Source organism: Tympanuchus pallidicinctus, unplaced genomic scaffold (assembly GCF_026119805.1).
Source record: "Tympanuchus pallidicinctus isolate F22 unplaced genomic scaffold, pur_lepc_1.0 scaffold8, whole genome shotgun sequence".
NCBI lineage: Eukaryota > Metazoa > Chordata > Aves > Galliformes > Phasianidae > Tympanuchus > Tympanuchus pallidicinctus.
In genome coordinates this window covers 21,477,005-21,765,362 of record NW_026294802.1, presented here as the reverse complement: position 1 = coordinate 21,765,362, position 288,358 = coordinate 21,477,005, and the positions used below count along the sequence as shown (strand labels likewise).

Here is a 288,358-nt window from a genome sequence, read left to right as displayed (position 1 = left end):
CTGTGTAGAAGGAAAATGAGTGTTTGTAATCTAGTGTATATAGGGTTACATTTACTGAGAAAGAACACATTTAAACAAACAGTTTTAAACAACTGGTGTTCAGTCCATAGGACCTATTACTAAGTCTTGAAATTTTAGTCTAAAATATTTCATTTTCTATGTTGTCAATTTTGTTCTACATTCAGCACCATTGCATGGTACTTTACACTAATGAAAAGGCATAATCTTTTATATTCATAGAAGAAGAAAAATCAATAATATTGTTTCCTCTTCCTATAATAACTAAAAAAAAAAAAAAGTTGAACACTGGCAACTTATATTAATGATTTGAAATAGAGAAAATTACCTAGCTTATATGCACTCCTGCTGAAATAGAAGTCGTTTAATCAATTAATTACTTAAACGAAGATCAAAAATGACAGGTACTGAGTGTAAACTGAGTGACCATGCAAGGACAAATATGAGGGCTACTTTGAAGGCAACAATATTGGCCCATAACATCAGAACACCAACGTCATGATGGTGGTATGGCAGTAGAGGCTGAATTTTCCCACTCTTATTCCTTTACATTTTGTTGCTGTGTGGCAGATGGCAGCAGAGCAGCAGTCTGACACAATGGCATCAGATATGGAAGTGCATATGAAGCAAAGGTACATCACTGAATTTCTTCATGTGGAAAAAAGTGCACCCATCAGCATTCGTTGACACTTGCTGAACATTTATGGAGACCAAACAGCAGACATGAGCACATGAGGTGTTGGGTAGTACATTTCAGCTGTGGTGACAGTGGCTTACCTCACTGGTGCAGATTTTTATATGTGATGTATGCAGGCTCTTTTTCATCACTGGCAAAAATGCATAGCCAAAAGTGATGATGACTATGTTGAAGCATAGTGTTTTGTAGCTGAGAATTTGCTCTATAAATACTGTCAATTTTGCTCTTTGTTGAAATTTCTATGGGAATAAGAGGCATTACTTTCAGACAGAACTATGTAGAACACCGCATTCTATAAGTCTTCTCATGCTTAAAACTCAACATGTCCCTAAATAATAGAGTAAATCAGAGTCTATGTTTTGAATATTATGATACTTGTGACAGCTTCCTTTACTGGGCAATGAGAGATGCACTAGAGTAACACTGAATAAATAAAAATTTCTAGTCTTATAGAACAGGAAAACATTTGCTTAATATTGATTCACTACAAATTACTTTCATAAAAATAATTAAGCAGCATGAATAAAAAGTATGTATAAAATAATAAATCTATTGAGGCTGAGAATGTTTATGACTATGTACATATATAGATGTAAATAAGAAAATGCTAAGTAGAATCACTTGCTGGTGCAAGTAACAGAAATAAAGCTTATACTGCAGTGACAACAGCCAATCCTTTTCCTCAATGACTACTTTTTAAAGTTATACATTTGTATAATCAATGGATATTAAGATGTTATAATCACAAAAAAAAACAAGAGAGTCAGGCAAAGTAGATTAAGATAATAAGAGAGAATAAATGGAAGGCTTACCAGTATGCTAGGCTCACCTACAAAAAACACCAGAAGAGGGGATCTCCAGACAAGATCCTTCCCCACTGGTAGCCAGATCTTAAATAGGTCTAGGAGCCTGGCTCCACCCCTTCCAGCAGCACAGGTAAATTGCCTTCACCTGTGCTCCTCTGGCTGACTCATGGCTCACCTCAGGTGATCAATCAGAGGTTCGGGCCGTGACTCAGCAGTTCCCATACATACATTTATGCTCTCATTTTCACCCAATCTTCATAATCAAGCATAGAAAAACTAATAAATCCTCCAGCAGTTTACATGCAACTTCTGATTTCCCCAGACACTGTTCGTGCCATCCCTTTTTTGAAGCATTCACTTTTGTCTTTGCCTTATAATCTCGAGAGAAAAAAAAATATATCCAGAAAAAAAGACATGTTTTTTTAAAATACTTCACTTATAGAGATTGTATGCTGTAGAAGGGCAATAATAGAACAAACTCTCATCTGCAGAAATTATACACCACTGTAAAATTTAAGGTTACACAGCTGGCATAGGTATATATGCATATATATATATTCATAGCTGGCCCCTTTAACCTACATTTAACACATTTTGCTATCAATAGTTATTGACGTGAACTAATTCAAAAATAGTTTCCTGATTCTTTTAATTTGAATGCTATTTTTATTGGCCTCCACTTACATTGTTAAACTCTCACAAAACAGAATTATAGTGGCAATACAATAAATTAACATGAAACCCTGCAACTTCCTCTGATTTTCTAACATCATAGAACGTACAAAAAAAGCCTTTTTATCTCTGAGCTTCCCTGTAACCCCCTACAACATAACAGCATACTGTGGAAACAGAAGTGTGAACATGAAGTACCACCCAGGAAAATCTTCTATTAAGGTCACCTTTTCTGGTCACTGTCAGGGAAGTGCAGATGCTCATTTGTGTTATAGGACATGCTCTGCATGTTCAGAAGAACAACACAAAATATAACAATATATAAGGAGATATTTGCTTTTGTGCTCATGTGATGTCTTTGTTTTGGGGAAACTATGGCACGGACTAAAAAGTTAGCCTTTTAAGAGCTATGACAAAAACATTATGGAAAAATATTACAGATAAGGAAGCTTCAGATTATCACTAAGAATTCACTCGCTTGAATACATATTCCAAATGAAAGCAACATAAAACTAAATATTGTATTTTTTAAAACACATTACACAATAAAATAAATGTAGCTACAGATATCAGCAGTGCTCAAAAAAAATAAATGGAGATCAAGCTGAAATACATGAAAGACATGCAACTTTTACTGAATGTGATACAATGAGCACTGCATCATTTAAGACTCACTAACAGGTAATGAACTATAAAATCTGTATTGAAATGGAAATGGAAGAGAAAGAATAGCACAAGGCATCAATGAGATAGTCATCAGGCTGAAAGATGGGAAAAATTTGTAGGCAACAGCTCACTGAAATTGAGCAAATTAAAAACTGATGGAAAAATCTATACAGATTGAATTAACCAGTTTGTGGAGAAAAAAAAAAAAAAAAGAATAGCGTGGCAATATTACATGACTTTTAAATGGATGTTCCTGCTTATGTCAAGCTTCCCAAGCAATTGAGAAAAAGACATCAGTAAAACAAAATTCACTTCTTCACATGACACCATTTGGTTGATTGTAAGAGCATATGTTAAAAATACATTGTCCACATAATCAGTTAATTATCCAAGTTTCATTATAGAAGTACATAATGAAGGAAACTTCAGTTTATTCTGATTTTTAGGTTCAAGATTCATTTGTTTGGCATCAATTTTGAATTAATTTTTAAGACTTTTCCCAATCTGTTTGAGAAACAGAACTCAGATCTATTCACTTCCATCATTTTCTGCTACATGGATTAATTTAACAGGATTGTTAGTTTCATTATTTACCTGGCTCATAGAACAATAACTTAAAATGTCTGTAGTTTTCATTTTCTTAAAGGCACAACTCAAATTCCAGCTAATTTAAAGAATATGATCGTTTTCAAAATATTTTCAAATAAACACTATGAAAAAGGTGATATTCAAAATAAACTGAGTCATAATACTTTTGAGTTTTATCTATACCAAGTTAGAAATTTGGATATTTTTTGCTCCCAATCATTCTTTCTATACATTTTCACTGTCTACATCAGAAAAAATTAAAACTTTTTTTCTGATGAATGAATTCCTATTTTTTTTTAGCATGCCAAATATTATGTTGTGAAGGAACCTATCTTAAGCAAAACAAAATAATACATATATATTAAATTAATTCTTATAATATTCCATCCATCTTGCGTGCGAGCTGATTTTTGTATGAAGTACCCTTAATATATTTCCTCCAGAGTTACTCAATAAGCAAATGAGAATTTCCATAAATTTTTATCGTTGGTCCAAACTATATGAAATACAATGACTTACCTACTAAAAAAGGAGACAGGCTTTGATTTCTAAATTTTTGTAACGACATTTACTATTATAAAGTGCTATCAGTTTACATGACCTTCATCTCTGTAGTAGTTGTTTATTCTATGTGGACTTACACTGTGTTTGTTTAATCACGTTTTTTAAAAAATTATTCATTCTTGCTATCAAGTAAACAGACAGCCTCTGTGTTTTCATGGATGTGCTACACTGTTCCCAAGCTTTCTCTCAATTCAAAAACATGCTCAAAGTAGAATCCTTAACTTCAACAGAAATTAAGGCAAAAACGCATGTTTTTAAGCTAATCTCAGGATGGTCTAAAAAACCTCATCCAAATGGTTTCCCTAAAAATTTCAATGTATTTAGCTTCAAGATACATTTTTAAGTGCAATTAATTTTTCTCTCTCTCTTTTTTTTTTTTTTTTTTTTTGTTGAAACCTGTGCTAGATGTACTTTTCTATTCTCTATATTTCTTGATTATTTTGGAAATCCTGAAATCAAGAAAGCACCTGGCTATAGTTCATCTCTGAATCAATGCCACATTCACAGAATCCTGGAATCATTGATTAAAATCGTGTAATCATGATTCTATGATTCTATGTCACACGGTCTTTTTTCCTATATGACATAATACTACGTTTACTTATTGCCATGATTCATTCAACGTCATTATTATTTACTGAATGTTCAGAACAGATTCTCATTACCATTCATGCCACATACGTATGCTTCTTTTAATTTAAATGTTAAGCTTTAGATATTTTTTTCTGCATGTTTAAAATTCAAGTTGATCTACATTGTTTAAATTATTTCATAAAAGTAATCATTTCCAACAGGTAATAAACAGTTCTAGCAAGAAAAAATTATAAATCAATTTTGTTAATAGTTTTTCTGTGTGATGTGCTAGGCATCTTCATTTTTTTCTGTCAGGAAATGCTAATATAATATATTTCAGATTATCAAAAGAGTACATTTTCTAGTAGAATAAAGGAATATGTCAGCAAGAATGCATAGAATGAGTAAAATTCATCTTCCTGTCATTGTGTGATGGATTATTTTTAACTACATACAGTTTTCTCCAGACAGTAATAGGCTGCAAATATATACATCAAGTAAATCACTGAATAAGGAGGAATGAAATGGAACAGATATGTTAGAAAAAGTATAGTGAAGTATGTTGGCTGCTCCACTGCAGTGAAATGAATTAGAACTAGTTTTACTACACTGTGGTTCTTGAATACTAAGTACAAGACTGTAGGCATTTACAAAAATAACTGAATAACATACTGAGGATATTTGTAGATTCATATCTGACAGATTTACATCTTCAAAACACTTCTCAGAATAATAAATAGCACCATCTTGAAGTGGTAAAATACCTTGCTAGAGACATTCCATCAATTAGTGAAGAAATAACATGATTTGTATAAGACGGTGAAATAGAAATCCCTATTATTCCTGGATAACAAAAACTTCATACACTAAGATACAATTCTAAGAACGTTGTCAAGAAATGTCCAGTTTTGAAGTATAAAGAAATCTGGTGATGCAGTATATTAAAAATGTATGTATAGTAGTTTTGGCCAAGATTAGTTAATTTTGTAAAGTACAAAATTCAGAAAATATTTGGTTGTTATATGTAGCACAGAATTTAAGGAAAACTTAAATCCATTTCAGTTTGTTTGTTGGAAAAAAAAAAAAAAAAAAAAAGACATTTAAGAATACAATCAGCAGCACAACTAAAAGACATTTAACATTTAGTACCATGCTTTTTGTAAGCTGAAATTCACAGAATCTCAGTCACAGAATTGCAGGATATGGAAGGGACCTCAAGAGATTAAGAAGTACAACCCTACTGAACCAAATATCCTACAATAGGTCTCACAGGTAGGCATCATACTGAAGAAATAACCATAAAAATAGTATACTACTTAAACATCTACTTACAATAAATAAATGACACATAATTGGTGCCAAAGATTCAAACATACCTAAGCAAAGAATGTTGCACAGACTCCACAGAAACTCAAGTATGAAATGAAAATAAACTAAGACAAGCTACATGGAAATTGGGTGCTTTTTTTTTTTTTTTTTTTTTTAATTCAGCAACCATATAAGAAAGGAGGAGGAAAAAAACATCTTTTCTATTCACTTAAATTTGACAAAGAAAATTTAGATACAATGTTATGATGACACTAAAATAACAATTATTTGGGCTTTTCAATCAGTAACTGACAAGGATTTTGTTAAAGGAAAAAAAAGGTAGAAAGATGAACCTCAAACTTTTTTACAAGGGTAATGGGATGTTAAAAATGAAGCCATGGTTTCCTATTGTTACCATATCAATTATTACTGCTAGAGACAGCATCACATAGCATGAAATGCAGGAGTTGTAGGAAAATGATATTTTATATATCCTGAATTTTGCACAGTTTATAAATAATAGCCTATGGGATTAATATTTCTTTACAGTTAATGATTACCTACCTTTAGGGGCAAAACTCCTCTGGATAGTCATTAACTGTCAAGAAATGCTGACCTCACAAGTCATTTTTACTGAAGTGCTGTATAATGCATATAATAGCTATATAAATGCTGACTATCACTACAGTAAATATTTAAATGAGATGCTTAAGAAGAGCTTACAGGTTGTTCTTAAACTGATCCTCAGGCTAGTTTTGGAAGGCAGGAACAAGGAGGCTCTGTGAATGCTTGTACACAAGGGCAATTGCTTCTAAGTACTTTTACTTTCTGATCAAAAGGGATCAAGTCTTAGTATTAGGAAAGATGAGGGTTATTGAGGGTGCAGAAGTGATCTAGTTTGAAGTCCTATCTACTCTGAAATTTGGCTTCAGTAGAAGAAATTATGCACTACACTGTAAAATAAACAGTCCACTTCAAATGCTCTCGCTGTACTCACAGAGACATTTCCAGAACAGAAGTCCCCATTCTGCTCATCTTTCTTGGACTTGCAAAGGTAGCTCAGGTATGTCCCATGGGAACACATCTGCAACTTATCTCCAGTGAAATATATTTATGACCGGGGAGTGCCCCTGAGTTTTCGGCACCGATTCTCCTTCAGTCTGCTAGTCAGACAAAGAAAGCGGGAAGTTTTTGCTGCTGAATGTAGCCACCTGGTAAGCAGTGTAGCTCAAGCCCATCTGCTCTGAATTTCAAACAAGGTTTTCTACTGCAATAGATATACAACAGGGCTCTCTTTTTTAAAATGCTGCATGATAGCAACAGTGCCCACTTGTGTACTCTAGTTTACTGAATATTATTATGCACATCTAGGAAGAGAGCACACATTTGTTTCCTAATTCTGAGAGTAATTCAGTTTACCTTACTTAATTCCCAAATAGGTATCTTGTTATCTAGATTACAACATAGTAAGAGTCAGAAGCACAGTTGACCCTTCTTGCAGAAGTAGGCCCACTGCACAGAAAACTACAATCAAGTACCCAGAAGTCAAACACATAACAACTATTCAACCTTTTCATTAAGCAAGGAAAGGAAAAGTTTGATTTTTTTGGTGCCTGCACCAAATAACACTCTGCTTTTTCCATTGGATCAATAACGGAAGAAAAGGCAACTACTGAGAAATATCTCTATCAACTGTTGCACTATGTACACGTTACCTCTGTAAACAGAAAACACTGTGCCTGTCTAGGACGTTGAGTCTCATTATGTATCTGAAATGTGATGGAGTCTGAACTGAAGTTGTACAACTAGTTTCTCACAATGATTCAATTCTATGAAACACTATATATACTATTATATAATATTATACATATATTTTATTTGGTTACTGCATAGGATGTATAGTTCCACGTGAACATCAACTAAATGATCCCATCTAAATCAGCTGCGGAAAGTTCACAGTCAGTAGAAGACTTTGATATAGGCACTGTAAATCTTTTTTATGCATGAAAATAAATGAATTGCATCCATCATACAATCTTCCATCTCCCTCTCAATGACTTTTAAAGAGCAGAAATTACTGCAATTACTACAATTATGTTTATAAAAGATTTAGTCTTAACACTGTAGCTCAAACAGGACCCTATGACAACTATAATGTATTAATGTACTTATAAGCATCTAATTAATATTAGCTAGTCAGGTAGTGGAGTATAAGCCTATTAGAATACTGTAACTAACTACATTATATGTGTTCTGTAACATTTTGATTTAACAGATAACATTTTACATAGTTATTTGTGAAAAGGGTAGAGAGATCAGGGCAAAATTGCCTGTAGGATCCAAGAAACAAAGAGTTTTACAAGAGGATGAAGAAAGTGCAAAGGGCTGAAAATACATAGGAAACTTATCCAGCTGCACAAAAGGATGGCTGATAAGATGACTAAAAATAAAAAAAGAAGAGAAACTCTTTTGAGAGCAGAGTAGAACCCCCTAGTTTTTTTTTGTTTTTTTTTTTTTTGTTTTTTTGTTTTTTGTTTTTTTTTTTTAAGAAATAGCAAGACCACCTCCATTATTTCACTACCAATTCTTTTGTTAAAGTCCTGAAATATACCAGGGATAGAAAGACAACTGTGCTAGCTGTACAGCAGCAGCTCTGCAGTATTTTATGCTCACAGATAAGCTTAAAAACAGGCAATGAAGTCTATGTTTTGTCTATACAGCAATGATCATATATTGATGTGATAACTTATAAAGTGAATTACCATTCAGAAGTAGTGAGATTTTAGTGAATGAAGTTAAAACTGGTCAGTCTTATTAGCAGTACCATCATAGTCATTTCTGATTTCCTGATACATGTATTTTTTGCAACTCCACAAACACTTATATAAGAAATGCTTAATATCAAAGTAAAATAAAGAGAAGATTCAGAGAGATTCACTGAGAGTTAGTCACAAATTATGCTACATTTATGAAAAATAGTCATTGCCAGAAAGGAGCTAAGAAATGACAAGTATAATTAAAATCTTTGTTTTGAAGTGCATCTGCGAATGAATCTGGTGTGACAAGTGAATCCTATTAGGCAGCATATCTTCAAAATAAAGGCCAGAGAAAAATGACTGATTGCTAATTGTCAGGAAGATGGATGGTTTTGATTTATCTTCTAAAAAATTTCCTTTCATGTCATTTTTTCAGATGAAAATCCAAACTGTCTGAAGTCCACCCTCTGAGATATGACAGGGAACAGGAACAAACCTTGTCTAGGTCATATTCGGATGTTTTGGGTTGTTGTAAAAAGATCATAGACCAAATGATCTAGAAATAGAGAAAGAGCTAATAAATCCGTATAACTTATATATGTATAGCCCAGGTGTACTTTATTACAGTGAATGTAGCCATACTCAAACACTCAAGAATAGAGTCACTTTTAAACCTCATTTTGTTGTTTGATCAAGATATGTAGGGCAAAATATGCCTGCACCCTCTGTATTATGCTGCTCATGTTTTAAGCATTCTGAGAATGTCAGAAAAAAAAAAAAAAAGGCAGAATTTTTTGTTGGTCTATAGACTTGAAAGTCCCACTGAAACTGAAAATACTTTTCTCTATTCAAGTGATATTACATAGAAATGTAGGCTCAATCTCTTCAATATCTTTTATCAACAGCAGTGGGATAGAGTGCACCCTCAGCAAGTTTGCAGATGACACCAAGCAGACTGTTGCAGTTGATATTACAGAAGCAAGGGATGTTATCAAATGGAATTTGGACAAGATTGAGAGGTGGGCCCACGAGAAATTTACCAGAGAGAATACTATCTGAAGCCCTGACTATAAGCTTCAGAGCTCAGTAGAATTTTATTAATGTGGTAGGATGAGTCTCCAACTAAGAAACCAATCAGATGTCATGTATATCCCCTCCAGCCCACACTCAATCTTCCATTTCTGGATGTCATATTGGATATACATGAATGCTATGTACAGACTAAGATGGCCTTACTTCACAAGATAGATTTTCAGTGCTCCAGTAGTAGATAAGTTCTTACTAAGTTTGTGCATTTCACAGCATTAATTTTCTTGTATAAGTCTAGGTAATATTGTATTCTAGTATGTATTTGTTGAAGTAATGACTGTCACGTATACTGTTCTCTGCATTACTAATAGTCCTTTATTTATACTCTCACGTAAATCGTTTTCAACTTAATTTCTGAGACTGTATGAAGTATAGCGTTAAAGGATTGTCATGCAGACATTTTTAAGGTGACTGAATTCTACTGCTGTTTTTTTGTTTTTTTGTTTTTTTTTTTTTTCTTAGCTTAAGAAAAAAAACTGAAAAGAGTGGTGATTAATAATACATTCTTATCTCTAAATAAAAGCAGGCATATTGGAACAGAAACAAGCAACATAATTTAGAAAAGGAATTTCTTTTCAAGGAATTGATGTATGCTGTGCACATACTCATTTCTGCCCAAAGCCATAGGATGAAAGACTGAGTTAAATTTGACCTATTTAGCTAAGTCTCCCCCATCTTAAAAATAAAAAATAAAAATAAAAATCACTTTTTCAAAGCAAAACTCCTTGAGGAAAAGATTATATAGTTTCCTCCACACAAAACCCTCCATTGCTTTTCAATATGCCTTACTTTCATTAGAAATCATCATCTCTTTTTCCAATATTTTACCTGATTTACTTTCTACTTTCCTTGAGAAACTAAATATGATGTAAAGAACTATCTATATGCCAATAAAAAAAATAAAAATAGTTATCAAGAGTACTTAGGAAAAAAAACACAAAAGAATTACAAAAAAAGCTGTATAGCAGAACTGTATAAACAAGCAAAACCTATTTTATCTCCTATTTCTGGTTACAAGATAACATATCTCAGTGAGGAAAACTTGAAAGGAATAATTTAATTGTTCTTTATACCCCCAAGAACATAAGAAATGCCATATTATGAGGGATGAGTTGGAATTTTGTATTAGATGCTATTGGTCTTCAAGAAAAGATGAAGAAGTATATACTGAGAGCACAAATACGTTATTTTCAGAAGTAGTATCTACACTAGTGAACACAACAAATGAAGTAGAAGACTAGCTGTCCAGCATTCATTTATTCAGACTTCAAAAAAGCAATCTTAGGTTTGATATGGATTGTTCAAAGCCTACAGCTTTTAAAATAAAAACTCTGTTGCAGAACATTTTAAACAGAGTAGTGATAAATGAGAGATAGGTACAATAGTCTCAATAAACAAATTTTAAACATAAAAAATAATGATACTGTGAAGTATTTTTACATTTGACAAGATTTTTTTTATAAGTGAATTATAAATGCACCATCAATATTAAGTAACTGGGATGCTAACTTGAAGTATGAATAGTGCCAAAGATTAGATTCAACAGTTTACTACATATTTTTTCCCAGAGATTAATAACAGTGCTAATCCCTCGTAACAAAATAAGTTTGATATCAATGTTAAAGTCTTCATTCCTTATACTATATTATCACACAGTTTTCCTGGAAATATAGATGTATGCCACAGGCTTTACTTGGCTTCTCATTGCTTTTCTTCATCTATTTATTAAATTGTATAAATTAACACAGCAATGCCTGCAATAATCTCATCTATATATGTAAAGATATAAGCTCAGAAAACAAAAATCATGATACCTAAACTCTGTCAGGCTATTTTCCAAATTACTGAAGAGAAAAAAATTACTTATTCACTTAGAATTTTCAAGTCAGAATGTTACAGCATCATCATAAACCTAGAAGAAAATTGACATTTTCTTAAAACATATTTTGTCCAGGGAAGACTTATGACTTCTTCAGTAACTCAGAAGAAATTATATATACTTCACATGCATCTATGTACATTTATACACACAAAGCCCTTAACTTGTTCTGTCTTTTACAGCAGTTAAAAATATAACTACTTAGTTCTTAAGGAATTGCTAGTAAGGATTGAGAAGGAAGTATTAGTAAATTCAGAAGGCTAGTCAATCTGACTAAGACTACTGTGTGATCTGCGTATCTGTATTTGCTATAACCCAGCTTGCGTTGCATGATTCAGATTTTTCTTGTTCACAGCAGAACATACTATTTTTCTTTCTGTAGGACTATCATATGGCTGAATCTGTTCATCTTTCCAGCAAAGTCAATAAGACTATTTATTTTAATTTCAACCATGCTGAATGGGCCAGAGCATCTCTTTTTGTGCTATAAAACGTTAGTCAGCAGAGCTGTAATCTGTGCTCAGAGTTATTGTCATTACATCTGATAGCAATGTATATGTTCTATTATGTGAACAATTAGAAATGTACCAAAATAAGGCCTGTAAATAAGTCAAATTGCAAGAAATTTTATAGCACTTTTTTAATTCAATGTACACATACCACACAAAATTTAACAAATTTACATTTCATGAAATGATTTACAGAAATGTAAATGAATACACACCTATAAAATTATTTTCTTACTCTTTACACATAAAAGTTTATTCCTATTCATTTCTCACTCAAGTCTTACCAGCCAGTGATACTTAAAAGGAAAGATTATGAAAAAAAAGGGGAGATGGACTTTGCATTACCTTCTAGAAGTCAGCAGTCTTTGGAAAGATCAGAAAAAAATAAGCATCCAGAACTGAAGATCTTCCATTTCAAAAGATTATGTGCTTAGTAAAAGCCGTTCTATTTAACACAGAAGGATGTTTCAAACATACTACAGCTATCATATAGTTACGCCTGTTTTCCCATTACTTTATCACACCATGCTGTTATTAACATAAAACAAAATGATATTTGCACCCATCTTTGCTTTTTGATGTGCAAACATTGTACTTATAATTTTTTTGGTGTTGTTGTACAACTCCAACTCTGCAATACTTAAGAGTCTATCTGAACTTGCATTAGAATCCTTTGGTATATATTACATTATTGTAGTTACGCCTTAATTGAGGAGAAATCATTTAAATGAGAGTAAATTGATTCAGATCAAATCATGGATTTTTGCCATTAGTGCTAGAGCACCTCCCACACACAAAAAGCTTGAGCCATCTTGTGATGGGCAGGGTATCATTTGGAATTTTAAATATAAATTGAACAGTGAAGAAAAGCACATGATTCGAAGTGGATACAGCACATATCACGCATATGTTATGCAATTCTTCTCAATAAAACTGAAAATCTTTAGTGTTGGAAGTGCAGTAATTTAACAAAGTTTAATTAGCAGACCAGTGATTTAGCAGTGATCTAAAAAAGTCACCCACCCCTGCACAATTTACATAGTATCCAGCCTACTCCTTAAAAGACAACTTTCCCAATGAAGAAACTTTAACCATTTGAATTCAAACTTGGTTAGCTACCTATAGGTCTGAATAACTTACCAAACACTTGAATGACGTGAAATTACTAAATGACTTCAAAATTATCATCTGAGAACACAGATCACATTTGCCAAAAATCTTGATGATATATAGATCTCTCTCTGTCAGTGCTAATACATTCAGGGACTTAACAGACCCCTCTGAGTCTACATTGCCTTCTTTTTAGGCTTGAGAAACCTCACAACAAAGAGTAGACAGACTCTGGGGATGGGTCGCTCCACAAGCCTTACAGGGCACAGATAGAAGACAAGTACCCTATCAGTTACTTAACACTGTATTATTTTTTTTCACATAATCCAGTGTATGTGATTTCATGAATTTATCAAGAGTTATTTTCTTGCTTAAAAATTTTATTATAAACCCCCCCCCTTTTTTTTTTTAAATGTTTGAAGTATTCAAATCATCTTTATCACAGACTCAACATCTCAAAGCACGCTGAAAATAATACCCACATAATAATAAATAACACACACAGAAATGACAAGATTTTTCTTCTGTTTCAATGCTCACAGTTTTAGCACGGATACAAACCAAGTTGTACAGTCAATGAACATACAGATGATATAGTATATCCAAGAACTTGGCTTATGTAGTTATTATACTAGAGCAGAAAAGAAGGACACTTACCCCATCCTAGGCCCTCACAGGGAAACTCCAGTAGAGCAGATCTCCAGAAGAGATCCTTCCCCACTGCTAGTGAGCTCCTAAATGGGTCTAAGAGAGGTGGAGCCAGGCTCCACCCCTTCCAGCAGCACAGGTGAATTACCTTCACCTGTGCTCCCATGACTGACCCATTGCTCGCCTCAGGTAATCAATCAGAGGTTCAGGCCATGATTCAGCAGTCCCCATACACAAGTATAAATATAATACCAATATTTCTTCATGTCTCTGAAGTCAAATCTTTTGGAGTACTTAGACTACATTCTAATCTAATCTAATTCTAGTCCTCTTTCACTCACATATACATAAAATTGCTAAATGTACTCTTTATGATGGATAAGTTCCATGTTGCAGAAACAGTAAGATATACAACTTTTTCTGACTTATCTATGCAATGTGTTGAATCTTTTCTCATTCATAATAACATAATTGTGTAGCAGTCTAATTGCGTGCATCAGAATGAAAAATAAAATTTTATCTAAAAAGGGACCTCTACTTCTAGGAAGAGTGATAAGCAGAGTTAAAAATAAAATACGAAATGAAATAAAAATGACCTTGACAAAAGTATTAATATCTAATAATGTAGGAACATGTGAGAATACTTCTTAGGTTTTTTTTGGCTCAAAGCTTGCTTCCTGAGGTTTTTCTTGTGATAAGACTCTGAGTGACTTGTCAAGGAGGCAACTGATGGGTGCTAACTGTGTGACAATCGATATCACTTTGGGAACATCTGCAAGCCCTTTCCCCCAGAGCTGCTTGCTCTGTAGAAGAGCGGAAGAGAGTGCTCAGGAGTGTTCACTGGCGGAAGATCTGGCCTGTGGCCAAACTGCTCCAGCTAAGAATGGAAGGCTGAGGGATGATACCATTGTATCTTGCAAAGGCAAGATGCAAGTTGGTGCCTCCCTGCTTCCTCTTATCTGCTGGCAGGGCCAGAAAGATAAGAACAAAGGAGGTTCCTGCTGAGATCCCAGAGCCAGAAGCTGCCACCGCAAGGAGAACTGACTCAATCACCTTGGGTTTGAGCTGTCACTCAAAGGAAAGCTGATTCAACCACTTTGGATTTGAGCTGTCACTCCAAAAACAGCTGACTCAACCATTTTGAAGCATTGAAAAAGGGCCATCATCACCATGGTCGCGTTCATCGTTGGCAACAGGACAACTCTGCCTGACGACCCACCACTACTGAAGATCAAAGACTGAACTACGAACCTCGCTGGATCCATGGTGGTGACTATCTCCCTCTTGCTTCCTATAAAGACTCCTCGCTTCTTCTTTTCTATCTTTTCTATCGCCCTCCTTCCCTTCCCCCATTACCCTAATTCATAATAGTGTCCGTTCTCCCCTTCCCCATTTCCCTGATTAAGATTTGTAATAAACTGGTTGGACCAACATTTGAACCGTTGCTTCTTAATCTCACGCCGGGTATATAGATAATAAAAGAACCTCCTCTCCCTCCTATAAATTGGAGCGAGACAGAACAAAGAACTAAAAATTATTTAGCATCAATCTAACAAATTTCAAAATACATCCACTATGTATACCTAAGAGAGGAGTTAGTCTTCAAGTGAAGTCTTCCCACTTAGAGTTTTGCAAAATAAAATGGAAAAATAAATGCTCTAATTTCAACACTTTTGAATTACTGTATAATTAGATAATATGCAAAAAACCTAACAATACTACCTTCATTATTTCATCATCATAATTTTTTTTTTTGCATCTAAACAGCATGAATTATGTGAAAACATTCAGTGCAGAATGAACATCTTACTGCCAAAATAACCTACTACATTACTGTTTGAAAGACATAGATGTCTGCAAATGCAACAGCATAGCCCAGTTAATTTATCTCTGAAACTGTAAAGTTGTTTCAGTGGCCAAGAGTCACTCCGTGTAAAAAGAAATTACAGCATTCTTTCTTTTCTTTTTGACAAGTAATACTCTATGGTGTCATGCTTCTCAGTAGATCACTAGAACTGGTGCTTTTTTGTCCTTTAAAATTCACCACTCTCAAGAATATCTTGAGACAACAAGATTGGTTTTATGCATACCTAAATCTACAACTTTATGACGAGAGATTTAATCTACAAGTAAAATATTTAATCCAGAAAAAAATTGAAATTATGTACCAAGCAAACATTGAAGTATCTTGAAAACACTTTTTTTTTTTTTTTTTTTAACATTTTTATTTTATTCATTCAATTTAGAAGGATGAGAATAAGTAGCAAGGAGTGAGGCAAAGAACATGGACAGTACTTGGGTGTCAGACGCAACTAAAAGTCAGTGATGTCAGGTATTAAAGAAACTGGCAGACCTACAGGATTAAAAGTCAAATTTCTGAAGAGGCAATGGGATGAAATGATGTCATCAGAAAAAAAATATAAATCTTTCTTCCCTGCGTACTTACTAATCCTGGAGAGGACTTAAAATTCCATGCTGTTTAGGGCAGTGTTCTGTATTCACAAAACATAACAGCTCCAGACTGTCTAGTGTCAGTATATGACTAAAACTTTGTTTTTCATGCAGAAGCATCAATTTCTGTTCCTCATCATAAAACACCTTTTTTTTTTTTTTTTTTTTTTTTTGCACTAGATTCCTTCCAGTTTTCCATTCTGAAGCAGTGAGTTTATTTAGGGATAAAGAAGCCCTAGTACCAGCAGTGGAAAAGGAGAAAGCACTTATAGCTACAGTTGGACATGCACAAGCGACAAAAAATAGAGAGCTGCTCAAACTGATTCACTCCATGCTGAAGTCATTTTAACTGTGGTAGTCAAAATACTATAAAATTTAAGAAAAAGTTGATGCTTCCTTTGTTAGTGGAAGGTGTGGGTTGGACTTGTTCTCTAGAGGTCCTTTCTAATCCCTGCAGTTCTGTGATTCTGTGAATTCATGTCACATATTACTGAAATTCAAGGAAAGCCATTGATTTCTGGGTCAAAGTCCACTTAAACAGTATGAACTTTGAGTGTTCACATGCAAGTCTAAAAACATCTATTACATCTGTATCACAGAAAGATATGTATTTTCTTTATAGACAGAGATACCGATTCAGAAGAAGAACAAAGAATTGCAGAATTGTGGAGATTATAAGACCTCTCTGGGGACAGTGTAGTGCAGCACCCCTGCTTGAAGCTGGGTTACCTGGAACAAGTTGCTATGTTTAGTGTATGTGACAAGGTTTTGTTAACAGGTATAAGACACCAAGAGCTGTCCAGCATCAGATCAGAGCCTGCTCCAGTTGCTCCAGAAACAACAACATGGAGAGAGGAGTGACAGAAAAAGCCCTGCTGACACAAAGATCAGTGCAGAAGGAAGGCTGGAGGCACTCCAGGCATGGAGCAGATGTTCCCTGCAGCCTACAGAGGAGAAAGCTGCCTCCCTCATGTTGTAGTACATCAAAGCACATGTGTAAGCTGCAGGGAACGGAGAACCCTAGGCCAGGACAAATGAATGCAACATAAAGGAAGCTGAAGACTGAAGCCCATGAAGGAGCAAGCACTGTCAGGAACTGCGGGAAGAACCCACAATGGTCTGGGAAAAGAACTGGAAGACAGATCAGTGGAGTTACATGGATTGATTACAGCCCCCATTACTCCTTTCCTCCATGTCGCTATAGAAGTGGTTGAAGAAGAAAACAGATGGAAGGAAGGTGTTTGCAGTTTGCTTTTAGTTCTCAGTAATCTGCTGCTTTAATTGGCAATGAAATTAATGTTTTTCAAGAAGATTTAGTTTTGGCTGTGACAGTAATTGATGAAAGATTTTCCTGTCTATATATTAGTCAAGTCATTTTATCATATTTCCCCCCCTCTCTCACTCAGTCACATTCAGCAGCAAGCATACATTTCCCCTTCTTTTTGCTATTCATGTACTTCTGTGGTCTCTTCTTGTTGCTCTTCACATACCTTTCCAGATTTAACTCCAGGTGGGCCATGGCTTTCCTATTCCCACACCTTCCATGCTCCATTCCGTCACGATCATTTTAGCCAGAGCTAAAATGAATTCCACATTCCTGAAACAATCCTTCCTATAAGTAGTAAGTCCAGTAGAACCTGTCTCCTTGTTTGATCCTCAGTCAGTGCTAGGAAGCTGTCATCAGTGTACTCCTAGAACTTCCTGAGTACCTCATGCTATGGTGAGTTGTCTTTCTGGTGGAGAGCAGCACTGATAGGAATCTTTGGCTGAAGCTGGAATTTTAACTTTGGCTGTTGCTATGGTTTTAGATCTCAGTCAGTACCTTTCCATGGATTAAAAGATGGGTAACTATTTTGACTAGACATTCTGGTAAAATTTTGATGCTGAAGACAAATATGAACAGTGGAATAGATAGCTGTGTTACAGAATGCATCACACATTCCTGCAATTTTTAACGTGCCAGTGATCCTTAATGTATGGTATGTAGGTCACCCCAAAAGTAACAGCTCCTATTTACTTCATTAAAACTGCAACAACAGCACAGTAACTCTATTTGATAGAGCAAGTCTTCAGCTTCAAAACACATTTTTAACATGGTCACCTCCATTAGCTGTGCATTTCCACCACTAGTGAACAAGAGCCTGCAAGCTGTGCTTGTAAAAATCTGTACCAGGTGAGGTGACCCACTGTCTCTGCACCACTATCATCCATCACAGTGCTCACATTCATTGTTCTGCCTCCATCAATGTTTGGAGGGTTACGAATGAATGTCAAGAGGTGCCATTTTCTCCACAGGGAGAAATTCAAGACACACCTTTGCTTCAAACTCACTTTCACAAATGACACCATTTTTTCCCTCTGCTGCCATCTGTTGCACAGAAACAAAACGTAAAGCAGTACTGGTGTAAAGGTTCAGCTCCAACTGCCATACCACTTACAACTGTCTCTTAACTGCCAGTGTAATAAAGAAGGAGGCATTACTCTCAGAGCATCCCTAGTATTCATGATACTTTCAATTAAAAAAAAAAAAAAGCCCTCAATTTTCTGCCAAAAGTACTGAAAAGATTAATAAATATTTTACTGCCTGACTCACGCTGCCAGGAACAAACTTTAATGAATTATATTTTAATGCTGTAATCCAAGCATTAAGCTGTCAAACATGATTAATAGAGTTGCATTCTAATAAATTAAAAATAGCTCTATGAGGGAAGAGGATTTTGTTCATCATTACTATGACAGTGGTGTGATAAGAGTACTGCATCATCATTTGCTATAGTACAAGTTCTGTAGAATTATAGAGAAAGTGGACCTTATGGAAATGTATTTGAATTACATACTTTTTAGAAGTAGCTATAACAATGACTACTGCATTAGTATTGCCACTTTAATAGTAAGGAGTAGAAATCGATATCAGCATTAAGATCATGAAGAGCTACTTATTGAACAAAATACCAAATTTAGGATCAAACTGAACTGTGTTAAAGTTATTTCAAGAAAATTAAAATATTTAATTCTTGTTTCAGCATGAAAACCAGTTTGATCTGACCATTTCCACAATTATTTCATTCAGTTAATGAATGAAAAAAAAAAAAATCCATTAGCCTTGTTTTGGTGGTTCTTGTCATACTTCATTGGTCTTTGGGAGACTAAATAGGATAATTACCTGGAGAGAATAATCTACCATCAAACTCAAATAAAAGTTCTCAAACTAACACATATATTTATATACACATATTAACACATAGAATGTATATTAACAAAGAACTCTTATGCCTTACAGAAGCATTTAAGGATACGTGACATGATACATATTGTCCAAGTCATTTTCCTTTTCTTCACTAATAGACACTTCAGAAAGATCTAAGAAAAGGCAAGCTACATTCCATCTCTATGTCCATAATTATTTCCAGAGTATTGATCAAATATTGATGCTTTATTTATGGTGCTTAGGAAGAATGGAAGCATAGGAGTGAGATTTTGGAGTATTTCATCATACAAAAGTAAAAGATTTTGCCCAGGTTGGAAATCTGACTTCAGATTTGTCCAAGATACACTTGAGCAAATTCTGCTCATATGAGAGCTGCTAATACTCATTAATTTGGTGCTCTGGTATGAATCATCTTGCCATGAGACTCATTGGCATAGAAAACAGGTATAGACTTATGCACACATACAGACACATGAATTTTAAATTCTATTCACTTAATCTATAAGTAATGTAATCCTAATTTACTTACCAGTAAAAGATAACACTTATTATTCTACTAAAGAGCACAGTGATAAAATGAAATGAAATGACTTTTTCCCCTTGAGAAGTTGAGGAAAGTCCTGTTAAAAATAACTAACATTATTGTTTCTGCAACTGTTAATGAAAAATAATATTAATAGAGATAAATCTTTGATTAAAGTAGTTCATTTAGAAACGTATTTCTATTTTCTCAAAAGCACCAAGGTCTGAACCAAACTCATTGGGTTAGATTTTTCCTGTACATTATTATAATTAGCAAGCCCACAAACTACTTGTAGAATATACTTTATATTTAAAAAACAAACAAACAAACAATGCCACAAAGACTCTTTGTGAAATTTAACAATGAACTGGGCATCCATTTGTCTTTAGAACAAGGAAGGAGTAAATGTTTGGACTTAGGAGAAGATAACAAATAATTATTTGGCCTTAGTTACCATGTAACAAGTGCTTGAATTTAAAATTGGTAAGGACAGACGGAAAACTGCCACAAAAGCTTCAAGTCTAGATATAGTGAGAGCAGAATTCAGGCTGCTCAGGGATCTAGTTATTAAGTTCTCTGGGGAAGCTGCTTTTGAAGGCATAAGGATCCACCAATATTGGCTGCTCTTTAAGTATCACCTCATAGGAGCACAAGAGCAGGCAATTCCAAAGTGTCAAGCAGATGAGGCGGAAGGTTGGCTTAGCTGAACAGGGATCTTAATTAATCTAGAGCTTAGGCAGAAAAAGAAAGCACATAGCCACTGGAAGAAAGATCAGGTGATACAGAAAGACTACAGGAATGCTATTAATCTTTGTAAGGAAAAAAGGTATTCAAACACCAGTTTAAACTGTGACCTACAGCTCCCCTACAGTATTGTTGGAAGGAACAGGAAGGTGATGTTTTTCTTAACTTCCTTTTGTGACCATGTTACCCATTTAGTTGACCAAGGGAAGCCAATGCATGTTATCTCCTTGAATTTTGAAGCTTTCAATACTATTTCTCACAACATCCTTTTTGACAAAACATCCAGCATATGATGATATGAAAATGGGTAATGGGTGAGCAATTGGCTGCTGGGTCAAGCCCAAAGGATTATAGTAATTGGGGTTACATTGAGGTTGGTTGTCAGTCACTAGTGGTGTTCCCCCAGGGCTCCATTTTAGGGTTAATTCTCTTTAATATTTTCATAAATGACTTGGATGTAAGACTAGAAGGTGTTTTGAGCAAGTTTGCTGATGATAACGAATTAGGATGAGCTGCCAACTTCATTGAGGGTAGAGAGACCTTGCAGAGAGATTTAGACAAATTAAAAGATCTAGAGAAGCATCAACTCAATGAAGTTTTACAAAAGAAAGTGTAAGATTCTGCATCTGGGAAAGGGCAGTCCTAGCTATACACACATACTGAGGGATGAGATGCAGGAGAGCAGCCCTGCTGAAACAAATTTGGAGGCTTTGATAGGTGGCAAGTTGAACATGCGGAAACAGTGTGCCCAGGAGCCAGGAAAGCCAATCATATCCTAAAGAACATCACGTACTGCATTGCTAGCCAGTCAAGGGAAGTTACTGTCCTACTCTACACTCCACTAGTGTGGTTTCACCTCAAATACTGTGTGCAGTTTGGTACTCAACAGTACAAAAAGGGCATAAAACTACTAAAGGGCGTTCAAAGGAGGGCTACAAAGACAGTGGAGGGTTGGAGGGAAAGACATATGAGGAGCAGCTGAAGTGCCTTGATTTCTTCTGCTTGGAGGAGAGGAGAGTGAGAAAAGACACATCGTATGTTGGGAGTGACCCACGTACAAGTTTTGTCTCTCCGTTTTTTTGTCATCCTGTACGAGTAAAGACAGTACCCAATATAGTAGAAGTAGGACCTCTATGCCTTCAATGAATATAAAAGGTGTCCAAGAGGGCCAATGGCATCCTGGCCTGCATTAGAAACAGTGTGGCCAGCAGGAGCAGGGAGGTGATTGTCCCCGTCTGCTCAGCACTGCTGAGGCTGCACCTTGAGTACTGTGTTCAGTTTTAGGCCCCTCACTACAGGAAAGATGTTGAGGTCCTGGAGCGTGTCCAGAGAAGGGCAGTGAAACTGGTGAGGGTCTGGAGCACAAGTCTTATGAGGAGCGGCTGAGGGAGCTGGGATTGTTCAGTCTGGAGAAGAGGAGGCTCAGGGGAGACCTCATTGCACTCTACAACTTCCTGAAGGGAGGTTGTGATGAAGAGGGATTTGGCCTCATCTCCCAGGCAACGAGCAGGGCACAGGGCAATGGCCACAAGTTGTATCAGCGGAGGTTTAGATTGGACATAAGAAAGAACTTTTTCTCTCAGAGAGTGGTCAGGCACTGGAATGGCTGCCCAGGGAGGTGATGGAGTTGCCGTCCCTGGCAGTGTTCAAGAGGCGTCTGGATGATGTGCTGCGTGATGTGGTTTAGTGCTTGTGGTGGCAATGGTGATGAGGAGACTAGATGATCTTATAGGTCGTTTCCAACCTTATGATTCTATGATTCTATGAAAAGCATTGTACCATTTTCTTACCCTTCACCTCACTTCTGCTAAGTCTTTGACTAATGGATATGACATCCCAGAAAAAAACAGGATGGGAATCAGATCCAGTCCTGTACTTCTACATCTAGGCTACATGTGTGCTAGATATCTTAACTTCCATGGAGACCACTCACATCAGCAGACACTGGATAGCTCATCAATTGTGTAACAATATTTTTGAAGCCATGCAGTGTTTGATGTATGATAAGAAAACAGAAAATATCTACTTTCCTCTTTGGCAAGGCAAGATCTCTGGGGACACTACAGCATCCAAGATGAGGTGAATTACCTTTTGCCTCCACTTATCAGATCTTCACTGATAAGTGCTGATATTTAGGAACCACATAGAAATAGATACATGTAAATACTTGAGCAAACAAACCTGACATACCATCTAAATTAAACTGTAGATGTTAACAATAGTTAAAGAGTCTGAAAAATTTTGTTTTCAGACAACATAGTATCTGATTAACTCATCATTGAGGGGTAAACATCATACAAAAGGCAGCCAAAGACGCATAGGATACTTTTTAGATTGCTGAATATTACTAAATAAATAAATAAACAAATAATTAAAAGCATTTAGTACACTGAACTAGTTAGTTATATTTTTTCTTACCTCTTATACAGGAAGTTTTAAACAGAGCCAAACTACTCAAATTATAATAGAATCATAGAATGCTAGGTTGCTAGATTAAAACTTTCATATATTCTTTTCTTTTTTTTTTTTTTAACGAAGCCTAGTTACTGAACTCTTTACAAGCAAAAATGTATAATATATGTTAATTTCTAATTATGTTGATCTTGAAATATAGTTAGGCATTACTGTAGAGCATTACAGAGCTTAGGGATTTTAAAGAAAGTGTAAATATTTTGAAACTGTTTCCTTCATAGATAAAAGCTCCTATTAAGGATAAGATGTAGAAGACATAAAATATTTGTATGCAGTAGAGAGAGCTAATATAACAATCACATATCTACCACTATCTAAAGGTGAAATTAATTATCATAAAACAGACACACATACACAAAAAAATCAGTATATAACAAACAAACATTTATTTCAGAGGCCCAAAGTTGGAAGACTTTTTTTCTCCGCTTAGAAATCCAGCAGGCTTTAGGAAATGAACTGAACATGCAGAACTGAAATCTCTTCTTCATCTTAAGAAGTTTTAAGTAAATGTCTTATTTTTCTAGTGAAAAATAAAAATTGCAGGAAATAGAGCAGTATTGACAGTATTGACAGTGCCTACGTAACAACAGTGTTAAATCTAGTAAGTATAACTCCTATGTTCATCTGTATCATCTGACTTTCTGGATTTAGTTACTTTTAGCAATTTTAAGAACCAAGATCTCACTGTTTTAGTCTTCATCTTCACCTTTTCATGTCTGTAAAATGTAATTTCTGTAACAGTATGTGAAAGCTTTCAATTTCCAATTATTCTACCTATCATATTCTGAAAAAATTAAATCTATTATGATCAAGATGGTAGATACATTTCCTGAAATCAAAGAGAATATTTCAATATTTTTTCTTCACCTACCTGAAGGGATTTGACAAGTATTCCATTTTAGAATCAAGCTATCAAAAATAAAAAATCTTGGTTCCAAGAGAAAGTATGAACTCACTGTTGAAATTAAATCTAATTTAAATGTAAAGCAATTACAAACAAACAAACAAATAAATAAATAAAGATATGCTGTTCCACCAATGACTTTCTGTGTAACCTTAGTGAAATTGGACAACAAAATACCCAGTAAAGTAAAACATGTATGACTGGAACTTATACAAGAAGTATGGAAGCTGTAATGGTCAATGATTTATATTTTACTTTATAAGTCAATGAAATATTTGTATACAGCATCTTGCAAAACATATTGTAAGAGGAAATAAATATTTGTAAACTTTTTGAGATACTAGAAATGTGTGAGAATTATGAATAGTACATAAAAAACTGGATTATTATTGAAACTAAAATGGGAAAGCTTCTGAAAAGATCATATTGTTTGAATTCATTTGAAGATCTAACTACAGCTTGTCAGCTTGAGAGAGGAGATGGAGTTTACGATAAAAATAAGGATCTGTAAATTCTTATTTTAGGATTTACAAAAACTGAAAAAACTGAGCAATTATCAAACTATTCAAAACAGTATGTTACTGCAGTGCACTTAAATGCTTGGATGAAAGAGAAGAGAAGATAAGAACCACGCTTCATGACATGTAGCATCATTCATCTCTCTATGGAAAGGAAGATATCCAGCATTAACAAATAACAGGATAAGAAAAAAAGAAAAAGCATTATTTTTTTATTTTTGAAAATATGTACATTGAATATGAAAAGATATTCCAAGTAACAAGTTGCTAGTTTTTGGTAGCATTTCAGAAGTCCAACAGTTGACTTCCACAATGAAAAACTGCATGCCTATTATGTTAGACCATTACTTCAAAGTCAACAGAACTCTGCAGAGTATATGCTATTTCACAAAGAAATCAGAGACAGGTAAAATTCTCCTTTCCTCAATATCTTAAGAAAAAAGAAAAATCAACTAAAACTGATAAATTGTAATTGTTAAGGCAATTATTTTAACAGACTTTCAACTGATATCTGGAACAGATTCTATTGAACAGGAAATACAGCTGAATGGGCCAAGGACTGCACCTTTAAGAAAAAGTTTTACAATATTTAGGAAAAAGACTACAAACTATATTTTGTAAATCAGCTCACCTTAGTGATAAACTTCTTCCATGGTCTATCGTAGAGCAGGGGTTTTGAAGGCTAGTATGCTAAGTAACAAATCCTGGGCTGAAGTGTGTTCAACATTTTTTAGAACTTATTAGAGAAACAGAGCATTACAAAATTCAGTAAAGACTAGCATGGTTGTCCTGAATGCATTTTGGAGCAGCAGTCAGCACTGAGATCAGCCTGATAGGTTGGGCCAACACGCAGGAGCTGGGACAAAGAATTCAGCAGTCCTTTCAGGAAGCACATTATGGAAGGGAGAGGAAAGAATTCTGGCATGCTCCTGCAGTTCTTACAGAATCTTCCTTCAGTGATCAAAATCTCACTAGCTAATACTTCCAGCATAAGAACAATGTTATAAAGAATAACAAGAATAAACATTTATAGCTCATAATAGCACTGCAGAACTCAAATCTACCAAGTAATCAGGCAACACAGTGATGAGCCTTACTGAGAACATCTGTGAAGAGTTAAGTTAACCTTTAGAACCAACTTCCTCATTCCACAGAAGAGCATTTCTGTGTCATGACGCTAGCAATCATGAATGGAGCAAAGATCTGTATTTTGGAATTAGACGTCTGTATATTATAGATTTATTTTCCACTCTTTTTCCTTATGGAAACAGTAAATATAACTCAATGTTATTTAATAAAGCAATGGAATTGCTTTGAATAGAAAAGAATATTGCAGCTTCATAGTAGTTGACTGGAAAAATTCTTGTTTGCAAGTTAGAAAAGCCTACAAAATAAGTACTTATAACACTAGTACATGGATAATAAACAATAAAAACTACAGTTACTGCTAAACACCCATAATAATTGCTAGCATGTTGCATAATATCATGGAATAAAGATGATTTTCCAGGATAAGGAGAACTTCTGTTACCCACAAAGGACATTTGAAGCTATATATAATGAGATTTAGTTAAAAATAAAAGAGCATGATTTATTTTTATTTCTTAAGCTGGACAACATAGCTCTGAATTATGCTGCTGTGTTTTTTGTGTGTGTGTGTGTTTTGTTTTGTTTTATGTTTGTTTGTTTGTTTAACTAAAAAGACATAAAGGCTCTATCTAACAAGTTCCTGCTTGTAGCCAGGACTGTAATTTAGTGCTGTAAAGAGAAAGGCATAAAAAAGAAAAATAATTAGAGCTAACAATATTGAAACCTAGCTGCGTGTGCCTTGTTTACTTCAGAGAAATTGTGAATCATCACAATAAAGAGAGGGAGAAAAGAGATTACAGTCTGCCATTGTTCCGTTGGGTGACAGCATTCTAGTCTGGAAAAATGTTACTATTATTTAAGCAAATTTGACAACAGGAAAATCAGGCTATAACCCTTTCTCTCAGTAACAGATACGTGTGCCATCACAGGATCATAACCATACTCACATTAACAAAAAATGTATTTCTGATTCATAAGTTCAAAGATGACTATAAAATGTTTTTATTTTGGGAAGCACCTTGAACTACATTTCTTCTGAAAGTATTTTGAAACAGAAATGTTGTGCTTCAAATGTTTTTTGAAAAATTGTGATTTTTTTCTACTACTTAATTTTCTAAGTCTTTCAAACTCCTGAAAAAGTCTCTCATATCCAGATAATATATTAGTGAGAAAACATAATAAATCTGTAGTTAACAACAGCATCAGAAGAAAAGAAAGGCCAAGACAATGAAATGGAATGTTTTCTTTCTCAGAGTTTTGATTATCTGCACTGAGAAGCAGCAGATGCTGGGGCTCCTATTTTCACTTCAACTTAAAAATGATTATCCCTTACAGCTCCACCTCCTTTGGAGACAGGAAGAATTTGCAATCCAGAATGTTATCCAATCTATTTTGCATCACGCCATGAAATGAAAGATGCTGAATACGATCAACAAGCGTACGAGGAGGACTACATCTTGTAAAGAGGATTTAAAGCAGACAGAAAACTAAGTGAAAAGAGGTTGAGCATTTTAGAGTTGCATAGGTCAGCTGCAGAAGAGTAGGACATCCAAGAAAAGAGGGATGAACAGAGAATTTAAAAAGAGAGAGAAAATCCACACATCTCAAAATCTTCAAAACTTCCCATTTACCTTTTCTTTCTAGAAACCTGTTTTCCTGAATCTCTGAATATCACTTGTAGCCTTCTTTTATCCCCAGACAAGCTTTTATCTGTTTCTAATAGAAAATCTTATCTAATCTAAACAAATTAATACGAGTCATGAAGATATACATTGTTTCCATTATCATATCCTCTAAAATGTGAAGAAGGACCAGAATAAAGTTCAGAGGAGCAGTGTATCATGTGCACCTGTGCTCGTGATCTGATGTGTGTGATACTAGACAATGGTTGTGGATTTTAGTATCATTTTGCCTGTTTAGAATGAAGATACTTGGGGCAGAGGCTATTGCTAATGTTTGAAAAGCAAGCAAACTGAGAAATGGAATATACTCAGATGACTTTTTTTTGTTGTTTTAATATTATGTGCTACAAGCTTTTATTCATATATCTCTATGCTATCAGCTTCTAATACTACATATTTCTATTCACAACATTAATGGGAAATATAAAAGAAATTAGAGAAATATTAACCTAATTGCAGTAAGTTTAATTATGTACTTCAGCAGTGCCTAAGCCAAAACATTTGTATCTAATAATATATTTCTTAAAATATAAAGAAGCGATGTCTGGAAAAGAAAAAAATAGAAAAAAAATACAAGTGAACCAATATTAAAAACATAGTTTGACTTTCCTGGAAAAAAAGAAAGGCCAATTTCTACAAGTTTTGTTAAATATTTCCATATATTTTTGATTTAATCAGATTTTGAAAATCTTGCATATAGCATTAGAGAAATACGCTAAAACATTTTGATTGACATTTCATTTCCTTAGCTGTTTTCTGCATAGTCTTCTTAGATCAGTAGGTCAATTTAAGTCAGTCCTAACGGGCCCAATACATTACAAATAGTCTTTGAAATTATTACAGAACAGACTTTAAATAGTTTTATGTGATAACTTATGCTTGTATTTCACAGAATCACAGAATTGTAGGGGTTGGAAGGGACCTCCAGAGATCATTGAGCCCAACCCCCCTGCCAAAGCAGGTTCCCTACAGCAGGTCGCACAGGTAGGCATCCAGGCAGCTCTTGAACATCTCCAGAGAAGGAGACTCCACCACCTCCCTGGGCAGCCTGTTCCAGTGCTCCGTCACCTCACTGTAAAGAAGTTCTTGCGCACATTTGTGCGGAACTTCCTATGCTGCAGTTTCCGGCCATTTCCCCTTTGTCCTGTCTCCACACACTGCTGAAAAGAGTCTGGCCCTGCCACTCTGCCCCCCACACCTTAGATATTTATAGACCTGGATCAGGTCCCCTCTCAGTCTTCTTTTCTTAAGGCTGAACAGACCCACTTCACTCAGCCTTTCTTCACAGGGGAGATGCTCCAAGCCCTTCACCATCTTTGTGGCCCTCCACTGGACTCTTTCCAGGAGATCCCTGTCTTTTTTGTACTTGGGAGCCCAGAACTGGATGCAGTACTCCAGATGAGGCCTTACCAGAGCAGAGTAGAGGGGGAGGATCACTTCCCTTGACCTGCTGGCCACACTCTTTTTAATACACCCCAGAATGCCATTGGCCTTTTTGGCCACAAGGGCACACTGCTGGCTCATGGCCAACCTGTCATCCACCAGGACACCCAGGTCCCTCTCTGCAGAGCTCCTCTCCAGCAGCTCATCTCCCAGCCTGTACCGGCGCATGCAATTATTCCTCCCCAGATGCAAGACTCTGCACTTGCTTTTGTTAAAAGCAAGTTTTTTGTCCATAAATACCAAGGATACTTTACAAGAATCGTTTTTTCTTCCTGATTCTGTTATATGTTTCAGTCATCTAATTATATTATATAATTTAATGAACAAACTGCATATTTTAGTAATCAACCAGTACACACCTATGATTACACACCTATGATTTTTTTTTATTTTACTATTTGAGAACTTAGATGTTTTATTGATTGAGTTGTACAGTTAACTGATACAGTGCATACTGATACAATGATCTTTGTTTACTTTAGATATTAATTAGATAAAAAATGCTGTAATTTTTGACAGTTTGTCTGGCAGTCCAAAGCATTCTATGCTGTGTTGCCAAGGTACTTGTTCCCCTGCAAGCTGGCTTAAAAGCAGCTCAGGAAAAGGTTTTCTATTTTTTTTTTTTTTTGCGATCACAATCTTGTAGACCTTTTCCCCAAGTATCTGAATAAGTATAAATTAAACAAAGTGTTATGAGAAACCATGACACTAACTGTTACCTGTAAAGGGAGAACGGAAGCAGTTATCTGCACAATTTCCCTGGAATGGTAATGTAACAAGGGGTCTTTTTAAGAACAGGTTGTCATGGTTTTATGTTTTTGTTTTTTGCTTTTCTTGTTTTTGGATTTCAGTATTCCACATCAAAACATCATGTAGTGTACGGGCCATTAAAGTGTCACTGCCCCAATCCCAGCTACCTATCCCTGTACATTACAGCAGTCACGGGATCTGGCCCTTCCGGGTGGGGGGGGCGCTCTCTTGCTGCCTTGCAGTGGGTGCTGGAGGGTGCTTTCCTAGCCGTTCCAAGCTTTTCAGGTTTGAATCGGTCCCGGGAACTCTCTCTCTCATCTTGTTGATTTATTAATCTCAATTTCAATTAAATTGTATATATTGTGTTATCTTGTATTCCAATATTATAGTAAAATAAGTTTTCCTCCATAGATTGTTGCCGCTGCTCTTTTCCTCCCTTCCTTCCTTCCCATTTTTTTTGTGGGACCGGGGTGGGGGGGGAGGGCAGAGGCCTGCCGCCCCTGTCACGGACATAGATTGATCTGATCAACTCCGTGACACAGGTTTATAAATTGACTTTTCTCTGGGCATTTGCATATATTAAATACTTAGAAGATGCTGAAAGGAGAACTAGGAGAAAGATCAACTCCATATTACTAATTAAACATATTAAGACAGAAGGAACTGAAAAGTTTTTGAAGTACCAACTTCATGAAATTGCTGACTGGCTTCTCCCACAAAGGAAAAGGATACTTAGCATCTTCAAAAATAATTTTAAAAAAGGTATTACTGTCCTACAAATTCGGAAGTAGGTAGGAAAGTATGGGCCAAGAAGAAGGCTAGGGAAAAGCATCTTTCCCATGAAGGATCAGAAGAACTGCAGGGAAGATTAATAAGAGACTCCAGGAAAAATTCTGGAGTAACTTGCAGAGTTACTAAGGTACAGTTTAGAAGATGAAAATATTAGGGCAAAAAAGAGGATTGTGTGTTAGGATTTTAAGAATACTTTTAACTCCAAATGTTTCTGATCATGTGCTGGAAGAAACGTTAATGAAAATGTTGCAGCTGTTTCTTTGCCATACAACACTCATAATGATGGGTTAAATGGAAATTACATTCTGTAATTCTGCATCTTAGTTTATAGTCCTTGAATTATATAATTTGAATCCTACTTTCTTATAATATATTTCAAACTATTGATTTACCATGCTTTGGGTAATATGCTTATGGAAATAGCTGCACTTTATTTCTACTACTGCTGAGCTGCTACAGTTAATTTGTTGTTTCTGTACAAAATGTTTCTGTACAAAACATTTCTACTCACACATACACTTATATGTGTATATCTATCTCAAAAGAATCACGTAGGTACTTTTTTGCATTTAAACTCTCCATCATTCTTGACACAGTATTTCTGTGCTTTTATAACAGCTTTGTCAGAGTCCAAAAATACATTGCCAGTGCCCATTAGGCAAGAAACATTCCTGTTCACTTTGTTATTCAGTAGGTTAAAATTTAATCTATTACTATCTATTACCATAACACTAAAAAGAATGTTGAGCAAGTTACTCTGTGTGAATAAAGTATTGGAATCAGGCCCTAAGGGAAAGCTCGGATTTAATGGTTATATGCATAAGATTGATACACTTCCTTACACATAGAATTCAAGAGAATAGGATCTATGCTGGTAGTTTCTAAAGTCGTACTTCAGTTGAAGTAAAACAGAAAGTGGCATCTCTTTTATGATCCCTACATTTGCTCTCATGGGAGCAAATCTTATTTTTGAGGTAAAAATTCTTTAATTCAGTTGGACAGTTAAAAACTCAGTTATTAATCTCTGCTCATAATAATCTGCAAATGTGTAAGAGAAAAGGAAAACCATTCCTTAATTTCTTTACTTCTTTATAATCAAGTATTATTTTGAAATTTTAAGATATAAATATTTTTAAATTAATTATTTTCAAAGAAACAGTTTGGTGACAAGAGTAACCTGTAGCACTAGGCATAGAAATTGGAAATGGAAATTGAAGAAATTAAATTTGTTTGAAGTTCCACTATTGGGTTTTGCATACAGAGGAAGATTGTTTTCTATAAAAGAACTGAGAACTCTATCATACTTATCAAACTTGTGGAAATGAGGCGATATTGACTATTCAATACAGGGGAGTTGGACTTGATGGCCCCCAGAGGTCTCTTCCAACTCTAAAGATGCTATGAATCTATGATATTATGATTATGTAACTGACCATGAGTCATTATACATCTGTAGGAAACAGTCCTTTATTCAGCATAGGTCTTCCATTAGCACACATGTAAATATGCCTTTACATCATTTCAGTTTTAAATCTTTTTGTATGAAGTCATCACTCTCTTTCCCGTTTTGTTGCCCTATTGTAAGAAGAACTGATAAAAGAGGCCAAATATTTCCTTATAAAGATTTCATTAAGAACTACTTTTGATATACAAGCCTGTTCTGCTCTAGCATTTGGCTAGTCAAAATTAATGGAAAAAAAACACTGTCTGGAGGAAGAAAGAGAATTTTAAGAATACCTCAGAATCCTAATAATACATTCTGGGGAAAAAAATAATAATAAATTAAATGATCTAAAAATAGAGGTCTCTATTTACTAAGTCAAAGAAGGTACCGCCACTTGTTTTAGCATTGACAGAATAATTTATTTTCTAGTTATTACATAGTGGTGATTCAGAAATAATTCTAATATCCTTATGGAAGAGGAAAGAAAGCATCTGTGCTGTATTTTTATACTGAAGTCACATACTGATTAGTGAATACAAAGTTCAGATCAAAATAACAGTGAAGGACAGGAGGTATGCTAGATCATCACTCTTCTTTCATTTTACATTATAGGTATTTTCTGAATAAGTTTCAATTAAATAAAGGGAAGGATAAATTAAATGTGTTTAACAATGCATGATAATCACATAAAACTACTGGTTTTATGCATTTTTAGTTTTATATATTTGTTTTGTATCATAAAAGCAAAAATCTTGACTATAGTAAGGAATCTCCTGTAATTAAAAATGAAAGGGTTTGGGGTTATATTTTTTATTGATGCAACTTTGATAAGTTGAAGTTACAAAAGACAAGGGCTCTTATTCTATGATTATTTACTTTCTTATATCCACTTTTAAAAATTGCAGTTTCATTCAAATATGAATGACTTTGCTAGGACAATAACAAGTATAATTGAAAATTCAAAGAGCAATATGAGAAGCTCAATTAAGAGACAGTTTTAAACTGCCCTGTATAAACAAGATCTATTTCCTATTTACTTTTCATTTATATGCAAAGAAAGAAATGGAAGGATTGTTATCAAAGACTGTTCCAACTTGTGATATTATCTATCTCAGCTGGAATTACAAGAATCAAAGAAGAACGCATACATTTTGACATAAAAAAGCTACTAATTGCAAAGTATCCAACTGTTTTGTCTACTTTGACTGCATGTAATATACTAATTCACATTTGTTTATAGATGGAAATCAGCAATTATATTAACTGCTCTGAGACGAATGATATGCAGTCTCCTCTTAAATAACCTTTCCTTTCCAATGTTTCATTTTTTTTTATCTGAACCAGTGAGTAAGGTTCGTGAAAAATGTTTAATGTAGATAAAGAGGACACAACATTTAGACATTACCTCAAAATGAAAAAGGCTTTTATCCAATATTATAGATGAGTTTTCAGTTACGGCATATTACAGATATTGCACATCACTATAAACTATCTCTTTAAACCTTTCTAAAATTGAATATATAATAGAAAGATATCAAAAACTATTGTCCATTTTAGTATCATTAAAATTATTGCTCATCATTCCAGTAGGTACACACTGAAAAAGCATGCTATACAAAGAAATTCCTGGAGAAACAAAACTATCTGGTCTAATTTCTTCCCAACTGCTAGAGAAAAGAGACCGTCTTCCAGGCTCAGCTTGGAATATTATTATTTTGCTCCATAGTTAAATAAATATTCCAGTGTTAGCAAGAAACCATATGGCAATAAGTTATATGAGTCTTGAATCAGACTTACCTTTGATAAATTATAAACACCCATGAGCTTCCAGTCAGAAGGTTGATGATGACGTGCTCCTGAGAAGCTGTTTCTAGCCCACAGTTCTCTCTCCACTGATGTGCCAGTACTTCACAGTAACTACAATGCCATGACCAAGCATAGCCTCAGTCAGGGTAATCAATGATAATAGAATATAATAGCTAAGCCTGATCTAATTGTACATAGCATTTTTTATTTTTTTTTTATGGCAACTCAGTATGACAGTATGATTGAATGCTTTCCTTGACGGCTTAAGCTACAGAAGACTCAAAGATGAAAAAAAAAAACAACCAGTTTCCAGACCATTGCAGCCACACTAAGATGGGCAGCAACTCATCTCATGCTATATTTGACTTAAGATCTGTAGCACATTAACAAGGGTGTTCAACAAAACACTGCAGTCATGAGGTAAGTCAACTATGAGAATACCTTGTGTTTATGTTAGCATCAATAAATGTTAAAATCACAAGATTCTTGAAAAACTTGCAGGCACATCATGTTTGCCAAAAGATACCCTACAATGACTCATAATCTGTAAAACATAGATGAGCTGAGATAATGAGGGAATTATTGAATGCTAATACCATCACTTCTCACAATGTCTCAATTCTAGAGCAAGTAATAAATATGAATAGTAATATATATGTGTGTATGTTTTTAAACAAATAAAAATCAGAATGATGTAATGTAAAATATATTCATAAGTAAATCTCTTTTATTCTTACCCATTTACCCTTTCCTTATTTGTATATTATATGTTTTTTACTACCTTCCAGACCTTCTTTACGTAATTCCTAAAAAAACCTGAAGATTCAGGCATGCTCATAAATAAAGATAGTTAGGGATTCAAATTGATTTTTACACAGACACACACAAATAAATAAACTTAAAAACTGTTCAGTTGTGTAAATAAATGAAAAACACATCATTCATGAAGACCTGGGAAAATAAAGGAAAAGTCATGAAAAAAAAGATTAATTCTAAACCAAAGAACAAATGGTTGTCTTTCTCATCTCATTGCTATTTTTGGTTATTCACAACTCAGTACAGAGTCTGCATTTCCTAACAGGTTCTTGAATAGGAAAAAAATCTCTTTCATGAAGCACTTTGTCTTAACTTTTCAGATTTAGAGTTTTATTAATTTCCTATGCCCTGATCTTCAAAATTGTAAAATAAATATTAGACATATGGTGGGTAAAGAAAATGTCTAGACAATACAATATGCAACATTATGACCATTCCATGGCTTGAGCATCCTAGTCCTTACATGTTTGACATAATCAAATTCAGAATGTCCTGAGGGATCTGTGGAGTTTATTCTTTGGGAAAACTTCCAAATTCTTTATCACAGCAGAAAAATTGTAAATGGCATGGGAAACAAGAAATACTTTTCCCCTAGAAGTCACATCTCCTCCAGTGGTTGGGGTTGAAGTGTGAGCCTTCTATTATTATTATTGTATGTGATTTAAAAGGAAAGCATTTATCACTCTGAGTAATATTATTTCATCAGTGGAGGTTAAAGGAGCACTTCTGTAGGGTACTGCATGCATTTGGAATGAGGTTGCCTAATAGCACTATAAGAAGCCTCTAAATTGTTTATTTTCCAAAAAATACAGATAGTTATGACATCAGCTTCATGTATGAAAAGAGAACTATAATCTTGTTAGTAAGATTAAACCTATGTGTAACTAAAAGGAAAGAAAGGAAAGATGATAGAAGCTACAATGAAGGGACAATAATTCTAACATAGTTAATATAAGCAACTTATGACTTGTATATTGTACTACAATGATCTGTACCCAAACCTGAAACCCATCATTTTCTTCCCAGTATTCAGATCCCTGGTCCTGTATCATGACTTTTTTCTTTTTTCTGTTGGGCACTTTCTGAGAAACAGAAGAGTGAAAGAGTATTTTGTAAGCTGTCTGTGGTAGGGTCTTTTTATTCTTTATTAGCATATTATCTGACATATTGGACCTCTTGCCTATGAATACAAGTTTGTAGATGTTATGTCTGTAGAATACTGAGTAAAAGAGGAACTGATAACTTTGTAGTTACTTCAATTCTAGTGATTTTTGATCTCCTGCATTTTTTCCTTCCTGCATGAGGGAAGATATCTAAGCCATAGAACAAACAATCCTATAATAACCTTCGTTGAGAGCCATTTTGAGCACAGTCAACATTAAAATATATTAAACACTTTACCGAAACTCATTGTGGTGGCTTTCAAGTTCTTTCTTAGTTTTTTTGAGACGTGAATCTCTTTGGGGTAAAACAGGAACTATGTGCATTATCAAGACACATTTATGAGATGTAAGAGTTGTCCAGATAGAAATAATTCATTCAATAATTTATAAACTCACTCCTCAAAATGTTAATATGTAGCAATTAGCCTTATGAATTAGTATATTTTTACAGTATCCAAAGAATGTCTGGAGAAATAAATGCAACTTGAAGCATTTACTTATCAAGACCTGTCTTTGTAGACTTTATAAAACACTGAAAGTGAATCCACAATACCAACATGTATTTATCCTCACACAAGAAAATGATTGCTTGTCCCTTGAAAGACACACAATCATTTCAGATTCTATTTCAGCAACCTCCTTTAAAATTTTGAGTCCTAATCCAAAATTCAGAACTCTTTTCTAGAGACACATATGTGTGGGAATATTAATGGTTTTGTTTTCTTTTTTTTATTATTATTTTTTTAACAAAAATAAGGTCCTGTATTTTCTTATTCTCTGTTTTTCACACAGATCCCTGTATTAGGTCTATTCTATTAGATGTGCAATAAAAATAATTTGAGTGTTTTCAAATCACAGATATTTAAAAATTCCAAAATGAATGCTTCATTGATATTGTTGTTGATTCAGTATTCTATAACTTGCATATGAGAACAGCTGTAAAGAACACTATGTTCATCTTTCCTCTCTTAGTATTATTATTATGAAGATATTTTAGAGATATTTTATGATGCTGTATATTTTATGATAAAATTTAAAGACTAACACACAGAAGGTTTATCCAGTATATTATATTTTGTTCTGTAAAATGCAGTTAGGAAAGCTGCAGTGGAATATGTTAAATACAGAGTCAAAGATTTAGGTTATCCTGCTACACCTTCTGATTTTGTTAGTAATATGGCACTGACACAAAGTACATTCAGAACAGTTTTACTACTTTAGGCAGTTTAACCATGAAGTTGTTTTCAGGTTAGCTTCTGTCTATAGACTAGAAATGAGTGAAGTACTTGAAGAAACATTAAAAAAAAAAATTCCAAAGCCAGAAAAATACAAATTAATACAAAAAAATACAAATCTGGAGTAATCTCCATATAGATTTAGAATGCTGCAGGTTTGTGTGAAGGCAACAGAGTTAATATACTTGCTTCAGAAACGTGCATCATAAAATATGAATGAAGTAAGTGAAATAGTTTGGGTTCAGTATTGCATAGGGAAACATTGTTATTATTAGTCACAAATTTTTTTAAAAAAAATCAGGACATTTAAACTGAAATGATTGTTTGCAACAATAATTTTAGATAGTGCTCTTCTGGGAAACCATCCAAAGGATATGTATTAGATGAAAGAGTCTGCAAGCACACTAAAAGGAGACAAAAAGTGCAGCACTTAATGCAAAAAAAAAAAAAAATCCCTGAAACTAGAATCAGTATACAGCTGCAGTTACAAAAGGACAAAATATTCTGTTAACAGGACTGAAATGCATGAAGAGACATTAAAACCAAATAAAATTTTGTTGAAAATAACCTCCTCCAACTTGTAAGCACTAAAACAGACAACTGAAAACAACATGAAGATCTTGCTTTCCTTCAAACATATGCCTTCAATAACACAGTACTAGACAAGGCCACTAAAATCAAACAAAGGTCTGAATTAACTTTATCAGACAGATACTGTTGTTACAGTAATTTCTATAATGGAAACCATATGAAAATAAATATTTTCTAATTTCATGGCTGCAGAAAAAATAATTTTACAATAGTATAAATGATATTTATTTCAAAAAAAATAAAAATAAAATTGTGAAAATGTTACTCTAACAGTCATTGATGTTTAAGGAGTTCTGTTTTTGAATATTTAAAATTAATGAAATACTGATTGAGAACAAACAATTTTCTGACAGCAAGATTTCAGAATAATCTATCAACTAAAGGTAAAATCATAATGATCTTTCTTTCCAGTCTAGTTTTAGTAAAAGTTATAAAAATATAACGAGAAAAACAAGCAACTTTGTAGATACACTTTCCAAGCATCCTCTTTTTGATCCCTACTGTATTTAAATGAGGTGTGCATTACTTATGCCTGCTCCTGAGTTAGGACATATATTGCTTTGATATATTTCACCCTATTACAGACTTCTTAATATTCTATTGCACTCTTCTGTAAACACATACATTCTTCACGTTCTTCAAAAAACAGTCATTCCAACCATGTACACACCTTCCATGAGCTTTCCCCAAGGCCATATATTCCATTTTGCAACACATTTGGTATGGATTCTATAGGGAATTTTATTACTATTCTGAGAGTAGAATAAATTTGTTTAAGGAAGGAGGAACTCACATTTCAGATAGATTTTGAGTTACCTACCACTCCTAAGAGGCTTTTCTTGCCCTATCTTGCTGGAGTATTTACAGAGAATGTCTGAAAAAAAAAAGCCTGGAGGACTCCATAGTATCAGAAGGCCACCACAAAACAATGAGTAGTATCAGAGAACATCTTCATCAGACTAATTTTGATAGCTCCTGGAAAGGTATTGTAATATATTGCTACTCCCTGAAGCTTCTCAATTTCCAGGAGAACAGTTATCCTTTAAAAAAGTATACTAGATGGGTTGACATGGTTTATTGTCGATAAATCCATGCAGCATACTTTAATTATCAAATTATGCCATAGAGTCATTCAAAATTCAAAATAATTTTTATTGATTGAAGTCAAGGTCTAAAATGCACAGGAGTTCTAAATCTCCACTCCAACCACTTACATTGCTTGCACATAGACTGACTACAAATTGCTTACAGACAGGCTAGAAGACAAAGTTATAGACAATAGTATTCTTAGGATGTTCTGATAGAATTCACAAATACAGGTTAAATATCTTTAAAAACACACAAAATTACTGACATTGGCAATTAAAATGGAGAGTTATTATACTTGGAATAAGTATAAATATATATATAATATTATATATATTATAATTATATTATATGTATAGTATTATGTATATATATATAAATATTGGAAACAATATAACAGTTATGGCTAGTTGGAGCTCTTGTTGGAAACACAGATCTACTGAAAAGAGTACAGCAAAGAGCCATGAAGATGGTGAAGAAAGTGGAGCATCTCTCCAGTGAGGAAAGACTAAGAGAGCTAGAAATATTTAGCTCAGGGGAGAGACAAGAACAAAATATTCTGAACAGTTATTCTGAGTAATGCAGTCCCTCGACACACAAGCTTCAGATAAAAGCATTTGTTACTCTGCTACAATTTCCATTAATAGTTAAATTATATTATTCATTCAAATGCAGGAGTTAAAATTCTTATTTTGTTATGAAATTTTATTAATAGATAAGGTTATTAGTGCAGGTTGGCCTTTGAACCCTTTTACAGTTTGGGAAATAGAAGTGCTGTTGGGTTTGAAGGATTTAGCTGCCATCACATATAAATAACAGGGCGGGAATATTAGACAAGTCACTTAATATCCATTGATATGATTTGTATTTAGTCAAAAATACTGTTTCTATACTCAGTCTGCTAATTCCTTGGATTTTTACTTAATCTCCTATTCTATTTCATTGATTTGGAAATCAATGATAGATTCGTAGCACTAAGCTAGAGAGTAGGTGCATACTTATGGAATACATGCTTTCAAACAGATGGTTTGTTTATCTCATTCTCAGAATTCCCTATTCCCTATTCTAGGAATGAGTGACCGGTCTTCTTAAAATCTAATCATTAAAAAAATGACCAAATATTTTTAGTACATCACATTTCTTCAAAGAAAGGTCAAGAAACTTCCTGTGGTTTCTTTTTTGTTTGATTATTTCTGTCATACTTATCCAAAACTTATTTTCTGTTAATAGGTAACATAGTCTTTTACTATCTAACCTCCTTCCTAAAAGTTTCTTTTATCCCACACACTGACAATTACAGGACAAGATTTCCATATCTCAAAGGCATTATTTTCAAGTCTCAAACACGGTATAATATTTCTGAAAGACTCAGGCATTGCAATTTCAGATGGAAAATCATCACAAATGATATAAAAAAATGTTCAAAATTGTGCCTAAAATTAATGCACCATAGTGCTGTGACTTAGACAGTAGAATTGGATAAAAAATAATGAAATTGTCAGAAGAGCAGTATTTAAAGCAACAAAGAAAATGAAACTTTTAAAAAGAAGTAACTATATAAGAACACATTGGAGAAATTCACTTGTAAAAAGGAAAAGGAAGCACTTGTCAATTAATCAGTGGTTGGCTACAAAATCAAGTCTTGTATGGAGATTTTAGGAGACAAAATTTTGTTGTCATTGTACTGAGTTCATATATCTAGGCTGTAGAATGGTTTCTCTATGTGACAGAATATTTTTTGGATGTAATACTTCTCGAACAAAAATACAGAGGCCCTGGCTGTCATCAGAAACATTTTCTCAGGCAGCTCAGAGTAATTGTATTTTGTGACTGTCAAAACAACAAAAGCAACTGCTTTTTATTTATAATGAAAAACTAAAGTAACAAGTGGCATGGATTAGCTTTTTCAAATCTGTCCACTAAATCAAATGAATATGATTTAAATTTCAAATCCTGACCAGTAATTACAAAAGACTCCATGTTGGTTCAGTTTGTCCTTTTTGCTTGCCTTGGCAAGCAAAGAGTAGTTAGTTTCAGTCCTTTGGTTGGATTCCAGTTTAGCAATTAATTGGTTTCCGTCCACTTAAGTAATCTTAGAAGCTTCAGGAGGATGTCACTCCTCCCTTGTTCCCTAAATGTAACATATTGCCACTTTCTACTGTTCAAATACCAAAAACATTTTATCCCAAGGCCACGTTTGAGTAAGGAGAAGGAGTTCTTAAAGAAATTGCTTTACAGAGAGTGCTTGGGGATTTCTTTTGAAGACAATGTTCTAGACATTGTATATGAAATTGTTATCTTTTGAAAATAGAAAGGCATTTTGATAAAATTCTTGTTAGGTATGTTCAAGCTGTCTGATAAAATATTTTTTCTTACTTATTAAATGTAAGAAAACGTAAGTATGGCAAAATTTAAATTATTATTATTTCTAACATTGCTTAATTGTCTTTTCTCTTTACAAAATCATAGGCTAATAGAAATACAGATGAACGTTATTTCACCTGAAAACATTTGTTTCTGGAAAGCATTGCCAGATTTTGGTCAGTTATGAGAAAGGAATCTCTGGACATCACTAATCTGAGGATGATTTAAAGTTTGGTGAAGGAAATTGAAGTGAACATCAAAACAGACATTCAATGAAATTTTATTTTCTTTTTCTCCTTTGTATGGCTTCTTTTGGAACTTCAAGAATCCTGTCCTACACTGAGATAAGTTGCCTTCTAGATGCCAAATGCTAAACATCTCAAAGTATTCCCAATATTGAAAAATGACTTATATTCTTTTCATCAATGGGAAGAGAATCTTTTATTACTAGGGCATCTCGAAACATATTTCTCAAGAGCACGAAGTTCAGTAAACAAAAAATATATTTTCACAGGTCAGTGGGACTCAGACTCAGTTACTTGAGCATTGCAATCCACTCCTTTCTCACTTTGAGTCTTTCCTACTACTTTTTCCCAGAAAAGTTCCAAAACAGTTGGCTATAATCTAGTCTGAGTTTATAGGACATAACTCAATTTTCACCTAGCGAAACCTTGTAACCATGTAGAATTCAAAATTAGGCTTTTGAGAAAAAGGATCATTACCTTCTAGCACAACGTTTGTTCACAGTGGCAAGGTTCCAGGATTTTGATTACTTGAGCTATTTGCCACTGTGTAGTATTTGCAAATTTTCTTTGGTTTCTGAACTAATATTTCTGTGCGGTAACCACACAATTCCAAACCTTCACTTCGAATCAGGTAAGCACTGACTTTAATTAGGGCAAGCCGTGGCCAATAAGCCTGTGGTGTTGCAGCATGAAACACCTTGATGTTTCAGTAAGTCTAAGTTTCAATGACTAAAACTCAAGAGTAAGATTAGATTTTCACCAAATGAAAATATAATCAGGATAGCAAACAGGCTGCATTATGAAGAGTGTTGCCCAACATGTTGAGGGAGCTGATCTTTCCCCTGTATTAAGTACTACTGACGCTGCAACTGGATTACTGTATTAATTTCTGAACTTCACAGATCAATACAGAAGTGAGGATACTGCAAAGGGCCATGAAAACGGTGAAAGACCAGAAATATTTTTCCATTGAGGAAAGAAAGAGAGAGTTGTTTAGCATAGACAACAGGGGCTCAGGGGAACACTCTCAATCTCTATAAATACCTGAAGGGAGGGTGCAAGGAGGATGCAGACAGGCTCTTTCTAGTGTCTTCCTATGACAGGGCTAGAGGCAATGAGCACAAACTGAAGTAAAAGATATCCTGTCTGAATATCAGGAGGTGCTTCTTTACCGTGTGGGTAACAGCGCACTGCCACAGACTGCCCAGAAAAGTTGGGGAACCTCCTCCTTGAAGATCATCAAAAGTTGCCTGGACATGAGCCTGAGCAACCTGTTTTGTGGGGATGGCCTCCAGAGCTCCCTATCAACCTTAGGTATTCTGTGATTCTGTGTAAAATTACATGTTGCTTAAAAATATTATATACCTTCCCCTTTTGATATTTCAAGAAACTCATCACTAGATTTCTTCAAACATTGCTTATACAATTTTTGTGGGATTCAGAAAACATTTCTAAAACTTATAAAATTATTAGACGCATTATATATCTCAATGTAATCAACACCAATACCATATTGTAGCCAATCTCAAATACAACATGAGGAAATGCACCTGAAAATATATTTTCAATTGTTCTGAACACTTACCTTTATTAATAGTAATAAAAAATGCTATTCAGATCCCTGTAGTTTTAATGTTAATCCATAGAACTCCTGTTGGGTACTAGCTACATTACTATTTAATGACATTAAAACACAAAGGAATGCTCCTTGTAAATTATACAGAGGTAAATTCTTCTCTCTCCCACATTTCTTTTTACTCATTATGTACAATGCTCTTTCATCCTTATCTCTTTCCCTTTTCTGTTAGTCAGTTTTCATTGCTCACTTTTTCAGTACAAAATTGTTTCAAGTTATTTCTTTTTCCTTTATGTTCTCAAACACTTGACAGAAAGAAAGAGCTGAGCTACATGTTTGTTCATCTGAAATATGACATTTTATTTTTAGAAAGTGGAATCGTTGCTCTTTTTTATAGTCTTAAATGCTTTTAGACACAAACTTTAATTGGTTCTTGGCACATATTCAACTTAATAACCTATATAAAATGAATGAAAGACTAGTGTTACAATTTCCACGCAACTTCATCTCCTTTTCTTTGCCACATATTGAAACATCTCAGAATGCATACATATTTCTGTACTATCCACAAGATTCTTTAAATCATCTTTTTTTTTTTAATGCTGAGATATACTCATTTCATCCAAGAACACCTTTCTATTAGTTTTAATCCCACTATTAAACATTTGAAAAACAACTCAGACAATACTCTCTCATGCAATGTTATCAAACAAAACAGATGTCCACCCAGTCTTCTCTACTCAAAAGGCATTTGTCTTGTTCAGCTGATCCTCCTTTCTACCTATTTTCCACACTGTTTCCCCAGGGTTCTGCTCAGCTGAATATTTTTATCACACAAATTTTACATGGTCTTTTCTGTTTTTGTACCAAGATAGGAATCAAATAGCAGTAGCTGAGCAGTGGGTGTAATGCAAAACAGATACCACAACGGAAGGTTTATGATGGGTGAGACCTTCTGCTGCATGAGCTAATAGGGAAGAAGAATGTGTTCAGACAAGCAGAGAAGATAAAATACATCAGATTTGTTCAAGGATGAAGTAGTAACAAATGACTTTGCATTAACAGAATTGAAGCTGCTGAGAATGAAGTAGAGTGATTGGGCAAAGGAACCAAACCAGAGGAGATTAAAGACATTTTTACCAAGAAAAAATAAAAATCAAGAGGATTTTTTTTTTTTTTAGAGTCTCATCTACAAACCTCACTGAATTTGACATTTAAGAAGAATTACTAAAACCCATGTCTTCATTTTCACTATATGATCATTCTCATATCTTTAGGAAGATTAAGTAGAAACTTGGACTACATGTTTATACCAAATATTACCACTTTTTTTTTTTTTTTTTTTTTTTCCTAAGTATTACCACCTTGATATTCAGTGTATTTTATATAAACTGTATAGTTAAAAAAAGAAACAATTGACCTGGTTTGTTTTGACATGTCATTAAAGCTGACAGGTTCATTAACATGCTTTATCCTTAACAATACCAAAGTTCAACAGCTGAAACTCATTGTGATTCTGTTCTGAATTTGCTTCTGCAAGGTCTGCGAAAGCTCTGTCCCTTCTGTTAGATGGCTTCATACCTGTCATGGTTTTGTGATTTTTGGCTTTTGGTATTCCACATCATAACATCATGGGGGGCACTGGGACTTTAGCTGTCAATGCTCAAGTCCTGGGTACCTGCCCTGAAGAGAAGAAGAACTACACTCCCCAGGGGACCTTGCAGTCAGGGAGAGGAGGTTTAACTCCTGGCAAGGTCACCTGATGTGCTCTTTTCTCGCCTGCCCTTCGTCGTGGGCGCTGCTCCCGTCTCCCTGCTGCTCAACTGGACTGCGCATCTCACCTCAGCGTTGTGGTGAGGCCTATCCACCCTTTCGGACATTCTCTCATTATATTTGATTTATTAGCTTCAATTCTGATTATATTGTATTATAGTGTGTTATCTTGCTTCCGATAATATACTTAGTAAATTAGTTTGTTTCTCCTCAGATTGTTGCTGCTGTTTTAATTATTTTGGGGTCCCCTGTTTCCTTTTTTCCCGGAGGTGCGGATCTGCAGATCCCTCCGCCCCGCTCGTCATGGAACAGGGCCGAACCAGCCTGTAAACCATTGACAATACCAAACAAAAGTCAGTGGGGTTTTTTGTTTGTTTTTTTTTTGTTTGTTTGCTTGTTTGGCTAATTTCAGTATGTGCTACAGAGTTGGAATTACTAACTCAGTGCCACATTAGAATAGTAGCATAATTGTTTCATTTGTAATTGATTCAAAGCTTGCTCGTGTCTATGTATGTAAAGACTTAATGACAGCACATATATAGGCTAATGGCTACGAAAACTGCAAGTATCCCTTTCAAAGTAGCTAAGTCTTCTGCCTTCATCCACAATTTGTAATATTTAATTTTTTTCTTCATCCTGGGAGGTCAACTAAAATTAAACTTTTCATAGTGTTTCATAGAACAGGCCAACATAAGATATGCCAAATAATAATGCTAAGAGAAATATAGTCAAAGGAAGTGACAATATCATAGGAGATTTCTTTGGCTAGAAATACATAAGGTCAGTAAAATCTCAGACAAATTAAAAAAAAAAAGAGAAAGAAAAATCTACCTTGGCTGCAGAATAAAAATTTGATAAAACTGCTGTATTTACATTGCTACTGTCTAACATGCATATTCAGATACTGATTTTTGATGTTTGAAATGTATTCCTCTAATTTGACTACATATCAAAGTTGAAATCTCAACCTGTATGTATAAATTGTACATTTAATGTAGTCTGGAAAAATGAAATAAACTTTGTTCATTTGTACTTCTTAAAACAATTGAAAATTTAGACGTAAAGTTTTCTTTTTCAATTTTCACAGTCGCTGTAATGCATACATTGACATGTGCACCATGTGGTGTTTGTATAGCTTGCTGCATTTCTAAGATTTCCAATACATTTATTTTAAACCTACATTTTTTCTGAAACACTTAAGTTGTTCTGGGACATACTTCATGAACATCTCTTCAGCTTCAGAATGAAAAGAGAAGACAAGTCAACAGTTTTTAAAATATCGATGTATCTTTTCAGATTTAATTTGGGTGAGGGGAATAGTGATCTATTTTTAGCTGCCACTTAGAGCTAAGATCACATATCAGGGTACTATGCAGATGGAAAAGCTTTGCCATCAGTGCTTCTCTTTTGGCTAGTGTAACTACTGTAAGAAAGCTTATTTGGCTGGGGGGAAAAAAAGGAAGAAATTAAAAAAGAAAATGTGATTCTAAAACTTATAGCTTAAAAGATAACTGTGGAAACTTTTTGAATATAACAGATCTGAAAGAGGAGAGATTTTCAATGGCAGATCTTTCTCGAAAGGCTTCTTGGTTAAACACCTTAGAAAACAAATTAAGTAAGAATCTTAAAAAGAGAGTGTTATAACCTGATATTGTTTCTCTGTAAACAATTAAGTAAAAAACAAAGATTTCTAACTAACAATAGATGCGTTACTGTAGCTGGTAAAAAATACAGATAACAGGAACTTTTGTTCCTCAGCCACTGAATCTTTTTCACTTGACAGAGTGATTAACTCTGCAAAGTCCTTTTTAGTGTGGTGGAAAATGTTTATAACTCAGTTGAATCTTAGTTAAAAAAAAAAAATTATCTCAATTTTTAGTTTATTCTGAAGTAAAATGCAGATGCTCTTTAGATGAAGAGAGTCCAGAGATACCTTTCTATCTGTTCTATGTGAGGCTATACATGTGGTACATGTTGACTTTTCCTAAGAGCACTAGAAAGGATTTCACCTCTACATTCAGAAAGATGTCATCTCTTGAGCAGCACCAGTACCTTTACATTGAAAGCAGGAGCATACATTCTGATGTTTTTTTCTCTGCATTTGAGAGTGTAAGAACCAATCTGAGTGCCAGTTTGGGTTGTCATCACCAAGTTTTCCTGAGTTTCCTAAGCCAGAGGCAATGAAAGATAATCCCTATTCTTGTTCTTAATTATAAGAAAGGCTAAGACAGACTCCAATAATCTTTCTTTCCAATGCAGTCCTCTCAATATCTCCCTCTGCAGATTGTCTTTACTGCTACAAGATCCTTAGATTGACCCAAAGTATTAGCTCCATGACCTCAGTATCCTAAAGAAGATGTTTTGTTAAGTTCCCTTACAAATCTGCTCCACAGCCAGCTTAAATGCAGTGCAGATTTCAAGTCTTGTTTATTCTAAGCAACAGAAGCATTAGTTATGGCAGTTACTGATTGTCTACAATACATGCTGTTTTGAAAGTGAGTGGAAAGAATAAAACACCACATGGTTCAATTAACGCAGCAGCAGAAGCAGAGAGCCTCTGTCCTGAGATCAAAGATGTGGAATAGTAAAAGGAATTATCCTCATAAAAAAGCTGGGAGACTCTTCTGAAGAAATAACAGCCAAAAAGTTAATGATAGGACCATTAAGACTGGTGAAGTTGCCAAACATCTTATCCAATCTTGCAAAACAAAACAAAACAAAACTATAAAAGCGAATGAAGTGGGTTTTTACAATATTTCAGCTGAAAACAAATGGGTCATGGTAATAACAAAATTTAACTGAAGAATCTAGCTGTAAGTATCAAAGAAGATTTATGTTTTGGATTTTAAATAATCTTATTTATTCTGTATTACATTTTGTTAAATTTTCTGCTGAGATAAAGGCTTCATCCAAAGATAATTTCAGCATGCTTGGGGTCAAAAGATTCACTATTAAATTACTATTAAATTAAAATGGACATATTTTGAGAAGATTTCCATGGATATCCATAATACTTCACTCACAAATTCTTGGACATTGCCTTTGGCTCATACTGGACTAAGAGAAGCACTTGGTTATACTCAGTCATGGCTTCAGAGATTACTTAGAGATTTGCTTAATTATACGACTTGATTAAGAAATAAAACTTTTATCTGCACTGATTCAAGTGTGCTCTCAATTGTCATCATGACTGTGCATCTGCATCAATGGTGCTTCCTTTCCACCATTTGTTTTCAACAGTGCCAATAAATGAACTGGATTTCTACCTGATATTTGCTCATATACTTAGCAATATTGTATCTTTTTCATAGCATGACTTACTACAGTACTTGCAGTAAAAAATAACTTTGTTCCTCATATGTAATTTGAGCTACTTCTCTCAGTTTTGGGGTTTTTTTGGAAAGAGATCTTTTCCTAATTTTAGTCTTTTGACCTGTAATGAAAGTAACACTGAGTCAATAGTTTTAAATGGTGAAAAATCTAAGGGAGTCAAACCAATATGCATCATTCAGGAAAAAGCATGAATGAAATAGCTTGACAATGCCTGATAAAATATTTGAATGTTACATTTTAATATCTCCACCATAAATGTGTCAGCTCAAACTAAAAATGCATTATATAATGCTACACTGGAAGCACAGCAAAACTGAATCCATCTTCATTTTTATTGTCCAAATGTGCAATTAAGCCCTGCTGATGTGGTAAATGTAAAGCTGTTTTGTTGCTTCAATGTGAGGTCGATTATTACATGGAAAATGCCTAGTTTGAGTTTAAATGTGAAATCAAACTGATTAGCATATAGTTAGAGATAAATAAGCAGGCTCATATAAAAATCTAACCTCATGCTAGCATTGTCTGTTCAGTTAAGTAGGTCTCAAACTGAGCTTTCCATTTATAAATTTAAATTGGACTTAGAAAGCTGAAAATTGCTCTGTCTCCTGGCTTTTCAGTGATATGATTCAACATATTTTATACTCTGTCATTGTATACTGACATTTAGAACAGTGAATACCAATATGAGAAAGTCTGCTGAACTTTACATTTGTAATTCAGGTTAAAGCCTTTTGTCTAGTGGTATAAGAAGAAATGATGACTTAATGGATAAAATAATAACCTTTCTAAGCCCATTTTTTCATCAATAATCCCACAAGAAGGGGATATTGTCCTCAACCCTATAGAAGAAAGACACTTCATTCCATATAATCAACAATTGTTATTCAAAGAAGACAAGGAACATTTATATAACGTGCCTGTAGGACTACACTAAAGGAACATAATACTTTATTGTGTCATATATTTTTCTCAACTATAAACTTAAGTGTGTGGGGAACAAGAAAAAGAAAAAAAAAAAAAAACAGGAAGATTTTAAACTCCAAAAGTAATGTCTCCTGTATTACTGCATTGGCTCACATCATCAGAGGCAGATGTTGGTGACATGGCAGTAGAAGATGAACCTTCCTGTCAATATTCTGTTTCATTTTGTGCCCATGTGACAGATGGCAGCAGAGGGTCAGTCTTACAACATGACATCTGATATGGAAGTGCTTGTGAAGAAATAGTGTGTCAATGAATTCCTCCACACATCAAAAATAGTACCCACTGACATTCACTGATACTTGCTGAATATTTATGGAGCCGAAACAGTGGATATGAGCACAATGAGGTGGTGGGTGGGGTGTTTCAGAAGTGGTGACAGTGACATGAAATACAAGCCACATTCTGGAAGGCCAGGCAGAATTTTACAAGCACAGCATGCAGGCTCTTGTTCATTGCTGGTGAAAATTCACAGTGGTGGAAATTCATAGTGGTGGTGGCAATGTTGAAAAATAGTGTTTTGTAGCTGAGAATTTGCTCTGTCAAACAATGTTGTTGTGCTCTTGTGCTGTTGTTTCCACGGAAGTAAATAGGAGGCATTTCTTTTAGATCAACCTACGTTTTTATGAATTTGGAAGACACAAGTAAAAGTGACCATGAAAGTTGCTTTTTTTTACAATATCTAAACAGCATGAAAAGTACTTTATTTCAAACCAAAATGTAAAATATAATTGCTGTTTCTTAGTTGGGTCCCATGAGAATTGAAGAACCTATACAGTGCCTTTATAAACCTACAAATGGGCAAGTGGATCATTCAATATTTTAACACAACTACTATAACTGCTTACAATAAATGAACAATTTTTATTATACTAATAACTAGGAAATTCACTAAGCTGTTCAAATTTTTCCTTGAAGAATCTACATACTATATACTTAGTCATAATCAAATACCTTTCTTGAAAATGGAGTTGAAATTTCCATGAAAAAAATAAGAATTATAAGGAACTTCTTGAAATTTCTCTGCAAGAATTATACATGAGAAACTGAAAAAAAGAAAAAGGATTTCACAAATGAAAATAAGCCTTAAGACTGATATAAACTGAAGACCCTTTGCCAAAAAGATTTTATATCCAACACAGATTTCGCCCAAATGGTTCTTGTTTTGCAACAGATTATTCTGCATCTGCATAAAACATTTATCCCTTAGTGCCCCAAAAGATCTTCCCAGAGAAGTTATGAAGATTGCATCCTTAGATATTTTAAACATTATGAAGTCATTCCTTTCTGCCTAAGTTATTCTGTCTTCTTATGAGGAGGGCAATTTAAAATAGTAAATAAATGAATATATTTTTGAAAAAGGTACATGTCTTGTGCCTAGAATGTGAAAGTTATCTATCAAAATGCTTGGACTCAACATTTTCAGAATAAGTGAGATTTTTCATTAATATTTCTATTAGACTGTAAATAATTTTTATAGATCATTATTGGCTGGGAAAAACAAAAAAAACCTACTCAATTATCTCCCAACATTTAAAACATACATGTAAAATGAACCGCACACACACACATGTCATAAGGAGTTTAACATTTATTTTTCATTTCATAATTGCTTTCCAGCATAGTGAAGTACCTGACAACTTCTTGCTTTATAATCTAGAAAACATTGTGTTGGTGCTGTCTATCATAATTGGGCAGACTGACCTTTTAAGCCAGCTAAAAAGGCCAAACAAGCCAGATTCACTTCAGTATCCTCTAAAATGACAGTGAGTTGCCTGTGAGATCTCTTATATTAGCCTACATTTAAACAGAGAAATGCTGGCCTTTCAGTACTTTTCATAGTAAGAAAAAGGCAAACATTCCCTCACCTTCCAATTATTCAAAGCTGAAGACTTCACAAGATCCGTATAAATTCAGGTCTATGTAGCAAATAATAGGGCAATAAAAGGACTTTATTCAGGACATAGTGCAGGCAGGGGAAGCTAGTGAATCAATCAGAGTAAGATCCAATTGCCATAGGCACACTCATACTTTTCTCTATGAATTTTTGTAAACATTTTTTTTTTCCCCCCGAAAAAATGTCAGTATTTTATAAAAATACAAGAGAATATACAAAAATATTTTTTCTGTACTCTGAAGATACTGTTGAGGAATTTCTTAGTACAGAAACACTTTTTGAATCTGAATTTAAAATGTCTGAATGACTTATAATGACTTATGCAATGGTATTATAAAAAATGAACTCTGGATATGGAGAGGATAAGAAAATTAAAAAAAAATCTTTTCCACAAAACTAAGGAGAGATTATTTCTATCTTTTCAGAAAATACAGATAATAATGTTTATACCTGTAGCTGCTGTAAATGCAAAAGAGATGACAGATTGCTGGAAAAAGTGGATGAATATGACTTTAAAGTCAGATAGAGTATCCTTCCTGAATTCTGTCTAGGATTCCATTCCATTTCTTTCTAGGTTTTGTAGAGAAATGCAAATGGAGGCCCAAGGAATTGGGAAATAAGAAATAGTTGCAGTTTCAAACCACTGAACTAACAGCTTGGAGAAACAAACAAACAAACAAACAGACAGACAGACAAATAAATAGCCTATTTATAGAATGAAATGAAATAAGAAAAGTATCCCTTTGTGAAAGTGTTGTTTGTTTCTTGCTCACTGCAAAATTTTCAGAAAAGGACAGGTAACACCAAGGGAAAAAGCTGTCATGTCTGAAACTCATGAAAATAATCTCATTGGGAGAAAGTCAGGAAATAACAGCAGACTACTTTGTGACATTTTGCTCACTACCTTCAAAGACAATTTAGTTTCCATAGGACTCTTCTGTAGTAGAAAATGCTGTGCAACACAAAAGGAAAACCCAGCAGAAAGCCTGTATTTGAAGGTGCAGAGGATGTCTGTATCATGGTGAAAAATAATCTAGGATAAGTCTGAAGAGTATTATTATAAAATTAGCGTACAGCCATGCTCAACCTAACAATTCCTGCTGAGCTCAGTGTGGTTGCAGAATCCTGACTATAGGGCTAACAAGCTTGATGCTAGAGCATCCACTCAGTTATCAGATTTTCATATGACTAAAATGTTATTTAGATTTCTTCTAGACAAACCCCTAAAATACAAATATAATTACCTATTTATTTCTTTTGCAAGTAGAGCTAAAAAACAGAGATTCCACTGACACAGCTTCTGAGAATCTTCAAAATGAAATATATTTCCTAGTATCTAATAATTATGTGTGTTTTAAAATATTCTGTTGCAGCTGTGGATGAGGTGTTGTTGCTAAAAGGAAAAATGCTAAATTTTTTTGCTAATTTTTAAGTGCTTACTTTTACTGCTTACTTTTACCTTAGCAATTAATTCGTTAGTGAAGCATTTGATGGAAGGTGGTTCTGTTTTGTTTCGCTTTTTTTTTTTCCCTATAACTTTCATTTTAATCACTATTTATCGTATTAGCTAGTTATTACTACATAGATACTGCATAAAATTTTTTTCCTCATAATGTGTACCTTAAAATTTCAGATTTTTATTTAATAAGAATAACTGACCTCAGAAGGACACAGTATTTGCTGTCAAATGCAATGAAATTGAGTATCTACACACTCAGTAATAGTTTCTCCATTTCAGCTGCATCAGATACAAGAATCATAGAAACGGTATAAGTGATTTCAAAATTGGTTAATTCAAGGTCCTTCTCTCTCAGTTTTGAAATCTATTTCTATTTCCTCATCAGTGAAAAGATAAAGCAATTCAAGCTGAGCTGGTGTTCTAATTATACTTCAGTGCAGTAACAGAAGATTTAGCTAAAGTTGGAAAATAAATTTCAAAAGCTTTAAAATAATTTCTAAGAAGTGCTGTTGTATGTCATCTGTTATACAGCTTGTTTGTTTTACTTGAAAAATATGGAGTGATAATAAAAAAATAAATTACAGTTAAGGACTCATTTCTTATTTCAGTGAAAAGTGATTACTTGTCACAAGTGGTTTTGAGACCTCTCTCTCCCCAACCCACCTACAGTTTTCTGTTTCAAGACAAGACATTCTGACAGGATGCAGAGCTCAAAAGATTGTGTTTTGGTGGGGTTCTGTTGTGTTTCAGTCATTATTGAAGTGAGAAAAAGCAAAACAAACATATTGTTGTCATGTCTATTTTTCATCAGTTATTTCAGAATCCCAGAACTGAAACCAGATGTGCTTTGATTTTCTTCTTCAAGCCCTGTTTGAAAAGGCCGAATAATATAGCTGTAAAATGCTTGTCTCTACTATGTTGTAGTCAAAAGCTTAACAAAAGTCAGCAATCTTATGACACTCATGACATCTGAGTAATTGCTGCAGACTTTAGGAAAGCACTTGCAGTATTTTCATATTCTTAAAAAATAAAAATAAAAATAGTCTATTCCTGAAGCAATTCCATGCCACTCATTATTTCACAGCCTTTGATATCATGTCCTTACATTCATATGCAGAGTACAAAGAAGTGAAGCAGTGATAGTCTTCATAGCAATTAACTACAGTGCATTGTGCTATTAATCTGCTTGAAAATGTGTGACCTCTGTCCATGTATTTACACGCAGTTATGTTTGGAGTTAAATTACTTAAATCTATGGTGCAAGTATAATTTTCAACCACACAAGTATAAAGGCAAACTAGGTGTTATAGTTTTTTATGGATTTCCAAAAGACATTTGACAGAGGAAACTAATGAATACTGGCACATTTGAAGAATAGAGATCCTTGCATACCTAAATAACTTGTATAAAGACAGGAAACAGGTGACAGGAGTATATTTTTACTCTCTTCATAATCGGTCAAGAAATGTCATCAGAAGAGCTCTGTTGAAGTCTTAGCTGTAATCTCCACTAATCCACATAGCCCAGAGTAACAACAAAACATGTAGCTATCTTACATTAAAGTCAAAGGCAGACTTTGAAGACTTGTAGTAGGACATTGCTAGATAGTCTCAGCAAGAAAATGTCATATGAAGCTCTATGTAGACATACATAAAGTGACACATATGAAATAATCATGGCTTCACATATTATCTTCATGGCAGACATTGAAATGACTGTTATTAAGCAAGGACAAGTTTGCAGCAGGGCAAATTGAAGTAGACACTTCCGTGAAACTAGCAGCTCCATAGCAGAAGCCCATTTATAACATTTCATTTTAATATTTATTTGAGTTGGAACAAAGAGTCAAAGAGAATCTTCATCTTCTACTGTAAAGATCCATGAGTTCCTCACACTTTGAAGCAGTTATTCTCCTTCGTTTACGAAAATGATATCGTATAATTAGATGTAACTTTTTTTAAAAAGAGCAATAAAGATGATCAGTGGTACAGAACAGTATCAATACACCGAAATAGGTGGTCAAGGACTTCGCATCTTTGAAAAATGATGATTTACAGTGGATGTGATAGAGAACTAGAAATCACAAAAAGCATGATGAGGGTGAGTTAAAACTGCCTGCTTTTGTGTACTCCAACAACTAAGAGCAGTCAAATAAAGTCAGTTGGAGTAAATCTCAGTGTAAACAGAGGACATGCTTCATAGAATAGGTCGAAAAACAGAAAAACCCTTTAGCAAATAGGACCTTAGTCTCAAAGTCAGTGCTCACTCAAGGACCATCTTTACTAAATAGTTTTCAGTTCTTTTAATTACACATGTTCAAATATTTAAAAAGCCAACCAACCAACCAACCAACCAACCAACCAAAAAACCAGACTAGTATTTATAGGAAACAATGTAATTTTATTCTTTTTTGATCCTTCACCAGGGGATCAGGGAAAGTTTAGGGATTGTTCATTACAGAAAGAGACATAATTAAAGGGTGTAAACACAAGCCAGAGTGTTCTAGAACCAAAAATCAGAAAAGAACATCAAAAGTCATTCTACTATATTTATCATCACTGTAAAAAGTGATTTTTTTTTTTTTCCCTAGTGGACTTTGGAAAAGTAGGCAGAATGTTATGTACTGAACTACCTCCTGTGGGAGGAAATCATATTGGATAGGAAAGAATTTAGTGTCAGAAGTTTTGAGGGAAAAGAAAATCGGACTTTGTGTACTATATATTTCAGAGACAATTGGAATACAATTTTCAAAAAGGATTTGGGGAACAATTTTATTTCAAGTTGTTTTTTGTTTGGTTGGATTTTTTTATTTGGTTGTTTTAATTTACTGTACTACTATTCTGTGCTGGAGCCCTTAATGTAACTACATCTAGAGTTGTATTTTCTTATATTTTCTTTCTTACAATTCTCTTTTTTTTTGAAAGGGTTTTCAAGGAAACTGATGCACATGAAACATGAGGGAATGGGTGAGTAACACAGACATAACTGAAAAATTTATGTCTTTGTTTCCTTCTGCTAAATCATTTTATGTATCTCAGTAGAGTGGTACATTTACCTTTTCATGCATAAAAGTGTATCCCATCATATTCCTTCATTCAAACGTATTTATTAAAACATTACAGGCAGCTGCTACACAATAAAGACTAGAAATTTCTATTTTGTTTTCTGCTTACCATACTTTCAAGATTATGATTTCTACAGAGACAGGTATAATTTATGACTTCCCGTGCAGCTTAGGCAGGAGATCGGTTCCAAACAGATTAGCACTGTCAAAATTTCAACTATCTATTTATGCTTAGCAGCAGAAAATTAGATATCTGTGTGACTTTGCTAGAAGAAATTTACGTGCTCAAGGAATTGAGCTGCTTCCACAGTAGACAAGGATTCCGAAGGTCTGTATTTTAGATGTTATTTAAATCTTCTTATAAATCTAGACATAATGTTACACTGCCACAGTGCCACTAAGATTACAGAATAAAAATATATAAATCCAAAACTTCCCTCATCTTCAAAATACTAAACAAACTGCACATCTAAATATGAAAGTGTATATCGGCAAAGTTTTTAAAAAGCAATAAATTGGTATCGCTGGCAATGTATGCTATAGTACTGTCTTGCTCCAATTTATAGGAGGGAGAGGAGGTTCTTTTATTACCTATATACTGTCTCGCTCCAATTTAGAGGAGGGAGATGAGGTTCTTTAATATCTGTATACCCGATGTGAGATTAAGAAACAACGATTCACATGTTGTTGCATCCAGTTTATTACTAAACTTAATGAGGGAGACGGAGAAGGGAAGGAGTGCAATAGAAAAGATGGAAAAGAAGCAGGAGTTGCGTAAAGTGGGGAGAGTCACCAGCAGGATCCAGCAGCGGTCCCGTTGCACGGTGTTTGAAGGTCCCAGGCAGACGCAGCAGAAGACGGGGAGCAGCAGCGTGGCCGGCACTGGGCAGCAGGCAGGTAGACAAAGAAGTCGAGGAGCCAATTCTTGAAGCAGCAACAGCGGTCAGGCAGCAGGCTCAGGAGAGTTCGACAGTATGCAGGAATCACCTCAATCTTCAGGAATCCCTCTTCTTCTTCATGAGGAATCTGTTGTCAGAAACCTCCGTTCTTCATGAGGAATCTGTTGTCAGAACCCTCCGTTCTTCATCATGAATCTGTTGCCAGAAACCTTCTGTTCTTCTACATGAGGAATCAGTATTGTCAGAAAACCTCTGTTCTTCATGAGGAATCTGTTGTCAGAAACCTATCCTCATGGTTTTCAGTTCCTCTTTTATCCTCCTTGTTCTCCTGACTACATGACAAGGATGGGCCTCGAGCAAGAGTCATTGAGTACCCTCTAAGATGGCCCATCATCCTGAGATAGGTCCACACAAAGGAGCACTTCACAGCTATTTAGCTGCAGTTCATCTCGCTCTTGTCGCCCCTGGCCTTGTCCATTCCCCCAGACAAAGGATTTCACAACCTTTGCCTAGGGCTTGCCTGGACTTTGTTCATCTATCTCCTTAAGACAAAGGTTTTCACGGTCCTTGCTTGGGACTTGAAAAAGTCTATCTGTGTCCCCAGCAAGCTTTGAGACACAGAAGTTAATCTCTTACATATAACTGGCGTGAGATTAAGAAACAATGGTTCAAATGTTGGTCAACCAGTTTATTACAAATCTTAATTAGGGAAATGGGGAAGGGGACAAGGGCAATAGAAAAGATAGGAAAGAAGAAGCAGGGAGTCTTTATAGGAAGCAAGAGAGAGATGGTCACCACCATGGATCCAGCGTGGTTCAAAGTTCAGTCTTTGATCTTCAGTAGTGGTGGGTAGTCGGGCATTGTTCTGTTGATGACGACGGCAAGGACGACCAGGCAATGATGGCCCCTTTTCAATGGTTTCAAAGTGGTCAAGTCAGCTGTTTTTGGAGTGACAGCTCAATCCAAAGTGGTTGAGTCAGCTCTCCTTGGAGTGGCAGCTTCTGGCTCTGGGATCTCAGCAGGAAACTCCTTTGTTCCTACTTTCCTGGCCTTGCCAGCAGATAAGAGGGAGCAGGGAGGTGCCAACTTGTACCTTACCTTCACAGGATACAATCGCATCATCCCCCAGCCTCCCATACCAAGCTGGAGCTGTTCAGTCACAGGCCAGATCTTCTGCCAGTGAACACTCCTGAGCACTCTCCTCCGGAGGCAAGCAGCTCTGGAGGAAGGGGCTTTCAAATGTTCCCAAAGTGATATCGATTGTCACACATCACTTGTCTCCTCAACAAATCACTGAGTCTTATCACAAGAAAAACCTCGGGAAGCAAGCTTTGAGCCAAAAAAACAATGAAGGATTCTCACAAGTATCCTTTAGAAAACTTGGTATGATTATTGTTGTTGTTATTATTGTTATTATTATTATTATCATTTTATTACTTACCCTAATTTTGGAAAAGAATTTGTCTCACTTAAGACTTATAGTAAGAAATATTGTAATACCTACTGTAAAATTGCCAAGGCATGAGAACTTTTTTCTGAGACCATACTGCCCTTCATTTTAAGACAAATTATATATGTTCTTATGTGACTCTGACTTAAAGTTGTCTTTTAAAGGAAAGTAAAATAATAATAGCATTCTGTAAATATCACCAAAGTTGAGAGTAAAGAAACAGCTATAAAAGGAAACACAACTTAGAAGTAAAAATGACGTAGTCTTTGATTTAAGATACAGATTACCTTTGTTTTCTACAATTTAAATCAAAGTCGCTATTCATACTTAAAAATACTTTGCAACTCTTTTCTTATTTGAATGCTGAAGCACATTTGCAGGATAATACTGGTGTCATAGTTGTCAAGACACCCAGACGGTCAATTTTTAGGAATAGTTACTCAGAAATATCAAAATGTATGTATCTTTTACTTTACAGGAATTAGCTGAAATTTCTCTGAGCAATCATTTCTAAAATTTCTGGCCATAATTTTCTTTAAGACGAGTAACCTTCTCATCAGAAAATAAATAAACAGATAGGTAGGGAGGTAGATAGATAAAAATAAATCTACAAATAAATTTATTATAAAATAAGAAACCCTTATAAAAGTTAGATGTGCACTGAGTAAAATAAACTATAAATATAAATGTCCGCAAGTCAATCTTCCCTTGTTCCCTTGACCTACATTATTTGCAGTTGTTTCACTTAATCTTAATTCTCAGTTCAACAACTTTAAAGATTATCTGACTTGCAATAAAATCTACCCAATTTTCTCTTTCTCCCTGTAGCTGGAAAACTTTGCTGCATCATCTCCCTTGATTTCTCAGGAGTGTCTCCTCACTTTCAGTGATTCTTAGAGCCTCTAAGATGACCTCATTTCCTCCTCTAGGACCCTCTCATGTTTCAGAGTAGTGGCTGTCTCATTGAAGTAGCCATCTCCCTGGTCTCTGGAATATATAAGCACACCAACAACCATCATTACTGTTATTAAACAAACAGAACATATTTCAGAGGAACAGCAAGAACAAAGATATGTCATACTAATTGCAAATAGCAAAACACAAAGACTAACTATGAAGAAGTAAAATTTATATCATTCTTAGAAATAGTCTGAAAAAGGGAGGGAATAAAGTTAATGGATTTTCAGCTTAATCTACAGATGTTCAGATATGATGAAATGTTTCAAGTTTCATCAATCAATAAGCCCTAGGAGGAACCACTTAACTTACTTAAATGGATAAGTGATAGAGATCTTAAATTTTTTACAATCCAAATTGCTCCTTATTATATGTCCATTTAGATATATATGTTCTATGCATATGGATATCTTATCTTGCAAAGTGCAGAATTCAGCTCAGAAACCAGTCCTGTAAACCTTATGCAACAGTTCCTCCATCAGCTTGTTAACTTTTCACAATTCCTGACTGCTATCCAGTTGTTGTAAGCAAGTCAATCCACTGGCTTTTAAAATTAAAGCAAGTAACACTGCAAGTGTTTTCTAAATCTGATATGCATGTTTTAATTTTCTTAGCCTGAATTCCTAACAGATGATGATCTGTGGTAAACTGAACATGTGCATTTTATAAATTCTCAATAGAGACAGAAGGTATCAAAAGCAAATGACTGAGTTTTAGACTTTTCAGCAAGTAATTCTAATGCCACTGAGGTCAGTACAACAACTTATTTTTTGATAAATATATGCATTGTTAACTGGCATTATGCAACACCCAGTATGATGCAGACATCCATTTGTTAAAACTCTGAATAATTCTAGTCTCCAGATCTACAATCCTATTAACTTTCTTCTTTATTCTAAAATACACATAAAATGGAAGAAAAGCAGCTTGGGAATGATTGGGCTAGATTTCATGTGTCATGTAATACTTTTATGACTAACTCCTCATGTTTGGATTGGCAAGAAATACATTAGCTTAGCTTTATTTTGATTAACACTGTCATCTAACCAAATGGCAAGAAAGTCAGGATGTAAATGTGGAAATACAGTATGAAATATGAAATCAGATAACAGTTTCCTGGAGGTAGACTCTGCGCAATTAGAAAACAAAACCTCCAAATAATTAACCTCTGCATCATATTAATTCCAATCTCTTCTTCTCCCAGCTTTTCTTCCTTCATTCTTGCCAAAATTTGATTCTTTTGATAGAAGAATGTAGGGTAGTACATTAAATAATCTGATATTTCCTAATACATAATTCTTCTAAACAATTCTTAGTGACATTTCCAGCAATAAATATGGCTTTATACACAGCAGAATTGTAATGATCAAGACAGACTGTGATGCTTTTGAAACCTTCAGAGAAACAGAGGAACAGGAAAGAGCAGTTTAATTACTCTTAACGATAAGCCAGACATTTAGTTAACCAAGAGTATTACTTTCTCAGAATTCAAATAAATATAATATCACAGCTCTTTAACATTTCAATTCAGTTGTCAACAAAAAGCCTTATAAAAATATTAAATTTATTTTGCCATTCTTCCTGGACAGAAATAACAGTCCTTATATATCTGGGAGTTTGGTACAATTGATTGATATGTGTAACAGGTAATAAGTATCTCGTATTACTGCCAAGAAAAGGCAATATATTTCTCTCACCTTTGGTTTTTTCATGCTTATTTTGGATTTTAAAAGTTCAAATTAATGACTACATAAGACCAGAAATGATTACAACAGTTCATTTTGATACAATAAGTACTATTAGTTAAAAGTACTGCTCTATCTTAATGTCTTCTATGCTATGTCTTCTCCAATGACTGGTATTTTTTGCCTCATAATCAGCAGTGTACAGAGAAGGTACACTTTGGTGAAGTAGAATAAATGTCATCACTTCTTATCATATACAATGTTTAAAAAGTAATGTCAGCACTAAATCATAACCTTGTTGAAAGGATTGCAGTTGGAACATATGTTGCATCAAACTTATAATTTTTTTATTTGATATGGCAGTTACAATGACTAGAAAAACGGGCTTGAAAATGAACTGCTTTATGAACACAAACTGTGACTAAAATACATTTCATTTCACACAGGGATATCAATGTTCATGACAGATTTTCAAAAGTTTAAGTGAATAGAGTATTAAATACTGAGATTGAAAATATATCATTTTAATTTTCACAGCATCAATATTTTTTTTCAAATCATTTATTCAGTGTGTTGATATACTTAAAAAATGGAAGCTACATTAAAATCAAATTTAATATATTTGGAAAAGAAATATATGCTATTTATTCATAAATAACTATTTTCCACAGAGATAAAAAACTTGAACATTTTGTTTTCTTGGCTAGTGGCTATTCTTGAATTTCTGATTATCATGTGAGAAATTGTATCTTCCTACTGAAATATTTAAATAATTATAAAACTAACTCTCACAGAAATGTGTACAGATAACAATAGTCACAAAAACCTGCTAAGGGTTAGGGTACAGAAGGAGGAACTTTCACCGTTCTGAATTTACAAAACATTAAGAAATTCAAAGCATCTGGTTTACTTCAGAGGTTCATTATATTATTTTTTTATTACATTTTTTTTAATTAAAAAAAAAAATCATTTGCACCTACACTTTTGTTATTTTAAAAGAAAAGAAACATAGCCAATTAGCACTTGCGGTTTTTCCATAAGGTTTAAGAAAATGGACACATTGGTATTTCTAAGTGTGATAGAAATTCTGTTCTGGATAGTATGGGATTAAGAATACCTACAAGAGGATTGGTGCTGAGAATATTTTGAACTGGTAGAATGCCTAAGTTCTTAGCTTGTGCCCAACAAATCAACTTTAACACAAAGCTTTAAACAAATGGTAAAACTCATTTACTAAATAAATTTTTTAATTGTAGCAAGTTTTATATATTGAAACATATTTTCCCACACAGTCCTTTTTTTTTTTAGTTTTATATGCTTTATAATAGAACACTGTGATTGTAACATAGGGAGGTGGTGAATTCTTCTGTGGTGATTAAATGTATTGAATATTCCACTCATTAAATTCTTGAATTTTTTCATATACAGTTAGTGAACTAAAATTTAAAAACACACTAGGTTACAGGGTAAGAAATGTCTCTATGTTAATGTCATGTAGAGGTTACGGTTTAATTACTACTATAAACGTAGTGGGAATGGAATGGAATGGAATGGAATGGAATGGAATGGAATGGAATGGAATGGAATGGAATATAGGTAACCTGGGAGGAATATGAGATATTTTCCAAGGAGCTAGGGATCAAGTTAGGAAAGCTGAACCTAGACACTCATGGGAAACAAAAAAGGGCTTCTATAAGGACATCAGTGACAAAAGGAAGACAAGATAAAATGTGATTTCTCTCCTTAAAGAAATAGAAAACCTGGTTATCCTACACTAAAAAGTCCCAATGTTTACTTGCATCACAGGCCTTTAGGCCCCAGAGTTTACACTGGGTGGCTGTAACAAAGAAGATAAACTTTCAGTAGAAGATCACGTCAGGCAAAACTTGAGCAAACTGGATATTCGCTAGTCCGTTGGCAACGATAGGATACAGCCACAAGTACTGAGGGAGATGGCAGATGTGATTACAGGACTGCCCTCTCAATTGTGGCAACTGGTTAAAGTGCTTGAAGACTGGAGAAAAGCAAATGTCACTCCTATCTTCAAAAAGAGCAAGAAGGAGGACCCAGGGAACTACAAGCTGGTCAGCCTCACCTCAACTGAAGAGATGGAAGCCAATTTTAGGCACAGAAAAGAGAAGAAAATCATCAAAAGTACTCAGCATGGATTTACTCAAGGAAAGTTGCACCTAATCAACCTGATAAGCTCTTATAATGAAATAATCAGCTTGATGGATGAAGAGGTAGCAGTGGTTTCCCTGGTCTTCAATAAGGCTTTTGATACTGTCTTTCACAAGATCTGAGAGATTAGCTTTTAAAGTATGGGCTGGATGAGCTAACAGTGAAGTGAGTTGAAAATTGTCTGAACAGTCAGAACCAGAGGGAGGTAAATGGTGTATGTTGACTGAGAGTTGACTTAGAGTGACTACTGGATTATCCCAAAGGTCAATACTGGATCCATTTCTGTTTTAACATCTGCATTAATAGTCTGGACAGTGGGGTATAGTGCACTCTCAGTAAATCTGCCAGTGATAGAACACAAGGGAGTAACTGACTCACCAAAGGGCTGTACTGCCTTCCAGAGTAATACTGACAGTCTGGAGAGGTGGGATGACAAAAATCTCAAAGAGTTCATCAAGAAGTGCACAGTGTACTCGGTGAGGAAAAACTCCAAGCACCACTAAATGTCCACCCAGCTGGAAATCATCTTTGCAGAAAAGAACCTGTGATCCTGGTAGACACCAACATGAATCAGCAATGTGCTCTTGCCACTAAGAATTCTTACTGCATTATGAAAAGTATCACTGGCAGGTAAGGAAAGGTGACCCTTGCCCACTACTCAGCATTGGTGAGGCTGTACCTTGAGTGACTGTGTGCAGCTCTGGGCTGCCAGTATGAGACTGAACTGGAAAGAGTCCAACAGAGGGCCACCAAGATGATCAAGGTGCACCACTCTTGAGAGGAGAGGCTGAGAACTGGGGCTGTTCAGATTAGAGAATGGAAGGCTCAGGGGGAATCTTATCAATCTGTATAAATATCTAAAGGGAGGATACAAAGATAATGGAGACATGCTATTTTCATTGGCATCCTGTGCCAGGACAAGAGGCAATGAGCTCAACCTGCAACAGAGAAGGCTCCTTATAAAGCCTGAAAGAAGAGAATTGGCCTCAACACTAAGAGAAATATATATGCATATATATATGTTAGAAACTGAAGAAATAACTAAGAACTGCTAGAAACCAAGCTAAATTAGGCATTTCAGAGCACTCAAAAGAGATTGAGATTAGTATCTTAGTCACAAAATAAACATTTAAAAAAACACAAAAACAACTGTGATTACTATGCAGAGAGGATGTTCATAAGCAAGATATTATGAAAGCAGTTACATTACAACGTTGTTGATCAGATTAGATAGATTTCACCAAATCTAGGCTGATAAAAGATTAATACCCCTTATTCTCTCCAAGGTTCCCCAGATTGTTCTCCTATTTTGAGCACAACACATTTTTAGGTAAATTTCACATGTACTCCAGACCACACTAGCAATCTTTGCATGGTCAGATTCCATCGAAGTGTAATAACTTTAAGTGTAATTCTTTTTTGACTAGAATGGCATTTTCAGAACAAACCAGTTACAGTGAAATGAAAATTAGTGGCTCAATAACAGGGAAAGTTGACAATGTAGCAAACAGCTTCTTGTTCAGCACTTCAAATCAGCAGTCAGATACAAAATTTTCAAGAACAAATACAATACTGCAGAGAGTCAGAAAAATATACTTTTGTGGTATATTTTCATTTTCCATTGCTTTTAGATTGAATGCAGAGCACTGTTGATACCTTTGATATACAAACTAATTCTGGCCATCTAGTGGGTTCCCCTTTCAATTTTGTGCTTAGCAGGAAAAAGAACCAGAGCACCACCAGCACATATCGTCGATCATTCCCAACTGTGAAAACACATCTTTTTTGCTGCTTACTACTGGTTCAGCATTTCTCAATCTGCATGACTCCCAGCAATATCTGTCAGTCAAAACAAAAGCATAATTCAAAAGAACACAGTTAGTAGAAGAGTTGGTTCCTATTCATCAACATTGATTTTGCACCAGCTTCCTTTGGAGACATTAGTATAATCCAGTCAAAAAGAGGAAGCACTGTGAGAACTGCTAGATAAAGCATAAATATTGAAATGTAAGGTATTCACTGGAAACTTCTGACTACAGAAAGAAGGTAAACCAAGGATGTCTTCATAAGGAGCTAAAGGATTATCCTTTAGTTCTTCCAAAATTAGTCACCAGTTCTAAACAAACACATTTAATGACATTTTTATGCTGAAAGTAGAATCAGACCAAAACTTTCAACTTAATGAGGAAACTAAGTTTGAATAGGCTTAAGATTTAAAATGAATTTGTAATTTGCTTCGCAACTCAATAATTCCCTCTATCTCCTGTTCTGACACATCATTAAAATAAACTCCACTCGAACTGGAAGAAACATCTAGGTTTGTAAAAATGTTAATTTCTGTATATGTATGTGATTTCTTACAAAAGCTTTGTATTCTTGGCTTAGATTTGCATTTATTTTCCACTGTACCTGCTCCCCATGAATTTTAAAGCTTTAAATAATGTCATTGATTCCTCAGCCAGCTGATATAATGCTGCCTGTGCTATTGGCAGTCAAAATTACTCTGTTCAAATATTCATTTTTGGCATATCATTTTCTAGAGGTATCATCCAGAGAAAAAAAAGGCCTGTGCTTCACTTGAGGCACAAAGAAAGTCAGTATGAAAGAAAATTTTCATTATTTTGTTCTTTATCCAATTCCAGTAAACAAATTATTACTTAGCACCTGAGCATTTCAGAAGTGGTGTGAACAACATGTTAGCAGGCAGAGAGTGATTATAACAGATGGCATCAACATAGCCAACCTATCGACAATTTATCTTTACCATCGAAGCTTCCCAAAGTCAAAAATTCCAGCTGAGAAGAGGCAAGAAGCTTTATACTCAGCAAATGCACAGTAGCAGTTAAAAATAAAGTAAAAAGTAAACCTGAACTCATTTTTTTAAAGCATCTTTTAGAGTTGTTTAAATGCAGAGGACTCTGTCAAATGAAACAATACTAATGAAAAGCAGCTTTGCTTGCCTTGATAAAATTGACTGTATAAATCCACAAATATTGACATTTTTCTTAATATTTTAGGAACATGCAAAGATTCCAAAATTGTTAGAATGTATATTTTTCAAATCCTAAATCAGTGTATGAATGAAACTTGATTTTATTTTGTCTTGAACTGAAAATAGAAGTTCTCTAAATGGATGGGGAACCTAAATATTCCGTATAACATGTAAGATAGGCATCTTTATACCCACTATAATTAGGGGTAAACTCAGAATAGATACACATTTTATTGTCCACTGAATAGCTAATGCCTATCAAGCAATTAATTCCATATGAAATATTAATATAATTTTTAATCAATATACCTCTTAACAAAAACAGGTGAAGGAGATAAGAGTTATTTTCTCCCTTTAAAACATGACACTTTTTATCACTACACTGAGATACTACTTGAATTCACACTATGAGAAAAGAAATAATTTTACATTTGAAGTTTACAGAACAAAAAAAAAGGCATTATTATATAAAAAAATAAAATATTTGAAAAGTTAAGTGGCAACTGTAACAACATAATTTAACATAATTCATAATAATAATAATAATAATTTAACAACATAATCTCTTTCCTAAAACAAACAAATTCCTCAGATTGGTGCCACATTATCATTCAAAGACTGCATTAGAGATGTACCCCTCATAAAGTTTGCTCTTTAAAATAAATCCCACAAAACTCTCTGTAAGAGTTCACATTTTCAAAACATAAAATATTATGAAAACAAATTAATAAATAATGAAAACTATCGGGAAAAATTTTTTTAGTCCATGATTCGAGGTAGAATTAAAATTGCTAAATAGGTTTTCTGCACCTAATTTTTTTTTCATGTTTTATCAGTTATTTCAACTAAACCTGTTTTAATTTCATAGACAATTAAGCAGAATGACCAACATTAACATCTTTGGTGTCTTCCTCTTGAAAATAATCAAATTATATCTCCAAAAAATATAGATGTAATTACTGTTATTCAGTGAATTAGCAGGAGAGATTTGCAAAACAGTATTCTACTCTGCAGCCAAGAATATAATGATATCTCTCTGTTTCAGATCAATAGACTATTTGAAAATGTTCACAAAGACCTACCTGCCAAAAAAAATCCAAAAGGTAGCTCTTTTTAGTATAAACAAGAAAACTAAAATTAATGAGAATGTCAATAAGGAGTAGATTACATAAAGTAAGCTTACACTGTTTCCGTAAAACAGCTCAATTCACACTTTGATTATAATCTCCTTATTTCACAAGTAAGCCCTCCCAAGAAATTCTATCTTTGACATAAAGACATTATTTCTAAAATAATTCTACCAGTTCTCATATGTTATCACTGGAAGTAAAAATAGTTGTGTGCATTTAAAAAAAGTTTGATTACTTTTTAGCACTTATTACACCAACGTAGATTCACAAATCAGACCATCTGATTAACTTCTTCTAAAATACTGTTTATTTTAAATTACTCCTTTAAGCACTACTTCTTCAACTGGAGGTATACTGCTACCAAACCAAAATTTGTCATATTCACCTCCCAGAAAATGTTCTTCTCATCCTATTTTTAATTGCACTACATTGTCATTAAGGCAAAAGGAAAGTGCTTATTTTTAGCAGAGTATTTTACTTCCAACCTGAAGAAACAGGAGAGCCACTTATTTGTAAACTATCATTAAGTTTAAATCCATCAATAAACTCTAGAAATATAGGTGCCATGTTGTATATTTTGTTATTATAAAATCACAGAATTCTTTTGTAAACTTGCAAATGATTACAATTTATTGCACAACTTTCAGTAGCTCCCAGATACGCTAAATCCTAACATACCTATTTTAAGGCACGTTAAAAAAGAAAAAGAATCAAATGTTAACTTGTCTGGCCTAGCAAACTCATTCATAGGTTTATTCTAGCAAGCTTCTTCCCCTTTAACTATCTCAATAAAAAACTACAATATATTTCAGTGTCAATATGTCAGCTCAAGACCTTGGTTACTGTGACTTTCTATACTACATAACATGTAGATTGTTCTTATTATCATATGCCTCTGAAAAAGAAGCTTAATCTGCCAAATCTATCTCTGAGCTTTGCAATGACATTATGACAATGCACTGCTATTAGAACAACTTGTCATAAAGCAACAGTATCTGCTAACTGAATGGTAATTTGTACAAGAATAACCCTGTGTGTCACAGACCATTTCTGAGGGAGCAGTGAAAGCGCATAATGGAGAAAGACGTTATATTCTGATAACATTTTTCATTCCTCACAGTTTCCCTTTCTTTTACACTTCTTCCGCATGAGCAAATTTAGATTGAATCAACAATTCCCAATTAACACAGAGAGAGATTTATAGAAATGCTTTTTTAAGGGGTTCGTAACAGCATGTAAGTATAACCAACAAAGACTTCACAGATTACTGCTTCCCAAGCAGTGCAGGAGGGGCCCACGGTGTCCCCTGCAGCCTGTGGGTGCCATGTGGAGCATATATCCACGTAGAATTAGTGGACAAGGAGGAAGGGGAAAGTGCTTATACTTCTCATTCTCTAATCTGTTATTAGAAGGCAATAAATTGCATTCATCTCCCTTTATATTAGGTCTGTTTTACTAGAGTCAGTAATTGGTGACTAATCTCCCTGCCCTTTTCTCAACCCAAGAGTCTTTTTTCGTTGTTTTTTCATGCCACTCCTGCTCCTTTGAGGAGGGAGACAGAGAGCAGTGTGGTGGTCCTCAGTTTCCACTAATATTAAAACATCACATATATATGAAATAAGAATGTCAGAGGCCTTTTAACCCTTCTGGTCCTCCAAACATTTCTTTAATGTTGCTCACATTATCCACTGTATCAGAAACAGATAATTAACAGGGCATATTTTCTGAAACTAAGTTTAAACAGATAGTAGATAACTGTTCCTAGCTTGACGTTGCTGAATGCTCAAGTGTGGGATGAGAGAGATTCAGAATATATTATCTGGCTCTTTTTGACTCCTAATACTCTTGACATGAAACAAAATCTGTTTTCTTGACTAGCATTTGTTCCACTTGTAGTTCTCCCAGATAAAGAGCATGTGAGCAGAATTCAGGCTAAAATTTTTTTGTTGTATAAGTGAGGGAAATAGGGAGAATATAACTTTAGTTGACTGCTTAGAAGTGTAGTTATTAAAGTGTTTTGCAATTTGGAAAGAAATTGAGCTTATACCTTCTAAATATGGATTACCATTCAGAGACTACAATTTTAGAAAAACAATGGCTACAAAAGAAAAAAAAAAAACAAAAACAACAACAAAAATATAAGAAAACAAAACACAAACAGAAAAAAAAAAAAAAAAAAAAAAAAAAAACCACCCAAAAAACAACCAACAGCAAACCTTTTTTATCTTCACATACACTAAACTGCCGAATTCCAAAATTTTAACCATATGTTCTCCTTTAATGGAAGCTCGCTATGGCCAGCTCAAAATCTCTTCTAAATCTTTTCACTTACATGATTTTTGATGTACATAAAACTATTTTAGACACTAAAAATTCTGTAGTCACTTCATTCAGAAGGAAGATCTTGAATTAGATAACAGGCTCAGATTATAATAAAATTGATTTAGAAGTATATTTGTATTCTATTACTCTCATCCACTGCAAAAATTGAGATAAAAGCAAATTATTGCTGATTCTTAATGTATTTTATAAAACCTTTCAGTAATAAGATGCACTGAAGCATTTATTTAAATTAGGCAAATATTTTGACAGCCCATTCTTTCATTAGACTGAATTCAGTCTCAAATCACGTAGTCTTCTCATCCTTCCATAAACTCTTCTCTCTCACCTATGATCTCTAATTCTGGTTATCTGTCTTCACTAATGCTTAATTCAAATCAAAATTCAGAAAGGGATAAGAAGGGTTAGTCTACACAGGTGGACACAGATATTCACACTCTTCCAGCTAGGCAGGTTGAAACTAAGTGCAGCTCAGAAGCTATGCAGCTGTGGTAGCACTATTCTTGAGTTAATCATATGCTACTTCTCAGCAGGAGAATGACAGTCTATCTTATAACTGGAGAATAAATGAAAAGACTTCTTTTGCCTAACAAAAGAACCAGTGAGACAGAGTATGGTCTGCTATCTCTAAACATACTGGGGGGTAAATGTTAGAAAGGAATACAGGCTTTATAAACTGAAGGACACTGTTGGCACAAGAGCAAGTGACTAAAAACTCACTATGAATAAGTTCAAGCTGTGAATCAAAATACTTTTATCCAGCAGAAGATGTGCATTTTGATCAGCCTTCCAGCAGTGCTACCCACTAATAGTTTTTCCAGTTTTCTCATGGGAATTCACAAGTTTATGAAAGAACCTATGAATTACGTACCCAGCTTTACAGTGGTTGGACTGAATGATTTCCAGTTCTTTGTTCTCATATGCAACTGGTGTGTGTGAGAATAAATATTTCTGCATTATCCTATGTTTTTTTTTATGTTGTCCTACATCTAGCATACCTTCTTATTTTCATATCGGGGATCTATTTTAGTGCATAGACTACTATCTGAAAAGATATTCCTAGTAATGTAGTTCAAATGTATTCATCCCCTTCCTGTCAAAATGGTTGTCCCAGATTTTTTAGTCTTAACTCATTCTGGTTACCTATGCAATTTGAAAAATCTTGTAGCTATTCTTAACTTTAAAGTGTGCCATTCAATGAAGCTAACAGTACATTGCTGCAGTTTGCATCACTTTTAAATAACCAGAACATTATTTAAGCCATGCACTGATCAGGCAGGTTCAATTGCACTCGTATTTAAAGCAAATATGAGAGAAAAACTTCTAATAATCAAACTCTTGACTACAAAATCAATGCACTGTTTAATAAAATGGATTACTTTCAAATACTGATGTCTGCATACAAATACTCCTGAAAATTTGGGATCCTTCATCTTTATTTGATAGTTAAAGAGATCCTACTAGAAGATGAAACTTGCCATTTATATGATTTTTCTGTCTGAGTAAATGGAAATACTTACAAAGGATAGCTTTAGCCAAGAGAAATGGTTCCCACAGAGACATTTTACAGGTAGAAAAAGAGAAAACTTTTTCAAAGACGAATTTAGATCAGGAGACTAACTTGGGTTTCCTGAAATGTGCTTTGAAGAAGTCTGACCCAGAAACACTGGAAAATCATTAGGACTGGATACAATACATTGAATCATCCCTGAATTAAAAAAAAAATCAAACCCCTCCCACAGTGCTAATCCAACTTGGATCTTTGAATATTATTTTTCCTTCACCTGCTACTAGATCTGGCATTTTCTGACCTACAATGTAATTAAAGTGCCATAGATTTTAATTTTTTTTAAAGTCTTCTTCAGATCTTATCAGTTGGACCAGTGCCAAGTCCAATACCAAGGCCCAGGCTATTTCCCCTTGAGGTATGAAGCTTCCATTGGGCAGAAAATCCTTTGTACAGAGACAAGAAGACAGCAGCTTCTGAAAATTGGAAAGAGTTGTACAGTACAAACTCTGTTTTGAAAGTAACGCCTTCTCTTTTCTTATGTTGCCGACAACATCAGAGGAAGATGTTGGTGCTATGGCAGTAGAGATTGAACCCTGCCACTGATATTCCATTACATTTTGTTCCTATTGACAGATTGCACTAGAGGAGTAGTCTGACAAAATGACATCTGTTATAGAAGTGTTTGTGGACCAAAGGCGTGTCACTGAATTCCTCCATGCAAAAAAAAAAAAAAAAAAAAGAAAAAAAAAAAAAAAAGGCACCCACTGACATTCATTGACATTTGTTGAACATTCATGGAGACCTAAGAGAGGATGTGAGCACAGTGAGGTGGGTGCTGTGTTTCAGTAGTGGTGACAGCAAAATGAAAGACATGTTCCGTATGACCATGCAGATTTTTTACAAGTATGGTATGCAGGCTCTTGTTCATCAGTGGTGAAAATGCATAGATAATGGTGATGGCTATGTTAAGAAGCAGTGTTTTACAGCTGTCAATTTTCTCTATCAAATACTGTATCTGCTGCATTTATTTCCATGGAAATAAATAGGAGGCATTACTTTCAGAGTAACCTATGTAGAAGCACTGTTTATAATGCAGACAAACAAAGGATGACCTATTATTTTCTTCAAATAAAAAAGGATATTAACAAGAAACATTCTCTGCAGATATTATTTTCTTTTTTTCTCCTAATTTCTCTAGTTTTCTGAAAGAAGTCACTTTGAAAACCATCATTTTGCCTCAAGTTGGAATTTACTTTCCATAATTATTTTAATTTTTCTCATTTGCTCTAATGTGTGCTACCATCCTGAGGGGTATTCAGGCTGTATGAATTGATTTTCCACTGGTAATAGCCATGAACACAATGCTTTGTAGCTCAATAAAGAAGTAGAATACCTTTCACTGCATAAAGAAAGTCAAGATTTTTTTGTTGTCAAAATATATAATTCTTACCTGTGAAACTCTTTATAATAATAATAAATAATAATAATAATATAGATTAATAAAATAATTATATAATGAGCCTCCTCTTCTCCAGACTGAACAATCCCAGCTCCCTCAGCCTCTCCTCATAAGATTTGTGCTCCAGACCCCCCATCAGTTTCGTTGCTCTTCTCTGGACACGCTCCAGAGCCTCAAAGTCTTTCTTGTAGTGAGGAGCCCAAAACTGAACACAGTACTTGAGGTACGGCCTCACCAGTGCTGAGTAGAGGGGGGATGATCACCTCCCTGTTCCTGCTGAGATGCAGATATTCTAAGCTATCATGTAAAGCTACGTAGCATGATATAATATGGTTAAATTAAATAGAATATAAATAGATGAATCTTCAATTGCATTTAAAATGTAAAATATTGGCTGTATCTTGGACACAATTTAGACTGTCTTCTTCGGAGCAGAGTACCTGAAATCTGTCTTTCTTGGATTAATTTGGAGTAAGAGTACTCAAAATTGTAATCTAAACTAGAGGCTGATAAAATTTCAGAAAAACAATAGAAAGATAAATACAAAATACAAATGAAAATAAAAATTTCATCAATAAAAAAGACATCAACAATTATTCATTTTAATAATTTATGTCCATTTGGCGTTTTTTCCAAACAGGTTTTAATTAGAATGCTACTTCAGAGATTATACATATTACAACAACAGGAAAGACAATCTACATACTGTTCTTCCTTCTGCTCCCCTACAAAAAAAAAAAAGCAGCCAGAAATGCTATTATTTTCCCTACTGATTTGGAACAACAGAGCTCCATTTCGGTTCTCTTTCTCATGATTCTCGTGGCCAGAACTCACTGTACAGATTCAGTCTACTTCAGGTACTGATTTTTGGGTTAATGATCAGCTTAGCAGACCATAATAAAACCCTTATCAGAAAAGTGGTAGTTGATTTTGGCCTCTGATGAAGCACGGTTTCACAGAAATGGAAGTTCATTAATTATTAATATGAGGAGCTAGATGGAAGTTAATACTATTTAAGGAACACTGATAGAGAATGGTCATTGTACTTTTCTGAAAGACTAAAGGTCAATAATTAAAGAAAGATTAATTCAATTAATAATGTAATTCTAATTCAAAACACAATGATACAGTTAGCATATATTAAGTTTTCAGCACTAAACATCAACATACTCACTAATACATCTGAGGCATTTTGAAAATATGTAAGTAAAATGTAAAAGATACATTTAAAGGAATTGTTCCTCAGATCTTTACCAATAACGTTGTGTCTTTTCATCACAGTACCCTACCTCTGCCGGTACATACTAATAGGAACAAGGTGTGTTCACAAAACCATGATGAAGTGAATTTAGCATGAGATCTACACAGATGACACCAAACTTGCAGAAAGTGTTGATGTATCTGGGAATAGAAAGACCCCACAAAGTGATCTGGACAGGCTGGATAGCTGGGTTGAGGCCAACAGGATGAAGTTCAGCAAGACCAAGTACTAGGTTCTGCACTTTGGCCACAACAACCCCAGGCAATGCTACAGCTTGAGGCAGAGTTGCTGGAAGACTGTAGAGGAAACAGACTTGGCAGTATTGATCGATGCTTGACTGAACACGAGCCAGCAGTGTGCCCAACACTGCCAGAAGCCAGCAGGAGCAGAAAAGTGATCTTCCTCTGTACTCACACCTGGTGATGCCACACCTCGAGTACTGTATTCAGTTTTAAGCTTCTCACTACAAGAAAGACATTGAGGCCCTAGAAGGTGTCCAGAGAAGGGCACAAAAGCTAGCTGGGGATCTGGAGAACAAACCTTATGAGGAGCAGCTGAGGGAGCTGGGATTGTTTTGCTGGGAGAAGAGGAAGTTTGGGAGATACTTTTTTGCTCTCTACAACTACCTGAAGGGAGGTTGTGGTTAGCTTCTTTCTCCATGTAACTAGTGATAGAACTAGAGGGAATGGCTTTAAGTTGCATTAGGGGGGATTCAGGTTGGACTTTGGGTAATACTTCTCTGAGAGAGTGATCAGGTGCTGGAATAGGCTGAGCAAAGTAGTGGTGGAGCCATAAACCCTGGAAGTATTCAATAAAAATTTAGATGTTGCACTGAGGGATGTGGTTCAGTGGGAAATATTGGTGATGGGTGGATGTTGGGCTGGATGATCTTGGAGGACTTTTCAACCTTGGTGATCTATGATTCTATGATTCCATGATTTGTACACAAAAGCTACATTATTTCTGCCTGAGTGATCTTCTCGTTCTGACTAAAGCTAAGTTAATTGGGTCTTATTTTGTCTTTTTAGTGAGACACTTGACACCATAGACAGCACTTCCAACTATTGACTGTGGGCAACACCTCTTCATGATACTGCTGTTGATTGCATCAGAAGAGATACAAATTTATTCTCATCCAGGTATTGTGCACAGCTTAGAATCACTGATTTTTTACAGTAATTACTTTATAGTGTTTAGATGAAGAAGAGAGTGTAATTTTGACATTCTTGCATTCATTCTATGTGCGCAATCATGTTTCTCCTAATTAACATAGAAAATCATTCTGTTCTTTTCTCTGTGCTGAGTTGTTTTCAAAAGAATTATGTTGCTAATCTCTCAGTCACTCAGTCTATCCTAAATTTCAGTGGCATTTACAAAATCTGTTCTACTCTTTCCTGGACAGATGCATGAATCAAGGACTCCAGAAGAGTGGCCAAGCTGCTAACTAGCTCACTAAGAACACCTGAAGTCATGATTGTGCCACTGGATAGTTACCTGCTGAATTGTCGCCATTTTATATGAATTCCCCAATACAAAAATATTGCAAAGTCTGAAGGGACAAAAGTAACCACTGAACTCAGCATCTGCTGAATTCACTTTAAAGGATTTGAGTGAAGGACAAAGCACAGTGTACACTGAACAACATAGTGGGTATAATCTCATCCAAAAATACCTAAATTAATTGTTGGTGAATCATGTATATGACAAAAAAAATGCATTCTCCAGTTTTGTGAGCAGGATCTTGAATTGCATGAATTGAGACCAGACAGCATTTTTTCTCAACAACAACAACAATAAATAAAAGCCAGGTAGAAAAATAACTTAAATGATATGTTAACTACACTAGAAGCATCTGAATATGGATTTCAGTTTATAGATAGATGTTTACTATGAAGATCTGAACGAGCTACTTAGCTGGGTTCTGTTTTTGACTAGCACCATATTTGAAGTAGCTAACAGTATATTTATTAATCTGGTTCTTCAAAATCTGACGGTTTTCTTGAATTAATCAAAAAAGCAATTTTTTAATAAACAAAAACGCAGAAGACAGAGCCCTTAGAGCTGATTTATAACAAAAAATTGGGCCTCAAGGATGTTTTTCCTTGTTTTAAAGCGGCCTGCGCTTTCAGGTAATAAAATTAGATTTGAGTCATGAACATAGAAAGAGTTGATTTGTTGGCTGTTCTGACTGACAACATTAGTCTAATTCCATTACTGAGGCATTTCTTTAGGGACAGAATAGGTATCAACATATTACAGAAGGCTTATTAACGGAATGTGTTGTGTCACCAATGTCAGTTACCACTTTTTAAAATTCCTGAGATGTGTGATTATTTTGACTGTCTTTAAATTAATAACATGCTGTTTGTCAGCTTGATGGACTCTCAATTAGCATAAGACTCTCAAAGAATTTCACTACTCTTCAGTGAAATTATGATACCTTAATTAATAAGGAAACTTGGCATTATTTCCATCAAACAATTTTTAAAAACTGATATATTCTGATTTTCGAAGTAATTTTAGGATTCATGTGTTCTTCATGGCAACACATGCATATGCAAATGTAATTTCTTCCCCTCTAAATCTTGTTGTAGATGCAAATTATGATTGAAAACCACAATAAAAGTGCACAAGTTTACATGAAATGTGGGTACTGACTTCTAGAAAATATTTCCTTTGACGTAAATGTTTAAAGTGATATAGGTACAGATAGTGACAATGTCCTGTTTGCTTTTTAAGTCAAGTTCGAGGAGCTGGTATGTTCATTAAGGGAGTGAAATGGCTGTAAACCATCAGTATGCACCAAAGTTGAATCCTTTATATTTAATTTTCATGACACATACACTAGACTGTATCATATTTATGTTTTAGAAAATATGTTAGTTCTCCCTAATAAACAAAGAGAACATATAATCATGTTGGTAATACTTTTAATGATTGATTTGGATGCTTTTGTGCCCATGTCTGTATATCCAATAACAACAACAGTCACATCATTTTTGTAGAAGAGACGGTGCACAGATTTCTCCAGTTCTTTGGGAAAACTGTTTATGCGTTTGTTTGCTTTTAATGTGGAACACCATAATCAACTTGATCTATGTTTGGATTACACTCTGCTATAAAAATATCTAACAGATGTGGATTCTACTGGCTAAATCAAGGATAGTTCTTCCCTACAAGATGTTTATGCACACAGTCCTCTGCAGAGAAGATGCACAACTCGAAATACCAGCTCCAAATGGAGTGTCCAAATAAGCAGACAACACTAAGGTGAGGCTTTGGTTGGCAGGAAGGAGAATATGTTTCAGTCTTTCCCTAGTGTTATCTAATGAGTAATTTGGAAGTTTGGGATTGTGTTATATAAAAGTCTGAAAATACACAATAGACACGTTATAAACTATAGAAAAAAATGGACATTTGTTGACATGGCAGTGCTTAGAAAAAACAGTGAGCATAATACACAGAGATATGCCACTGTTGGACAAGAGTCATTCAGTTTAAAAACAAAATAGCTAGAGATCACTGTTTTATTTAAGTACATATCTACAAATACTCAATTTACATATATAAATTTATTCTTACAACTGTCTGAGTAAGGGTGTTCTTTTTTGTTGTTGTTTTGGTTTAAAAATAAACACAAGAAAATATAAAAAATGTATATATTTTTTTCTGATTACACAGTACTGATGAAGCATAGAGTACTGGAGTACTGTATCATCTGCTGCAATGCATCCTAGGCTACTAAATACCTTTTCTTCTAAACACGATCTTTTTCCAAACATGCACCTGCTGTGTCTTTAAAACTAACTTAAAGTTACTTTCATTAACTCCTGTAATTAATTCATAGTGAGTTGCATTCACATAATTATGAAAAAATTGGATGAGTTTGCTACGGCGCTGTAAAGTCACTGCTCAGGAGATCATTCGAGAAATTATTAAAGATGACTGATGCATGTAGAAGGTACCAGAAGAGGTGCATGTAGTTGTTTTGTGACAAGGAAAATCAGGCATTGAATACATCTGTCTCCAGTTTAAATTTTAATTTTCCTTGAAAATTGCCCATCATTCTTATAGAAAACAATCTCTTTAAATTTGTGATGTAAAGCAGAAGAGCTATATATATTTTTTTAAGAAACCAAATTAATAAAATGTTGTTTATCAAGCATATTCATTTCATTCCAACATTCTATCAATATAAATTCTTGTGTGTGAAAGCTAGAGCATATAAGATTTTATGTTTGAATACTGGCTAATGTTAAACCAACTTCCACATTATCTGCAAGCGTAGGACTTCAGTGACCACTGAAGTCACAATAAAGCATAAGCTAAAAAGAAAGTTATGGACATCCATTTTCTTGACATTCCTCGGGCAGACCCTTAGGACTAGTTACAGGTTTTGTGCTTAAAAAGGTGAAGGAATTTCTTGCTCAGCCAATGAGCCAGATGTGGTTTACAATGCATCAAAGGAGGCATTTCAAGAAAGGTAGCAGGTAATATTTAGAAAGAGTAATGGAGCTAACAGTCCTTTGTGTGTTTAGATTGGGAACATCCCTTTAATACAGTCTTTCCATTTCTCTTCCAAACAATACAAATTGATTTGCCCTTCATTCAGGTCAGCCATTAAGCTGCAAACACTATCACCAAATCTGTAAGGATTGCAGTGCCCCAGAAGATAGTATTTTTCACAAAATTATGTTAACATATTGGAGAACATTACGTGCAGTTAAAATCAAGATTCATGTTGGTTTTTACAAAATTCTATAGTCTTTTTAATTATCATCTCTCCAGTTCTATTACATTTCAAAAAGCAAATCAAGACAAAACCCTATGATGTATCCTCAGACTCTTTCAATATTTTAAAAAACTTTGGTCATCTAGCATTTTGAAGCATATTTACATATATTTACTATGCTAAAGTTCTTAAGTATACCACAGAGACCACTCCTATGTGAAGAGGTTGCAGCTAAAAATTTCTAGCACCAATTGCAGGTTTTCCACAAAGCACAGGTGTTCCTTCACTGTCCTGAAATATTCAGAGTCCCTTGATCTTACCTATAAACTTGCTACTGCTGCTATGCTATAATTTCCCACACACTGCAAAAATGCCAGTAGTATACACGCAAGAGGGTAATATGCTTTGGAAAGGTACCCAGTGGATCCATCACTCTCACTTATTGGTATTTCAACCTCAAAAAAGGACATGAAGTAATGTGGAATGGATTTACCTTCATTTTATAACCTAAGGGTTTGTTTAATAGTTTAATAGCAGGTTGCTTGAGCTTTTTGCTTACTTCTGGAGAGATAGGTAACTACCACTTTTTCCTCCTCAAATAGCTCTACTTTTTTTTTTTACTTGGTTTATCTACTAGTGAAAGTTTACATCTAGGTGGTTAAATCCTCTAGTCTTTGCTCAGGTAAAATTAATGTCAACTTCATTATGGTTATTTAAATGTCCTTAGCTGAAATTCAACATAATATAAATGTATCTGTTCATACATAAATGTTTTTGTTGCATTTCTTCTACATTTAACAATATAATTCTGCTCATAGAAGGTTTCAGTGTGACTACATAAGGAATGATGTACCATTGGCAGAAAATACAGGTAGAATGTAGTTAGAGTTCATCATAAAACCACAAAGTGATTGAATCCTTAGTGTTGGAAGAGACCTTTAAAGGTCATGTAGTCCAACTCCCCTGCAATGAACAAGAACATCCACAGCCTCGTCTTGAAAGTGTCGGGGGATGGGGCATCCACATCTCTGGGCAACCTGTTCCAGTGCCTCACCACTCTCACTCTAAGAGATTTTCCTTATATCTAAGTTTCTACTTCATTCTACATTATGTTCTCATTATGTTCTACCTCACTTCTACTAGAAGTAGAAACTTACCTCTACTAGCCTATTTAATGGCTGCAGATTGTTCTCTAAGATGTCTGCTGTTGTCTACCAAAGATAATATGAAACACATATTTCCCTCCTAGGTTATACATGAGAATGTTGTGGGCTATTTTTCTGAAAAAAAAAAACAAAACTATATAATGTAAATTACCCAGTATAAACCACAAAAACTTACATAAACTAATTTAATATATTCTAAAGCAATTGACTCATTTTAGCTATGGAAAAAGGCATATCTATAGGACAAAAAATCTGCACAAAGGTGTAAATGATTGAACTGTTTCAGAGCTGTAGTTGCACCGAGAGACCTCTGAGATACTTACAGACCCTGCTTCCCTCAGTGCATAGGCCAACCACTTGCAATCCTTGAAATTCGTATTGTTTCTGTTCTAATACTAAAAAAATCTGTTCACTCATTTGATAGATCTTCTTGACCTTTCTTCTCAGGGGCTAACTAAAATTCTATTTTTACTGAAAATCCTCTAGTATTTGAGATCTTAGATAATCTGCTGTTGAAAAGTAAATTAATGTGATTATCTAGAAAGATATTGCTCTTTTCCTAACCCGATGTAAAGCTACTTTCTAGCAACTTCAAAGAAATTGCAGAAGGAAAAGAGAGCTATATTATACTTTTTTAAAACAATCTCCTGTGTGTGAAAGTTTAGCAAATTGATGACATTGAATTTCATTCTTACTGTTTTATATGGTTTGAAACTGACTTACATTGGAAAAGAAAAAAAAAAAAAGAAAAAAAAAGAAAAAAAAAAGAGAAGCAATTGATATAATTAAAAGCTTATGTGCTTCATAATCTCTACCACAGGTAACAAGCTAAAATGTGCTGCTTTGAAGCTCAGAAGAAAACCTGCTTGTAGCTTCCCCTTCTTATCTTTTGGTGTCCATTACACTGTACTTTGAGGGGTGAAAATGATTAACTGTCAGAAATCTTGGTATAAGAAAGAACATAATTATGAGTAAACTTTACCACATATACAAATTTTGAATGGAGAATATGTTTACTTTTCTGACGACAGAGAAAAAAAAGGTATTACATAGAAGAGGAAAGATCAGCTGGATTCAGTCGAACCCATAGAATGTCAGCTTGTCAAAACTCTGTGTTTGTTGAAAAAGACAGAATGAGAATAGCAGAAATTGCTGACATTGCCATCCAAGTAACTGAAAGAATAAACAATTTTGTCCATTCTTATCTTATTTTCCTGTGTTCCTTACACTTTGTGTTAGAGCTGCTTTCTTGAGAGCAGTCAATCATAATTTTCCCAGGGCATTTTTATAGACACAACAGCCAAGTACACCGGTAACAGTACTAAAGTTAATTTTGTTTCAGTCAATTTAGGAATGCTGCCACACTAGATTAGACCATTTATCCATTTAATCTGGCAGCATGCTTGCAGCAAAGGGCAGCATCTACTACAGTAAAGAATAGTCTCATTTTGCAAAAAGCCAAGTGTAAATTACTGTATTTACATGGGAAACAATTCTTCCCTTACCAACTCAATAACTATCCTCTGTCTAAAAGAATGAGATTTTAATATCTTACTCACAAACTTTGTAGTTTTTCATCAAGGAAAGCAAATTCAAGTTCATTATTTGATACAATAATGAAATAATAATAAACAATTTTCATCATTTGAAACTATGAAAGTAAATATTATGTTAATGGCAGATACATCCATTCTAGATACTCCCATCTCTGAGGCAGATGGATTGGAATCTACCATAGTTTCATTATCCTATAAATAAGAAAAAGTGAACATGTAAAGTCATGCAAGTCAGATTTGAATAGGTTTGTTGGAAAGAATTCCCTAAGATGCATAGAATATATTTTTCTGAGTATAGAACCTTCATATTTTACATGTTTGAGATAAAATATCTGATTGTCTAAGGCATAAAAAATAATATCATATAAATCCTTTAAAAAAATCTGTAACTTATTTTTTTGTCCAAAAAATACCTTAGAATTTCTCCTAAAACATATATGACTACCTAAGAATCATTAAATTACAGTAGCTTTCTCAAATTTAGTGTAGATAACGTGTTTTATATAGTGTCAAAAATATTCTTTCAAAATATTTTCCACATTCTAATATAACTTCAGGTATTTGCATACAAACATTAAAATGTCTGTAGCAGTAGACATGATACAAAATTTTGGAAAAATATCTCAAATGCATTGTGTTTCTCTAACTGTTCTTGTCAACTTTTGAAATTGCAAAGCTTTTGAAAGGATAGATATGGCTTTACCTGACAGGTTCATATCATTATAAAGATCCTGAAGAAATGCGTTGAGCTTTTTTCTGTCCTGTTATCAACCCATGCCAAATTTCTCTTTGACTTTTTCTGTTATCTTTCTCCTTATTGAACTACTACCTCATATTTTTTACTGCATTTAGGAAGTTAACCTTTACTGCTTCTAATTATTTTGCAGTGAAGTACAGTATTTGAAGTAATGTGGGTAATCACAACACTCATTTATTTTAAAGGATGTTATTAGTGTAACTGAACTTTTGAACTGCTGGATATTTGCGAATTCATTACCAAAGTAATTTGGCTTTTCAAAAAGCTACCAGCAGCATTCAAATATTAAAAAAAAATTACTGTAGTGGTCTGACCAGTTTGTTTTAAGATGAAAATTTGTAAGAAAAACTAGGATGGCAGTCACAGCTTAATAAGCAGCATGCTTCTTGCTGTTTTCCTTCCTTTCTGTTCTACTAATACTTTTCAATTCCTTTCTGATAGACAGCTTGCTTCTCATTTCTATGCTTGCCAAGTCAGAATGACACTTTTTCATAAACTGGAGATTTAAACTCCATTATTATTCTGCATTAAGCTGCTGCAGCATGCCAGTCAAGCATTACGATTTTTTTTCAGTCCAGCTGTGCTGAACTAGAAGTAGATATGAAGTAATTGACCTTGATGTTCACTGAATTGTACAATGCTTTGCTACCTACTGTTTTGTGCCACTCACTTCACTTCATGCATCTTCACAAGTCGTGACCTTTATAGTGGATATTACTCTCCAACATAGACAAAAACCACCTTTACAAAAGTAAAACATTAACTATGATCAGCACAGCATTTTGTCAACAGAGAGGCCAAGCAAATCTGCAATACTAAGGTTAGAGATTCCAGACGAGAATCTTCCAACAGAGGCACAGAAAAAAAAGAATTCTTTTATGAAAATAAACACTTGAAAATCTCCAGTGGACTAGTTAATCCTTCCTGTTCTTTCAGAAAGATATGGTGCTTTCTTTTGTAGTTGGTCAAAAATACGCATACTGAATTTACACACACAATGAAAGATAAAAATAAAAAGCAAAGAACACAGAAAAGAGTAGACTTCCACTGGACAATTCTATAAAATTACCACAGAAATTTAAATTGGCCTTAGAGCATTGCTAATCTCAATAATATATTTTTAAAAAAATTAAATTTTTATTAAATAAACCCAACAACTTACACATTTATTTTAATCCTACCAAATGGAATAACACCAGAAACTAAAAAAGAAATATTTTTCTACTTATTATTTTTTAAAAATTTAATTTTAATTTCCTGACAGCTGCAATATGACATAAGTTATCAACAGATAATCTTTCTGAAGATACTACATTAATTTAAAAACTTACCTGAGTTGCACACTGTACATCTGTGTGCAGGTGTTCCAGCTCTGTGCAGAGGGCTGCAGGGGCCTGGGAGAAGATGCTTTCACTTCTTATTTCTCATCATTCCTGTCTATTTTAATTGGCAATCAATGAAGTTAATTTTCCACAAGTCAAATCTGTTTTACCTGTTGATGGTAACTGGTGAGTGATCTCCACATATTTATCTCAACCCAGCAGTTTTTCATAGTATTTGCTCCCCTGTCATGTTGTCATAGAGAGGGTAAAGAAGTTGCTAAGTGAGCATCTGTCACCTGAAGTACATCCCTGTTTGACCAGAGGCACTACATTACTTGGACAAATAAGTGAGAACAAGATGCTCATTATTTAGATAAAACTTCAGTCCGCAGTCAGATGTAAAAACACCTCCTTCTCTAAGATAACTGAAAGTATTATAAATAAAAACCCTTCTATTTTTAGGCTGATCTTATTCTTAGTATTTTTCATGTATTTTTCCATTTTTATTGTACTATTTATGCATTCATGGTATAAACTGTGACAAACAACTCTACAGCTCAATCTTTCTTTCACTTTTCATATCCTTTCTAGTTTTTAATGTTCTTTTCTCTAATCCTTATGCATTTGGATAGTCTTTATGACTTAATTTCCTATTACTTTGAGATGATAATCAGTTCACAGTACTGCTTCTGCCTTTTTATTGCCAATGTGAAGTACAAACAGAATGGCTCCCTGGCACCAGAATGTCACTGAAAATTTCCCAGCGAGGTGGTGGAGTTGCCATCCCTTGTAGAGTTTGAAGTGTCTGTATGAGGAGTTACAAGATATGGTTTAGTAGCTTGTGGTCACAATGGTAATGGGAGGACAGTTGGACTAGATGATCTTGTAGGTCCTTTCCAACTTTGTGATTCTATGATTCTATGAATGTTACTGATTTTTTTTCTTTCTTTTTTTTTTTTTTTTTTTTTTTTTCCTTTTTCCCCTCCCCTCACCTCCCCTCCGTTCTTCTCTCCTTTCCTTAGAAAAACTAAAGTTATAGACTTTCCCAAAACAACAGGGTTGTGGGATTCCTTCAAATAGGACAATATTATTGATTACTTATTAGTAGCCAATCAATTAGAACTAGTCTATTTGAGCTATGTAAATAAATGTAGTGAGGGAACCAGTACAAAGTGTATTATGATCATAGAATGGCTTGGGTTGGAAAGGATCATAAAATTCCACTCCCCTGCTGCAGACAGGGCTGCCAACCTCCATGTCTAATACTAGACCAGGCTACCAGGGCCCCATCCAACCTGGCCTTGAACACCTCCATGGATGGAGCAAGTACAACATCTCTGGACAGCTGTTCCAGCACCAATTAACAAGATTGTTATGGTAACAACAGAGGTAACAAGTATATATTCCTGCTTACTTTAGGTGACTGCACATCCAGCTCTTATTTGTTTGTTTGCTTGTTTGTTTATTTTCAGCTGCTCAGTATAAGCCACATGTTTTAGAAATTTTCCTGACTACTACCAGAAGGAAAGGAAAAACATAACAAAGGATTCTTTCTTAAGGCCCCTCAACAAACAAGCAATATAATTAAAAACAAAAACGAAGCACAAAACAATCAAACAAATAAAAAGAAATATATAAGACCAGCATGGAATATCATTTGTAATTTGGGGTAGAGAGCCTTGAGCATAGGTCTGCTAGAATGAGGCAAAAGGACCTGGATATAATGTGGTAGGTTATTCTGTCTCGAAAGTCCATCAAATCCTAATACTTATAAGGCAATATTTATTGCACAGAATACCCTGAACTGCCTTGCCTTGGACTACATTTGAAAAGGAGTAAGGCAGATAATTAAACTGTTCCTTCTAAAAATCTGTTTCACAGATGTTCTCATGGAAAGACACCATCCATTTCTCAGTTCACCTAGAGACATCTCTTTTTAGAAAGATTCCATAAAATCTAGGACTCTGAAATACTTTTGCAAAAGTGAAGCACATAATTCAATTTATTTATAAGGCTCTAGTCTATAATCCTACACATGTAAACAGAAGGCTTAGTAGGAATTAATAGTTTTATTAACATAAGAAATCCTTTGCTAATTATTGTTATCATTCTTTTGAAACAGTAATATGTTATTTTTAATCAATCAGCTGAGAAATGTGCTTTCTGAACAAGCAATAATTTTACAAGATACCTCTATTAATTCATCTGGATTTGTTCCTCATCCCATTATCAAATTCATTCTCTCCTTGAGGCACTCATGTACTCAAACTCACATTCACAAGTAGAAGCTATGGCCAAGCAAATTATGGAGACATTCTGAGAAAGATATATGCGATTCCAAAACTGTTTGGCAGCAAATTAATTCACTATTTTCTTAGTAAAATCTGTATTTTTAAAATAGCATGAGCACACTAGCACCTGACTAATCAGAAGTATTTAAGAGGTAAAAGATCAATTCAGTTGCAAGAGAAAAGATGTTACAACAAGCAATCTACTTCCTACTTTATTGTTGTCATAGCAAACCTTTTATACCCAATGAATTAGTGAGATAATTGCTACTACATTCTGAAATTCTGTATGGAACATCTAGAGTCATTAGATATGTTCTGTAAAAAAGATGCAAACCTATGAATATGTACTAATCTGAAAAAAAGCGTTTTTACATATGAAAGGTCCCTATATTTCTTATGCTAAGAAATATCTTTCTCAATTAAAAGAAATTTAGAAGATCATCATCCAGTGGCCTGTTAATGGAATATTTTGTTTCATATAATAGAACAGAAAAGAGTACAATCTGAGAAAACATATATTACCAATTTTTTTCAATTATACAAGTGTCCCAGCATAAACTCAATCTTAACTTTGCTTTGGCAAGTTAGAACATGTTGTTCATTTTCAGGATATGAAGGAATGTGGTCTCAAAATCAAAGCAGGGAGACTAGAAAAGGGAGATGATGAGGATTCTGACTAATCACCATATCCTCATGCTGTTATCTTTTTTCTTAATTTAATGGAAGTAGAATTGCTTACCTCAAAGAATGTGTCGTGAGCCTTACTTAATAAATGTTAATAAAATGTTTAGAGACTCAGAAAAGTTCTATTCAAATGCCAAATGTTATAATAAATAGTATTTTTCATTTTTATGTGGAGCATTGTATTCAAAAATGAATTTCTTTATAGTACACTGGCATATCTAATTTCTAGACTAATAGTATTCTATATGGAATTCATCAGTGTTCCACAGAACAAAACAAGACATTATTCTTTTTCCATCAAAGTATTTCAATATTTTTACAATAATTTTGACAAGGCACAGAGGGTTAGAAAGATAACATACTTGACCATCTCCCTTTTATCATTTACCACATGGCAGATTTATCTACTCTGAATAAACAAAACTGACATTCACAAAGAATACAGAGATGAAAATAAATGAGCTTGAAGTAAGCTGCTGCACAGAATAATAATATGCCTTCCATAGGATCCTAATCTTTAAAATCAGAGTATTAATTAAATAAAGAAGCTGCATCTTAACAGAGCTGTGCTCATTTAAAATGAAAGCACTAAAACAACCTACTAATAAGAGTCAAAAAGATGTCTGTCATGTCTACACGTGTGAAGTACACGGCTTCATAAAAGCATCACGTGCTTCATAATATATTTTCCCCGTGGTCCATCCTAGGTCTGGTCTTATTCAACATCTTCATCAATTACCTGGATGCAAGGATAGAATGCATCTTCTGCAAAGCTGGGGTGCAAAGATCGAAGGAGTGACTGACATACCAGAGGGCAGCGATGCCAGTCAGTGAGACCTGGGCTGGCTGTAGAGTTGGGTGGAAGGAAACATCATGAGGTTACTAGGTATGAGTATTTACAGACCACATGAAGTAAGCTTAAAAAATAAAGTTGTCTTGAGGTAGGAAAGACACCGTAATGACAACTGATCTTGCTGTTTCTCAGAATGTATCAATGTACTTGCCAAGAATGCTTCCTGAAGTCACCGAAGCAGCTGCAACAGAATGAGACTCCTTCAGGGCAATACAAGCAAGTAGTCACACAAACGTATGAGTAAATCAAGCAAATTCTCAGAGATGGGATAACTGTGGATGCACTTAGGCAACCGCTTAGGGGATAAAGAAAGGCCAGTAAGGGGTACTTTGTAGGATTATCATGCTATCCAACTAAAACCCTTTGTTTTCTTAAAAAACTTTAATTTGCCATGACAAGTTTTGACATATAAAGATGAGTTAATGGCAACAGGAAGTGTCTTTTTTCTTCTGCAAAAGTTATTTCACCAGCTTGAGACAAGACCCAGGTGATATTAATTAATAAGGAGTAAGGTAGTTCCTTTTCTTCAATTTAAAATAGTCTCTTTCACAGTTCTGCAATCAAACAATGAAGATCACAGCTGTTTCCTAAAGGAAAAAATGTAAAAGACAGAGCAGAAGTAACTGTTGAATTATTCCTGAAAAGCAGTTAATAGGGGCTGCTTGGAGAGAAGCAGGAATGCAGAGCACTGAGACAGAAGTTGAAGGCCTACTTCTATGTAAGAAATATTTCTTCTGTAAATCACCCTGTTACTCACAGATGCAATGAAACCTTTCTCATATTCTCTACACTTTCAGAGTTTGAAATATTGCCTCAGAATTTTCTGAACAAGTTTAAAGTAGAGAATGTTCTCTTCCCAGAACAAATACGTCATCCTATGTTAGTAAATATTGTCTAGTGTTTTTAACCTCCTGTGTGATTCAGTGTGCTATGGATCGTGCCTTCAGTCAGCCTGGACAATAACTCTATTGAATTTGCCTGCAGAATACCCACAGAATACCTTGGAAGGCAAAGTTTGTAAGAAGGAATGTTTCTCATGAATATATGTGATTTTTTTTTTTCCTGTGCAACAGATGAGTTTCAAGTGCTCAAGCCTCCCTCTATTTGTATCCCTACAGTCCTATAATAAAGTATTGCTACTGTTATTAAAACGTAAAAAGCTTTGTACAGAATTTGAGGCCCAAGGACTGAGGTTCAAAAAGCTTGTTTTGTTGGAACTTTTATTGTACTGCCTGACCATTAGGCAATCTTTTAGGCATGAAGTTGACAGGTGCTGCACATGGGACAGACTAATGCCAGAAACAGATACAGACCTGGAGAAAAGTGGTTGGAGAGCAGCTCAGCAGAAAGGGATCTGGAGGTGCACATTCAGCAGGCTTATCATGAGCCAGTGGTGCCCTGGTAGCCAAGAGGGCAATCTGCATTTTGGGGTGCATTAAGCATAGTATAATCTGCTAGTCAAGAGGTGACTCTCCCATTACATTTAGCATTGGCTGTTCTGTTATGTTCTGTAAAAGGAGGCTGAAGACAAACGCTTGAGTTATCAAGTTCGGAGAGAAGAAGGCTGAGAGGCAACCTCATGCTCACTACAGCTTCCTGAGGGGGGAAACTGGAAGTGAGGTGCCAGTCTCTTCTCTCTGGTAACCAATGGAATGATGTGAGAGGATGTGAGAGCGACACAAAGCTGTGCCAGGGGAGGGTCAGACTGAACATAAAGAAAAATTTATTTACTGTAAGGGCGATCAAATACTGGAACAGGCCTCCTAGAGAGGTGTTTGATGTCACATGCCTGTCAGTGTTCAAGAGGCATTTGAATAATGCCCTCATCAATACATTTTAATCTCTGGTTAGGACTAAAGTGGTCAGGCAGTTGGATGTCATGATCAGCTCTTGACTTTTTATGTAAGATGTGTTTTCTCTTTGCCCATAAACAAGATGTTGAGAATAGCCCATTCAGTGTAGAATTTTTGATACTTTTTATGCCTGCTGAATCTTATTCCTTACTGACAATTTCCTAGACAAATGATCACACTAGTACTGTATCATGATAGCCTCCTGGGTAGGGTTTTATAAACAAGCTGCTAGAGTAACTCATAAACAAAAAAAACATCTATCCCATCAGTGAGAAACCAAAAGTAGACCATTTCCATGAGAAGATAATTCCCCAAACCTAGAATTATGTCAAAGGATGACAGAGTTCAGTCTTTAATCATAGGTACAAATCTATGAGAATTCAGCAGTTCCACGTCATTTTGTGCGGTCAGATTTGTTGGGTACTATGTCTCTCAAATTGCACATGAAGATTTACACAACTAAATGCCTCTTCTGACTAGTCAGCAAAACAGTTATTGCCTCAAGGCAAAACTGCCATGATACATGATCTTCAAGAGACTTATCTCCTTCTGTAAAGGCTGGATATGGAAGGCATAACTCAAAGACATTTAAAACAGCATTAGGCACTGATGCAAAAAATGCTGAATCCTGTCCTGGATGAATGCCCTAAATTTAAGCTGAATAGGTCTTTAGACACAACTCATATTTAGACACCTAAATATCTTATTCTTTGAGAAAATTTCATCCACTGAAAAGATTGTTTAAACAAACAAATAAACAAAAAAGTTTGATTTTTTAAATCTCATTTGGAACTTCTGTTATTTGAAGAATAATTAATCTCTCTGCTCATTCCTATCCAAAGATGCATGTTTATGTAACAGATAGCAATTCATATTAAAATATGATTGACATATCTACCTGTGAAAAACCATAAAAATATACTTTAAGAAGAACCCTAATGAGATAGCTTCATTTTCAGACGCATTTCTACAGACAACATTTTAAGTAATCTGGAATAAATGTGAAAGCAATATTCCAACAACAAAACCAAAGGTATTTTCAAGGGAAACATCCAAATAAATCCCAAAACAAACAGTGAAGAAACAGGCACATATTGCATAAAAGCATTTCTTGATACGAAAGTCTTCTACTGAATAAATATTTGCTATAAAAATCACTCACTGGAGAAAAAAACTGTGCTATAGAAATCAGGGTAGGAATGAGTAATAATTACATTGAACACGTAGGTACATTTTGGAAAACATTTCCAAGTCTTTTTAAGCTTGTACGGTCTGTTCAACACAATTCCAAATCTGTAAAATGCACTTTATGATCAGTACTGCTGCCATCCAGAAGGAATGTTTTTCTGGTTTAAACAGGAGAAGGATCAGAACTGTTTTAGTGGTGAGGGACATGGTGATTCATTTGCCCTATGCAGTGATGCATTCATCCGCCTACTTATTTAGTTACACAAGCTTAATGGAGCTTTACACGAGAATTGTAATGTTTTGGAATCTACAGTAGAGGGCACAATAAATATGACTGTAATACTGTCACTGGTACTAAGAAAGCAGTACATTTCCAGAAACACACTTCTACCTGGAAACTAATTGCAAACAATGCAGGAACAAAATCTTACAGATTATGAAGGAGTTTCTGAAGTCCCATTCAAAACAAAGGTTAAAAGCAGAGAAAAAGCAGATGATATTGTACACAAGATAAAAGTGAAACAGAGTATTATTCTTCAATCAAAACACATAACCAGAATATGAAGGTTATAACCCTACCTGATTTTGTGCATAAATAGTATATAGAATCAGATTTTAATGTTTTTCCTTCATTTGAGGAGAATGTGCTGACACATAATAAAATAGATCAAATTCATGTTTATGGTCTGTTACTTGCCTGTAGAGGCACTGATGGCTGATAACAGACTTGCTCTTGGAAGTACTGGTAACCATGATTTTCATAACAAAAGTGTATATGTACATATGAAAGGTGTAAGATTTGAATATATTTAAAGAGCTCAACTTTGTATATGTTTTCAAAGGTACCACAGTAAAGAAATTCAGTCAAATTAGAAACGGAGATCATTCACGTCAAACAAAGATTTCCACATACTGGCTAGCAGGAATAAGCACAAAAACACGTTTTCTTTCTCCACTTCTGCCAAAGCCAAAAGGCTAAGAAGGGAATGATTACAGAACAGGAACTGGACCTTGGATTCCTGCCTCCTGCCTTCCAAAGGGTAATGTATCTAGAGCATCTCTCTACTCCACATAGGAAGAACTGATGCAGCAGCATTAAACCAGAACAAAAGTAGATGTGAATCCCACCCTAAAGCTTAATACACTGACATCATTTAAGTTACTTAGAAATATACCCTTCATGTACTAATGAACATGATATTTTTGTGCCTTCCAAAAAGCAGCATGGACTCCAGGTCAAGTTCAACAGTTCAACAAAATATGAAAAAATTAAAATAAAATAATAATAATAATAATAAATTAAATTAAAGATCTTCAGAGGGAAGAAAAAAATACCACACAACATACTTTATCATATCATGTTGAGTTTTTACATTAAATGTTTGGAAACCATCCAAAGACATGTGGACGTAGACTATTTGCTCTCTCTTTTTTGGGTGTGCACAACTCAGTGACAATATAGCAGTGACAACAACCATCCAGTCTCAGTGTATGTCAAAAATCGTCAAGTGTTTTAACTTTTTGCAGAAGTGTTATGATTTAAGATGTTGTCTTGTTCTGTGGTAAAATAATTTTTAAAATTAACTCTGGTCAAATTCTCATCTTCCTGTGTCACTGGGAGTCTACCTTTTAAAAGTATTTAAACTTTTAACTCAGAGTTTTTCATTGGAGGAATGATTATTGCATAGAGTGAATGGCAGAATAAAATTTCTCCCATTCATCAGTCATAACATTTCAGTTGAAAAAGCAACAACAAAAAATGAATATCTCATGTAGTCTGATGTCTTGCTATAGCTAATAAAACAGCATACAGCGCTACAAATGGTTTTGAAACCTAGAAATCCATCAATTACTTCATGCCTCTAATTGTAGTAAACAAGCATATTTGTCCTAAGCCCTTAATTGTAAACATGTTAAAATTAATATGCTTTCCTCCTCTGAAGGGTTTCACCTTTCACCCTTTTCCTTAACATTTTAGTTACTTATGTAATTTAATATTTTATTCTAGGTGCTCACAGCATATTAGTCTTCTTATTAATGAAAAGATAAATAAAAAACTAGAAAGGCCTACTCGATTTCAAAATCACAACAATTTTGACTATTACAGTCAGATCTCATTAGCTGCAAGGATAATAGAAGTCTAGCAGCAAGACAAGACCTGACTGTTTAAGAATCTTTAGATGACTGTCACGCTTCTAATTATCTTCAGTAGTCTGAAGTTTGAAAAAAAAAAAATAAAAATAACAACCACTGGGATTTCAGCCTCCAAGACTGTTTGCTATGCTTAGATGTTTATTTTTCCTTTTAATCAAGTTATTGACATTACTAAATTAAAAATAAAACTTGAGATAAAATGTAATTTAGAAATGTCTACTTCCTTCATTTAAGTATTTTTCCAGTTAAAGATAAATTTTTATGTACATTCAAAAATGTTATGTTTTAGATTTACAGAACTCTCAGTAGCAAACTAAATATTAGGAAAGCTGTACATTTAATCAGTTCATTTTTACATTTTTCTAGTGAACTCTCTGACAAGGTGAGATCATATCCCATTTTATTTATGTAAGTTGGTGACTTTAAGAAACGGCACCCCTTCTAAGGTAAATGTTTCATTTCATCAGGAAGAGAAATAAATACTGATTGAAAAATTTTACATTCAAAATATTAAAAGTAATCTATTACAATTCAACATTAATTTAGTTTAATATTTATTTTAACATAACTTCTCTTTTTAAAAGAATCCTATGTGATAACCTGAGTCATTGTTCTGTTATATATTATGCCAAAAAGCTGAAAAAATCAATTTTGTAGGAACTTTCAACATTTCATATTTTTTAATGTCTTCTGTGGAACACACATTACAAAAGCATTTTGTAAAATGATTGGCATGAAAATAAAACAATTTCCAATGGAAGTGAAAACTCACATATATATTGTTACTGAAATAATAAGATGGTATAAAATTAAATGAGAAACATTGTCAATTCTTTCTATTCATTGTTTTTTTTAATTTCATTAATTAATTCAATATTCACTAATTTTTTTAATTTTTATTGGACATAATCACAATCAATTTTATTTCCTGCAAAATAATCTGAATGTGGCAAAACATCTCAAGAGAACTTCCATATCATCTCTAGTGCAGCATCAGCAGGATCCTGAAAGTAAACCAGAGATCTGCTCTGTACTTTGAAACACTGATTTTCTATTTTAGTACAATTTGGACTCAAGGCATTCTGGCAAAATGAAGAAAGAAGGTTTGCAGTGTGAAAAAGGACAAAAATAGCTATGGAATTAAACACTGCTGGGGAGGTAGGAGACCAAGATCTCCCAGGCCCCAGCACAGCACCCATCCAAGTCTCTTCATCTGGTTTTCTTGGGTCATCACAAATGGCACTGAGTGTCACCTTTCTTTTTAATTTGAAAGGCAAATATTAACAGCTCATTTATTTTCAGTGGCCTTTATTTCCCCGGATGAATTAAGCTGCCTATCTGCCCTCCACACTGAACTCTTACATTCACCAAAGCTCCCCAGCCACAAGCTACCTCATCTAGGCTACTATTAAAACTAATAACAATCATTTGAGTGCTGATGTACAAACAGTATATTATCAAGAACTGACACTTTTTTCTAAGCTTAGCACCTTTTTATTTATGCATATGTCATCCAAGTTCATTAATTTTCTTATGAAAAAAGCATTAATAAAATGATACAGTTAAGAGAATAAATTGGTATCAACTACTTAAAAAAAAACCTATACAAAAGGGCAAATTAAAATGACTTAAGGGGTTACTTGAATAAAAGTGTACTTTATTATTAATATTTTATAACATGATACATAAATCATTATAGAGAAGACAGCACTAGCAGTTAACTCAGAGGATGTAGGAAAGGTTAAAGCCTTGATAAGTAATGAATGAGGAAAAGAAAAACTTTGCTTTGGTAAGGTAGGGTATTATAGAATGACAGGTTTTTCATAGAATAGATTTATTAACACCTTCAAGCAAAATTTTACTAAGGATCTTACTCATTAAAGGTGAAAAACGGACTCACGCTGTCATCATCTGCTGTTTCTACAGTTTCCAATAGAACAGATTTTTCTTAGACCAAGGTTTTGCCACGAGTATGTCTGCAAGTGAAATGGAGCTCATAATTTAATTCTCCAAGAATTCCTTCCCCTTTAATTTCCTACCCCACCTCAAAAAGAAAATAATGATTAAAATAGATCAAGATTTCCATAGAGTATTGAAAAAGAAATACAAAATCATTATGCACTGTTCATTCTTCTTCCAGGCCCACTCTTTTGAATAATGAACATTTGTTTAGTAGATAAGGGCTCATTAAAAAAAAAACATAGGACTTTTTTTTAAGATGGTGTGATGTCAAAGCCGACGGAAAGAGAAAATTTTGATATTTTTTAAAAGCTCAGAATGCTGCAAGTCTTGGTGTTTAAATAATAAAAATAAAAAGGAAAAAGAGAAAGCAGCAGCTTTGGAACTGTGGCTTACATTTGCAAAATGTACTCTTGAGTAGTATCTGTGTGCTATATTAAATTATTTTTAATACCACATTTTCTTCTTTACTTTAAATTTACTTTAAATTACTTTAAAATTGTTCAGTATCAGTGAATTACACCACTTGAGTTTTACAAGCTTACTTAAGATTATATACCCTAAAACATCATGAGTCATTAGGAAGAAAAAAAAAAAAAAAAAAAACACATGCAAAATGAAATTTACCTATGGAGTTCTGAGAAAAAGAAGAATATTATTTTCTATTATAGCCATTTTATAAATATTTACATAGGATATTATAAAGCCATTTTAGGCCTCATTTTTGCTCATTTGGAATACTAACACTCCCATATTCAATGTATGCAGCTGGTGTTAATACAATCAAAACAGTATCAAAATACTATTCAGTCATATAAAGAGTTGGAATGACAAAAACTAATCAAGTATCTACTAGTTTCATGAAGTAAGTGACATCAATAACTGACCATCATAACCAAAACCAATTTTTTATCAATAAGCACTGGAAAGATATTTAAAATAAGTTAGCTGAGGAACTCATGGTGCATGAATAAATACAGAGCATCATAAGGCATTTGATGAACTTCCATTGACATTGGAGGCAGAAAGTGACTGAATGGGTGCTGGAGCTGGAGCGCGTATAGGCCAGACAGGCTGACAAAGACATACAGCCCTCCCTTTTTAAACTGAGTGCTGAGCATTATAGTGGAGAATAGCAAAACAGAGATGTCATACTTGAATTATTTACTGCAAAATAATCAGTATCTAGCATACTTCTCTGCATAGAACAACGAAGCAAAAAGAACATTCAAGCCTCTTCTGAAAAGGCTTACACGGGGTTTGTGTTGAAGAGTTTTATTTTATAGGAACCCTTCAGCACTCATCACGTCAAAGAAATGCACAACTCAGAAAAAGGAGAGTGACTGAAAAATAATATTTAACTTTAATATTAACTTTAATATTTTTGGGTCAATTATTAGATATTGTCTTGTTTATATTTAAGAACAAATGACCTCCCTATAGACTACTAAATCAATACAGATACAACACAATACTTCCTGAGGCTCAGAAAGGACTTACATTTAAAAAAAAAAAAGTATAAATATTGAAATAATTTCAAACGTAGTGAGGAAAAGATTCTATTGATGAAAATAATTGAATGAAAAATACAGTGTTCAGTAAATATACTTCTAAGAGATGCAAGGGTCTGTGTTGGACAATAACATGCTACAGAGCTCACTTTCACATCTTTAAGATCCAGAAAATATTATTTGCTAGGTCTCTTTGACAGTTTTATACTGATCTTTTACCCACTCCTGTATCTTCCCTCCATCAGCTACGTGAAATGTCATGTAAGCATGTAAGCACCATGAAATGCATCTAAGCACCTGCAATCCAGGAAAAATATTTCCCAGCTGCAGATGCTCTCCGAGAGCTTGCTCTGTAACTCACATTGCTGGTCTTACTGGCATAAGGTTACCTTAATCACTCTCTGCCCTACGATAGAGATGATCGTTAGCCCATATTTTTGCCTAGCTCTCTACCCCACCATTTGGATCAGCATGTTAGTACACTTATTTTCAAGAACTTCAGTTTGGTCTCTATTCTGTATTCTAGTTTTGGTCTTCCTTACCTTAAGGAACATATGCTTTCTGTTGTCAGCCAGCTATAGCTGTTGTTTCTGGGTTACACTGTGTTATACATTTATTCAAATAACTGCTCAGCAAACAGAAACACAGAATCTTTATTTAATACTAGAAATTCAACAAACACATTGGAATCCAAAGCAGAAAAAGTATAAGCTAGAAGGTGTAATACAAAGCATCCAGCCATTATGATCCTTTTATCTTTGAAAATAAAAATAGAAATGGGACAGAAAAATATTTCAGTGTATTTTGTTGTTGACACTTATTGTGCTGTATATGGAAGGGACAATCTTACTGAACAGAACAAAGTTGATGATTTCACTAACGTGTGTTGTTTTGCAAATACGTGACCAAAGTGTGAATTGAGTGTGAATTGGTTTTCAAGTGCAAGTTAGCACATAGTAAAATATTAAGGTTTCCAAGGTTGATTTTGAGAGTTTTTCAATAGAGATTTATAATCACTTTCCATTCTTGGTAAACAGTTCAGAGGAATACCTAAATAGTTCCGTGCTTAATTAGATTGTCAGGAAATTTCTGGCAGACAACATAGTTCAATAGGTGATGAAGGAAAGGACACGTATAAGCAGATCATTTGATTAAATATTAATATTGAAAATATTCTGAGTACAGAACTGCAATGCTGCCGTAAAATCTTGATGAGAGAGCACAGACAATATCTCTTCATCCAAGTCTTGCATCATTATCTGCAAAGGCATAATTGCCCACATGTAAGCTAAAAATTTACATCATACTTGGTATTGCAAGTCAGTGAAGCTGCTTTCCTTCTCCCTTTCCCTCTTCCTTCTTCCAGAAGCATGAGAGAAGCCAATTTTATTTCTCAGCTCCATGAATTCCATTCCCTTGTTTACTTGGGTCTGCACAACCTGAGACTGAACCAACAGTGCTCTTAGAGGTGAATGCACTACATAGAAGCTATCAGTGAACAGATAAGCTCAAGCACAGTTACAGAAATATAAAGGCACTTGAGGAGCCCTTACATAATTTCACTTTTCTTTAAATTTTTATCCATACAGGCATTAAACTGAAAGAAAATAAGAGAAAAAAATGCTAAAATAGAATATATAGTAAAATACTGTAAAAAAACAAGATATTAAAATCACCCGTATATTTTTTTTTGCCATTGTTAAAGAAATCGTTCTGAAAAATGTCATTTTCTGAGAGGTTCTTTTTTCCTGTTCTCCCTGACCCAACTGTCTCTAAAGATATTTCCATCTACCATTTAAAGTTTGTACAAAAAAAAAAAAAATTTAGTTATTTACTATGAAAATCAGTATTCTGAGTGCTCAACTGATTCAGTTTAGTAGCTGAAGAAACATAATACAGAGACCTTCAAAACTGAAGGCTTTTTTTGTGAAATCAACTGAAATAATTGTTTTTAAGCAAAGCTCTTTGCAGAGAGACACATTAGGTTTTTCAGCTGAGATGCATTAATATTTTAGTCAAGCCTTTCATGGCGTTTAGTGTAGCATCTATAATGCAGCACATCAGAAGTAGTCTGACTCTCTTAGGATCATAATTATTTCTGAAATTTTAAAACCTTGTAGAATATGGGTAACCGCAGTAATTATAGGCCAATTTTCTTAATTAATGCAGTCTGCAAAACATTCACACAACTAGTAGAAAAAATGATTAGAACTGACTCCTAGCAAAATTAATTCATAAAAAACTGACACTGAAACAATAACATAAAGCTCTTTGACCTCATTAATGACATTTACAATGAAAGTAATGAGATGATAGGTACTGTATCAACTACAACAAAAGGAACAACATTCAAGCTTTAATAGCGTAATATTGTTTGCCAGCATAAAATCAGAATGTAATGGAAGAAAGAAAACTGAATTTTTTGAAAAATAATTTCCTAATTAGGTTAAGCTGCTACTGATATCAAGGATAAACTCCAGCACCATAAAATTCTGTCACTTTTGGTTTATTTTTGGACTCCTTTCCAGCCATTATTAACGTGACGTTTAAGAGCAGGATGACAAAAAATTCTGAAGGGAATTAAAAATGAGGAAGACTCATAATTTTACATTGCAACACAAAAAAAGATTATAGCTGTTGAGGCAATCCTAGAAAAAGCCCAAAATCAGTGATACATCTAATGTAGATATTAGTTGCACTCTATTGCATTTCACACAGTTATGCTTGCACGAACTGACTATAAAGTGAAATCAAAATGCAACATACTGTAATCTGGAACCACTAAAATACAACCTTGTAATCCTAGACCACGAAATTCAATCTGTTAGTATTCTGCCAGCAAAGCTTAGAGACATTTAGGGATGATACTCCAGTCTTAAACTGTAACTTAGGGTCTTGGACAACCACGTTCTGATATGTACAGAGTTCTAGATGCCTGCTTAGGCCAAGAGGAAATTGCCAAGCTGCCAGGGAATACAGGACTTCTGACAAAACTGTTTTCAGAGCTGTGCTCCTATGAGTGCAATACTGTTTTTGAAAGTGATTAGCTCATTTCAGCTTATGTCCAATCAACAACATAGGTTAAAAAAAGTCCATTTCTTATTTGCCAGAACTTGATCATTTAAGCTAAATGGATATGAGACACAGCTATTCATGATTTAGTACCAATCTTCAAGACCCAACTGTCCACCTGGGAGTTGTATAATCCTATATAATAACAGACCATATATACATACTGAAATCCAACTTACTATGTCTACTTATGCCCACACATCAACTACTGAATCAGCATCAAACTAATATTGTCTGTTTGTTGCAATCATATGTACATAATTTCATTCATTTCAATGCTTTCCAAAAACATTACAGACAGATATGATAAAAAAGCACCATCTTCCCAGGCAACATGGAATTTAAAGAACTCTTAGATCCCATTAAAAAATAAAGATAGAAAAAAGGAAATCCTACTACAAATCCTGCAGGATCACAAAACAAGTTGTCTTGCTATCTTAGTGCATTTCGTTAGGTAGTTTTTTTGTGTGTGTGTGTATAAAATGTGACTGTTAGAAACAGCTATGGGCTGGTAAATGTAAGATATTCCTGCAAAGGCAGAATAATAGCAATATCAAAACAAATAGTTAAATATGCATAATAAATAAATATAATTCACAAATACAATATGAATAACCTCTTATTCTTGAGTGCATAATGCATGAATTAAACACTAAAAATGTACCCAATACATTTCATCTGATATAGAGCCTTTACCTCTTCTTTACAAAATAATATCCATAAGTTTGAAAACTTTATCTGAGAAAAAGTTACATCAGTGTCTTGCTTTTTTTCTAATTGCTAGAACTCAAGCACTGTGACTATTCAATTATCCAAGGTAAAAGAGAAGTTATAAAAATGTTGGATACATCTATATCCTGCCACAGTATCAAGGAAAGTTAGCTGTAGAGGACATTCAAGCTATTGCAGCTCTACCTAATTTCTGACGAGGACAAATCTATATTATTAGGGAAAGGCAACAGAAAAGTATTCCCCACAGAATAGTTTTCCCATGTTGCTCTGTAACAGAGCTGTTATAGAGGCATGGCTATAGCCACTCTGCATTTCATGGGCCAGTTATAAGATATTTTTCTCTTTTCAAGAGCCAATTTGTTCTGTATTACAAATACAACAATTCCCATCCAATTGCATTTGGAAAACAGGCATATAGCATCTCCATATACCAAAATACAAATATGACATCAATCAAAATGCTTTACCTAGCTTTCCAAAATAGCTTATTAATTGATCTGTTACTGCTAAAAATAAAAGACATGCAGGGTAAAAGGGGAAGGGGTGTTTGGCTCTCCATGTGAAGATAGAGCTATTTTCCCTACAAACATTCATCATCTACTTCTTGCACTTTTATATTGAGAAAACCTTAATTCTTACCTGGTTAGCTCTCCTGATGAAAAAAAAAAAAAAAAAGCAAACATTTTCCTTCTTGTAACACACAACTTGCCTTTTTTGTTGGTTTGTTTTCAGTATTTGCACAGCATTAGTTAATGTCATCTGCATTTGTTTTCTATCTGGAAATCCCACCTACGTAAGTTCTGAGAACTCATCCAGATGTATGAGTTATCCATACAGCACTTATTGCATCACTAATAGCATCAAACTTTTCGCCACTGTCTGTCAGTGATCCAGAAACATCCAATCTACAAAAACAGTAGCTGTAGGATATTAAGGATATGTCTGACATTTTCTGAAAATGCTGAATGTAATGGCCATAAACTGTGTAGTACAGTCATTATGTATACACAGCAAGACTGATATTGCAAGGAAGAATCAGAATCCCTCAATCAGGACAAAGAGCATGTTATGATATAGGAGATAATCAATATGTGGCAGCCCTATTCATACATAATTTATTTGGAAAGCCTGAGGTAGGTATAGTCAATCTCCTGCAATTTTCCATTTGTAATGATTCTTCATTCAGTGCTAACGTACAGATGTTTTTGGTTCAAATTATAAGAGCATAGCTCTTATAATGATGGGAGTATAGGTAATAACATGAGGCACTACCATTATGATCTAGAATTGTAAACTATTAAGCTAGATTTTAAGGTAGAATTTTTTTTTTTTTGTCTGTGGAACTGGAATAGATTTACTTGTATTCCCCAACATCATTTGATGTTGTGGAAAGGGCATTACATGGAAAAGGTATTGTCCTTTCAACTTTAGCATTCAACTATTAAGTCTGGACACTATCTTCGGCAAGGCATAAGAGCTGTTTCCCAATATTTGAAAAAAAGCAAATTTAAAATTAAAAAAAATATATGTGCAATCAGTATTTATATTTTCATTACAATCAATAGATCTAAATAAGATCAAAGCCTTGAGAAATTATTACGTAAACTAAACACAGAGAAAGTAAAGGGAAATCAGTCCAGATCCTGTGCTATTTGCTTTCACTTGTTCCCTGTATGCTGCCAGCTCTGATCTCCTGGAAATAAAGATTGAGTTGTTTCTGTGCTCACTGACTCCAATGTACTATGCAAACAGGTTAGCAAGCATATTTAAACAATTGCTTAAAAGAGTATTAATAAATAAATATTCTTATGCAATAAGATAATGCCTTTGATATTTCCCAGGCTTGTCAAATCATTTTGACAGCATGTCATGCCCTGTTACACTGGCATATTAGGTAAGGCTGAATGGCAAAATAAGAATGCCCAAGACAATTAGTTTGGCCCAAGTGCCTTGGGGACTTTCAGTATTAAGTCAGTTCTAACAGACTGTACTCTAAATAAGAATAAAGACCACATTATTAGTTGTGTGCAACCACAGGGGGCGCTTATATTTCATACAAATTAAAATTTATTTTCAAGGGTACTAGCTTTGCCTAATCTAATACAAAAGTTTTATTAAGTATTTCAGGCTTTTCAACGTACATGGATCACAGGCTGAGTAAATTAATTTCCATGATGATTTTTTTTTTTTTTTTTTCTATTACTGAGGCCCTCATAAAATAATTAAAAGTAAAGCTCAGCCTAGTCATGGAACAGAAAACTCAAAATGTGTTTCAAAAAGGTTTGAATTAGAAAGGATTGAGGAGATGAGAAGACAGATAAAACAAACTGAAGATCTACCAATAAAAACCGACTGAATTCTAGCCGTCTGCAGGATGTTCACATAATGCTTTGAAAGTATTTGCTGTGTTAATACCTTCCCTAGTTTTTTTCTCCTCAATTAGTCTGAAAAAACATAAGCTGCCTTTATTTTTCAGTAGTTTTCAGTAATATTTGACAAACATGGCCAATAGCAAGATTGTCTCTTTTTGTATGCCCAGTGGGTGGTTCAAGAACAATTCAGTTAAGTGGAAGGTTGTTGCTAGCGGCATAGACCAGAACTACATGCCAATACCAGGCAATCTAAAATCAAGCACATGACTATTCATCCTCATAGCCTTTCTGATTTCTGCCTTTTATAACTGTGGATTCCCAATCAAACCATTTGCTTTTTCTTTTTTTTTTTTTATTATTTTATAAATTATGCACGTACATTGGAATACCAATAATCTGACAGTTTCGACTTCTGAAACAAAGTATGTGACAAACCCCCAAAAAACGTGTACAAGTGGAGATAATGAACTCTGAAAGCTTGTCTTATTAACATTCAGATCACACTTTCAAACAATCTGCAGAGCTTAACGAATGCACAAAGATCCAAATGTCAATGGATATAAAGAGAAATTGTATTTATATATAAGTAGAATTAGCGTTTCATCTAAGAACCGACTGAGATGATTTGAAAATGAATCACTAGCAACAGCAAGCTAGAGTAAAATGAGAGAATGAACAAGTAATCATTTTCAAGACTAATGACACAAGAACAATGGCATAATTTCACAAGTTTTAATGCTTATAATAAGTAAAAGGATCAATTTCCTTACAGTTAATATGTATTTCTTTATGAATTAATACAAGTAACATCCCCAAAATTTAATAAAAATTATGCTGATGGTGTTGCTTAGAGATGTTTGTACATTTAATGAAATGTACAGATACTTTGTTCTCTGGCTAATAATTTTGAAATCATTTTCTCTATTTCCAGGTTGGGAAATACACTGAGATATCATGTAAACACTGGTCTCCATGTGACAGACATCTTAGAATCACAGAATCATAGAATAGTTTGAGTTGTAATGGACCTTTAAGATCATCTAGTTACAAGCCCCATGCCATAGGCAGGGACACATCCCTCTAGACCTTAAGTATTTTTGGAACAATTTGTATTCTAGAAAACACGTACATCTGTTCTGGAGTTCCAAAAGACTTTTGAAAAAAAAAAAAAAAAAAAAAAAGACTGAAAACCTACACATGAATATTGATTTATTATAGAGGAAAAATTGTTGAGAATTTATCACAAACATACATGGATACTTGTTCAGAGTAGTGTCTGAGAATAAATATCAGGGTGTGTCATAGTTCTGGCCCAGTTCAGCCTAGTTCTCTGACTAATGGGGCAGTGGGGACCCATGGTCACATGCCCCGGGAAAGGGAGAAGGAGAATGGGGGAGGGGAGATGGGCCTGAAAAACAGAACAGCAGCAACAAGCTAAAAGAGGAAACTAATTTTCTAAATACTAAATATGATAACTAAATATTATAACACAGTGTGATACAATGTAATTGGAATTGATGCTAATAAACCAAATAAAATGAATGTCCAGAACCAAAGGCCTTACTCTAATGCTGTAAGTTAAACAGCTAGGAAGCACACAGTGCAGTGACAAACCCAAAGAAGAAAAGGTAATCCTGTGACTCCCAAGCAGTTTTATCTTTCCCTCACAACAGAAGACAAGAACAGAACAATGAAGTCTTCTGGGAGCTGCAGTTCTTCATTTCTACTGGAACTATCAACAAACTACAAAACTGGAGCCATCAAGGCAGGGCTATGCTCTATCCTCACATCTCCCAGCTTGTATTGATTGCAGGAGTTGAGATATCCTTCCAATACGGAGAGAAAGATGTTTGGGAAACCATGTCAAAGGCCTTACTGAAGTTCAAATAGATGACATCAGTGGCTCTTCCCTTGTCCACTGACACAGTTACACTGTCACAGAAGGCCAGCAGGTTGGTCAGACAAGAGGTGCCTTTAATGAAGTAATTCTGGTTGTCTCACATCACCTCTCTCTCTTCTGTGTGCCTTAGAGTCTCCTCCATGATCTTCCCTAGCAGAGATATTAGGCTGCCTACCTGTGCAGCCTGCTGTAGGGACCCTGCTTTGGCAGGGGGGGGTTGGACTCCAGAGGTTCCTTCCAAACCGTACAATTCTGTGATTCTGTAACAGGTTGGTAGTTCACTGTATTGTCCTTTCTCTCTTCTAAAAAATAGGTGAGATATTGATATTTTTTTTATTCCAGTCACCAAGGACTTCACCTGACTGCCATGATTTTTCAAATATTATCGAGAGTAGCTTTGAATCTGCATAGTACACTCCCTCAGGAAGCTCAGTAGCAATAGCTATTGAGTTAAATTAAGCATTGATGAGATTGTCACACAGGTTCTCTCAGTCAAGCTCACTTCTATAAAAATCATTTCTGATAACCACTATCTCCTATCCAGAGAAGTCAATTTAACTTTTTAAAGATCTCTTACAGAATCAGTCTTCCTATCTCACTTTTCCTTTCTATAAGAGAACATACCTATAATGATATAGTAATTATTTCCTTCAGGTTAAACTGAAGAGAGGATTAAAATTCAGCAAACACCTTGAATACATTGCTGAACTGGACCTCCAGATTAGCCTGCTATCAGGTATTGCACATAACTCATGACAGCCATTCACATTCTTTCCTGACAATTGCTGACAGTTCAGCATTCTGAAATATCAGGCATGACAGCACTGTCCAGTATATACCTTCATTTCAATGGTAACAACAGACAGAATTTCAAGATCAATTACATGTCTGTCACAACAGAAACATATACCTATTAAGATATATAATGAGCTTCCACTGCTGTAACGACTTTCAAATGTTGAACATTAACATTGCCTGAGATACTTTCCCAAGCATATTGCAACAACTGCAATTGTCTTCAATATTTGGAAATAAGAACGATCACAAAATTGTCACTTTTTCATAACAGCTTACAATGTGAAAGTTGATAGTGTCCTTCTTTTTTGCAACAAAAGTGACCTAGCATTTAAAATAATGATTAATTTAATGCCATTAATTAATAATATTTTCAGCTATAGCTATACAGATTAAATTTGCAGCATATTATTCATAATGTAATGGTAAATACAATAATATTTTAAAAATTCAGAGCCAGTGTTTTCACTTCTTTCTCAACTTGATTACACAAAACAAAAATCAACTGTTTCTCTCCACATTTTTATAGTAGGAATTAACCCCAGTATGGGATAGATCCACTTGAAAATCCAGATATTTTGCATAAATATCTGAGTTGGTTTATGGCAAGTTCTGTTTTATACACTCTCTCCACTCAAATCCAACTGGACATTAGATATCAAATTGAACAGCTGACACAGAAGAGAGAGATCTCTTACTCTCCCTAGCACAGACCTCAGTCCTTCCTGCAACAGTTACAGATACATGCAATGTCAGATATATTCACCACCACTCTGAAAGACAGTAGCAGAATCTGAAGCTCAAAATAAATAAATAAATAAATAGTTCTAATAATACCAAGCTAGAACCTACAATACCAAAACTGTCAGCATTTGCCTTTTGGCTCTGCACATGGGCACACAGAGATCCCCCTTTTCACACTGAATATTCTAAGAGAAGAGCTGGAATCTCTTGCATCTTCTCAGAATTCCTTGTTCTCAGTTTATAATTTAGGTTATTAATTGTATCTTCTACTCTGTGTGTAGTCTTAATTGACATGGAGATTTGTAGCAACTGGGAGAATTTCTCTTAATGTCTAGTCAAACAGGAAAGGCATAAGGCTGCTGCTCCTATCTTCTGGGGTTTTCCATTTTAGGAATTACCACTAATACTTCCCTAGTAACTCTACTTTTTACTTAAATACGGTGTAGGCTTAAAAACAAACAAACAAAAAAAAAAAAACAACATAAATAGTGCTCTGCTTAACTAGTCTGCTGCCACAACTGACAGTTGGGAAATTCTGTATGTTTCAATTTAAAATCTTGAAAAAAAATTTAAAAAATAAAGCACAAAAAGGTGGCATAAAATACGATCCAGGTCTCTTCTGGTCCCTTTGGTCAAAATCTGACAGATCTAGTAGATTGTGGATGCTTCTAAAAATCTCACATTCTGTAGAGTTCTTTACCAAATATATGATTATTTGCTGCTGTGACAACTCTTCTATAGGGCTCTGAAGCAAAAATAAAAACCATTCAGCCATCTGAATACCTTGGTAGGAAAACCATCTGACAGTTAGTACTTGAAAGAAGAGACAAAATAACTTAATCTTGAAGCCTTATGAGTATGTGAGACTTTGGGCTGAAAACACACAATTGTTGCAATATTTCTACCCTAGAAAAAGAAGTACAGATATCAAGACAGTGGGGAAAAAAAAGCCAACACAACAACTACGCAAGTAAAAGTGACTAATAAGGTGCCTTGAAGAGATATAAGTTATCCTGTTCAGTGGGGGTTGGATGCTTTGCTATTCATAGTCCACAGTATTTCTTTGACAGTAGTTGCCAATGTCATTATTTCAAATAAATGACTGTAGCTCCCTCTCTTCTTAAACACCATGGTGTGAGCTCTTATCCAGAAATTTACCAACGAGATGCTCCTGCAGAGCTCCATATCACAAGTGCGTCACATCAGGTAATAAGCCATTTCTTAAGCCCTGCAATACAAAGACCTCCTGGAAACATCTGGGCTTCCCAGTACTTGCTAATCTACCATTGTTGAACCTACTCAGCAAACAGTTGAAAAAAGAAAGAATTATTAGTTCTACTATTATTAAATCTACTACACTTATTATAATTAAGACATATTATTAAGTCTAGTAGACTTAACAATACAAAGATGACTAAACAAACAAAAGATCAGAATATTAAGGAATAAGTATTTCTCCCTGAAGAACACTTACAAAAAAAACCAAACACATATGAAGTACACGTTCAAATGGTAAGACATGGAAAGATGTTTTGTAGTTTGTCAAATATTTTGTTTGCAAGGATTTCCTAATGATTAGCAATGGAGAAAAACACTCCCCAGAGACGAAAGTATCAAAACAGAAGGAAACAGAAGAATTATAGAGCACAGGCTAATTTCAAATATTTCACCTTCGCAAACTTTTTTTGCACATAAAAAGACAGAATATTTTGTGTGGTGAAACATGCCCTGTTTCATAAATTCCTTCTGACATGGAGAGTAAATAGTCCAAAAACAATCTCTTACCAATAGTATTTAGAATGCTACTAATGTGCTGACCTAAGGTTTTTTTTTGCGTTCTTGAATATCATTTAGGAGAGTTCTTCATTGAATATTGTTTTAATTTTCCCTCATTCTGCAGTGGTGATACCTAGGTATACAGTTGCCACAATTTATAAGACTGAAAGTTAACATAAAAGCTAGCTGAGGCAGCAAAACTGTCAGGGGTTTATTTCACCCTTTTAAAGTCTCTGAAATTATGGAAAATAAGATGGGAAAATAAAAACCTTGTGTTTTTTTTGCTGCAGTTCTGCACAATTGTTCATGACATGTATATAAACAGCAATAAAGTTACAGCAAATTTATTTTCAGAGACCTGCAACAATCATCAATCAATGTCCTACCGATGCATAAAGGCTGAGGCTGACACTTAGCTTCATAAAATTCTCACTGAAGTATAAACTCTTTGTTATGCATTAAGTTTTGATCTTTGCAGAAGTTGAATATGAAAGTAATATTGCTCCACATTACAGCCACTGTGGCAGACAACTTGAAATCAAAGATGTAGAGTAGATTTTCTCTTCTTCAGACAACAATTTTTTGGTGTCAAGTTATGGCTAGCATCCTACTTCAAATACATCACTTGAGCATTTTTATGATAGAAAATTAAGTACATATTTTTCCATCTTTTCTGTTTGTCTAAATTTATTAATACATGAGTTATTCTATGACTTAAATCACAATACGAAATGCTTACTTACTGAGGCAGCTATTTTTCCTTTGATACTAGAATTTAAAATGTAAGGCAACTTGCTTGCAGATGCACAGCTGGCATTTCTACTCAAGACTTGTAAATACATTCAAGGAATTTGCTGTAAAACATGGGTTTATGTTTTTGACCTTATCACAACAATATAAAAATCAAGGCAAATAGAAACTGCATGTCGTGCAATACATAGACATACATTCTTAATTCATCTCTATAATAATGGGTCAGCTAAATCTTCTCACCCAGCCTACCAGTTTCTTGACATGATACACCAGTTCAGCCTGCATAAGATGTACAGCTTTAGATTAGAGGAAGATTATAAAAGGAATCTTTACTTCATTAAATAATGAGACTACTTTTCTGGCCTCTTAGCCACAAATAACTACATGGAGTAAGTTACTACAAGAGTAGTTTTTTTCCAGAGGAAGCGTTATTGCAAGTAGCCTAAGACATCTTTTCAAGGAGAAATTGTAAGTTATCTGAATCTTTACAACATTCTACATTCTCTCATCTCAGGCAGTGCAAGGAATCTTTATGTTTTTATGTATTTTTTGGTCCAAGATTTGAAGTACTGATCAAGTCAGTATTTTCTTAAGAATACTATGTTGATAGCAATTTTTATATAACCAGGTCTAAATTCATTGAGGATTCACTCAGATGATCACTGGGATTTTGATTTATTTATTTTTAATTTTTCAAATGGAGTTCTTACTCTGGAAACAATTCAGTACTGCCATATATGTAGGTAGACAACTAAAACCTTACGAAAAATCTTTTTTTCCTTTTCCTCATGAGGATAAGAATTATTTTTGTAATAATTAAAAAAAGGCTTCCCCCATTAAAAAAAAAATAAATAAATATGTGCTGACTTTCTTCTCTGAGCTTTCTCAATTCTCTACACACAAAGAACTTGTTCTGTAAAGAAAATATCAAGGTACTAGTTGTGAACAAGTGGCAGTCATCAATGAGAAATCCTCCAAATCAAAATTTTGTCCTAGGTAGGCAAATGGCCTGTTTTGTTAGTTTGGTGTTTTTTTTTTTTTTTTGCTCTGCTACATTTTCTAGAAAATGAGAGAAAAAAAAGGATTTTGTATATTAACCTATCTGTAAAACAGTAAAGCAAGATGATAACTTGTGAAGCATTCATGAAAATGTTAAACAAATCAAACAGAACTTTTTTAATCCTAAGGCATATTTGCATCAAGAAATAATGTTAAAAAAATATTTGCATTTATATTTTCATTTCACCAGAATGTATATTTTAAATACATGGTAGATTTCTACTTTATAACCATTTTCAAAATTAATTTTTCAAAGAACCAAAGAGTAATGAATAATATGAAAATGAATAATTCTATATATGAAATAGATGATGTTAAAGATATATTTAAATAGAACTGAGAATCAGTTGCACTTCATACATGGTTTCACACCACTTTTTGTAGGGAGTATAATCAGTATAATTTTAGTTACATTTGGATGCTTAAATCATTGAAAATAGCATGTAAACATCAAAAAGATAAAATTTATACTATATTGAAATATGGTACTGACGGAATACATAAGTCAGCAGCAGCAGCAATTTTTCAGGTAATAAGAAAGGGTTTTGAAGATTAAACCTTGAAATTGGGCAATACCACATTTGTTTTTTAAGAAGGGAAGAAAGGATGATATAGGGAACTATGAAACTGTCAGCCTTACATCTGGGATGGGGAAGATCGTAGAGCAGATCCTCCTGGAAGCTATACTAAGGCACATAAAAGAGGGGGGTGGAATATAAGACAACCAGTGTAACTTCACCAAGGGCAGGTCCTACCTAACCAACTTAGTGGCCTTCTGTGATGCATCAATGGACAACAGAAGAACCACTGATAGCATCAGTCTGGACCTTGGTAAGGTCTTTGACATAGTCCCTCATAACATCCTTCCTTTCAAATTGGAATGATATAGTTTTGGTGGGTAGACTGTATGATAAACAAGGAATAGGTTGCAAGATCATAACCAGAGAGTGGTGGTCAATTTATCAAAGCCCAAACGGGGATCAGAGATGAGTGGGGCCCTTCAGGGTTAGCACTGGAACCAATGCTCTTTAACACAACAGTGGATGCTAGTAAGTTTTCAGATAGTAAGCTGTGTGGTGCAGTCAATATGCCTGAGGGATGGAATACCCAAGGAATGGGATGCCACTCAGAGAGCTCTACACAGGCTTCAGCAGGGGGCTCAGGGGAATTTCACGTGGTTCAACAAAAACAAAAAGTATAGGAGATATATGGAACTGGTGGAGCACTTCCAGAGGAAGGCCACAAAAATAACGCAAGGGATGGAACACCCTCTTGCGAGGACAGGCTGAGATAGTCATGGTGTTCAGCCTGGAGAAGAGAAGGGTCTAAATGAGATCTGACAGCAGCCTTTCAGTATCTAAAGGGGAAAGAACACGATACACTCTTCAGCAGGGCCAGTTGTGATAGGACAAGGGCAAATGGTTTCAAACTAGAACAGTGGAGATTTAGACTAGATATAAGAAAGAAGTTTGGGGTTTTTTTTGTGATAAGGGTAATGAAGCACTGACACAGGTTGCCCAGAGAGGTGGTAGGTACCCCATCCTTGGAGACATTCAAGGTCAGGCTGGACAGGGCTCTGAGCAACCTGATCTAGCTGTAGGCGGTCCCATTCATTACAGAGGAGTTGGACCAGATGACCTTTGAATGTTCCTTCCAATGCAAATGATTCTATAAGTTTGAGAGCAAAAATAAGGATATTAAATTTTCTAAAGGTAAGAGATGAATATTCAAACACGTCTTGCATTTCATAAAATTGAGTTTTTATACTTAGTATAAATTACATAAGTTTTCTCACAGTATTCCACATATATCATATTGACAAACACATTCTCTCACTGTTTAAGAATGAACGTGCCTATTTGGGCCAAAAGATTGATAAGAAATATTTTGTTTTCCTTAAAACATGAACATTCTTTGGAAATTTCAGAACAGGTTTAGGCCTGTTTGACCCCAACACTGACAATTTACCCAAAGGATAACCAGGAGTCATTGAAGATAATACTCCTCCTCCTGATGATAGGCCTCCTGGAGACAGTAATTGTCAACCCACACCTGTGCTTGAGTCAAAACATCAGGTCTGAGCAGTCAGGATCTGAAATACGGCAGGGAAGAAAATTTTAGCCTGCCTAACACTTAGAGTCAATTTAAACTTGACTTGACCTATCTCATCAACTCAGCAGGTATCAGCTGTTTGGCCAGCTGATTCCCTCACAACATATCCCATTTTATTTTGTAGTACTGTTGTTACATTAGTGCAAGTCAGTATTGCTGGCGTCCTTTATATCTGACAGAGCAGACAGAATTCAGGAATTATGCCTTAAAAACGTATCTGTAATGTGTAAAAAATGCTCATATATAACTGATTATGTTGAAGTTGCCTACAGTACTGCTTTGTTAGCATGCTTTAATTAATGTTATTTTGAGTTCTGAAATAAAATTCTTAGAACTCCTTGACAGAGACAAATACCCTGACCTCAAACTTATTTTTTGTTGGAGGTAGCATTCTACATCCCAGACTTTTCTTTACAGAGAGCTGGAATTCATTACAGCACTGGTGAACTATTCTGGGAATAACAGAACCAAGATAGTGGTCTTCTATAGATACATGTCTCACAGTGACTTCTTTAATGTATAAAATGATCCAACATTTTTATAGCTGAAATATTCACAGTATCTCACATATCATACTCAGTAAGAAGAAAAAAATCACTGAGATCTCTCTTATCTATTTTCACAGGGCTTGGGGATACTCCCACTATTCAGAAAGATCTGTGATATTACATAAACAAGTGAATGTCATTAATCTCAGTCTAAAAAAATCCTCTTGCTATGATACACAGGCCTGATGCTTTAAGAAATTGCATTTTCAGAAATTCAGAAAGCTCCACCTGAAAAAAAAAAAATGTGCAAAGTAGTGATCATGCTGGATTGGAAAAGCACTATATGTTAAAAGTGAAGCCAAATTAAAACCATGCAATGAGGAAAAAAAATGTAGCAATGTTGATAAGTACAAATCAGGAGGTATAAATTTTACAAACTGAATTGGTAGGGCAGGCAAAGCAATGGTAGAAAAAAAAAAAAAATCGGAGAAACCATGTAACAGCGTGAGGAGAGTATTTTGAATGTACGTTAAAAATAAGAGGCAAAACTGATTAAAAAAATATGTATTTCTCATAAAGAAAGCAGATAAAGCCACAAAACACTATTTCTATTATATGCTGGGAAGAAAATGAAAGGAAAGCCAAATCATCTATTATTGAGTCATTAAAAAAGAGAAAAAGACTACACAAAAATATTTCATCACCATAGCCCAAGCCAGGATCAGCTACATATATAAAATGCCTACACGATTCTGGACACTTCTTCCTGTACTTCACAACTAAAATTAAATTTTCAGCATCTTTGTCTTTGTAAAATACTAGCTTATGGTCTAAGTATCCTTAAAAAAAATAACAATTAATTTATCTGAATACTTCTTACTTTCTTACTTCTGGATGCAGAGACCATTTTGCCTGTTTAAATAGAAATAAATAAAAACTGCTTAATCCAGTGTGTATTTATTTGGCTTGTATTTATAAAATTTCAGTAAAATGAGCATTATACATAAAATTACTATAATATGTGGACTGGGACAATTATTATACATTATCCTGCTATAATATGTAGACTGGGATAATTATTACAGCTTTCCTTTCTGTGCCATCTGGAGGTCATCTTTCTCAATATTTTTCTAAGAAATATTTCTCCAGTAAGCTAATTTACATTATCTGTAATGCTTTTACAACTATAGCTCTCAGCAACAGTTAATCTTATTATGGGTATTTTATGTCACAATCTCTGTAGAATAAGATCTGCAGTGACCCTGAAACTACAGAGTTTAAGAGAAATAACATTGACAGTGGAATTACAATCCTGAACTTCAGAAAATCAAACTGTAGTCTCTTCAAGGCCCTGATTAGCAGCATCCCACATGAAACTACCTCAGAAGACAAAGTGGCACAAGAGAGCTAGCTGATTTTCAAGGACAGGCTTCTCAGAGCACAGAGACTGTCCTTTCCAGTGTGCAGGAAGGAAAACATGGATAAACACAGAGCTCTTGCTTAAATGTAGAACAGAAATACATAGAAAGCAGACCCAGTACAAAGACACTGCCTACACATCTAGGCATGGAGCTAGGAAAGCCAAACTTCAGCTGGAAGTAATAGTAATAAGACAACTATAAAAGCAAAACAATGGGTGTACTGCAGTAGCAAAAGAAGAGCTAAGAGCAATGTCAAAGAATTCAGTACTATTTAATATATTTGGACATGCTCACATCCAACATAACAGATAGAATGCATCCAAGAGTGTTGGAGGAGCTGGGCAATGTAACTGCAAGTCCACTTTCTACCACCTTTAAAAGGTGACAATAAAGAGAGGTTCCTATTATTGGAAAGAACTAAAGACCACAACCATCTTCAAGATAAATAAAAATGGTAATCCATCTTAAGTCAGATAGAGGTTGGTCTGTAGGAATTCTATGGAAGAAATTTTCCTAAATGCCATTTCTTAACACATGAAAGACAAAGTGGCTGAGTAGCCACTGTGAATATGGATAGCCAGTATGTGCACCTCATGCCTGATCAATTTCATTGTTTTCTGTGACAGAGTTGTGCGCAAACTCTACTTACAACCAGTAAGTACTAGGGTCCCTCAGGCATCAGTACTGGGACATTAACAATTAACTTGTTCATTGATAAACTAGAAGATATGACAGGGGACATTTTTACACAGTTTGCATTTCACAAAGTAGGAAACCAGTACATTGTAGGGCAGAGCTGCACTTTGGAGCAATTTGAACAGGCTGGAGAAATATGTTGACCAGAACCTCAAACACTGAATTCAATCAAGCCTGAAGTGCAGCAGATGGCAGGGGCTACTCCCTGCAATGTTATAAAATGGAGATTGACTAACACTTATATTTTGATAATTACCACAATCAATAGAAGTTCACAACAGCATTGTAGCTGAGAACATAACTCTGTTGGAAATGTAATCCAGTTTGTTGTACCCTTTTATACAGGACAAATTCTTATTAGTGCCAATTGCTTTGGAAATTCAAAAGTACTACTTGAATAACTTAATATTGATCTAGATTTCTGGAAGTTATTTGTGAGAACAGCGCTTCTGAGTATTTTAAATTCTGTTACATTAAATAGTTTGCTGCAGTTGAATTTTTAATTCAATATACTAAATCATAGTTCTTGTTAAATACTAATCACACTTAAGACTGTAAATGGAAAGGTTATCCAATCTGGAGGAGACAGTCCTCTCTCTCAAACAGATCATAATTTGAATTTGACATGGCAAGAGGAGAATATTAAAAGAAAGAAAAACCAAGATTGGAAGGAAAGATGATCCTCAAAACAAAGGTAGAAGGTGCTTTCTGTTAATTTTATGTTTTACTAATTTGGCATATTCCTAGGACGTTTAGAAACACGTAGCAGTATTACCATCACAAATTCTACTTTCTTTTACCAGTGAAATTCTATTTCCTGATGTATTTTTAAGTTAGTGAAAGCTTTACTTTTTTTCTATGATTGGTGTAATAAGTTTTCAAAGGTGGTATTTGCAAAATTATACACATAGAAGAAGATAGATGCATTAGCAAACGTCTAGTAGAAAAGTATTCTCTATTCACTTCATTGCTCTAAGCCGTTGGAAGAATTATATAAGAATGTAGTAGCCCAGATGTCACTTTCCAGATGACAGGATCATCTAAATTCAGTGCAAGTTTAATAGGCAACAGTGAGAGGAATTATTCTGCATTTAAGCTTGCATAGCTGGCAGCTGTACAAAGCGATATTTAGAAATGAATGGTAGCTTTAAGGAAAAGTTAACGTGAAGGAAAAAAAAGATCATATGTGGATTCTAGGCAGCGTATGGGTTCAACATCCACAAGTAACTTAGAGGAAAATCTAGAGGAAGCTAAAAGCCTATAGGATTTTTATAATGTTACTCTCCCTAAAGTTTGTGTGTTTTAGGAGAAATTCAGTAGGATAACTGATGGGAGTTAAGCATGTAATTATCTGCAGAGTCTTCTAGAAACATACCCTATGATTCTTCTGGTATTAATTATTCCAGTTCTTTCCCAATAAAATGTAAAAAAAAACATGTCAGCATTTCTGAACACTGATGGAAGGAGTAATTTAGATTGCTCTATCACTAGCAAGACTGAGTTACTCGCACATAAAACACTCATCCAAGTGTTAGTCATCCTACACATCTCTGATGGAATTTCTGCCTGTTAAACTTCAGATTATTTGCCTTTGCATAAGACTAGTTTATCTTACAGTCTGGCATCACAAGTGCAAATATTGGCTAAATTGTTCACCCTTTACGTGCTTATCACTAACGTTATTTCATAAACTGTTGAATACAAAACCTCAACCTCCAGGTCAAAATAGAGCTGACAATTGAGATTGTTTTATCAACTGAAACGTGTGCATGTACACACGCATATGCAAAGTGAATGAAGTATTTTACAAGAAATGAACTATGTTTAAGCAACTATTTTTGAAAAAATGCAAGCATAAGCATATTTTTGCATTAAATATATACAAACCTATCAGGCAGACTATTGCCCTAAGCCAGCTCCAGGCCAGACACCTCAAATTGTACCTAACATCATGCAGCACCCAAGCTAATAAACCCACTGTGTGCATACGAATAAGAGCAGGCTGACTTGCAGTAGAGCCAGACTGATCTTGTTCTATTTCTGGGAAATAATTTTATAGGTTAAGAGAGAAGATGCTGTGTTCAAAAACAGTGACAACTTCTAACATGTATTGAACTCTATCTCCTCAAAATACCAAAGATTGCACACAGGTTAATGTTGTGTAAATGACATGCTGCACGGAAATCAAGAAACATGGGACAACATGGAAGACTGTCACTTAAGAGGGTCACCACATGAAAACAAGAAGAGCTGGAAAGTAAATTTTCACAAGTATAGTTATGTGTAGAGAAGATAGAAAAAAAAAAAAACCACCTGAGATCTCTTTGCATTAAAGCATCATATTTAAATATAAAGGCTTCATCAAGTTACAATATTCTAGTACTTCCCTACATACAAACATCTTCATAGGATATCATAATGTATATTTCAGTTCCAACATTCACCTTTACAGATAGGACTTGAATTTGTTTCCCTTTTTACTTCAAAATGTTATCATAATAAGCCTCAAATTGGTAATTTTTTTTTTATTTTTGCAAATAATGAAAAGGTACACACTACTCTGGACCCACTGAACTTACGGCTTTTCTGTCTTCTGTTCTCCTCTTCTACTGTGATCTGCTAAACAAAAGCATCAATTGAAGCAGTTATAACTCAAGGTGAAGACCAAGTTTTAGTACACAGTATTTGGGAATCTGTTGTTTATCTCAGTTGTTTTCATCCTGCATATGATTCTATGAACTCTGTACTGATGATACACATCTCTATAAACATATACACATGAAGAAGAGAAAAATATATGACTGGCCAATGCACCATGGTTTTGAAGTACAAGCTTATATTACCTACAAACTGCATTTGCTTCTCAATATACTTGTAATTTCTTTAAAGAATAATTGAATACATTTTTAAAAAAAAGTTAATATTCAAAATTAGACTCAACTGTGGACATAAATGAATGACTAAGTTACTCAATTTAACTAATTTCTGTAACCTCAAATTTGTTCTTCTATATAAAAAACTGGTGCATCTCTTGAAACTCTTCATTTTTCCTTCTTAAAGAATGGCATTTCCCATTTTGTTTACTTTTCCAAAACTTTTTTCAAGTTTAGTATTCCAGTCACTGCAGCTCTCTCAACCTCTAAATGTTAGAATGAATTGCAGAAAAAAGAAATTCACAAAACCCTGAAAACTAAGTTAATTTATATAAACTAATTTACATAATTCATAGGGGAAAATGTTCTTTATTAGCTTCTTTATTGAGAGAAGAAATGCCTCATTAATTTTAAACATCAATCTGAAAATGCTATCCATGTCAGATAGAATAATGACTGACATTACAGAGTACAACAAACTGCACAGAAAATACAGTCATTCATTATTCACTATCATGTGAATTTACATTCCTGTGTGTAAAAATACATGCTTATTGGTATTATTAAAGCTTTGAAAACCTTATATTAACCATTGTTTACATAAGGAGAGAAATGAGGGAGAACTGGGATTCAGAAACTCTTACAAGTATGCATAAAATACGGATTTTCATATATCTTTAAAGTAATTGGTGCTGTCATGTCATTGCTCTCCTTTGGTCCACACACTCTAGTCATAGAATACTAAATCTCAACAATTGCTTTTAGAGTAGATATTACTAATCCAACGGCAAGACTCTAGACCCACTTATTTCCTCTTAAATACGGACACAGACTTCATAATATTATCTGATGTATGTTGTTCTGGTAGAATGGCAATTCATTCTTTTTTCATTATCATTTTGCCACATTCTGATTACTCCATGAATAAGATTAAATGTTTGCAATCAGCTTAACTCAAAACCAGTTCAGTGGTTTTAGTAAACTTGCAATGTAGGATTTTAGTGGATACACTAATCAATATTGAACAAGCAGCGATTTTTTTTTTTTTTTTAACAGCAAGTTACTATCATTGGGCTAGTACCTACCCATAGGTACTAGCATATAGCCCATAACATTGGGCTAGGTAAAATCAAAATCAATCAGAATATGAAGTTCTCACTGGCACCATAACAATACAGGACTCTTTCCTATCAGCTAGCATTTATTTCAGAAATAAACCAGATCATTACTTTACAGAGAGCAATCTGGTTGGTCAGGTTTGATTTACCCTTGGGCAAGTGGGAATGATTTTAAACTGAAGGAAAAGAGATTCAGAGTAGATGTCAGGAAGAAGTTGTTCACTAAGAGGATGGTGAAGTTCCAGAACAGGCTGCTCAGAGAGGACTCTTCATCCCTGGAGGTGTCCAATACCAGGCTAGGTGGGGTCCCAAGCACCCTGATCTAATGCCTGATCCTGCAGCTGGAAACCCTGCCCAGTGAAGGGGGATGGCACATGATGACGTGTAAAGTCTCCGCTAACCCAAGACACTATGATTTTTGACATCTTTTTCTTGTCTATGGAAATTACTCGTATGTGACTGCAATGCTACTCGATATTACTTTTACCAACCCGTTATCTACCTTTCCCATGTAATTTCTAAAATCTGGTCACTTCAGAGGTACATAGTTTCCCCAACATACACAGCATAGGAATATCAGGAAGATCCTGACTGATAAACTTCTGATAAACAGTTTAAATAGCTAACTGATTGAAGGGAAGGTGTGAAATCAAAAATATTTTCATAACATATACAGATGTCAGCTAGGCAAGCTGTTTTGCAGATATCATCTATGTAAATGGATATATAAAAAAGAAAGAAAAAGAAAGGCTTTCAACATATCTGTAAAAGTACACCCCCTCAACACCTTCTTGTAGTCCCTTTGGAGACTTGCTTAGCTTATCTAACATTAGAAGTCACACTGTGTTACTTGATTTATTACAAGTTAAGTAGAAGGCAAAAAATATCAGAGGATTAAAAAACAATTGGAATCTTGCATATGTGAAAACAGTAATTCTCAGAAAAATAAAAAAATAACAAAAAGTAAAATAAGGTTTAAGGAAAAAAATGAAATAATGTTTTGAGAGTTATTTTGAAGCCTCTCCAATAGCCATGTTAAATTTACTATTCATGAAGTATGAGTCTTTTTTTTTGTCTTGACTCAAATTTATAAATTTATACATAAAAATAATAAAGACATCAGCCAACAATTCAATTTATATGAAGAAAGATCACATATGAAAAGATTTCTAACTACTGATAACTTGCAAATTGTTAGCAGATCAGTACTCCTTCTCTGTTGTTCTATCAAGGCTCGTTATCACTTTTTGATAAATATAGCCTTTAATATCTAACAGCTAAGGTCTGTTCAAATAAACTTTTACTCTTGCTACTGAACTCTCATGCAAGTAAAACCTGCTACCAGGCTATGTAATGTACATAAGTTTGAGGAAAAAAAAAAGAAATGTATCTGGACATACAATAAGAGAAGGGGAACAAAAAGGATTCAGAGGAAAGTTTATACTTAAACATTCACATTCATCCATCTCATAATAGGCAGGAACATTCCTCAGTTCATCAGTATTTTCTCTGTATTGGAAGGCTCAGAACCAGGTGCATTATTCTATAAGTGAGACCCAACAACTCCAATTACATGCAATGGCATTTCCCATAATGAAGAAGAGTGTAGCATGTTTTTATAGTATCAAAGAAATTTTAGAAGTCAAGCAAACATCTGGTATTCAGAAATAAACCTCCTCTTTCTCACTCCTAAAGGACTCACAACTTATAAGAATGTATTCTATATTAATTACTTCTTTCAATATCACAATGCTGACACCACAGGCATTCCTCTAGTGCCCAAATTCACAACAACAGACAGCAATAGTTATTGCAGTAATTGCATATGGAATACACATCAGCAACTCTAAATGGATATAAAGCACTGCATTTCACAATTCACAATTTAGTATGTACTTTGAACTCATTTCACAGGAATTGGAGCACCTCTTAAGTAATGAAATTAGTAGGTTACACAAATTCTGTTAAAATACATTCACTACCCAGTGAACATAAGTGACAAAAGTGAAAGCAATTCTTGCTCAACTTTCTTTTCTCACGTTTCGACTTTCTGGTACATTAAAGTAAAAATAACATATGGCATATTCTACAAATATCTTGATATTCAGCTTATGATGAAGCAAGTACAGAAATCTTCAAGCTGAAAAGACTTTTTAATTAAGTGAAATGCTTTTTATCAAAACTAAAACTTGCAAGAAAATGAACCTTGGCAACTATATTTAACTACTGGAGTCTAAACATGTTAAAGCAAATCACCCAAATTTCTAATGACATCAGCGCTTAAAAAAAAAAAGATAAATAACCACAAATCAACTTTTCAATCACTTATGAAAAAGAAAATAGATCTCAGATCGAGATATGATATAGATCGAGATATGATATAGATCGAGATATGATATAGTAATAGGAATGGGAGGGCGGTTGGACTAGATGATCTTGCAGGTCATTTCCAACCTTGTGATTCTATGATTCAACTACACTAAAGTAAAAAAGTTAAAAAATAAAACTTTGAAACTAAAAATTACCTCAGCTCTCCTTTGAAATCAAATCCCCCAAGGAAGACTATATAAGTGATCAGCTCACATACAGAAGTTTATTGTGGAGAAAAAAAAAAAAAAAAATTCCCAGATCAAATCTACTTCATATTAGTAGTGAACTACTTCACATAAATCTCTTGTTCAAATTTGCTGAAATGTTTTAAGAAGCATTAGAAAAGAGAGAATGACAGAAAGAGATAAAAGAATGAAATAGAAGCAGAGAGGCAATGGAGAGTAAGGGAGAGAGGGAGGCAGCTTGAGAGACTGATGACAAAGAGACAGCTGAGAGAAAACTAGCTAAGCTGTGGTGATGGACACACATGGGTCATGGCTGGGACTGTATCCATGCATACACACTCTTGTCCCATGCAGTTAATTATACATGCCAAGGGAATTGTTGAAAAACAGAAGCCTAGAGAAACTGCGCAATCTTTAAACTACACAACAAGAAAACTACATCCTATTTGTGATAAACAATCATCTCTGCTAAAAGTAATGAGGCAGTTAATTAAGTTGGATTCAAACACTAGAATAAACTGATAGCAAATGATTTATTGGACTTCTGTGTGGCAAAATAAATCTTCTACCAGAAAATACCAGAAAAAGGACTTAAGGGATGATCTCTGAGTGCAGCAGCCACCCTATGATAGATCGGAGCCAGCTCCAGCTCCTCCAAAGGATTCCACCACTGTCAGAGCTGAGCCATGAGTGATGCTGGATATGCTCTGGGAGAGCAGATTTAAGAGAAGGAATAACTGCTGCACTTCAACACCTGGGAGAGAGGAGGTAAAAAAAACAAATGTGAGAGAAACAGCTCTGCAGCCACCAAGGTCAGTGCTGGAAGAGGGCAGGAAGCGCTCCAGGCACAGAGCAAGGGCTCCCGGAAGCCCAGGAGAGGCCCCTGGTGGAGCAGGATGTCCCCCTGCAGCCTATGGGCACCACACGGAGCAGATCTCCATGTGCAGCCATGGAGGAGACCACGATGCAGCAGTGGATTGAGGCCTGAAAGAGCCACAGCTGATGAAGAGCTCCCACAGGGGTACCCTGGGCCCAAACTGCAACTTGAGGGGAGGACACTGCAGTGGGGGAGAAAGCAGTGGGAGCTGCTACCAATGGACACTGGTGCAGAGCGCCCTTGTAAGAGGTTATTCTTTTACATCATTGTCTCAAAGCTTGCTGGGAACACAGATGGACAAGTCCAAGCAAGTCCTGGGCAAGGGCTGCAAAATCCTTTGTCTGAGGGACATAGATGGACAAGGCCAGAGGCAATGAGGGAGAGAGAGAAGCTGCAGATTAATGGCTCGGAAGCAGTCTTTTGTGTGAGCTTATCTCAAGGAAGATGGCCACCTCAGGAGGTGCTGCACATGACTCTTACCCAAGCGCCCAGGAATCCCACGCTGGCAGAAGAAAGACAAAAATGGGACCTGCAATAACATCATGAGGTTAGGTTTTCTGGCAACAGATTCCTCATGAAGAAGAGGAAGTTTCTGGCATAAGAAGCCTCATGACCTGCCTCTCCCCCTCCTGGACTTGCTGTGCGCTCTGCCAGCATGCTGAAGAAGAACAAAGGTGTCCGCCATCAGATTCCTTACTATGGAATTCTTGCATACTGATGGATTCTCCTAGGTCTGCTACCTGAGACCTGCTGCTTCCTCCCAGATTGGCTCTGCGACTTCTTCCTGCTACCTGTGTGTTGCCCAAGGCCGGCTACACTGCTGCTGCTCTCCCCCTCCTGCTTTTGCCTCAGACCTTCAAAACGGCACGCAACAGGAGCTCTGCAGGATCCTGGTGGTGACTGCTTTACGCAATTCTTGCTTATTTCCGATCTTTTCTATCGCCATACTTCCCTTCCCCATCACCCTAATTCACAATAGTCACCATCCTTTCCTTTCCAATCTCCCTTAAAAGGATTTATAATAAACTGGTCAGAGCAATTTGAACTGTTGTTTCTTAATCTCACACCAGGTATACAGATACTAAAAAGAACCTCCTCTCCCTCCTATAAATTGAAGACAGCTGTGTGCTACAGACCTGTGATGGGGCTGTGCTTAGAGAGCTTCAGCCTGAGGGAAGCCCACACAGGGGTCACTTCATGAAGGACAGCATCCCATGGGAGGGACCCCACACTGGGTAGAGAGTGACCATGAAGGAGCAGCAGAGATGGACAGTGTTGGGGACTGACTGCAATCACCATTCCCTTGAACCACTCAGTGGATCTGGAAAAAGGTGATTGAAAGAAATGTGGTTTTAGTTTGCTTAATTTCTCACTGCTCTGCTTTATGAATAGGCAATAAATTATATTGATTGACTTGTGCTGAGTCCATTTTGCCTATAAAGGTAATTAGTGGACATGGTTTTATAATTTTTGGTTGTTGGTATTTTACATCATAACATCATGTAGTGCACTGGGACTTAAAGTGTTAATGCTTAAGTTCCAGGTACCTGTCCGGAAGAGAACTACATACCCCAGGGGGCTTCACAGTCAGAGAGGAGATGTAACCCCTGGCAAGGTCACCTGATGCTTCCATCTCCCTGCTGCTCAACTGGACCACACATCTCACCTCAGCATTATGGCGAGGCCTTTTCACCTATCCACCAGCCCGTAAACCATTGACAGGAGATCCCTCAGATCTCAATCCACATAACTCTCCTTTAGACTTGTATTTTCTCCCTGTACCAGCGACAGATGTGTGAGAGAGCTGCATGGTGATGCTGAGTTATCTCTCAGTGTTAATTCACCATATGTACAGTATGAGTGGCTTCTGAAACTGGCAATTTTCGCTTTCTATAAGGCTCAAATGGATTAAGAGAGTCCAATTGGACACCCCTGCTTAGTGTCAGCACAAATACTCTCTAAGCTAGCAAAAGAAACAGTTAATTTGGTGAGCACTTCAGAGAAATAACATATACAGTGTCCAACAACGTATCCAATATTTAAGGACAAACAAAACTATCATAAATGCTCAGAAAACAAAGATTAGAGAATAATACAATGGTTTGGGTTGGAAGGAACCTTTAAGATCGCGTAGTTCTAGCCCTTGCTATAGGCAGGGATGCTTCCTTCTAGAATAGATTGCTCAAAGCCCCATCCAGCCTGACCTGAATTCTTCCAGGGAAGGGACATTCACAAAGAAATCACAAATATATTCTTTGTAAAGGATATAAATCTTTTCAGGGTTTGGTTTCTAAAATATACTGTAGAAAGGTTATGCTTTCAGGTAGACAAAACTACTGTGCTTCTTAATCAAACTGTTAGCACAGCTGAGTATGAACTTTGCTAAATAAATATGACAAACTCCTTGCTAAAAAAAGAATATACAATCTCAAAAAAAAAAAAAAGTGATTAAGGCAGCATGAAGAGAGGCTTTTTCACATAGTCATACTTGTCTGTTGCTTAAAATACACTAATTTGTAGCTCCCTTAAAATGCAAGAACTAATTTGGTGAATTATGTTACTGCAAGTACTAGACAGAACAGATAATCGCTCCATGGTGATGTGTTTGTTATGAGATAATTCTAATTCCTCCCTTGTGGAATATGATTAACCATGTTTCAAGTTCTCCCTGAAGACAGCAACCTAAGATATGTCCTCCGTTGCTGCAAACTTGAGCCAGGTCATTACTCACTAAATACCTTAAATAGTACCAGTCATCCTCGAGGAGGAAACATACACCACTAACACAAATAAATACTTATAAATCTTGTGCAGGATTTGTTGTATCGTGCAAAGTAAGAATTGCCAGAATTTAAAAAGAAGTGCCAGTATAACGATTATATTAGCTACTGTTCAACATTCCTTCAGAATATCCTAGCAATTGTAAGGTTTAACAAAGATGGATAATCAAAACATCTTCAGGAAGATCAGTTCATCACCATATTTTTTACTGCTTCCCTTCCATCTGAGTGTTATCTCACTGTTACCTTGTAGACCCTATTTACAAGATTTTCTTTCCAAAGATAGTTCCCTGCTTTTGAAGTCCAAAAATCAATGTTGTCAAAACTCGCAATGGGACTTCTTCAGCTCCTCAAGTCTTTCTGTCTGCTTAAGACATGCAATAGTTTTAGCCTAGTTAGGAGCTTCACAGAGTGGTCAAAGAGTTTTAAAATACTCCTAGCTGTTCTGAAGTCCAGAAGCAGAAAGTGCTGAATAATCCCACCAAAACCGCTTCAGAGATTTCTCAGTTGGTCCACATTCCTTCCAGGCTATCTAATTAAGTTGATCCTGAGAATTTCATCATCCAGTCCAACTGGATCCATAGCCAAGCTAATTTATAAGCCTTTGTCTTGGACCTTTCAGGATGTTTTTGATCCAACATTATTTCTCCCCTGAAATGCTTAACTGCATGTCAGTAGCTATGTAATAAAGCCCAGAACTTTTTCCAGATGTTTTCAAACAAATTGGAAAAGAAATCCTTCATTAACATTTACCTCCTCATTTTCAGAAAGTAGATTTCTATTTTGGATTTTTCTCTCCCTTTCTAAATAGATATTTATTTTCCAGATTGTTTGCCCTTACTCCACATCTACCATTAGTTTCCATAGCTTCTTCAGAAGTGACAGTTCCCAGAAAGTTTTACTTAAATCAGAAATGCTCTTTTATAGGTTATATTGTAGGTTAAACTGCCTCTGAAGGAGAAATTACAAAATTAAATCTTACAAATATATAAAGATAAAAACATAATTAAAAAATATTTCATGGACTTCCAAGGATTCAATCACCAAAAGTGACATTTCATCCAAAAAAATTATAATATTACAAAGAGCACTGTTGAGAATTAAAAAACACAACTGTATAATAAAATTAGAAGTTACAATTTCTTTCATCAATTTTATAGGATTCACTGTTGACAGACATATTCTAAGGTTTTTGGTATATTTTCCTTACCAGCTCTCTTGTAGCTTCCATAAAAATCTATCTGGATATATATATATATAATTACATGCTTATGAAAGGCTTAGAAGCAATTACAAAGTTATCACATGAACAGATTTTTATATAGAAAATTTCATATCACAACACAGTGAACATGAAGTGAAAAAGTGAAAAGAAATACAGCAAGCAAAGTGTAGTACAGTAATAACAGATGTTAAAAAAGTTACAAAATGTAATCAAAGCAAATGTAACTCTAACATGTGCTACAACAGTATATTTATGCAACTCATATTGAGCAAATGCGTGTTTTCACAGTAACTTTGTAGACAGCTTGATTTTGGCACTGACTCGTAGAATTCTGAAATTTGGTAGTACTTTAGAAAAAAGATAAAATGATACCATCAGGCATAATTGGACCAGAAATAAACTTACCTACTCAGCTGGCAAAGTCATGAACAGCTGAGTTCAACAGCAATTTTTTATTTTTTTTTATTTTTTTATTTTTAATACTTATACTTCATTCTTGACTCCAGAGAGGATTCATTAAATAGAACATGAAGCAGTGTCTAACAGCTGGCTATAACTAATGGAAAGTGGAGGAAAATGGAATGAAGTTTTAAAAAAGGGTTTCATTAGTCATAAAGTACAGAACCTCACACATGGCTGAGCTGCAAATGAGCAACCAAGAAATGAGGGCTGACAAATTTTACAGTTCTGCCCACTTTTTGTTAGGAAAAATGTGGAGTTCTATTAATGGATCTTTAGGAGCTGAGAACTTGGTTTACTCTTTAAACTTGTCTTTGCATATAAGGGTTGCAGTTTGAGAAAGTACAGACAAGATAGATGAAGTCTTCCTTCTCCAACAGAAGTTTTCTTTCATTACCATCATAGATAACTTTTTTTTTTAACCTAGAAGTAATAGTTCAATCTTGCATTTTGATCACTGTTTTCATTATTAGACAGATTCAAAACCGAACAATAATAGTTATGCACAGAATAAGAAGCAATCTGTTAGCTGACTGAAGGTGCTTTAGGTGCTAATAAATATTTTCCTATGATAAAATGCAATGATATATTGATTAAGAGATGTTCTGAATGAAATAGAAATATTTTTTTTAAGAAATTAGGAAACTCACGTAGTTTCCTGTAAGCATGCTTTTTGCAAATATTTCTATCCCCCCTTCTGTGATGGATTTCCACTTCTCATTTTCCAGAATTCTTTGGAACATTGTACAAATATCAGGACAAGGAGAGATTTGTTAGCTGCTAAAGCAATATGCCTGCCATACATTGAAAAGAAAAGAAAGCTATAACACACCATGTGTTGAGGCTTTATCATTGACTATCTCTTATGAACAACAGCATATCCCTAGATCAAGAAAACAAAGAGCCTTGCCACTTTTAAAAACTGAAATGTTTCTGCTCAGATATCAAAGTTGCATTTCTTTTTCTTTCAGGTTCCAGCTCCACAGAAGCCAAAGTTATTTGCTTATCTTTACTTAATGCACAATCCAGTAAAACAGCCCCTGCATGGAATTCAAATCAGGCTGGCAGGAATACTCAGAAGTCAGACAAAAGTAATATAAAATACTAACAGAGTAAAACTCTAAAGTGAAACTAAGAGCAGAGATAATCAAGGACCAGAATTGAAAACAGTGATTTCTTCTGTTCCCCTTACAGTACAGATATTACATCCTTAGGATGCTAAATGCTTGTTTTACTGTTGGATTGTTTTGGCACTGCTGACAAATTTGTTACATAATTTTCTCTGTTGGAAGGATTGTCTCAGGACAGCTACTGAGATCCGAAGGTGAGTTGTATGAAGGGAAATGAACCAGCAAAAAGGCAGAGTCGGAAGAAGTAACTGTTTACAAGGTCTCATGATAGCCTGAGAAGTTGTAGTGGAAGGGCTGCATGAGCATTGTTCCCCTGAGCTGCCCTCACTCCACATTGTAATTAAGCAGCAAGAGCTGCAGCGATACTACCATGTGCTGCTCATCCCTTCCTTTCTCATTTTCTCATTCTTAAAGATGCAAGATCTTATAGTAGAACAGTCCAGTACTAATTTGACGAAAATAGAGAAAATTCACTTTGTAGATAAGTTGCCACTCTGTGCAACGAGAAAAAAAAAAAAAAATGTAGGGAAAGTTACTCTTAGCTCTTCACAAATTACAGAATGTAGGATAGAGAATGAAGAACAGCCTTATTGGAGACTGCAGTCAAGCTCTCAACATACATACACAGTCTAAGGCAATATTTAGTACAATATGTTTGGTTGTAATCTGACTCCTATTTTTATCTCAGTCAGATCCATTACACAAGAAATCACATTCATGAATTCCCTGTTATGCTTCAAGAGGATCAAAGCAACAGGGAATACCAACTAAAAGGTAGCAGTGAAGTAATAATAAAGTAAAAGTCATACTTCAGCATCAGGAGGGAAATCAGCTCACTCGTATTCCCAAGATAAGATGCAGCTTCCTTTAAGGACTTAACATGCAGGTCAGTGGTCACCCAAAGAACACAGTCTACAAAAAATGAAATGAAATGTAATAAAGGTTTTCACTTCTAAAATACTCAACTATAAGATATACTCAGGGAGATGGGTTATAGCCTGAAACCCAACGCAAACTCTTCAGGAGAAGACACTTGTCTAGAAAGAGTTCATGTAGGATAAGAAATTTTTCTCTCAAAATTTTCTATATAATAATGGGGAAACAGAACAGATTTTAAACAAATAGTTTTAGCTGCTAACACTAGAATTTTGTCACATTTACCACATGCTGACATTTCCATAGAACAGAAACGTGCAGCCTGGGGGGCGCATGCAGCCCAGCTCAGTTTGCACTGCATCCCATACCTCCTGCTGCTGTATCATCATGGGGAGGGAGACGACATGGGGCAGTGCTAACAAATAATATGGCACTGTGCCTAATTTTCAAGAAAATATGTCAGCTTCCAAAGATTACAATTTGAAAAGACATTATATGCAGAAACGTGCTGCCAAACTCAGTGCCTTTCAAGGAATGTTTTGTAAAGGCAAAACAGCAGAACTGTAAAAAAATATTTTCTTAAGGTGAGATTTCTTGAGATTTTTTCTTGAGTTTTTTTTTTTTAAAAAAGTTAAAGCTCAAACTATTTATAAAAGCCATTTATTTGATACCAAATCTGATTGCAAAAAAATAAAAACATCATTTCCTGATGGTGAGTTTGTTAAGCAGTATATGGAAAGCAAAGCAGATATAATGTGTTGCAATTTAAAATAAAACATTTTCCCAAAACCATTTTGACTCAAACTACAGCCAGATGAACTGAAGAAATAGCAGAAGTGATCGGGGAAAAAAAATAAAGAGGAGATTAATACTGCTGATTTCAAGTTTTATGATGCCACAGATATGGCTCAACTTGCCACTTTCATCAGAAGTACTGATAATGAATGCTATATCACTGGTGTCCCTGAAAGACAAATTTCTTGAGTTGCATTAGCAGTAAAAAAAAAAAAAAAATAAAAAAAAAAATAAAAAAAAAATAATCATATTATAAAACAAGTACTTACAATACAAAAATTGTTTTACATCACAAAAATACAAGCAATTTTCTTTAATGTTTGTCAGCAAATCTGGTGCAGCTACTGATGGTGCCCTGGTGGTGGTTGGTAAAAAAAGAAAAAAAGAGGAACTTAAAATTAACAGAAAATGATGCAATTACCACCAGTAACTTACATTTGACAAAATATTTCCACATCAGACATCAAGAAGTTTGTTGAATCAAGTTCAACAAGACTGAGTGCCAAAACCCTCACTTTGGTCACAACCACCCCAGGCAATGCTACAGGCTTGAGGCAGAGTGGCTGCAAGTACAAGTATTGATGGATGCTTGGCTGAATGTGAGCCAGCAGTGTATCCAGGTCAAGATAGCTAGCACATCTAGCACATCCTGGCTCGTATTGGAAACAGTACAGCCAGCAGGAGCAGGGAAGTGATCTTCCTCTGTACTCAGTCCTGGCAAGGCCACACCTCAAGTACTGTGTTTGGGTCCCTCACTACAAGGACACTGAAGTCCTGGAACATGTTCAGAGAAGGGCACCAAAGCTGGTGGGGGATCTGGAGCACAAGTCTTGCAAGGAGTGGCTGAGGGAACTGAGATTGTTGAGTGTGGAGAAGAGAAAGTTCAGGGAAGGGAGATTGTGGTGAGGTGGGAGTCTGCTTCTTTTCCCATGTAACTTGCAATAGGACTAAAAATGAAAAATTTGTGCCAGAATGTGAAGATTAAAAATGGCTCACAGACTTAGCATTTTTGGTCAATCTGACTGCTCATTTAAATGTATTAAACATGTGTATTCAAGGTGAAAATCACTTTATCTGTGCTTTATTTCAGACAGAAACAGTGTTTGAAATGAAACTTAAATGATGGCAAGTTAAAGCAAATAATTTCATGCATTTTGATACACTGGCTGAACACAGTCTGTGAAGAGTGAAAAACATGCAACCATGCTTTACATTTTGATACAGGAATTCAAGAATAATTCAACTCAAAAATTTGGCCATGTTTTTATATCAGACTTTCATACACCCTATCTTATCAAAGAAAAATATCCCTCACTTCACACCTTATGCCTATTATCACTTCTAGGTGGTATATACACTTGTGAAAAATTGTGAAGGATGAAGCACGTAAAGAGCACTGTTTCACCAAACAAATCTGACAAACACCTCAAGAACTCACTAAGAACAGTAACTGCTACCACCAAACCAGCCTGATGCATTTGTCTCACAAAAATAAGGTCAAATATCCAACTAGTTTTATGGCTTTTTAAAAAAAATTAATACAGGAAAAAAACCTACATTAAAAATAAGTTATTTTACTTCTATTAAGTTTATTATATATTTTATATGGGGGCTTGAGGCAGTTCTCGTTCACTCAGTGAGGTCCAGGCAAGACAAAAGGCTGGACAACCGCACTGTAGCACAAAATATCATGATACACAATATCTACTAATGTAGATATTGGCACATGCAAGTTTGACACACTCATACATATTCATCACTTAGTTTGTTACCCCTCACTGAAGTGGTTAAGTAATCTTATGGATATCGAATACTTTACAAGAAATGTTAATGCACCATTAAATAACAGAGTTGTTGATCTGTTATTCTTTCCTCATGATTATTCCAATTTTATTTTCCTCTCTCCTGGCCACAGGCAGACAGTAGAATGCATGATTGTAGAATAATCTTAAAGAACTTTAAGTTTTTAGTGCAAATATTTAGAAAGCTATGTTCCATGATTTTAATGATTTGTATTTTAAGCAAACACAGTGGAAAAAATACAAGTACAGATGCAGGAGTCATTTTTTTCTTCTTATAAGGCTAGCTGCAGGATGGAGTGGGAGATTAAGTGTAAGCAATAAATACGTTTTAAAAGTCTCTTGTATTGGGGATTCTCATTCTACAAAGCTTCACACCAGTCTATCTGGAGGGGGTAATTTTAGAAGTCAGAGAAAGTAAACAAGCTATCTTTGCCCTTGAGATAAGAAAAACTCTTCTAGAGATTTCTCTGCATTGGGCCACAGTTGCGCTACAGTTGGATTAAAAATTTCAAGCCATGTTTGAGTGCACTCAGTCTACTTCCAAACAAAATGAAAAATTGAAATAATAATACTTAGTTCATTCATTCTTTATAAATACCTAAGAGATGTGATTTTTGGACATGAATGTAAACAACTCACAAGAAGGTGAGAGGTCTTATCAATTTTCCTATCAAATTCTTCTGTTTCTTTCACAGCAGTAAAATATGTCAGAGAAACAACCCCAAACCACAAAATTGCTTTATCATAGAATGACTTGAGATGGAAGGGACCTCAGGGATCATCAAGCTCCAACTCCCGTGCCCCAAGCAGGGCAACCAAACTCCAGATCTGGTACTAGATCAGGTTGCCCAGGGCCCCGTCCAAGCTGGCCTCAAACACCTCCAAGGACAGGACATCCAGGGCAGACTGTTCCAACACCACACTGCTGTTGGCAAAGAACTTCCCCCTAGCTTCTAATCCATACCTTCCCTCACTGAGCTTAAAACCATTCCCCATTACAAGAAATATTACATGCAGCATTCACTATAATGATCATCTGTCTTTTCCAGTTATGCAATTGATTATTTTTCTCTCTAAGAATGGCTAATAACAGTTAGTTTGCATAAATGATTGAAACTCAGGTAATTATTTCTACTGCTCACTATTATTTTCTGAACTATCCAGCTGTTAAGTATTTTGCACAGTTCAGAAGGAAATGCAAAGTAAAAAAAAAAAATCTTCTGCTTCTTCATTCCACGTGCGTCAAGGCTACATACAGGTGTGACAAGGCATGCTTTGCATTTCCCCCTCCTGATGTTTTCATTTCTCTCATACACTGTGAGTTAGAGGATAAAAGTCACTAAATTGATATATCAAGATCTCCCGCATTTCTGAATCTTTTCAGAAAGAAATAATTTCCTGAAAGATAATCTCTAAGCTGCCTGTCACAGTCCTAGCACAAAGCAAGTATTTTTTCCTTGAATGAAAACCTTTAAAACATCTTTAAAAAAAATGCACAGGCAGGTTCAGGGAAATTATATTAACTTTCACACTTAGTCCCAGATAAATTTATTGTCTACAAGAACAATATTCAAGCTAAACAACCATTATGTTCAGGTTTACTTCTGTATAGTTCTGTCCCATTTTCCAGTATTTATGGAAAGGGAAAAAGCCATTGACCTTTAAAAATATGGGCTAACAATGTTTGTTGAAGTAGGAAAAGAGCATTCTGTGTACCTGGAATTAACTATTTTTAATTTTCTTCTTTGTAATGCACCTTTTTTTTTTATTATTTGTTTGTTTAAGGTGTAATAGAGAAAGAGGTGAAAAGTCAAAAGTCAAGTAAGTTTCAAACACAATTAGCAGTCTATTCTGCATCTGGAAATCTGATTGGTTTCACAGTGATTATGGGTACTGGCACTTACATACAATGACGTTTACCCCCAAATAAAATGTGGCCATTTCTTTCTCTCAAATTTCTCATCTTATGGTTCAGTAGGACTTCTTCATTCCCTTCCTAGCTCTAACTTACAAAAGTAATGTTATAACGTGGTATCAAGTATGGGTTATAACATAAATAAAGCTTCTTGGAAAGATTTCTGACTACCTATATATATATATACATATATATTTTTTTTTTTTTCCAAATTATTTGATTGTATTAGTCTTTTAAAAGTAAAATTCCTGTGGTTGCAGGGGCACCTAGTGGCGAGCTGCACTTACATGTAAAAAGTAACTGATCATTTGCCATCAGAAATTTGTGTTCTTTTACAGATAACTCTATTGATTCCATAGCAAACATTCAACTGTGTAAGATGAAAATTTTAACTATACAACATAAAGAAACAGCAATTGAATACAGAAATTAAACATAATGCGCTAGCAATTCCACTGCCACAGACCCACTCCAACTCAAACCTCACCTTTATTTACAGGAGCTGAAAAGCAGACTCTGGCAATGAAACTTTTACTCCTGTTTGCCCTGTCAGAGCCCAATACTCTCTCAACAAGTTGTAACTCAAAGCATTCTACATTTAGACCTTAGAAACAATTCCCTCACTTTGAAGTGTAAGCTTCTCTTGTCAACAGAGAATATTGCAGGTTTTATGGATTTCTTCTGTTCAAACTATACCTACAGTTTTCCACTAAACCATTTTGCTGAAGTCTTACCCTCTGATCTTATTGCCCAGATCCTTCTGCCAATTTTCGCTTTCCTTATTTGTGCCTAGGGCACTTATAAAGAAAGACATCCAGGTGTTCATCAAGAACGCAGTCTGGCTAAGCACTAGTTCTACTGAGCAAAATTCCAGAGAGGCAGCATATATGAGTTCCTTACTTGCTGTTCCCAGAATGCCTAACACTAATTTCTGTCCTGCAGATTACCTGATGGAACATTGAGTTTCAAAAACACTCACACTCCGATTACCAATATTCTACCAACACCTCTACAGCTGATCAGACACTTCATGATCCACTCATACCATCAGAGCACTGATTAATCAATCAATACCAGATTGACTAATTTTTGTGGGCTTTTGTTTGTTTAAGTGGTTTGTTTTGTTGGTTTATTTTTCCTGTTTTGTTGCTGGTTTTTTGTTGTTGTTTTTCTTAGTTTACCTAAATACATCCAGCAGCAAGTAGTATGCCTATTCCAGCTCCACTGAGCCATACAGATCCTAAGTGCAGTCTTGAAGTCTGGTAATATGCACTTCAGTTGTTCTCTAAGGAACCAGAGAAAAAAAAGAAACGCAGATTTCTCTATAGCAGTACAGCACAGTTTCATCATGTTTTGGACCATTAAAGACAAGATCAAGCTCAAAATTTAAATTCTGACAGATCCCAATCATTTGATGCTGCACTACCACCTCCTGGGTCCACTTGTAAAAGCCAGAGTCTTCCCCAGGATTCGGTAATTCACACCAAGCAGACGTGGAGCTCTGGAAAATCAACTTGCTCCTTATAGACAGGAAGAAACACCCAGTAGGAGCACTCATCTGAGCAGACTAATTGTACTATCCTCTATTACTTCATGTGGCTCAGCACTAACATCATTTTGCCTAACTGTTATCAGCTGGATCTCATCAACAGCTACATAGAAAGTTCCCTGAATTCACTGCAGAAAGCAGACAGGAATCCCTTGTTCATATGCATGAGAAACTCTGTTCAACTATGTTGTTCCTTCACAAATTTCTCTCCACATGAAATTGCATGTTGTCACGTCTTCCTTAAGCCTGTTTTTTTTCAAACAAATCTTTGCATCAAAGAGCTAGTACCTTTTATCTCTTAATGGGAATAGCTGACTCTTTTGTTCAAGTTATTCTATCCAAACTGACTCTTACAATTTTAATGAAGCAATATGTAGTGGCTACAAAACAAGAACTGAACTGCCATTTGAATCTCTCACATTGAATTGCAGCCTCATCTAGGATCCTTGTGGAAAAACTAACTACTTTCAAGACTACTTACAATCACTAAGTCTACATTAGGATCTCTTAATTGAATAAATTTATTAATGTAAAAACCACAGGAAAATACTGGTCAATGGGACAACTTGATTTTCTCTGCTCATACAGCCCTAAGGTAATATTTCCCATGCATGGATGAAATAACTAAGATATGCTCAAGCAGAAAGGGATATCTATAAGTGTACATGATCAAATATTCATGTGAACAGTTTTGTTCCCTTTCTAATATAGACCTCTCACAACCTTATTTCTGGTAATTAAACATGTTTTATTGTATTGCTATTGTAATGGTGAAGAGATAAAATTTTTGTCAAAAGTGACCCGAAAAGTATTTACAATACAATTTATGCATTAGAATTACCTCTTCCACGGATTATTTGTATCAAAGGTGGTGTCCTTTCCCTCACAGAAAGATTATTTCTATCTACAATGGTGCAAGAAATGTGAACATTTGCATTTAGCAGCTAGGCAATTTGTTGAGAAAGATACTGTGAGGAACAGTAACAAAAATCTTGTAAAAGCCTGGAAATACGTCCACCACCTTCCCTTTGTTCACCAAGCAAGTTCACCATCAAAGAAGATCACAATTGCTAAAGTAGGACTTCTCCTTGATAAACCCATACTGACTGGCACCAGAATAGGTAGCCCAAGGAAGTTATGGATGTCTCATTTCTGAAGGCATTCAAGGTCAGGTTGGATTGGGCCCTGGACAAACTGGTCTAGTGGGTAGCAATCCTGCCCAACAGCAGGGATTGGAACAAGATGACCTTAAGGTCTCCTTCCAAACTAAGCCATTCTGATTTTGTTATATGCTGTCTAAGCAGCTGCCACTGTCTTTCATCATATTTAATGTTTTCACATCACGATTGTCATCTTATGCACCCTCTTTGTACCACCCTATTATAGCATTTCCATTATTACAGTGGAAGATACCTACACAAGGCTTCTCTTGCACATCTCCCCACTCCCCCCCTCCTGCCCTCCCCATCATATTTTTAGATTGGTTTACTTAACACAATTTTCAAAATGTCATGATGTTAACCCCTCTTCCACCATACACCATACCCATGAGAAAGGTGGCATCCTGGCACCCCCAGCACCTTTGTTTACCATCCTTGCAGCAAGCCTATGAAATGTTCAATGTATCAAGGCTGTCATGAGAGGTCAGGGATTCAACTTCTTCCACCTTTTTTTTTTTTAATGCTTCTAGTTGGTCCAGCTGAGTACACTGACAAGTTTTGCTTTTGCTCCATCACTTAGTATCAAGCAAGCCAGCCAACTGGTGCCAGACAATCTAATTCACTTTCCTTATATATTTTAATTGCACTTCGTGAAAAAACATATGGTTGTCTTCATTCTGCTAGTGGGCTTCTAGCTGCAGATTATATATATTTTTTCTAGTTTTGAAGAAGTGCTTAGGATTGCCATTCTCTTGCCCAGGTCTAATCTTACTAGCTTTCTTTCAATATGTGATAAATACCTAAAACAACAGGAATAGGCTGACCTGAGGTGTTACACACATTCACCAATATCCCAGTGCAAACTGTCTAGTTGCCTGCTAGTCATTAAATTACTGCCTTTATCCTCACCTGGGCATGGTGAGGCTTCATGTCTTTACAAGGGTACTGCTAGACCTATTCACTTCCCTTTCATGCAGACTCAACAGGCAGGCACAAAGCAATCCTTTAGCTGTTACCTTTATCAAGCTTCCCAACCACTCTTCCAAGTGCAGGCCTGCTACAAAAAAAAAATATATCAAAAACTTTCTCTATTCTCAGGATCAAAAACCTCCCTACACTGTCATGTGGTCCAAAATAAGATTTTCTTTCTGCCCTTTCTGAGCAGAATAGCTGTGCAGACTGCCTTATTAGCTATATTCTCACCATCATTCAGCTATTGATTTTTACCATTGCCAGACCAAGCTTTATGTTTCCCCTTAGAGGGCTGATTAACTCAGAGGCAGGGAGCCTAGTTTCAGCTATCAATCATCTTACCAAAACTTCTGCCAAAAAATCATCATGCTTTTGCCATTTAAATTAATTATAATTTAACTGTTAGCATAATTAACAGTGCAAGAAACCAATGCATAGAAGGAATGACATTTCAGATTTCATACTTTCCCTTCTGGACTGTGGTAAACATAGCTCACAAATAGCCTAAGCCATGAAAAAATCGTATTTCAGACCAACATAGCCAACTTTTGAGGAGTGAACTATGGGATCTTAAATGTTGACAGTTTCCTCAGGATTCAGAGGCCAGCCTCCAGATTCTCGTTTCCCCTTTCCCACCAGCACATACCTTTTCTCTTAAGCAAATATGCAAAGTCCTTCAGCTTATAAATCTGTCTGCCTGTCTTCTTTCTGCAGTTTTCTTTCTGCTACTGTGCATGCATGGAAAAAAAAATTCTTGGATTTAAAATATGGAGAGCAGTTACACAAAAATTGAAAATTATTTCAGAGAAGTAGGAAATGTGAACTAAGATGCCTCTCATTTAAGCATTTTCTGGTAGGATAGGAAGAAACATCACAGAAAACTGTACAGTCAACAGCATAGCATAGGTGGGGAAAATGAAAACTAAAAATAACACTGCTGCAAGCAAGTTTTTAGTGAAGGCAGACCAATAAAGAATTGTGAAACTGGCACTGGCCTGTTTTATTGAAAGAAAATTGGCAATACTGGGTTGTGCAAAAAGCATGCTCATAGTTAGCAGAACCTACAGTCAGTCATGAAAAGGGAATGTATGTATTTGACAGAAGTTGATGCTTCTAATTTCTTTTATTTCCTTTTTTTTTTCCCCCTTACCTCTTTGTCTGAAACTTAGACTGCCAGAGGAATAGTTACTGGGTTGCAAATGAGAACAACTGAACAGGAGTTGCCTAAAGAATATTAACAGTTTAAGACTCTTCCTTACTGAAGTTCCATTTGAAGACTGTTTGCTACTTCAGTATTGAGAAGAATGTCCTTAGAAAAGTTTTTTTAATTGGTCAATACAGAAGCACAAATGATTGAAAAGGTACATTTTGTATCCTTTGCTAATCAAGTTGTCAGTCTGTTGCATATCTTCTCAGTAGAGTGAACAGGGCTTCCCTAAAGATACACAGAAATGTTTGGATTTGTTGTCTTCTTAGGTAAAAACACTTGTGCTAGCAAAAGCTTTTTCAGAAGGTAAGGTTAGATCACTAGCCATTTATTTTATTAAAGACTTTATGAATTATTTACAACACAAGAAGTTATCAGTTAAGATAATGGACCTCACTGCTGTCAGCCACTGCAAGGGATCTCAGCAGCATCAGTTTAGTATTCCTAGATATTTACAGGGCTAGCACGAGTCAGTTGAGCTGACCCACATAATTTCTGCAGAGTCTGAGCACAAAAACACAGTTGACTGAGGACAGAAAATTCACCACTCTGACTCCACTAAATAAGCAGTCATTCTTTCTTACAGAGTTACCAGTAGTTCTCAGGAGCTTTGATTTACAGGTACCTAATATTTTTCAGTGGAGATAAAAGCATCAGGTTATCAAAGATGGCAAATTGAAACCAACAGGCAGTTGTCTTCCTTTATATGTTGCCTGTGATATGCTTTGAACCTAGTCTGTGACCTCAGTTAGTAAGCACTCCTGGTACCTGAACAAAAAGCCATGGATTCTTTCTCAGTACAATAGTTTGTATAGCTAAGATATGCTAAAGAGATTGAACCTCTAAACTGATGTGATTATAGCTAACATCTATAGGGAATAAACAGAGTTCTTCATTTGTTAGATGCAAAGATGAAATGGGGCAAGCACTTTTCAAAATAGTCAATATTACTGATGACTTTTTTCCCCCCAAGATGTATTGAAATAATACTTGGGGATTAAAAATGTCTTTTTGCTTCTGCATTCAGTCTTACAGCTGTTTTATAAGAAGTCATATATCCACACAAATTTTAAAGGGAAAAGGCAGAGGGAGCAGAGGCGGTTTGTTTTCTTATTTCAGTATCATCCAGCAATTCACTGAGCTATTTTTTATGCACTGGACTTCTCAGACCACGTCAAAAAAGACTGTAGACAACTCATTTTTTATTTAGAAAATGTACACTTAATGCCCTTAGCATCTGAAGTTTACATCTGAATCAAATTTTCTATAGTGCCAGCTTTGGTTTCATTTCATTTTGAATCTGGCAGAAAAGAAGTCACAGAGGGGAAAACAACAGAACTCCACATTCTTTGTTTATGTCCTTTCCTCTCACCGCAGTTGAAGCAGACTATGAATTAATTATGAGTCCATATGAAGCCGATACCTTGGTGACTGAGGTTTTTATATGTTTTGATGTTTTATTACAATATTATATTCAGTGACTGTATTTTCCTTGTTTCTGCTCACGTTCAAAGTTGCAAAGATCTATATGCATATGTTTTTCATTTTTTTCTAAGCAGATAAGTTATCTGAATGTAGTTAATTTTAGTGCTAAATATGTCCTTTTGGTACATATTCAAGCAGTTGCTCAGGGGAAAAAAAAAAAAATAAAGATTTAATACCAAAGGGGAATACTGAATAGCTTATTTAGTTCTAAGAATCGCTATTCCCCTGCAGCTCCAAATGAGCTATGGGAATTAATATTTTCTTTATCTCTGGAAATAAATACAGACCTGTGACATTAATTATGGATGTGTCTTTATGGAAAGTATGGATCAAAAGGATTTATACACAAATAATTATACAGCAAATGTATTCAGCACTTGTCCCAGAAAGAGATGAAAATCACATTATAACCTCACAAAAAGCAGTAAATAATTAGAAGGTCATTCTTATAAAGGAAAATGAATCATTGAATAAACGATCATGGTACCAAAACATTTGTTGCAATACAGTCAAATACCAGAGGACTTTGTCCAAGAAATATCCTAAGGATGTAACCTGTAAAAGTCTACTTAAAAACAAAAAAAATGCCGAAAAGTTTTGACAGCCTCATAAGTAACTGTCTCACAATGTTCTCCAAAGCACCTTCTAGAATGGAGTCCTAAAAGACCTTTAAAAATAAATACTGAGTGTATGTGGGAAGTTGAGTCATGTTCCTGCAACAACACCGAGCAAGTGTTTGAATTGTCTATCATGTCTAATATAAGCAGTTCCTCATATGTGGACACTGATACTGCAACTCTGCACAACAGCTCAGCTGATACAGCACAGCTATTGCAGCTAAGCTGAAAGAAAGTCTGTAAGCTAAAACCACTCCAGATAATGAAAGGAAAAAGCCTATTTTTTGAGATAGCAAGTGGCTCAAGGATTCAAGAGGAAAAATTCTGACATCAAAAGGCATAAAGCTCTTAAGCTGTGTATATCCTCTTTTCATTGTGCATGGTAAAGGACCTCAAACAAAACTGACCTAGGGAGCTGGGTTGTAGACAGCCTCTCACTGCATACAGTGCAGGACTTCAAGGCTTAAGAAGTCTTTGGACTTGATAAAAATTAAGTGCAAAATTTGATAGCCTGTCATAGTGAGGAGCTAAGACCACATGATTTTGACTCCCCTTTTGAGCTTAGCTTCATGAAGGCTCTCTCAAGGAAAGAATGGCTCTGATTTTTAAAGAAAGGAACTATTATCAATAGAATGCCTTGATGAAAACAGCTGCATCTTGCCCAGGCTGGCAAGGACCTTGTAAACAGAGGGCCTGGAATAGCTTCATGAATAGCTGGCAAATCGGTACAGGACTGTGCTTCAGAGGTGTGAAAGAACACTACACTGCAGAGTGCCCTAAATGTCTGAAATGAGGGAGGTTTTTAAACCACACTTAAAGTATTCTTGCACATCATTTTACAAAAGCAGAAAGAGCATGTCAGAAGATTTAGCTCAAATATGACATAGACTAGCAAAAGTATATGTGGCCTCCGTATGGTGGTAGATCAAAGAGGTCAAAATGCTTAATATTCTGGGGGAAAAAAAAACTTCCTCATTAAGGTACTTAGTTTCTTCAAGAAGGAGCTCTGAAGGTACAAATAAGCCATCTATAAATCTCAAACTTGTTTGAATTCAAAAAGAGTCTTAGGAATAGGCTAGATAAACTCTCACATGAAAGCATTTACAGAACTGCCAATGTTGTTGGAATTGAAGAGTAATGAGCACAGTGACTCAAGAATAAAAATATTAATATGGAGGGGAAAAAAAAAGCAGAGATTAAGGTAACATCGAGAAGAGTTAGTCTGATTAACCCGATTCCTCCTCACCTGATGGTGAGCTGCTGGAGAGGCAGACTCCAGTGAGACTGCTCTCACTGGACCTGGCAGTTATATTAGTGCCTAGCCCACAGCCCACTAGTCTTACCTGTCTGCTGTGCACAGTCCCCAATAAGCAATTGATGCGTCCTACTAATTGTCCATTTCCTGCTTTCAGAGACTGCGAAATGTGAAAGATTCCAAGACAGCTGTAAATAGAACCACCAGAGTGCCCTACCCTCTTGACTGTAACTTATTTTCTCTCTCTTGAGTTAATCCTTAAATTATCTTAAAGGAAAGGAAATAATATGAAGTGGCAAATACAGCTTTATTTCAACTGCAAGCTAAGATGAAGGCAGCATCATGTTGGTAATACTTTCTCCTTCTTCAGACATACTTCAAGTGATTAGCTCACATCTGTCTTTTTCAAGGCTACTGGAAAGAGTTAAGCCACCAGGATAAGATTCTGCTTTCTGAATTTTAAGCAGAAAGAGCAATATCTTTTGTCAGAAGTCAGTCTGACTTCAGCCCCAAAGCATCACAGAGGAAGCACATTAGATGCTGTACCTACTGTATTCCACTAGCTCTAGGTAGCTTCCAGATAAACTTGTTTTGATTAATTCTCTCAAGCTGTAGTTCTCCCAGTATACCAGAAAGAACTTAATCAACCTCTATGATCTCTGGAGATAATTCCCCTACAGTTTAGGATCTGTAGCAAGTAGAATTATGGACGCATGCAGGATTGGATCTAAGATATCTTCTGAGGTAGAACAACTGATTTGTTTTGCTAATTTCAAGACAAGCCATCAACTCCCGGAGAAATATACATAGCATATTTTAAAAATCCATGTAAATTAAAGATATGTTGAGCCTAATTAAAAATCCTCTTGCTTCAAACTTCAAAACCATGAAAGCAAAATGAAAAAGTAGTCAAATTCTTTATTCCATGGAAATTTTAAATATTTATCGCAAATTGGTAGGACTGAGTCACTTGGGAAGTCATTAATTAATTAGCAGAAATGCATGATCTCTTTTGAATATCAAAGGCTTCTAATAATTACAAATCCAGATCAGTTCAAGTCATGAAGGCTTTAAACATTATGGGAGGTGAAAACAAGCTAAGAAGTTGAGAACTATAGAATTTATAACAATTGAATCAGATGTATTTTGATCTAGTATTGCTTGATAAGGAGAGTAATACCATAAATATGATACCATCGATTATCTGGTGCTCTCTGCAGTTAACAGACCAGCTTTCACAGCTTTATCTATAACCAGGCCTACAGGATGGTTACACTATCAATGGTATACACTTCAGATATTACTAATAGGACTTCAAAGCAAGTGAGCTAACAGATAGCATCAGAAAGTAAACTTACTTTTTAATTGTATACAAAAATATTAAGATTTCTGTAGTACTATTTTACACAAGTAAATGAATAAAAAACAAAGAACCAAGGACAAACGCTCAAGAAAACCCCTTTCTCTTCCTCCACAATGCTCTGATGGAAGAGAAAACACAAAGCTCTCATCATGTATTCATGAGAAAATCAAATTGTTTCAATGGGAATGTCAATGCTGCCTATTTATAAGGAATTTAAATTAGATTGTATTAATTAAACCCTAAGTCTGACTGTTGTCTGCAAGGACACACGAGAACAATCTTCAAAAAAAAAAAAAAAAACAACATTCTATGCGAAAAGCATTTTTGCTCTTAATTCATTAGGTCACTCCATAAATGTTGCAAAATCTTTGGTTGCAGTTTATGAAGCAGGTATTTCCATAAAGAAATGCAAAAAGAAAACATTGGAGTAGAAAATATTATCCAAGCTTCAATGATTTTATTACAGATAATCGAGCATAAGTTCTATTACTCTCCCATAGGTAGCAGACAGAACAAATTGCAAGTAACTAAAGCACTGTGAAGTATGGTAATTCTTAGACAATACAGCAATTATAAATATCCTGACAAGCTGTAAAGGCAGAAATCTATAATACATAATGATGTACACCAACAGAAGGCAAACGGATGGTGAAAAATGAAGAGAATGAGCTACTCAGAGGCTGCAAATTCAAGATTCCTTGAATATACTAGTGACAAATCTAGCATTCCCTACTTCATTCTACACGTGCAGTGCCAGAACAGTAACCACAATAAGAGTCAACATAGTTTAATTAAATCTTTAGGCTGGATTTTGTTTTGTTTTAGCTAGGTGATTGCCAATTCATATTTAATGAAAGTTAAGTAATCCCAGTATCCTTATGTTAATAGATTGCTCAAACACAGTCACATTCCTAGTATCAATAATGCAGATAACCAGTAGGAAAAAGAAAAAGCTGTTTATGAAGAGTAGAAGATACCCCCAACCCAGCTTCTTTTGCAGTCTTACTACAGAAACTTGAGTAGCACCAGACTGCAGAATCTAGGAGCTGTTAAGAACTGGTCGCATTATTTGCTCTAAGTATATGAAATCCATTCCTTTTAAGGTTGACCTGAAGAACTTTGAGATTAAGAGCATGCTACAAGTAGTCTAATTTGAAAACTGTATCACTCTCAGCCCTCCATTCTCCCAGGTTAGGAAAAAGAGTCCCAGTTCTATGACTGCATAAGGAAATCACAGAGAAAGATCTCTGGTTTGACCCTCCTCCCCCTTTCCCAAAATCCGGCAGTCAAGGCATCATCCCACAGAAGACATCAAAATTCCATGTTCCATGGCTTTCCTTATGTTTTTGTATTACTTAGACTTTTTTCCCCCCAAGACATCCCAAAGCATGAGCTATCAGACCTCTGAAATGGTATATAATACATGTAATAAAATCAGTGTTTTTATCTTTAATCTGCATATTCAACAAACCTGATGCATCAGATATATACTCAGTCTGCAGTAAAGACTCTCCAGAAAACTTTCTACTTGCTGCCCTATCCTGTAAGCACTGCAATCAATGCTACAGTCAGAGTGCCCAAGAAAAAAAATAGATGGAAAACGAGAAAGGAAATGGCAGCAGTTGCCTAATATTGCAGTGAATTAAGGAAGTGCAGCAGTCTGGGCATTTATTCTAGCCTCAATAATTGAGTCTGTCATTTTACTCTGGCCCAAAAAACCTCTTCACTCAAAACATACCTTGCTGCAAAGTTCTGCAACAGTACCTTATTTCTTCCCTTGCAAGAGTGGTGAAAGCATTTATTGCCCTTGTTCCATTAGATGCGGGGAGGTCTACTAAGGTCTACTAAATCTACTAAGAATTTATCTGTATTCTTTCAAGAAAGAAATTGCAAGGTGTTAATAAATAGATATGTTGTGTCTTACTCAACCCTAGGAAGTGAATGCAATTAATTGCAAAGGGACTGCTCCAAAAGTAATGCCTCCTATTTTATTATGTTTACTTATACCAGAAACAGGTGGTGGCAGTATTGAAGTAGAGGCAGAATTTCTTGGCCAACATTCAATTAAATTCTGTTGCCATGCAAAAGATAGCTGCAAAGGGGCAGTCTGAGAGGAAAAAGTCAGTCAAAATAGCAGCCCATGGGGTGGCAACACATGAATTCTCTACCAATTAAAAATTTCAGCACACAGTCCTCAGGAAGTAACAGGACATGCACTGTCTTTTAGGATAGGAAAGGGGTGATCCTCCTGGATTTCCCAGAACCCAGACAAGCCATCAACTCTGACTAATGCACTACAACACTGACTAAGAGACAGAACAGAGAAGATAACTTTTCCCTTGCAGCACGGCGATGTCAGGCTCTATACTATTTTGAAGATCATGGAGCACACTGCCACAGTCCTAAAAAAAATACCCACTATATAGTCCAGATATGGCACCTTGTGACTTCCATCTGTTTGGACTAATGAAAGACTGACTGCTTGAATGACATCTCCCTAGCAACAACACCATCATAGCGGTAGTTAAGCAGCTGTTGTAGTTTCCATGGAAATAAAGAGAGGGCATAACTTTCAGAGCAACCTACACAAACTAAGCCTATGCCAGATACCATGTATTTCTTCAGAAGAATAGAGAACTAAGGAAAAGCAGATCGTGGGGGGAAAAAAAAAAAAAAAGAAAAAAAAAATCAATCTTGGACATAGCTGCAAGCAGCTGACTTTGGTTCTTGAGGAGAAGCACAGTCCATGCCCCATTGTAGAACATAATTTATAGAAACAAAGTAGAAAAGGCTTCCTGCTACAATGCATTTAACAGCATTTGTCAGCAATCTCATCTCCTCCACCGGCTTCTTTCTGAAGAGAAATTCACCCTGTTGTAATTAATTCCTGTCTCACAGGAATAGGTGGACAGTACCTACCAGGTGCAATGTGACTTAAATCCTCGTCTGTATCTGTCTGTATTGTACAAAAGCAGCTGTATTGTTTTGATTACCACTTCACTAACTAGTGCCTGTTTTCTCCACTCCAACAGATTTAGACTTCTATCAATCTGCATTTCACAAAGGCAGCTCAAAGAGCCATTTTTAATTTTTCTTCTTTCCCCATAATTCACAAGTGAACAATTCCCAGTGCTTGTTTTTTTTTTTTTTGCCCTCAGTGTATATTACGCAATGAAAACTGAACTAATAATCTTCTTAGACTCTGAAGTTTAATAATAACATTCTGCTCATGAGTGATTCATGCTGAGAAAAAAGCTTAAACACAAAATTAATATAATTATAAAGATTGCCTGTGAGACTCCAGGAGGAAGAACCATTCAAGGCCAGAGAGTTTAACCTTATAAAAGATATAACAAAAGCACAGGAGAAAAAAAAATCAGGCAAAACCAAGGCAGACCAGCCACAGGAGAAACATCTTGATTGCAGTTGAACAGTTTCATTTTGCCAAAGGAAAAAGGATTTGTTTCATTGTTTTTTTAGAAATACTAACACAACAGTGACAGCAGCTATTATGAAGGGTTGAGCAAAGCACAATAGTACTCTTTTCCTCTGCTTCTGTATAGACTACTAAGTATAGTGTGTGTGGGGGGGAGAAGACTACTTAATAACTCAAGTGAAGTAATGATAATAGCAGTGTTTACTTTAAGGCCCAGAAGTGTAAATAAAGCTGCCTTATGTTCTATTTTACAGCTGTATCCTACGATTTGCTCTAGTTTATAATCTTCTTCATGGAAGAAACCAACTCCCAAAAGAAATCTCATACAAGCCTTGCATTTTCACTTCTATTGTGTGCAAAATAATGTTTTGTCTGCCAAGAAACTTGAAGAACAGAAGTAGAACAAGAGTAAAAAAAAAAAAAAAGAAGTTCCTATAAATCCTATAGAAAGAATTGGTTGCCAACTATAAGGTTTCATTGTACTTTTTTATTCCTCTCCCTAACCCCAGTCTGAGGATGCATTTCCAGAATTTTATTTTTTTCTAAAAAGCAAGTTTTTCCTTCTGCTCTCATTCCACCTTTTCACTTTCCCACATATAAAAGCTACTTCTAGGATATAAGTTGCCACCATAAGCTTCTAGTTGAAGGGCTGAGGCCACAAAGTAACTTGTTTACATCAATTTCTCAACACTATGTTTTTTTTTAGTTCACGTCTTATTTTCCTACAATTCTTTCACCATTGATACTAATTCCATATACCCCAGGTATTTATCAATTTATTGCTTTTATGCTTTCCCACACTTCCATTTTCCTGATTTATCTCCATAAACCTCTAGATTCATAGCTCACTTTAGCTAAGAGAGAAGGAATATTTCATACTTGCTTCTAATGAGAAAAACACAACTTGAATGGACTGAAAAAAACACCTTGAGGCAATCAAGCCACACATGGGGTAAGTAATAGTGAACTGGGGTGAATGACCACAGTAGCCTCTATTAGAACAAGAACCTGAAGCATGTTATGTGATAACACTGTACTAATGAGATCCCCCTCAGTTCTCTCCAGGCCAAACAGTTCCAAGTCTCTCAGTCTTTGCTCACAGAGAAGATGTTTCAGGTCTCCAACCATCCCTATGGTCCCAGTCTGCAGGAGATTACACCGATACCTCACTTCTTCCAGCTAGGGTGAACAACTGCACCAGGCCCCTACACTCCTCCCCAGCCTGTACCTGGGAGAGCAGCTGTCAGTTACCCCAGCATTACATCCTGCCTAGAGCTTCGTTATGTAATAACTGTACACAGTCCAGAGAAAACTCTCCAAACCAAAACAGCTATCATCTCCAAGGACCTCTAAAAAGGTTTAGCGCTTTTAGCACATCTGCTTAGAAATGAAAGCCTTCAGAAGGGAGAAACTAAATAGCAAAAAACACTGTCTTACTCATCTGCTGGTCCGATGAAGCAATATAACTGTTTCTGACAAGTGCTTTACAATACCAATAATCATGCATAAAAAAAAGTTGACTTACTCAGCAAGCGACGAAGCTCTCTAACTGTAAGACGCTCCTTCTCAGGGAATAGCCTTCATCCAGAAAGCATTCCCTTTCTGGAAGCTAGCTCTTAAATGGTCCTAGAGAAGGTTGGACCCAGGATCAGCTGGGAAGCACAGGTAAATTGTTTGCACATGTGCTTCCTGGGCCAGCGATCCCCTTCACCAGGTGCTCAATTATCAGTTCAGACTGTGATAACAGTTCCCCTACACCATCTATAACAGAACTGTGGCTTTGCAGGGGAGATTTACACTTAAAACTCTCTTTAGCTGGATAAAAGAAAGAAAATGCAGTACTTTAACATTGCACATGTTATATCTTCCCTCCTGCAATCCCAGACAGTGGAGAGGCTGAGTACAATTCTATTACTTCTTATGCTTCATTAACAAGGTAATTTGCTAAGCTATATCTCAGCGACCCTGATTGCAAGTCCTGTGTTTGCTAAGGTGCTGTTAATAAATTAATCAGAAGAGTGAAGTTTACACAGGAGTCACAGAGAAGTTAATTTGATTCCTCCTCATATTCAGTATTGATCATTTCTTAGAAAAGAAAAATAAAACCAGAAATTTGATGCTCCTTCTGGAGGCCTAGCTGTGTTTTTAGTATTACTGTCTCAGAAGAGCATTATTTAGTAGGTTGACCACTAACATTAGGGGATTATGCATAGGTAGCTCTCAGCTGTACGTTAGCATCCCTTTCAGAGCAGTATTTAGCAGGGCATACATTGCCTCTCCCTTAGGAGAGGAAACACTGCTTCTGACACTGCCTTTAATCACACTGGCATGCTCTCTCCTGGATGGTACTCATCCAGGAAGTAGCTGAAGGACAAATAGGAAATACAGCTTTTGTTGCTATCAAGCTAAAAATATATGCAAAAGAGTCAGTCCCACTTTAATGCTCTAGTAGCTGACAATTTTTTTTATGAATAAGTGCTGGCAAGACAGATCGAGTAGGGAACTCGACAGAAGACAGCTTCTTAATCTGCCGGAAAAAATGAATCTGGTTTAATCCATGTTGTGTGTTCTACAAGCAGCAGACAGCCATACAGCAGAACCTGAGGGGCTAAACTGATCTCTCAACAATTGCCTTCCATAGAAAATATTAATACGTTAAATAGAACCATAGAATTAAGGTTGGTAAAGATCTCTTAGATCACTGAGTCCAAACAATCCACCTACCACCAGTGATGCCAATTAAACCATGTCCCTCAGTGCCACATCTAAATGTTTCTTGAACACCTCCAGGGATGGTTACTCCCTGGGCAGCCAATTTCAGTGCCTGACCACTCTTCTAGGAAAGGAATTTTTTCTAATATCCACATTGAGCCTCCCCTGCTGCAACTTAAGCTGATTCCCTCTCATCCTAAATCTAGGTTGTATATCCACGTAGAAATGTTTCTGTTCTGAGCACTCTAATATTAAACTCCTTTGTTTCACTATGCATTTGGATCTGAGAGACAGAATGTCTCAGGAGCAGAAGCAAGCAACTACATGCTAGGGCAGCATGGATTTTATGGTTTATATACATTTTGTTTGACACAGGCAGACAGGCAGACACTTAGATAATCCTAGTAAGCAGCAAGCAGAAACTCCCTAAACAAGTGCAATATGAACCCTAGTAAGCTAAACCTGAAGCTCCCTTAAGCAAGCACAACATTACTTACCAACCCTTGAGAGATGGACAAAGCTCTGAGTAGAAGGAACACACCTTCGGATTCGGTAGGTAGTGTCAGCAGGGTGTCCCGTGCTTCGAAGTGCACTTTCCTCTCAAATCCACTACAGATTCCCTCCTATTTCTCTCCAGGATATGCACACTTGCACACTGTGTCCGCATGGCCAGTATGTGATGCAGAGCCCAAGTGGAACACCTGCCTGCAAGCAAGCTCAACTATCTGCAAAACAAGATAACTGCCAAGGTCAACTCCCCACCAAAACAAGACAAACAGCTCTAGCTGCAAATACTGCTTTCCTTAAAACAGTCATGTGGCCCATGGTTCTAGTCACAAAGCCATCCAATTATGTTCCCAGAATCCTTTGTTCCAATGCAAGATCATCCTTTGGTCAGAACTTTTAGGTCCCTGACATATCAGTTTAAAGTTTATTCTTTTTCCTTCTATAGTAAAAAACTTTTAAAACCATTACTGCATCTTATAATGTTGGTTTTTTTTCCTCACCCTTTGTGTGTGTGGGTTTTGTACTCGTGTTTAGAGTCAGCCTTTAGAAATGGAAGTTTTAAGTGAAGCTCATAGATGTATTTATAGAAATGTAATTAGCAACTTAAATGAAGGAAGTTACCTTGCCAAGTCTCATCCTTAGCTGTACAGCTGACCAATTGCATACCAGAGAGAATTTCTTCATGCGTTATACAGTCTGCAATAAAACCTCAGCTTCTGAAGCATAGGTCTTTGAGAAACAAAGGGCCTCCTCTCTTCTGCTTCCTTTCTGCTTCTCTGGTGACTCAGAACCAGACTCTAGCGTAATTACTAGAGACTCAGAGGGTCGCACTGCTGCTGAGGAAAGACGTGGCTCTGTGGGGAAGGCATTATCTCTCCCTGATGGCTGCAGTGTGCTCACACAGTCCCAGACCAAATATCAAGCTGTGATCCTATGGGGGAAGCCTGATTGCAGGACCACTGCCTGTCTGCCTGCCTTGCAGGGCTCAGAAAACAGAGATAATGATGGGCATTGGCAAGAATAATCTGACCTACTAATGGGAGTAGGTCTCCAAATTACCTGCCACCACAGAGGGAAAAAGGACCTGGATGCTTCACTGAAAAAAATCAATAACAGCCTCTGCTCAAGGCACAGCATTGATCAAAAGAGCAAACAGAATGTTAGAATGCAAACGGAACGATGTTGAAAATGATATTGAAAGTGAACTCCATCATATCAATCAGAAAGCTTCCTCTGAACCACTGTTCTGTGCTGATCACTTCATCAAAAAAGAATGTATCACAGGGTTTACAGGGAGAAAGCAAAAAGGAAGAAATGCTTGGGAAAACATCGATTATGTGAGGAATGGAATCACTGGGACAGGTCAGCTTCAAGAGGTACTATTTAGGGTGCCATGAATAATACATTCAGTAAATTGAATTTAGGGTAGCAGGGAATTTTATAACCACCTGGTTTAGTAGAAAAAGTAAATTTGTCAAAACAGAAATATTCTGCGGATATGTACTATTTCAGAAAATGACTTCAAAGAAGTCACAGCCAAAGGCTTCTGCCTGTCAAGGACTTTTCTCCCATAGGAAACATGAGTGACTTTCTCCAAGCACACTAGGATAAAGATTTTCAGATCTGTGTCATGGATCACTTCAGAACAGAAAGCAAAAATTTAGTTCAAAATCCCAGAGCAAAGCCATACTGGGGATGACCAAAAATTTGAAACCCAAGGCTCTGGGAGCTTTGGATCCAATAACACTGCGCTATAAAGCTGGAAAAGCATGAGCAGATCTGGAATTTACATTATACTGAATGACTGTCATGGGGACAATTATGTGTCCCCTATATGTGGGGCAGGTGAAAGGACACAAGTTCACACGGCCTACTGCCCTGATGCTAAAGGTCTGTGGGACAAATTTCCTTCTGGAATACTTGGGAATGTGTCTTCCCCAGAATGCTCCAATAAGTAGAATTGTGATAGTATGATTATAGCTTTCTACACCTTAATTTTAAGAACTCTCTATTTTAACCTTAAATCAAAGCAAATTTTCATTTCTTTGATAATAATCTGTGGAAAGTCGTAGAATTCAAGGAAATACAGGAAAAGTGGCATTACAAGATTCATAGGAACTGTGTTAGGAATTATAGTGTCACATGCATGACAAGGGGACAAGAGGGGATGATATTACACTTTTACAAAATGAAATATTGGAACATAACCTTTTTGAAATGTCATAATTTTTAAAGGAGTAAAAATACCAATTATCTGTTTTCAGTGTAGTTACTTTTTTATAGAACATGAAAGAACTTAAAACCTGATTTTGAATTCATTTAGTATACGAAATAAAATGAAAAAGAAAAAAAGCTATAGAGCTCATTGTTTCAATCATACTAGGTGAGAGGAAGATATATCTAGAAAGAACACAAAAATCAATCACTTCAAGCCATGAGATCACCACTAAATGAAGAAACTTTCCAATGCAATTACTCTTTATATCTTTACTTTGGAAATGCCTACAGTTCCTCCAAAGCTAGCTGTTCTTAACACTCGAGGAATCTGGTTATGGGGATATCTGGATTGTTAGATTCCCTGAAGAAGGAATGTCTTCAGCCATCTTACCCTATGCATGTAGTGACTGGGAAAAATTGCAAACATTGTCATTTCCATGGAAAGGGAAGTACAGGTCACAAATTTACAGTACAGACAGCTCAATTAATCCAGTCACGTGGCATGTGGAAAAACAGTTCCTTTAGCAACAGCTAAACAACTTACATTTAAATTATATATATATGTATATGTATGAACACAAATGTACATACAGGAGAATTTATTTTCAGGGCATGAACTCTTTGTGATTGTTTGCCTGATATTTACACTAGAATGAAGAGGTTGTTTTTTTCTACAACAGCTCTGATGAAAGTCATATATCATAGAATCGTAGAATCACCAAGTTTGGAAATCACCTTTAAGGCCATCTGGTCCATATTTACATACCACCAGTATTTCCCCACTTAACTATGTCCCTTAGTACCACGTCTAAACATTTCTTGAACATTTCCAGAGTTGGTGACTCCAACACCTCTTTTGGTACCTGTTCCACCACCTTGCCAGTCTTTCAGAGGTTTCTCATATTATTGAACCTGAACCTCTTCTAGCACAAGTTTCTTCATTTAGGCTATTCTCACTCATCCTATTGGTATTTATGCAGGAGAAGAGGCTAACTCTCACCTCAAGACAACCTCTTTTTGTGTAGTTGCAGAGAGTATACTCTCCTTGAGTTACTTGTCACTTCTTCCATTGGAGGTACACTTTCTTTTTCTCCTGGAGTATCAGCAAAAGTTGTCTGTTCATCCACATCAGTTTTCTTCCCCTTCTGCTCATCTTATAGCACAGGGGAACAACCCACTCCTGTGCCTTCAAGACTTCCTTCTTGAGGAATTACTAGCATTTCTGGATTATTTTATCCTTCAGGACTGAATCCCAAGGGACTCTCCTACCAGCATCCTGAACAGTTCAAAATGTGCTCTCTGGCAGTCCAAGGTAGCAGTCTTGCTGATCCCCCTCCTGACTTCACCAAACATAGAGAACTATTCATGGTTCTATTCATGAAATTTCATGGTCACTCTGTCTAAGATGTCTCCCAGCCTCTACATCTCCCACCAGTTCTTCTCTGTTTGTAAACAGAGGTCTAGCAGGACACCTCCTCTGGTAGGATCTCTTCCCAGCTACATCAGGAAGTTGTCTTCCATCATTCTAGAAACCTAAAATCTTCAAGAGGTGAATGATATAATTTGATTTGTTAAAAACTATTTCCATTTTGCCTCCAACAAAAAGTGTTGCCAGTCTGTTAGAGTGCACCTTATGCACTGCTGTTTCTTGGTTTTAAATAGTGCTAGTGTGTTCTGTCCTGGGGATTATAAAATAATGGCCTTTACACCAGCTTTTTCCAAAACACCAAATGTCGGATCAGTCATGCTTCAATCAGGGGATGAGAGTCTGCTGTGAGTCCCTGAAGTGTGTCTGTTCAAAGTAATGCAGTGCACTCAAGGGCAAATAAAACAATAGGAAATCAGAAGAGTTCAACTACTGTGGCTATTTATTCTGCAGCAACTTCAGTCCTAGCCATGGTGATAGTCTTCTAATGCTTTAAATCAAACAGCCGGTATCTGTGGCCTCGAGGTAAGAAATGTTCAACATCTGTCAGTTTCCAGACTTGAAACATTGCAGCAACCCTTCCTGTCAGTGCACCATGAATCTCAGTGCTACTGTCATGTGCTCTTTTCACTAAGGAACACGACTGTCACTTCACAAAACTCTGAACTAAGAGAAAATTTTAAGTAACTTGCAAAATAATGTGGTTATAGTATTTTAGAATTCCACAAAACAGCAGTTATAAACTTTCATTTTTTTAACAGTCTAAAACTACTCTTGGCATCTGGCCATGCCATGAGAAGTTGTATCACAGTTTACTTCAGTAGGCCGCCTGTCCAAGCTGTATCTGCCTTGTGTGCCATTTGGCCAGTGAGAAAGAAAGAACGATGCAAACATAAGTGGGAATAAACTGAATATCAAACCACCCAAAGCATTTAATTTCTAAATGTTCATAGGCTGGCACTTTGGAGCACAAGCCATTCAGTGCTCCTCTCTTGTATTGCTAACCAGGTGCTCCCTGTGCCAAGAGAACAAAGTTTTTGGTTGAAAGTAGCCAACTGAAATAGCTGGCACAAGGCACTTCTTATCTGTTTACCATTTTCATCTATTTACAAATGACTGTCACATCTCTATGATTGTTGTTGCTCCTTCAGTTTTGTATCTTATATGTCCAGTTGGCAAATTTGACTTCACAAAAGTCTTGCTGGATTTTACATCTTCATTCACTCCAGGAGGAATGACAGTTTGGAAGGCCACGGTGGATACTATAATGAAAACCTTGGAAACCACTGAGTTCTCTGCTGTGCTTAGTCAAAACACACTTGAATTTTAAAATATGAATAATTTTGATGAAGTCAATGGAATTGCAGTCGGTCATGTCAGAGTATGCTTTGCCTGATGCATGCTCCTCTACAACATTCTCATCTTCAAAATCTGTTCTTCAGGATTCCCCTGCAGTGCAGGAGGAGCTGTGAAGATGAAAGAAGCACATTCTTTCCTCACAGTGGAAATTCATTAATAAACCTTCACAATGGATGAACAGCAGCAATCTTTGAAGATACTGCTTTTGTCCAGGGGGAGCAAAATGTGTCAGAAAAAATAAACAAAAAATAAAAAAGCATGGAATTATACATGTAATCTGAAAAGAAGAGTCAAAATTATTGGGAATTAACTTTCTAAATAACTGAAATATTCTGTTGCTCAGAAAATCTGCCCACTAGCAACTACAGGAGTGGAATAACCCTGTGAGTCTTACCTGTGTGTATGCTCTTTGCTATTTGCTGCTACCACAGCCTGTGTCTTGATCCATTGCAAACTGACTGTGGCAGTACACTTCCATTTCAGGCTTGACATATTTCCTGATCTAATTTTTGTTTAGTGTGAGCTGAAATGTGCTCTGAGACAAGAAAACTGACTTTTTTAGTAGGAAGGAAGAGGAACTGTAGTCTTGGCCTCATTTTGGATAAAACTTGATTTGGAACCATTTGCAGCATTAATTTTATTTTGGAATGCAAATGAACACACAGGCATTCTTTTGTATAAAGTTATTTTGAGTTATATTTACCATCAGGTTATATGATCATCTATTTTATTTAATTTTTTATTGCTATTACTTTATCTTTGCCTGCACGACCGTCAGGAGATGTAGGGCTAAAGAAAGCATCCATGTTTACAGGAACATTATCATCTCACAACATTTTGCAAATTCTGCTCTTTACTTTTGCCTAACTACCTTTTTCTTAAGAAACTGGAGATAGAAGAAGCAGCAGAACTTCTGTATTTTAAGCACAAGAGCTTTACTCTCACTACCTCTATACCACAATAGTGTTCTTCTATCATTATTTTCATCTCGAAAGAAAAACAGTATGTGAAAAGCAAAGGCATTTAATTTCTCCTTCTGAGATTCCTCAATTTCATATTCACTAAAGAGAGAATGAATGAATAGGTTTTGTTATCAGTTTTCCAGTTATCTGCAGCTTTACCAATCTCCATTTCTTGGAGGTGTTATAGTTTAAGCTCCATTTTCCACATATTCCTTCACTGACCTCGAGATGTGGTCCATATCACAGCTGTCTCAATACAAAAGTTAATACTACTCAGACGCAATTCTTTTCCTTCCAATGCTTTTCTCTTTTCTCCGTACTAATAACAACAAAACTTTCTGGAGCAAGTCCAAGAGTTCAGGTTAAGATAAAGTAGCAGCCCTATGAAAGTTCTGTGGCGCTGCTGTGAGATGCCAGCAGGCCATAAGGACTTACAGGAGCACTGGCAGAAGGTGGAAGCCTGGGAAGAATCAGCAGAGGGTTTTAGATGCTGAATCAGACTGAAAGTGGACACCCCAGAGTGTATAGTTCAGAAGTCTTTTGGACAGTTTTGAAGCAGCTGTTAACAATGAAACTTTCTGTCTCCTACTTTTCCTACATCCACGACTGCATTTTGTTCCTGTAGGCAAAACCTAGGCAAACTTTGCTACCCGCTCAAATTTATTTGAGCATAACTTGTCAATTAGGACAGCTCTGAGTAGTCACAGAGGGTTTGCTTATTGCTCTTTATGCCCTCAGCTGTCCCATAATAGGCGGGATAAATCGTTTAAAGACAAAAAATAAAAGTTCATAATAACAGTGGGAATCGATATTGAGCACAAAATATCTAAAAGGTTTCCAGACTAGAAAGGTTAAAGTAGATTCTCAATTTCAGAACAGAACGTTTTCCTTGGAAAGACTGTTTCCTTGAGATGGCTGTCCAGTCTGGGACGTAACAGAAATGCCTCTTGGAAAGTGTGTAAGATAAGGCAACAGTACAGTAACATCATGTCACTTCAAGGTTGAAAAATGTAGGTATTTAGTTGTTTTGAATATAGGCTGCTGTACCCTGAGTTGGCCACTGGGCCATAATGAACCTACGGGGCACATTAATGGTAAGTTAAAGCTGTTGCAGAACCCTGTAAAGAGGCTGAGCTCTGGAAGGCTGGAATCAAACTCACTGTTATGAAGGTCCAGTCGTGTTCATAGTCTGAGCCTATTCCTGGGACTGTACTGACCCCTAGTGACTACAACTCTAATTAAATAATTTACAGAGCCTCCATATATAATTATTTTTACATAAAGTGCTGCTGTACAAAGCAGCTTTTGTTGAAAGGCGTCTCCATTAGGAAGAAATTATTAAATTTTTTCTTTTTAAGCAGTGTCTACAGGAAGGAAAATTTTACTCTGTTCTTATTTTACAATAACCCATTTTTATTCTCACGTGTGTGCTGACTTGAGACATATTTTGATATATTAATAAATGAACAGCTTATTTACTATTATCACTGCTGCTAAGATCCTGGGAGTCAGTGGTTTTAATTCATCTGCATAAGTTTATTCTTGAATGCAGACTCAGCCTGGAAACCTTGCAAACTTTTAATAAAATACAGATGGCATTGCTGTTAATCTGTTTACTGTCTAATATGCTTCACCTACACTACATATCTGATGTGCTTTTAGAAGTACCATCTGGAAAAACATTAGCATATTTTTACATGTATAAAGTGACAGCAACAGATCATTTCTTTTCCCTGAGCCTTTCAACTCAGCAGCAGATTAGGTTGAAGCATGCATGGTATGGCAAGTTCAATTCTCCTTTAGCAGCCCCCTGTCTCTGATCTTTAGCATGTTACAGAAGATCTTATTTTCAAGTATTATCAGTTTAAGTCAGTGTGGGGTTTTGTCATGCGTGTGAAAACACAGAAATCTGCTATTGAGGCCTCACTGCATGAAGTGTTGAATGCCCTCAATTTCCTTTAAGCACAGACATGCGCCCACTCAGGTTTGCTGCACTGCAGATCACTCAGTTCTCAATGAACAGGGATCTGCTGGTTACGGAGTAGGGAGTAGAAACTGAAGAGAGCAAGGTGTTTTATTGATTTCAGCTACACAGATCTCTGCAAATAACTTTAGATGTGAAAGATTGGTTCATAAAGGCACGCTCTTACGCTTGTCAGCTCTCTGCAGTCAAACCTCAGTGGAATTTATTTTAATCTAATTAATAACAGCGCTGTTATTGGCAAAGTAAATATTATAGATAAAACTCCATACACAATTCATTTTTATTAGATGCATTTATTTCATACTTTATACAAACACCGTGTTTTAAACATACTATAGTAACAATGCTATACATTAAAGCACAGTCTCTGCTCCAGCTGGCTCACCATTAGACTCCTCTAACCTGTCTGTCTTTTGGTCACTGGCTGTTTCTACATCCAGTAAAAGAAAACGGGGTTAAGACTCATTTCCTTTTGTGTTATCTCAGAACTATAATAAATACACAGATGAACACTGCTCTATTGATTTAAATACAATTAAGTGAGAGAATCAAGAGGAATATTTATGTTTTCAGATGTCATAATGATTTCTCAGATTTCACCATATATATTTGGATGGAAATACGCACAGTAATAAACCAAGTTACTTCCCATTTACTGTTTGATAAATTTGGAGACTGGGAGCTCACTTTGTTATTGCTTCAAATCCAAATTATGTCAGCCATAATGATGTTTTTTCCATACCATTCAGTGCTCCCAACACGTTTCATTAAGTATGAATTTACCAGGGAAGTCTAAAAATGCTGCAATGTCTACTCTATCATTACCCAACGCTGAAACACTGGGCAGAATAGAAATTCTATCCCCATCTGCTCTTTCTGGTAATTTTGGGTAAGTTTCTGGCAAACAGATTGTTACTAATTATAATAACACCTCAGAATTCCACTTTTTGTACATCAATAAGGAAAATCAATAGTCTTAACACCTGAGCAAGCAAACAGTATTAACTGTACTAGAAAATAAAATTGTTAAGGTATAGTATGAAGTTTGCTATTCTCAAAACCAAACAAAAAATAAAAATATGAAATTGCAAAAGTTAAATATTGAAATCCTTTTTTACTAAATGAAAAAATAAAGAGAGAATAGCCCAGAATAATAATTGAGCCCTGCTCAATTCATTGTCCTGTTAAATATAATACTGTAAACTACAGAGAGATTGAACAATCACTAAATGTAAGATTTACATTTAGATAGCAGAGAAAAAATGAGAACAAAAGTATTTTTCAAGGTTTTAAAAAATATCTGGGCAGAATAGCCCTCCAAATCAAGATTTTAAGATGCCTCAGGCAGACAACATACAAAACGTTGCTGCAAGGCACTGTGTGTACAATTTGAAAATCCAGGATTTCATTAGAGAGAGGGAGACATTTTCAGTACGCTTAGTAATTGATTTTAAAAAGATGTTTCGTGTCTTTTACATTTTCAGCATCTCAACTAAAATAGGCAACTTATTTTCAGTTCAGGAAAGCAGTGCTCAACTGCAATAATTAATGATTGCAGTTGCAATAACTGCAAAAAAAATATTGCAACTGCAATAATTACAGCATTTTTAACATTCATATTATTTAAAATTACATTTCTAAAAGCTATAAAAGTTTTGCCACTACCCTGTTTTTGCAAGATATTTTCAATACAGTATGACGACATTTCTCATATTACAATACAGTAATTTTAACTAGAAGGCACCCTAGAAGGCATCCAATATAATTTCACTTGTTCAGTCAAAATGATGTTGCAAGGAAACAAAATTCTTTTATATTCACAGCTGTGGCTGCCACTGGACCACAGTGCTCTACAAAAAAGTTTGAAGGGCTCTACTCCAAAACTATGTTCTAAGAATGACCAAGGGTCATGTAAATTCCAAAAAAATTTAAAAAAGGAAAAATGTTTGAGACAAAGAAATAATTTCATATATTTGTATTCAGTACTAGGCACATCCATTGGCTACTGACCAGTATTCTATGTGTAACAGATAATTCCTTTCCCGGCCCCCTTTTTCTTAACTCTCTTTGAAACACATCTCTTCCTGTTACACGGCACACAGTTATGCAATTTTCAGTATTCAAAGGTATTTTGACTTTTTGAGTGCATTTGTCTTTATCTTCTAAAGATCCTCTTTTGGGCTCTTCTTCCTGCTTTCTTTTGCCTTCTGATGTGGCAGTCGATGTATTTTCACACATTGCCCTTTAATGTTTGACATACTGAACTAAGCATAGAATGAAGGTGACCAAATCCCATTCTCTTCATTTACAGGTAAGAAACCAAATTGATACATTGTACAGAACAACAACAACGATCACTGAAATGAAGAAAAGATGTGATAACAAATTTATGTCCTCTAGGGAAACATCAGTAAGCTGTTGTTCATTACAAACATTTAGACAGTTTGGTTCTTCAGAAAGCAATATTAAAGTCTCTGTCCTTATCAAATCTTTAATACATTCGTTTAAAATATGTGTAGAAACAAATTTCAGTTAATTCTTGCAAAAATGGTGAAATATCAAGTTTGTTATCACAGCAACACAGACATCTTCTAGAATGCATCAGTAATGCTGCTTACATTCAAAGTCCTATGAAACTGCCAAGTACAACTAATAAAATCTATTCATATTAATAATTATGCATTAAAGCATCTGTCTGACAAAACAGACCGGATCTTCTTAGGATCTTTCACTATCAGTCTTCCAGTATATAGCCAAAGTCTGCAAAAAACTCATTTCAACTGCCAAATTTTCAAAGCAATTTAAATTTTGTGAGCAGGCTGAAGATCTTTCTAGGTGCACATACAGAACATACTTTTAATATACATTTTGAATGTTTTTGAATGTTAGAGTGTATTTCCTGCATCTTATTTTATCATTTTTGTGTCCTGTTGTGACTTTCCTCTTAAACAATTTTTTTCTTCAAAGTTGAAGTACTGGCTTCATATCTTTCTGCTGCAAATGAATCATTCTCCTTTTTTCTTCATCTCCATTTCTGCTTGGTTCTGTGGTCAAAATAGATATACTGAGCATTTTGTGTATAATTTGAGTGAAACTGTATGCTCTGACAGAGAAATTTAAGAATTAAACTTTCAATAATCATAGAAGCAGTAGAAAATATTTCATACTAATAAAATCAATCCATTTTCAAACTGTTGCATTCTTTTTCCACCTAAACCTTTCAAAGCAGGTGTTTGAGAACTATGTAGTACTTGCATGAAGTAGCCAGACATGGCAGCAAGCCTAGATGACATAGGTAGGTGGTTTCAAGTGCTTTGCTTCTTCTATATGTTGCCTAAAGAGAACGTTGCATCTCTGACTGGAATCTAAACAGCGTTAACACTGAACTCCCCTGAGTGAAGTCACCCAAATGCTAACAACCAGGCCACCTGGAGAGCTTTGAAAGACAAGACTGCAAAACTGCACTTTTGTGACCCACTTTAGACTAATCTCCTACAACTGGTTTGTAATCATTCCAAGGACCAAAGTGGTTGCTCAGAAAAAAAAAAATGTTAACGATCATCTTCTATAGAATACAGCAATGAAAGAATTTGTCCAAGACAGGGCAGTGTTCAGCAGGTCAACAACTTATTTCTTCTCATTTTCAAAAAAGTACATTCTCATCAAACTACAAGGTAAAGCTTTCAAGAACTGAGAGGTTGCTTTGCTCTTCCACATTTTTTAACCATGCAGTTGCCGAGTGAAATCCCTATTAGACTGGGGAACAGATGGGAGATTACAAGGAAATGTCTTTCTTGAATGAAGTACAGAATTATTTGGGGGAAAGGAAATACAAGTTCTAATCCCTGCGCTCAAGACAGATGTAAAATGTATTAAAGGTTCTTAGGGTATATTCTGAGTTTTTAGGTAGCTTGATTCCACTTACAGCTGTTACTGGTACTTAACGTGCACTCAAATAGGGAGAGAAATAGACCGTCCACATACACAGTCTCTCCTGGTTTCTCCAGCGCTAGTAGCCAAAACTCACTTCATGTATCTCCTCACTTAAAAAGCAGGTACATATTTTGTTTTCATATCAGCAACATCATAGACAGTTAGAAATCATGAGCTAGATATAGACAAAATTATATGTTCACAAATGAAACTACTAACTATTCTTTCAGAATATTCAGTGCTGCTTACAATCTTGCAATCTTTGGCTGGGGAAGTTTTAAAAGATTTTAAGAGATACATTTTCTCAATGAGGAGAACAAAAACACTGAATTACAAATATTCCTACAACAAATCTACCTGACTGGTTGTTTTAAACTTAGAGAATGTCTTCGCATGCGGATTTCTTTTCCGCCAAGTTGGTGCATTGTAAGATCCTGAAGAATACTTGTCTGCAGAAGAAAAAATAAAAAATGATCTCTTAATTTCAGCCACATTTTCAGGAAAGATTATCTCAGTCTGCTATGTGATTTAAAAGTAACATTTACTGAAGTATCAATTGACGGATCAGATGAATCATACATCACCCCTGAAATTCAAGCTATTATTAAATATAGACTTTACATTTGGTACATTAAAACATTTGTAAGCTTTCACCATTTCCATGATGCTCACAGATTCTTCAGAATCAATGTTTCTGTACTGAAAATCCTTCAGAAGAGTCAATTGCTTTTAGAATAAAGAAATCCATAACCCAACATACTCTTTTATCTCTGCCTGTAAAAGCATTAGGTGCAATATGTTAATGAATAATCATTCTGTATGAAATTTGGTTAAAAATACTTTTTTACTGATACCCTTACTTTCTTTTAACTCCAGGTTAATTTAATTAATTCCAACAAGTAAACACATAATAATTCTGTTTTCCAGTTTACATGCAGCATCTAAGTACCATAGTTTTCAGTTTGGGTACAAAATCTTTCATTTGTGTCAATCAGAATTTCTGGTTCCAAACCCAATGGCTCAGGTATTCTTCAAAGAAAAGGTACTGAAAATCGTGATAGTTCTTTGTATGACAAAAACTCTGGACAAAATTTCTTTGAAATGCTCTATCCCTTTTCTAGACTGAAAATTTGGTAACATATATATTTTCCATTAAGAACATTCAGTCTGCTATTCTTATATAAACCTCTTCAGATTTGAACAAAACAAATGTTAAAACAAACAAACAAACAAAAAAACCCACCAAACTGTTAGTCCCTAAGACTAAACAATGATGTTGAGATTGATTTCATTTACATTTTGTCATCTAAAAACAATAATCTGTCAAGGGATGTTCCTTTTATTGGAAATAAAGACAGGAAGGCACCAAAAAAAGGAAATCCAACTTAAAGATAAACAAAACTGGCAATGTATTATTTTGCTATTATTTAAATTATTTATCACTCTATTTGTCACTGAAGTGACATACAAAAAACCCCACAATTATCAAAATATTGATGAAGACTGGAAATAAAACCGAAATTATGTTACTATATTGTGTGAAGCTGAATCAGAAAGTTTAAAATAAGTGAAAGATATGAAATCAATTAATTACATCTGAAAGAGCCAAAAAGTAAAATGTGAGATTCTAAACCCCACTCTAAGCTTCTTGTAAAATTCATGACATGGTAGGTATTATCAAGAAGACAGATGGCAGAAAGATGAAGGAGAACATTACTCTGAAAGAACAGCAGGGAGAATGAATTTGGTCCTCCAGTCCCTATAGACCACATGAGAACATAATAATGTATATCACAAAAGTTCAGAGCAAACTTAAATTGGTAACAGATGTTTGAATAAGGTCCAAGACTTTGTTTATTCTGGAAGAAAAATAATCATAAATAATGAAAAATAATTATAAATCATACGTAAAATGAAATACTAGTTGCAAAGACAAAGACAAAAAAATAAAAGGTCATTCCTTCATCCCCTGCCAGGAGAAATGGTACAGGAAATATTTCTTGAGAGGAAACTAAAATTCTACTGGAAAACAACTCCTACTACTATTACTATTGATATCTAGAGTAGGGCGATAAATTAAAGTGGAATATTATGAGGTCTACTAAACATTATGTTTCAAAAGAAAGAAAGGAAAAATAAGTGGGAATCAGCACAGAGCTTAAGTCTGTTTTATCTCTGCCTATGGATACTACCACAATTTAATTATGAAAATTATGCCAGATTAAGTTTACTCTTGCCCACATTTAGTACCTAAATAGGTACTCTTATTTAGATATAAAAGCCTAAATATTCACCTGCAATGACAAACATGAAAGCAGCAGAATACAGTCAGGTATTTTAAGAGTCATTTTAAGAATTCTGTGTAAGCAGGAACTCACCTGTATATCCATTAAACTTTGGTTCCTGTGTGACTCTGGTATTACGGTAGAAAACATACGCCGACCTTCGAGGTTCTGCAGAATTGAAGTAAGTGTTTCTTTCAGTCTGTCTCACAGAATGAATAGAAGAAGCAGTTTCATCATCCCTCCTTTGATAATTTCGTTGGTAATTTGTTGTAACTTTTGAGTATGAAGTGGGAATTCCTAAAATTGGAAAATCAAATTCATACAGTAATGTGATATTACTCAAAATTTGACATATTAGAGAAAAATGAAGGCTGGAAGACAAAATTAAAAAAATATTCTGTACAGATAATCCTCTCAAAATATAGATTGTCCATGTGCAACACAAAGAATAGAACGAGGTAGTACTAAATTACCTAATAGTTTAGCTTATTGAAATGGATAAGCCTGCTGTTTTCTAAAAATACCTTTGCCTGTTCCTGTATTAGGTGAGTTTCTTTGCTCCTCAGAAATCCATTTCTTTTTCTTTACTCCCTTGAAGTGGTATTTCCTCACCTGGTCAGAGCTGTTTGTTGCTGAAGGATTTAAACAGCACAGATTTACTTTTCAAAAAGCACACCTTTTCTTCCCAACAAATGCTATGATGTGTTGAAAACCTAATCTCACACTTCATACACGGGTCTCCATAGGTAAAGAACATTCTTTTGCTCTTTAACTATTTTGCAAGAATAGACACACAAAATAAAAACAAAAGTTGCTACATTTCCACAGTTGCCCAGTTCAAGGTCTCAAAATCTGGATAGGAAGCTCAAATTTCAACAATAACAAAATCCAACAGTACAATTACTTTGATTGATTCTGTCTCAGAATGTTTCTCATTAAGAATCAGAAAATCTTCAGTAATACTGTAAAAAATAGAATGTCATGTAAAAATCAGAAAATATACAATAATTAAGTACCTTTTATATTTGAATATTTTGCAGTTGGTGTTTTTTCAAAAGGTTGTGCCTCCCTTCTTTGTCCATTAACATATTTATTTCTCCGTGCCGCAAAATAATCACCTCCTACAGAAAATGAAGAAAAGCTGAAGAAAATAATGCATACTAAAGAACATACAGAAAAATTAAATGTGAACAATTTTTATAATTACATTTTCACTGAAATTAATAAAAAAAAATGCACAAAATATAATAAAACCAAATAGACAATTCCTTAAGGCCCCCTCAAGCCCTCCCCCTTTCCCCTCAGCCCCCCCCCCCCCAAAAAAGATAAACATTAAAAGTTTTAAATACACATGGGTATAATTTAATTACAGAATTGCTTCTCACTGGTAGCTTTTTACTAGTGACAGTAAAAATCACCTAAAAGAAAGACATGTACTACACATGACATTAGTCATAGTAAAAGAAATAAGTGGATGAGAAGCTGAACACCAGCCAGCAGTGTGAACTGGCAGCCTGGAAGGCCAACTATATCCTGAGCTGCATTAAAGAAGGGATGACCAGCAGAGAAAGAGAGAGAGAGGTGATTTTCCCCTCTCCTCAGCTCTTCTGAGGCCCCATCTAGAGCCTCCAGAACAAGAAAGACGCAGAGTGCTTGGAATGGGTCCAGAGGAGGACAACTAAGATGATCAAGGGCTGAAGCAAGTTGAGGGAACTGGGTTTGTTTAGCTTGGAGAAGAAGCGGCTCTGGGGAGACCTCATTGTGGCCTTCCAATACCTGAAGGGAGCATATAAACAGGAGGGGAAATGGCTATTTATGAGGGTGGATAGTGATAGGACAAAGGACAATGGTTTTAAACTGAGACAGGGGAGATTTAGGTTAGATATTAGGAGTTTATCAGGTTAGATATTAGGAAGTTTTAGATATTAGGAGTTTATTAGGTTAGATATTAGGAAGTTTCACACAGAGGGTGTTGAAGCACTGGAACAGGTTGCCCAAGGAGGCTGTGGATGCCCCATCCCTGGAGGCGTTCACAGCCAGGCTGGATATGGCTCTGGACAGCCTGATTTAGTGGTTAGCGACCCTGCACACAGCAGGGGGTTGAAACTGGATGATCATTGTGCTCCTTTTCAACCTAGGCCATTCTATGATTTTATGATAATATGTAAGATACATTTATACTGTTTCATACTTGTCTGAAGATAGAACATGCACACCCCCTTGCTCAAAGCTAGACCAAGCATTCCTACCATGATGAATTATTTTGCACTGACAAACTAAGAGGAGAAAAAGGAATAATACAGTAATTCTTATTATTTGTACCAGTATTTAATATTTATGAAGAAAAAGGAGCAAATACTGGTAAGTAAACATACACAGATTGCCCTGAAAGTAATGTCTCTTGTAGTCATTCCTACACTTACTTTGTTAACTTCACAAGCCGCTTCTTTGTCCAAAATAAAAGGGAAAAAGTCAAATGTAATCAGCATGAAGGCTTTTTATATTTACTATAATCTTAAAACAAATGGAATCATAAATGGTACTTACAATCTTTACAATTAATGGTCTAGTATTAGGAGGAGTGCACATAACATGAGTAATAAGAAAAAGAGCTATGTATTTCAATTATTATTTTATATTTAAGAAGTGAAGTTTATTGCAAGCATAATGATTTATGGCAGCTCTCTTTACTAGATGATGTTCAGTACCGAGAAGCCAATGTTAATTACCTTCATTTTCATAGGATTTATCATGTGTTCTGCTAATACACTGCACTGATACTTTCCTTCCTGAAGTCTCTCTCTCTCTTTCCACATTATTAAATTTTATAGGAATTGTATTACTGTCACCTGGAAAGGCAAAGAAAGAACATTTTAGCTCCCTGTGTATAAGCATAATAAATGAAAACGTCATTCTCTTCCTTCCATCTTCTATTCCATCTATGAATTAGTAATTAGCTCAAAGCAATTTCCTTTAACTTCTTGCTTTATGTTCTTCTTTCTCTTTTATTACGCATTTTGACAGTGCATGGTGCAATTAAGCTCTGATGTATTTAACATGTGAGGTTCCTAAGGAAATGCTATGATACTCAGGTTAACCTGAGCCACGGTAAGTTTTGCCCACAAAGATAAAAATACCTACCTTTCCACAAATCATGCTCTATGGTTTGCTTTGGTAATTGTTCATTTTCCAAAGATAGAGATGGAGATACCATTTCTGTTGATTGGTGTTCCTGAGGGTAATGAATCCTGTAATATTCTCCTAAACATATCCCCAAAAGAGGAAAAAATCATATTATTACATTATATATAATATATATTATAAATTATATTATTAAATTATATTATTAGTATTATATATTTTTGTTATTAGTTGTATATTTATTATATGTTCAAAAAAGATCACTAATTTCATTACCAGATTTATAGCACATTTCCTTTATTGCTCTTTCCTCTTCAATGTCTTCAGCAGTCTTTTCCAACAAATCAGAAATATCTGTAGGCAGATTTTAGAAAGATTACTAGTTATCTTCTCGTGCTGTACAAAGACCCTTCATGTTTCTTAATTATCTAATAACATAATGAATTTCATTTTTGTCATGATTATTCTAAAATGTTATGTTTTCCCAAGTGCAATGGAGCATCAGCTACAGCACCTATTAAAAGACAATTTTTGTTGACTTGAAGTGATTTAAAATCATTTTCAGTATTCATTTGCAAAACATTTGTTTATTCACAAGGAAATCCCAATGAACATGTCATCTGGGACTTCTGGTCACAAAGCTTCTGCCCAGTGTTCTTAACCTGTAACATCTGCTGGCACAGCTGGTGAAGTGAGTGTTCCTTATCTTTCTCAGTTAAGATTAATAAGACATATCTCTTAAGTGAGACACATCCAATTGCTTAAATTCAGGTGTGGAGTGTTTTTTATTTAATATATGTTCTTTGAAATATATATGTGTGTGTAAACCAGTGAAGCATATTGCATGAACTCTCTTTACTAGATTTAATAACTTTTTTGTAATGAAGTGAGGCCGGCCACTGGATTTCAGCCAGTTTAATAAATCAAACTGAACAAATGACTTGAGCTGAAGGCACACAACTATCTTTTGTAAAGAAACCTTCGCTGATGATTGTGTACAGCTCTAACTCATGTTCAGAAATCTGTTTCCCATAAAAAGAAGTACCTCCTAAATACGCAATTTTTACAGCATAGGTAACCCATAACATGAGATAATCCCAAAGAAAGAAAATACTTGGAGCTGTACAGATCAAAAGTATTTTGTTCACCATGAAAAAAAATTGTTTCCTGACCTGCTACTGTAAAGCCCTACTGAACATTTCTCAGTACTAACTGGTGGCAGTGCTGGCTAACATTAAGCCACACAGCAAATGCTCAGTCAACACATTTGTCAACACAAATACTAGCGAGAAGAGGAAGATATTATGCGTTTCTAAATGAGAAAATGCCAACTAATCAGACCACCCTCAAAATGAGAACTTGTATGTTACATTAGAGTATTTGGAAGACATCTGAATATTTTAAATTCTAATTGGTGAAAAATGGAATATATGAGTTATATCTGCATCAAAATACAAAACTAGATGCTTCACAGGAGTTAGAAAATACTGGTTTAGTCATGCATCTGGTGACTAACATTTTTGCTGGAAAACAATTTCAAAAACTTGTCAACAACTCTATCCTAAGAGCATTAATGGCTGTGAGAATAAATCAGTTATGAACTACATTGCAAAAGGTGAAAAACATCCACTCTACTTCCTTGATAAAAGAAAAAGAAAATTTGTTTACTATTCTTGTTGTCTTTATCCTCCTCTTCCTCCTCCTCTTCGTCATCCTCATCATGGCTGAGGTCTACAATCACTGGAGGGTGAATTGGTCTTAAAAAAGCCTCCTGAATTTTGAGCGACTCTTGACTATGGGCTGAATTCAAAATTCCTTCTTGGCCTTCCTGTTGAAATACAGTATCTGCAGAAAAGAACGTGATACTGATTTTTTCAGGAGGGAATTGCAATATGAAATCCAGGTTCAGACCAACAGGTAAACTTTTGAAATAAATATCATATTTAAAGTATCTGCAAATAGATTAATTGTGCCTTTTAGCAAGTATCTTCTTCAGAGTCAGGCAAAAGAGTACCTTCCAAACACAGAAAGAATGAAAATGTATGCATGCTAGCTCCTCTGAAGGAAAAGATGGCATTCTGCTGACTATAGTCTTTTGAAAAGAGAAGCATTTTAATCATTCTATGCTGTTTTAGAAAGCCTGTATATCTCTTCCTGCTAGTAGATAAACAAATCTAAGTAAGTTTCTCTCTTCCAGTCTCTTCATAGATAGTTTACAACATAGGGAAATATATGATTAGTAATATCTTGGTTGAAGTCAATGATTCTAGGACTCGTCTTATAGAAATATATTAAGCATGTTAAACAGCAGGCAGGTCTGTATTGCTCCACAGGGCATCAATTTTGAAGAATTTAGCACCGTTAAGCACTAAGCCAAATCAAACTTTAACAAGATTTTTAAGTCTTGAAACAAATAAACATAGTTTTAGTACTTGCAGTGTTACTGTGAGCACCCAAATTGTGGAGTTACACACATTCCATAAAATAAAATAGGTCCATTTTCTAATTCTGATTTTGGGGGCGTTACTCCTAGAAAGGGTGCCTTATGCACAGTGTCTTTGGGCATCCTGACTAGTTCATACCGTACCCAAAAGTGTACTTAAGTTTACAATAGCTCTAGCTGGCCGAGGCTGATGTTGTGGATGTGGAAACTGCACTAAAAGCAGTATGGAAACTCATACAAACATCACTATTGCTGCCTGTGGGGACCCATGTGGGGCACTGCCTGAAGGGTGGAACTTGGGGTATGGAGCTGTGTTGTAGCAGTGCTTGGAGAGCTGCAGCCTGTGGGAAGGCCATGTGGGATCAGTTCAGGAAGGATGGCATCTCACTGGAGTGACCCCACGCTGGGCAAAGAGTGATCATAAGGGAGCAGCGGAGACAAAGCATTAAGGATGGACTGCAATCCCCTACCCCCCATTCCCTTGTGCTGCTTCAGGGGAGGAGGTAGAAGAGAGTGGACAGAGGGGAAGGTGGTGTTAATTTGCTTTGCTTTTAGTTTCTCTTTTCTCTAATCTGTAGTAATTGGAAATAAACTACATTAATCATTTCTTCAGATAAAATGGATAATTTCAGATGCTTTCTTCTGGGTTTGTCTACATGTATAAACTTAATATATGAAAATGATAGTGCAGAAAGTGTACCGCACACAACCGCAATCCATTGGTGATATTCATTGTGAAACAGTTGAGTGTCAACTATTACATTCTGGAGAAGGAAAATATTTTAATACTTTAGTCCCTGAATGATGCTCTACAGTGAGGTCAGAAAAGACCCTATCAATTCAGAAGCTAAAAGATTAATTATTTCTATAAAACAAAATCTTCAGACTAAATCTGAATTGTATTTTCTATTTACTGCAAAAAAGGATGACTTACCATCTACTACTCCAAAAATACAGCACAGATGAAAAGTTAGTGTAAAATTTGTACTCCAGAAATCTTAACAGTCTAAATTGCCATTTCCTAATTTATCTTTTATGTAATGACTGGCTATGAAGATTTGTAACATTCCTCTGCATAAATTAATATAGAAACCCATCCATATACCAATACAATTCCTTCATTCACTTTGAACTTGATGGGATAGCCGGTCACGCCTGATTTATTTGCAGTGGTGCATATCTTGATGTTAACGTGCACTATGTAAGTGGAAGTTTAAGGATATTTTCAAATATTTACTTATTTTACTAGACAAATTGCTGAGAAAATACTTTTACTTACTGCTACTAGGTGGTAGAAAAAGTCCATTTATAGTACGAGGTTTGCTATGATGGAAGATGCAACTGATCCTCACACAGCCTAATGGCTGCGTTTCCCAGAAACACAAGATGTTGTTGTAGTTTTGCTGTGAGACAAAACATTTTCAGACATTGTAAATGTAAGAATACACGTGGACTATACTGACTAACACACACTGTACTGCAAGGAATAGATGAGTAACATTTAGGAGGACCATACAGCGGTCTGCTAAAATGTTTAAAGTTATCAGTACTTAAGCCAAATGATACAGAACTGTTGCCAGAGAAGAATAGAGTAAATCTGTCTACGTACTCTCCTGCAACATACTCCACTGCAGGCATTTTATGAGATGTTGGGAAGAAAAAAAATATTTTTATTGTATAGCATGTTTATTTAATTTATGTGTGCCTGAGTTTCCTCTTCTACAGAATGGGATAATCAGACCTATCTCAAATGAAATCTGCTGTATAAGTGCAAATCTTGCTCATAGACTCTCTTAAAAGACATGGAGTTGTGGAAAAATAAGGACAACAAAACTCAAAAACATAAAGATGCCTTAAAAAATGGAAAATGTACTAATTTAAGAATTTTTAATCCTTGTACAGACTCATCAGACATGGATTACTAAACAAAGGAATAAAACTCTTTTGTTTAATTCCCTATTGAAAACACTTTGGCACAAGAAAGCCACTTCTGACTTCAGACTAAAATCGTTTTTGAAGGAACTCACTCCCTTCTCTACCTTTGTGTAAACACCTCCCTTGTCTACATGATGTACACAAGGTATCACAGCTAAGAGGTTTTTCACAGTGACAGAATCTTCACTAGAAATCCTAATGAGGAGAAGGATTCTGAGGCTTAGACATACTACATTCCTATATACGATGTATTAGTGGCTGTTTTAAGTGAGAGTCTCCTCCAATAAAACTTCTTTTCATTAATGGAAGAGACCATAGAGCAGCCAAGAATAAAAATACTATAATGAAAAATATTTACCAAAGTTACCAAAAATGTTCAGGATTTGATGTTCTGAGACTACTACTATCATTACACTGCCTATGCCATCTGCCAGTTGGTTTTTCATATGACACACAGAAGCTTAATGGGAAAAAGAAATTATTGACATTGTTTCATTTAGTTATTTAATTATTGCTGCTTCACTTCTACATACAATCACAACGCTGGGATTATACTGATTAAGATTTTTCCAGATTATGTCTGTGTACATAGTGCACATTTAGCACATTTCCAATGAAAGTCCCTTTCTTTAGCCAAAATTCTGTTATCCGCCTTATTAAAGTTTTTTGATTCTAGCATTGTCTCTGATCATACAATTCACTTTTCCCTATAATCTGAGCTATCATTCTCCAGCACATCTCAAGGAAACTCATAATTACAAATAGGCATGTGCTCAAGAACAACACTCTGAAGATGGGAAAATCAAGCTTATATTTGGGATATGAACTATATGCCAGTTGAGAGTTGCAAACAGCAGACGACCAGCTATTTCTTAAAGAATTTGTCTATTTATTTTTTTTTAAGGAAAACAAAGACTTTAAATTGCCTGAATTCTCTCCAAAATAAATTGGAATATTCCCATCTGCTTTGGGGAAATAAGTTTCATTCAGCTACAATCATTAGCAGCTGAAGGGGCAGAATCAAGGAGCAGCATCTCAACATCACATTGCTTTTGGAATTCAGTCAATACAGCTGGTTCATGCACTGAGACATGCTGGGATTTGGAGCCAAAGCCTGCTTCCAAAGCATTAATGCCTAAAACACTAGTGCTCAAATAGATACAATAACCAGGAACTCTGTATCTAGCCCTGGATTTTTACCAGTTGGAAAGTAAATATTTCTTTAAAGGACAAAACCCATTATGAATGGCTTCAATTTCTATAACAGGCTTTAAAGAAATTCAGGTAGTCAGCGTAAGTGGAAACTATAAACATGGTCTATTTATTTAATATAACATTGACAGATAAAGAGAGAGAAACTTCTTTGCTTCCTGAGTATCTGAGCCCTAGTCACAGGAATAATTAGGACAATTCGCCCTTCTCACTTCTGAAAAATGAGACAATTGATTTACACATACTGCCATGATAAAGACCTAGCAACTTTTAACGTTAGGTAATAAATCTCCATCTAAATATGATGTATCAAAGAATTCAAGGACGCTGACCACTCCAAAATCTATTGCATTTACCTGTACGTATGGAGAATAAAAGTAGCAGTTATTCCCACCTTCAGCCATTTTCACTTCTTATGCATCTACTCTACTCGTTTTATTCAGGCAGAGCATACATTAAAACATAAAAGCTATCCCTGTACAAGGAAATCTTAATTTTATCCTGAAAACGGTAGTTTTCTTTAAAAATTGAGTTTTCAGAAATTCAACTCTGCTTCTGTTTTGAAACAAAACTCCAATTGACAGTGTAGCTAAAACTAAGTACAGCAGAGCTAAGGAGCCAGGTTTGCTAACTGTCAAAGATGGTGGCTAGAATGTTACGTTTCCACGGTTTCCACTGCTCCTCTAGATCCTGTGACATCATCAGATGACATCACGTAGCGTTTCAGGCTTGGACATCTCCCCTATTTTCACTGAATTAAGCATGAACAATTGAACCTTTTCTAAGAGTTTATTGTATACTCCTTTCAAAATTTCTTCTTGCAAAGTTTCTTCTTTCAAAAAGTTTGACGTAAAAAGGAACGGACCCATTTGGCATAGTTTAAATGACACCCAACTTCTCACTGCAGAAGCTGTGGTCTTCAAAACAAATCTTTGATATACCAAACACAAATCTTACCCCTAAAATCCTTGGACACAATGTTTTTCTTACCGTATCTCTCTTTGGACTGAGACACTTGCTTCTTCCTGTCAGTACGCTCTAAGGTGCTGACTGCTGATGTTGTTTATGTTAATTGCTTTCTCTTGCTCCCATGATGTCCACTGCCACAGCTAAAGCAGAGAGAACAGCTTATACCTGTGTTACCAATTAACCCCTCCATTCTTATCCTGTCCTGGCTTGCGATGATTTTGCTCGAAAGTGCTGGCTAGGCTCAATGTGGGCAGGAAAAGCAAGAGCTCTAACAGAGGAACGACATTTAAAGGGCTCTAAGAGTTAGGCACACTTTCCACCTAACTCAGCACTCAGGAAAGTTAAGAAAATTAAGGAGAACAGATTAAGAGAATGAATAACGAACGATCAGTGGGCAGGAGGGTGCACTGAAACAAACAGTTACAGCTGCCAGGAACTACCCTAACTCTGACAGCGCAGAGAACCCGGGCAACGAAAGGAGGCGGCCGTCCCTCCCCAGGCACAACCTGACACCGAGAAGCCTCCGCTCCTTGAGGACACCGCTTCCATGCCCGCGCAGAGGCGGAGTGAAGGCCGTCGAGCGAGATCAGCCGCTGAAGTAACAGCCAACGGCTTTCGCCTCAGCCCCAGCGCGTGCCCCGTCCCGGCGGGACGCTCCCGCCCGCCGCGAGAGGCGGCCTCGCTCTGCCATGGGGCTCCTGCCGGGCGCAGCCGGACTACGTCTCCCATGGCTCAGCGCGGTGCGGGCGCGCTTCCGGCCGGGCACTGGACCGGCGGCGCGATCGGGTCTGCAGGGCCATGAGCCGCAGGGGCGCGGTGCAGCGCAAGGTGCCGTGCTTGTTCGTGACCGAGGTGAAGGAGGAGCCATCGGCCAAGCGGGAGCGCCAGGTGACGGCGGCGGCGCGGGTCGCGGGAGGCGCTGTGCTCGGTGGGCCGAGGCCGGGAGTCGGCGGCAGCGGAGGTGTCGCCTAAGTGGACCCGGCCCGGCTTGCAGGGGAGCGCCCGGGGGGCGAGGGCGAAATGTCAGAGGCGGTAGCATCCGTCCATGCGGCTGTAGGCTTCCACTTTCTGCTGTCCGGTTAGAGTGAAAAACCTGTGCGCTGCGTGGTGAGGTGGGATCCGTCTGTGTTTTTTTTTCTCCCTTTGCTGACTGATTAAGGAGTGGAAAAAAGAGAGTAATGCCAATGCATCAGTAACTGCGCCCTATAATGGTTGTGTTAGGGCCGTACCCTAAATTGCTGTTCCTTCATGTGAAAAAGCAGATGGGATTAGGTGTGTGAGCAAGGATAGCACTGGGGCTGTGGCTGCTAGGAAAGAAAGGCATTGCTGGTAGGAAAATTGACTGATGTTTTCTTTGCTATCTGAAAATATTGTCTTTGTATGTCGTTTATGTTACGGTTACAGGTAGGATTAATGGAATATTTGAGGGAGAGCACATGGCAACCTGTCAGTATTGAAAGGAAGTGTATGGAAAAGGGGGAGACCGACTTTTTATACGTGGTCTGATAGCGATAGGACATGGGGAACCACTTTAAAGTAAAGAGGGGAGACTTAGGTTAGATGACAGGGGGAACATCGTTACTCAGAGGGTGGTGAGGTGCTGGAACAGGCTGCTCAGAAAGCTGTGGGTGCCCTGTCCCTGCAGGTGTTGATGGCCAGGCTGGAAGTGGCCCTGAGCGACCTGATCCTGTGGGTGGTGTCACTGCCTGCCACAGGGGATTGGAACTACATGGTCTTTAAGGTCCCTTCTAACCCAATTCTGTTGCATTAGACTGGAACCCGCATAGATAACGTGCCCCATTTAAAGTGGGAGGCAAAATAATCTCAAAATACTAATCAAGAATGGAAAGGAGGGTCAGAGTTTACAAACCGTTTGCTTTTTTTTTTTTTTTTTTGTCTTACAGCATTTATTTTTCAAACTTGTTTTGCAGAAACGACTATTCATTTTGATAGTATTAGAAATCAGCAATATAGCATATAGTATTGGATTTATAGAGGCCAGTGGTATGAAGCAAGAATGTATGAGAACAATGCAGTAATGTAGCAGTGATTAGGATTTAAAATACCTGTCTTCTTTTCAGCCGTTTAAAGTTTTGGCAACTGAAACCCTAAATGAAAAGGCATTAGAGGCAGATATATACAATGCAGTTCCTACTGAAAAGGTGGATGGAACCTGCTGTTACGTAACTACCTACAAAGGTAATAAAGGAAATCAATGTACAAGTTTTTCATGCTGACTAGTAGCCTGTTTTAGTTGTAACACTAAAGAAATAGTTACTATAAGTATATTAAAGTGTCCATAAAATTGTTGGAGATTTTACTCTCTGATACATATGAAGTATAGTTTAAGTTAACTTGCCTCATTTCAAAAATTATTAGTCGTAGATGTACTTTGCATGCTGGAGTTTATGTAGAGGATGTTTGATTTCCTTGAGTAGGGTCAAAATGGTGGAGGTTGGGAGAAAATTAGAAGATTGGTTTATTGCATCGCTGGGGTGCTTGTCCCGAAATTGCAAGAAAATTTTGTATTAAACTAGACAAAATTCTACAAGTAGATTTCCAGATTTGTATACAGTAACTAACTTGTTAATTGAAACAGTCCTTTGGATGTAAAATTTTTGTAGTGACAAATAAGCAACAGTTTCATGCTTGAACTTGTATGCAGTTGATTTCTGTACTGAGCAGGGTATGACTACGTAAGTAAACCACTGTTTTTATAACTTTGGGATCTGTAGGGCAACCATACCTATGGGCCAGGCTGGACAGAAGACCCAACAAACAAGCTGAAAAAAGGTTCAAACGATTCTTATATTCAGTGGAAGATTGTAAAGGTCAGTAAAGATTTTTTTTCTGCAGGAAAATGCATCTCATCTGATGCAGGAAGTGTCACTTAATCCACCTCCATTTTTTTTTCATGTCACTCATCTTTTCTTCTCTTGTCCTAGTTTAAATATACTATAGGCTATTCGGGTAGCTGTTTCTTAATCTTAACTACTTAAAGGCTAATATGTTTCTTTAAACCTCATGATTCTAGACTGAAAATCAAGCATTGGTGCTTTTACAAAGTAATGTGCACTACTGTCTTTCAAATAAGGTTTAGATCACAGTATTTTAATGCTCACATTGACAGAGGATTAAAATGTAATTCCAACAGTTTGCCAAATTGTAAATGCTGCATTTATATGTCTAGAATTTATTTGGAATGTTGAAGAGGATTTCAAGCCTGTTCCAGATACCTGGATCCCAGCCAAGGAAATAGAATTCTCTAATGGCAATCCTTTGCCTGACGAAAACGGACACATGCCAGGTACACATGGTAAAATGGTGAAAAAATACTGTTTTGAAGTGAATCAGAATTATTAAAAATAGTAGCTAGCACATATAGAAAACAATCCAAATATTATTTGTTCATTATCCAGAAAGGCTTTGTTCTGACATACTGAAAATAATTACAGTTTGTCTTCAGCTGAAGTTCTGTATGTTCATGCTAGAAAATTGCCATGTATGTATTCTTGTATTTCTTAGAGATATAACTGTTTCTCTAGTTACTCTGTTTTTAGCAAAGGTAACTGTTGTGGCTTTTCATTGTTGTTTTGGTCTGGTTTTAATGCATATGCAGTTTTAATTGGCATTTGATAAATTCAGATACTCTGGTAAAATGGAATGTTTTGTCATAGGTTGGGTGCCCGTGGAGAAAAACAGTAAGCAGTATTGCTGGCACTCGTCTGTTGTAAATTATGAGGCTGAAATGGCACTTGTATTGAAACACCATGCTGACCCCGGGCTTTTGGAAATTAGACCAGTATCACTGTCAGAACTTCTAGAACAAACACTGGAGCTTATTGGGACAAATATTAATGCAAATCCATATGGTAAGTTTGTATGGATAAAATATTTTATTCGGTGATGTTTTAGCTGGAAAGGCATTAATTTTGTTTGTTGTTTTTTTTTTTTTTTCTCTCTTTAAATAGAAGAAAGGAAAAGGCATGTTTAAATATGTAACACTTATTAGGAAGGAAAGGAAGGGCTAGCTCAAAGAATACTCTAAGGTTGGTACCCAAAATGCACTCAGCTTAGAACGTAAAATTGCTACAAGTTTGTGTGTTAAACCTCTGTCTGCCTGCATGTTCTTCAGGAGCTAATATGAAAATGCTTTGCTGTAGCTTTTCAACAAAGAGCAGCAGTTTTTATTCATGCAAAGAACCATAAAAATTTCTGCATAAAGGTAACTGTGACTTTAAAAAATATATGCCTATTATATATATCTATTTATGGGAAACAGTTTATGCCATACCTAAAACTGAGGTTTCTGCTATACTGATGCAGAGCTCTGTGACATCTGAAAAATGGCTGTGCTTTCTCAGTAGTCAAGGCACAGGTTTTAACTAATCCTTACTGCAATTTTCAGACAGTTAATGAGTACATTTTTAATGAGAATTTCCCAGAAAAAAAAAATACACTAACTGGAAAAGTTATTTTAAATGTCAGTTTAAAAAATATTTCAAGATTGTTTGAAGGTGCTTCTTTCCTTGATGCTGCTTAGTTTATTAAAATAGAAAATTTTATTCACCCTTAGATTTTTTTAGTCCTTAGAATTAGTCATGAGTTCCAGTTTTAAAGTAGTTAAATATTATGAGTCTCTTCTTAAGGAAATGTAATTTTAAAGCTAAATTTTGACTGTTATTTCTCCCTTTCAAAGCTTGTTAACAGAAAACACACTTCAGCATGAGCACAAACAAGAATTTTAACTTCATTGCTTGGCTGCAAGGGTAATTGCCAAGGAAGGACAGGAAAAATGGTACATGGTCTGAGCATTATGTTAGAATTTAAACAAATGGCAACAACTTTTTTTTATAGTTTTGGTCTTAGTTTTCAGTGTAAATCTTTGGTCACTAAAGAGGCAATGCTTCCTTTCTTTTACTAAACAGCCTTGCCTAAGTGTTATTGCACATTCATTAGAAAATAAGCAATTTCACAAACTAAGATATTGGTGATATGGATTGATCTGAAGCATGAAGAATTCAGTCGCTCTGTGGTTACTGAGGAGGTGAACATGAGCATGAAACTGAACACTGTAACATCTGAGGCATGTTAACTTATGTTCTGTAAATAAAAGTTGCATGAGGAAAAGATAGCTTCATTTGATATTTATGTGTAATTGGTCTTTTAAAGACAGTATATTGCTGCGGAGTCTAATAGAGATCTGCCTTTATAGAGCACTTTTTAGATGTCTGTAATAAAAGTGAGGTAAAGTGAGGTTGAAACACATAACTGCAGAAAGATTTTTGTTCCTTTTAACATAGGATTGGGAAGCAAAAAGCAACCTGTACATCTTCTGGTACCACATGGAGCATTTGAAATTAAGAATCCACCTACTTTGAAACAAAGTGACATAGTATCGTGGTTTGAAGGCTGCTGTGAGGGTAAAGTTGAAGGAATTGTTTGGCACTGCCGTGATGGATGTTTAATCAAGGTAAATAGATAGATAGATGTGTAGAAAGCACTATAATAATTTGTAGTAGCTGAGGCATTGTGGCTTATCATTCACTTTTTACCTTGCTTTTCAAATTCTTTATTACTTGGTTACAGTAGAATTAAGCAAGCCACTGCATTCAGTACAGCTGATGGTTTAATATATTTCTTTATTATCTACATTATGTTAATAGTAATTGAGAATATAAAATAATTTTCCTGTCTACGCAGGATTTGGTCAACATTTTAAAACTTTATTTAAAAAAGTTCACTTCTTGTAATGTTGACTTAGAGAATAAGGATTGTTGATGTAATCTTTTATTAATTAGCAAGTTAATTTTTATTTCTGATGCTTCAGAGGACACAGTGGTTCCTGTTTGCTTTTTGTGCTTCACTTAGTCATATTATTCTAACAGATAATTAATAAATGTTTATCAGAATTGATCTAGTACAGAGAATCCTAGAACTGAATCCTCCTTCCCCTTCGAATTGGGAACTCTCAGGCTGCTATATCAGAATCTCTAAATGGATCTGTTTCTTCTTATTTTAGCTCCATCGCCATCACCTTGGTTTACGCTGGCCACTTGCAGAGACATACCTGAATTCTCAGCCTGTTGTTATTTCTTTCAATAGAAATGACTGTGACTGTGATTTTGGACCAAAGAGTTTGTTTCATCAGTTTTCAAAACTAGACGGTCAAAGATTTGACAGTCTCAAAGATATCAAGTTTGATGATTGAAGTGACTTTTCTATTTTAAGTCAGTAGCTCTCTGTCCTGCATTCCGCTTTCTTCTATCACAGAACTCCCTTCCAAAAAGGAATCTTCCTGCTTGAAGAGTAAGCTCTGTACTGTATAGTTTGAAGTTTTTCTTAAATGAGTTATTGTAAGTAGTGACGTATGTGACATCCAGAACAGAATCTAGCTTCAAGCATGTTTATTTTTATTTTTGAAAAATCCTTAACTTGTTCACCCATTTCTGGATCTGCTAATGGTTAAACAGCACGTTGTCTAACTGGCTGATCCTAGCAGCTTAATTAATGAATGCAATCAACTGTGAAAGTTCCCTAGGATGCGCTTTTCTAAATATAATTACTGTGACACAACAACATGTAGAACTCAGATTCAGGATCTAGTTTTTTATCAATGAAGAATAGATTTCTGGTAGCACCAGAATTAGGTCTGAAGCGTGATGATTTCTTAAAATGTTTGTATCTTTCTTGGGTGAAAATATTTTATGATATTATTCAACTGATAAGCTGCAGCATTATGCTAGTACCTGAAAAACTAATTAATCTACATCCTAAATCTACTTCCACTATTTTTGTGTGAAGATCAGAGGAAGTAAAAGGAAGCATACTCATTCTGTCTTGAAGATTCTTAGTGAGAGATTTGACTTCGTAGTACCCATTTTAAGACTGCATCTAAATTTATGAAGCACATATTAAGTATTTGAAAAAAGATGGCACAAATAATAAAGTAAGAATGCATAGTGGTTTGAGTGGCCTTTTATTTGTGCTACAAAAGTTTACATCTATATGTATAAAGTATACAGAATGAAAAAATTCACATGGTAACTGTACATTTATCTACAAAAATACTGCTAGTTTGGCTGATGTACTGCAAGAATGTTTTCCATTCTTTATTCTAGAATTTTCTACAATTGAGGTAAAAATAATTAATGTTGTAAGAACAGAGATGACCACAACACTGTCTACTGTTGAGATACAAGACAGAATAAATTACAGTATTGTTGATCTGGAATTTACCATATGTAAGGTGCTTTCAGAGTTTCTGAACTTCTGGTTAGAGTTGAGAACTCAGACTTCTCCTTAAAAACATGTATTACTGCAATTAGTTTTCTGAATAATATTGCAGAGTAGATGGGGGAGGTAAAACTGGTTTTTATTTTGACTGGTGTATGTAAATATTGACCACAATACATTGACTTAATCAATTGAGCAAGCTGTGAATTTCAGTATTTTTATTTTATTTTGTAACCTGGAATGACAGACAAATCAGTATTATGTAGCTGCCCTAGAATTTATTTTCCTTGTCAGTGCTGAGGAAACTAAATGCCTAATCAACGGAAGTATTGGCTGGGCTATCCACTTGCATGCCAAACTCTTCAGACAGCTTCTTTAATCTTTCTTCTAAAATAATATTTTTTTTTAATTCTTCATTATAGTTGTATTTCAGATCTTCAATTTCTTCAAAAAAGGAAGGATTGAAATTTTCCAGTTCTTTTCTCAACTTTTTTGTTTCTTCCTATTGCAAAGAACAAAGGGATAACCAGAACTTAGGGAATACTTGTCATCAACAGCTTTTCTGCCTTTCTCTTCAGAGAACATATGTTCTACTACAGACAAATCTACTCGGGAAGAGAAAATTCACTAACAAAATCAGTTTCATAGGCACAGTGGTGAGAAATTGACTTGTTTTAGTGTTATTTGGGATATTAAATAGGTTCTTCTAGCTGACTATAGTTGTGCTCATTATCTTGCCAAAGATCATCTCTGCAACTCACCTTTATCTGCTCTTTCTCCAACTCAGAGGCTTTCAGCTGTGCCTGGAGGTCAGCTACTTCTGTCATTAAGTTATCATTTTTATCCTTCTTTGAAACTTCACTATTTCCTGCAAAAAGTATTGACTTGATAGGAAATTTCAGGTAAGTATAATCAATTACATGAATAAATTTGTTACAATAATACTTCAGCTGTTTCAACTGTAAAGAGAAGCAGTGTGTAAACTCAGTTGTGATCAACAGCCACCAAAATTTCAAATCATCTTGGCTATTCTTAGGTTCTTCCACAAGTTAGGTAATGGTGTATAATTCTTGTTACTGAAGGCAGTATTCAAATGACCAGTCTATTAGCACGTTTCTGAAAAATACATGTGCAGTTTCTCTGATACAGAAAATTTGGAAAAGAGAATTTAAGGATCTTATTAATTATATTCACGATTCAAGAATGTGTTGGTTTTGTTGTTGTTTTTTTTTTCTTTTTTTTCTTTTTTTTTTTGTCTTTTGGCAGTATGCTGCTCTACAGCACTCCTTGCTTTTACTGTGGCTTTTTCTGACAGCTGCTAATCTTAAATCATCCACAGGGCTGGTATCCTGAAATAGACACTTGTTTTCTGGCAGCCTGGAACCCAAGGCAAGAGGAGTAAACAGGAGGGTTTCAATGAATGACTGAAGTCTTACAAGCACTATTTGAGTTTTATAAAGCATGAAATTCACTTCTTAGAAAGGGAAATCTTGCAAAGATTCCAGCCTCTTCCTCAAAGTAACTTTTACTAGTACTTCCTTATAACTATCAAACATCAGGGACCTTAATTTGCTCCAGTTTATGGCACATTGGCATTAATAGAACTACAGAAATATTTGGATTATATTATCATTTTGCACACATATTAAGTAAAAATACTTTTAGGCCCAGGCTACACAAAAATCTTTATTTTAGATATTGGAAATGATTACCAGCTGCAGGACCCTCACTGGTGTACACGTGTATCTGGTGCTTATAGTCTTCTATCTGGCGTACTAGCTCTGCTTTTTCTTCCTTTAATTCGCTATTAGTTAATCTGGAATATAAAAGAATTTTTAAATAATTTAAAAAATATTAACATGTTTTGAAATAAGTAACACATAATTAAAAACTGCAGTGGCTTTTTGTTGATCATTCTCATTTCATATATGTTGGGTGAGGAATATAGTACCTTAAAAGCTGAAGCTCCCTGATGAGGCCTTGCTCTGTCCTTGCACCTTCAGGAAGGTGGCTGAGAAGCTCAAACTTGAAAGAAAGGTTAAACAAACAAGCAAAGTCAGTCTTGAGAGCAGTATCCACAGATAGTGTATTTCACATGGAGTTAGTGACTTCTCCTTGGCATAGTTTAATGAAATGAAAGAAAATGACACTAATATACTAATGGTTTAACCAAGTACTAGGTGATCACAAAGGGTAGAAGAAAAAAAAAAGTAATAACCAACAACCAGTTTCTTCAAAGTTTCTAATTACCTGCAGTCCTCTTAAAGCTGAGCTGCACTGCATATTTCATGAACGTTGGAAAAAAAAGTTTTGAAAAGAATGCTAGGAACATAAATTGAGACATCAGAATAACGTATAGATATACTTATGAAAGTGATAATACACTAAAGGTAATGACATGTTTGTTTGCATACATAGGTGTCTCAAGTTTCTTTGTGTCATTTGAAATGCAAGTAACTGCAATTAAAACTCAAATTAATGTATGCTTGTCATGGACACTGACTAGAAATGATCTGCAGTCATAAACCAGAAGCAGAGAGGGATTTAGCCTGTAGATGTACCTTTCAGTAGAAGATACAAGAGCAAAAATTTAAAGTCTTTTAAATTAGATTTTTTTTTTTAGAGTGATCATTTATGAACTCATGTAAGGCTACTGTTAGGTATAGATTTTGGTTCTAACTCTTTGACAGTAGATCTCTGTTTCTTTGAAATGGAATGAACATTGACCACATCCCTTCATTTGCATTTGAGACAAAACAAACCTGAAATTGTGTTGCCTCAGAGTAATGTCACATAATAAAATAATTTTCTCTTAATTTTGCTATTGGTAAGAAGGATCCAGCAGTTCAGGAGAGGCTTGTTCATGTTAATAGTGCTGACTTTAAACCAGAAGGAGAAAAGCAAACATAAACAAAGCTTAAAGTAATTATTTTGCAAAACTCCATTCCACGTCCTTTTTCTATTTATTGAACGCATTTACTTGCTTAGATAATGTCTGACTTATGTGTGTTCAGCACTTTACTCTGAGAACTGCCAGAGCGAGATGTTCAGGGAAGAAAACCATGCACTTCTTAATAAACAAGAAGATGGAAGCTAAGGTTAATCCAGGTACACAGACATAGGCCTACATCTCTGGCATACTTGAAAGTCAAAATCTGATCCATTTTTTCAAGTGTTCCTTAGTCAAATTCAGTAACTCTTCCATGTGTGAAGTATATTTGTAAGAACTTATTGTAAAGGCTGTGTAGTACGATGCCGTATTGGAAAGAAACACAAAAATCCTCTGTAGAATGGAAAAGTCAGTCTCCCAAAAAGACTTGTAGAAAGAAGAAAGTTCCTGTAGGAAAATTACTTTGCTGAACAAGCTAGAATGATTTTAAGAAATATACGAAGAAATACTATTTCCTGTAAGAAGGGGAAGGCATCTATATGTATTGGTAAGTGGTAATCCTTATTAATCATCAAAAATATTTAAATGTACAATTACGGCAACTAAAACTGAAAATAATTAAAAACAGAGAGAAAAATAAACTGTCAGTATGGACATCAGAAGGAAATTAAAATTAATCAATGTATTCTTAGACTCATCTGGCTTAGATTTTTACTCACTTGTTCTTTTAGATCCTGTAAGTTTTTATCAGCATTGTGTTCACGTTCTGTTGCCTCCTGAAGCAGCCGTTTAAGGTCAGTAATGCTTTGGTTTTTTTTAGCAATATCCATTTCCAGTTCCTTCATCTTTGCTTCGTGCATCCTGGTATTAAAATTATTATGGTTATTAATATTTAAAGAGGAAAAGATAAGAGAAAATACAAAAAAATAAAAATCAGGATATTTTCAAAGCAGGTAAGGTGTTGTAAAAGACACCCTAAAATATGTTTGGAGCAGAGGCCTTCAAATAATCACTGATCTTATTTAATAAGTGAGTGAGCTGAATTAAGCATAATGAAATTTTAGTAGTATTTTTTTAAATTTTAGAATAAAGGTTCTTCCAAATGTTCTACCATTGCTGACCTTACACGTTTATACTCTGACAAGGAGTTACAGGAATCCTGTATGGTTCTGCATGTATACACCAGGCTATTTCTTGCTAAACCATGCATGTCTCTTGCTGCGTTAAGTTGGATGATGCATTTCTCAGGTCTGTCTTCGTTGTGATTTAACAATTAATGGAAAATAAATCAATGTAGTACAAAGAAAAAAAAAAAAGCTTAATACAGATGCAGGAGATGCAGACTGAACAGAAAAAGTGTTCACAAAGTGTTCTACGAGGAATGATGTTCTGTCTTGGAGTCTGAGGAGGAATCCATTTTGCTTTGAGCCTGCTACAAAAATATTTGTATAGAAATACGGAAATGTTGATTGCAAGACATCGCTAGAGATATCTATTCCAGTCTTCCTGCTGAAGAGGCTTTTCAGATGTGGATTCTAACCTCTTCCTACATGCCAAACAGTAAAATCCCAACGATCATGTAGGTGATGCCCAAGGACTTTCTATTACCATTTACCTCTGGAAAATATGTTGGTGAGGTGGACTGCATGATAAAGTGCTCCAGTGAGCTTTTCTAGGTTGGTACTATTTATTTATTTCAAAATGTTGTTAATCTTAAACCATGTTAAACCAAATAAAAAGTTTTTATTCACACCATTTGAAATGGTCAAGTATAATTAATCATGATGCTATATTTATATGCATAGGTTTCTCTGAAAGTAATGCTTCCTGTTTATTTCTGTGGAAAGTAGGGAGCTTTCCAACAGTAATGCTACGTGACAGGTGAGACTCTGCTCTACAAAACTATATTTCAACATAGTCACCAATATTAGCTGTGCATTTTTTCTGCCAGTGATGAACAAAAGCCTGCATGGTATGCTTGTACAAATCTGTACCAGCGGAGGTGACCCACTTCACTACTGCTAAGATGCACCACCCACTGCCTCACTATGCAGTGAGCATTTTCACCAAGCGTCGATGAATGTGAATGGGTGCAACTTTTTCCACGCAGAGGAATTCAGTTACATGTCTTTGCTTCACATGCACTCCCTATACCAGATGCTGTTCCTCTGCTGCCATCCGTCTCATGGCAATAAAATCCAACAGACTGTGGGCCAGAAGGTTCAGTTTCTACTTCCATACTACCAGTCTTTGCCACCGGTGTCTTGAGTCAACATAATGAGGCATTACTTTTGGAGCAGCTCTCATGCATACATGTGTGTATACATACAGACATTACTGTCCACAACTACGTACATCAACTAAAAAGAAGTTAGTACAAATGTTTTTCAAAAAAGTGAATAATTAAAAGAGAAACTCTATTCAAACATTAAGCTGGTAACGTAAGGCCTTAAGGGTCTACCCCTTCAACACATTCTTCTTCCTCCTGTGGCTGGCAGCCAGTGTTCCCCTCTTCCTCGCATTAAATATAACAGGCATCTGAACTTGCATGTAGACATTTTACCTCAGTATGTAGTTAGGTAGAAGGAGAAAATAAAGGAACAGCTTTCTAAAGTCTCAGTGAAGTGAAATGGTTCAGCTGTGTGTCAGAGAAGCTCTACAGTTCTGGCAAGGGATCCCACAGGAATACAAGGCTAGAGAGACTGAAGTTCAACAACAAGCTGACCTTGTCTGAAATCAGACAGATGTCTCTCTTGTATGGTTAATTTTCTGCCCTTACAAGGTTGCTGCCAGAGCTAGAAACTATCTGCAAGAAGTTTATCTATCTCTGTTTGTAAACACTGAAGGTTTTTTTGCAGCCTGAACTGACTATGACATCATGTAGAAGCCCAGGGCTAAGTATTTTTCCACAAAAACTTGCTCTGTTCCCTGCCTCTGCAGGATAGATGCTGTTTCTTTCTCCCACTTGCATACGCACTATTTCAATTTCTTATTCTTTGATTTGCCAAGTACAGGAGGTGATACCCAATTAAAAACTTTTCCCTCAAAGAGGGACAAAATTATTCATTCTCCATTTTCACATGTATCTTATATCAGTATTCTGTATCAATCTGTTCATCATTAAACACGCAAGTGAGACACGTGAATATTATCTTTGCATGCAGCTCATTCGTGAAAGCAGGTGTTAACAGTAATGTTTTTGGACTGGCAATGCTTTTGGGGGTGATTGCTCACTAAAATAACTGCTGTAAGCAAACCACAAAATAGTTCAAAGCAACTTGCTTCTATCAAAGAAATGAATGCCATTAAAAGTTGCTCTGTCTGCTGAGTTAAGATCTCCAGTTTGTATAAGTAGCTAGTCATAGAAAAAGCATCGGAACTATCTTCAGAAGGAGCAATAAAATAATAATGCATGTCTAACTTGTAGAGCAGAAATTGGTGTCATAAAACTGCTTTGTTTAGTGTGTGCCACACTGTGATGTAAGTAGTACCTCAGTTTCAGAACAATGGGTAGATAAGAGCGATTAGTAAAGTGTTGTAGATATTCACTATTATTACCAACAGTAATTTTTTATGATTATTTTCAAAGTTTGAATTTTATCTACAAAGCTAGGAAAGGGTGATTCCACACTTCTTTTTACATTGGAAAACATGATCCAGTTTTCCCTTCTACTACAAATAACAGGACTACCAGGCTGACTACATTTCAGGGCCTTCAGAACACCTACGTGTACTTGTCCCAGAGAACACAGAAATCCCAGTGGGCTTACAAACAACCTCTGCACAGCCACATGGTTAAATGTAGATATACAAATGCAACTAGGAAAATGAAGGTTCCCGGCCTCTATCTTCCCCCCCACCACCACTCATATTGATATCCTTTTGCTAAGATACTAAAGTCTGTGTTTTTTATGTTCAGCAAAAATGCTGAATACACATTCAGTATGTTTAAGAAGCAAGGAACACAAAGTCATTCCTCTGTCAAAGCTATTCTGGAGTCCAAAGGTGATCTGAAGAAGGGAGAACACATCTTCTCTACAGAACCAGATAACAAGGCCAGCGCTTAAGGATAGTAGATCTCTGGTGAATTTTTGTACTGATTCTACAGACTAATAGAGTCAGACAATAAGCACTGTCTGAGGAAAGAAAAATTATGAAAATATAAATATGTATTTTTTGATAATATTTGAGAACTGAAGAATAATTTTAATCCATACCTTGCTACAGCAACCGATTTCCAGATTTTCCTGTCAGTTTCATCAAGCTGAGAGCCTGTGTTTTCAGCCAAATTTAGCCTCTTAATGGTTTCCTTCAGCTGTACAGTTAATTTCTCATTTAATATCTCCAAATTGTTCTTTGCTATTCGTAGCTTCTCTCCACTGTCAGCTTCCTGTTGTTCAATAAAAAAAAAAGTTGCATGATACTTAACCTTATATGTAGCACTGCATTACCTAAAAATGTGGTGAGACAGCTGACAGTGTATCATAGATACATGTATCAGACCGCTAGCTTCCAAATTCTGTCTCAGCCTGTTTCTTAGATGTATCCCCTCCACATGAAATTTAAAGTTCTGTAATGGCAATAGCAATTCTTAGAAAAATATCCACCACATTGACCATTTTAAAAAGAAAAAATATACACAGCACAACAAGTAGCTAATGGAAATAAATTATCATAAATCAGATCATATATAAATAAATATCATCATATATAATCATAATATAAATAAATAATCACTGCAATGATCATACCTTTTTCAGCTCTTTACGTAGCCTCTCATTTTCAGTAATGACTTTTTCCATTCCTTTGGTTTTAGATTCGTAATGCATACTCAGCTGGCCCCCAAGATCAAGTTTCATTTTTTTCATTTCAGACTGAATAGTAAATAGTTTGTTAAAACATATTTACATTACTTCAAATTTCCTTTTTTGAAGCACAGTTACAGTCACTGAATATAACTGACAGTTACAGTACAGACTGCAGACTGAACATTTCATCACATATTTAAATTTATCTTAACATACAAATTATCTTTACATAAATCATGCAGTACTTATGCTAATGAAATTTTAGTTCTGGCCACTTTTTTACTAGTCAACATCAACAACAGGCTTGCTGTTCAATTTTCCTACTAATTTGTATATGAACTCCTATTTGAATATACTACTTAAGATAAATCAGTACCTTTAGCCTCTCATTTTCCTGTTCAAGACCAAGTAATTTCTCATTAGAAACCACAGCTGGAGCTTTTTTCAGATCTTCATTTTCTCTTTGGACTCTCTCTACCACCTTTTTCATCAAACCAATAGTTTTTTCCAATTCCGGGACTGTCTTTCCACTTCTGCCAGCCTGTGCAGAAGAAAAAGAAAAGATACAACACAACCTTCTAAGATACTTCAATTCTTATTTTTATGGCATATTTTCCATTTTATCATATTCATTATAAAGTTGTTAAAGTTTAGCGTCATTTGTATCCTCAAGATTCTTGCATACTTAACTTTCCAAAAGATCATTCACCTCCACAGTCAAATTATCAGCTCCCTCAACTTGTTACCTAAAAAAGCAGCAGTTAAATCTCAAAATTTTATGTATTTTATAAAATAAAATGAAACAGTTTAAGGATAAATCAAAGTAGTAGGTTTTATTTTGCTGTTAGGTTTTTTTTGTTTAGTTGGTTTTGATTTTTTATTTTTTTAATTGTTTTTCTTGTAGAGCAGTTTCCTGATCCAACTGACTGTGCAACTGCTTGAATACTAACACTATCTAAAGGGGAAAAAAGAAGTAGTGACTACCTGTGAGCTTAAAGGACTAAAAAAGGGCTTTATTTTTATTATTTTTTTTAAACCAACTATACTTCTACAAATTAAAGTGGCAAAAGAAATACAGCTTATGCATATGTAAGTTTAAAAAAAAAAAAAAAAGGCGATCCACAACTATTTTCTCTATTTTTCTTCAACCATTCTATTTATGAGGTAGAAAAGTACTTAAAGAGTGTTCCTTAATTTATTTATATTCTTTGCAGCAATGGACTTCCTCAGCAATAACAATTTAAAAATGCTGCTGTTTCCAATTTTGGGGCCAGAAGTACCTCTTCTCCACAGAGGTAAGAACCACAGAAAAAGGGGAAGATTTTAGGAGCCCTGTATAAACATACACAGTGAGGCAAGTTTTGGAAGTGAAAATTACTTCTTTCTTCTCAAAAAGCTCTGAAGAGATTAAAAGCTTTGTGGCTGTACACAGCAGAACCAGAAAAACCCCTAACAGATCTTTGTGTCTGAAAAGGAAGTTTCAGAATTTGCTGCCTCCTCAGAATCCTTGAATGAAGCAGTTTTACAGACTGAACTGCCTTATCCAAAAGCTACAACCGCCTAAGATACAATTCTTTCCAGGTACCCCAAAGCAGAATTCATTCTCCATGTATAATTCAAGGCACTTGCTTAATTCTGCTTCACACAAATAAATTTGAGAAGTCAGCAAAAGGAAAGGCACTCAGCATTACTGAAGCCTTTTTTCCTGTAACTTTTCAAATTCTCAAAAAGCAGCTGACAATGGCTAACATAAAATTTGTGCAGTCTTGCATAGTAAAACACCTTCACTAACAAGTTACATTAACATCTGCATCAAATAAAAAAAGCTTTTATAAATGTAGTTTTTATTACAAAGGCAGTAACTCCTCTTTTTGGTACAAACATGATTCTGAAAACAGGTTTAATGCAAATGACAAAACAAAGCTTCAATACTGCAAATATTTAATATAGTGGCTCTATTCATTCTAATGGTCCTAATGACTGAATTTTATTAATTTGTTGTAATACTTCAACAGTAAAATAAACAAGAACATTCACTGATTGCTTTCAATTCATTCAAAATAATTTACCTTAAATATTTTTTCATATAATGTAACTGTGATGAAAAATGTTGTTGCAGTACTCACCCCTCTAACACTGCTTAGTTTTCTTTCAACATCGACTTTCTCCTTTTTGAGAAGTTCACACATTTCTTTTAAGTCACTTACTTGGTCCTAATAGAACAAAGTAATAAGGAACTTATTTATTTAGATTTAAGTTTGAGATTAAGAAACAAAGTTACAGTTGGTTTTATTAAAAAAAAAAACAAAACAATTTCCCATTACAGTGAAATTTTTAATAATTTCTACCAAGCTTTCTTTTATCTTACATAAGAACATGAGGAACACAGAAAATACACAAACATCATTTTCTTTGTACAAAATCCACTAACCTGTGCCAGGTTAAAGGGGACAAATGGTAAAGAGATGTTACCTTTAGTCTTGGCAAATCTCTGTTGGCTTGCTCTAGCTGGAATCTTAGCTCAACGTTTTCAGACGATAATCTTAAATTTTCCTTTAGAACCTCTTGTTCTCTTCGATATTGATCATCTGATCCTACTCCTGAGGTCTTCAGAAAACAGGAAAAAATAATTATTATTAAATCATAGGACACTATTTGCTGCACCAGTTGTAGCTGATAACAGATGATTAGTATTTTGCACAGAAAAAAAAATCAAAACAAAATGTTTACCATCTTTTTTGGAATTTTTTCTTCACAGACATTTTGTGGCATATAACTGATCAGAGTCGTATCACCAACGACCAAGATCTAACCGATTTTGTCTTAGGGACATGGTTTAGTGGGGCATGGTGACAATGCACTGACAGTTGGAGTAGGCGATCTTACAGGTCCTTTCCAACCTTAATGATTATATGATTCTGAGATTCTAACTATTTTTCTTATATTTTCTAAACTTGATTAGCCTTTACAAAAAGCTTACAAATGAGCATAAACTCATAAAAAAAACCCTGCCAAACAACAATTAATTATCAAACTATTGGTTACAAATGAACTTTTGTCTTTTCTAAGACACAAAAGGTGCTGAGTATAGTAAACTGCTGAGACACTACCTGGGAACAAAATCTAATTTTAAGAACATATTCTGATATGTTTATTAAATACTTCATATAGCATAAGAATTTAAATGAGGTCAAATAGATCACTGAACAAATAAGTTCCTATATTTTAAGACTTTACCCACAGAAGCTATAACATAAAAAGTGTTTTGCATGCCAATTGCAAGTGTAGGTATATGAAAAATTATTAGCTAATATTAGTGAAGATGAAATCCTTTTGACGATACAATAATCTGTAGGTTTTATTTATGTAATTATGGAATTAACATGTGAACCATTAATGCACTGTTAAGATAATATGAAAAAAGTACTGTTTCAGTATAGGACATTTTTTCTAAAGGTATGTAATATCACACTATAAGTCTCTAAAGAATGATCATTGGGCTGCATGCATCATTATGATTATTTGTAAGCTTTTTGCATCAAAACTATAGAATTGACAACTTAGCTGAGAGCTGACACAGAAATGAATTGTGAAAGTGTAAGATTTGTTTTTATGAACTATTTGGTAATGACTTTAATATCACTGCAGACCATTCAAAACTATTCTATGTCACTTCTACAGAAAAAATGCAAGAGGATTGCTACAGTATCCAACCTCAGGCATTTCACAGGGTTTTGGGGTTGTTTCAATTCCCTCTGTATCACTTAGGTAAGTTTCACATTTATTCTCTGCGGTGTGTTGATTAATTTCTTTGATTCTTTGTCCTTCATCATCATTAACTTGATTAGAAGGTTCTCCTGAATAAAAGTGATTGCAGCTCCTTCTGTCAGGATAAAGCTCTTGTACACTTTCTTCTTCATCAGCATTTGATTGCTTGCATATTTCTTGCTTTCTGTCCTCCTCTTCAAATTCCTCATTACTTTTTCTATTCTCAGGCTGTGCTACATCTTCTTCGTTATTACTGCAATTCTCTTCACCATCTTCAGCTGTACTGTTGCTTTTCAATCCTTCCCGAGAAATATCTGCATCTTTGCACTTTTCATTATCTTCAGGACGCTGCTGCTCAGGACTGACTTCTGTGCCTGCATCCCTGGTAGCCTCATGGCTTTCATTATGCACAAAGGAACTTTGTATGCTTGCTTCCTCATCTATTTCATTGTTATCAGAAGTGCTAAGATTAGTCTCATGTTTGATTTCATCTCTATTTGAAACAGATTTCTTTGGAAGGTAATTCAAACGCTTCTTTTTATTGACACTGACAGGAAGAGACTCATTCAGTTCAGTTTGATAATATGCACTCTAATTCAAGTTGAGGACAGAATGAAGCATGCAAGAAAAGCAGAAGACAGTAAAACAAAAGAAGAAATAAAGAAACAGAATATACTGTTGAATCTATGTCCTGAAGAATTAAGAAAATGTAGTAACTCAATATTCACAATACAGTTAACTTTGTACAAATCAAAGCAGAACAAACCACATCTAATGTAACAAATGCAGCTAAAAATCTCCTCAAACTCTGCGCGCCGCATTTTTCAGTCAACATGGTGAATAAAGTAGTCACTCAGTTGCAGACTCACATTTTTGACAATATATATCCCTTATTTCTCCACTATAGGAAATGGAGTATTTCAGCTTCTACCATTTTAGCAGAACTCAGAAACTAGTTCTTTTTTCCTATACAAGAAATTTCATATTCTGTTTTTGAACAATGATTATTTGAAATAAAATTTCCCAAATGATATAGAATAGTAACAGATAATAAATATTTTTGTTAAGGAGGTGCAGTGATGATGGAGTCATATTACTAACTTACCGAGGGCCTAGAATATGTCTCTCTTGAACACTGTCTCTGCAATTCATGAAGCTTTTCCTGAAGGTATTGATTTTTTAAATGTAATTCTTCTACAACAGAATCCCGTGGAATTGCTTGCTGTGTTCTACATCCAAAAATGAATCAAGCCAAAATAAAAAATGGCTATTAATACAGAACAGCATACCTTTATGTAAAACAAATGTGAGCTTCTGGCTTCTGGACTACTGGACTGAAACTTCTAATTTTAATGGACTAGTCATACTAAATCAATGTTATCCATATACACTACTTCAGCCAATCTCCATGAATCAAAAGTACCTATTTTGGGAAAAGGAATCTGCTCTTTTAAGATGTGTACACCTTCTATTACTGAGGTACACTATGCACTGCAATAATGGATATAATGATTAGGAACAGACTCCATAACTACAACATCTAAGTTCCAGAATCCTTCATCAACTTGGAATTATTACAACTTCACTTAAAAGGAGTCATATATTTTTAAACTGTTTCACTTTTAAAATAACGAAACAATGTTGTATAATCTCTGTACGTGCACAATTGCTCCCTGGAAACTTTAAGTTTGTTCCTCACAGACTCATAGAGCTCTTGCAACCTGGTCGGATTTTTTGTGTTGTTTTGGTTTGTTTTTTTTTCTTTTCTTTTCCTTTTTTTTTTTTTTCTTTGCTAATTGTATCATTACTGTATCACAGAACTAATGGATCTTTACACAGATCTTTTCTCATTTTGATGAGAAAAACTTCTTTACGAAAGTGTTGTTAAGCACTGCAATAGGCTCCCCAGGGACATGGTTGAGTCACCATCCCTGCATGTGTTTAAAATCCATTTGGATGTGGTGCTCAGAGACATGATTTAGCAGAGGGTTGTTAGAGGTAGAGTAGTATGGTTACACTGTGTTTAGACTCCATGATCTATGAGGTCTTTTCCAACCTGAGCAATTCTATGATACTATGATTTCATATTTTTTACAGATTTTCTTGAAATGCCTCTCACCTCATGTGAGCAACTTCATTTTCTAAATTTAAATTCCGCTTCCTTAGTTCATCCAGTTCTTTTTCAGACTCTGAAACTCTTACTCCAACAACACGGTCAACAGTAACACCAGTATTTTTCAGTTTCTTCTGAAGAGTACTTTTCTCTTTTTCAGTCCTACAAGATGCAATAAAATAGAAGCTAAAACTTTATTTGCATTAGCTGACTTGCTTTCTTTGGGAGAAAATTTATTTCCTACCAGAAATCTTGTAATTTATTTTGTCACTGTACTGCACCACTCTTTTCTTTAGTTAAAGTTACCATACAAATAGTGACAGCTTTACATAAATAAGTAAATAAATAAATAAATAAATAAATCACAAATACTGGAAAAAATAGCAACTGTGAAGTTAACAGCACTCTAGTCACAAGCCATTTGTTGTTCTTGCCTGTGTTTTGTCTTAAATTCCTGAGATTTGCTCTAACCTCAGACAAATGCCATTTTGAAGCAATTCCAATCAACAATCTAACAGTTACAACTACCATCATTTGGAGGTCATCACCAACCATCATCAATGCAATCCTGCCATTACTGTACTGAAGTAAACTTAACTTTCATGGAAGCCATACAAATGTTGTTGTTTTTTTTGTTACCTTTTGTTTAAAAAAAAGTTTGTCTCATCATGCTAGAACCGTCAGTACTGCAGTAGCATAACACAATAGTGGCACACCACCCACTCTAATAGTCTGATTCAATAACATTGAGGTAAGATTCAGTCCATTTCGCTGAAACTTTTACTTGTTTCAGGGAAACAACAGAACACCACATACAAGAAGCATAATAAGGCACATAAATGAGTTTTATTCATAGACAGTTAATTCTATAGGTGTAGAAGAAAAGAAACTTTGTGGTTTTTTTCTGCAAGTGAAAGGATACTAAAGGAGTGGCCTGCTGCCTGAAAATTAAACAATTATTTTAATCTCAATAGCAATATCAAATGTAGGCATCCGTCTTGTAATGAACTGGTATGATTATGTGGCAAAAATATTTGGATTTCTCCTATGCCATCACTTTGTAGAAGAATGTAAGAAAAACAACTCACTTGGAATAAAGTTCCTTCAGTGTGGTTAACTGTTTAGCTAAAGTATCGGTTTCCTTTTCCTTTTCTTTAAGTTTGTTCCGCATCCCTTCCATTCTGATTTGCCATTTTTTACTTTCTTCCCATCTAATTATTTCCTCTTTTGAGGTCTGTGAAGCACATACACAAATTACGTATTTCTTTTCAAACTGTTTTCTTAAAGGAAACAAACACATTGGAAAACCATGCACAGCATATTTTACATTTTAAAATTTGAAACATCACACCATAATTAGTAAAAATCAGTCCAAGCTGGATACTCTAAACTTGCTGCAGTAACTGGCATAAAAGGCTGATGCAATTTAATGTTATATTATCAAATTCTTTTTCACATTTTAATGTTCACTTAAAAGAAAAATAAAGTGACAGATTAAAAAAAAAATTATACATGCTTGTGAAATATATCCTTTTAATTTAAATTACAGGCTTGTAAAGAAGTTTGTAAAATTAAAGAAAAAGAAGGGCTTTTCTATGCCAATTTTCAGGATAGTTATCCGTTTCCTTGCAGCTCACCAGGAGGTTTTACGTCCTGCTGCAAAGCTGCCCATTTCTGTACTTTCTTACTATACTTTCTTACAGTTAAAATTAAGTGCTTCTAAAACACACATCAATTAAGAACTGTATGAAATGAATGTGATCACAAACGACTACTGAAAAATCATCCTGTAAACAACCGTTTCATTGTGTCACTGGATGTTTCTTTTCCTTCATTTCATCCCTGTACTTTCTGTCCTGACTTCACGCTAAAGTTACAGTTATTAAAAGACAGACAGAAAGTAAATTCTTGGGAAAAAGGAAAAAAAATAGTTTGTGAAAAATGTCTTTAAACACTAAGCAGTAAGTATATGAAAAATCTCAAACTAACTGGAAGCACAACTTTAGTCTTGAAATCATACTTAATATCATAAAGAGTATGAATGATTACTGTGACAAGCCAGTATTTAGTTACTGAAATGGAAAAATAACAAGCAGAAAAACAAACAATGGTAAAATGAACACATCTCCAGAACATCATAACTTCCTGGAAGTGGAAACTGCTTTTGTGAGGAATAACCACTTAGATACATAATCACTTCCCACTTTTTGCTCTTCAAGTACTTCACATTTTTATCACTGCACTGATTTTGTAAATGAGCATTTAACTTCACTTACTTAATCAACTTCACTGCTACCTATAAAATCTTAGTTTTCTACAACCTGGGGACTTTTAATTCTACAAAAAAAAGGGCAGGAAAGCATTAAAATACAAGCACTTTGTACTAAGCAACAAACAGTAACTGTTGTTACTTTTGTTACTGTTTTTATTCCACAGGGAATACAAAAAAGTGACTGACATGAAACTGCTTTTGATTTGATCAAGTTTGGCTGGTTCATGGTTGTTTTAGGAGGCAGAGGAAAAAGCTGAACTGCCTACCTTTAGGATGATATCTTTCAAAGCCACGGTATTTGTATTTATCACATACCTTGTCTTCTTTTATACTTTTTTTTTCTATTTCTTCACACTTCTTCTCAAGTTCATTTTCCAATTTCTTAACTTTCTTCTGAAGTTCATCAACCAGATTTTGCTCACCAGCTCTGTTCTGGAAGATTGCAAACTCTCAACTTAAAGTTTAGTGACCACTACCTAAGTATTTTTCTCTCCACCAAAAATAAAGTTTTGAATTGGTAGAATTGGTATTCAATTGGTAGAAGTAGCTTACAACCTAAATGATACTTTAAAAATTATCTTTACTTCAACAATTAATTCAACAATTCGTTCAACAAATGCATTCTAAACTTAATTCAGTAGTAAGTAGTTGATTTCAAAAACAAAGTTGAGACAGTTATACTTCCGAACAGAGAAGCGAGGGCAGACAGGAAGATCAAATTCAAGCTAGCTATCCGTAGCAGCTTTAAAAGTGGCAATTCATCTCTTCAGAGTCTTAAATTTGTTACAAAATAAAGTAATTTTTAGCCTGTTCAATGTATTTGAGACATACTTCCAGCAGGAAAAACTAATAGCTTATGTGTAACCCAGCTGATAGCAATCATACAGTTTTAAACTGAGTGTTGGTCTCAATGCCTGTCAAAGGTAGTTAATCCTCCATCAAGCCAGCCCATCTAGTATAAAAGTGTGACCAAGATGAAATACAGTTTTAAAAATGTCTTCTACCTGAATACCACTGGTTAGCCTCCTGGTCCGTTTCTTCAGTTCTTCATTTTCCATTTCAATTTCATTTTTTTCTCTCATCATTTTAGTAAGTGCCTTTTGTTTCCTCTGAAGTTCTTGGTTCAGTTCATCCCTTTCATCTAACAAAGCACTCTCCCTGTTTTTACTTAGTTTAAGGTTATCCGTAAGTTTTGAAATCTGATTATTTAGTTCCTCTATCTGAGTCTACAGGAAAAAAAAAACAAAACAAACAAAAAAAAAACATCAAGATATACCAGATACATAATAATACAATACAAAGATATTACCTTGTACTCACCATGAGCCTCTTTGTTTCTCTGTCAACAATCTCCTGAACGTTCATATATGCCTCTTTTTGTGATGCTGCAGAAATTATCTGCTGTTCAGCATTAGCAGTCATTTCTGCTCGAAGTACCAAAAGTGCTTTACTCAAAGCCTAAAAATAAAAAATGCAAGTTCTAATACCAGAAGAAGCTGCTCATATTGACATCAGAAAATAACAAAATGCAACTGTATTTTATGTTAAATTATGCAATGATTTTTCATCTCTTGCTGTAGCATACATAAAATTCTTAAACATTAAGCCACTTTAAGCATTAATTTTTATTTAAGACCTAGATATATTATTTTTGTTGACTGACTTTCTGCTGCTTCTCTTTTAGGGTTAACTGGTTCTTCAGCTGTTCCACTAGGCTCTTCATTATTGCTGTAGGTGCTCTCTTATTTGCTTCTTTTTGAGCCTCTAGTTCAGCTTTTACATTGGCTAATTCCTTCTCCATGTGAGACAACATTTTCTTCAATCCATTTGCTTCATCTTTCAGGAGTTCCACATCAACTGTGTGCTTTTCCTGAAGCCTAATGTAAAATAAGCATTAATAAGGCACACTGCTTAATTATTAGCTAGCAAACTCCAAATAAAACAACAATGTTGTATTTTGTGTTATCAAAACAAATTATTGTACAAACACAGAATGGGCTGGGTTGAATGGCAGATCCAAGCTCATCTATTTCCAACCCACTTGTCATGGGTAGGGACACCTCTCACTGGGTCAGGTTGCCCAAGGCCCCAACCAGTCTGGCTTTTCATGCATCTGGAGATGGGCATCCACCCTCTGGGCAACCTGTTCCAGTGTCTTACCATCTCATGAGTAAAGAAATGGTTAAAAAAAAAAAAAAAAAAAAGGAAAAAGGCCATCTTAGATAAGAGTGTCTCCACTTAATTATTCAAGAACAATTGACAGATCAATCTGGAACAGTGTTCTAGTTAAATTCCTGTCCTTGACTGCTAAGAAAACCACCAACCTTTTTTCTTTTTAACAAGTCTTAAATTTTCATGTATTTAAACTTGTCAGGTAGCAAGTTCAAATGAGTGGTAGAGAGTGCAAGGTAAGTATCACAATAGCTTAAAGACAACTCTCATATCAAGACTAATTAAATACTTTGTTTTTGATTGGATGGCACAAAGTTTATAACTGAAATACATTTTCTCAAGCCACATTTTTCAATATCAGCCTTAATGAAGATTTTTAAAGCAAAAATAGTTTACATTTACCAACCATAACTCTTACATTTTTTTTTCAGCTAAACCCAAATATCAGCTAAAATACGCTCAATTCTACTTCAGTAACAGCAATGCATAGTGACCAACAGTGACTTAATGTTGACAGTCTAAAAACTTACTGGGTTCTGATAGTCTCAAACTCTTTGATTTTCATTATAGTAATCTGTTTTTGTTTCTCCAAATCAGATGAAGTTTTCTTTAATTTACCAACAAGTGAAGCAAGAGAATTGTCCTGTTCTACTACAGTTTGCTCCATTTCAGCTAAACGGAGGAAATGTTTGTTGCTGTTAAGTGATAAAGAAGGATCTTCCATTAACTCCTGTAAAACAGAATGTGTGTGATAAACATCTTACGCTTTAAATCAAAGGTTAGTGATGCATTTTAAATTCAGTTCTAACCAAACATTAGTATCTAGCATGTTTATCTACTGAGATACAATTCCTATGCTACTTTGAAAAGAACTTTGCAGGTGGAAAAATCTACAGAATAACCAATTACATATGGCTGTCACCTTATCATCAATTATCAAAGGAAAATCTACATTGAAATGTAATTAATGCAACTGACTGAAAAGAATAAAGAAAAAATAAGCCTCCCTTCTTTCCCTTTAAGTCAATAGATTAGAATAAGAACAATGATGTTATAGTCTAAAGCAGAAACTTTGTTTTACACTTGTCCTCTAATTCATCAATGTCAAATTCAAGAATTTCTGAAGTTCCTTCTGTATTGACCATCTATTTATTTTTCATCAGCATTATTACTTAATTTTGACTATAAAACTGTTCTTTTGAGTAACCAGCTTCAAAATATAGGAACAACTTCACTAATCCCACAAATACACATAGCTCACCAAAGCAGTCTGTTTCAATTTATTAAGAGAATTCTCAGTACACAAATCTAACTTCTGGTGTAGAACTCTGATGTCTTCTTCGTGTTTCTTTGCCATTTCCTCTTGTTTCTGTTAGTTAAAAATAAAAATGTCATTCTACTGATGCACATGGAACTGAAGTACCCTCCACACAGATTCTTCAGTTATTGCTCAGTATTGTACCTCAATTTTTCCTCCAGTTCTTGTGTTTTTCACAAGACTTCTAATCTTGTTAATGACCATACCTTTTTTTTCCCCCCTTCTCAGCACTTATTACTAGAAAAAAATGGACTACTGCAGTTTTACAATATATTGTAAGTAGTGTACTGCAAAAGAACAGGAGAAAGAAAGCAAACACCAAAAGCTGTTTGTGCTCCTTGCCAACTGTGTCTCTCTATGTGTAGTGATATTCATACTATATAGTTTCCAGGGCTGCTTACTTTAGATTAACTTTAATGTGATCCTATGGGTTGAATGTCTACTAGCAGACAGAGCATAGTAGGTTCATTCTTAAGACTGCATCTTCTGTTTTATTTCCTATCCTAGAACTTGATCTTTCTCAGATAAAATAACTATATACGTTAACTAAGCAATGATGCTTCAGATGTGTGCTTCTGATCCAAATGCACTAAAACAGTTGTATCTTTAGTCTTGAAATATCTCCTAAACACAAGGTTTATTAATGTAAAATACACTTTAAGAATCTGGAAGTTATAGGATTTGCTTTAAGAACACAATAATATGCTTTAACACAAGGTTTATACTTTAAAAGTATATTTTAAATGCCAGCATATTTAAGAAGTATGTTTTCCATAAATGCTTTTCTTTCATATACCTTCCAAATTTACTACAAGGTGCAGTCCACAGATCACTGTTGCAAATACTTGAAAAGCCTCTGGAATAAGAGTCCACTTCTCACAGCAAATTTTTATTATCTTCCTTTCATACTAATTTAATTCCTAGACATATACCATATACATAAACCTCTTGACTAAGCAAACCTACTATTTAAAGAAGTTGATAAATTATACATGAAGTTTCTACAGAAAAAGAAAGAAACAAAACAAGTAACTGTATTCTCTTCTGAGACAAAAAAAAATTTTTTTCCACTACCAGTGAGAACAAAAACTTTACAAATGGAAAAAAAGTTTATGCAAGACATAAATACCTCTCTTGCTTTCGCAAGCAGATCTTGGTATTTTTTTAACATTTCCTCCTTCTGATTTAATCGTACTTGCATATTTGCAATAGTTTGATGAGCAATTTTTATTGCATGGTGGTACTCTGGATCATCTTCTTTTTTGCATAATTCAGCTGTTATTTTCTCTTTTTCTGACATTGAAGGTAACCGAAGTCTAAGTTCATTTATAATTTTGTCCTTGGATAAAACATTTTGTTCAGCTTTCCACAGAGCAGCTTCCTTTTCTTTTAATTTCTACAACAGAAAGCAATTATTGCATTCACAGAACTCAAGTGCTGCAAAAAAAGAGCTTACATTTTAAAAAATCTAACAAGATTTGTCTAAATGGGTTTACAATCAAAAGACTTTCTGTATTTAATTTTGGCTGTATGGAATTACTATTAGATCAAGAAAGTCCCAGGATATTTTCTGCTTACATACTTATGCAACCATTTGTTGCATTATATTATTATTATTTTTATTATCAAAACTAATGTGGTGTTTTTGAGACTAGTAAACTGAATGTTGTACAAGAACATTCTACCCTAGTAAAGACATAATCTAAACTAATTAAAAATGTTCCCCAATAATCTGTCCCTACTGAAAGAACTATGTAACTACAAATAAATATATTATCTACATTTTTTCTGAGTTAGAATATTTCTAAGGGAATCAACACATTTGATGGATATTCATAAAAGGTATTTGTTAGAGAAATATAATACAGAAATACAGTACAATACAATACAATAACATAGAAATATAACCATTATCCTTTATATGGTATGTTATGGTTTAATTACCTCCTCTAGTGATTTGCAGGTTGCCCTTGTTTCCACAATTATTCGAACATGCTCCTGAATCTTCCTCAAAGCCAGCTCAAGTTGTTTTGGGAGGGGCAAACTAGGGTCTGGAACCGATCCTGCTGCCTCTTCACACTGTACAGAAAAATTTGTATTCATATTATACAACAGCTCTGAAAAATGTGCTTTTTAGTTTGCTTGTAGTTAATTCAGTGCGTGTACCTTCAGAGCAGTACTAAGTATTTCATTCTGTTGCTGATCATATACGTCTAATTGGCGCTGCAATTCTAATTCCCTCTGGTCCCATGCCATTTGCCTTTCTTCATGGAACTGTAACAAATGTTTGATAAAAGCATTTTATTTATTAAAGGCAATGGAGAATTTATAACCAACTTAATCAGAAAAAAAAAATAAAGTGCTATTCTAATAGCCCATTTGCTATTAAAAAGTACTACAGAACCATGATACAAACATCTGTTACAAATCTTACTACCAAGAATCACTTCAAAATCTCTTAAAGAATATTCTGTTTTTCTAGTAGAATGCAGAAATGCATACCTTGTTCTGCTGCACAACTTCCTCTTCCAAATTATTGATTGTGCATTCGTACTCTGAAATTATGTTTTGCAAATACTTCATCTCTTCCTTTTGCTTGACTAATTCTCGATTGAGTTTAAGTTCCTGCAGATGGAGTTCCTCCATCTTCATATGCCATTCTATTACCTAATAATGAAAGATAAACAGTATTATCATCTACCAAGCCTACAAGCCACCTAGATGCAGTTACACTCCAGCTTTGAGGAAAGGCAGCACTTATCTAAGCAAGGGAAATATTCTGCCTTTTTAAGTTTCTTCCTTTGAATGAGGCAGCATGATAAGATTATGAACTGCAAAAAGAATTATGAAAAGCACAGAAGACAATTGGATAGGCAAAATGTTTCACCCATGCTGACAAAGACCTCTCTCTAAATAATTTTCAAATGACCTAACCAACTACGCAGGGATTTGGAAGAGAAGTGAGAATGCCTTATTCAAATTGCAAAGCAGTATTTTTACAATAGCAAAATATGGCTAAGTAGAATTATATGGGTATAATAACATTTCTGAGCATACTTCCCTTGGATCTATTTAGAAGTTGGGAATTTGTAGCAAAGATTTCAGTACAAGCTCATGTAACAGAATTTCAGAATATTACTCTGTATTTAATTTAGTGCATAATTTAATTTAATTCATAATTTAATTAAATTTAATGCAATTTAATGCAACTGTAAGACCCTATTTCCTATGCCACTTAATTAGAAAAAAAAAATTAGTAACTCTGACTGCACTGACTTTTACACAGCAAATAACTAATCATGTTGCTACTTTTTTAAAATAGGAAAAGCAATAATGATAGCTGTCTTATTCTGACACAGTACGTTTTGAGATCTTGAAGCTCTACATTAAACAGAGGTTCAGGAAACACTGAAATGAAATTTAGCATAAATGCTAAATTAGATTCGGATTACTATTCAAAGCTGTAAGAAGGCAAACCTTTTGAGCTCCTCTCGTATCCTTCAATGCAGTTAATAATTCTTCCAAACTTTTCAGCTTCAACTCCACTTCCAGTGCTCTGTTTTCTGCATTTCGACGGTCCTGCTGGGCATGCTGGACTTCTTCTAGGATTTTCAGTTTGTCACTCTGTAGTTGAATCATTGTCCTTGAGAATTTTTCTTGTTGTGCTAAAGGTAGAGCCCCACTAAACTGTCTCCGCAAAGACTGAACTGTCTGTTGTAGATGTTTTGCTCTATTCCTTCCTTCCAGTCGGGCAAAATATAAGGCATGCTCTCTGTCATCGAGTTTCTGCTCTAAATGTAGATTGTGGATTTCCACCTTCTTTAGTTTCGATTTTAGAGTCTCCAACTTGCCTATAGCAATGGATTCACTGTCTTGAAGGGCTATGATACGCTGATGCAGTTTTGCGATAACTGCTTTTTCATCAGACTGTGCCTAAGAACAAAATTATAGATCAAAATTATCTTCAAGTATGTTTATGCAGTGTATTAATGCAGCTATTACCTTTTGTATTTTATATATTGCGTGATTTTTATTCCACAGATACAAGTCTCTAAAAAGAACTTCTTATTTTTCCAATCTTATTAATACAGCTATATGTTTGAAGTAGACCTTTTCAGATACCAAGCTGAAAAACTGTTTCCTGCCAAAATACCAGGGAGTAGGGAAGAAAAGCAAACCCAACCATACCAAATATAATAACATAAAAGCCGGCAGAAGTGTTATATCCAGGGATTGAAACCATTCTAGAAGATGGAAACAATCCCAGAAATTGTTTTAGCTAGTAACTGAACAAGATAACAAGCTTTATCTTCAGCTTCACAAGTCAAAGCCTGTCTCATAAAAATAAAAACAAAAAAAACCACTACCAACATTCTTAATTTTCTGTTTAAAAATTGACCCTTATTAATTATATAGGAATATATCAAAATAAATAGAAATAAGCTCAAGATCTTTTTTTTTTTTTAGCTGTACAACTAGAAATGGAAAAAAATATATACATAATTATGAAAGTAAGTACACAAAATTACTGAAAGGGTATGATCCTTTGTATGAAACAAAGGATTGGTTTGGTAAGATCCTTCTGAAATACTTTTATAGGTTCCTCATTTACTGTAAATTTATTTCATTTCTTCCCTGCCCCGAGAAAAAAAAATTATAATAAACATTAATATTGCTGTACCTGATAGTCTAAAACTTGCATTCTAAGAGATTCCACTTCCTTCTCTTTGCATTGCTGCCGTGCCTCTAGAGCTTCAACTTGCATTTTTGCAATATCAGACAGTTCTCTCAACCTTACAGGAAAAACAAGAGCATTGTATTGCTTCAAACTACCTAATAACTTGTTAAGCTTTTCCACACTGAACATGCTAAGAAAATATACTTATTTTGTACCTTCATATCAAATATTTGAAGTTTTTTTTTTCTTTTCAGCACTCTTCTTTACTGCTCAGCAATCTTGTTAGAAAAATTGTTTTGTATTGCTTCTCACCTTTTATGATGGATTTTTCCTGTAAGTTTCCTACCAGTTATCTTCTCAAAGAAAACAAAGTCATGCTTTTTGTAGTACCTCTCTCCTTTTCTGTCTCTCCCAGTTCAAGATGTAAATGCGCAACAGGATTCATTTTCTATTCCATTCTCTGCTTCCCCAAGTCTAATGCCCCATTTTCAGCATCAGAATCACTGCACATATCCACAGACTTTGCTAATTTAGGGATATAGCAGGATTATGTTATTTGTTGTGGATGGCTGTGGCACAGAAACAGGAAAAAAGCTTACTAATTTGTTTAAACATGCTAGCAATTAATATTTTAGGACACACTTATGATTATCTATCCAGGCCAGCATTTAATTCCTTGTTCAAATCACAATGAGTGAAAAAAAAAAAATCAAACATTGAAAAGTGTTATATGCAAGTATTTGAGCCAGTACAGTTGTTTTGTTTTTTTTTTTTGCACAAATCCAAACACTGCATTATGTATTTGTTACCTCAGCACTTACTTTGATACTTCAATCTTGAGTTCCATCTCACGCTTCTCTAGGTCCATGATTTGTCGTCTGTCTGCATCACTCACTGCCTTACTTACACTATTTGACAGTTCATCTCTTAATTCCTGTTCTACTTTCTGTGCCTCAAGATTGATTTTGGTGAGCTTAAAAAAAGAAGCAAAAAAAGAGAACGATATTGTAAGCACATAACTGATCCCAAACCTGCAAAGAAAACACAGTGCCCAAAGTAACTTTTTAAAGTCATTACAAAACACTGTTCAGCCATTTTTAAAGAGTAGCTTATTTTCTCTCTGCTTAAACATATTTTTGTTCAAATGCATTGCATGCAGTTAGGGGAGATATACAGATCAGCATGGAACAGATTTCTAAATTAAACCCTATTTTAATTAGTGAATTTTCTTAAAATCATTCCAGCAAAGATCTTGCTTTAAAAATTAAAAAAAAAAGAAAAAAAAAAGAAAAAAAAAATAGTAAAACTATAAACTCTTTAGGAAATGAACTGTTTTACTTATATATTTAATTTACTGTCCAGCATATTAGGATTGATAACAGGAATACTGAATAACTGTCCAGTTTCCTAATACCATATTTGTTTTGTTCTTTTTTAAAAACACCTTTATCAAGCAACCTGATTGTTAAATATTAAGTAAACAGAGTATCACATTCAAAGAGCATTAGGAAAAGATGGGACACATGAAAAGCATTACGGACAAACGAACCTTAGGAATTAATTTACCAAATACAGTTCTGGCAGATTAATTTGATACAAGTCATCAATAAAATAATAAGCACAAGTCTTACAAAGACTGGCTTGATGGAACTGGGACTGTTCTGTCTGGAGAGGAGGAGGCTCAAGGAAGACCTTATCTTTCTTTATAGCTATCTGAAAGGAGGTTGTGGCAAGGTGGCAATCTGACACTTCTCCAGCGTAACTAGTGATAGGACTAGAGGGAATGGCCGCAAGTTGCACCAAGGGGAGGTTCAAGTTGGATATTACAAAAAATTTATCTCTGAAAGAGTGGTCAAGCACTAGAACAAGCTCCCCATGAAGGTAGTTGAATCACCATCACTGGAAGTGTTCAAGAAATGTTTAGATGTTGCACTGAGGGACATGGTTTAGTGGGAAAATATTGGTGGTAGGTGGACAGTTGGACTAGGTGATCTTGGAGGTCTCTTCCACCTTGGTGATTCTATGTTTAAGAAAATAATTAATTTCCTAAACAAACAAAACTGTTTGGTATATCTTATTATCTGGATTTCATATATTTGAGGCAGTACTCTGAAAAAATATCAAACTACTCAAATAGAGGTTCTTATGTGAAAAGGGTAAGAAAATAAAGTCACATTGAAAGAGATTTATGAGTTTAGAATGTGAAGATTTCCTATTCTCAAAGTGATTGCGCAGTTTTCATTAATTACCTGAGAAAATGCCTGAGTTATTAATGAAATAGGAGAAATTATTCCATCACAAGAGACTCTAAGAATATCAGAAAAATTAGAATTTAAAGAACTGAATAAAGTCTCCTACTATTAAAATAATGAATTTATAAAACAAGCTTCACAAAGAAATACTGCGGACAAAAAAATCCAGCAAGATTAAAACTCATGTAACAAGTAATTGTAAGGATCATCAGCTTCAACAGCACATTACTTCTATGCCTGTATTACAGAAAATTCTTGGTATGTCACATAAGAACAAAGTCTGCAAAAGAATCATGACATTCACTTACAAGGCTCTAACAATTGAAATCATCAATAATGAGGGGAAAATTAGCAGAGAAGATTGTATGAATTAGACATAAGAAACAGGTGAAGAATAGGCTTCTTCCTGTGACTCTCCTGATAAACTAGAAAACTATGTCAAGTTGCTCATCATGTGTTTTATAGAGAACGAATGTTATTTGAAATAAACTGTCAGTATTTATTTTTTTAATTAAAAAATTTCAGTCATGCAAATTTGCATCTCATAAAAGGCATCTGTATTTTGCATCATAAATTGGTCAATCAAAATGATACACAACTGAGTAATCCTTTTCAAAAAACTCAAGTATATGCTTCTACTACATGTCAAATTATGTTGTTAATTCTGAACACACCTCAGCAAACTTTGTTTCCAATTCGAAATTGCGTTCTTCTACTTGCTTTAAAGTATTTCTTAAATGTTCATACATATGTTGAGAATGTTCTGCTCTCTGTCTTTCATTTAGTTCCTTCATTTCCAACATGGCAATTTTCTTAGAAATTGATGAAATCTCACTGTTGGTTATTGCTTTCGTTGCTTTGTCCACGGCATTGTCATCCCCTATATTAAAAAATATTTACATTATAGAATACACAGGCTGATTCAACTATGAAAATTACTTACACCTTGAAGGAGTCTCCCTTTATCCTTGTTATATAAACTTTATCTAAACATACACTACATTAGATGGCAGAAAAATGTTTTACTGAGAGAGTGGTGAGGTGCTGGAGCAGGTTGCCTAGAGAGGTTTTGGATGTCCCATCCCTGGAGGTGTTTAAGATCAGGTTGGATGGGGTCCTGATACTGGGTACTGTTAGTACTGGTCTAGTACTAACGTAGCAACTGGCAACACTGCCTGTGTTAGGTAGGTTGGAATCTGATGATCCTTGAGGTCCTTTCCAACCCAAGCTATTCTGTGATTCTATATTGTTTTTTAAACTGGAGCCTCGCCTATTTAAAAAGTATTGCCTTATTACATTTTTAAAATATCTGATAAGAATAAAATATTATTATCCATTTTAAATGTGTATCTGCAACTGTGGTTAGAGAACTAACAACTACTTTCAGTGTTTACTTTGTTTTTCTTCAGCTGGTAAATCTTCAAGAAATTTAATCAAAAATCTTTGAAAGAAAAATAACTGAATGAGTTCTTCTTAAATAATAACATATGTAAAATATAAATAAGAAGAAAAAACATTTTGTTTCAGAACATGAATCCGAGAAAAAGAGATCATTTTATGACCACCAATGAAGTACTTTGACTGACAACCGAGTTAGAGAAAAATAAAAAACTAAATTCAGTAGATATAGCTTTGCAAGTTCTGGCTTTTAAACCCTTGACCCAGCAATCTAAAAGTCAATGCAAAATAGTTTCCAGAGGAAGAAAACAATCTTGGTTTTGGTAGAATAGGTAAGTAAAAAGAAAACAAACAAAAGAAAAAAAAAATCACACACAAATTACTTGAAAAAATTAAGACTATTAATGCAAGATACAAAATAATTTTGACTTTTTTCTTAAAAGAGACACATGAATTTTAAAACATCGTAAAATACAACTTTTACACAGAACCATTTGTTTTTCATGTTGCTCCATACTTACCCAGCTTAGTCATTTGTTCCCAAGCCTGTTCTAGGGTATGAAGTTTCTCTTTTGTGATTTCCAGTTCTTTATTCAAGAAATTTATCTGTGCTTTTAAGGATTCATTTTCATGCTACATGACAGAAAATTTGCAACATAACAGCAAACTATTACACTTTAGCAGACTAGACGTTTATTATCTACAAAATCTTAACACATCTTACGTAAGTACAACAAATTTATGTTTTGGAGCAAGAATAGTTGTCTCATAAGCTTTTTCTGTTGAATTTTACTATCAAACTACTACTACCATGAATATTTAGCATCACAGTCACTTTAGTTCCTAGATTTCTTCGTCTAATTCTAGATTGTCCAAGTTTGTCATACTAAGCGTATCATTTCCAGCAGGAAGAGGAGAAGTACTTTCTGGAGGATATTTTACACCTAAGTACAGGTTTGATTGATCAAAAACAATACCAGCAACAAATTAAAGAAGAAGCTTTTAAGCGTGGATTGAAAGCTGGGACTTCTCATATTTCTTAATACACTGACAAATTACCAGTAAACAAATTAAAATTTGATAGCAACAATCAGACTTGCTCCAACATCGCATAGTCATCATAGAAATGTTTTAGTGTTAGGACTTCCAATGCCGGAAGACAAGTTCTGTCTTTCTATTAACCCAGCAGAAAAAAAAAATGCAGAATGAAAGTACAGTGAGGTGTCATTTTGAACCTTAACGCTCAAAGGTAACACAGACTTTACCTCCATGTGTTCCATGTTTGTTGTCCGCTGGACGAGCAAATTATCTTTTTGTAACATATCTCTGTATTTAGCAGTTAATGCATTATACTGCTTATTAGCCAGTTCCAGTTCAGACAGTGGGACACTACCATCCAACACTTTTTGCAGAGCTGCAATCTTAAAGCTAGCCATTTCCTATGAAAATAATTAATATAATGGGTTAATGAGATTTACTAGATAAAAACTACTTCAAAGAAAAAGAGAATAATAGTTATTATAATGTTAGAATATGATACTGTTTTAACTTACTACATTAATATACATCTTTATGCACTGTTTCCAACAAACACTGACAAAATTTTGCTGGTACTGAACTGTCCAGATTATTCTATCATTAGTTACCTCTACATCATAACACACTTGCAAAAACATCCTTTATAAAGATGAGTTAATGCAGGTGCTATCAACCTGAAGGGCCAAGAAGTGTGATATGATTTCATATGAGACTTTCAATATAAAGAACTTATTGAAGCTATTTCAGAAGAAGAAAACAGATCGCATATTATAAATACAAAGAATGCTTTGACAAAACAGCATTGAGCAAGCACTTACATAAAGCATTCAACAAACTAGTACTGCTCAAGTTTTTTAAAAAAGTATATTTACTGCCTAACTGTAACAGAAAAATATACCTTAAATCGTTGCAAATGTCCAATCTTCATTTCAACTGCAGTCTCCATATGTGTAATTTCACTCTTCAATTTCTCATTTTCTTTTCTAAGACGTCGTTCTATCTCAAGTAGAGTGGTATATTGCCTTGTTAATGACCTTTCATTAACGCGTAAAACAGTTATTTTTCTAGTATTTTCTGCAAGCCATTTTTTTGTTTCATCAGGATCCAGCTCAAGTGCACTGAGTAAATTCTGTAAAAATACATTTTTTTTAACAAGAGTCTTGTACAGAAATATGGTAGAATTCAAATCCATTGATGTTGACGAGTTTCCTTTGTCAAAATACATTTCCTAGGCTAATTTTCATAATTCCATTAAACTGAAATAATTTAGTTTTGTAATAAAATATACATGCAGACTAAATGCATGCATAAACATACAAGGAAAGAAAAAATCTAAATCTTCAAAGTCATTAATTTCTGAAGAATAGTTTCCAAACTTAGAATAAAAATAATTCTCTACATACTCATCAGTTTTTATTCTTTTACTAACCTTATATGTTTCTAATCATAACAAAATGTTTTTGAATCATCTTTTAGACTAAATAAAATTAGCATAGTACCTAACAAACACTAATAATGACCTGCTTTGAGACCCATATTTAAGAACTAAGATCTGTAAAGTAACCACATGATCTCTGCGCTCTCATAGGTATATTCATGTGTGCACATGTTTGTATGCATACATAAATCCTGGAGGGGTTGTAGAAAGAAACAATAGTGACTCAGGTCACAGTAGACACTTGAGCATCAGCTTTACTGTTGTACACATCAGCCAAGAAGACAGGGAAAAGGAACTGGAGCTATAAAAATCCCAGATTTCTCTGACCCTAACGAAGAAGAGTAGTCCTTCTTGTGGCTCCTGGAAGCCTCAAGCAATTCAAAAATCTAGTTCTTTAACAACTAGCATGCTTTCTGCTTTTTTGGCCTACAGTAAAATGCTGTAGGTGTCTTCACAATAATAGTATAGTTTACTTTTTGTATTCTTGATATTGATTGCACAGTTCCCTGACAGATAATTACATTTCAATAATAAATAAATAATTTCCCTTCTGATTAGATTTGAATTGAGCAGATTTTCCCTATGCAACATTTTGCTCTTCTAATAAATTATAGTACTGTTTTATAATCACTCTTTATTAGCTTCTACTTATTAATACGTTTTTAAAGAGGAAGCAACAAAAGTATTTACAGAGTATTCCTTTATTTTTGTAGCATCTTGTTCTTTTTGCTCCTCCAGCTTTTTCTTTTCCTCTTTCATTTCTTCTGATTCTTTCTGCCAGTTTTCCTTTTCTCTAAAACAGTAATCAAATACATTCATTCAGAATCATGAAGCACTTGGAGATTTTCAAAACTGTATCTAAGCCAGCAACACTGAAATACTGCAAACCAAGATTATTATCTTTTTAAAGCAATAATGTAATTTTTTAAAGGTGTTATAAATTACAGGTGGATAACTGAAAACTTATCTCCTCTGAGCTGCAGCAAGATTAACAATTTCCCTTAGGAAATAGGCAAAATTAAACTTGGACTCACTCCTCATATCCAAGATCAGCATCAGAGGTCCAAATTATATTAAAAAAAAAAAAAAAGGCAAGCAATGGCTGTAACATTAACTCAAATTTTCAACAGTCTTGCAAGTCTTTCCTTCCATAGCATTCATTTTGTTTCAGGTGCACAGACATCATCATTTCCCACTCCAGCTTTTCTATGTCAGTTAAAAAAATAAAAACATAAAATCATTAAGCCTTGTGGTGGCCCAAATTACTCCCCTCTATTAAAGAATCTCCTCCCCTTACTTCAACCTGTAACTCATTTAGAGAAGGAGCCTCGAATTATCACAGAATCATAGAACTGTAGGGGCTGAAAGGGACCTCTAGAGATCATGTCATCTAGTCCAACCCCTCTGCCACAGGTCAAGTTGCACAGCTAGGCATCCAGGCAATTCTTGAATATCTCCAGAGAAGGGTCTCCACAACCTCTCTGGGCACCATCCTTACTGTGGCCCACCACACTTATTGTGAAGAAGTTCTTAGCACTTTAGTGTGGAAATTCCCATGCTTCAATTTCTGGCCATTTCCCCTTGTCCTGTCGCCACACATTGCTGGAGTCTGGCTTTGTTGCTTTGTCTCCCTCACCTTAGTACTTATAGTCACTGATCAGATCTCCTCTCCATCTTCTTTTTTCAAGGCTGAACAGAGCCAGGTTCCTCAATCTTTTCTAGTAACAGAGGAGCTCCAGGTCCTTTATTGTCTTCATGGCTGGACTCTTTCAAAGAAACCCCTGTCTTTTTTGTACCAGGGAGCCCAGAACCGGACACAATACTCCAGATGAGGACTCAGCAGAGGGTGCTTTCTAATGCACCTCCAGGACACATTGCTGGCTCATGGCCAACCAACTAACTCAGTGAACAAACAGAAGCTCCTACAAGATGAAACACTATTTTTCCAAAAGTCAACCAGTCACTGCTATTCCAATCCCAAAACAGAAAGGATACAACACATACAACTAGAAATCTGTTAGCAACCCAAATCAGCAGATTGACCCTTAAGCTTTTAGCAAATTAGGGTCCTTTGACTTTAAGAAGAACTTTATAGAATTAGATTCAACTAAACATAGGAAAGAATTTATTCAAACAAGCAGAAAGGACTGAAGATCTGAAATCCTGAAAGAGAAACGTCTGACTCTCTTTGGATAACCAGTCTATGTATTTTTTTCTCCCTCGGAGAAACTGCTAGGACTGTATGCAATGTGAAAGCCAGTAACACAAGATTCTAATAAATATCAGAAATCAGATGCAAAAAGTACAATGCAATTATCATTTTAGATTATGCAGAAAAAGATACGGTAGAAGAAGTTTTATGTAAGAGTTCTCTCAGTTTTTTCAGGACTAAAGAATATACAGGACGTCCGGCTACAAGATCAGCAGCATTTCTGACATTAATCAAAGAACCACTCCAGTGTAGCTGTAAATTTTGACTCAAAATTATTAAACATGTACATATTTGAATTCAGAGAAGAACAATACCTTTGATATTCTTTATAAAGCAAGCCTTGTTGGTGACGAATTACTGCAAATTTTCGTTTGTAGTCCTCTACTGCATCTTCTAATTGTTTAAGTAACTGTTCTTTATTTTCCAGTTCCTAAAGATTATTTTCCAAATAAAAAGAAAATTGAAGGCATTATTACAAACTTTAAACATAAAAACATAATTAGTCATAATTACAGTTTTTCGTTTCACTTTTTATGATAGATACTTCCAACATGAATTCTGTGAATTGCATATATGAAATGTCTTTCTATAGAAGCAACAGGTGGAAAAGGAAGTCCAATAAATAATGTCATATGTATTACCAGGTACAAAACTGTTCAGTTGATGTTGTTAGTATTTCGCTCACAAAGAATAACAATTGAAAATATACATGGAGAGCCATGCTCTTCTCACACTCCTAAATAAATGTTTATTTTATCTTACACCGTTAAGAAATATTCTCGTAAGAATAGTAAAACAACAAGTTATTTTTACTCTGTTCTTTGAAGAGTTACAGGGATTCCACGTTCAGATACAGCTGTGAAATCCAGAAAGCAGTGAGACAATTTCTCATACAGTAAAACTGCTGAATTGTAAAGTAGATTTTTAGATCAAAATTCAGATTTTAAACACAAGAAATCCAAACTGTTGCCAAATACATAATTACAATCTTTTGTGTTTACAGCACAGCAAAACTTCTACAGCTTAAAAAAACCCCAAAAACCAGAACTGTCCAAAGAGCTTCCAGATGTCAAACTTCAAAACAATTTTGGAGACTTTTCTTATGTCTATGCATGACATGGTAGTAGATTTTGGAGGAATGAGCTATACAACTCAATATCAAGGGGTAAATACATTACCTGTATTAGATGTATTAAGTATTCATTCAAAGAATTAATCATATTAACACTTGAAGGAACCATCCCTTCTGGAAGATTCACTGTTTTGAAGATAACACTGGCACATTCTGATTGACGTAATATGCAAATTTCATTATTCAGCTGTGCAATCTTAAGAAAAGAAAAAACAATAAAGTAACATTTTTTATTCCATTAAAAATATCCAACAAATGGAGAACATGTTGGCTTCCCAATATTTTTAAGTCAGTTGTTATTAACTATGTAGTTCAGTTCCACTTACATTCTAAAGCATTAATAGAAAGCAAACTTAAAAATAATGTGATTCCATATATTATTAAATGCACAGTATCTTGAGCTAAATGGGTCAATGACTCCAAAAATCAGGGCAGATTTTAACTTTTTAAAAGATAAAGTTTAGGATAGAATTATTGCAGTGGTTATCTGATGTAAACAAATCTTTCTTTCTAAACAAGTCTTTGCTCTTTCATTTCTTAAAGGCTCTCCAGTTCTCTAGTCTAACAGTACACAAAACATTATTCTAGAACATTAGTTGCAGGGAAATCTTTTTGCATTACAAAAGCTATCCTCAACGGCAAACTTAAATTTGTCTTCTTCTAAGATATAATTCCTTTACTCCTTCCTGACCTGGAATTCAGAAGAATATAGTGTACAAAAAAATGACACAGAAGAATCATTTTAGAGCATTATTCACCACTTTTAGAATACTTAAATCAGTTTTGGCTTTTTGAAGAAAGCAATCTGTTAGCATTTTTTGATACAGCTCTTTCCAAGAGAAAGCCAGCCACTCTTTGTGTTTCAAGATCATAGGGTTATTCCAAGGCCAAAATAACATTATGAACATTAACATTTGAATTTAAAATGTTTTGAATTCATAAATTCAATCAATATTTATTTAATTACATTGCTTACATTACCTAATTTCAGCAACTTACACATTGTGTGCTTTTGTTCTAAATGATCACAACAGTCATTTCTCGAGCAAAAAATAAATCATTCAACATAAACTGTATACCTTTTCATTTGCTTTTGCCAGCTGATTAGAGTAATTTGTTGACTCCTTCTGAGTCTGTTTCAGTTCCTGTCTTAATTCTTCATTTCTTCCTGTAAGCTGATCAACTTGAGCTTTCAAGTGCACACTGACATCAAAGATTCCCTCTGTGTTCTTTGACTCAATAGCCTAGCATAGCAAAAACATTTAATTCACACAACAGAGAAGTAGAGAAAAGAATAGAAAAACAGACATGTTAACTTTTTAAAATCCGCTCATCTTTTTGCTGATGATATATGTACCACATACTATGATACAAATGATCATATTTTCCTATAAAAATACTAATTTTTCAGTACAATGATTAAATAATGTTTCGACATTTCCTGTAGACCCTGCATAGATGTAATACATGCAAATTAACTTTTATCTTAAGCTTTATGTCTAGGACAGTAAAGTCATCCAAGTCAGTTTCATGCTATCTGATCAACTTTTCTTTCTTTCCTTCTTTCCTTCTTTCCTTCTTTCCTTCTTTCCTTCTTTCCTTCTTTCCTTCTTTCTTTCTTTCTTACTATCTCTTTTTGTTCTTTATTTATTTATTTATTTTTACAGAGAAGTCACATCATGCAATCCCACTTTTACTTGTAAGGAAGTATATACCAGCCACTATTTATTTATACAATAATCGAAGACAAACCTATAGCCTAAAATCATATAAAGAGAAATAGTAAGAGAGTGAGCTTACATTAACTAAACGATCCAAACTAGGGATTATTAAGGCTGTTTCTCCTCCCTTTACACTAGGATCCTTTTGCATTTCCTTCACAGCTTGCAATATTTCTTTCATTCCTTGTTCAAGTTGTTTATTCTCTTCCGATAATTCTTTTACTGCAATAAATATTGTTAATGTGTCTAAAAGCACTATAACGATTTATTTACTGGAACGTTTCATATTACATATACAGAAATCTAGCTCAGAAGATTTTTGCTGGAGAAATACCAAAAAAACAATAGAGAAAATCCTTTATGAGAAGACATCTGACTTTACTGAGCTTTTCAGCATTCCATGTTTCCTGAAACTTTCTAAAGTTTTTGGTAGCCTGTCTGATCAATTCTCACAGATTCAGAAACATAGCTATCTTGGAAATATTTGTGTGTAACAATGATGAATAGAGGGATTGCTTGAATTCTTGGTACAGACTGGTAAAACAGAACATTTAAATTCTTTGGGTATAATAAGGACTCTCAAATCACACAGTTTTCCTACCACTATTTGTCTCTCAAGTGAAATTCCAGAGTTTCTAGTATGGAAGAAGAAGTTTAGAAATATTAAATAAATACACAGATATACAGATAGATACAAGGAAAAACACAAAAAAATCTTGAGGAGATTCTCTGCATCTTGAAAATATGCCTGACTGTCCACAAAATTGAGAAGTGAACTACAAAATCAGTTTGAGTAGTGTCACCAAGTCTATTTTGAAAAGCCAAAATGAATTTTTAGAATTCAAACTCTCTAGGAAACATTAAGATCCTTGTACAGATAAATTAGCGTTGTTTCTATTTCAGAGTCTGCACGCAACGAACCTCAGATAGCACACGTGTACACAAATAGAAACTGGATTTAATTTCCCAAAGATTTCTTGGAGAAGGAATGCATAATTAAGCAAGAAAAATGCACATTCACTTTAAACAAGATCTCTCACAGTCTTAAAGACTTTCCAAGGTCCAGTTCTTAAGAAGAAGAGAATCTTGTTCAATGCATTTAATATGAATAAACTATGTTTCTTGTATTACCACTGGTTTAATTTAAAATTAGAAATGTACATGCGCATTATTAACAGACAATGTATACATATATAAATATAAACACAATTTTTTTGTTTTAAAATTGCATTAAGGACAATCCAAAGAAATTCTAATTTGACAAATGCTATTTATGTTTGCAAACACTGTGCTAACATCTGGATCAATTCAGAAACCTAATTTCCGTAAAATAGTATCAAAATAATTGCATAAAAAAATTCTATGTACGTTGCAAATTCAATCATTGCGAAAGATACGAAACTAAACTGCATTTAAAAGAAACTGCAAAGGTGAATAAACAAACAAGTAACTGCAGGTATCTGATAACACTGTACTTTTTAAAATATATTGTTCCAACTTACATTTAGATTGAAATTTGACTATTACAGTCCTGTTCTTTTCCAAATCTCTCTCTCTGTCTCTCAACTCATTTTCAAGATACTCATTCTAAAGAAACAAAAAAAGAATTAAAAACTGCAAATTAGGAATATTAGCAGTAAAATTCTAATTAAGACGCTGAAGTTACAAAATGCTAAGTGAGAATGAAACATTTGAAAATATTCTAATCCACTACATTCAACAGTGAAACTATATAGTATATGAACCAAAATGAAATGTTACATCATGGACAGCTATTAAAGAAATAGTCTGGCTATAATAAAACCATCAAGAAAAGCTACTTAAACTATAAATAGAATTTATATAAATATCCTTTCTCTGTTTTGTTTTTTAATTTTAAAAAACCTACAATCTACTACTACCTCCTCTGCTTGGCTCCTGTATTATTCAAGCTGTAATTCTGCATAACCACTTAGCATTTTCTTAACCAATAAATTTCTGGATAGCTGGTCATTCTAAAAGAATGGGCCAAGAAGTGGCCTTAAACAAAAATCTTCCTTGCTAGTTTGGTCTGAATTAGAAGTTATACACTCCCTTGTTTCTGTAATTTTGATTATTTACTTCTGAGGCCTGCCACATTCTATGACATGCAGAAAATTAAACCTGTATAGTCGGATATTGAGTCTGTTGATATTTCTCTCATCTCTATATTACCTAATATCCCTGATGTCAATGTAAACTGTAGTTCTGGTGATAGAAAAAGTTCTCTTATGCTAAGAGTTTCTGAATTACAACTGTCATTAATAACTTGCAACTTTGTCACACGTTTTGAATTTAAATGAAGCAAAGAAGTATTTTTAGTTTTTTTTTCCCAAGTGATTTACATTCCCAAGCATGCCAGAAGTTCTTCAAGGTAGATTTTCCACAGCCTCATTCTTTTCAGCTATATCTTTCACATAGTTCAAAAGGCTAACTGATGCTATTCTATCTGCAAGCGTGTTTCTCATTTCCATGTTATACGTGTTGCTAGCCCATACTCACAGAAAATAAAAAATGTTAATTAGTATTCAAATAAAAGTTTTTAAAAAATAGTAATTTGGGATTTTATAAAAGTAGTTAGTCAAAGATTTTAGAAAATATTTAAACAGACGTTTACAAACTAACACTACTGTTCTATGAAACAGATACACAGTAAATGCTTATGAGCTTGCTTTATAAACCTACCTTTGCCTTTACTTCAGCAATATTATGGGTGTTCAAGAAATCAAATTCTCTCTTACTCATTTGCTTCTGTTCAATGAAGTTGTCTGTTATCTGCACATCACCAGCCTCCAGTGCTAATTGCAAGTAAATGTACGAGAAATTAATGACTATGATTTTTTTTTTTTTTTTTTTTGGTCTTCAAACAAGTAAATATATTCCAGTTAGTAGATCAGAGTTCTATTTTTCTGTCTGCAGAGTAAGGAGCTGCAAACCTTTCCATTCAAACGGATTATATTTGCTTAGACAGCAAAGAGTAGAAATTTTTAAGATTTCTGAAATGTATTCATTATGAAGATGTACTGGAAATCATGGTGAGATAATCTATACATAAGAAGTGCAAACCAGTGACAGTGATGCATTACTAGTCAACAAGTTGAAAATCTATTGGGCTGTAAGCCGGCAGAAACATAAAACCACTCCCGTCATCTTACAGATTCAGTGAAAAGTATTTTACCTTCTAATTTAATCAACAGTGTAAATTGAACAGAGCTGCATTATTTCTATAGACAATGTTCCCACAAGACAGTTTGTAACAAAAAATGTCCTACCTGTCGTGGCAACTTTTCTTCCTTTCTCCTGAGCCAATTTACGAACCTGCTTTTTCAGTTCAATTCTTTCCTCTTCTAGTCTTTCGATCTGCATATTACTAAAAATCAGTACTTCATTCTGTTCACAGTATTATAATGCAGTAGTTACATAAAAATATGATTTATCACTTACCTCTTTCAAAAGAATCTGGTTTTCAGATCTATACTGCTGCTGTTTCAGTGTTTTGCTGTTTCTGAATTCATTTAAATCAATCATTGCCTTTGGCTCAAGACCTGAAACACAGTACACACATATAATGTATAATCACTCATTAAGAAGGAACATTAATGTTAATGGTCATTAGTAGATAGCCCATTTAAATAATAACATAATCAGTCAGGGAGAATAAAAAAATAGTAAATTGATGGGTAAATATATATGTATTTCCACACATTATGCTCTGTGTAAGAATAACAGAAGAAATCACAATTTTGAATCAATTGCTCAAAAAACTGCCATAAAATACCACCGAAAATTCTCTGTACTTATGTTTTGATACCCCCATAAAAAAATAAGCCTGCCCAATTTTTTCCTGTTTTTCAATCTAGAATTAAAATTTCAATATGTTTTGATTTCTAAATACTAAATTATGAAGCCAATAAATCATCTACAGTCAAGAAAGAATCAAAACTTAAAAGGCAATGCAAAAGTCTCCTCCTTTCTTCAGCCAAAGGAGTCTGTAACATAAATTTAGAAGGATACATTCATTCATTTTTTCCTAACTAAAGCTACTTGCAACTATTAGCAAAATCATGTAAGTATTTCCAAGTAATTACCTGGTATAGTAAAGAAAGTCCATGACATTCTTACACAATCAGTAATTGAAAATGTAATAAATACAACGTACCTAAGCGCTCTCTAAGCTCTTCATTTTCATCAAGAAAATCATTTATTTTAAGTTCAAGTTTATTGATTTCCTTAATTAACATTTCAATCTCGTGATCTCGTATTTTGATTTGCTTTTTTAAATCCTTTATTTCAGCAATAGCCTCTTCCAAACCATACACTCCCTGTAAAAATCCAAATGGGAATTATAAACAAAGCCTCCAACAGAGCTCAGAGAAAAAATTACAAATCTGTTTCATTGTTACAAAGTTAATGACCCTATTTGTAAATAAAACAAGAAAGAACTGCTGTGATTCAGAACTTATGCTAACAATCATAAGAGACCTGTGATAAGCAAAATAAAGACAATAGCCAAGTGATCACGTGAGTTCATCCTCTTGATGGCCTGATTCAGTGTCCACTAAAGTAAATGCTGACCATAGCATATGGCAAATTTCTAACTGCAGTGCCTATTTCTTTCATGCAAACATTTTCAGGAAAACATGCCACAGTACCTGTGATTCTTCATCACTGCATTAAAAGATAGCAAAACTTTCAATTTTGAAATTTTCAAATATCTTTGAAATTAATTCCTCAGGCATATAAATTTGACCAAAAGTGCTAATTGTCAAAGTAATTTTTGAGGAACCTGATTTTTATGTACATATATATATTACTTACATCAAATATTAACTACTTAACAAGAAAATGTTTTTCAGTTATTATCACTCTTCTACACTGTGATTACTACAGTATGGTGTCAAATAAAAGCAAATCCTACAAATCTGTCCTCTAATTACAGAGGCTGCACATTTTGAAACTGAATCCACTTATCATAGGATTCTTTGAAGATTCCATCTTGACTATGATCAAAAACAGCCAGCACAGCTTCACCAAGGGCAGATCATGCCTGAACAATCTGGCTGTCTTCTATGATGGAGTGATGGTATCAGAGGACAAAGATCAAATGATGTCATCATTCTATGACCTAATAAAATTTCTAATAAAATTTTAATTTTATTAATTAAAATTAAAGTTCAATAGGTTTCACTCACAGTCAGCCTGTGTTCATATCTTAATACTGTCAATTTGAAAACGTTTTTATGTACAGTTAACAAACTGCATACAATTAATGAGCAGTAGGGTTATTATAAAAGGAAAAAATGGCATTGGAAGACATTCATTTAATTTCTAATTTCAAACACAATAAAACGCAAAGAGAAAATGATTTGCTAAAACTATGCTGAAATATTCTGTCCTCTTGAACCAACTGTTTACCAGTTCGTAGTCTTTCATTCGTTTCAGAGCCTCAACAAGTTCTTTGTCCTTTTCTCTAGCATCTGCTTCTGCTAGTTCTGCTGATTTCTCAGCCTCCTTAGTTCTCTCTTCTAGCAGTTTTAATTTTTCTTGCATTTCTCCTAGGCGATTCTGCTGAGCAAGAGTTGAGAGACCTGGAAAGAAAAACAATTACCTGGTGACAATTCAGTTAGAAATTCTACCTAAGAAATACTTCAGATAATGTTATAAAGGAGATCTTCATTACCTGTTCTTTCAAGCAAGTAAAGCTACATATTAGAGCATTTTTTTTTCCAATTGTTCCTTAAAACAGCCCTTATAAGAAGTATGCATATAAGAGACATCAGAATTTATTTTGCATTGTATGTAATTAATCACTTGCAGGTCTTTACAGAGGTGAGTTCTTGTATATTGCACTCTAACCTATAAAGACTAATAGGTTTACTTTTATAAATAAATAAAGATAAATGAAATAAAAATATTATTCATTTTTTGATGTTACCTCCAAAGCCCACTGAAGTTCTGTGAAGAAATTTAAACCATACTTGCATGTATGATAAATGGAAATGAACAAAAAAACGAAGAGATATATTTTACTTAAATATTTCAATTTTTTTTTTTTATATTTCTGAAGAATACACCTCCCCTATGAAGATAGTCTGAGAGAGCTGGGGCTGTTCAGCCTGGAGAAGAGAAGGCTCCAAAGACACCTGATAGCTGCCTTTCATTACCTACAGGGAGACTGTAAGAAAGAAGAAAACAGACAAGAGTCTGTTGTGATAGACAAGGGGAAATGGTTTCAAACTGAATAAGGGAAGATTCAGAGTGGATATAAGGAAAAGGATTTTTCACAATAAGGGTGGTAAGGCACTGGGATGAACTGCCCAAAGAGATGATGAATGCCCCATTCCTGAAGACATTCAAGGGCAGGATGGATGAGGTTCTGAGCAATCTGATCTAGCTGTAGCTGTCCCTGCTCACTGCAGGTGAATTGGACCAGATACCATTAAAGGACCCTTCTGACTCAAGAAATTCCATGATTGTATAATTTTAATTTAATTTGTTGGTATGTTTCTTCTGTGGTGCTTTGATTAGCAAAGCCAGACTTTTAACATGTTAAAATCTTCAGTGTTAGAGACCATAAGGAAAGTAGAATGAGTGCAGAGACTTTTAAAACTTTCTCCCAGAGTAAGTGATCTATCTATAGCTGTCTTTGTTCACTGCATGGGAATTGTAAAGATGACTTCTAAAGGTCCCTTCAAACTGAAATGATTCTATGATTCTATAACATTTATTCCTTCTTAATTTCCTTTTAATATATCTTAAAATAACACTCTCAGCTTACCTTTATCTTTTTGGAGATCATTTTTTAATTCTTCAATAAGAAATGCATTTTGTTCCATTTCTTTGGTATACTGTTCGACTTGCTCTGTAAGCAGTCTTATCTGAGCATCTCGCTCTTGCACACCCTACAAAAAAAAAACACACACAAAAAAATTGAAGAAGTTCTTTACTGGCCATCTCACTCTTGCACACTCAAAAAAAAACCAAAAAAAAAAACAAAACAGAAAAAGAGAAGCTCTATTAAATAAATTCGTCTTTACTGACACAAACTACTTGTACAGAACACCACATTTCTTCAAAAGTACATGATAAATGAAAAGCAACTATGACAAAAAAAAAAAATTACACAACAAGCATATATACTATACTTACAGCATAGAGTTCAGATATTAGCTAGAAGCAGCATATTTAAAGGCAAAGCAAGGAGAACAAAAGAAAGAGTAAAGCATTTGAATAACACAAACACACAGAGGCACTATTTTATCAATTTTACACAGAACAGTTCTCTAAGAGTTAAGAAGCCAGTGCATGATAAAAAGTTTTAGACCAAACAGATTTCTTACTACCTCCTCATTAACAGGTGATAGGAACTGAGAGTTATATATTCAAGATTGGGAAGACTAACAATCCATCATACGTAACACCTAATTTGAAGGCTAACTTTCAACCAATCATTGACAACTTTTAATACTTCAAACCAAATCTTGCTTAACATGCATATGTATATACATCGGTAGACATGGATTGTAAAACTGTCCATTACCATTATTTCTATGCTTTTACACAAACTTCAGAAATATTACAGAAACCTCATTTTTATTTCTGGTGTCATTAAAGCAAAAAAGAAAAGGAAAAAAAAAAAAACAACAAAGAGACTTGGAAAAAAAATTACAGAAAATAAGTATATAATATAAAAATTTCAAGAGTTGCTTACCTTACTCAACATCAAATTTATAAAAAAAAAAATTTCAAGGTTTCTTAGAGGAAAAATATATCACATGTTAAGAAACTAAACATAACCCTTTAAAATGTGCATATACACTGAACTACAACAAGCTTACTCCATTTTGAGTTACAACACAATGTATTAAGTTTAGTTTTTAAATATGTTTATTCCCACAAGCTGTTCAGAATAGCATAGTGACTGTTGTCCAAAAATCAAATTCTACAGCCATCTGATCAGTTAGAAATAGACTGTTTGACTGCGTATCAAAGATTTCTTCAGCTGCTTTCACCTTCTGATTATCAGAGGATGAGTTTTAGAGGTTGAGAGGATGATGGTTTTTTAATTTTCTACTGAGAAGCTATCAGTTCCCAGTCCTGTAAGACTGCATAATTATACCTCATCAAACCATTCAGTCTACAAAGGCCCATAACATACATTCCAGAATTCCTAATGGGAAGTGAGACTATTTTGAATGTTTTAAAGTTTGTCAAGAACATTGAGAAATTCAAAATCATAATGAATTATCTAATTTTAGATTAATAAAAGGGATACTTAAATTCAGCTAGCTTTCACAAGCTGAACCACAGACTTCAACAACAAGGCACCAGAGAAAAACAACAGGAACAGAGAAGATAAAATCCCTAGGGAAGGTTTCTTCCTTGACAGATTTAGAAGATAAACTCAACTACAATTTATCAACACTAAATTCTGGATGCTCAGATGTTAAAACAATCTTTCTGCAAATAGTTAGAAAAGATAAATATAAAAGTAATAGAACTGACTATCAAAAGCCCAATCCATACAGAAAAAGACATTTCCTTTGTGCAGACTAAGCTAATTTTGTGGTGGAATAAATCAATCTGCCTCATAATTCTCAAACATGAATAGCACAATATTCTGGTACTTGCAAACTATGAAAGACTAAACTATTTGGTTAGTAGTTTACCTGTTGAATGGTCGCATGTATCTGAACCTTTCTTTTTTTTTGCTCAAGAAAAAAGCTTTCTGAGGCATTTTTTCTGATAAGACTGACTTATCTAGGAGGTGAGCGGTGGGTGTTGCTGCGTGGCAATCAACATCATCTCTTTGTGGACAATTTTACACTTGAAAGATCAGGAGAGTTTACTGGAGGAAGACCTGGCTTGTAAGCAAATAACTCCTGGTACAGGAGCTTGGGGAATGATAACATTGTATCCTGTGAAAACATGATACAAGCGGGAGCCTCCCTGGTCTCTCTTACCAGCTGATTTAAGTTTGCAAGGCCTGGAACAAAAGAGTTCCTGCTGAGATCCCAAAGCCAGAAGCCGTCACCCCAAGAAGAACTGACTCTACCAAAATGGACTTAGAAATAAGTTTGTACCTTCAATGTTAGCAGTCTTCATCAAGTGAACAACACAACCTCTAACAACCCATCACTACTGAAAATCAACGTCTGAACTACGAGCAACTCGGGAATCCTGATGGTGACTCTCTGTCTTGCTTTCTACGAAGACTCCTTGCTTTTATTTCCTATCTCTTTTCAATCATCTATCTTCCCTTCCCCATCTCCCTAAGAAACTAGGATTTGTAATAAACTGGTCAGGCTAACATTTGACCTGTTGTATCATAATCTTGCCATTGGGTACACATATATTACTCCCTTCTATAATTGGAGCAAGACAGCATGCAATTTATCACATAGACTATACCTGCTGAAGAGCCAGTATACTGTTTTTGTTTACATCAAGTCGGGCCATTTTCATTTCCTCTTTCATGTTAAACAACATTTGTTGATATTCTATGAGTTCATTGTCTTTCGAAGCCAAGATTTTCTGAAAAGGTAAATAAAATACCATCAGAATGCTTGAAGTAATCCTTAAAATATTAAAAAAGGGTATTAAAAGTACCTTCCATTCTTCAACTTTTGCATTTATAGCTGCCATGAGAGGATCATCTTCCTCATTCTTTGCTTTCAGCTGGTCTGAAAGCTCCTGAACCTAAAAATGTAATTTGGATCAATTTCACATTAAAAAAAAATGCTTTACTTAAAAAACACGTATGTACAAATACACAACACCAAACACATACAATTCAGTGGAACAGCGTTAAAGAAGAAAGTGGCTCTAAGAACACGGTTTGACTAAAACTGTATGAAAGTATTTTGCAATCTGCAATCAAGTTTAAATATTTGCATCAAGTTTAAAGATCATATTATTTCCAGAAAGTGTTATTTCAGCAGAGCACATGTTTTTAACTGGATATACTGAATGTTTTCTAAATTAAGTTAAAATGTGACAGTGCGATATAAAACAAATTCAGTAATATAAACGTTAGTTCTTACTTGAAATTTGTACTGTTCATTCTCCTTTCTTAACTGATCCATAACAATATCAGATTGTTGCACAATTAGTTTCATTTTATTATATTCATCAGTCATCTTCTCCATTTCTTGCACTGATTCCTCAAGATTCTTCCTCATTTCTTGGTTCTGAATGTCTAATTTCTCATTAGTTTCAGTCAAATTCTGCAAAATTTAAGAATCCGCTGCTTTTAAGAAGTGTGCGTCTTAGATACCTGAATAATCAGAAACTGAAAGCTACCTTAAATGTAATACTTTAAAGTATAAATTACCCCACAATAGAGTATTTCACCTCTGGTTCCTCAAATTCAACAAATCCTATGGGCTAAGCACTAAACATCTCTCAGTTATTAAACTTCATTTCTTCAAACATTTACAGATAGAAAATGTATATACATCACAGAACCCAACTGCATTAAAAATTCCCTTAATCCATGTGATTTGGCCTGTTATTTGGCATAGCTTTTGTGAAAAACACATTGTCAGTAACAGTCTAATAAATATTCAACAGCACCCATTTTACCTGAATTTCATCCAAATACTGGACAAGCTCAAAGTTCTTTTTGGACAACTGAGATCTGTAATCAGAATCATCTCCTCTTCGTGATAGGACTGTTTCTTTATGGGAATCTATTTGCCTCTGATAGTCAACTACGTCCTGACGCAATTGTTCATTCTGCAGAGAAAGCAATCCAAAAATGAATCTATCTTGAAGGGCTCAAAACAAAGTTGTTTTTCTAGCAAGCTAACACAAAGGGCTAAGACAGTCAAATCCATCTAAATTTCTACAGTCTGCTTTTGAAAATTTAAATGCCTCACCTTTCTCTTTATTTGTTTTTTCTTCTGATTAAAAAGAAGAGAACAAGAGCAAAAGAACAAAGCGTGAAAAATATTAGAAAGCATCTTTGCTTTATACAGACTAAGTAGGAATCAACATAAAAGTAAAACAAAGTAGAATTCTCTATATACCCATGCATGTGTATCTGTACATACACACATAGATAAAAAGGCCTAAGGAATGATTTTCAAGCTTGTACCAGAACATTAATTTTATATTAATTTTACCTGTTGGAAGATTACAGATTTTAAAGGTATAAAAACAACTACAAAATTGTCTTAAAAGAATGATTCAAGAAGAAATTTAGTAGTAGTGAATGTTAACTCTTATTTTTCTGTAAACTACTGACTTTAAAAAAACAAATAAACAAACAAACAAAAAACTATTTAGCAAAAGCAGCAAGCATACACTGAATCCTCACTGCTATCCATCTAAGACTTTTGTCAATAGCATTTAAGAAAAATACTAGAAAACACTAAAAACTCAAATAACCAAACTCCAAATAAAATTAATTTTAGGACTGCAAATTCAAGCATAGATCCTGATTTCAAGTAGATCTATGATAAATATGTAAAAACTGATTAAAATCTTTTAACCTCTTCATATCAGTATCTAGAAAATGCTCTAGAATGTAATTAAATACCATATCATGTAAAAAAATTATATAGAAAACTAAAAATGTAAAACCTAATTAGCAGTCATTCTTTACTAACCTCTCTCCTTAATTTGATGTTCTCGTTTTCTGCGTCTTCATTTCGAAGAGCAAGCTAGAATAAGATAATAAAACCTTTATTGTGTATACAGTTACATATATATATACATACAAATATATAAAGCTAACATCACAGATTATGAAAGCAAAATCCAGAAACAAAGCAGTGACTCTGTTCCATCACTGGTTTTTATTCCAGAAGCTCTTTTCAGAATGTCAAACTTTTAAACATTGTTTCTCAACTGCTCTAGAGATACCAAACTGAAGCCTTTCTTACCTGTTCATTCACTTTCTTCTCTTTTTCCAGTTCCTTCTCTATGTCTATTAATTGTCTCTCCTTCTGTTCTACTTGTTTCTCCAGTCGGCGGATCTCATCACGCAAAAAACGGGTATCACGACCACCAGCTGAACTTTGTGCCATCTTGAGAATATAGAAGTGACATAACAAACTGTTCCTCAAAATAGAAATGCATTGAAAAAGAAAAAAAAAAGATGCTACAGCTAATATTCAGGAAACGCAACAGGAAGGCCTCACTAGCTTCCTTCAACAAAAAAAAACCCAAATAACTAAAAATAAATGGGGCTTACTAAAATACATTTCATTGTATACAGTTATTTGTAAAAATAAGGCTGGTGAATACTCAAAACCCAATAAAAAAAGCGTTAACTAAAATTTAAGGCTGATATATCTCTTTAACTGATCAAAATTGTAGTGTTTAAAAACAAAACAAAAGACATTATAAACCGCCCGCCTCCCCCCCCAGCATTCTATAAACTAAAACCATTTTAAAATGTTTAAAATTACCTGTAATTCACTTTCCAACTTCATAATCTTTGTTTTAAATAGATTTTCTGTTAAAATAGAACAGATACAGTGAATTACTTATGAGTGTACACAAAGCAACAATGATGAACTCAAGCCCTTAAATATCTGGCATTACTGAAGCAATTGACTACAGATAATTTCCTAAATTTAAAGAAACAACAAACAAAACAAACCTAACAAATAAATTTAACAAACCCTCTATGAAGAGCATAATAAAATTTGCTTACCACATTTGGCTTGCTCTTCCCCAGCTTTTTCAACTTCTTCCAGCGCCAGCTCTACTTCTTGAGCTTTCATCTGAAAAAAAAATCACAGTAAGAAAAGGAAGAGGATTTATTACTAATGCAAACTAAGAGGGTGTCCCACAGATCTCAAGTTTAGGATTATGAAAACATTTGCAAAATAACATTGTATTGTTCAGTTTTAGGGTAGTTTCTTCCATTCATATAGACACTTTTGAAGCTACTCCAAAACATCAACCCACTACAGCAACTTTGCTTGAAGTTAAAACCATCATTAATAACTCACTACATTAATTAATACAGTAATTCATTTCTGAGATATTTGTTTGCATTTTCTGCATTTAAAACTAAGATTCCCTAACCACATAACAATGCTTGTCCTATTCACTTCACTTCCCTCTGATGAAACGATCTCAGGAGTAAGCAGTACGTTCAACACACGAGAAAAAAGAAGAAGAAGAAAAAAAAAGAGTAACCATTCATAAATTTAAAAAAGCAAATGCATCTAGAAAATTGGAGAAAGTGAGAATTACAAATACAAACCTTCATGAGTGACTGAGTAATTTTAAATAGATGCATCAATTGTTCAGGAGTTTCATTTCTCAAGTCTTTCCCATCAACCTGAAGAGACAATAGTGTTTTTATACAATATCACTGAAATTCACAAAATAAATAATTTATGCATGAGAAAGAGCAAAAAAAGGTTAGGGAAGAACACACAGCAATAGCTGTACTGTACGTTCCAGTTTCCCCTTGAGTACCTTGGACAGAGTCTCAAACAATGTGTCTGCTAGTTCTTCTTGACGAGGCAGAGCATCTGGATCTACTCTCATAAGCTTCTTCCAATCTAGAATGGGTGCCATACTGATTTTATATTATATTTCCTGAAACAGAAGATAGAAGTAACAATTGTCAGACATTGTTGCTGCCAATCAATCAAACAATTTAAAGGAGGCTGGGCAGTGAAGCAAAAAAATATTTTAATAACTGTATGGGTTTTCTAGTACTAATTAATTTTCTGTTTATATTTTAGCATATTGTAAACAAGATGACAGTAAAACTATTTCTTTGCACAAAATACTTACACACATTTGATCATACACAATCAAAGAATTTAAAATTCAAACGTTGAATATCTGGACACAAAAGAAGCTTCAATTTTCCCTTCCAAATTTCCTTTGGTTCTTCTTAAATTCTACTGCCCTTTGAAATAACCCTTGTAAGATAAAACCTCCATAAAATCACAAAATCCCTATTTATTATATTTAAACAATGAACGCTTTCACTTGATGCTATGTATTCACTTCTTTGTAGTCATCTGTAGGATACTAAATTCTTGTATTAAGCATCCTTTCCTGTTGACTAGAATAACTGAATTCATAAAGGACAGCAGGCCATCCAGTAACTGACAAAAACCTTATGTAAATTAATGCAAATCTTTGTTCTAAAGCTTACTTGCTGGTTGCTGTGGGTCACAATGACTTCGCATACACCCAGAAGACAATACAGTACCTGAAAAAGAAAGAATTGATTGAAAACTCTGGATTATTATGTTTTTTGCTGAGAGTGGTGAGGTGCTAGAACAAGCTGCCAAGAGTGGTTGTGGATGTTCCATCCCTGGAGGGGTTAAAGGTCAGGTTGGATGGGGCCCTGGGGAATCTGATCAAGTACCTGATCTAGCGGTTTGCAACCTTGCCTGTGGCAAGGGGGTTGGAACCAGATGATCCTTGAGGCCATTCTATGATTCTATGATCCAAAATGTTTTCTGGAGCTATCTATGGCCTATATTGTCAATACTTATAAAATTAGACTCTACTAAATTCTTAAAAAACGTCATTAGATCTTATATATATCACACTACATTATTAAAACGACATAAATGGTTAAGAAAATTAAGAAAGAAATAAAAATAAGCTGGACATTTAATTCAGTATTATCTAATAAACTAATGATATAATGGGGATATATATTATCTGGGAAAAAAAAATCAAGTTCAGTAAATATATGTAACAAAGATTTATTATAAAGCATATTTCAAGATCAATTCCCTCATTCAATGGTCATCATTTAAAGACTCAAAAACTAAAATTTCCTTCCTGAATGAAAGGCAGAACAGGTATTACATTCCCATTGCCTGAGCAATCTGAAAGAACAGTTCTAAATCTTTGAAATCCAGCCTTTTTCCTAACAGAGGACTAAAATCACCATTTTGTCATCTTCTTTAAATATGTGAAGTCCTTCAGAGCATTGGGCAGGTCTTCAACATTTGTTAAATATTTAAGGAAATGAGCACTCTATATAGTCCATGATCTGATAATGATGAAATATCTACTTCTTTTGCTTTTCTGCTTCCTTGTAAATGACAATGGAAAACACAAGAAAACCACAAGCAGGCACGTAAGTGATTTTGGCATTCCCATCACTTCAGTTAATCTGATGCTACTTGATTTCAAGATAGTTTTTTTTTTAACATTTTAAATTTTTTATTAAAAAATTCCATGTATAAAACATGGATGCAAAATGACTGTTAATCAGAACTATTCTGAGAGAAAATTCACAACCTTACTACTTTCCTACCTTCCTTCATTTCTCTTTTTCTCTTCCTGACTTATAGAATAACTTCTTTAAGAAAGTTTCACGCCTGAAATGATATCTATGGGGAGAGAGAGATGTATATAAATAAGATAGTCTTTATTACTAGGACATCACCTCTGCTAAGCCATAGGCAGCACAAACTAAGTATACAGTATGTTCTATTGTAGATATGTATTTGAAGTACAACAAAAGCTATATTTCTTCTTCATAAAATGTAGCTGACCTCTTCCCCTCAGCAAAATACATGCTTTTACTTGGCAGGTGATCCATGTAGTGATACAGATTTCATCACAGTGAAATCAAGCACCACGACCAACAGCAGTTCCTCTTCCATAAAGATGCAACTAATGGCTAACCGAGTCATATATATGTACTCGAGTGCTATTAAATACCAGGAAATAGCACAGGCACGTGGGAGATGTGCTTTGCTGCGCTATCCCTACAGAACACTATGTGTGAATTACAAAACCACAAATAGGATCTTGTGCAGGGCTCCTTTTTCGTTCCGATTGATACACCCTGGTCCTGACATGGACATGACCGCAATCCTTCCAGGATGCTGCTGTAAAACAGCTCTGCTTCCATTTCACCGCTGTTAAATTAGCAAATCGCCTTATTTCGCATCCACCTTCGTAAGGGGGCACAGCTGAAGCCTCAGCTGCACAGAGGCAGCTGTTTGCGGCGTAACCATCCGAGAGCACCGCCCGGACGCTCCCGCCTGGCACCAGAGCCCCCCGCCCGCGTTGCGGCTCCCCCAGCCGCCCCCTGCGAGGACCGCTCTCCTCAGAGCAGCTCCGTCGCCGCTCGCCGCCCCCGACCTCACCGCTCCGCCGGAACGGTGATGGCGGCGGAGGCCGCTGCTAGGCGACGCCATCAAACTCTCCCGCCGGTTCCGTTCTGAGGAAGCCGGGTAGGCGTAGGGAAGGAGAAAACCGACGCTTCCGCAGTACTACGAACCGCGCAAGGCGCAGCGGATTTTCACGGGCACAGACCCACAGAGCAGGGAGCGGCGCAGGGAGCGGTGCAGATGACGGCCGCTCACCCCAGGCGCGGGTTAGAGCCGCCGCCCCGCACTCCGGCGGCGGACTGCAAATCCCAGCATGCCGTGCGGCCCTCCAGGACCACAGCTCCCGGCGTGCCTTGGTGCCCGTGGCCTCGAGCGGGGCGTTCTCCCGGCAGCCTCCGCCAGCAGGAGGGGCGGTAGCGCTCAGGGGAGGGTCTGCGCATGCGTAGTGAGGTGGAGGCGCCGGCGCGAGCTCTGGGCAGCGACGAGAGCGCTCCCGCGGCGGGCTCAGGTAGGACGGGCTGCGGTGGCGGCGAGTCGTAGGCCGGCACTCCGCTGACGGAATCTGGGGGCCGGGCTCGGCGGAGCCGCTACCGCGGCCGTGTTCCGCGGGGATGAGTTGTTTCTGTTGCTGAGGTGCGGCCTCGGTACTGGCTGCGCTTCCATGCCCCTGTTCGGCCCGCTCCCTTCCTCACAGCCCCCCTCCCTTCCTCACCCTCCCGTCGCCCCCCGCTGCCCCAACCCGGCCCCGTGCCCCTGCGCTGCGGGCTGCGCGCTCCTTATCAGGAGTCCGCCTGGCTGCGCCTGCGGTACTGCCGGCACGTGTATGCGCTTACCTGTACGTCCTCTGTGTGTAAGTATTGGTAGTCGGCCCCAAGGGGCGGTTTGCAGGGCGGCACGGGAGGGCCTCGCATCTGTCCTGCCCGCATCGGTCGGGTGCTGCTGGCAAGCGAGGAATCTGAGCATGGGTAGCCCAGAAAGTTTGGGAGTTTCGTCTAGGCATGAACATATCTTCTCAAGTTGGGAAAAAAACCGGCTCCCACTTGATGTGTGTTATATCCTACATATTCATTCACTAGCTGTGTTAAGAGCTGCAACTGCTTTCTTTTACACTTTCTTAACCAAAAGGCAAGGGCAATAATCTTTTGCATTTGATATTTTTTTTTTTCTTTGCTGCTTTATTCATGTTTGCTATCTCTTTATCGGTGTAGATATTTAATGAGGGCTGACAAGACGCAAGATGTTTGGCACGCCTGGTGGTTACGTAACTCGTTGCAGCCATGTCATAAGTCTTAACTCTTGATTGAAGGTATAGACTTTATCTCTCAGCTTGGAGTTGGTCAGTTACAGCTCTGTGTTGGGTGAGAAAATACCCTTTGTGGTTAGGAAAGGGAAGGAGAGGCTGGATTGCATTTCTAGGATGGAAACTGTTGCTAAAAAGTAAAGTTATTCATGATTGAATGTAAAAAATGGGAGGAAAAAAACAACAAGGAAAAAAAAAAAGTTCTTGGTAGGAGTTACTTTTTAGGTGGGGCAGGTGATATACAGAGTGTAAGGCTGCCTTGCTGTATGATGAGCTTCTGGGAAACAGATCTTCATCCTTGTGTCATTTAGAGAATAAAGTAGTCCATTGATGATGTTGGGGCAATCCCAAGCAAAATTACAGGCTGGGCCAGAATAAACTGAGAGCATCCATGAGGAGAAGGGTTTTGGGGTATTTGCTGATGGAAAAACTTGCTGTGAGCTGGCAATGTACTCTTAGAGCCCAAAAAACCTACTATATCTTGAGTTACATCAAAAGAGGGACGGCCAGTAGGGTGAGGGTGGTGATTGTCCCCTTCTGAGGCCTCACCTGAAATACTGCGTCCAGACCTGGAGCTCCTGGTACAAGAAGGACATGGAGCTGTTATGATGACTCCAGAGGAGGCCACAAGGGCTGGAGCACCTCTACAAAGAGAGGCAGAGAGAGAATGGAGTTGTTCAGCTTAAAGAAAAGAAGGTTCTAGGGAAACCTTACAGGGGTCTTCTGATATTTAAAGGAGGCCAATGGGAAAACTAGAAACAAAATCTTTGTCCAGGAGTGCAGTGGTGTAGTGATAGGACAAGGAGTAATGTCTTTGAACTAAAAGAAGATTAATTTCAGTTTAATGAAATAATTCCTTACCATGAAGGTGATGAGGCACTGGAACAGATCGCCTTATCCTTGGAGATATTCAAAGCTAGGCTGGATTGGGCTCGGAGCAACAGTCTAGCAGGAGGTGTCCCTGCCAACAGGGAAGCTAGAAATGGATGGTCTTTAAGGACCCTTCTAAACCAAACCATTCTATAATTCTATCATAGGATACTTCTAAATAGGGACACATAAATATATATATTTATTTGTTTGTTTTTAATTCTCTTCATGTTAGCAATCTGGTAACGTACTTGACTTTTTGGAAGTTTTGTTGTGGTCTTCTGTTACAACACCAGAATACATAATAGTTGATTTTGTAACCACATCTGGATTTGTAATTATTTTGTGCAGCTGATGGAGAAGATTGATGTGGAACTAAAGCAAATTTTGAGGTAGATGTGATAACTGAAAATGAAATGAGTGGGGAAAAAGATGAAATATTAGTCATACAAAAAATGGCAATGTTTAAAATAGCGAATGTCTTGGAACAAGTGAAGTAATATTTCTTTTGTTCTGCCCCAACTTGTAAACGTGTGATGAAGTTTATATAAGCAATTTCCCTTTTGATGAGAACACACTCTTACGGCTCTGGAGCCAGAAAATATTTTAGCTCCTTATTACCAGCTTGACCTATCCTGATGGAAGAGATCAGCATCCATATTAAGCCATGTTTCTGATATCAGTATGTTATTTCAAAAGCCTTGTGCAGAAACTGCATTATGAAAATTCAAATGGAACATCATTCCAGAATGAAAACAAATAGAAGTCATCATACACAGACCAAGCATACTAAATAAGAATGTGCATAGCAGAGTCTTTTCAGCGTATGCCGCCCATGTAGCTTTTGTTCACATGTTCTTTGGAGTTAATGAATGTGCAGTTTCTACTGGTAATATTTCTGGAACACAGGCTATTGACCACTTTGAGCTTTATTTTAGAGATGCTATTTTCCCATCACTATTCTATGAAAAACAAGTAATGTTTTTTAGCATAAATATGAAGTGTATTATTTTGTTATTGTTTGAATGAATAGCTTGGTAGCCCCTCCCCACCCCCCGAAAAAAGGAGTGGGGAGGGAGGGAAAAGAAAGATAAGTCTTACTGGAGTCTTTGTTCCTAGTATTTTATTATTTTAAGTTATATATTATTCTGCCTCAGTATTTCAGTTATTTGTATTTCACCTGACTGTTGAAACAAACTGAAAATAAACCACGAGCTAAGACTATATCTCTTATCCATGTTTAAATTGCTTTATACTTTGATCCTCATTTGTATCAGAATAACCTAAAGTATCCAATCATTGATTTAACTAATTGGTTGCCAACAAGCTCCTCACTCTGCCCTCTGGGAAATCTTTCCTCTGGCATTGAGCACGTGTCAGAACTGTAATTTCTCATCTCCTCATCTAGTTGATACTTCATAGGTTTGCTGAGAGAAGGCTGGGGGCACTTTTCTTCCTAGGGAATGAAAAGTACTTCAGATTAGACGTATTCCTCTCAATGTTGTACTGTTTGCAGGAGGTTACTACATTAAAACATCTCTTGCATTTGTTCTGCTCTTGGGCTTTATCAAGAGGAAAGGGACTGTAGGTGTATTTTGAATTTGTCCTGAGTTTCTAATACTGTTTGTCTTCTCCTGTATATGATCCAAGCCCAGTCATGAAAACCTCTAAGGTGGTTAAAACGAGTTCTACTTTGGAGGGATATTTTTAAGATAAGATGAATTTTGGAAGGAAACAGTGGAAAAGAAATCGTGATATCTTTCCATTATTAAACATGGATATCAAGTTAGAAAAAAAGTCTTAGATTTAGTCAAATAAAAATATTGAAAGTGAAGGTAAGTAGATAAGACAAGCGAGGGCAGTATTGGAACCTCAGGTACTAAATTAAGTTTTAAAGCAGCAAAACTACTTGCTTTAGATAGTAACTTTGCAGTTGTGACAGCTGTTTGAGATGATTTTATGAATGTACTTATTCCTGGCAATTTCATAGGTAATGGTGAGGAGGGTTAGGTGGATTGTATAGGCTTTTTCATATATGGAAGTACCACAGCTTTAAAATTTTCTTTTTGTTCCTTCCAAAAGAAAAAAAGATGACTTAGTGTTTCTTTGTAGTAGACATAATGAAAAAAGACATAGTTATTAATACACTTCAGGGGATAAAACAAGTAAATACCATTACCCAATAGAAGTAAAGTTTTGAATGTATGTTTAAGTTCTTAAAATTAGGCATAGGATTTATATGATAAACATAAGTATATTGGCTTCTGAAATTCCTGTTGATGTAATGTGTCAAATAAAATATTACTTAGCTGATAGGTAATGATGGAGCAGTAAACAGCTGCTGCATATCTAGGGACTGCAGTGGCACTCTTGCCTAAATACGTCTTAGTTCATAGGCTTAGAAGGTAGTTTCTTCACTTTCAAATTTCCAAAGTGAGGATACAAAGCATCTCAGTTTGGTTTTCGTGTGCATTGTATGAACACATTGATATTTTGCAGTGTGCTATCCTCATCTGTCTGTAGTGTCATGGATTTTGTACTGACTGGGGAGAAACATCTTCTTGTTCTCCTACTTCTCTAAAAGTATTCTGGCTTTTGTGTAATATCTTACTATAGTTTGTAATTCTTGAAAAGGACTGAATAAGCTTGTAAAGGATTCTTAGCCAATTGGAAGAATGTTGCATGCCTTATAAGCCAAGCCTGCTAGAGAGCTCTGGTTCTTGTTTGTCCTTTTCACTTTACATCTCTGTACATGCATGAAAATAAGCACAGTAGAAGACACATTTTTCTACGCCATACAGCTTGAGAAAATTAGACTAATAAGCAGGTATTGTGCACAGCTTTGGCGTTCTATTTTTCCATAATTAGCTCTCATGATCATGAAGTATAACTTGCTGCTTATTGTTTGCATCTGTATTTTTTTCCTGACATGTTTGGATATTACTGCAGATTAAAACATTCAGCAGAAATCTTTGAAATTAGGCATTTGTCAGTCCTCATTTCGTACAGTCAAGTGGGGGCTGTGTGGCTGTTCTTAGATCATGAATTGGTAGTCGTACAGCCCAAAGGCTGATTGGGGTATCAGGTGTACAGCTGTGGAAGTAAAAGGTGGGTGAGGTTAAAAACAGCCCCTGAAGGGACAGTAAGTCTGTTTACATACATTGGACCAGTCAGTAGTGTGGTTTTTCTGTTATGGTTTAACCTGGCAGGCAGCTCAGCACAGAATCACAGAGTCAAAAAATGGCTCAGGTTGGAAGCGACCTCAAGCATCACAAGTCTCTAACCCCCCTGCTACGGAGATAGATGGTCTTAATACTAGACCAGGCTGCCCAGGACCCCATCAGCCTGGCCATGAATACCTCTAGAGACATCCACAACCTCTCTGCACAGCCTGTTCCAGCACCTCACCACTCTCATAGTAAAGAAAGCATCACACAGCTCGCTCCTCTCACTCATCCCATAAAGGGGAATCTGAGCTGATACAAAGACTATAGGATGGAAAAGGAAGGGGAAAATAGTAATAATGATAAAAGTAGTAATAAAAAAATAGTAATATATTATATAAAGTGGTGATGTATGATGCAGTCAGTCACCACCTGCTGACCCAAACACATCAAACCCATGGCACAGATAGCACTGTGGTCTGGCCCAGCCCTTAAAGCACACCTGTTGTTCAGCAGCAGCCAAATGTCAGTGTGCTATTAACACTGCCTGAGCTGAAACCAGGGCACAGGGAGGCAAGTGTGGTGCTAACTCAAGTTATGGCAAATAATTGTGTGCATTTTGATTCACTGACTAAACAGAGTGAAGTGAACATGATGCCTTGCTTTCCATTTTGTTCAAACGGAACAAAATGAGTTGCACTAATGTTTCAGATGTTCGACTGAAAAATCTGACCATATCTCTTTACTTTTATGGGCCTCATCTTAGCAGAGAAAAACATTCCTTGCTTCGCAGTTATGTCTTATTCATGTAATCAATTTTTGGTGGTGCGTACCAGATAGTGAATAACTGTTTTTCAAGGATGAAATATAGGAACAAAAAAATGTCATGAAAAATCTGACAAACTCACTGAGAATTACAGCTACCAGCCTGATATGTTATTTTCACAAAAACAAAGCCAAATATTCCACTAGTTCCGTATTTTTGTTGCTTTTTTCTGTTTCAATAAAAAATGTTGAAGATTAAGTTTAATTTTAAAGCATGGTGTCAGAGGTGGATGTTGGTGGTATGTCAGTAGAGTTTGAATAATCACACCAATATTCCATTACATTTTCTTGCCATATAACGAATGGCAGCAGGGGGGCACTGACAAAATGGTGTCTGATGTGAAAGTGTGTAAGAAGTAAAAGCATGCCACTGAATTCCTCTGTGCAGAAAAAAGGGCACCCATTGGCATTCATTGATGTTTGCTGAAAGTTTGTGGAGCCCAAGCAGTGAATGTGAGCGTGGTGAGGTTGCGGATGGTGCCTTTCAGTAATGGCGACAGTGAAGGCAAGTCATGTCAAACATTCATGCGGCTTTTTACAAGTGTAACATGCAGATTCTTGTTCATTGCTGATGAAAATCCATAGCTAGTGTTGGTGACTATGTTGAAAAATAGTTTTTTGTAGCTAGAGTTTGCTTTATCAAATACTGCTACTGTGCTCTTTGTAGCGGTTGTAGTTTCTATGGAAACAAATAGGAGGTATTACTTTTGGAGCAACCTATGTGCATTATAATAGTAGTGAAAGTTAGAAAGTAGGTGTGAATCAAGAAGAAATAGAGAATTCATTATTTTTATTTGATTGTAATTTTAATTTTTTTCTGAATGTAAATTATTTTCTGTCTTTGTGTGGATGTGAATAGTAAACCTTAGCCACTCTCTTGTCTTCTAGAAACTCATTAAGGTAGTAAAGGAATACATAAGAAAAGTAAAATATACTTTATTCTGTTGCTTAATGAATAAATCAAATTTGCTTGTTGAAATATGTGTCACATTTCAAGAAAGAGAAAAAATATTTCAAATACTTGTTGATGTCACTGCAGCAACAGTGTGTCTCCTCCGTTGGTGCAGATTATTGAGTGCAGCATGCTGGCTCTTGTTTGTAGCTGGGAAAAATGAATAGTTAATGGTGATGACTATGTTGGAAAATAGTCTTTGCTAAATGAGATCTTTATCAAGTAGCATTGTCATACTCTTTATATCTGTTATAGTTTACATGGAAATGAATAGGAGGCATCACTTTTGGAGCAACCTTTGTGTATGCTGCTCAAGATAATTTCTGTTTGCTCAATGTGTCCCAGGCAAGCCAAAAGGTTGGACTCTCGTGTCGGCTGACTGATGTCCAGCTAGTTTCAAGCAGCAGGAGCTCCTCCCTGAGCCAGCTTCCCTGGTTTTACTTTTCAGCACGGCAGGATATGGTATGGGACATCCCTTTGGCCAGTTAGGGTCAGTTGTCCTGTTTCTTTTCCCTTCCAGCTCCTTGAGTCCCCCCCTTAACTCTCCCCGTCTGCTCTCAGCTGGCAGGGCAGCACGATAAGCTGAAATGTCCTTGACTTAGTGTAAGCACTGCTCAACAGAGACTAAAATGTCAGTATGCTAGTGCTCTCAATGTTATTCTCATCCTGAACCCACAGCACAGCACCACACCAGCTACAAGGAAGAAAATTAATTCTATCCCAACTGAAAGCCAGGGTATTCTCCCTCACAGCAAGCCTTTATTAACAAACAAGTTGCCGAACAGCATGTTTTACAGATATTTATCAATACTCCATCACTGAAAATGGTAAAATACTAACACTTGCAAGACCATACTTGGGTTTCTTCCAAATTTAAACATGCCTGTTGAGTGAGAAAGGGAAAGTATCTTACTCACCATGACTCACTTTAGCAGCCCAGTCATATCAAGGCTTCAGCAACCTCATGCACATCTGCTATCCATGAGTTTCTTTGTCATGTGTACTCCATATATGGCTTCTTACTTTCTAATGTAACAACAGATTAATTGGTATGGAGAATGTTGGCTGCCAGATAGTAATTACTATTTTCTTCTGAGATTAATGGCAGATTTGCTTTTGTCTCACTTACAAGTACAGTTGAACTCTCATAAGCCTCACTCAGTTTTAGTCTTACATTTTCAACTCATTGCGTATTCAGAGTTTGGTGATGGGCCCAGTTGTAGAGTAGATAAAAGTAGCATTTCTGATGTGAAGTCCTTTCTTTCCTTGTCATGCTTAACTAAAGAACCACAGAAACATCTTTTCCATAGTTACACTTTAATTCAGCAGGAACATTACACTACCCTATAGACAGACCAGATGTAAAAAGTAATTTCCCTGATTTGTTTTCTAGCACAGATCCCAAGAAAATAAGACTCTGGAATGTCAGAGTGCAAGTGAGCAGATATTAAGAATCTGCGCTGCATTTTTTTTCCATTTTTTCATTGCCTTGCTTTTCCCATTTTTCTCTCACCTTCCCTACAAGATGGAAAATGGGGGATTCTTCCAGATTTGTTATGTGTTCTTCACTGCTAAGGGTGCTTCTGCACACTGCAAAAATTTGAGGCTACCAAGCTAGCAGCAGCTCAAGCACTGCTTTGTGTGACTATCTGGAGCATAGGAAGTTCCGCACAAATGTGCACAAGAACTTCTTTACGCTGAGGGTGACGGAGCACTGGAACAGGCTGCCCAGGGAGGTCGTGGAGTCTCCTTCTCTGGAGATGTTCAAGACTCACCTCGACGCCTACATTTGTGACCTGGTTTAGGGAACCTGCTTTGGCAGGGGGGTTGGTCTCGATGATCTCTAGAGGTCCCTTCCAGCCCCTACAATTCTGTGATTCTGTGACTTGTTACTAAAATGTATTTTGTGGTGTTTACTTCTTACGGTGAATTTAGTAAGTTAAGAATTGTCTGTGGATCAAATAGTTGTTTTGAAGGAACAAACTTAGCACATAGTTGCATTGGTGACATTTGAAACGTGCAGAGGTAGGGAAGGACAAGTGACATATAAGAAAATTCTGATTTAAAATTATTTGTAGACTTATCTTTCTGGTGATGGGAAAGTCACTTGAGGCTTGGGATGCAGCTAAAATCTTAAGCTCTCTGTGCCTAAGATTTCTCTTATGTCCAGATGAAAACAGCGTTATTTTCTCTATAGTTTGCATGCAGGTCAATGTAGCAGTCAGGAACAGTGTGATCAGTAGTGGTGTAAAATCAGAGTGAGTTCTTGCTGGAAGAAATAATAGAAGTTCAGAACAAAAATGAAAGATTTTAAAAGCACCAGAACTGCCTAAGATTAAGGCATGAGTAAAACAGTTGTGTTAACATATTCTGTGTACAGAAAAGTAAAAACCTTCAAAAAGTAGTTGAGTTCGCAGTCAACTGGATGAACTCATTCCTTTGGACAGAGGTTGCTTAAGAATCGATCTCATTTTCTTTCCAGTTCAGTAGCATTATATATTTCTGAACTAAGAATGTTTAAGAATTACCTGTTTGACTCTTTGAGATTCAAAGTAGTATCTACAAAGGCTTGCTGCTCCAACCAGACAGTAGACTTATACTGCTAATAAACAAAGAAGTTTCAGATGACTAAAAACAGCTCACCTAGAGATGCATTTTCTTAATGTTGAATTTAAATAATTCTTGATGTTGAATTTAAATAATTCTTAATGTTGGTTCTGCATGGCAGTATTACTTTGTCCCTTAATTTTTGAAACATCATATTTCATAATCGTAGGCCTATATGTATACTTCCATTCACAATTACTCTCTGGGCCCTCCATCCAGCCAGTTTTTTTATCCAGTGAAGAGTACACCTGCTCCAGACATGAGCTGCAAGTTTCATCAGGAGAATACCATGGCAGAGGTATTTGGCTTTGCTGAAGTCTAGATAGACTACATCCACAGCCTTTCTCTCATCCACCAAGCGAGTCAATCAATCATAGAGGGAGATCAGGTTGATCGAGCAGGACCTACCTTTCATGAACCCATGCTGGGTAGATGTGATCCCGATTGTTTTTCATGTGCTGTGTGATCACATTCAAGATGATCTGTTCCATAGCCTTCTCTGATACCATGGTCAAGCAGTCAAGCCTGTAGTGCCCAGATCCTCTCCTTCCTACCCTTATGGACAATGTGAATGGGCATCACGTTGGCAAATCTCCAGTCATCTGGGATCACCTTGTTTCACCAGAACTGCTGATGGATGACATAAAGTGGCTTAGCAATCACTTTTGCCAGCTCCATCAGTACCTTCAAATGGATCTCATCTGCCCTTATGGACTTGTGACTCTGAGTGGAGTTGCAATCACTAACAGTTTCCTCCTAAATTGTGGAGATTTTATTCTGCTCCCTCACTCTGTCTTCCAGCTCAGAGAGCTGAGTACCCCAAAGATAACTGTTCTTACTGTTGAAGTTAGAAACAAAGAAGGCATAGAGTACCTCACCTTTTCTTCTTTGTGGCAGTGTTCCCTACTGCAGCCAGTAAAGGGTGGAGATTCTCCTTGGCTCTCCTTAATGTATTTGTAACAACACTTTTGCTTACCTATTACAATGGTGACAAGATTAAGTTCTATTACAATGGTGACAAGATTAAGTTCTAGCTGGACTCTTGCTGTTCTAATTTTCCCTCTGCATATTCTAGCAACATCCTTCTATTCTTCTTGAGCTGTCTGCTCCTTCCAAAGATGGTAAATTTTTTTTTTTTTTTTTTTTTTCCTGGAGTCTCAGCAAAAGCTTGCTGTTTGGGCAGGCAGTCTTCTTTCATGCTGTCTTGTCTTACAGGATGCAGGGACAGCCTGCTCCTGCATCTTTAAGATTTCCTTCTTGAGGGATGTCCAACCTTTTGGAGCCCTACAGGACTGTCTCCTAAGGGACTCTCCCCCCCAATGTCTGTCCTCTGGAACTCCAAGATAGCAATTTTGCTGACCCCCCTCTTCTGTCTTCACCAAGAATAGAGATCTGTCATTTTGTGGTTGCTGTGCCCAAGAATATTATTTTCAAACAACCCGATAAATGATGCTTTCAACTTTTGACCTGACCACCAATGTATTATGTATGAAATAGTCATAATATTACTATTAATAACATTACTATTTAATAATTTCAAGGGATTAGGAAGTTTATGCAAGATGAGATAAGGTTCACTTCTAATGTTTTCTTTTTACGTGCTATTTTTCTTTAAGACAGAACACTCATGAACATTCATTGAAATCTGAGAAGTTGGTACAGTTGAGGAAAAAATGACTTTTTCATGAGCTTCTACAGAATATGCAAAAGAGCTAACTGAGATCTTCAATGGTAAGTTTAACTTCTGTTATTATTACAGTTAATCTGTACTAGTTCTTGAATGCCTTTATTTATTACTCTCTACAGGTTTCCCGTCCTTCAGAATGTTTGCAATATGTTATTTTAATTGCATTTGAAACTTTTTACTAGAAACAACTTTTAAACTAAAAAATGCAAATCATTAATGCATTGTCTGCCCTTCTGATAATGTAAGCCATCAGCATGTTAATTTATTCAGGGTTCTAGAGTGCCTAATTTTCAGTTCTCCAGTTTGCAACATTCACTTCAGTTGCACAGCTTTTTGCTGTAAATTATGTCCCTAGTCATCTCCAGTTTTAGGTCTTAGTAGTAGAACGTGAAATGCAGTAGTATCAATGTGAAATACAAGTATCCAGTTTGTGTGAGGGCTTTTTAGGTTGGTGGGTTAGCTCTTTAATGAAAATATTTATTTTAAACACTGAATTAGATGAAATGAATAAGACTTGAGGAAAAAAATCTGTTAGTGAATTTAAGGTGAATAACATCGTTAACTTATAAAATATGAGAAGTATTAATTTGATTTTATTTATCAAGTATAGTGTTTATTCAGTGAAATTGCCCATTTATCTGTCTGAATGTTGCAGCTTTTGTCCATGAAAGATCTTAGAGAAGATGGCTGAAATAAGCCTGAAGGAAGTGGCTCTAATAGTTGGTGTGGTGGCAGCCTGCTACTGGAACAGTCTCTTTTGTGGCTTTGTTTTTGATGATGTTTCAGCAATTTTGGACAACAAAGATTTGCACCCTTCTACTCCATTAAAAAATCTGTTTCAGAATGACTTCTGGGGGACTCCGATGTCTGAGGTAAACTGTCTGTGGAACTTTTAGAGGAAATAGGGGAAAAAAAAATACAGACAATTTTTACACTTTTTTCCCTAATGTGGTTTTAACCACACTAAAACAGTTGGATGGAATTTGATGATGTTTGTATTTTGAACTATTGGATTAGGAGTAGATGTCTCTTGTAATTTTTCCTTTCAGTAAAAGAGCTTATAAGAAAATACTTCAGATTTCTGTGTTACCTAATTTTAGTACAGAAATTAGACAAATTTGACAGTTTTCCCTTCTCCCACGTACACATTGACTTAGAATAGTATTTATTTCTAGTGTCTGTCTGGAAGGAAAGATAACACTGAAACAACAAATCTAGGATTTGGAGAATAGGGTTTTAATCTATTATGTTCATTTGAGTAAGTATATTGTTATGGATTGAAAGTTTTTTTTGGTTAGTAGTCTATGTTGAGTCACTACGTTTTTATTTGAAAAGCTGCACTGGCATTAAAGTTGTCAATAAATATCATTAAACAGCAGTACCAGAAGGGTTTACATAAAATTTGGAAAGTCACACATGATACCATTGATGGACACATGAGGAAAAGAAAAAAAAAAAAACGGGGACTGTCATACATGTTCTGCCTAAAAGATGTTCCACCTTGTAATCTTCACCTTTTCATGTCTGTAATATACATCAATTTTATTATGAAATAATAATTGCTAGATCTACAAATAGGCTTTGATATGTAATTTTTGTATAAGGAAAGCTTCCAGACTTTTTCAGACACCCAATCCTGTAGTCATTCAGAGTACATGGGCTCCTAAATTCTAGGTCTGATTTTGCACTTAGAAAGCAAACAAAAGTCTGATGAAACTTAACAAAACTCAGATTAATTTGAATGTTTGTGACTTTTAAATTACGTTTCACATCTTGTGCAGTTTCAGTGTTTTTCATATTTATGTGCAATTTCACATTTCATATGTGCACATTGGCTGGTACACATATTAAGAATATGTAGGTAATACATTTATCTGAGTGCACCAGAATTTTTATTTTCTAAAATATGAAATGTGAGATTGATCAAAGCACCTGAATAATACATTGGAACTGTGGGGAAGATGGAAAAAATAATTAGAGTTAACTTCTCTGTTTCGACAGCTGTATTTTCAATTTAGTTTTCATTTCATTCACTGTACTTCATTGTTAGTATTCCTAATTTTCATGTCTTTATTTTTAAGGTAGATGTCAGAATAGTGGGGGGAAATCCTGAGAGCACAGATTTTTAAAAAGATATTTTGGAATAAATGTACTGTTATAAAATGGTTGTGACTCATTTTTTTTATTTCCTTTCAGGAGCGGAGTCATAAATCTTACCGACCCCTCACAGTTCTCACATTTCGCTTTAACTACTTGTTCAGCGAGTTAAATGCAGTTTCTTATCACTTCCTAAATCTCATCTTTCACGGGGTGGTCTGTGTAGTCTTCCTCAAGGTCTGTAAGCTTTTCTTGGACAATCAGAGCAGCGTAGTTGCATCCCTGCTCTTTGCAGTGCACCCAATACATACTGAAGCGGTAGGTAAACCTGCTATGTGCTTGATTTGTTCAAACTGCAATTTTTAAGCTTAGATGATGCATTTTGTGTAAATGGTTATATACAGTAAATCCAAAAGGTGTGTGTTTTTTTTTTTTCTTTCTGTATACTGTTTACTCAGCTATTTGTGAATTGTTATAGAGGTGACCAACTTTAATGCTCTGAGTTGTTTGACGTTCATGCAGCTAATGAGAAATAACTAAAGAAACATTCATTTAGCTATAAAATAATTTGACACTCTTCTGTGACCATTTCACTTTTATTATGATGACTGCTTTAGCTCGCATAATATTTGTGTTTTGTGATGTAGTGTTTTACAAGTACTATCAGTACCTCTCGATTCATTTTCATGAGTTCAGTTCATTTGCTAAGCTACTTATAGCTAATCACAGAGCCTGTTCTACTTTTTTTTTAATGCCAGTATATCCTGCTAGTAAGACTCTTGCTAGTATTGTTACTGCTATACTACATTTAACTTAGTTTAGCTTTGTTTGAATGAACATCAGAACGAAGAAATACATATGCCTCTTATTTACCTTTTCATTGATTCTATGGGAGTGTTTCTCTGCAGTGGAAAGCAGTATTTATACAAACTGCCTGATTCTATGCTATTTGATGTTTAACCAGTCTTCTAGCAATATTTTCAAGTAAATCTTCATGTGATTAATCAAGTTTCCAGGAGAAACCGTGATAAAGCAGATACATAGAATTTTCTGTTGTTCCTTCCGTATCACGTAGGTTGGCTCACCTAGATTTCACTTCACGTTCATTGCAAAGCCTATTCAAAAACTCTTTTTTCTCTTATGTTGTTACATAGTTTTCAGAAAATTGTAAATATTAGAAGCACAGAAACATTAAGGTTGGAAATGACCTCTAAGATCATCGAGTCCAACTGTTCACCTATCACCACTGTACCCATCACTATTCACAGGTGCAGATACCATTTTGGGTTCCAGATTGGACAGCCTGTAATTCCTGAATGAATTTCTCTAGAGCACAGGGAAGGAAATTTGTCCTTTGTGGCTTTCCATATTGTTGAGGAGTGAATATCTCATAAAGATAATAATCCTGTAACTTTTATATCACAGAAGTAATGTAGAGACCTTTTCTTGGCCCCGTTGGACACAGCTTGCCGTTTTTGAACACAGGTTCCTACTTCTGGACATATCCATCCAGAGTTCTAATCTTTCTTTCTTGTTAAGTCAGAAATCTCTTTCCGTAGAAATTCAGAAAACTACATCTATGTATTTCAAGCAAATTTTTATAGAAAATAAGTTCAGAGTGTTTATAATTGGCTGCTATCTGAGCTATTGTTATGTCCTTTCTGTAAGAAAATGAATGCATGTTTAAAATTGCAGAAGTTAAATTTCTAAAAAAAATACATTACTGGGGAAAGCAAGGGTTAGATAATGTGTTAGTTCTGCTTGCTTTTCTGTTTCTTTGAAAAAAACATGCTTAAGTTTCAAAGTTTGGCTTTGCTTATTTATAGTAAATGTGATAGCATCTTTATAGGAGCATTAGCAAGTTGCTAGTGACTTAGGTTACTGATTTGTGTTTGTGTAATTCTTTTTTCACTTCTTTCATTGTATGATTCTATGAATCCATTAGTTTATTTTGCTTGAATTGTCAGATTCTTTTTGAGATAACAGTAACACAGTTAACTGCTCTTAATACCTTGCAATAGAATTACCAAAGAGTTGCGTAAGGCTTGTGAAACCATGCAAGCTTATTCTTTAATGCAATGTATTATGAAGCCATAAAGTACAGTTGAAGCAAAATAATGTAGTAATGTGTGCAGTATTTGATGTTAGCCACATGAGGGCACTTTAACACTGCACAATTTCTAGAACTTTGTCCTGTACTTAAGACCATTATATACTCTTGAGATTCCGCTGCTGTTGTGTGTGTAGGTACTCAACAGAAAAATAATTTATTTCTCCCCACATTTAAATTTAAGCTTTCTGATTTTGAGACATACTGTATTTTATTCTTTCTAGTGTTTGCATGGAGAATGCCATGTAACGCACAACTAAGAAAAGATTCTTGTATTTGAAAGTTGTAGTTTATGCACAAGGAAATGAGGTAATAACTGACTGTGTTTTAGAATCTTAGACTTGGGTGTAAAGTGACTTACTCAGACTTGAATAAGAACTCTAGAAAGGTTGCAGTCCTAGTTTTCATATAATTCGATAGTACTTCTTGTTTCAAATATCTTGTTGGATATTTGAAATGTATCTGAAATTAATTCCTTCAATTTAGTCTTATTGTTTTACAAAAGAGTTTGAAATAGGAGATATAATACATGCAATATCAAACCTTTACCTGTCTGACAAAGGGATTTGTCTTGGAAAATCTAATGGAACAGCATAAATAGAGAGGAAAAAAAATTCTGCTTGACTTGAGAGAGAAAGTGGGCTGTTGAGAAAGTAACATATCATTTTTGAGGAAAAATGAATGAAAAATGCCATCCATCTCACTTGTCTCTGAGTTCCAGTTCAGACATTATACCTAGCTTGTGTCCGTTCAGGCCAGAAGCATTTTGACCACCCACTGAGCTCAAGGGATGTCAAGTAACCTTGTAAATGCTGGAGTCTTCTCTTCATAAGTCAACTTTGTATTCAGAAAGTCTCTCTTTTTGTTGGGATTGTGGAGGCACACCAGCAAACTTGCTTTACGTATGATCTCCTTCAACAGATCTAAATTCTACTTCATGCTGGACAATTTTGTGGTGCAGACAAAGAGTCTTTAAAACATCTGAGACCAAACAGTTTTGAAACAAGTACCTTTGTACTACCCAAAATGTTAACACAGTTACTGGTGCCATACCAGTTTTGAAATATGCTTTGTGACTGTGCATGTTTCAGTGAGTCCTTTGGTAAATTTAAACTTGGTGAACTGTACTGCCAATGGAAGCAACAGAGAATGATTTCAAAGTCAGTTCTGAATGTTTGTTTTTTTAACACCATGACCTTGGATATTGAATTACTTTCTTGTTAATGCTGTGCTGGATCAATCGTGCTTGACCAGGAATGTACCTAGCTATAAAAATTTCTAGCACAATCTGGATGGCCGAGAGTCACATTTGAGCATCATCGTAATTACATGGTGAGCTATGAGGTTTTTGTAGCCAAATTTGCCTGTCTACCTTGTTTTAGTACGCTGCTTTCAACTTGTTTACTCAAAAAGAACCCAAGACTAATCAGACACATTACAGGCAGTCCTAAATGATACTATAGTTACAACAGTGGCTACTACAGTAGATACTAATGTAGTGCTTCTCCACATTTTTGTAGAATCCTTTTCTCTGTGTCCAACTACTGAGAGAGGGCAGTACCTGTAATGTTAATATTGCCAGCAAAATTATCATTCAAAAAATTGTCAAACCTGTAGTAAAGCCTGAGCCGTTCTTTACCTTCACTACTCAGTGTGACATCAGTGTACAGATAACTTTGTAGCATCACTTAGGTGAGTGCTTCTTTCAGATTCAGCTCCATTTATTCAGCTTAAAAAGGCATGGATAAAAATAACAGTTGTAGTTTCTGTATGTCACTGTTTGCAGGGTGTGTATGTAAGTGAATGTGACAAGATCTTTCTTCCAATTTTTGTTGATGAAAGCCAGTTTATTTGAAGTATTACTTCAAATAAAGTCATTATTCTACTCAAATTCTGCCTCAAGTGCTATTTGTGGCTGGTATTATTGAAGATAAGACAATATAGCATTTCTCAATTATCTCATTTATGGTGGTACTTATAAGCGGTGGTACGTCGGGTGTCTGAAGGATGCCTATATCGTAGTGTTTATTTTTCAGCTGTGATTGAACTGAAAGGAGTCTTGATCTTATTAAACTTCTAGTTTACAGATTGTGTTTATTCATATCCCAATAATATTGGCATGCACTAGTCTAATACTGGAAGCCAACTAGAATTTGTTTTTTTTTCTTCTTTCTCTTTTAGGTAACTGGAGTTGTGGGCAGAGCAGAGCTTTTATCATCTATCTTTTTTCTAGCTGCATTTTTATCATACACTAAATCTAAAGGACCAGATAATACTATAGGTAAATGACCTCCAAATATGTGTATCTTAATTTCTGTATTAGTGATAAAGAGCTCTTAAAATGGCTATGCACATATGCTGGTTATTAAGCAAATATCAAAGAATGTCCCAAAAGCCATCAACCCCATAATATCCCTGTAGCAGTACTTCCAGTCACAAATTGTGTTTTATTTTCTTCAAGAACAAAGCATTTTTTAAAATGTTTTGTTAAACCTTGAGTTCTCTAATGACAGAGATTCTTGTACTAACTCCATTGAATGCAGGTGGAAGTATTCTTAGATCCTTCAGTTGGTCCCAAGTAAGCTGCAGAGTTTCAGTAGAGGTGTAGGAGGCTTATCACTTTTCCAGAGTCAGTTTGACCTTGTGAAAATTTATGACTGCCTTTAAAACATATATTTGAAAAGTTATCCTGTTGAGTTACGAAAGATTGGTTTTTTTCTTTCTTATCAAGAGATCCAACCTTTGCCTTTTAATTAGTTCTTTCAGTTTAAGGGAGGCAGTTTTAAAACTGGTAATTTGTAAATAATTTTCTGTAGAATAAGACTGGGAGTGTTGCCTTGAGTGACAACTGACATGTTGGGTAAATTTATAGAGCACGTTCAAACATAAAGAATCAGTCTTCATCTCTCAGGTTAACTTACTAAGTTTTTTGTTGTAATATGAAACATTTTCAATTATGTCTTCTTGATTTGCAGTGTGGACTCCCATTGCATTGACTGTGTTTCTAGTAGCTGTTGCAACACTGTGTAAAGAACAAGGAATTACAGTGGTGGGGATATGCTGTGTCTATGAAGTATTTATTGCTCAAGGGGTAAGATGCAGTTGAAATTCAGATTCTTCTCAAGAATTCTGTAAAAAGACATAGAAGCATAATATTTCATCACTGATTTTGTCAGCTCAAGCTAATTCTGTAGTTACATTAAAATCTTCAGATGTTCTTTTTGACTTAATTGATGTTTAAAATATATTCATCATGGACAGGGATTCATATGCCTTCTAAATTGTCTTTTACATAAGAAACATATATTACTGAATTACTTGAGGAAGGAATCCCGTATCTGTATGAAAACCTCATGTTTTAGTTTATTAAGGCTTGCAAAGACTTGTATAAGTCTTGATTAAAGTATTGAGGTGCATACAGATGGAGATTTGGTTTTTAAATCCTTTAACTAAAGGATTTAAAGTAGACAACATACATTCTGAAGATGCACTTCATGAGTTTCTTATGAATAACTAGATGTTTTGGAGTAGTGTTGTTTGAATCAGTATTACTTTATTGAAATTTGTTGCTTTAAGAATTACTTCAGTTTCTAATCTAAAGGCTTCATGCTGAGCATGGCTAAGTCCATACGTGAACTTTTCTTTAGAGAAACATTTTTCCTTTAGTGAAAGACTTACTGACTTTTTAATAGTCAACTCATAGGCAGTTAAAAATATATATAAATAATGCAAGAAAATATTTTGAATGTACTATTCCCTCATTATTTAAATTATGAATTGTTATTTTGTAAAAGGTGAAAGATTGTCTACCTTAGCATGCTCAAGGCTAAAATTACACATACTAGTGATTGAAGAAATCTGTGTTTGCAACTATTTGGCTTTTTGTGTCAAGTGAATAAGCATGTCATTTTCAAACTGGATTTCTAAAGGAATGATCTGTATGTGTCCATACCTTTCATGCCTCTACTTTTCAGAGTAACTTTTTATCTAAATCTAATTTTTTAAATTTTTTTAACAAGTTTGTGCAAGTCAGTTGAGTAGAATAGATAAAATGTAAACAAAGTCTTCTGCTGAGAGTGTAAGTGTAGCATGAACCTATCAATTTCTGTACTTCAGTTAGCCAGTGTATGTGAAGCCATAAGTTGTCCCTAGTGCAAGAAATGAAGGCACAGGCAAAGAAGTTGGTGCACTGGGAAGAAATTAGGTTACACAATGTTCAAGATTGTAACACTCAAGAGTCAGGGACAGGTAGGTTAGTGCAGTAGAGGAGTAAAATTGAAAGCCATGGCTGATCAGAAATAAGGTATTTCTACTGTACCTGGATATTTTGTTCATTGGACAAATTTTCAAAGGGGCTAATAATTTAAAAAAAAAAAAAAGTAAAATTTATTTCATGGTCATACTTTGTTTTATGAATTCTGTGCTTGAGGATGGAACACTTTTTCATCTGTCAGTACAAAATACAGTATTAAAGGAATGTGATTTCTGCTATGATAGTGCTAGTAATAATACTTAGGTAGAGTTGTTTTTATTAGAATGGTGCACTTAGGGAGTGGGGCATCTGGAAAATAGAAACATGAATTAAATATTTGAAGCATACTTTTACAGAAAAAACAAGTCAAAAAAAGATGAAATACCTTTTATTTACCTAAGTTAATGAATACACTGATTAACAACACCTTTTCCTTTGCAGTATACCTTGCCAGTTCTGTGGGATACAGCTGTTCAGATTCTTCGAGGAAAGGGCAGTATTCCTTTCTCCATGCTCCAAACACTGTTGAAGCTCATAGTCCTAATGTTTAGTACACTGCTTCTTGTTGTTGTCAGAGTCCAGGTTATCCAGTCTCAACTTCCAGTGTTTACAAGGTAATGGAAAGTGTCTTGCTTACGGGTACTGATACATAAGATGTAACTTAATGATATTTGAATAAAACGGTCAAAGATGCATTTACCTAACGTGTCTAAAAAGATGTTGTTTAAAAAAAAAAAAAAACCTTTTGGTTGCTAATTAGCTCTAATGATGTTAAGTTTCATTATGGATTTTTTTTCTTTTTTGACTTCGTGTCTGAAACTTGTCTGAGTACTTCAGCACTTTTGACAAGTATTTCCTTGTCTACATATGATTAATTGTTTTGTTTTCTATGGAGAACACGTGTATCTTCAGGTACAGAATCTAGGATAAATGTATATGAATACTGGTAGAACAGAAAAACTGTAATTTACTGTGAAAATGTGAAATAATATAAAAGTGTAATGTTTTTCCTTGATAGAACTTTCAAAAACTTTTAAAATGATAAATGGAGCAACTCTCAGGAAGAGGGCTGTAAATCATTGTTTGTTGAAACAATCAATCAACAAACATTTGTTTCCTTAAGCAGTCATTCAGTTTGTTAAAACAGAACGATTACATTCCTAAACATTCCCAATTCTTAAAGTGTTTCAGAGAAGGCTCTGTCCTGCAATGCTAAGATGCAGTGTCATGCATGAGTCACCAGGGTACACACTTTACAAATGCAGGAAGATTAGAGCAAGAGCTATTGTGCAAAGGCTGCTCTGTAACTATTACCTTCTACTTTATTATGTTGGCTCACAATATCAGAGGCAGATGTTGGTAGTATGGCAGTAGACGCTGAATCTTCCCGCCAATATTTTGCTACATTTTGTTGCCATGTGACAGATGGCAGCAGAGAGGGAGTGTGATAAAATGGCATCTGACGTGGAAGTGCATAAATGCAAAGGTGTCATTGAATTCCTCCATGCAGAAAAAATGGTACCCATTGGCACTTGCTGAATTTTTATGGAGATAGACAGTAGATGTGAGCACAGTGAAGCAGTGGTGACAACAGTGTGAAAGACAAGCCACTTCCAGATGTCAGTGCGCAACTGTCACACCACAAAATGAAGAGTGTCTTGATCAGCTCATCCATGCAAATCTGATGGTAGCAATGATTTTGAAAAACTGTGTTCTGTGGCTGAGAATTGTCTCTGTCAAACAGTGTTATTGTGCTATTTGTACCTGTTGTAGTTTCCACAGAAATAAATAGGAGACATTACTTTCATAGTGACCTAAGTATGAAGCTGTAATTGGCCGTTCTAGCTGTGATCTAGAGTTGCTTGCTTCTGGTCTTAAAATCAATGAAGATCATTATTTGCTTTCATTAAAAGCTCATTTTTCTCCTTTATTTTTCTTTAGGTTTGATAACCCAGCTGCTGTAAGTCCATCTCCAGCAAGGCAGCTGACTTTCAACTACCTCCTCCCTGTAAATGCTTGGCTTCTTCTCAACCCCTCAGAATTATGCTGTGACTGGACAATGGGAACTATCCCACTTGTGGAGTCTTTGTTAGACATCAGAAATGTTGCCACCCTTACATTCTTTTGCTTTCTGGGATCTTTGACTGTCTTCAGTCTCCGATATCCTGGGGATTCCTCCAAGACTGTACTTATGGTATGATTGATGCATTTGTATTTTTTTTATCCTTCTTCTCCCTGAATGTAACTGGCTTAGGATGTTTCATCACCTACCTAATCTTTGGTGACACTATTATGTATCTTCTTCTGGACTAGAGTGAACATGTAAGAGAAGAGAAAAATTGTTATAGCAGTTAACCCTTTGAATTGTAATTAAGTATGTGTCAGGGATGAGATGGGGTAAAATAAACAAGAATAAATATGGCTATTTTTTATTTGCCAACTGTATTATGGCTGTTTTGAAATATTCAGAAGTTGGCTAGAAAACTGGAGTTTTCAGCATTAATAAAAGCACTCCTCTTTAGTCTTTTCTGTTTTCTAAATGAAAACTAGATTTGTCAACCTAAAAAATCACTTCCTTTTTTTTTTTTTGCTATTATATGATCTTGGAATTGAAATGGATTTTCAGGAAAGAGTATTTTGGAGGAAATGGAGCAAATGAAAAGTATTTTTCATCTAAGAAGTAAAGGTTTTGGTTGCTGCTACTGCAGAATCTCATAAGATGAATGATTAGCTGATAGCATGTTCTTTATTTATGTTGTAAGTCAGTGATGCAATTATGCTTGCAACAGATCTGCACACATAATCTAAGCTTGCCTTAGTAGAAATGTGCTTTTTTTTTAATATGTAACTAGCCAACAGAAGTTTCAAATGGGTGGGAATATTTATGCACAATTAAACAGTAAGAATTTCTCTGCTAATCAGCAGACTTCAGACTTCAATTCATGTCATGACCTAACACAGTTCTAATGTAATAATAAGGTCTTCTGAGATCGTTAAGTAAAGCCTGTGAAATACAGTGAGGCTTAAGATAGTATAATCACTATTTAACAAAAGTTCATATATATATGTGTGTTGTGTATATAATCTTCTGTGTGATGTTTATTTTCTCTGGAATATCTAAGTGCCTTAAAGCTAATTTCTTAGGAATTGAGATATAAAATATTAAAAATTATTTTTTATAACTTTGAACAACACTGTAAGGTGGAAGCCATGTTGTCTTACAATTAACCATTAATGTCCTGATGTATACAGGATATTCTGTTACAAGGTTTCTTCACTGTGGCTTGTCTGTTTTACGTATTAGAGAGTTGTAATACCATCTTTAAAATGAAGAAATTGAATCTTTCACAGTTTATAGCAGTTTTCCAGATAGCTATGTTGGAATACAGGTTGGGTTTTTTTTTTGTTTTTTTTGTGTTTCTTTGTTTGTTTGTTTTGCTTTTCTTAAGGTTTGTTTTTCAGTCTTTTGTTTGTTTTTAGAAAGCATTTTTCCACACTCAGTTCTTAGTACTTCCAATACAAGCTTGACTTTGACTGCTAGCCAAAATAAATTATTGCCCTGACAGGTGTAAGTTCTGTGTGTTGTCTGCATGGATTGCTCCTAACATAAAGGTGCTTTCAACACATCACAATTGAAAGTGTGACTGTTCATACTGTTTATTTTGAACTCTTACTGAGTCTGACTCCAATGGAGTTATAAAGGGCTTTGTAAAGAACTTTACCAGTCTCTAGCACATTTTGGCTCTTCCATTAGCCCTCTGTAACCCTCAGGTCTGATACTGAAGCCTACGGTAGATTCGCAAGTGACTTTCTTTTGTGAGATTGAAAACAGTACAACTTCAAGCCTCCTGGAAAAATAGACATGTTTATTTTTACTTTGCGTATAATCAATGAATGTATAGATATTATAATTTAGAAATGTACAAGAAAGTTAAGCTAAACAGGTTACCATGCTAAAGAAGAATGGATGGAAAGCTTATCCTGATCCTTGGCTTGCTGAGAAGACTCCAACAGGAGCAATTTCCAAAAGAGATCCTTCCCCAGTGGTAGTCAGTTTTCAGATGGGGTCTAGGAGAGGTGGAGCCAGGCTCCAGCACTTTCCGTAGCACAGGTGAATTTCCTTAACCTGTGCTCCTAGGGCTGACTCATTGCTCACCTCAGGTAGTCAGTCAGAGGTTCGGGCTGTGATTCAGCAGTTCCCATACACTGCAAATAAAATGCAGAGGAGACAGAACCAAAATATGAGAGAGATCCAAAATACAAGGCAGAAGGGAGACTTCAAGCATGTCTTAGTATGTCTTTCCGTATTTGCTGGGTATGGATGTGGGTGTTGTACTTCTTGTGAGACAAGAAGACAAGAGACAGAAGAATGGATTCCTCCTCCTACTTCTGCAAGTGACAGTGGACATCCCACAGTTCCTCACAAGTATTCTCACAGGATGAACTAAGAAGAAATGTGGAAGTTGAAGGATCCATTTTCAGCCATAATCTATTTAAAACCAGTTATGTCCATGAAGAATAACTTTGGTAAGTTGATGGCATTCTATTTTACTTTGTCATGTTTTTATTTTTGCAATAAGTCCTAAAATTGCCTTTTCAAAATAACAGAACTGCAACAGTTCTAAACAGATAAATTGTTTTTTTGAAGTAGCTAATTTACTTTTTCAACTGATAACATTAAACTAACAAAAAAAAAATGGAATTGTGTATAGCAAATCAGAACTCATGCTTTGGCATGTTAATGACATTATGCTGCTTGAAATAATTGATTATTTTGACATTAATGAAGGACGTGAATAGAAACAAAATTCTCTTAAGCAACTGAAGTATTTTATACTCGCTGTTTGCTCAGTCCCTGTGAACAGTCAGATAACTTACTGTCAGAGTGAGTGACCTTTTAAAATAAGTTGCAGTATAAATATTGAAAATATTTAGTACTAAAAATAGCACAGATCTGGAATTACTTTGGTGTCTTCTCACTAGGTTCCAGAATCAAGCTGTGATGGCTTTTATTTTTGATGTGAAGTATTTTGGGTATACACTTGCCTTTGTTAGCTACCAAAATTTTAATAAAGCTCATCTCTTGATGAATGCTTAGTGTTCCCAATAAAGATGCTTTATTATTATCCTTCTTCATGTCTCTCTTATGTTTAGATCTGTACTCAATCAAAAAACTTCTTGGCTTTTTACTGTGCAAATGTCAAGAGCAGAGAGAGTATCTTCAGGCTTCTCAGAGAAAGTCTTTAGAACTTTTAAGTGACGTAACAGCCAAGACATCAGTACTTCTAAATTCTTTGATACTTGATTCTGTGCTTACATTTTAAGTCTTTGAAATATTTCCTTGGGAACAGTAATCTGGCGGTTCACTTATTCATCATAGTTTATGGTCATATTTCAGAGTTTGTCATGTGCTTTGTGCTTTCTGCACACTCTAAATGTTTCTTTCTCTTCTAGGTTTTTCAGTTGCCTTCACTGGGACTTTTTTTTTTTTTCAACTGAACCTCTGCACCTGCTGAAAGACTGATAAAGAGAGTGAATGAAAAGAAGACATTTTTATCTACTGGAGCATTGAGCCTGTCACTTACGAAATTGTATTTGAAGGACAGTATACTAAGGAGAGACAAAGGGACTGAAAGAGAATTTCAGTAAAACATTGTGTAACATGTTGCCATCAGAAAAATTTAAAAAGAACAGACCATGCGAAAACCTTGTTACTTAGGGATGATTCTTTTTATTACGTGTCTTGTAAGCACTCAGTGCTACCAGGCACTTGCTGTGTGAGCTGCAGAATCCTTCCCACTGGAAAACAGTGGATTTCACTGTTCTGCTGTATACTTGTTAACCTTGGGGCTTTGAGATCAATGTCCTTACTGTATTTTAAAAAAATAATAATAATTAAAAAATAGCAATAACGGAAAAACTACCTTCTTAAAATCTGCAGAGATGACTTCTTCAAATCAGTGTTTTAAAATGAGTTAATTTGTTTAAAAAAATGTATGAGTCTTATAGATTGTGCAGTGTACTGCATTGTGAATGGCTTGTATTTAAAAAGTCTGCAAAACAGCAGCACTTTTTTTTGCTTCCAAGTATGCTTGGAAGATACTTTCTGTTGATTTTCTTTTGTACAAGTTTGCAAATTACAAATTTCTAGAAAATTCAAGATTTTATTAAAATAGTACTCAGTTTATGCAGGGGGTTGGATTTTTTGGTTTTGTTATTTGTAATTTGGATGATGCCATGTATTTAGAAATAACTACTTAAACCTTCTGATGATATCAGAGATTGTAAAGCTCTTAGTCACTCAGAACTTAAAGCAAAAGGTTGTATCCTTTGAAACAGATGGTTTTCTATCTGTACTCAATCTAAGAGCTACAGTTAAGGAAGTTGATGAGTTCATTATCATTTTAGATATTTTTGCGTGCCTGTAGTGTGGTGTCTTAACATAGATGTTAATTCAGTGGTTGATTCTGGTTTTTATTATTCATATTTTTAAGAGAAACTAAAAATTGATTTCATTGTAAAAATAAGTGCTTTTTTACACTGTAAGTTGGTATAAAATTTTTATTGTTATGGAAGATAATGTCCAAGATTGTAGGACTGCCATGTTTTTGTATGTGTAACTTATTAAAATCCTGTTTTGTGCTTGATCATTTCATGTTAGTGTTTTGTCATACAGCTGCTCTTTTCTGCAGTATGGAAAACCAAATATATTTGTTGATTGTTAAATAAGGAGTGTCATTTGCAAGTTCTAAGTTTCCATTTTCAGAATGGTCTCAATGTAAAACAGATCTGGTTATCAATACAGTCTGTCACAACCCAGTCTTGCTTACTAATTCATTTGTATTTCCTTTCTAGGCACTCTGCTTAATAGTGCTGCCATTCATTCCTGCATCAAATCTGTTTTTTCCTGTTGGATTTGTAGTAGCAGAACGAGTGTTGTATGTTCCTAGCATGGGATTCTGCATTTTAGTAGCACATGGATGGAAGAAATTATCAAATAAAAGGTATGGTAGGTATATCCATAACTTGTTTAACTCATCTCTCTTTGTTTAATAAAGGATAAGCCTATTTATGACTGCTAGCTCTCCCTGTAGATCTTTTAGTGGTGTTATTACATTACAACTCTTGTACTGTGTCCAGTTTTTATTATTGAATGTGGAGTAGTGACAGCTTGGCTGTCGTGTGAACAGATGACAACAAGGAACTTAGGAGACCAGTGGATATTTTCATTTATAAGCACACATGCATCATCATCAACATTGCTTTCAGAACAGTAGATTAGCTGTTTTCCCTGTAGAAGAGTTTAGTGCTGCTTTAAGGGATAGCCATTTGCTAGACAGTTTATTAGGAAAAACGCTTCTACATCAGCAGGTACCTTTGATTAAATTTGTCCATGTGCATGTTGGATGTGCACTCAGAAGCTTGACATCTTAAGTTACTCATCCAGTTAAGTACTTAAAATTAAGTATTTAACTGTTGTTGAGCTTAGTGCTACAAAGAAGGTACACTAGAAGTTACTTTTTGCTGTTCTATTTGAATTCCATGGTATCGTAACTGGTAACTTCGTGATCTTTTCAGTCGGTGCTACATTCTTATTTGTGAAGTAAAAGTGATGTACAGCTTGTAAGATGAAAGGATAATGTATTTAATTCAGTTATTCAACTTAGTTTTTAGATTTTTAGGTCAAAATCTTAAAATCTTTGCTGAAGATCAGAACTTCTGATAGAAGTATGCGGCCTACTGTGAAATTTTCATGACTTGATTAAGCAGACATTATCATGACATCATGGCCTTTAATCTTTTTTTTTTTTTTTTTTAGTATGTTTTTAGTTTAGTGGATAGAAGCTTGACATGGTTGGTCAGACCATTTTGCCAAATAGTGATTTTTGTAATGATTTGGAAGTAGTAAGTTTAAAATTTGTTAGAGGTTGGATTTGGAGAGTGAGACAGATTTTAAGAAAAGTTTTCAGAAAATGATATTTTTTTGTATTTTTATTTTAGTAGATAAACCAAATTAATAGAAGTACAGGATGAGTTTAAGGATCTTAGAAAGTGCACCTTAGTGCACTGATCCTTTGCCTTTTAAAAAGAATAGGCTTGATACTAAATGCTGAGATTCCTCTCCAGCACAAGGCATTGTTGTTACTTTTCTGAGGGCTTTAGAAGGTTAATTTGAAAGAAAATGCATATTTTAAATACTTCTGGCACCAAACATTTTAGAACGCAAGCTACACATTGCTGTGAAATGGATTGCCTAGTTATCTCATCTCTTTTATGTGAAGAAACATGATACTCTTTCTGAAATCATTTTTAAGGATTAAGCAAAAGCATTCTAGACTAAATTCAATTTATACCTCAATTAAAGGTGTTTACTGACTAAAGTTTAGGTACTGCATGTGTATATCAGTCTGTAGCGCATGAAAATATCTTATTTACTGATAAAACATTCAGAGTTCAAGTTCTAAGAATGAATATCAGAGCTGTTCAGTATTTGTTTGACTAAAGAATGTTTTAGATAAGAATTTCCCACTTGGAAATTCTGCTCAAAAGTGTATTTTGAATGTATCTCCAGTTTTCTGCTGTCTTCTACATTGATCTGTGAATGCTTCTTCCTGACATGAATGCTTTAACCTTGTTACCCCAGTGCTTGCTTGGAGAACTGGAAGGCAGCAGTCTACGTTGTCTGCTGTCTTTAGATGTGAGACCTTGCAGGATGACTTGTGTTAATTGGCACTGCCAAAGCTGACAGCTGGATAAGGAAAAATCCGTGATACCCCGTGGGAGTGAGGAGAAAGTATTATCACAATCCCAGTATGATGCGAAAAAAATAAAGTGATGTGACAGAAAACAAGGATCCAGGAGAGGACAGACAGGGAGGAAAACTAGGCAGCAGTGTGGCTTACTGCAAAAATACAGGCAGTCGGTGCTCTAAAAAGTCTTCCGATGTGGAAGAGTCTCCTTACTTCAGAAACAAGATTGGGGAAAATAGCTTTCTTATGAGCCTGGTGAAGATATGGAGTAGTGCATGCATCAGTTCTTGCTAATTGCTTTGCTTAAATGTTGAAATACCTCTCATAATTCTGCTGTTCTGCATATTAATTCATTTAAAAAACAAAACAGCAGTACAACCAAGCACTTTCCTGATCAAATGTATGGCTTTTTGTATGTGAGGGGAAGTCTTGTGTTTTTTATCAAGCCTCTGTGAAGTACATAGGTCTGTGAACAACTTTTACAAAGACCGAGAAATAGTTGGAAAGGCTGAATAACAGTAATGTTTGCTTGAGAGTGAGGTTTTTAATGATTGTTAATAAAGTGATGTTCTTAATTGGAGGAAGGCTAGGTAGATATCTAGTATATGTTTTCACAATTAGATCCATCTGATCTGTCTGTTAAAATTTAGTTCATGTTAAACCAAATGATGTTTAAATTTCAGAAAATAAACAACAAAAAATAGATCTAGATGATAGTTGTTGATAGTCTGGTCAGAGTGGGATTTCTCCTAGTAATTCAATAAATGTTTAGATGTTGTATTAAGGGACATGGTTTAGTAGGGAAATACTGGTGGTAGGTGGACAGTTGGACTGCATGGACTGGTCTTTTCCAACATTGACTCTATGACATTAACTATGATTCTGATTTGCAGTTTTCATAATAAAAAATAAGTTGTTAAAATACTAAATCTTTCTCCTTTTTGTTTGAGTTTTATTTGCTTATGGAATGTTGAACAGTCTCTACAGGAGACCTCTCTAATAAGAAGTGTTTTATAGTGTGGAAAACATTAGTAATATGTTTAGTAAAGAACTTGTATGGATTATTAAATAAAAGAATGGGATAATATTTTATATTTTTTTTCATTCCTCAGTTTATTTGGCTTCTAGCACAGAAGATGCTTCATTTAATACAAATTAGAATTGTTTGCGTGCTTTTAATAATTCTTTGTTTTGTTGCCTTTTTTCTATTTAATAGCATGCTAAGAAAAATTTCTTGGGTTTGTTTGGCTGTGGTACTGTTCACACATGCCTTGAAAACACTGCACAGAAACTGGGATTGGGAATCAGAGTACACATTGTTTATGTCAGCTTTAAAGGTATCGTATCTTAACTGAAAAGGATAAATGAAATTTTATGTTGATGTTCACGAAAACTGACAGTGCATGATAAGAATGAAGAGAAATTATGCTTGTTCTGCCACTTTGATTTTTGTGGTGACAGTATCTAAATCAATTAGTTGCTTTTGGGAATGCTTTAAAAGCAGCGTGATTCATGTGCAAGAAACAGAAGATTTTTTTTCTTAATGTGTTATAAAAGTTGAATATATTTTCTTTATGCTAGCACAATATGCTTGAATACATAATCTACAAAATTTTTCCATAAAATAGTTTTTATTTTTTCCTAATGTTCATATGGCATGATAGGACAATTTGAACAACCATCTATTCATTTTTCCATGACAACTATAATGTATTTTAAAATTCTGCAGATTTTTAGGCACTAATAACTAAGGTAAATGTATGTTAAGCAACAAGTTAAATGCAATTGCTCTGTACGCAGTGTTATTCTTTACATGTAACAACTTGATTTGTTATTTGTTGTGTGTTTTTTCCAACCTTGAGATGTTGGACTAGATGATCTTAGATGATCCAACCTTTCTGATTCTATGATTCTGTGTAGATAGAAGAAAATCAAGTGTTGTGTAACTGAGACTCAATACATTATAAATTTATATATATTTTTTTGTTTTTAGGTAAATAAGAACAATGCAAAGCTATGGAACAATGTGGGGCATGCATTAGAAAATGAAAAGAATTTTGAAAGAGCTTTGCAGTTCTTCGTACAAGCCACTCAAGTACAGCCAGGTAAAAGCTTTGATTAAGTGCCACTGAATGGCTTTTCGCTTCTCCTAATGTTACATTAAACTCTGCTTCCTTAAAATGTTATGTTTTGCACCAGTTGAACAGCAAACTGTTTCCCTTACTTGATGCATAGTTTCTCAGTACAATAAAAGTTACTCTTAAGAGATAACGAATTTCCCCCCCTTGTTCCCCCCCAAAAAAAAATTCAATAGAAGTTTCCATCTGTACAAAAATGAAGACTTTTCATGTAAAGCTATTAGTGAAGTTCATCCAAACAGAATGTCATCAAACCTATAATTCCTTTTGAAGCATATTTAGCTATTATTTAATTTCCTCATTTAATGCTAAGGATAGGCAATCTATGATATATCAAAGTGCACATCTACTCTTTTTTCACACTGTTGCTAAAGAAGTTCTGGGTAGTACTGGACAACCTTTCCTTCTGAAAACCTTATAAATAACTTTAATGTGCTTTTACTACAGTGGGAAATTAAAGACGAACTACATCAAAGCATGACCTCTAATTTTTGGCCAAGTATAATACGTTTTTGGTTTATGGTTAAATTATTAACTTCATAATGAAGTTAAAAAATAAATTAGAAGTGCTTTTTTTTTTTTTTTTTTTTTTTTTGCTGATCTTTATGCAGTACCTGTTATTAATACTACTCTCACAGCATAGATATTTTTTCACGTTACTGAGTGCATGAAAAATTAGAAGTTTCGCTCTTTTCTTCAAGATGACATTGGTGCTCACATGAATGTTGGAAGAACTTACAAAAACTTAAACAAAACTAAAGAAGCTGAGAAATCATACATGATTGCTAAATCATTGATGCCACAGGTAATTAGTAAATAATCAGCATGGGGGAGGAGGCAACTTTATCATACCTATATTCAATTTTCTTATTTATTGTTGAAGATATTTGTTGTTTTAAACCTTACTATTAAAGCTTAAATCTCTTAAATAAGGTCATATCGTGTGCTGTTTAAAAATACTAACTTAGACCTTCTTTGTTTTAAAAAAAAAAAAAAAGTTTTTATACTGTTCTGGATTTATTTTTTCTTAAATTGAGGAAAAAAAAAAAAAGCAAGTTAGAAATACAAACTTACAGTTTCTAATCACAGTTGTTTTGATTTTCACATCCAGCCAATACTTTGATAATGTTTAGTGTTCAAACTCATAGGGGAAGGCTTAAATGCAGTGTTAGAGATGAGACAAGGCAGTTGAAGCAGCAGCAACAGAAAAGAACATCTTTGCTTCAACTTGCTTTTATAAACATGTGCTCTGTTACCTTTACCATATGTCAGGTTGTATTTGTATCTAGCAACTGTTATGCATTTTAGCTATTCAGGAGAGAAGGGGAGGAATATTTTGGATCATAAATAAAGGCAAAAATAGTTAAGGTCAAAATTAGACTTACAGGAAAATCATCGATCCCTTGAGCAGAGAATATGGCATTAAAATGTTTGCTGTCTGAAGACTGTAGTAAACAGTACATCATTTAAAGTGCCATAGCATTTTCATATCTCCTGAAAGTTTTTCATCTGCTGTACAATGGCCAGTATTCCTTCCTTTCTTTCTCCCCCCCAGAAAAAGTGTTCTCATAGAATACCAGCTTAGTCTTTAAGAAATAATCTTTGTATGAGCGAGAACCTTTTACAAGGTCCGATTGGCTGTTAATGGCCATTTGCATGAGCCACATCACAGAGTAGCAGAGATCAATTAACTGATAATGTCTGTATCAAATTTAAGGTGATATTGTATGTGCTTATAGAATTAAGGAGACATAGTGTGATGTTTGTATGATTTTCTTCTGGACTGAACAGTCTGACAAATGATCTCCACTGGTACCCTATAACAAATGAGGCAGACTGAAGTGTTAGATCTCTACTGGTTGTTTTTCGTGTTTTCATTCATTGGCATTTGGAAATATATTCTTTTTGACAGATTATTCCAGGTAAAAAATACGCAGCAAGAGTTGCTCCTAACCACCTGAATGTTTATATCAATCTTGCAAACTTAATTCGAGCAAATGAATCTCGCCTCGAAGAAGCAGATCAATTGTATCGACAAGCAATTAGTATGAGGCCAGATTTCAAGCAGGCTTACATCAGCAGGTATCTTTATTAATTTTAGAGATATGTATTCTTGATATTCTTGAATATACTTCTGTTTTATTTACAGTGCTAGAAACAGTATTTTGTTCATTTAAATTGAAAATGTTTCCAAACTCAAAGAGAAGATTTAGATTGGATATAAGGAAAAAGTTGTTTGTTTGTTTGTTTTTATTGAAGAAAGTGAAGCTCTGGAACCAGATATCCGGAGAGATGGTGGATGTCCCATTGCTGGGGACGTTTAAGGTCAGACTGAAGGGGGCTCTGAGTTGCCTGATCTAGCTGTAGCTGTCCCTGTTCATTGCGGGGGACTTGAACAAGGTGACGCTTAAGGCTCACTTCCAGCTCAAATGATTTTATGATTCTCTAAGATGCCTTGACAGTAGCTGTTCCAGGGCCTGTAATCAGGAGTCCTTGATGACTTCTGTATGGGCTTTTTTTTTTTTTTTTTTGTAGGCTTTTTTGTCCTCGTCACACATCTTCTGTATGCAAAATTCTGAGAGCTTTAGGAAAACAAGCTTCTAAATAAACACTGTCAATTGTTTTGTACTTCTATCAGTTAAACTTGCTGAAGGTTAAATTTGATTCTTTAACAGGGGAGAATTACTTTTAAAAATGAACAAGCCTCTGAAAGCTAAGGAAGCTTACCTTAGGGCTCTAGAACTAGACAGAACCAATGCAGACTTGTGGTACAACTTGGCAATTGTTTACATTGAACTGAAAGATCCAACAGAAGCCCTGAAGAATTTTAACCAAGCGCTAGAACTCAACCCAATGCATAAGCTGGCGTTGTTCAACTCAGCCCTGCTAATGCAGGAATCTGGTAAGTTAGTTGTCTCTGTAAGCAATTATTGTATCTTTGCATTTATAGGATTTTAATGAATTGATGTGTTTTTGAAAAAGAGTAGTATTTGTAGTATTATAGTAATAGTAATCTTTGTAATTTATTGGTAGCATGTGGAATATGCCAAGTATACATATATTCTAATTGATTAATACCTTGAAAGCTATTTTACACTTTAACATCTTGTTAAGAATAGTGTTATGCAAAACTCTTCTTCAGAATTTTTGCTCTATAATCTTAAAAAAAAAAAAAAAAAAAGTGAGATGTATAATACTAATGTTCTGAATTTGTTTTGGTTTTATCCATTCCGCACTGACTAAAAAAATCTGATTTCTTTGGATTTTAAATCTAACACTGCAAAATGTTTTCGTAGTTTCCTCTGCAATATTTCTAATTATCAAGTTGGATTTTCATTAGTTTTGTTTTTCATATGTACAGCTGCTAGCTTAATGAGTAAATGTGTGGCTGTTGCCATAAAAAAGGCTGTTGAAAGTAATTAGCAAGTGATGAGTAAGGTTTGTTTCCCTTTTTCTTAGGGGTAATTTATCATCCAAATGAGATTGTAGAATTGATTGGAGCTGATCCAAATGGATTATTTCTCATCTCTTTTCACATAGTAAGTTAGGCAGTACAAGAAACACTTTGTTTCTTGTCTGAAGTAGCACATAGGCTTCAAGTGAGCAGAAGTATTTGACATCTAGCTTTGCATTAACCCCTACTGGAAGGTACAGAACTGTTTGAGGAGGTGGAAGAAGATAGTTAAAATCAGCTTCCTATTCCTCCATCCTTCAGTAAGCCTGTGCCTGTAATTCCTTAAAGAATATGTTCACTGAAGTATTCACAAAACCAGCACAGACTACAAGCCAGAACTGCTGCTTTTGGCTGACAGAAGGTTATTTTTAATTTTTTTAAAGTGTTTAATGTGAAATAGAATATATTTTGTGGCTGAATCTAACATCACTGTACGTGATCTCTGTCAACTGTAGTTCTTTTCAATATGTGATCAGATGCTGGAATGGGCTGCCCAGGGAGATGTTTGAGTCACTATCCCTGGAGGTGTCCAAGAGGCATTTAGATGTTGTACTGAGGGACATGGTTTAATGGGAAATATTCCTGGTTGGTGGACAATTGGACTGGATGATCTTTCCCAGCCTTGGTGATTCTTTGATTCTATGTCTTTAAGAAAATGATATTTATTCTAAGTTTGCCTCTGTTAAAAGTGATTTGCTAGAACTGACTTCTCTGCATTCCAGTTGTTAATTCATACATGAAAATAACTGCTTTTAATCTTGTAGAGACACCTTCTGTATCCGTTGCACTGAATCGTAGTATAATTTAACAGATAATAAGATAATGATGCTTACTTTGGCTACAAGTCCATTGTAAGTAGTTTTGTTCTGTAAAGAAGGTAACTGACATTTACTTTTACTGTTACACAACACAAATAAAAAGTAGTATTTTAAACTCTTTCCTTTTCACAAATGTTACATTTTAATTTATATAGAAATCAGCAATTTACAGGTCTGGCCTACAAGTGTTTAGAATAAAACTTAAATGTATTTTCTGTCATATAGGCAATGCTCAGCTTAGACCTGAGGCTAAACAAAGACTGTTAAATTATGTGAAAGAAGAACCACAGGATGCAAATGGTTATTTCAATTTGGGTATGCTGGCAATGGATGACAAAAAAGATACAGAAGCAGAGGCATGGATGAAGAAAGCCATAAAGTTACAGCCAAACTTTCGAAGTGCTTTGTTCAATTTGGCACTGCTTTATTCTCAGACAGCAAAAGAATTGATGGCTTTGCCCATCCTGGAAGACTTATTGAAATACTATCCTGATCATACCAAAGGTCTAATTTTGAAAGGAGATATCCTAATGAACCAAAAGAAGGATATAGTTGGAGCAAAAAAGTGTTTTGAAAAAATTTTGGAACTGGATCCCAACAATGTGCAAGGGAAACATAACCTTTGTGTAGTTTACTTTGAAGAACGAGACTTAATAAAAGCAGAAAAATGTTTGGTGGAAACTCTAGCACTGGCACCTCATGAAGAGTATATTCAACGTCATCTAAACATAGTTAGAAGTAAAATTGCATCACTTAGTGCTCCGGAGCAGTCATCAGTTCCAGCAGATGATACTGCCCCTGCTGCTGCAGAAGAAAAAAAAAAATTTCAGAATTCAAAAGAAGTGAAAAATGAGCAGAAATCCTCTCACACAACAGCTGGTAACAATAAAGGACGTTCAAAAAATAAGAAACAAGCAGAGAAAAACAGTATGGAAAAAAAAGAGACTCCCAAAAAATCCACAAAAGAAATCAAAGATATTGAGAAAAAGAGAGTTGCTGCTTTGAAAAGACTAGAAGAGATTGAACGTATATTAAATGGTGAATAGCCTTTATTATGTCACGATAGAGTATGGGGGTGTACTATTTTTAATTGCTGTTTAATATATAAACCAACTGGAAGGTGATTTCAGTGTTTTGCAGATAGAACATCTTGACTGTCTGTCACTTAATAAGAAGCAGAATTCGCAGTAATGTTTTATGCAACAAAACTACAACTTTTAAATATGAGGGGGATGGATGGGGATTGAAGGATAATGGGCTGAGAACAATTTTAAATGCAGAATCTTAAAATTGAGAAAATGCCTCAAAAATTATTTGTAAGCCAGGGATATTCAGGAATGCTATTTTAAAAGAGTCAGCAAAAGAACTGAGTGGAGGACTAATGGGATAAGCCAGACACTGCTGCCATAAAAATCTGTTTGTATTAACATTTTCTACATTTCCGTTGGCACATCAGCAGTTTAAATCTTTCTATACCTTTATGCTACATAGAAAAGCATTTTTCTGTGTTACTTGTTTCCAGGGCTCAGCAAAAAGTCAATAAAATGCCACTGGCATGGTATGTGTCCATTAGACCATAGGACAATGCAGCAGCAACACTAAAATTTTCAGTTGTGTTCTAAATATGGAATGATACAATAATTGTATTTGTTCTTCACTTACTGCAAAGTTTTGTACGGTTTTACTTGATAACTCCTATGGTGCTCTTAAGATCATTAGAGTCTACTTTTACTTTTAAAGAAAATGTGTTTTTTCTTCAACTATGAAACACCTAGTTGTTTGGGGTTTGGCTTTTGTTGTTTTTTTTTAAATGTATATACATATATACGAAAAAAGGGGTTTTTTTGTTTGTTTTTTCCCTCAGTTCATTAAATGCTGGCAAATGCACTTTTGGTACAGTAAGCAGTATGCTATGCAGTGGTTCTTGTGAACTGTGTTTCAATGACTGTGGATTGATTCCTTGGTGTAGGAAATTCTTTTTTAGTATAATGGATTTACTGTTCATTGGACAGAATTTTTTGTCTCATGATTTTTTTTTATGACACTAACTTAAGAGTGATTGCTCAGAACAATTTGATAATATTTAAACCACTGAATTTAGCCATGTTTAATGCAAGGAAATTTGGATGAGGTCCTTCCAAACTCTTAAGTTCTTCATTTTGATGATTTGTCATGAATGTGTGCTTTTTATTAAATATTTATTTTGACTACTAAAATAATTCCATTTACATTTTGCCACTAATACATCACTTTTATTTCCTACATGACATTATTTTTTTTATAATTTGTGTTCCTTTTCTCTTTGTGCAATGCATATATTTTTGTTCATATATATTGCCTATTACCAAAACCTGATACTTTGTGTAACTATTGAGAAAGGAAAAGAGGAGATCGGTTCAGTAATAATTTAATCATTAAATCTAACTTTGTTCTTCATGTTCTGTCTCCTTTAATGATGTAGAATTATTCCTTAGCAACTGTACTGTTTAACCATAGACCTTTCTGTAACTGCTCAGCTTTCTGCCTTTTGGCAGTAATCCAGCTGTATGTAAGATGTAGTGTTTATCTTTGTGGGAGGGTTCTTCAGTGTTTGAAGGCCTTGCAGGGACCTTGCCACTATTATGTATCATTTGTAATGTTACTACAACAAGCTTGTAGAGTAATAACTAGGAAAAGAGTGTGGGTTTTTAAAACCATGATTTAAAAGCTGCAGACATAACTAGGTGGAGCCTTTCTTCATGTACAAATTTTAAATTTTTCCCATAGCACCAGAAGTCTATTGACAACACCTGGAAAATCACTGTTTTATCTTAATTGGTGAATAACTTGGATGCTTGTTGCTTAAATATTTGATATGTAGAGCTCTGAGGGAATACAAAGTAGCATATGAAGTCTGCCCTCCTTACCATAGCTTTAGGAATGAAGTAGTCATTGTTCTGGTTGATACAAAGGAAAATTCATTTGAAAGCCATTTTGAAAAGATACTTTCAGTTTGACCTAGTGTGCAAAAATTTGGTCTGAACACTTAAGAGGAGAAAGAGCCCGCTCTCAGTTTTGGCATTTGAGTTTCTGTCACTTGGCTCTCATCTTGACCATCCAAGTACCTGCTCTTAAGGAAGTAGCAAGAAGCATTAGATTCACTGATATTCAAAGGTGTCATGTGTTTAAATGAGTGAAATCATCAGAGTGATGTAAACTAGAGAATGCTCATAGTAGGTCTTCTGGTCTCTTAGCAGGTATTGTATGCCTTTTGTTTTAGAGAAGTTGTAGAAAAAACAAGTATTTTATTAGTGTGCCAAGTTGGATTTAACCTATTTAGGATGTGTGAACCATTTTAAACTCATAGGAAAAATGTTACAGTAAAGGTAAGCAGCTAAAAATAGTCAAATTATACATTAATTCATATCTGCTCTATTTTTTTAATGTATTGTTTTTATGGACTCTGTCAGGGGAAATTATTGGATATTATGAAGAATAGGAAATATCTTCCTATGAACAGGCCTGTGTAGAATTTCACAGATTGGCGTCAAAAAGAACCAAGTGCAAGAGGAATTCTTTCCGGTGTGCAGTGCTGTTTGCACCTTGCTTAGGTAATGCTGAAAGTAAAAAGGCGAGGATGGGGGTAAATGTGCAGAAATACAGCAGTAGATGGAGGTTCACTTGCAAGGAAAGTATTAAAAAAAAAAAAAAAAAAAAAAAAGCTTCTGAATCAACTGAATGCTATAGGAATTTTTTATTTCTGCCATTGCAGAGACTTATTGGTCTGTACCTTATTTTGAAACCTCACACAATTTCAGTGCATTTAATTAAAAGGAAAATTATGTGCTGAAATCTTAGGGAAGTGTGAGTCCTGGCTTTAAGCTGTGAAATAATGCCTTTACAGCCTACAGCAACTCCTCATGCAGATTCTCATTCCCCACTGACCCTCTGGCATGAAGCAGACAGATTGAGAGATCCTCCTACTCTGAAGAAACAAGGTTCTTTTGTGCCTGTGGGATGCAAAAGATGCACATGTTTTTTGTTGTTCTGGAGCTATGACTGTTGTGACCATATTCCTCACAAATGGAACGTATATTGCTGACAAAATTATGTTTGATTACTTGTCCTTTTCTTGTTCACTGAACTGAACTGGGGCTGTGGGATTCTGAGGCAACCTCACTCTTAATGGAAGTTCAGAACAAAGCACTGACCTGCTAGCAATAACACCTTTCTCACAGAAAATAATGTCAATTGCAGAAGTTAAGTACTTTAAAAGCTGCTGAAGTGTTTTGGCACTATGCGTATAGGTTGTCTGGCACAGCGTCTGAGTACATTTGCCTTCCTCTCATCCATAGAGCATTACAAGACTAGAAGGCACAAAGAACAGCTTTTCCAGTCCATTGCTTCAGTCACCTTCTATGTCATGGTCAGATTAGGTTTTTGCAAGATCAGACTGTATACACCTTGTAAAGCTGCCCACCCTGAATCCAAGGTACAGAGCTATGAACGCGCAGGCTTGTGGCATTTGTTTCTTCTTGAAATTTCATTGAGGCTCAATGGAAATCAAAACAATTCTGGGAAGTCAGTACCCGCCCCAAGCTCTTGCAGGCTCTGTATCCCACTAAGGCACAAAAAGAAGTCCCAGTTTGGGCAAATGTATGTTGCTGGGACTTTTCACAACTGTGGCTCTGATCCATCTCTGCCTGGCGGAATGTCTGGAACTGAAGCAGAATCTATTTCTAAGGACCTGTGTCAGACTCGCCTAAGTTCAGTCTAGGAATCCTGCTTTGCTTAGGCAGAAAAATTGAAAATGGGAAGGATGGTGGAAGACACCTCTCGTTCCATCTACTCTTCATCTCACTTCCACTACTTACAAAATTGTAACACTCTTCGTGTAGGGTTTCAGCTGAGCCGGGAGCATCTGCCCCACAAACCTCCAACTTAGCTTACAAAAAGGTAAGTAAACCTTTTCTCTTTGTGATCAAAACAGGGTTACTTACTAGTTCACGTGCATTTCTATGCTACTTTTAAAGCAAAAGAAAAAAAATTGTAAATAAATACGACGTTATCTTTACAACAGTGAATGGTAGTGAAGCTAGTGTTCAGAACTTAAATCTTCCTTTCTACAGGCTGATGTTAGTGTTAGTTCCACAAACCAGTGGCTCTGCACACAGGATGTGTACCTTTTGTTTTCATGTACAGTTATTTGTCTCAAAAATTAATAAATACAAATAAGGGAGAAAACCCACCACAGAACCTTCTGCATAATTCTTCTGGGATGAGAATGCTATAATAATAGCTATTAATATAAAAATAATCTTTTTTTCCCCCCCTTTTCCATAACTTAGTAAATAGTTTTATTGCAATCCCCGAGTTCTACTTTGTTGTTTGTTTTCTGTTCTCACCTCCAACCCACTGGGAAGGGGTTGGAATGAGTGAACCACTGTGTGGTGCTGAGCCACCTGCTGGGTTAAACCACAACAGCCGTGTAACTTCCTTGAGCTAAGAGCTTGAGAAAACTAAATTTAACTTTCCACAGTACAGTTTAATTCTTTCAAAGGTTACTTGAAAGAGAATTGGACTTTACAGTTATTAGGTTCTCCAGTCTGAGGAATCCTGCTTTTAAAACAAAACGTTGCTATAATGTTTGTAGACTCCAGCATAATGCAAGCAGGTTTCACCTTCTGCATCTTATTTTCTAACATAGAAAATAAATGAAAAGCATGCATAGATAAATCTGTTTTCAGCTGGTGTTTTCAAACATTCTTACATTGTCAGTGACTTGTACTACAAATACACACATTAATGTACAAGTCCAGACATTAATGTGCTTTGCAGCAAGTTCAGAAGTTACACACTTGTCTGGATGAGCTGTCTTTTATTTTATTTTACTTTGTTGAGATGTGGGTACAAAAAAATAAAAGTGTGGGTATGTGGGGCTTTGTGTGACAGACTACACCTTGAAAATGTGGAAAGATTTACATATGCTAATGAGTGAATGGGTAGTGGTGGCAAAAATTCTAGTTACTAGTGAAATGGCAGTAAGGAAAAACTGTTGTATTTGATACAGTTTGAAGGACAATACAGCTTAAAAGCTTTATATGAGGTTGCAAATCCTTTGCATCTTTTCTGAGTTGCAGCTGTCACGAACATGAAGTGTGATGGACGCTGGATAGAATAAAAGCAAGCATTAAAATGAAGGAAGTTATTCAGACTTCCTACACCTATTCAGAATGTGTCTTTGTTCTTTATGCGTAGTCACTAGCATATTGTCTTTTCAAATACACGTAGAGAGATATTTTTAATTATATGTGTATTTGTGCACACACAATGCAAGTAGGTGGAGGAGGAAAATGCAACAATTACAGGATGTCTTACCAAAAGTAGGAGTCATACTTCGATTTTTAGAATACCTTGAAATTTTTCTCACTTCTATTTGATTGGCAATTGCTAACCCAGTGCTATATTTTGTTGTACGTGATCATCACTGCAGCACAGTGCTGTAGCACTAACTCACCAGTACAAAAAAAAAAAAAAAAAAAAAAAAGGAGAAAAAAAAATTACGACAACTTATGCTCACAGTAAGTCATTTTTTACCTTTCTTCAGCCCTTAATTGAATAACAGAGGTTTGCTTGGGTGTGCTGCATGTGTCAGCTACAGGAATATCAGAAATCACATGACTTCTTGCAAGATATAGCAGGTTTTCTGTAAATGTTAAAACTTGTGCCTTCTCGTTAGAAGAATGACAAAGGCAGCATGATTACATTGCACACACCTGAGAGGTGTCCAGACGGGTGAGAAGTGAGGGAAGCCAATCTGTAAGAAATGCTAAGTGTTATTGTACAAAAGCCATGTAATAGCTGCTGTTCTCAGAAATGGTTCAAAAGTACAGTGTTTTGGTTTTTGGATTTTTTTGTTTTGTTTTTTAAGGTTAAAAAAAGAACAAAGACAATAACTGATAAAAGAAGTTTAACACCCTTTCTACTTTCTGATTTTCAGACACAATGTATTTCAATGCTGGCTTTTTTTCAGTTTTCTACACCAGCACCAGGGTTTTGTAGAAAGAATAGTTGCAAACAAAACAAAGACAATAAAAGTTGTGAGATGTTAATAGTCAGGAAATTCAAATTCTCAGCAGAAACAGCAAAGGAAGTTGCACGGAACAGTGATTCTTCAGATGTATTTATATGAAAGGATTTGTGTGAAGTATATGATCTGTTGATGAGGATTATCTGGATAAGTCATACTGTATTCCTGCCCCTTACTTGGCTGAATACAGTGTTAATATTTAGGCTTAAATTTACCTACCTCGAGCCTTTCCTTCAGCTGTTTTTATGGATATTGCAACAGAACTAATCTGCTAGCATACCCATAAGAACAAACAAAAAGTTTTTTTGCAATAATTTCAATATGATCGACATGCATGAAATGTAAATGAACATACATAGGTCACTTTGAAAGTAGTGCCTGTTCTTTTTTTCCATAGAAACTACAACAGATACAAATATAATAACACTATTTGATAGAGAAAATTCTCAGCTACGGTACATCTTTTCCATGTTTTGTAACATAGTTACCACCATTAGCTGTGCATTTTCATCAGTGGCAAATAAGCCTGCATGCCACTTTCATAACCATCTACACCAGGTGACGTGATCCACAGTTGACACTGCTGAAACATACAACTCACTGTACTCGCATCCACTGTTTGGTCTCCACAGATGTTCAGTGAGCACTGATGAATGTCAGTGGGTGCCATTTTTTTCTGCATGGAGTTGATTCACTGACACACCATTACTTCACAAACATTTCCGTGTCAGATGCCATTGTGTCAGACTGTCTCTCTGCTGCCATCTGTCTCACAGCAACAAAGTGTAATGGGATAATAGTGGAGTGGTTCAGCCTCTACTGCCGTACTGCCAACATCTACCTCTGATGTCATCGTGGGCCGACATAATAAAATAGGAGGCATTTGTTTCAGAGCAGCCCCCATATTATGCATTGTGCAAGGGTAAAAGCAAAATGAAATTACAAAGATTTTAGTTTCATGTAAGGAATTAAAATGATACCTTAGAATATTATCAGATGTTCCAGTTATGTGCATTGGTTTATCTTGTGATGAAATTCACAAAACATTCTTTCAATTGACTTCCTTTGGATCATCCTTCTTCTTCCCCTCATTTTGTTCTTTTCCTATTTGCACCACCTTTTTTTTTTTTTCCAAACCATATGTACAAAAATTGCCAGATGATCCTTCAATTTATGAACATAAGACAAATTATAAAAAAAAAAAAAATAACATATAAGGCAATTGAAATTCATAAAAGTCATCTAGATTTTTATTATTTAAAATAATGACAATAACAAAATACTACTGTATGGTATCTGGATATCTTAAGAGCTTTGTAGGTGATGAAAAAACATAGCAAACTAGCTTATCAATTACAGGCCACATCAACTGCAGAGTTTAAGACCTGTCATATGGTTGTTTTCCTTGGTACACTGTTCCTTCTTCAGTTCAAAGTGAAATACTATTAGGGGCCAACAGTTAAATGGGGATAATACAGACTGTTTCTTGAATACTTAGAGGTTCTCTTATATTCTTTTGTTTCGTTGGCACTGGTACACTTCTCACACTGCCTGTACTTCAGGTCAGAGGTTGTAGAGGGAAAAGAGAAAGGAGAAGTTTTGAAGTCTTCGCATATTTGTTACTGATGAGCATCTTCAGTGTTTTGCTTTTTGTTTTAAATATATCTTTAATATATGAGTATATGAATCCCATCAGTAAGTCTTTGCTAAAGAACTAGAATGGTTATCTCAACATTTTTTTAGGAATAGTATTCATTTCAATTTCTTATTGCAAACTGTTATTGCAATTTGAACAAGCAAAATTATTTGCAGATCGTGATGACTGAGGTACTATTAGGTATTATTACCTAATATGGAGCACTTGCATAAGTCATGTAAAGGATCTGCTAAGTGCTATGTTATGTCTTGTATTTTTATTTGTTTGCTGCTCAAGATCTAGCAGCATTTTGAGAAGGCAGTAGTTATTGCTTCCAGGGTCAGTCACTGTTCATGCTGTTGCTCTCCTTCAACCCTATTATCTCTTCAGATGCAAAGGCTGTTATCAGTTGGGCTTGACCTCTTGATAACTATCTTGTTAAAAGGATGAGGAGTGGTAGAGTCAACAAGCCAAAGTAGAACAAGATTTCAAGAAGGTCGTGATTATGTCAATAATAACTGTCATGGATAAAAAATAAAATTATCCAGCATTGTTCTGTATTTCTGTCCTGCATTTATCTGCTTGCAGTTAGTTTTCCTTGAAGTCATAGTAGCAAGTTTGCTATGATTCAGGCCAGTAAGAATATAAATCTTAAGCAGCAATCTAAACCCACGTTCTCCATGTGACAAGAAAAATTGCAATGCTCTGAATAACACCTTAAGAAGATATGGCCTCTGACCTGAGAAGATCATCACATACTTCCATAATGATGGAAGTATGCGATGTACTATACATCACATAGTTTAGTATGTGATGATCTAAGCTAAGAAATAAATTAAAATGGTGTTTCCATTATATATTGGCAATTGGCAGTAAAACTCCTAGGGTTTTACAAAGCTTCAACAGTCTATTGAAGTATGAAGATCTCCGCAATATTGTTCATTAACATACTTCCCTGCCTGTAGTTTTCTTCATGAGAAATTATTGTTTTTCTGTAACTGCATAACTAAAGGAAAAATAATAATTTACTCTTGAAATGTCACTGTCAGATCCCATACTCAGAATTTTTTAGTCGTAATTTAGAGTTGTTATGCACATATGCTGAAGAGCCCAAGTGTAGAACTACACCAAAAAGCAAAGGCGCTGTAAAGACCATGTTCAGAATATTGCAAATACAATACAACTGGAAATACTTCCGAGAAAAAAAAGTGTATAACATTTTTTGACCAGAAGGATGTTTTGTTTTGCCTAAAGACAAAGGCCACAGGGAACTATTGCAGTCTTCAATTCTGTAGCACAGAAGCTGTAGCCAGATCATCTTCAGTGACGCACAGCAAATGTAATAGGCAAAATCTGCAGTAAGAAAGTAAGAAAATTCTTTACAATTAAGAATAATCACTAAAGCAGAGTCATGGGATCTCTGCCTATAAGATAATTCAGAACTTTCTTGGAAGAAGACTTTACCATCCTGGCCAAACTTTGACTTTAAACTTGCTTTGCTTGAGGAACTAAGTCAGGTCCCCTCTGACTCGGGTTACTGTCATTCTGTTCTGTCATTCTGTTTGCATTATTCTATGCACTCATGCACCTGAATGTTGTTTCATATATTGCCTTCTGTAAGCATTTTGCTTTATGGAAACTTGCACTTTTCTTGCATATCTCTGTACCTCACTATTCTTCTCGGCATTCTCATTTGGAGATAGTCATACTAATCAGGAACTTGTCACCTCTTTGCCTGTTCACAGGCTCCTCAGCTGTTCCATCCTTGTATGAATACAGCATACTAGCCAACTGCTTCAGAAGGACTAGAGTAAGACATGTTACTATATTGGATACTATTCAACCTAACTCCAGGCAGAATTCAAAAAGATACAGGGAAATATAACAGCAATGATCAAATTCATGGAAAGGCATCATAGAAGTTCTGTATTACTTAAACGAGGCTTTTCAGAATACAAGAGATACAGGAAAGATTCACAACATTTATGGTAGAGAATAATAAAAAATTACTTTTCTTAATTTCTTGTAATACTAGCTAGAGGACAGAAATGAATGAAGGTTTTGTTGTTAAAAGAATGTATTCATGTAATTCATCATTAAATTTTGTAGCTTATTCCTGGATGTTGTGATCCCAAGAACTGAGGAGCTGTGTGGATGAGAACAGAGATCTCTGAAATGCTCTTAAACACAAATAAATCAATATCACTTCTGTTTGAGAAAGATCTTTCTCTCAGAACTTGATAAGATATACCTAGAGAAATAATTAAAAAAATGTACTTCTGCTGTAATGCTCAGTTTGTTCCTAAGCTCTGATACCAATACCAAACTTCTGTTATAAGACAGAAGTTTGCAAAAAACTAAGGTGGAAATGTGCTTGGCTGTTTTAAGTATCAATAGGGTCATAAATTACTGAAGTTTTTCAGCAGAACACAAGGTGACAAAATAAAACAAATATGGAGAATTTCTGCTGTCTGATTAGGGAAAGCAGAGGCTTATATTCTCCAAAGAGCTAGAGTTTGTTATCTAAGGCTAAGCAAAATCAAAAGGGCATGTAGTTATCAAAATACCCAGTAGGAGGTTGTAAAATGGAAGAAAAAATACCACTTAGGCTAAAAGCCAATGTTTGTACAAGAACAAAAAAGGAGAAAACAACTATAAATAACTCAAGCTGGAAATGAAGCAAAAGGCACAGACTACCACAACAATAAATGGCATGAATATTTTTTGCACACAAGCTATTTTAAGTGAAGGCCATGAGGAGTTTTGAAAGTGAATGCATTAGATGCTGCCTCTGATAATGAATTACGTTTTGTGACCAAAGAGGTTCATTCAATTTTTTTGATCCCCTAAAGAATCTTGAACTAAAAAATAACCAGAATTTTATCCCATCATCTGTTTCAAAGCATATGTTTAAATTGGAGAAGTTCTTGTTAAATCAGAAATTCCTACTGCAAAGTTGCGTAGTTTGCATGTGAAATTATTCTGCACAGAACAGTATGAAATAAGATTATATTGAAAATTCCTGTGTTTATAATCATACTGAAATCTTAATAGAAGAGTGAAAATCAGTTGTCTGAACTTAGGCATTTATTTTCTTACTGAGCTATTTTGTTTTCTTATTTCTTTGTATTGAGAAACTCATGCTAAAAGTGACATAAAGGAAGAGCAAAACTTTTTCTATAATTATAGAATCATAGGATCGTTTGAGTTGGAAGGGACCCAACTGGCCTGCAATGAACAGAGACAGCTACAGCTAGATCAGGTTGTTCAGAGCCCCCTCCAGCCTGACCGTGAATGTCTCCAAGAAGCACATGCAAAGCAATGGTATGTCTTTTTAATTCCTTTTTTTTTTTTGCACTTTTAATTCCTCCATGTGCAAAAAATGGCACCCACTGACATGCATCGTGCTTTTTGAATGTTTATGGAGACCAAACAGTGAAATGTGAGCACAGCAAGGCTGTGGGTGGTATGTTTCAGCAGTGACAACATCGACATGAAAGACAAGCCATGTTCCAAAAATCCATTGTTGTGTCTTATGCTGCATGATGGCTGTTGTTCACTGTTGGTGAAAATGCACAGCTAATGGTGGTGACTATGTTGAAAAATAGTGTTTTGTAGCTGAGAATTTGCTCTATTAAATAGTGTTATTGTGCTCTTTACATCTGTTGTAGTTTCCTTGGAAACAAATTGAAGGCATTATTTTCAGAGTTATCTATGTACATTGTAATCATAGTTGAAGTTAGAAAGTAGGTGTGAATGAAGAAGAAATGAAGAATTAAGTATTTTTATTGGACTATAATTTTGATTTTTCTTAATATGATTTGTAGTTCTGTCTTTATGTGAATGTGAATAGTAAATCGTAGCCGCTGGATTGTCTCCTAGAAACTCATTAAGGTAGTAAAGAAATATATAACAGAAGTAAAATATACTTTATTCTGTTATTCAGTGAGTACAGAAAATCTGGTTGTTGAAATATGTCATATTTCAAGAAAGAGAAAAAGTACTTCAAATTCTTCTTTTTAAAATTAATTTTTTTAAAAAATTGAAAACAATTCTAAGATTGCAAGCAATGACAATATCAAAGAATGCTGAGTTTGTACATTTAAAAATAAAATGAAGTTTGAGAAGATTTTCCAGCTTTGCTTTTCAAAACTATTGAACACATTTTTTGAAAAATGTAGTCTGATCTTCATCCAAATGTTTTTCCTCTTCTGCTTCTCTTCTTGTTTCTGAGTGCACAAAGATGTAAGGAATGTACTCATACAGTTTATCATTTTAATACAGTGATTCAGAAAAGATCCAAATGTAAACCTAATTATCATAAGCTATCATTTAGTTTCTCATCAACTAACAGGTTTATTCAAGCAGAAGTCATACATTTTACACCCAATGAGGGTCTATCTTGACATTTTCAGTACCCGAGGCATAAACATATTTTTGTATTTACAATAAATCAGTTCTATATCCTCTCTTTTATAATTCTGGCTGTGAAAATTTGTGTTTTAAAGTGCTTCTTGCTTGTACTGCGATTTGACACTCAATACAAAATAAGTCATTTATGAGCGTGCCTTGGCAAGAAGATAAATGCAGATTGTCCTGACCTCCTCTGCCACTGCTGAGATGGCTGGACTAGCAGACTCAGATCTCAAAACAGGATAAATCACTTCAAGATTGTGCCTAATGTAAGACATAATTCTTTCTGAGCAGCAGAGGTTTAATACAAATGTGATAGAAGAGTGTGCAGCTTTTAACCTCTTGTCACATTTTCATTGCTGAAAACACCTCTTTTTTAGATCTTATTTACCACTCACCAGCTACAGGTAAACCTCCTGAGCCTTAACCTACTGGGCTGGTAGTCCAGCCTCTCAGGCTTTAGTTTTCTAAAGCAAGAGTAAGGGCAGTTGGCTTGTATCAATAAATACCTTCCTAATTCAACAAATTGCTAGACGCCTTTCCTATTTTCTGTAATATTACAGATTCTCTCCACCTCTTCCCTTAAAGAAATTTGTTCCTCTCTCATCTTTTCAGAAAGCTTGAGCTGCCTTCAGAACTTTTGCCTCCTAGAAGACAAACAATTTTTGTCCACTTCTGAACAGCATGTACAAGACCTTTAAAAGTCCAGCTGTCATGTGGAGCTGGTGAGACTGACATACAGGTCCACAGTAACCGTGCTCAGTTGTCATCTGATGCTCTCCTCAAGTGCACAGGACTCAGTTCCACATTTTAAATTTGCATTTAAAAATGCATTTTCGAATGCATTGAGAGGATCTAGCCTTGCACAAAATAAAAATCAAGAAAAGAATTAATCCTGATGTGTTTTTTGTTATTGCCCTGGTGTTATTGCTTGGTTGGTTGACTGGGAGGTTTTTGTGTGTTTGTTTGTTTGGTGTACATGTGTAACAATCTGTTATTATGGGATTGCTTTGTAAGCAGAAATACCAGGCTTGACGCTAGCCTTTTTATTTGAGACTGCCCTGAGACTGCATTGGGGCTATTGAGGCATGCTTCTCGTATTCCTTTCTTGAGAATATTTTGTAGAGCACAATGATGATTTAGTTTAAATCTTCATTAGGACCCAAGTTGATAGGAATCAGGGGAATTCCCCTGACACTGGACCTATTCATATTACATTTGAGAACTTTCACACTGCTTTATCTCATCTTTATTGAAAATGACAGTCTTGTTTCTGATTCTCTCCCAAATTTACAAAGAAGAGCTTGTTATTGTCGAACTTTCTTTTAGATGTCATTTCTTTGCTAGCTGGATTAATTTATTTTGTAAAGAAAAAAAGATAATACTCGAACATGACTACAAGGAATTTGCTTTTTACATATCACAGAGAGTTCTGACCTACAACAGTTAAATGCTAAATTACTCCGCTGTAAATTCAGACCTCGGATATTTCTCAAACGAGGAAAGGATATTGATTACATTTGTCCCAAGTGTGGCATAGATGAGGATACTCAATAATTGCGTGTATGCTTTCACTCAACAGTACATAAAAAAGTGCTAATACTGAAGGTAGTAATTTGCGGTCAAATTAGATGCTGAAGGATCTAAGAGGGCAAGGTGTATGAAGAGCAGCTGAGGCCCCTCAGTTTGCTCAGCCCAGAGTAGGGGAACTGAGGGGAGGCCTCATGGAGGCTGCAGCTCCTCACAGGGAGCAGAGGGGCAGCGCTGAGCTCTGCTCTGTGTGACAGCCACAGGGCCCGAGGGAACGGCATGGATGGAGCTGTGCAGGGGAGGGCAGCTGGGGGTGAGGGACAGGTTCTTCGCCACCAGGTGATCGAGGCCTGAAATACATTTCCCAGGGCAGTGGTCGTGGCCCTGAGCCGTTGGAGTTTGGGCAACGGTCTCAGAAATATGATTTGAATTTTTGATGGTCCCACGTAGAGCCAGGAGTTGGAGTCCATAGTCCTCATGGGTCTCTTCCAGCTTGGGACGTTATAGGGTTCTCTGAGTGTAATATGGATTCTTAACCTGCCTTGTCTCAATGAGAGAATGAGGGCCACATAATATTTTTCCTAATTTTTTTTACAATATTTCTCAACCTTCTATGTTACTCAACAAACTGCAAAAAAAAAAATAATAATAATAATTAAAAAAAAATAAATCATAATAATATTTAGTGGAGTAGATATGTTGCAAGAGATGGCTGATTAAGTGGAATGCTGTACAGCTAATGTAAAGTTAATTTTTTTTGCTGTATTCCCTGTTCAAAAAACATTTCCAAAAAAACATTTCTTAATTCATAATCACAACTATTCTCACACATACCTCATTTTTTACTACATAAACAAATGGAAAGCATTCCAAATGGAAATCGTGTTTCTACTTACAATTTGGATGCTTTTTTGTTTCATCTTGAGTAATTAGATTTGGAAATCATAGAATACAAAAAGAAGCACTCTTTTAATGATGTTTTGAAATATTTTCCGGGTAATGTGTAAGCATATAATCATGCATATCACAGAAAATTAAGATTAATCAGAAGCAGAAAGCACATTTTGTGGGTTCTGGAACAAGGGAACTGGAAAGTAGAGGAGGTCTGGGAATTAAATCTGTTTTTTACTAACTTTCACATCCTTGTCAATTCACTGTGTTTATATGGATTTTTTATTCTGTTATAATGAGTTAAGCACATGAAAACACATTATTGTCAGAAAAGCTCATGTGGGTTTATAACAATCTGACTAAGCAAATGCTTGTAAGTCAGCAAAGAATTCATCTAACTTAAAAAAAAAAAATTCTACTCAGAGATTAAATTTAGCAGGAGATTTTAAAAATATTTATATTTTTAATATTTGTGGAAGACATGACATATTATTTTAAGATATAATTTTGACAAGCCTGATAAAAAAAATCTGTAGAGCTAGGTTTCAGAGGGTAGGATCTTTGATGACAGCAATGTATTCAAAGGAGAATTTTTGTAAAATATTTGATACTATTATATGTAGTTTTCTGTGCATATAGAAATACATCTCAGAAATGAATTTTCTAACAGGCTGAGAATTTAAGGAATGCTTTCCAAAGAGATCTGAATGATGATTGCTGAAGATATCTTTATGAATAATTTGTTAGTTAGCATGTTAATAATTAATGCTACATATTTCAGTGGAATGTACATAAAGTTAAACTCTTCAGAATATCTTTGTAATTCCTATGCCTATTTGACCTCATTTAAGATAGAACTTTAATTCTGTATTTGTTGAGGTCACCACTTCTGAACAGGTCTATATTTCAAGTTGTTAAAATAAACACTAGACATTTTTAGATGATCAGAAACAACTACTGAAGATGCAGTTTTTGCACTTCCTCCCATATTGCAGTTTTGCTTGAACAAAATAAAAATTTTATAGCTTTTAAGGTCGGATGCATTTGAACTGATCAGCCTAGTGAACTGATCAGAGTACAAATTATCTCTTTATGTCAGGCAAAACTGAATTCCACATATGTATCATGCACATAACTCATAATGGGAGACTTTTAATACTTATGCAATAAACAAAGTTGTTATTATGTGACTGTTTCCTTCAATGTATTTTAGTAAATAGAGTTTTTCTATTCACAATCATCTTAAGAAAAACTGAAATTCCAAATAAATCTCTGCTCTATATTGGTGTCAGTAACCATGGGTCAAATGATAGCTCGTGAAACTTCTAAGCCTTCAAATATTTTTACTATATCCATGTGTGTTGTTTCATCATCATCATAATCATCAAATGCTTTGGGTTGGAAAGGACCTTTAAGATCATCTAGTTCCAACCCCCCTGTGTAGGCAGGGACACTTTCCACTAGACCAGATTGCGCAAAGCCCATCCAGCCTGGACTCACATCCAGGGAGGTGGCCTTCACAACCTCTCTGGGCAGCCTGTTCCAGTGTCTCACCACCCTCACAGTAACTAATTTCTCCCTAATATCTAGTCTAAATATCTCTTCCAGTTGAAAGCCATTTCCCCTTGTCATGTCACTAAATGCCCTTCTGAAAAGTCCCTCCCCAGCTTTCCTGTACTTCAAGTACTGGAAGGCTGCTATAATGTCCCCCCGGAGCATTCTCTTCTCCAGCTTTGTCATTTTTTGTTTATGCGTATGTTTATTTTTATTTCAGTGATTTCCGCATACTGAAAAATTCTTTTATGTTAAGTTTGGCAAAAGGTATATGTGCTTGTCTATTCACAAATAGGTCTTCAGATATACTTGCAATATCTTAGCGCCTGCTCGCTTTAAACAATCTGACAAAAAAAAATGGTGAAGCCATTTATCCTTTCCTTTTTAAGACTACCATCTCAGTCCAAAATTTTGGTGTGGAATTAATACTCTTCACTCTAATGTCAAACAACAGATTTGTGATTAGATAAGACAGACTTGCTGTCCAATCAATTCCTATCCCCTCAAGGAATTTCTCCCAAGATTTCAGGTCTAGCAAAAGTATATTCTCTTATACAAGTAGATTTAGAACCTGCTTTCCCCTATGACAATTCTCTTGATCCGCAAGAGCAGAATTATTTGACCTGGATATCAGATGGTCTTTAATGTTCTCCCTATATAGCCTGTGGAAAAAGGAATGATGAGTAACTGAATGCTGCTGATCTTGCTTTTTTATTGAAAGTTCGTGTGGTAGTTAGATCTGCTCAGTGTTGAACCTGTGAAGCAATATGCAAGTGAGATGTGAGATGCTAGTCTATCTGCTAGTCCAACTAGAATTCATACATATTCTCATACAGATGCATGGAATGGTTTGGGTTAGAAGGGACTTTAAAGAACACTCAGTATTCAATCAGGTTGATCAAAACGTCATCCAAAATAGCCTTGAGTGTTTCCAGGGATGGGACATCCACAACTTCTCTGGGTAACCTTTTCTAATGCTTCATCATCTTCACAGTAAAGAATTTCTTCTTTAGGTGCTAAATATTTCTATTGACTCTGTCAGAGATTTTGTGTTACCAACTGTCTAAACTTCTCTGCAAGAAAGGTCATTTTCTTCTATTGATATAAACGGCTAACATGATTGTAACCTCTGAGGTATTGAACATTTGGATGTGTTCAGACAGCAGTACTTTCCTATATCCATGGACATCCTCAATTCTGAACTTGCATGTGTATTTAGCTATCATTCTGGACCTCTCTTATTTTTGAGGATAGAACTGTACTGTTAACCAAAGCATACTGAGATTGTATTTGCCAATTGTGGTGCATATATACAGTTGAGTCCAGTTTTAGAATAACGTTCTTCACTGTCTTTGTCAGGCCAGAACATTGCCTTTCTTGGTGGTAGTGATGTGGATGTGTATCGCAGAGAACATAAGTTAAACATGTCCTCTCAAGGCAAATAGTAAAATATTCCATTTGGAACCCAAACCTCTGATGTTCTTACTGGATAACTGTTGTCATATAACAATTGAGATATAAATCAATGAGTAAAAACAAATCTTGTCAATGACAGCAAGTATTCCCCTTGTACCAGAACAAGAAATGTTTAAAACAACTCTCCTTCTTCATAAAATTTATGTTTAAAAAGAGATTTAAAGGACCTAAGAAAAATATTTATGATATTCTTAGAGTCATATTTGGAGGGAGTTGACAGTAGGATAAGTAATAAATATTTTTAAGTAAAGCATTGCTGAAAAAGCCAATTTATAGAGCTTTACTGTGTTTTGTTCCAATGAACTTTTGATGGTTCAGTTAATTTTGGGAGATGTCAACACAGGAGTATCACTGGGAAAGGGAAAATCTGCCAGGAATTTTGGCAGATGCATTAGCAAGTTCAGAAAAGCTGCATTGCTGGAAGCAGTGTGGCCACAAATCTTGTAATGATCTGGTAATTGACCTCATAAAAGAACTTGTAAATATGATCTTCTTGTGAGATTTTGCTAGTTCTCTTAACAGTGAGGGAGCCAAGTACATTCAGTGTGAGAGTCAGGGACAAAGTCTTCCAATTTTCTGGAAAGTACTTTCAAAAAGTAAACAAATTCTGTCAAACCAGAATCTTGATTTTCGGTTGGATATGTTTTTATATCCTTGTTAGAAATAGCATGTGCTCATATCTTCTACCTCCACTGAAAGATAACCTTTAATAGTAAGTTCAAATTCTGGATCATCTAGATTTTTACATAAGCGTAATTTCTCCTGTGGTAAATCCATGATATTCCACTATATTTTCAAAACACTGAGAAGGTAGTAGCTTTCACCACTATTTAACTACTCTTCTTTCTGTAAAAATTAGTGTTACTAGTATGTTTCTTTGCAAACGTTTAAATGAAAGCCTTTGTATTATATGATCCTGATACAATTTCTATGTCAAAATTAGTGTTTTATGAGCAAATACAGGGAGGTATTAGGGTACTATCATTCATTAGCACTTAAAAAATCAAAAAGGACTGAAAGAATGTCTGATTTTTATACAAAAAGTATATTTTTATTTGGTTCAAACAGTGTTTTGATTAGTATTATATCCTAAGATAATTAAAAGAATACTGCAGAAAGCAGCTGAAAGAAACAAAAGAAATAGCTAAAATGTTAGCATGAAGGATGATTTGTTACCTACAGAAAGCAAGCAAGCAAGCAAGCAAACAAAAATAATATTTTCTGCACTGGGAGTTTTCTATCAAAAAATGAATTCAAGACTGCAGATTATTCTCATTAGTGTCAAAAAATGAAAAATATGGGAGGCTATTATCTGAGAACTAATAAGCCCCAGGAAGACCTTCCATCTTTATTGAGACCATGGATAAACAAGAATAATGAATCTCTGAGTTTGCTTTCTGATTTCTAATTTAATGTACTGCACAATCTCAATTTGTGTTCCCAACACCGAGTTCAGTTTTTATTAGCAAGCTATAAGTAGTAGCAAAACAATGGAAGAAAGAAGCCATGATATGGTATTAAAAAGCAACATTTAGTTTCAAGGTGCACCTGAAACATACTTATTTTATTCATTTTACTTGTCTTTAGTGATATATGGGTTCAGCCACCAACAATCAAAGGTTTATAACTTTATTTTTTCTATAAATAATGTTTAAGTGATACTGAAGATAGCAATGTGCTTTTAAAGTTGCTGCACTCTCTTGTTGAAATATATTCATGAATTTGACATCCGTAAAATGCCATAGAAGAAATAACTGAAATTTTGGGGTTTCTTTGTGTGCTATTTGGGTTCTTTTTTTTGCTTTTCTTAAGAAGTGTCTGTAATTTGCTTGTCTTTATGTGGCATCATTTAAATCTGTGAAGATAAGGAATAAAAGTTGTCTTCCCTACTTCCAGTAGTCCCAGCCCCAAAACTATTTTCAGGACTTTGTTTGGCAGACCATCTGGCAATGACTTTCAATGCATTTTTCTTGGCCTGACTATTTTTCTTCTTTTTTTGGGAGGGAGGGAGAAGGAGGGGGACAGTGGGAGGAAGGAAAGGGGGAGAGGTCTAGTGGGGGAAGGAGGATGACTATGGTTTTCTATTAATTTGGGGGACAGTATTAACTAATACTTACTGTCCAGATGCTTCTCTCTGTGCCACAGTCTGAAAATTGATAGCAAACCCTGAGACCAGCATGTATCCATGTATGGTGTATATAGATGTATATAAGAGAGAACCTGGCTCATAATGCACATTTGCAGGAAACATTCGTTGCATTACAAGATTTGTTTTGATTTAGTTCCAAACAGATGTGAAATTCCAAGTTTTACATATGAAGCTCGTTTCTTTTTTTGGTAGATATTTATCTTCTGGTGTCACAATGGCCACGCATATCTACCCTCTTTGAGTAGAAATTCAGAAAAGATAGAACATTAGTTTCATTATTCAAAAGGTTTTGCTATATAAATTTGAAAAATATCCATTCATTTGGCTGTTCTTTTCCTATTTTAACTTTTGGACAGAGTGGCTTTTTCTTTTAGTTAACTAATTTCATTGCATTTTTTTCAAAGTGGATCCAAATCTGCCTTAATTAATTTAGTACGTGACTTTGTTTTCAGATTTTGCTCTTCATCTATAATCTGAATTTGGTATCTTTCTTTTGGTTCTGCCTCTCTTAAACAGTCTGATTTGATTTTTCTTCCAATAGTATTTCTCAAAAATTTAAAACTCATTTATAGTAATGTATTTGGTAGTTGGGCACTGAAAATTTTAATTACATCAAACATCAAAAGTCATCAAGCATTATTTCATCTCTGTTCTCTGTACTCTTAAACTTTTTCATCAGATCTAAAGCTTATTGTTGACTCAAGCTAATAATTTCCATTTCAAATAGATGGTGAATTTTCAGAAGACTTTTGAGATAAGACAAACATACTTCATAGATCATTAAATCAAACAAAATGTCAGTGTAATCAGGGCTTGCTATTTGCATATGTTATAAAGCATTTTCTAATGCTCTGCAAACAGAATCTGTCCACTGACTTCAATAGTGATCAAAAGACTTAATTGAAAAGCAACCCTTAAATTAATAGTGGTAGCAGTAACTGCTTTTCATCTGTTTAGGTGTTTTTTTGGATTTTTTTTTTTTTCTGGATACGTTTGTCAAATCTGTTTTAGTGATATAAAAAGAATGCAGGTAGAATTTACTCAAGTTTCTCAATGCCAACCACTACCTGGTTTTACCAGAAATTTGAAAGATGTGATGTTATATGTGTTTCTCTGTGGTGCCTTTAACTATGACTGTTCTGTACAATGTAGTTATTTTTCTTAGGGCAATGAAATATTCTTTGAAAAATTTTAATTAAGGCAAATAGACCAGCAAGTATGATTTTCTGATATCAGAAGATAATGTTCAAAACAAAAGAAGTTGAAATGGGTTGGTGGATTCTCCATTCATCTGATGTAAATCATATAAACCCTCAGCCAAGTTCCAGAGTCAAATACTTCTCAGATATTAGTTTGAGACAATAACTTTGAGTCTTCTTCCAAGGACTGAGTCTGTCTACAAGGTATAAAGAGAAGTAAACTTCTAATTTCCCTCATCCTATCTGGATAAAGAACCAGGCTCTTCTGTTGAACAACAAGATTTGTTTTTTTCTTTTTTGTTTCTTTGCTTATTGTTTTTGTTGTTATTGTTTTAAAAAGCACTTAAGGATTAGTGAAAACCAAAGGCAATATGATTACAGAAAACAATTTCTAAGCTAAAATCTTTTTATTTATTTCATTTAGGTGTTAATGTGAGATGCTAAATAGAATAGATGGATAAAGTCACTTAGCCAGTACTGAGAGTCAAAGATAGATTGCAAAACTCTTTTTGTAATGAACACTTATACTTTTATCCCACAATTAATTTTTAATAACCATTACCTAAGCATTACAATTTGAGTTTCTTCTTTGAAGCATATTATAACTGACATTTGATTTCTAAATGTAATCAATTTAATTAAATTGCATTGATATTTAATTAAATATCAAATGGCTTAATATTTTTATTAACGTAATTAGTTGCTGTACTGTCACTGAAAGAGAAAGACATTTTTAGAGAATATAGCACAGAGTCATTGTAGATATTGAAGATCATCAAATGTTTTCCACTTAAAAGAACAAATTATTAATATGAGACAACATGGAGAATGTAGTGGGAGCGTATGGAGAACTGAAATGAAAGCATTGCTTTCATGTGGAAATTAATCCTAATAGTTTAGATGGTATGACTTATATTTTGAAACTAAATACAGGCATGGCCCAGCTACATTTCTTATGCAAAAAGCAGGTTGCATATACAAGTGTATGTATGTGAATATATTTGTTAAGAGGAATATGCAAATGAGAAATGCTTAAATGAAATTCAGGTTTCATTATTTTCACATGTTAATTAAAATCTTGGCAAGATTTCTTCTTTGATGTTCTATACCTAATTGTTTTTAAAAATTGATACTTCTGATAGACTTCCTAGAATTGTGTCTGACATCTTTAAAAACACAGTTAGTTTAGTCGATAACCGGTTCTAAAAGTTAACATTGCCTTTATTGTTTAAACACAAGCAATGTTCCTATTGTCA

The 288,358-nt window shown here is 35.2% G+C and overlaps 4 protein-coding genes and 3 long non-coding RNA genes across 19 annotated transcripts in view; 3 read left to right on the top strand and 4 right to left on the bottom strand.

The window, feature by feature from the left end:
* LOC128073519 (uncharacterized) overlaps positions 1 to 1,740 on the bottom strand; it is a 7,152-nt gene extending 5,412 nt beyond the window's left edge. The window contains exon 1 of the long non-coding RNA XR_008202748.1: positions 1,528 to 1,740. This is a non-coding gene — a long non-coding RNA (uncharacterized LOC128073519). The remainder of the gene's footprint in view (positions 1 to 1,527) is intronic.
* Positions 1,741 to 58,160: 56,420 nt separating this feature from the next.
* On the bottom strand, positions 58,161 to 147,942 carry LOC128073518 (uncharacterized). The gene is made up of 3 exons (XR_008202747.1): positions 147,761 to 147,942; positions 82,699 to 82,859; positions 58,161 to 58,628 (listed from the first exon to the last, which is right to left on the bottom strand). It is a non-coding gene; the product is annotated as an uncharacterized LOC128073518 (long non-coding RNA).
* Positions 147,943 to 155,995: 8,053 nt separating this feature from the next.
* On the bottom strand, positions 155,996 to 172,436 carry CUNH12orf50 (chromosome unknown C12orf50 homolog). The gene is made up of 12 exons (XM_052667998.1): positions 172,357 to 172,436; positions 172,143 to 172,248; positions 168,800 to 168,923; positions 166,746 to 166,922; positions 165,354 to 165,431; positions 165,078 to 165,197; positions 164,666 to 164,785; positions 162,953 to 163,057; positions 162,461 to 162,568; positions 162,030 to 162,233; positions 160,009 to 160,100; positions 155,996 to 158,762 (listed from the first exon to the last, which is right to left on the bottom strand). Exons 1-12 carry the CDS (start codon positions 172,434 to 172,436, stop codon positions 158,724 to 158,726), a joined length of 1,353 nt encoding a protein of 450 aa, XP_052523958.1. The 3' UTR covers positions 155,996 to 158,723.
* CUNH12orf29 (chromosome unknown C12orf29 homolog) lies at positions 172,382 to 178,601 on the top strand. Its single transcript, XM_052668552.1, has 7 exons — positions 172,382 to 172,524; positions 173,718 to 173,835; positions 174,372 to 174,467; positions 174,827 to 174,943; positions 175,314 to 175,508; positions 176,940 to 177,109; positions 177,659 to 178,601. The coding sequence occupies exons 1-7, from the start codon at positions 172,435 to 172,437 to the stop codon at positions 177,845 to 177,847; spliced, it is 975 nt and encodes a 324-aa protein (XP_052524512.1). The 5' UTR covers positions 172,382 to 172,434; the 3' UTR covers positions 177,848 to 178,601.
* Positions 178,599 to 230,454, bottom strand: CEP290 (centrosomal protein 290). Of its 8 annotated transcripts, none has more exons than XM_052668521.1 (57): positions 230,332 to 230,451; positions 229,357 to 229,432; positions 228,235 to 228,291; positions 227,541 to 227,663; positions 227,323 to 227,400; positions 226,765 to 226,834; positions 226,517 to 226,563; positions 225,989 to 226,132; positions 225,713 to 225,766; positions 224,685 to 224,837; positions 224,144 to 224,326; positions 223,710 to 223,799; positions 223,512 to 223,634; positions 221,250 to 221,270; positions 220,879 to 221,002; positions 219,516 to 219,688; positions 218,260 to 218,422; positions 217,545 to 217,645; positions 217,373 to 217,460; positions 216,786 to 216,898; positions 215,585 to 215,669; positions 214,162 to 214,304; positions 213,441 to 213,605; positions 212,408 to 212,557; positions 211,544 to 211,659; positions 209,708 to 209,810; positions 208,478 to 208,708; positions 207,807 to 207,980; positions 207,063 to 207,174; positions 205,818 to 206,023; positions 203,713 to 203,864; positions 202,895 to 203,006; positions 201,691 to 202,146; positions 200,716 to 200,880; positions 200,380 to 200,487; positions 200,158 to 200,292; positions 199,343 to 199,609; positions 198,157 to 198,264; positions 197,426 to 197,625; positions 196,387 to 196,600; positions 196,044 to 196,181; positions 195,728 to 195,949; positions 195,039 to 195,155; positions 193,540 to 193,685; positions 192,458 to 192,613; positions 191,444 to 191,567; positions 190,285 to 190,929; positions 189,043 to 189,177; positions 188,697 to 188,783; positions 186,947 to 187,111; positions 186,514 to 186,636; positions 185,980 to 186,152; positions 182,482 to 182,623; positions 180,824 to 180,897; positions 180,585 to 180,688; positions 179,634 to 179,740; positions 178,599 to 179,374 (listed from the first exon to the last, which is right to left on the bottom strand). In XM_052668521.1, the coding sequence occupies exons 4-57, from the start codon at positions 227,640 to 227,642 to the stop codon at positions 179,186 to 179,188; spliced, it is 8,076 nt and encodes a 2,691-aa protein (XP_052524481.1). In that variant the 5' UTR covers positions 227,643 to 227,663; positions 228,235 to 228,291; positions 229,357 to 229,432; positions 230,332 to 230,451; the 3' UTR covers positions 178,599 to 179,185. The 8 variants fall into 8 exon arrangements, with proteins under 8 accessions (XP_052524481.1, XP_052524479.1, XP_052524483.1 ...); XM_052668519.1 differs by having other exon boundaries at positions 230,198 to 230,449; XM_052668523.1 differs by lacking the exon at positions 229,357 to 229,432 and having other exon boundaries at positions 230,332 to 230,454.
* Positions 187,106 to 220,885, top strand: LOC128073516 (uncharacterized). Of its 2 annotated transcripts, none has more exons than XR_008202745.1 (3): positions 187,106 to 187,865; positions 190,252 to 190,338; positions 219,660 to 220,885. It is a non-coding gene; the product is annotated as an uncharacterized LOC128073516 (long non-coding RNA). The 2 variants fall into 2 exon arrangements; XR_008202744.1 differs by lacking the exon at positions 219,660 to 220,885 and adding an exon at positions 190,893 to 191,450.
* Positions 230,455 to 230,554: 100 nt separating the features above from the next.
* Positions 230,555 to 267,621, top strand: TMTC3 (transmembrane O-mannosyltransferase targeting cadherins 3). 5 transcript variants are annotated; one of them, XM_052668537.1, is made up of 16 exons: positions 230,605 to 230,669; positions 231,370 to 231,467; positions 241,496 to 241,610; positions 242,222 to 242,438; positions 243,763 to 243,981; positions 247,955 to 248,054; positions 248,749 to 248,864; positions 250,467 to 250,639; positions 251,967 to 252,219; positions 256,881 to 257,029; positions 259,989 to 260,112; positions 260,769 to 260,880; positions 261,615 to 261,718; positions 262,826 to 262,995; positions 263,589 to 263,815; positions 265,411 to 267,621. In XM_052668537.1, the coding sequence occupies exons 4-16, from the start codon at positions 242,250 to 242,252 to the stop codon at positions 266,229 to 266,231; spliced, it is 2,757 nt and encodes a 918-aa protein (XP_052524497.1). In that variant the 5' UTR covers positions 230,605 to 230,669; positions 231,370 to 231,467; positions 241,496 to 241,610; positions 242,222 to 242,249; the 3' UTR covers positions 266,232 to 267,621. The 5 variants fall into 5 exon arrangements, with proteins under 5 accessions (XP_052524500.1, XP_052524495.1, XP_052524496.1 ...); XM_052668540.1 differs by lacking the exon at positions 231,370 to 231,467 and having other exon boundaries at positions 230,555 to 230,669; positions 259,992 to 260,112; XM_052668535.1 differs by lacking the exon at positions 231,370 to 231,467 and having other exon boundaries at positions 230,555 to 230,669.
* The last annotated feature ends 20,737 nt before the right edge of the window (positions 267,622 to 288,358 follow it).

Excerpts from the sequence above, each read along its gene's own strand:
- CEP290 (XM_052668523.1), bottom strand. The coding sequence starts at position 227,642 with ATGGCACCCATTCTAGATTGGAAGAAGCTTATGAGAGTAGATCCAGAT. Across the intron at positions 200,881-201,690 it reads ATACGAGAGGAGCTCAAAAG|GTAATAGAATGGCATATGAA; the intron begins GTTTGCCTTCTT and ends TTTCATTATTAG. Across the intron at positions 180,898-182,481 it reads TACAGGATCTAAAAGAACAA|TTTGAGCTTCTCAGCCACCT; the intron begins GTGAGTAAAAAT and ends CTTTCTTTCAAG.
- CUNH12orf50 (XM_052667998.1), bottom strand. The coding sequence starts at position 172,436 with ATGGCCCTGCAGACCCGATCGCGCCGCCGGTCCAGTGCCCGGCCGGAA. Across the intron at positions 172,249-172,356 it reads CGCGCTGAGCCATGGGAGAC|CCGTTGGCTGTTACTTCAGC; the intron begins GTAGTCCGGCTG and ends CTGAGGCGAAAG. Across the intron at positions 168,924-172,142 it reads CGGAGGCTTCTCGGTGTCAG|CAAAACTACAACAACATCTT; the intron begins GTTGTGCCTGGG and ends TTTGTCTCACAG.
- CUNH12orf29 (XM_052668552.1), top strand. The coding sequence starts at position 172,435 with ATGAGCCGCAGGGGCGCGGTGCAGCGCAAGGTGCCGTGCTTGTTCGTG. Across the intron at positions 173,836-174,371 it reads TTACGTAACTACCTACAAAG|GGCAACCATACCTATGGGCC; the intron begins GTAATAAAGGAA and ends TGGGATCTGTAG. Across the intron at positions 174,944-175,313 it reads CGAAAACGGACACATGCCAG|GTTGGGTGCCCGTGGAGAAA; the intron begins GTACACATGGTA and ends GTTTTGTCATAG.
- TMTC3 (XM_052668535.1), top strand. The coding sequence starts at position 242,250 with ATGGCTGAAATAAGCCTGAAGGAAGTGGCTCTAATAGTTGGTGTGGTG. Across the intron at positions 248,055-248,748 it reads AGGACCAGATAATACTATAG|TGTGGACTCCCATTGCATTG; the intron begins GTAAATGACCTC and ends CTTGATTTGCAG. Across the intron at positions 260,113-260,768 it reads TGTTTATGTCAGCTTTAAAG|GTAAATAAGAACAATGCAAA; the intron begins GTATCGTATCTT and ends TTTTGTTTTTAG.